Here is a 288,358-nt window from a genome sequence, read left to right as displayed (position 1 = left end):
TATGTAGTGCTAGCTAAATTCCTGTGTTTGGAAGAGGTTGCTTTCAGGATTTTTGAAATCTGAACTTAAATTAGGAAACAAAAATTTAATAGCTAATGGAGGCATGAAATTCAGTAAGTTGCACTATTCTGGTATGGAAGAGTTGACATAGATCCACTTTTGAGCTTATTTTCTGGTGAAGTGTAATTTTGCAAATCAAAATTATGGAGAATAGATTCTCTCATATAATACATCCCAACCAGTTTCCCCGCCTCCCACTCCTTCAAGCTCCCTCCCAGCTCCCATCTTCCCCAGATCCACTCCTCCTCCATCTTCCAAAAGAAAAGAGCAGGCCTACAAGAGAAAACAACCAAACATGACCAGACAAAACACAGTAAAGTAAGGCAAGGCAAGATTCCTCATACTGAAGCTGAACCAGGCAACCTAACAGGAGGAAGAGTCCCAAGAGTGGACAAAGAAGTCAAAGACACATCTGCTCCCACCCACGTCAGGAGTTCCACAAAATCATCAAGCTAATAGCCACAACGTATATGCAGAGGACCTGATGCAGACCCATGCAAGCCCTGTGCTTGCTGCTTCAGTCTCTGAGCCTCTAGGAGGCCTGCTTAGCCGATTCAGTAGGTTGTATTCTTCTGGTGTAATGCCCTCTGACTCCTAGAATCCTTCAGTCCTCTCTTCTGCAGGATTCTCCAAGTTCCAAAGTGAGGGATCTGATGGAGATCTCAAATTTATGCTTTCTCTACATGGCCATCCAAAAATAGTGTAGGACATGGGCTCCCTCTCATAGGGGCCACAAGTAAAATCAGACTTTGGTGGGCCACTCCTACAAGTCCTTCACTACCGTTGTCCCAGTACATCTTACAGGCAGGACAGATTGTTGGTCAAAGGTTTTATGGCTGGGTTGGTGTCCATGTTTCTCTTTCCATAGCCTGCAAGTGCCTTCGGGTGCCAAAGAGATTAGAATGAGGGGGTGAAGGCTCCACACAGGTACCAGCTCAACCTCTCCAGGTTCAATGAGCTGAGTGGATGGTTGTACTTGGCAGTGGAAGCCTGCTGTCAGTTTTCAGAGAGCAACCCTCTGTCCTAGCATCAGCCTGGGTTGTTTGGGGATCTCCATGGGACACCCTTGGCCAACAAATCAACTGAATGCAACTAGTCCCACCACTGGAAGCCTTGCCTAGCTACAAGAGATGGCCAGTTGAGATTCTGTATCCCCATTACTAGGAGCCCTCACTAGGATCACCCGCATATATTTTAGGAAGTTCCACTACACTAGGGTTCCACGCCACCCCCCAAATGCCCCTCCAAGTCCAGCGGTCTCTCCCAGTATTCTCTTGCTCCCACCTGATTCTTCCTGATTCTGTTTCTATCCACCCCCAGTTCACCCATAAACTCTATTCTATTTCTCCTTCCCAGAGAGGTCCATGCATCCTCCTCTTCACCTAACCTCTCTGGGTCTATGGATTATATCTTGTTATCACTTACTTAACAGCTAATATTCACTTACAAGTGAAAAATACCATATTTGTCTTTCTGGGTTACCTCACTCAGGATGATTTTTTTCTTGTTCCATACATTTGCCTCCAAATTTCCACCATTATCAAGTAGGCTTTATCCCAGAGATGCAGAGGTTGCTCAATATACAAAAATCAGTAAATGTAATCCGCCTGACAAACAATTCAAAGAAAAAAAACCACATGATTATCTTATTAGATACAGAAAAGGTCTTTGAAAATCCAACACTCCTTTGTGATAAATGTCCTGGAGAGAGTAAAGATTCAAGGGACATACTTAAACATAATAAAGACAATTTACAGCAGTCCTATAGCCAACATCAAATTAATCAGAGAGAAATGCAAAGCAATTCCACTAAAATCAGGAACAAGACAAGGTTGTCCACTCTCCACATCTACTCAATATAGTACTTGAAATTTTACCTAGAGCAATAAGACAACTAAAAGAGATCAGGCTAGAGCAGTAAGACAACTTAGGAGATCAAAGGGATACAGATTAGAAAGGAAGAAGGCAAAGTATTGTTATTTGCAGATGATATGACAGAATGCTTAAGTGACCTGAAAAATTCCACCAGCTCCTACAGCTGATAAACACTGTCAACAAAATGGTTGGATACAAGGCTGACTGGGACAAATCACTATCTCTCCTATATACAAAGAAATTAGGGAAACAATACCTTTCACAAAAGCTTCAAATAATATAAAATATCTTGGGGGTAACTCTAACCAAGCAAGTGAAAGTCTTGTAAAAAACTTAAAGTCTTTGAAGAAAGAAATTGAAGAAGATATCAGAAGATGGAAAGATCTCCCATGCTCATGCATCAATAGGATTAACATAATAAAAACGGTCATTCTACAAGAAGCAATCTACAGACTCAATGAAATCCCCATCAAAATTTCAACGCAATTCTTTACATAACTTGAAAGGACAAATCTCAACTTCATATAGAAAAACAAAAAACACAAGAGAACTAAAACAATCCTGAACAATAAAACAACTCCTGGAGGTATCACCATCCCTGATTTTCAAATTTCGGGAATCTAGAAATGCCATGAGACAACCTAAAATTCTGAAGGGTACTAGGATGGGGCAGGGATGGGGCACATCTGAGAACATAGGGCTGGAAGGCTATCACAGAATCAGGACATCTTCATTTCCCAGTCAACAAAAAGTAGCCACAGTCATTGATTCTTCATCCTAGTCTGGTGGAGTTTCCCTGACAACCTTAAACAAGAGGGCTAATAGGGAGCCCCATAGAAGAAAAGCAACCAAGGGGAGGCCCTCTGCTCCTGCCCCCCTTTTCTGAGGAGAGACATTAGACAAGGTAAGTCAGAAAATCCTACGATAAGGTAAAGCTGGAAGCTCAAATCCGGAAAGCCTCATTGCCTCTTGACCTGCCCAGAGACACCAAGGTTGATTCGTAGAACCAGGAAAACTGACCTTCCAGCCTGGTCTTAGAGGCCATTTTGAGGAACCAAGATTGCCTTCCCATTCACTGACCCAGACAAACCTGGGCAGCAGGGGACACCATCAAGAGAATTCTCCCACATCTATCCCTCTTAAGAGATACGAAACTTGGGGCCAGAGAAAATCCTTCCAGTCCCCTGAGACAGCACCAGCAGAAGCCAGATGGAGACAAAGCAGCACAGATAAATTAAACTGACCCAAACAACTCTACTGGAGTTTTGAAATAGCTACTGGATATCAGGCAACAAATATGTGTGTGTGTGTGTGTGTGTGTGTGTGTGTGTGTGTGTGTGTGTGTGTAACAGAAGAGGGTGACTTGATAGAAGATGAACCAAAGTCTCAGATAAAATATCCAAAACATAAACTGACAGGCAAGAAAGGGACAAATTGAACAAAAAAGAAAACCAACTGATGTCAGCCTGAGGTGAACCAGATGTTGGAATGATCTGAAAAGAAATTTAAAACAATCACCATCAAAATACTACAGAAATCAATTACAAATTCTCTAGAAACAAATGGAAAAGTATAAAACACGCAGATTTTTTAAATTGGGAAAGGAAAATATAGGGGAGAGATGCCACTACAGTTAAGAGAATTTTTTACTCTAAGAGACTTGAGTTTGGTTCCTGGCACCCACATCAAGTGGCTCCTAATAGCCTGTAACTACAGCTCTCGGGGACCCAACACTTTCCTCAGGCTTCTGCAGGCACAGATATGCATGTGTAGAACACACACACACACACTCACTCACACTCACACACGCACACACACACAGACACACACATACACACACACATACACACAGACACACACAGAGATACACACACACACATACACGAGAGAGAGAGAGAGAGAGAGAGAGAGAGAGAGAGAGAGAGAGAGAGAGGGAGGGAGGGAGGGAGGAGAGAGAGAGAGAAAGAGAGAGAGTTAACAAGAACATATCACATGTAATTCTAAATTTGACAACTTAGATGAAGTGCACCAATGCCTTGAGAAATACAACTCCCAAGATGATATATATATATATGTATATATATATATCTCAAATAAAGAGACTAAAGTTTTATTGAAACACTTCCCAAAATAAAATCTCCATGACCTGATTGTCTCACTGAAGAATTTTTCTAAATCTTTGATGGGGAGTTGACAGCAGCCTTCTACAATCTCTTCCAAAGCCAGAAGAGCAGGTGAAACCCTTTACCTCAGTTAGCAGTTCAGAACAGAGCCAGAAAAACTCAAAATAAGGCAGCAACCTCTCTCCTGGTCATAGATATAAATTCTTTTATGAATGACTTGATGATTGATTTAATGTTTGAGATAGAGTCTTGCTATTTAAGCTAGCCTTTTATGTGATCTTCCTGCTTTCTCCTCCTGAATGCTGAAATGACATGCATGTGCTCACCAAGCCCAATCTCACGCATTTATTGTCTGCTTGTACTTTACCATTTGAGAATTCCATGTTCATTTCCCCAGGAATTGATTGGACTGTTTGCTCTGATATGTTTAACTTTTTGAGTTCTTTATGTATTCTGCATATTAATCCTCTATCAAGAAATAGTTGATAAACATTTTCTCCCATTCCACAGGCTATTGTTGTGAAATATTATTTTAAGGTGTATTACATTTCTTCATACTGCTTTTATTTACAATGTAAAAAATGTTCCATTTGTTTGATTAAATAAAATTAATCTGTGGTCAGGAGGTGGCATCAGAAACTAGCTAACAGGAAGTGGTAGGGAGGAACCAGGTGTAGCCAGTGTTCTTAAGTGGGAGTGGTGAACTACTTACCATTCTGCCTCTCTGAGCTAGCAGAATTTCACCTCAACCTTTGAATCCTGAGTTCTGTAGAGGAGTAGAGATCTAGACAAAGTTTCCCTTAATGGCTTTGAGAGAGCAATGCATGAGGGAACAGAATTCCTGCTAGCTGCGGCCCTTATGGCCTCACTGATGCTGTTAGCAGCGGTGTTGCAGTTGCTGAATAGGACAGCAGTTGCTTAGGGGCAGCCACGGAATTGGGTGAAAAACAACAATTTATTCTCATTGTTAACTATTGCCTTTTCTGGGAAGGAGTTTTAAATTTTGTGTGATCCCATATGTCAATTCTTGTTAATATGTCCTGGGCTAATGGTGTCATTTTGAGGAAGTCATTGCCTATGTCTGTAGCTTGCCTATGCTTTTGTCTGGCAGTTTCAGGGTCCATCTTATATTAAGGTCATTGATCCATTTCTACAGCAAGCAAAGACTCTAGCTTTATTCTCCTACAAGTGGAATATTCAGGACACGAAAATTGGAGAGTTAAATAGGGGAGAGACTCCAGAGAAGTTTGAGGCAGGGAATGAAAGGTAGATATGATCAAAATAAAAATACATTTATAAGTGAAGGGGCAAAAGTCTATCTTTTCTTGAACAGATGTATTTGGCACTTCTGTTGAGAAGCAGTTTACAATAGCTCTGTGAGTTTGTATCAGTGGTGTTGCATTTTATTACATTGGGCCAATGACTGGTTTTGTGCCAATCCCATGGTGTTTTTGTTATTATGGCTCGGTAGTGTGTCATTTGTGATAGCCCTAATATTGCTGTTTTTTTTTTCAGGATTGCTTGAGTGATTCGGAATCTTTTGTGCTTCCATGTGAATTTAAATTTTTTTTTCTATTTCTGTGAAAATACTATTAGTATTTTGGTAATTACCTTCAATCTGTCAATTGCTTTCAGTGATGTGACATTTTTAACTATATTAACTTTTCTGACCCATGAATATGAAAAGTCCAATTTTTAGTGTCTTCATCTTCTTCAGTTTAGTGATTTTCATTGTTAAGGTCTTTCACCTTCTTGGTTATCTTATTTGTGTGTGTGTGTGTGTGTGTGTGTGTGCGTGCGTGCGTGCGTGCGTGCGTGCGTGCGTGCGTGTGTGTGTGTGTGTGTGTGTGTTTGTGTACAGTATGTGTAGAGGCCAGAGGAGCATATCTGGCATCTAACTCTATCATTTTTCTACCTTAGTCTGTTAATACAGGGTCTCTCACTGATATGGAGGCTTACAATTTCAGCTAGGCTGATTGGTCAGTAAGCTACTGGGATCTTCCTGTGTCTAGCACACAGTTCTGGGGTTACAGGCATGAATAACCATGTCTGGCTTTTAATGTGGGTGCTGGGGATTCAAACTCTGGTCCTCATGCTTGTACAGCAACACTCTTACCCACTGAGCCATCTTCTCAACCCTGCTTATTTTTATTTGTAAGTATTTTTCTCCTGATTTCAATAAAGTTAGATGAGCATCATAAGAAGTATTTTCTCTGCACAGGCAGGATGAGAAAAATATATATCTTTAAGATGTATTTATATAAATGGCTATTTTTAGTATTCTTGTTTTGTTTTAGTGTGTGTTGTACATGGCACATGTGTGTTAACGTGGTTGTATGTACACACATGCATGTGGAGGCCAGATGAGGACATCTGCTGTCTTCCTCTATCAAAACTACTTTGAGACAGAGCATCTCAGAAGCTCACCATTTTGGCTAGGGTGGGTAGCCAATGAGCTCTCAAGATTCACCTGCCCTACCACATACTAGGTTCACAAACACGCAGGGCCATGCCTGGGTTTCTACATTTGTGCCAGGGATTTGAATTCAAGCCCCCAGATTGTGTAGACTGAACCTTGGTTCTGTTAAAAGCAGAAAGCACTCCTGGGTGTGGAGAGATGGCTCAGTGGTTAAGAGCACACATTGCTCTTCAAGGAACCCCTCCTTAGTTCCCAGCACCCACGTGGTAGCACACAACCATCTGTAACTCCAGTTTCAGGGATTCTAATTCCCTGTTCTGGCCTCTGTGAATACCTGGCATGCATGTGGTGCACATATGTATGCAAGCAAAATGGAACTAAATAAATCTTTAAAAAGCAAAACCATCAGAGAGCAATCTTAATCACTGAACATCTCCCCAACTTCTACCAAAAATTTGTTTTTGTCATTCAGACTTTATGTTGTAAGTCTCCTTTTTTTCTGATAATAGGCTCTAGGCTGCACTGTAGATTTATGATCTAGCTATATGAATAAAAGTGTCTTTACTGGCTAATTCAGGTGCAGATTATGTTCCTAGAATATGAAACCTGACTATAACTTTATCTGGCATTTCTCTGCTTACTTTCCTTCCTTTCAATGTGAAGAAATTGAGACTCTATGCTGTCAAACTGCCAAATGACTTATTCAGCATGTAAACCAATATGTTTGTCAAGCATTGTGAAATATGCTTAAGATAATTAACTAGTTCATGTCTTGAGGTGCCTGAGCTGAAAGGGAGTTCTCTGAGCTTTGTCCTTTGTGAAATTCCATAGACCTAGGGCAGGGTTTAGGTTTTGTTTTCCTGTATAATTATAGAAGAGCAGATAGCTTTTGATTTTCAAGGTGGCCACCAGAATTCTTTGTTTCCTTTCTGCAGAAGTTAGAAGAGAGCCTTGAATCAGCACAATTCTTTTAGGTTTTTCTAAAATAAACACAGTGCTATTTAGCAACAGGACTGAGTTGGGAAATGAAGAGTGGTAACATTATAGAGTATAAGAGTGCTGGCTTTCGTAACGCAGGAAGTCCATTTCAAAGTTCGTAACACAATAACTCAAACTGCTCAACTTTTTCCTTTATCTTGTTTTGGTCATACCTGGATAGGTTCCTTTAAGAAATAAAAATCTCTTGAAATGAAATTTGAAGTTTTCAAATTTCCATTCTTTTTCTTTATGTTAAACTTGTTAAGGTTTTTTTTTAACTAATAATAAAAGTAAAGTCTAAGGGGAATGTCTATGTACTATGAAGTTTAACTAGCTTTATCTTGAGATAGCTTTCAACTGGCTATTAGGCTATAATAGAAACTGGACATCTAATGAACTGTAGGACACCAGCTGCCTCACATGGATTTTCGTGCCTATAAACTGTCTTTTTTTTTTTTTTTTAATTCAGTAGCTGCCCCTTATGCAACTGCTGTCTTAATCGGGGATTGCAACTCCATAGCTACCAGCAGCCTTTCTGCCACCAAAGAGCCTGGCACACTATTAACACCCCTTCATCATGGGTGGACAGTGTTTAGAACTGGGCTTGGGTAGGCCTTGAAAGTAAATTGAATGAGCTAGTGGCTTTTGCTCCTGGTGTAACTACTCCCATTACATTGTCATCTACACTTAAGCCAAATAGGCTTCCTCAGTTTCATTTCTGCTGCTTTGATAAAATACCATGACAAAAAGTAATTTAGAGGATAAGGACTTTACTCAGTTTTTAATTCTGTTTACTGTCCATCATTGCTGGTCAGATCACATCCACTGTCTGGCACAAAAAGAAATGAAGTAATGCATACATGCTCTACTTGTCCTCAAAACCCTCTCTACATGTGTGCAACCCAACATTCCCTGCCTAAGGAATGGTGCTGCCCATAGTTGGCTAGACTTTTCACATTAATTAACAACCAAGATAATTCTCTATAGACAGCCCACAGGCCAACCTGATCTAAAGATTGAGACTTTGGGACTCTTTTTCCAGTGGATGCTGGGTTGTGTCAGTTGATAATTAGAATTAACCATCACACAGGGTGATCTCTATGGCCTGGTGACTGGAAAAAAAAACATGAGCCTGGTTTATGGTTTTGTATGAAAGCTGAAGATGAACACTTGCAGTACAGTATCTCTGCCAGTGTGTTGAAGCAGGATATCTCATTGCCCATTTTTCCCAAAGGAAAAGATGGTCTGAAGAAGAATAAAATTTTCTGAGTAACTCATGTGAAGGAGTTAATGATTTAACAGAACAGTCAAGGGGCTGATAACAAATTGGGGGAAAATGTGTCTTCTCTGTGGAAATGGGTGTGTACTGTGTATGTACCTGGTGCTTGTAGAGGCCAGAAGAGGGTGTTGGATCCTTTGGAACTGTAGTTAAAGATGATTGTGAGCCTCCATGTAGGTGCTGGGAACCAAATTTGGTTCTTCTGTAAGAGCAGCAAGTGCCCTTAACCAGTGAGTCATCTCTAACCCCAGATGTTTTCTTAACTGGAGTCTTACCTAGTTATGTCACCCTTCCCTAGAAATCTGTCCTCCAAATCTCTCTCTCTCTCTCTCTCTCTCTCTCTCTCTCTCTCTCTCTCTCTCTCTCTCATTCTCACACCTAAGCTTCCATTTCCTTTTTTCCCTTTTTCTCTTTCCTTATCCATTTTTCATCTGTGCTCTCTGTTGACCACCTCATTTTTTTCTCATTTCACTACATGATTCCAATTTCATTCCAGTGTAACATTTGCTTCTACTCAAGTTACCATGGAGCTTTGAACAGTGGCAGTATTGTAGCCAATGAGGTTTATCCAAGGTACGATTATTGCTAATTGAAAACTCAAGTCACCATGATGCCAACACCTGCCCCACAACAAAACAGTTTAACATCTCACAGCTCATGACTGATTCTATGTACTGTGTCTTCATTCTAAGTCATTGACAGACTGATATGTCTGCTTGGGTTAATGTCAACCTTTAGTTGGATCTCTAAGAAAGACAGAGGTCATGTGTTAGCTAGAGATTCCCCTCTTCTGAGTTGTGGATGGAGAGTTTTTTATAAAAGAAATACTTGAATAAGAAGTATGAAGAATGTAAATGAAATACACGATATAGTCTTTGTCATTAGGGAATTTAATAGTACAGGCTCAGAGCCTTCTATGCCTCAGTGTTCTGCTTCTGACTCCTTTTGAGTATCTGTACATGAACATCATGGTGATCATAGAAGGCGTTGGCCCAGGGCAGTCTTACAACAACAAAGTCCCAACTTACCAAGAACTGAACTTTCTTGCCTATTTACTAAATATAATATAGTAGATTACAACATTTATGGAGCGCTTGCACTATCTCCAATGCTTGACATCTATTTTATTATCTTGATAACCCTATTGAGAAGTTATTATCACTCTTTGACCCAAGAGAAATTAAGACTATTTGTACAGAATTGCAATCAGAGTGGAGTCTGTTACTCTAAAGTCTATGTTCTTGCCAGGAAGGGGACAAAGCTACCTATCTGAATGGAGCGAGAACAAGCATGGCTTTAGTTCAGATTAAGGAGCTGCTGCCCTAGGAAGGCATCTGAGCTATGAAGACATCGACTATGCTAAAGGTGGGAGGGGCTGACTGCTTGTTTGCTTTAAGTTCAGCCTAGGGAACTGGTTACCTGGCCTTACTCAGGCTACACATTGCAACCTAAATCTATGTATCTTTGCACAGGCTTCATATTTTCTCAGGGATCACAGAAGACCTGACAAACCATCCCCTCTTTCTGTACCAAGTATTTCTGTCACCCCCAAAGAGCACTCTACTATATAGTCTGCGGAAGAAATAAAAAGGTCAACAAGTCAGAACAAAACTCATATGGTTGACGTTTTGGAAAGTGTATTGAGGACAAAAGGGGGGTGATGGTTCTTCTAGTCTCAGACTGAAATCATGTAAAGGACTTTTGTAACTTGAATAGATGTGAAGATAGCTCTGTCTCACCGGCAAGAAGCTCTGTGTCGTGTGTGTGTGTGTGTGTGTGTGTGTGTGTGTGTGTGTGTGTGTGTGTGTGAGACATGAATTCCAGATACACATTAGAATGGCTTACAGGCTGTGATCCAGCTAGTACAACAATGGCCGTTTATAAAAGAAAGGTCCAAGAATCCCCAGTTCAGTGCATGAGGCTGGATGTCCCTGCTGGTCTTCAGTTTATGTCAGAATTCCAAAGAAGTAGCTCCAATGCCAGTGAAGGAATGAACTTGCTAAAGAGAGCAAGAGCAAACAGACAAAGAGAGCAAGCTTCTTTCTTCCGTGTCCTTGAGATAGGCTGCTACCTGGAGGCGTGGCTTAGATTAAAGATGGCTCTTCCCACCTCAAAGATCCTGGGTTGTTAAAGTGGGTCTTCCCACTTCAAATAATTTAATGAAGAATAAAATGCCTCACAAGTGTACCCAGCCTCTAGGGTTTTAGTTAATTCCAGATACAGTCAAGTTGATAACTAAGAATAGCCATCACATGTGTCCAGCCTTCCAGCACTCCTTGTTGCTAAAGCAAAACCGAACAACCCTGGCCATAATCCTACAAATACAGGAAGAGGTCTAGATGGGAAGAAGAGCTCTATGTATTTTTTTAAGCACAATGAAGTTAGAAAGAAGCAGCTTCATCTTTTCAGAGTTTACTTCAATGGCCTGCCAGATGGCTCTAGAGCAGTTCATCTATGAGCAGTTCTAGAGCAGTTCATCTATGTCTAGTCGGTGCCCACAAATGTCCTCAACACACTACCCAGTGCCCATGAGTTTTCACTTTTCTAATCTAGCTTGCAAGAAAATACAGTCTTTTGCCTTTTGTTAGTGCTGGACTGAATTCCCTTGCATGCTTTCAAATAATTCTTTCCGTGTTTTCGGTGGTCTCCTCACATGCACGCACCTAGTGTTCTTAGAAATACACAACTGGGACTTGATGCAGATTGCTAGGAGTCTATCTTAACGATGTTCTCTTCACTCTGGTGCTCTGGCCCATGAATTCCAGATACACGAGTATCTTTGAACTCCTTCTTTTCAGTGCACCCACTGGGCTAATTTAGGTTCTCTCTCCTTACCTCTTTTAAGATAGTAAACTTGGGAATTTGTATGGCTCATTTCTGTTACTCTCCATCTCAGGGAATACTTCCTGTTGCCTGGAATCCAGCGTCTTTAAACTCAGTTGCAAGGATTCTATCTAGTTGGTTTGTCTGAGGCAAGATGGTAAATTCCACTCCTGCTCTCCCATCTTTGCCAGAAGCCAAAGATTCTACTTACATTTGGAAATGTATTCTGGAAGTTGACAGGTCTGTATTGATTAATGACCCTGCAATAGGAGTATCAGTTATTAAAGCTATCTCAGAATAAAACCTAGTGTAGACAGAAAAAAAAAAACAACTTAGGAAGAGACATGAGGAAATATGTGAAAGGGTCTTGTGGGATAAGCCATGTTTTTTGGTTAAGTACTCACGATAATGATCTTGATTCTATTGTGAAATGGTCTTTAATCTATGGCCATATCTAGCTGATGCATTTTTGACATTTTGGTTGATTTAAATTTTTCTTCACATGTTAATATTCACTCTGTGTGACTTTCTGAGGTTTGAAAATATTTCTATTTAGTCTTTGAAAATGTCCTTTATATATACAACGTATCTTGATTCATATCTGTGCCCCCACAACTTTTCTAGCTTCCCTCAGAACCCCCAGCACATACACTTCCCAGCTTCATGCCCTGTTGGTTTATTATTAACCACTGAGTCCAATTCTGATGCCTTTATGGACTGGGGTTGTGAGGTTTGACTATGCATAGATCTCAGTTTCTGAATTCTAGCACATTTAGGGTCAGATAGCGCTTTGCTGTGGAGAAAGGGGCCTCCATTCCACCCCAGACCTCTACTCAGTAGACACCCAAAGCACCCCCAGTTGTGATAAACAAAATGTCTGAGACATTGCAGAATCGTTGTATAGAGACTTGGTTGTGACAGTCGGCATTCCTTTCCCATCGCACACAGCAGTTCCATCAGCTGAAGCATGTTTTTGTGCTTCTCTGTTATAATCAGCAGATCTCCTGTCTCAGAGCCCGAGTGACCACTGTTCTTCATCCTTACAGTTCTGCCTTTTCCAGCACTCAAAGGAATAAACTAAATAGCATGTGACCTTTGGGTATGGCTTCTTTAGCTACTATTCATCTATTTGTCATGAGTACATGCTTTCTTATGAAGAGCAGTTCCTTGTTTCTTCTCGTCTGTTCTGTTGTACAGGTCATTGTTTCAACTGACGTAGGACAACTTGGGTGAATACAACAAAAGTTGCTATAAACATATATGTGCAGGTTTTACTTTGAACATGAGTTTCCCATCCCTTGAGAAAACATCTAGGCAATTTATGGGTTGTATTAATGTATGAATATGAATGTGCTTAATTATCTATAAAGCTTAACTTTGTAAGAAACTGCCATACGGTTCCTTTTTTTTTAAGAGGCTACACTGCTTTGCACTTCTGCAGGCAATGAAGCAACATTGCTGTTGCTCTCCGTCCTCTCAGCAACTGACACTGAATTTTTGGTTTTGTTTTCTAAATGTTTTCATAGATGTGTAGCGATCTTTAACTGTGGGATTAAGTGTCCATTTAGCTAATTTGGCCATTTTTCAGTTGTATGTATGCACAGTTTATACTGAAGAGGGTAACAAGCAAGCCACAGAGACTTGTGATGATTTAAATGTGATCACATTTAAAATATAAAACCAAACTATATTATCTGGCATTTAAACCCCTGTTAAATCTATACTCAACAATGCTTATATGTTAATATATTTTCATATAAAACTATAGTGCAATACCAAAGTTAGGATATTGACATTGATACAGTGAAGAAGACCGTTTCTAACATCACTGGATCTCTTATAGTATCATAACACAGCATCTGCTTCCTTCTTGCCCACCAATTTCTTACAGTTCCTTAAGCCCTAACAGCCTCTAGTTTGCTCTGTTTCTGTTTTCAGCATTTGAAATGTTGTATAAATGACATAATTGTTAAGTATCCTCTAGAGGTACTTACCACACCAAATAACTCTCTTGAGATGCATTCAGGTTGTGGTGTGTAACAACGGTTGATTACTTTTTTATTGCTAAGTATAGATGTGAGGTAATTCATTTAACTGTTTATGCTCTGAAGAATATATGGGTATGTCTAAGGTTTGGATCTGGTAACCAAAGCTGTAAAGCTGCTGCGAAGCATTTCTGCACAGATTTCCCGATTTCCCTTGTACTGTGATGAATACAAAAGGAGCAACTGTTAGATCATGTATATTTATGGATCTCTCTCTCTCTCTCTCTCTCTCTCTCTCTCTCTCTCTCTCCTCTTTCTCTCTCTCTCTTTGTTTGTGTGTGTATACATTTAGCTTTCAAAAACTGCCAAACTAGTACTAGTATAACATTTAAAGTATAATTTTTATCAGTTTACATTGTCACCAGCAGTTGCAAAAATGGTAGTTTCTCTAAATCTTTACCATAATTTAGAATTAATGTTCCTGCTAGTTTATCTATTTATTTTTTCTTATTTATTATTTACTTGCTTTTTTTGTATGTTTTAGGAATGGTGAGTATTGAACTCAAGTCCTCTGTGGTGGCTATTCTAGGTTACCAACTTGACACACCTGGGAAGAGGGCACCTCAGTTGAGGACTAGCATGTATGTGGGACATTTACTTGATTGCTAATTGATGAGGAGGGTCTAGCCTACTATCATCCTCTGGGCGGATGATAACTGGGCTGTGTAAAGAAGCTAGCTGAGCAGAAGTCGGAAGCAAGCCAGGAAAAAGTGGTCCTTAGTAGTCTCTGTTTTAGTTCCTGCCTCCCGATTCCTGCCCTGACTTCTCTACATGATGGACTATAACCTGTAAAATGTAATAGACTCTTTCCTCCCCAAGTTGCCTTTGATCAGTGTTTTGTCAAAGCAAAAAGAGAAGCAAAGAAGAATAGCCTTGTGTGTGCAAGGCCTCATGAGTGATAATCCTCATTTCTGCTATTTGCTTTACTTTGGCTGTTGTAATAAATATGTATCTAATACCTTATTGTGGTTTTTAATTTCTACTTTTTTAGTGGTTAATAATGCTAAATGTCTTTCTTATGTGCTTAATTGTTGTCTGTATATTGTTTTTGAATTGTTTTTTCATTTTTCCTTATTTTCTAGTTCATTTACTTTATTAGTGTGAAGGTTTGAGAGTTCTTAATACAGTATAGACACTAGCTCTTTACTGGAATTTTGGTTTGCAAGGTTTTTTGCTAGTCTGTAATTTGTATATTTTTGTTGTTGTTGTAGGACTTATTATAAATAAATAAGAATCAGTAACATAGTCATTTGAAACAAAGCACAGTATGTGATTTTTTATTTTATTTTTTATTTTATTAGAAACAAGCTTCTTTTACATGCCAATCCCGGTTCCCTCTCCCTCCCCTCCTCCCCTGTCCCTCCATCCCCCATGCCAACCCCTTTCTGCTCCCCAGGGAGGATGAGGCCTTCCATGGGGAATCTTCAAAGTCTGTCATATCATTTGGAGCAGGGCCTAGAACCTCCCCTGTGTGTCTAGGCTGAGATAGTATCCCTCCATGTGGATAGGGCTCCCAAAGTCCATTTGTGTACTAGGGGTAAATATTGATCCACTACTAGAGGCCCCATAGATTGCCCAGACCTCCAAACTAACATCCTCACTCAGGGGGTCTGGAACAGTCTTATGCTGGTTTCCCAGCCATCAGTCTGGAGTCCATGAGCAACCCTTGTTCAGATCAGCTGTCCTTGTGGGTTTCTCCAGTCTGGTCCTGACCCCTTTCCTCATCACTCCTCCCTCTCTACAACTGAATTCCAGAGTTCAACTCAGTGTTTACCTGTGGGTGTCTGCCTCTGCTTCCATCAGCTACTGGATGAAGGCTCTGGGATGACATATAAGGCAGTCATCAATCTCATTATCAGAGAAGGTCATTTAATGTAGCCTCTCAACCACTGCTTAGATTGTTAGTTGGGGTCAAACTCATAGATCTCTGGACATTTCCCCAGCACCAGAATTCTCTTTAAACCTATAATGGTTCCCTCTGTTGTGGTATCTCTTTTCTTGCTCTCCTCAATTCTTTCCCTGTCTAAATCTAAAACAAAAGACCTGGGATAGCCAAAAACAACCTTGAACAGTAAAGGAATGTCCAGAGGCATCACCACCCCTGACTTCAAGCTCTATTATAGATCTATAGTCCTAAAAACAGCTTGGTGTTGGCACAAAAATAGACAGGTAGACAAATGAAATCGAATTGAAAACCCTGATATTAACCCACACACCTACAAACATCTGATTTTTTGACAAAGAAGCTAGAATTATACAATGGAAAAAAGAAAGCATCTTCAACAAATGGTGCTGGCATAACTGGATGCTGGCATGTAGAAGACTGAAGATAGATCTATATCTATTGCCATGCACAAACTTAAATCCAAATGGATCAAAGACCTCAACATAAATCCAGCCACCACTGAACCTCTTAGAAGAGAAAGCAGGTGGTACTCTCAAATGGATTGGCACAGGAGACCACTTCCTGAACATCACACCAGCACAGACACTGAGATCGACAATTAATAAATGGGATCTCCTGAAACTGAGAAGCTTTTGTAAGGCAAAGGACACAGTCAGCAAATAAAATGGCAGCCCACAGAATGGGAAAAGATATTCGTCAACCCCACATCTGACAGAGGGCTGGTTTCCAAAATATACAAAGAACTCAAGAAGCTAGTTACCAAAACACCAACTAATCCAATTAAAAAGTGGGGTACAGAACTAAATAGAGAATTCTCATTGGAGGAATCTAAAATGGCTGATAAACACCTAAGAAAGTGCTCAACATCCTTAGCCATCAGGGAAATACAAATCAAAACAACTCTGAGATACCATCTTACTCCTGTCAGAATGGCTAAAATAAAAAACAGCAATGATAGCTTATGCTGGAGAGGATGTGGAGAAAGGGGAACACTCCTCCACTGCTGGTGGGAGTGCCAACTCATACAGCCACTTTGGAAATCAGTATGGTGGTTCCTCAGGAAAATGGGAATCAGTCTACCACAAGATCCAGAAATTCCACTCTTAGGCATATACCCAAAAGATGCACATTCATACAACAAGGACATCTGCTCAATGATGTTCATAGCAGCATTATTTGTAATAGCCAAAACATGGAAACAACCTAGATGCCCTTCAAATGAAGAAGAGATGGAGAAAATGTGGTACATTTATACAATGGAGTACTACTTAGCAGAAAAAAACAATGGAATCTTGAAATTCACAGGCAAATGGATGGAACTAGAAGAAACCATCTTGAGTGAGGTAATCCAGTCACAAAAAGACGAACATGGTATGTACTCACTCATATATGGATTTTAGACATAGAGCAAAGGAGTACCAGCCTACAATCCACACTGCTACAGAAGCTAGGAAACAAGGAGGACCCTAAGAGAGACATGCATAGTCCCCCAGAGAAGGGGAAAGGGACAAACTCTCCTGAGCTAATTGGGAGCATGGGGAGAGGCGAGAGGAAGCTAGAAGAAAAAGAGGGAGAGAACAGGAGGGGAGAGGAGGACATGAGAGAGCAGGAAGATGTAATTTGTCTTTTAATAAGTTTCTCATGAATATACCAAAAGAACATTTGACAGGGTCCAACTTATCCACTTTCCTTTTATAAATCATGCGTGCCAACAACACTAAAACCTCTTGACCTAAGCCTATATCCTGAAGATTTTCCTCTATGATTTTTTCATTAAATTTGTATTGTTTTTATTAATTATATCTAAATATATGAATTCTGGGTTAATTTGTGTAGCAAATACAAATTTAAAGAATTTTTGTCCTTGATTTTGATTATTTGGTTATCTTTTGAGAAATGTTGTGTATTTGTTTGATATCTAATGAGCTGTTTTGTGTATCAAATTTCAAGGAGATAACACAAAATTTAAGAACATGGGAGAATGCACTAAATATCTCTATAGGTAAAGTCTGATGAAGAGTCATTAGCTTTGTCCTGTTAGTCTAGAGAGGCTTTTAAAGGTCTATTCTAGGGGCTGGGGAAATGGCTCTGTGGTTGAGAGCACTGCTGCTATTCTGTTCTTTCAGGGGACCCAAGTTTGACTCCCAGCACTCACATGGTGGCTCACAACAGTTTGTAATCTCATTTCCAGGGGATCCTCTGACTTCTAACAGTAGTAGGAACACCTGTGGAACACAGACTTATGTGGAGGCAAAAAACTTATATGCATTAAATTAAATGTAAAAGCCTATCTGAGATTTCTTAGTAAAGGTACCAACAAAGTAGGCATTAATTTTGAATTATTCTATCTATCAGTATCAAGCCATAATCCTCCAAACTAGCATTTCCAATTTCCTCCTTCTCCTCTTCTAATTTGAAACCATTAAAACTAAAACTTTTCCACTTAATGAATGTGTTACAACTCTGAGGGGAAAAAAGTTGCAGCTCTAAGAGGAAAGGTATCCTGTCAGTAGGGAGCCAAAGAATACCACAAAGTTACACCTCACACAGGAAATTTATTGGGAAACACACTGGGTGGCTGCCTCTCCTCGGATGAGAAGCAGAAAGGAACTGAGAAGGAGGCAAGCTTATATAGGGTTTCTTGGGGGAAAGAGTTTTCCAGGGTGGGGCTTGGTTGGATTTTAAGTTCAAGGGTTTCTGGGTTTTGATAAGTATTCAAACTAGGAAGTGAGCTGGAACCTTTTACCTTACACTAAATCCCTGAGAACTGAAACCCTGTAATATGAAATAAACTTTAGATGAATCACCACAGAAGTTGATACATAAACTTTTATACCCATTACTGGGGAAGTCACTCAAAAAGCACAGGGGACACCCTTGGACATCATATGTGGCATTCAAACAAAGAAAACCTATTAGGTTGAGATTATCATCATTATACCTTATAAGCATATTTCAAAAATTTCAATTGTCTATGTTCTGAGCTCAGAAACAAGTTCATAATTTGTTTCAACTATTTACCTGTTTTCTGTTGTTTGTGTTAGTATATTTTTAATTATAAGCTGTTTGGCCTATTGTTCAAGCTTCTTATTGGATAGCTCTCTCAATTATTAACCTATTTCTATTAATCTATGTATCTCCATGTAGTCTTGGCTTACTGGAGAACAACCAGACATCCTGCCTTTCCGGTGGCTACATGGTGTCTCTCCTTGGGGACTCAAATCCCTGTGTTCCTCTTCCCAGCCTTCTCTTTGTCTGGCAGTCCTGCCTATACTTCCTGCCTGGCTACTAGCCAATCAGCATTTATTTATCAACCAACAAAAGAAACATATATTCACAGCATGCAGAAGGACATTCCCATCATATCCTCTTTTCTGTCTAAATAAAAAGGAAGGTTTTAATTTTAACATGTTAAAATTATATATAACAAAACATTTATCAAGCAAGAACTGTAGTTAACAATATTTAGTCCACTAACATTTGGCGAAATTTAAAGAAAATATCCTATCATCTATCCTACCTTTGTAAGTTATCTTTTATCATAACTAAGGAAGATCATAACTATAACTGTCTTCAACTCTGTCAAAGACCCCAGAGGGATAATATATAAACTCTAGAATTGACAGAGACATCTCACTGTCTGCACTCAGTTTCTTTGATATACAAAGATATATTTCAAATGGATAGATATTGTTTAAAACCCTTCAAAGACTACAGAATATGGCATTTAAAATAGTTTATTGGGGTTTTTCATGACAATGAGACACAACTGCTCCTGACAATACCCAGTATGCCAGAGAGGAAGATGGGCATCAAAGAATCTTTTATGAAGTTTGCCTTCAATGTGGCAAAACTGGTCTATTGGGCAAAGACCTGTCCTTGCCTCAAATGCTGACAATAAGCACACTGTCCAAACAGGACAAACAGGTTACAAAGGAAAGTGAATGCTGAACTTGCCAGGGACAGAAAGGTTCTTCAGGGTTCCTGCTTTGCAGAAGAAAGAAACTGACAAACTTTGCCAGTACAAGACAGAGCAGATCTTCAAATTTCCTACTTCATTAAAAAGTCTGCCACACACTATGGCCTATGGGCTGAAAACTGTGTTAGTGTTTTATTTTGGGGGTGTATGATTTTTCTAGACAAGGTCTCAATATCTATTATGTAGCTCTGACTATACTGGACTATCTAGACCAGGCTGGCTTCAAACTCACAAAAATCAACCTGCCTCTGTCCCCCAAGTGCTGGGATTAAAAGTGTCCTCCACCACCACCCAGCCTTTTGTTAGTGTTGATTCTGTAGAACTGTCTCTTAGTAAATAACCATGTACTAAAAGGTATATCTAGGAACATACCTTTGAAGGGATGTGCTACTCACTTCTGGGATGAGATACTTTCTCATTATTCTTATTTTTAGAACTGGTTCAATAAAATACAAGTCAACATACAAGTGTGACTGGTAATATGTGAAACTTTTTAAAATTAAACATTTTTAAAGATAGCTGTAGCATACCAGCATTTGCAGCATAAATAATTATTATTCCAGCTAAATGCCTCTGAAAAAAAGCAGATACAAGGACTCTCTAGGTCAACAATATATCTCAGTGGGTAAAGGCACGTACCACCAAGCCTAAAGACCTGAGATGGAGCCCCCAGAACCCACAAGGTAGAAGAGGAGAGCTGACTCTTGCTAGTTGTTCTCTGACCTCTATGTGCCTTGGCATACTTGCCCTCCCCCATAAAACCCAAATAAACATGTTGCATGAGAAATAAAAGACTTGGAGACTGATATATGGGTTCAAGCTTCAAGCTGAAGATCAGCTTGAAAAGCAAAGCAGTCAGCCACTAGCTCTTACTTCTACCTCAGCTCAGACTAAAGGGGTGATCCTCAAACTGCTCCCGACTTCACTGCTCCTCAGATTCACCCAGACTGCTATTCTCTCCTCAACATGGCTAGAGACTCACTCTCAGACTGAATGCCTCTACCTGATTCGACTCTGAGTCCAAGGGTGGTCTTGGACTCAGAGATCCATCTGCCTTTCTCCAGAGTCCTGGGATTAAAGGTGTGTACCACTACTGTTCAGTTTCTATAGTTAACTAGTGTGGCTGGCTTTGCAAACTGATCTCCAGTGGCTTTATTAGATCATAAACAATATATCACCACATAAACAAATGCAGAAAAATTTAAACAAAATCTTTCTGATCTCCCCTGTTTCTTCCAAAGCAGAAGATAAATTTATCAAGCCTTCCCCACCAGAAATAAAAGAAGGGGATTGCTCGGGCCAACTTTAGGCCACCTTTAGTCTGAATATCAGCACCAGAGGACTGTTTAGCAAGTGTTCCCAACTAGCCTTCACCAATTATTTACCTTCCCACAGTCTGCTGCTTACAGAAAAGCAAAGTCCCATTCTTTGGTGACTTCTTCAAAATAATTGCTTCGCTTTGCTGACCAAGGAAGAAATTAGGCAAACTTGAATTCAAAATCTCCTCTGAGATCCACACATTATTTTGGTATCTGCATTCATATCTGATTTGTGTTTGTCTTCCATGTCTGTGTCATTATGTAAAAGCAAACAATTGCTCAAAGAAACCATGTAGACAAGTTGAACTTAATAGGGTTCAACTGAGCAAGGACCAATTCACAAACTGAGGATCTCTCAGAATGAGAAGTTCAGAGAGGTGTGGTCAATAGTGTGGGCAGGTGGCATTTATGGCTAGGAAGGGGAAGTGAGTACAGAGAGTTGGCATTTTTCTATTTGCAAATGGTCTGATCAATTGGCTGGTTGTGATTTCTGAAATGTGGCCAAGAGTTGGCAATTTGTCACACTGGTATACCCAAAATTAGGCTGAAAGTTAATTAACATGCTAAATTAGGTTATGGTTCCTTAGAGAAGGACTCGAGTACAAAAGCAGATACAGATTCAGTTTCATACAAACTTCTCCAAAGGACAGTGTCTAGTGAGAAGACAAGCTACAGAATATAAGGAAATGAAAAAAATCTGAAAAGGATACATATCCAACTTGTAATAAGAACAGTTTAAGCCCAGGAAGAAAACAATGACCCAGTTTAAAAATGGATAAAAGGGGAATATAGATAGTAAATTTGCCAAAGAAGCATCCAGTTGGAAAATGGGATGTACATCTCATGGTCAACATTGTACGTCATTAAGGAATTGCAAATTAAAAAGAAATGAGATACCAGCAGACACCTATCAGTCCAAAACACTAAGGACACCAATTGCTGGTGAGACTGTTTTTCCCTTTCTACTTTCCTATGGGTTATATGGTCATCTTTTTTAGATTTCCATTTTTGTCTATACTGTCTCGAGTACATCTCTCTGAATACCTTTTTAAAAGATTTATTTTTATTTTATATGTATAGGTATTTACCTCCATGTTGTATGTGTACCATGTAAAAGTCTAGTGCCTAAGGAGGCCAGAAGGGGGATCAGATCCCCTGAAACTGGAATTATAAGTGGATGATCTGCCTTGTGGGTACTGGAAACTGAATTCAGATTCTCTGCAGGAATAGCAAGTGTTCTTATCACTGAGCCATCTCTCCAGGCTCTCTGTATAGATTTTTTGTGATTGTTGTATAGATATTGGGTTCTATACATCATTGTGATAGGTCTTGTATAGAATGTGGTGATGCCATATTATGAACTATCTCTTACATTCTAAGAGACTGGAACTTTTGCTGGCCTTCAGAGCCAGAGTTAATAATACACCCTAAAGTTTGCTGGCCTACTGTGTACTCAAACTGTTTTTCTGACCTGCCCTTAGGACTACAAAGAAACAACCATTCTTACTTGCCTTGGATTTACTTACTTGTCCATGCAATCAAATTTTTCATCCTAAACTATGCATAGCTACACTCTTAAGTTGTGTCCTTTTTCCATGCTCCTGACCCATATATGTGCATCATTTGCTGAAAGCAGAGAATATAGAATATATTGAAATATAGAATATAGTTGAAATCAGCTTCCTAAAATCCATGATAAAGTTTGGAAGCAAATATTTATGGGTATTGGTTGATAGTGATGCTTGTTGTCTGGGTCAGCTGGGATCAGTTGGACCCCTTGACTTAATTCCTTGTATAAGTCTGTTAAAGATTTCTGTCAAGTGTCTCATTCCTTCCCCCTTGTGATGCTTTCTGTGCTGTTCTATGAATACAGAACAAAGTCTTCTGTTAGGGACAGACACCACTCATACACACAGACACATGTGACAGACAGACACCACTCACACACATATGATGGACACACCTAGGGATAGACATACACAGGCACAGGGACAAACTTTCCCAAGACAGCTTCAAGCAGACACAGATTCAGACTCATGAACACACAGAAGGCTCGGCATGAAGTAGAGAATTCAAATCTGGACTCACTCTTGTTTTTTTTGAGGTGGGGGATTTTTTTCTCTTGTTTAAACTCCAAGGGTAAGGACTTTTTTATTTATTTCCTTAGTTAACATTGGTGCATTATTGGTAACTTGGAGTTAATCACTAATGCTTTCTAATTTGTATAGTAGAATAAATAAAATTGATTTTTAAAAATTTGAATGGAATGTTACTTTATCGTTAGAAACTGGGACACTGATACCAGCTCATCAAACTTCAGTGGAAAGATCTAGATTATCCCAAAAATCATGAACTGTGACCTGGCTGCAAGGAGAAGGCACTTTAAGTCATTGTGACCTTATTTTCCCATAGGGGATGCTATGAGGATTGAAGAAGGGTGCGGTAGTAAAGCATTTTATACTAGGAAGGCTAGGCAATAATCCAACTGTAGCAAACACCAGGCTTGGGTTGGAGCAAGGTTCAAGAGCACCTCTTTACTCATTAAGCTGCTGTTTCATGGGAATATGCAGGTAATGCCTGGCTTAAAAGGCCCTAGACTGCCAGGATAGTGAGGAAACATTTGGAACTTTGGGAAATGGCTGTTTACTAATCAGAGCATAAGAAATCCAGAATGTGCCATAGCAAACAAGATGATATAAGCCCCAAGACTAAGAATGTTTAGCATAAATCCTAGAGCTCAGCAAGGGCTCAGTTAGTCATAGACTGTTCCTACTCCTCTGTTTTTCTCTTTAAAGTATTGAATTATCCCAAAGCAAATGTCTACAATGTTAAATACAAAGCTCTTTATCTTTCTAAATTTTTAATCGATGATGGGACTACACTAAGGTTTCCCAAACTTGCTTGTATGTTCTCATATATCAATGCCTATTTTTATGCTCTAGGTCAAAATAATTAATAAACTATTCTGTTTTTCTAAGTCTAAACAATTGAATAAGTAAGTGCTAAGAACTTGATAGCCATGTGAGAAAAATACACATAAACTGAAAGGCAAAACAATATTTTCATTTCATTCTGTTTTATTATATAATTTATTTTACATATCAATTCCAGTTCCCTCTCCCATGTCCCCCACTGACCCCCTCATCTCATCCCCTATCCACTCCCAGGGAGGGTGAGGCCTTCCATGAGGAATCATCAAAATCTGTGAAGCCATTGGGGCAGGGCCTAGGTCCTCCCCTGTGTATCTAGACAAAGAGAGTATCCCTCCGTGGGGAATGAGCCAGACATTGATTTGTTTTGTTTGGTCCTTGCTTTTTATCATAGCAAGCAACAAAACACCAGGTCTGTAATGATGAATCATTGACAGGAAAATAACCTTACTTAATGTTAAAACTGCTAACTCTTTTGAGATAGTGGTTTATATAATGCACAATTAATTTTGCTGTTTTAAAAATGAAAAATGTGCCTGGTATTATCACAGTGTTCCCTAGTATCTTGGTACACACTTTGGAGAAATACAGAATTAAACAGTAATTACTAATAGTTGGAGTCAGCTATACACTAAAATAACTTCAGTCAAAGGGAGAAGTTACATGTAGCCACCTTTACTTGGGGTTTCAGAAAACAAATGTTTGCTTGGGCTGACTTCCAGTGACTCACAGTCTCTAAGAGTTTCTGTAATTTGTTCAATGTGGATTGTGGTGATATATGCCTTATGATTTAATAAAGCTTGCCTGGAATTTGGACAGCACACTGTCAACAGTTGCGGCAAGAGCACTTTCTTGTCCAGTGGCTTACTTTTGCCACAAAGGTAGATTTTCAAGTGAAACAAGAACACTTCAGCAGAGCAATAGCCCTTACCTGAGTCAGTATCAGTGGTGTTCTCTGCCACAGCTGAACTAAAAGGAATGTAGTAAGTGCTTGTGATCCAGGAGAAGACTGTCAGGTGAATCCCGGACAATGTCAGGTGACACAAAGCTAAGAAGTCTGAAGAGGCTGGATGGTTGAAGTGTCTTTGAGTTTGAAAGTGTCTTTAGACAGTAGCTGGAATAGTCTAGAAATTCATATACTGTGCAGGTGGAGTCCCCAGGCTCAGGTTACTGTCCTGCTAACTGGGCTCTTGGTGAGTCTTTGGCACAGGTCAGTTCTTACAAGCACACAAAGATAGGTGTGGTACCCAGATGGCACACCTTTCCAGCTTCTCCTGGATACACCTTACTTTTATAAGGAAGAGAAATTCTCCCATCTGTGAGTCACTTGTTGGTCAAATTACAAAACTGCATGTGACTTAATATCTTTTTCACTGTTTTTAACAAGTTTATTGCCCAATTTGAGAAGTGAAGACTCACACAACATGTAGTATACACACATAGCATTTCTAAAGCAAAGGAGGTTGGCACACACTCCAAAGTGGTATGAGTGGTTAGGCTATGTTAAGGAGAAGAGTCTCATTTAAGGAAGTTCAGGCAAGAGGCGTGTAGACAATGAAAGAAAGGAATTACAAAAACAGTGAGATTTGTAGTGAGAGGAATTGCATAGTGTTTTGGGGAAATGATAAATAGCTGTTGTAGCTGAGTGGAAGTAGCTGGAGGATGTAGGAAGAAGTTAAAAATAGTTGAGCATAACCAGGACAGTCCACTTCCCTGTCCTCAGTGTGTCCATTTGTTATGTTTTGTCCTGCTGAGTTTGTACAAAGCCTCAGACTCACTACAACAGAGTTCTCCAAGAAGCCATTAGGAAGCAGTTGGGGCCAGCATTTGAGACGGAGTAATTTGTCATTCCCTGTCTGGGCTTAAAGTTCTCTGCTCATGAGCTTTTTGCTGCTGTTGTTCTTTTGTTTATAAATATTTTTTAATCTAGTACTGATCTGATGTTGATTTTGAATTATAAATGTAAAGCTTTGGAGGTTTTTATGTTTTATTACACTTTATTCAAAAGGGGAATTGGGGGCTTAGGAGATGTCTCAGTGGTTAAGCATGGTTAGTGTGCAAGCACAGGAATCTGAGTTCAAATCCCTAGAACCCATGTAAAAAGCCAGCCATATTCATGTGCATGCCTGTATCCCCAGGCTGTGGAGTGGGGACAGAGATGGGAGGATTCCTGGGGCTTACTGGCCACCAGTCTATCTCTAGGTTTAGTGAGAGACTCAAGGGAATAAAGTGGGGAGTGATGAAAAGGGACACCCAACTATAGTGTGGGGATCAAGATTCACTAGACTCAGTACAGGCTAAGTGAAGTTTATTCGGGGAGAATGCACTTACACAAGAGGTCGGTAACTACCGCAGGTTCCAGCTCCAAGGAACCAGTCAGGCTGTCCTCTGTGACCCGAATGGAAACAAGAAAGAGCGCTCTGGTCTGGGACCCCAGATCCCAGATCTAGTCCTGCCCTCTATCAGGTCTGCACCTGTGACCGCACCCAAATGGGTGTGGTCAGTGTTACAGGTATGAGTGGGGTGGGTATCTCACTACACCCAACATCCTCTTCTGACTTCTTTCTACACATACACACAGACACACAGACACACACTCTTACACACACACACACACACACACACACACTCACACACACACACACATGATCGTAAAACAATAAAGGAATGTGTGTATGTGAGCTCACACATGTAGAAAACATTGTATGTCTTCCTCTATCACTCTTTACATTCATCACTGAACCGGAATTTCTCTATTTTGGCTAGACCAGTTGGCCAGTGAAACCCTTGGGATCTGCCTGTCTCACTTCTAGCATTGTATTGTCATGCCCAGCATTTATGTGGGTACTGGGAATCCAAACTCAGGTCCTCATGCTAGCACAACAAATACTTTACCCACTGAGCTATCTCTCCAACCCCCATGGTCTTAAGGCCCCACAGGATTTGGTCCCTAGATTCCTCTAAATGAGTCTTCTATCTCTTGTATTCTACTCTTAGGGAGCTGTTTATTTCTCTATCTCATTGCATCATTGCTTGCCTAAGGATCTATTTACCAAGAGCTTACCAGTCATCAGACAAGATTTGAGAATAGATATAGTGGGTTGTTAATTTTTTGTTTCTCCCTCAGCTAATTCAATGGATGGCAATGGAAGAACTCAAAATATGAATAATAGCATTCTTTTTAAAAACTTTGAAGTAATCTCACACTGTGATATAATTTTTAAAAACATCAAATATTACCTTACCTGGTTTAACAAAAATGCTTTGTTTAGTGGATGGTGCTAAGCTTGCCAGTCAGAGGACTTCTGGAATGTTGTAGCTGCTTCTAGGCATCACATATGTTAATTGCTATATTTAGACAAAGGATTATTTTTGGAAGAAAGAAGCTGTCGTGGTGAAAGACAGAGCTGTGCTTTGTGAGGAATGTCACAAGAACCGAGAACATTTAGCTTGATGATCACAGGGAATTTATAAAAGTGTGCTCTCCCAAATACACCAAAGACCCAAAAGAGAAAGCTGTGCTTATCCTTGTTTGTAACAAAGGACAGAATCAGTGTCTTAAGACAGTCATTAGTTTGTCTACTCTCTTGTGGTGCTGGGGATCAGATCCAGGACCTTGTGCACACTAGCAAGTGTTCTACCACTGAGCAGGAAGCCTTGTGGGTAAAGCCATTAACCAGCATAAAGGTCCTTCTGAAACCAGTGTTCTGAAAAAACTACCACATGTTAAGGTAATTCAGGGGCATTATAACTTCCCTGAGGATATCCAGACTCTTTAACACAAAAATATAATATTTAGAAAATTATAATATATCTCATTTCCCAAATTTACTTGTACATAAAAACTTTTATTCACAAATCAGTGTTAACATCTCTTAAAACAAAACTCATAAAAAATAGTTTGAGCTAAAGTGGCTTAAAAATGAGCATCTTCTAAAGGAGTATGGACAGGTACACAACAAGATATCTAGGGAAAATGGATGGTGTTGTGACTCCTGTGCTTCTGAAATCTTAGTCATTAAAACTACAGTATTTAAAGCTTGAGGAACTGGAGCAAATTCTCTTAAGTTCATATTACATTATTAATAAGATGTGATCCAGCATGGCTGCAGATGGGAGCAATGTAGTAACAGGAGTGGAAAAGAGGTCTTTCATATAGGGTTGTGATCCTTCTCTCTTAGGGACACATGACACAGTCCTGATACTGATCTTCCCAATCTTGTCCCTTGACCCGTACATTGCATGTGAGATATTGTTTCCCGACTCTTTTTGTTCACAAACACACACACAGAGAGTCTACATGCTCTGACCACCCTGGCAGATTTTGATAGGTTTCTCCCTGCCCATTTGTTGAATACCATTTAGAGCTTCAAACTTAAGACAGAAGAATCATCCCCTTTTAATAAACAGGAAATTTCTAAGACTAAAGGGAGAAATGTAAACATAAATTATGGAAAAACTAAGAATACATCACAAGAAGCTAAATAGAAAACAAATTAGAGGAAGTTGGACTAGAAAAACATTTTGTTACTGGAGATTTGCTGTAATAAGCAAAATAAGATGTAATAAGATAAAGCTGCGCCAGCAATACTGAACAGGCTGGGTGCAGAGTTAGAGTTAGTTTCTTAGACAGACGTCTTCAGAAGCACACAGCCCAGGGCAGAAACACTGGAGTTCTTTAGAGGAATGTGCACTAAAGAACAAAGAATAATTTCTATGTGTTCCTGTGTCCCCACATTTGTACTTACTGTCTTTAGTTTTGGTTTGTCAGTACTGAGAAAGCAGTGTTTGGATAAGTAGATGAAATGCTGTGGTAATCAGAAAGATGTATCTTCCATGTGCTGATAAAATGCCATTCTATAATCTGTCACCTAAAATCATATTAAACTCTCTAGAGGCTGACAAGCTAGCCTGTGGATTAGATCATTCCATACATACCTTTCTTGACATCTTCATGAATAGCACAATTATACTACTAATAGAGAAACTTGAAATACCATTCCTCTATTACTCTGCGTTTTCCCTTCCAAACCAACACATCAACAAGTGGAGTCATCAGTTCTAAATACCTGATAAGGGAGTCTCCTAAACTTGGCATACCCACAGAGACTTATCTCTATTACCCATTTGTATTTGCATGGCCATTTGGAGATACTGGGCCAGCTTGAGAGACATTGCCTAATGTTTAGTGAGCTTATTGTTCTGTGTCTATCAGATTCTTGCTTAAAGATACACCTGAAAACCTAGTCCTAGAATTGCCTCTGTCATGGTAGAAAATGGAGAAGATCCACCCAGATAAAATGCCATCTCCTTCTCCTAACCTGGAGATGGGGAAAATAAGTTTGAAGATAAGTGATGGCAGAAACCAGAGCCGGGAATCAGTTATGAGTCCAGTGAGTCATCAGAGCCTTGTATTCTTGGTTTCTAGGTTGAGCATACTCCCCTGGGTATGAGGAACCTGCTTATCCATTGGCTTGTGAACACGCTCTGACGTTAGAGGGACATAGTAGTAGCCCATGATGGAGAAGATCAGGCAGACGGCCAGCAGGAGGCAGGAAAACAAAATGAATTCAGCCCACTGCAGGGAGATAAATCAAAGAGGAAATTATGAAGAAACCCAAAAGTGTGTGTGTGTGTGTGTGTGTGTGTGTGTGTGTGTGTGTGTGTGTGTGTGTGGTGGGGGGCAGGGGTGGATTTAGCAGCGGAAGGATGGGAAGATGACTAAGGAAATCATCACTTGAGGCACTTCTCTTGGTAGAACGTTAGGTTCACTGGCCTCTTCTCCCATAGGTACATGGTGGTCATTATTGCCACACACATATATCTATTTGCTGTTATCTTACCCTCGTATCACTGAAGGGGAACCTGGAGGCTAAGCAAAAGGGAGATGAAGTTGGAGGGGAAACTTGGTGTCGACCTGAGTTCCTGTTCTCCTCAGATCCTTACCTGTACCAGGCCACTGAACTGTGCCACAACAAGCACAATGACATTCCCAACTGCAACTGTCAATAGCCAGGCTGCCTGGAGTACAGATTTCATGCTAGATGGTGCCTAGGAAGGATACATTTGTAAACATTCAAATTCCCTATTCCACCTTCCTGCCCCATGAGCCTACCCATGAAACATGTCCCAAAAAACTTCCATTTCCCATCTTCTCCACTAAGTTCATCTGTCACATTGGCTCATGAGATGGTAATAATATAGCAGTAAGAAGAAAGTGGATCCATTGATTAGGTGTTTTAATTTATTATATCATACAATTATTATCAAAGCCTTGAGAGCTAAAATGGTACTCTGAAAAATAAGAAAAGTAAAAAGAACATAAAGAAAAGGAAGCAAAGCAGGATTAGAGACATAATTTACTTGTTACTATTCCAAAATAGGTCATAGAACATGAGTAGTCTAGCCCTGTATCTCTCAGTCTTCATCCTTATTTTTTTTCTCCAGAGCCCAAACAACATAGAGTCAAATCCTGCATTCTCATTATCCTGGAAATTAAGATGACTGTTCAAGGTCATATGTAAGGAACTCATGAACCAAAGAGATGGAGGTCTTAGGGAAATATGCCTATTTGAAAAGTATGAGAATTAAAACTCACTATTTTCTAAGTAGTGTCACCACTTCTGCTTGTAAAAATATTACCTGAGAATAAGAAAATTCAAGTCCTGTGATGGAGAACATGACCTCTGCTGCTGTGACCAGGATATATTGTGGTAGCTGCCATGCAATGGATAGTTTATTGGCTGAAATTTCTTCTGTCTTCCAAGTCTGAAGACCCTGATTGGTGATCTTAGAGTGGGAGAAACAGGAATTGGACTTCTCAGTCATCTTAAGCATATATACCTAACTATATAGCATCCTATGATCTATATCCATTCCTTCCTTTTCATTTCTCTGCTACCTTCAAAAGATTAGACATATCTATACAATTCCATTGTTTTGAATTTTTCTCTTGGTAACACTACATTCATTTCCCTGACTTCCATCAGTTATAGTAAAAATCTCTAAGATTGAAAGTCTTTGATGTCCAAATTCTTTTGGCTCTAAGTCCAAAGGGAGTTAGTTCCAAAATAGTGAAGTAAAGGAATCCTGTTTTATTCTTTAGTTGAGAATGTATATACTTTCTAGGAATCTCCCCCTTCTCTCTTTCTCTCTGTGTGCACGTGTGTGTGTGTGTGTGTGTGTGTGTGTGTGTGTGTGTGTGTGTGTGTGTGTGTGTGTGGTGTGTTTGTGTGTATGGGGGTGTGTATGTGGTGTGTGTGAATATGTATACATGCTGTGTGTATGGTGTATGTGTTTGTTATGTGTGTGTGCATGTTCAATATAAGAGCAGACTAAAAGAGCCTCTAAAAGTCAGATATTCAAGGGCTCTAAGGCAAGTAATTAAGTTGCTGAGTGGAAATGAAACATGCTGAGTGGAAATGATAAGGGCTTTGCTGAACTGAACCATCAGAGGGCTGAGCCAGTCACTTGACATAGTGATATCTGTCATAGGAGCTTCTGGCACTGTTACAATATAAACAATACAAATTCTTAGGTAAAGTATCTGAATTCTAAACATTAGCCATTGATTCTTTTATTATTTTTGCCAACACTGTGTAAGCCAAACAAGATAGGACTATGGAAGGAACTGGGTTCCACAACCTTCAATTTATGACTTCTATTTCAGAAGCCTAATAAATGTTGGGATTCAGAAACATTTAGAGAGACAGGATAAGAAAAGACTGAAATAACACAAGGAATACAACTTTTCCAAGTCAAATTGTGTCCCCAAAACTCAAGTGTTGAAGCTATAATATCCAGTATTTGAGAATGTAAGCTGATTTGGGAATAGGGTGCTTATGGATGTAATTAGTTAAGTGAAATGGGGTCATTGAGATGGGCTAATTGAATGTGGTAGGTATACTTATATAGAAAGGGGGAAATATAGATAGAAAGCATACAAGAAAAGTGCTATATGAAGATACAGGTAGACAACAAGCTGGTAGTATTATACACCAAGAAACACCAAATTTCCAGAAAGTCATGAATAGCTATAGGAAAGACATAGACAAGTCTTCCTCAGAGCTCTCAGAATGAACTAGCCTTACAAACATTTTGAACTCAGACTGGAAGCCCACATATATACAAAACACTAAGCCTGTGTTTTGTAAGTCCCCTTGCTTATGTTGGTTTGTCACAGAAGCCCTATAAAAGCAATAGGCCTTTATTGGTTTATTATTTGAAAATCAACTAATGTTGCACAGGGTATCAATGGGATAAAGGACAAAATTCACACTGTTTTTAAAATGAATTCAGAAAAAGCGTTTAACAAAATCCAACCTCATACATATGAGGTAAAATAGACAAGCAAGGAAGTAGGTAGACAAAAAGTAGTAGACAGAGATGTCCTCAATCTGATAAAGGGCATCTACTTAAAACTCTACAGGTAACTTTCTTAGTGGTAAGACTGGATGCCCTTCCTGCAAGAGATGTCTGGTCTCATCATTTTTGACCAATACTATGCCAGAGCAACTGGGCAGGAAAAAGAAATAATAAGCATTTAGACTGAAAAGAAAGTGAAGCTGTCTCTATTTGCAGATGACATGACCTCATATGTGGAAAGTTTAAGGACTCCACTAAAGTTATATTTGGTCTGACAAATTAGCTCAATAAGAGTTCATAATAATATACACAGATTAATACACAAAATTAGTTTTGTGACTTATAATAACCACTAGGAAAATGAAATTAAGAAATAATAAAAATGATAAAGTAATTGGGAATAAATGTAATAAAGTAAATGTAAAAGATATACCCTGAAAACTTCAAAACATGGTTGAAAGAATAGATACCTAAATAAATGGATAGGCGTTTCTTATTCACTGGACATTATTCAGATTGCAATTGGCCCCTCAAATAATCTTCAGAGTAGGTACAATCTCCATTAAAATCTCATCTGGCTTCTAATCCTAGCTAATCCTCACTTTGTATGGAATTTGTGTCACACAGAATAATTGATCTTTTTCTTTTTGTCTAGGGATGGAAGGCAGCCTTGCACATGCTAGGCATATGCTATAATACTGGATTACATCCCCAGCCTCAAAACCAAGCTTGAAAAAGAAAAGAAGGAGAATATGTGGAAACTGACATTCTTTTGAATAAAAATAGATTGCAAATCAACAGGAAACAAAAACACATGTGAAATTAACACAGAATGAATATGTAGATCAATGGAACAGAGTTGAGAAGCTACAAATAAAACATTTTATGGTCAATTGATTTTCAACAAGAGCATCATTACAATTTAGTGTGCAGTCTTTTCAAAAAACTCGCACTGAGATGACTAGAGACAATTCATATATATGAATTATTATATGAATTATATGTCTCTGTGTATGAAAGAGTAGAATGAGACTTTAACAAATTATCCTTATGTACAAAAATTAATTGAAATCTTCTGCCCTCTTCTGGCCTCCACAGGCATCAGGCATGCATGTGGTGAACATACATACATGCAAGCAAAATACTCATACACACACAAAAAAAGAAAAAAAATTTAAATTAGGACTCAAAAGTTCTCTGCTCTAGTTACTGAGAAAATTACTGTTTGTTTGTTTGAGACAGTGTCTCACTATTTAGTCCTGGTTAATCTTGAGCTTCCTGCATAGACCAGGGTGGCCTCGAACTCACAGAGATTTACCTGCCTCTGCCTTTTGAGTGCTGGGATTAAAGGTGTGTGTGTGTGTGTGTGTGTGTGTGTGTGTGTGTGTGTGTGTGTGTGTGTGTGTGTGATGTGTGTGCCACTATGCCTATATATCAAGTCAGAAAAAAAGCAAACTACAAACAAGTAATTTCCCATAACAATATTTGGCTTCTTAAAGCTGTAATGGTACTGGTGCTGACCATGATATTACATAATGATAGCTTGGGACATGTCATGTCTCCATTCCCAACACCCTTTACCTGCTTCTGGTGTTATCTCTTTTGCTATCCCCTGCAGAGATTGTGGGATTTCTAAAACTACAGCAGGAGGATTTCCATTTCCATATGAAATATGCTCCCAAAGACTCATGGTTTAAAGGCTTGATCCCCAGTGTAATATTCAGAGGTGGTGCTCAAGGGTACCGTTAGATCATGGGAGCTCTGACCTAATCAATGAATTAACTGACTGAAGGATTTAAATCCTGAATGGGCATTTGGGAGGTGGTGGAAACTGGAAGGTGAGGCCCTCCATAGGTGTTGAGGAAGTGAGTCGATGAGGGCTTATCTTTGAAGGGCATATCTTGTCCCTGATCCCTTTCCCTACCACTCTCTCTGCTTCGTGGTCACCATGGCATTTCTGGCACCTTTTCTCTACCATGTCCTTCCGCCATGATGTTTCTTCCATAGACTTCCATAGAGTCATCCAACTATAGACCAAAATGTCTGAAACCATGAGCCAAGATCAATTTTTCTGCCTTTCTACCTCTTTCTATCAGATGTTTGTCACAGTGGTGGAAAGAATGACACTGGACCAGAAAGAAGCATGTAATTATGTCTTGCTATAGGCTTTTCTCATTTGCATTGTGTCCTCACCAAGAAGACCCCAAAGTGTGTGTGTGTGTGTGTGTGTGTGTGTGTGTGTGTGTGTGTGTGTGTGTGTGTGTGTGAAAAAGGAGGCATAGACAGATAGGCAGGCAGACAAGCAGACAGAAGAAAGGTTTGGTGGCTGTAAGCTACTTACATTAGTGATCACAAACAGGTAGGTTGTACCAAAGTCTAGTAGACCTAAATTGAGGAAAAAGTCTCTGTCTTCTGTCTTAAAGTGCACTGCAGGGTACCTGCAACAAGATGAGATTGTGTCAGAATAAATAGCATGACTTAGGAAAACATTCCCATCTCCAGGGAAGAGAGATTTCACCTCTAACGAGGAAAATAGCTAAGTCATGTGTCTTTGAAAATAGACACTTCTAGGACACTTTAGGGCCAGCTTTTTGCCTTGGATCTGTACTCTATATTGCCTGACAAGTACATTTTTAAAATCCCAACCATGAAGAAAGACTGTACAGGTCAACTTTTGTACATTTCATGCCTGCCTGTGAACTTTCTTCATGTAAATCTTATGACTTAGCAGAATAGTATAAAACAGAGAACGTGAGAGGAAAACTCTAAGCAGTAGTTCTCAACCTATGGTTCACAACCCCTTTGGGGGTCACATATCAGACATCCTGCATCTCAGGTATTTACATCTGAGATTCATAACAGTAGTAAACTTATAGTTATGAAGTAGCAATGAAAATAATTTTATGGTTGGGGGGGTCACCACACCATGAGAAACTGTATTGAATGGTCACAGCATTAGGAATCAGTTGAGAACCAGTGCTGTAAATGATGAGGTACCAGAAATCAGGAACTAAAATCCACAGTAAACTTTGTGAGCTGCATATACTCATTAACTACACAGTTTGATCAGCACACTTATCACCATCTCAGCCTAGCAATGTAGAAAGAAGATGAGCCAGGGAGAAGGAGGCAAGAATTAAAGAGAAGCAGAAATGTTCCTGTACTCCAAATTAGCACAGAGATGCCTGTGCTCATCACCTAATTACGAAAATAGTATTTGAAAAAAGATGGTTCTGGTAAAAGTAAAATGTCCACAAGGGCAAAGCTCTTACTCTCCTCTTAGCACAGTTTTGTATGCAGACATTCCATAGTCTTTGCCCACACTGAGAGGAACATCTGCATCCAGGGAGATATTGATGTCTTTATGCAAGGTGTTAATAAACCTGAGGGTAGACAAATTATTTACACATCAGACAAAAATATCCAAACAAGGACACATGACACTGTGTCACTCATAACTGTATTCTAAGTACATAAACTAGTGGCTGGGGCGGGAACAAACAAACAAAGGAACTTTAATTAAGAAGTAGCCACTAGCCTTAACTTAGTCTAGAAAAATCTGACTTTTCTGGAGTCTTAACTTGATCACTGACACTCACCAGATGGCCAACAAGATGGACACTACCACAGTCACACATGGCAATCTGACTTTCCTTTCTAATATAGTTTAGAAATACCTGATTTCTTTCTTTTTTACTGTATGTGTGTCTACCTCCTTCCCTCCCTCTTACCCTCCCTCTCTCTCCCCATCCCTCCCTCCTCTTCTCTCTCTCTCTCTCTCTCTCTCTCTCTCTCTCTCTCTATGTATGTATGTATGTATGTATGCAGATGTACATGCATGTGCACAGAGAATGGGGGGCTGAAGTCAACCACAGATGTTGTTTCTCAGAATAGCCACCCACCTTGTGGTCTGAGGCTGCAACTGTCACTGAGAGCTGGGGATCACTTTTTAGACTAGGCTGCTGGCCAGTCAAGCCTCCCTCATGCTGGGATTACAAATTCACCTCACCACACTCAGGGTTTTACATGGGGTCTGGGGCTTGAACTTGATTCATCACACTTGCACATCCTAGCTACCTCCCCAGCCATTTTTCCCTTTTAATGATGAAATTTTTCAGCTGAGATAAAAATTAGAAATATGAGTATATATAAAGATAGGACATTTTATAGAAACTGGTTATCTTCTTATAAATGGAGTCTAGTTTGCCTCATGCAAAATTTAGGGACCCAGCCCAGAGAAGGTATCATCACTATATTCCTGTCTTCAGGAATCTTGGGCCCTTCTGGAACCTTCTTTTTAGTATTCTGAATGGAAGTCCCCCTCAGAATGGGATTTTGGTACATTTATGTTTTATTAATTTTAATCATGGTCTTGCTCTAGGGATAAGAAGGGATGTTCCTTCTAATATTCTAACAGTTAATTCCCAGGTCTTCATTTATGCAGAAAAGTCGATCCCTGCTGCCCCTTCTTGTCTAACTTACATTGGGTGGTTTGTCCTTTTTGAAGCATTTCAAGAACAAGTTTTTATGTGTATTTTACTTTTCAGTGAATTTGGACTTTTCTCCCCAGTCTCTCCTTTATATTTAACAATAACCACCTGATCTTGATGCCATCATTTCTCTGTTTTACATCTAATTCAGTCACAGAGAGTAGGTGAGCACCCCACTATCTGTCTCATGCCATCTGACAAGACCTCCAGTCTTCTCTGCCTGGATTAAAATCCAACTCTTTTGATTCCCCTGTCAGTTTACAATAGAAACCTATATTTTACAGGATAGATAGCCAACTACCGAAAATGATAGTAGGAATATTTGCTCACTTCTGAATGTTTATCTTGTGAACACTGAAATTTACAAAGTTACTTGGCTGAGAGCAAGATAAATGGCTAATATTAGGTAGAAAAACTCGTGGCAGAGAACAAAGGATATCCATTGATTCAGGGTGATCTGCCAGTCCTATGGGAAGAAGCATGCTCATTTGACTTTCACTGCCATAAGAAATGCCACAGACACCAGAGCCCCAGACTTCCTAAGAGGGAAACAACCCAGCTCAGAACAAGTAAAATGTGAGGCTTCTTCATCTGAAGTCCCCAACACCCAAACCTGATGGCTGTCATCCTGTTGTCTGGTTTGATTCCTATATCCTTTACCTGCAACAGAGAAAAGAAAAACTCAGTGGGAGCTGACAAATGGAAACCTATAATCAGAACATTCCATTTCCAGGCAGCTCCTTAGTAAGTTTCTGATGACTCAGCCATCTTACTTCAAAACAGAACTTGTGCAGTTCTCTTACATACCAGCACACTGGAGATACTTCCTTCATCCTCATGAACAACCAAGTGGTAACAGTTCTTCTCCTCTACAGAATTCTCATTGTAGACAGACAAGTTGTTATACTTCAGATGAAAATGTAAATCTTGGATTTTTGTTTCCAGGTGTAATTTGGAATAGTGTGTTGTATTCTGCAGAATGAAGAACCTCTTATAATCACGTTTAACCCCAGTGTGGACATCAAATTTCATAGCCTCAGGATGTGTTACTTCTTTCTCTAAATGAGTTATTTCATTTTTAGGACCCTGAAATGGGACATATAAGTATACATAAAGAAGGGTAGAGTAGTTAATTAGACCACTATGCATAATAACAAATGCAGGAGCAGGGCTGAAGAGATGGCTAAGTGGTTAAAAACACTGGCTACTTTTTCAGACAGCCTGGGTTCAATTTTTAGCACCCACATGACGGCTCACAACCATTTGTAACTGCAGTCTCAGGAGATGTGATCTCCTCTTCTGATGGGGAATGTACTTCTTTGTATGTTTATCTTGTTGATTATTAAATAAAGTACTTGTTTGGCCAATGAGACAGCAAGTTAGATGGGACTAGGAGTCAAAGTGGATTCTGGGAAATGTAGTAGAGAAGTGGTGATCCAGGCAGGAAGTGACATAGCAAGGAGACTCATATTTAACCAAGGAGAAATAGGAAGTGGCCCTTTTTCCCCTTCGCCTCCTCCAGCGGCGGGATGTGAGCCACCGGCAAGGAGGGACACCTTCTGACCTCTTCAGGTACCAGGCACATACATGATACACAGACATACATGCAGGCAGAGCATCCACACACATAAAATAAATAAACAAAAATAATAAAAACCTTGTAGGTCTGTAACTGTAGCTAAATGGAAGAGTGCTTGCACTGCATGCCTGATGCCCTAGGTTCAAACCCCAGTATTGCTAAAAACAAGAATGACAACAAAACCCAACTTGGATAGCTACAAGAAAATGCTTAAATGAACTATATTTAAGGGCTAGAATATTATGCAACCACTAAAATAACATTATCAGAGATTATTGAAGGGCATAAGAAAACAATTATAAGATCATATGATTAATGTCATATACAGTTTCTCATTCACTTGGGCCCGTACCTCACCTGAAAAGAGTTGACAGATTCCACCAAGAGAGAGTTATTTCTCCTTCCTAGTACTGTCACCTTTATGTCACCATGTGCCAGGTTCAGGACTTGTAAGAAAATCTCTTGGGAAGCTGGCTGGGGATGGGTCATTCCCTGAAAGACAGACAATAGTTGTTCGAATTATCAACAAATAATCTTTAGATACAAGAACACATATCTTAGTCTTATCTTTGACAGATTAGCCCTTCTAGCCAAGATTTACAAGCCTATCCCTCTGAAGAACAGTTGGCTTGGAAATATGAAATGACGATTTTTTTTTTTTTTTAAATCGTGGAAAACCCCAGTTCCATGAAGCAAGCACTGATGGTAGGTAACAAACACACCCCTTCAGTTGTGGTCTTACAGACATTCACTAATAGTGGCTATTTGATGGCCAGGATTATTTGCATAGCTTCAAAGGCATCAGATAAGCCTTTGTTCCCATGATATGTTGGGTATTTGTGTTGTGGAATTTCCTGAAGATAACCCTTAAATTATTCAGGTAGAACATGGGCCTCCTTTTGCATTGTTGCTCTATTCACTTAAATATTTAAAATGACTGTCCAGTGAAATGAATACTTTGGTGAGTCCCAAGGAGTTGAGATTGAACATGGAAGAAGAGTGATTTAGAGCTTAACATTTATTGAACTCACATTTATCTTTATCTCTACAAGTCCTGCAACTGCAAATGCCAGGGATGCTAGGATCATACCAACAGTCATTTTCCTAAGTGAGCTGTGGAGGGAAAGGAGAGATCATTATATCTATCCCTTACTTCAAGCTACAAACCCCAGACTCCTTAGCCTTTCTATAAAGACTTCAATTAATTCTAATTACTTTGTAAAGTATTTTCTAGAATTCTCCTTTGAATACCCTTTTACTCAAGTCCCAGTTAACATCTCTTCTCTATAACATACCAGTTTTCCCACTTATACTTATGATTATGATGACTTTTAGCCATTATGTCATAACATTAAGGATAATAGCAATATAATCAGGTTTGTTATTTAATGTACATCAACTTCTGTAATTAAACTCATTTTCTTCTTCAGAAGTCTTTGTTGACCTCTATGGCATTTCCATCTTCCCTTTCAAGGGTATTTACCACATTACCCATATAATAGTTATGTTTGCCTAAGTTCTAGTTCCCTTAATAACCTGCAAACACCTTTTTAAAAATGTGTACTTGACTTACATGACCTTTACATGGATTTGCATGGAACTTGGTCCTATTTCTTACTCAATAAGTATCTGACAAGGGCATTTGTATGTGGTAAAGTAGTCATTACTTTACTGTCACAACTAGACTGCTGTTACATCAGAGATGGAAGGAGACTTGAACTAATCCTTGTCAGCCTTTACAAGGAATGATACTCTCTACTCAGCACCGGACAGGTTACGGTGCATACTAACTAAAAATGATGTTGTACCCAGTCCTACAAGGTCCTTTCTTAGTTTCACAGGAACAGAAACATTTAAAAGAAATAATTGTCATAAAATCCTTAGGACTTGGTCCAGAGAGATGGCACAGAGCATAATTCTATAAAGGCTGATGGCCTGAGTTTAATCCCCAGAACCCCCATGGTAAAGGGAAACAACAAATTCCCACAGGTTTTCCTCTGACCCCTACACACTTGCTGTGGCACACAAATTAACCCCTCCCCCAACCACACATGAAATAAGTAAATAAGTGTACTTCTTTGGAGAGGCAACATTCAAGAGCAAAGTAGCATGGTTTTTCAGAAACCTGATATCACATACTTGTCTAGACCTACCCTGTCAACACCATACACACAAGTCTGTAGCATTGGCATTGACAATCAACTGTTAGATCTAATTTCCACTTTTCCACATTAATAGAATTTTGTCAAACATGGAAAAATAGGAACAGATAAGTGATAAATCAAACTAGTCATTACATAGAAACAGTCAAGCTTTGAATCAAGACAAAAAATGAGTAAATACTGACTCAGTATGCAATAATACATGGCCTGGTGAACACTTACGAGAAGTTAATTCTGCACTTGGAGATCAGTCGATAAATGATGAGGTCAAACAATGGGATGAAGATAAGAACCAGAAAGGGATTTAGTACCTGAAACACCATGGTAACAAGGATTAATAAGAGCATCCCTCCATCATGAGTGTGAGATCGTGCTCTCAGCTGCTTGCATGCATCCTCTCAAGTCTACTCACTTTCACCTTGGTAGGTTAGGAGTCCACATTTCTTGGTCTCTTAAACACAAGGCTCTGCATCCCTTGTGTATATCAAATATACCAAGGGACTAGTTTTACTGAGCCTGTTTTACTGTTGGTCAAATTAGAAAGCAATCTCTCCCATTGACCCCTGTCTTTAGTTTCACAGCCTAAAGGAAATCATAAGGGGCTAAAAAGTATCCTGAAAGTTTCCATTGGTAAGCAGAGATCCTGACGTCGTTGCTCACACAATGGAAGTTTATACTTTCCTTTTTGCTTGTTTTGGTAGGTACTGGGCATTGAACCTAGGACATCCTGCATGCCAGACAAGTGCTATACCATTGAGCTATAGCCCTAGTCTCAGGTTTACACTTTCTTTCAGCAAATCCTGCCAGTGTGTGCCACCACAACTGGCAAGTATACACTTTCTTTAACAATATTTTCAATTATGTTATCTTGGCATAGAAAGAACATTCAGTGTTCACACTCTACCTGTGGGATCGTACTAAGTCTCTCTGGAGTTGGGCAGAATTACACCCTTAACAAAGGATGTGAAAGAGAAGAATAAGATTCAAAGAAACTGTTTTCATCTCTATATTTGGGATGTAGTGAGGAATGTATCAGATGATGACTGTTAACGGGAATAACAGGTAAAGGTACAGGTGAGATAAGAAACTCATATCCATGCCTATAGAGAAGTTTCTTACCTGCATCTGGTCTGGCTGAAGCACAAAAAATCCCTAAAACATCAAAATAAATTATAGTTAGATGGTAGTAGAAGACAATGAAAGCCATGGACACCTAGACTAGATAGTACATCTTATCTTGATAGCAGATAAGAAGTCTATAAAAGAAAATTACAAGATATCTGGTTTTCTGGCAAAGGCATGTGTGCTGGGGAGAGATTTGGGATGGCCTCTGACTATTTACTAAGGGCAGATGGGCCCTTGGGAGAAAACTGTTTTCTGTGTCTGGGTTAAGTATTCATTCTCCAAAATGCTTGGGATTTGCAATCATTGTGCATGTGCATAGTGGAAACTGGGGGAGAAGCAGTGAGGCTGAAATTTATACATGAAATTCATTTATGCTTTATATATGACTCATACACTAGCCTGAAGGTAATTTACTCAATAACTGGCAACAATTTGTACGTGATAGTTTTATGGTGTGGAAAATTTCACTTGTGATATCATGTTAATGCTCAAGTGTAGTTTTGTCTTTTGGGTCGGTTAGGATTACAAATTTGGGGATTAGGGATGTTCAAGCTGAACCACACTTTGCCTGAGAGTGATAAGAGTTGGGATGTTTCACTGAATATCATCAACATAGTTAGAAGCAGTAATAATAGAAGGTGAGTCAGGTGTGAGAATCAGTAAGAGAATTGCCATGGTAACTCCTGGACAACTAGAGGAAGGCAGAGACAAGATTATATTTTGGAGGTTCCTGCTATCACACCACCTGTCTTCTTCAAAATTACCAATATAATAATAGAGAGATGGAATGATTAAGAATAGAGAGTGGACCACAAAGGACAGAGTGGCCCAAAGAATGGACATTGAAAAAAGAGAAAATAATGTTTACAACTTTTTTACTCTTTCCATAGCCACAAGTGAGACATTTTATTACTTTTCCCTCAGGCCCTATGGGTCCCTTTCTTGATCTTGCCTAAAGAATGGGGCAGGTTGTATAGAACCATCCCTTAAGCTTTCGCTTGGTACATCTAAGACAGGCTTAAATGTAAGAAAATCATCAACCAGGCCTGCATGACATCATCTGTTATCTTTTCATTATGTCATAGGGGGTATCTGGGCACATCCCACCCTTTTCCCTCCTGATTTCTAAAGACAAGATTATAATTTTTATTTCTAGCCTAACTTTGGTTATCTTTACCTACTCAGTGTTTTGGGGGCTTAATGTACATACATCTCTAATGACCTTAAGTCGGTTTTTTAAAAAGAAAAATCACCAATAAATTAATTAAATATGTAGAAATAAAAAATTATGTATGTATAAATTAAATTAATTACAAATTATGTATGACTAAGAACTTAACAGACTTCTTTGGAAGTTTTGCCAACTCACCAAATCACCATTCATTTTGTTAGCTTGCAGTGTCCATCGTGAGCCCTAGAGAAGACAGGTTTTGTTGTGAGACCTCCTTGTCCTGTGATAAGAAAGAGGATGAAAAGACATATCTTCCAAAAATCACTATTACCTGTTGGTCCAAAAGAGCCCAGAACATGGGCAGTGGGATGTAAAGGAACAGTATCCTGGTCAGTGCCTTCACATCCATAATGAGATGCTTCTGCAGGGAGGAAGAAAGAGCAGGAGAGTTGCCAGAGGTTCCAAATGTGCTTTGCTTGCTTGGAGTAGAAACGGTCCAAAACAGTAAAAGAAGAGGTCAAATGTGCCAGAAGAAAAGGATTAGAAAGATCTCATAGTTTTATGAGGTATTCCTGCAGTTTCCACTTACTGGGTATTTTTCTGCTGCCCAGTCTAGCCAGTGCTGTCGCTTTGGAATGTTCCCAGAACGGTTCCTATAGCGGTTGCAGATAGCAAACTAGGGTGGAGAACACAATCAGGAATAGATAAAAAGAAAGCATCTCCTTATTTTCCCAGTCCATCATCCCTTCCCTCAAACAAGTACTTTGAATTTCATCAAACATTGAATCCCAATATCTGAGGTGTTATTTTTATCTTTCCTTATAGCCTGATAATACAACTATACTCAGGAGATTTTTGCTTATTAAAAAAATCACTGCTTCTGAAACTTCATGGTCAAGTAGAGGTAAGGAGAATCAAAAGGTAGGCACATAGAAGGAAGGTGGTTGAGAAAAGCATGTGACCACATGTGGAGAATCACACGTTCAGCATGGCATCATTCCCTTTTGTTGAAAAAGGCAGGCAGGCAGGCAGGCAGGCAATTCATGGACGTACCCATATGCATTTGATCACTTGAGCCACGATGTTCCCTTCAGGAGGTGGTTTTCTGTACGTCTTGCTTCCCATTGTAAACACAACTACAGTGATACATAGACAATGTGCTTGGTCTCTCATTTAGAATATTGTGTGTCAGCATCAAATACCACAGGGAACTGACTTTTGTTCCCTAACTTTAGAGTAGCCAAGAGAAGATAGTGGTCAATTGTTAAGAGATATTCATTGAGAAACCCTTAAGGGATAGCAGAGACAAAAGTCATCTTTAGTTTCCTTTTTTTCCATCTCCACAACTTATATGATACCAGTTTTGATTAATTTTTCTTTCTTGAGTGCATAATTCAGCTGTTACCTCTTTTATATTACCATTGCTTCCTTTATTCAACCTAGAACAATTTCTACCCATTCTCCATTCTTTTTCTCCTTCCTTCTGTCTTTATATCTCTTTATAGCCCACTTTGGCCTGGAACTCACTATGCAGCCTAGGCTTCTTCTCATAACTCATGATCCTCCTGCCTCTTCTGCCAGAGTGCAAATGTGTGATTACAAATGTGTGAATTTCTCTTTGCTGCCTATTCTTTAAATGCTGGTGTGCCTTTAGAGTTTGAGCCCAGGTCTTCTTTTTACCTTACTCTAATTATTTCTGAGTTTTCTATTTTCAAGTTTTAATTGCTGGCTGCACCTTATGAATCCAGATCTGTGTCTAAAACCCAATTATTTTTCTCTGGGCCCTAAGATAGTATTTCCAAATAACTATTTGGTGATGTACTTAGATTTTTCAAGAGCATCTGTAATGCAACAATGCAACTTGTGCCAAAACAAGACAAAACAACAACAAAAAAGATACCAGATTTGCCTTAATCTGTTCATCCTATCTCAGTGAGTGATCCTATTATCTAGCCTGTGGTTCAAGTCAGAACCCTGTATTCAACAGTATCCTATCTTCCCCCTTACGTCACATATCCAATCATACCATGGCTTGATAACTCAACAGGGACTAAGACTGAGTGAGCTGAGTAAGGCACTCACCTCGAGTATAAAATTTAAAGGAGTATAATACATGGAGCAAACAAAATCAATATTATCCTTGCCTCACCCTCAACACAATTTCTTCTCCATAGTGCAGACCTTTGAAAAATAAGATACTATGAAAAAATTTTTTTAAAAAATCATTTCTCTGTTCAAAACCCTTTTTTGTTTATTCTCCACTGTCTTCAACAATGAACACTTACTTCCTTCATGGCCTAAATTATCCTTTATTATTTTGTTTCTGGCAATGTTTCTTCTTTCTCTCTCTCTTTTATGCTCTAAGTAACCTGAATCATCCAAGATCCTTGAACAGCCAACCTATCTCTCATCAACCATACTGTCTTTCCATATGGTCACTTGTTTGATTAGCCACTGTTCATCTTTGAGGGCATATCTTAGAAGTCTTCTCTGTAGGCAAACCCTTAAAACCTTCAGAGTCTTCACCCGGGAGCCCTTCTATGAGTCCCATAGCTTTCTCTATACTTCCCTTGTCATGACATTGACAGTACCATACAGTAAATCCCTGTTTATCTGTCTGGCTTATTCTTCCTGTACTATATAAATTCTTTGAGAATATGAACTTTATGACTGTTTAAATCACCAATTTGGTTCCAATACCTAGCACAAAATCTGTCACATAGTAAATATCATTTGTACCATAAAATGAAACAGCTGACTAGCAATGATAGATACCACTTATTTAAGATAAAACATTCTAATTCCAGACTCTTTTTTGAGCTCCATGATTGCTTTAATGTCTAAATATTATTACCAGGCAGTGACACAGAGAAGCTACCATGATGCTAATAAATGGAAAAAATATGAAAGTCCTTGGGGAAAATCTTTGGTATTGAAGGGAGAAGGAAGGAGAGAGTATTTGACCATGGCTCTCCCAGAATAAATTTCTTTGGAATTGGGAACTGTATTACTTTCAGCCTCTCTGGTAGAAAAGAATCAGACCAAACATTGAATCTCTGGGTTCCCTTGCCTCTGTTGAGCTCTTTATGTGTTTAGACTGGATATGTTCCCAGAGGGGTGTCACTCAGAAGTTCAGAGTGTGAACAGGTTTCCAGGTCAGTGACTAGAAACAATCACACAAAAACCTCCCCTGGGGGAACTTGCCTAAGCTAACAGGCCCACACATCCCCAGGCTTTTCCAGGGCAAAGTTCTCAGTGCTAAAAAGAATGCCACTTGATCTAAGTTGCATTATTTCCTAACTACTTAGCCAAGTCCTCTTTAATTCTCTTTGTTCAAGGGAAAATTCCTTGGGACCTTTGGAGAGCAGAGCAAAAAATAGCTAATAATGGAAGCTACTTTAAAATGCCCAGGTAATCAAAAGTGGCATTGACTTACCAGAAAAATAAGTGTCAGATAACATAAACTAGTTAGAGATAGAGGTTGAATTTTCTTCTTTCCTTCCTTGCATGTTTCAGCAATAATCATTGGGCTTTGATCCTGACTATACTAGAGAATCACCTGAGAACTTGGGTGGTACACACTTTAATCTCAGCAATCCAGAGTCAGAGGCAGGTGGAAAAAAATTAAAAGAATCACCTGAGATATTTAAAATTTTTAGGTACTCAAACTCCTGATCAGCAGTTCTACATGAGCACTACATGTAGTTCTACATGATGGGGTTTTTAAAAGCTCCTTTTGAATTTATTAACTATGTGGCTGTAGCACTTAAAAATAGCTTATGGGACTGGAGAGATGGCTCAGAAATTAAGAGTACTCGTTCCTCTTTCAGAGGACCTGGGTTAGATTCCTGGTACCTACATGGTTGCTTACAATTGTCTGTAAATCCAGTTCTAGAGTATCTAATGCCCTCTCCTTGCCTCCACGGGCACTAAGCACACATGTGGTACACAAACATATACTGGTATGCAGACAATAAAAATAGATAAATAATTTATGATACCATTCATAATTTCTCTTCAAAATCAAAGGAAATCACTACAATAACACTGCCTAATAGGGTTAGTGTAGAAGTTCAATGAAATAGTTTGTGTAAAATGCCTACATGATGCCTTCCATGTAGCAGGTTAGTTTCCTTTTCCCACTATACTCACCAAGAGCTACTACCATGAGCAATCCTGGAACTCCAAAAGCAAGTGCATAGCAGTCATCCCCAAAACACTTCACGTCTCCTGAAGAAAACAGAGGGGAAAGCAATGATGAATTATAAATCATATTTTACTCTACTAGGTCAGGTTCCTGGTGCAGACATAGCTACCCTCTTTTCTTCCCATCATCTAACCCATAACCCTTATTTTAAGCCAGACAAACCAAAACTCAAAGAATCTCTCATATATTTATAAGCCCATACGAAAGGAGAAACTGGACCACCTGCAGCTGCCAACAGCTTTTTGGTTGGCCAGAGTTAAGCCACCCACATAAGCCCCATAGAAGGAATCCTAACCTCTCAGCATGGGTGTGACGAATGTAGAAATCAAGCTCCCTGCATTGATGGAGAGGTAGAAGACTGAGAAGTATCTAGTCCGTGCCTCTGCCTGGAATGAGACAGATCATCAGAGAAATGTGTCTCTTAGCTCCACTCCACTCAATGTTCAAATTCAGACGAAGGTACACACAAACAGGTTCAGATAGTGCTTCCATGGTATGTGACCATCTCATTAGATCCTGACCACATCAATTGTTATGTACCTCAAGTGAAAGTAAGGTCACTATTTCCAAATCCTGTGTGAAATCGTCCCTTCAGTGAAGCAAGCACCTGATTTCCTATAGCTTTCACTACTTGGGCTCAGATTTAAACATGGTCAACCCCCAATATTTATGAGCAGCTATATGTAATTTTTTCCTTGGGTTTTATTTGTTCCTTTGCATTTTGTTTTGAGTCAGGATCTTGTGCATCTTGGGCTGGCCTTGAAATAGATATGTATCTGAGGATGGCCTTGAACTTTTGATCCTTCTGCCTCTCACTCCCCAATGCTGGGATTATAGGTATGAGCCACTATACTCAGTTTATACTTTGCTGGGGACTGAACACAGGGTTCTGTGGATGCTACTCAAGTACACTACCAGCTGAGCCACATCCAAGCTCCCTTGCTGTTTGGCTTATTTAGTCTCTATGGCCTCGATTTCTTCCGTCTTTCATCATATACATGTCCACCTCCCACCGTTACTTTCCTTTAACCGAGCTTTAGTTTTCTCTCTGATAATGGTCAATGTCCAGTGCAGTGTTCAACTCTCCAGACAGGACTAGACCAGTGGAATTACTTCAGTCTTAGCAGATGGCTACAGGTTCTCCATTTTGATGCTGGCTATACACTCTTGAAATACAAAATTAAGAAGATTCTTACATGTTTTTCTTCAAACTGGTCTCCACCAAAAGCTGCCACACAGGGTTTGATACCTCCTGTTCCCAGAGCTATTAGACTCAGGCCAAGCAATGATAAGATTCTGAAATGGAGAGGTAAGGATAATATAACCATGTTGATACCAAACCAACTGTAGAGATGGACTCTAAAGATACATATGAGAAAAATATTTAAAGATAATACCTTTTTTTTGCCCATCTACTTTGTGTGTATTTTCTACTTGCCTTCAATCCAAGTACTACTCATGAAAATTTATCATCTTCATATTTGAGCCTCTGCTAGAAATTTTGTTGCCTGAAAACATTCTATGCACGGTAGTTCCATTTATCCTTTATATGCAGCAAGTGGAAGAAGACACTGCAGGGACTCGGAAGTGAGCACACTAGCTTTTAATACTATTTTAGCAATTCAATTGAAAGATTTTCAGGTTTCTAACCTTACATACCTTTACTAACTACAAAGTAAAATATTAAAATTTATCATAATAAATAGGAATGGCATCAACAAGTTTTATGGAGCAGTAATAAGAAGGTATTTAATGCTTATTACTTTTCAAATAAAATAAAATTTTCAATCCAGAATGTATATATGTGTCTGAGTATGTTAAATTGATTATATATATTAAAATCTATTAAATATCTCTGCTCTATAAACACCAATACTTGAAGTAAAGTGGGACAGTAAAATGGACTATCCAGGACTACACACAAATAGAAATACCTTAAGTTTGAATGTCACTTTTATTATAATGTAAGTAAATACTTTTAAAATTTGTAATGGTGTAAAGATACATAGTTAGATGAGTAAGTGAAAGAAAACAGAAGGTATAAAAGGTTTTCTTATTTTCGAGCAAATGAGTTTTTATGAGAAGGACACTAATTAGGCATTCTAAGTGTCTGCAAATGCCTACTTAATAAAAAAAAAAGAGACCTGGTAATGTAGGAAAAAGTTTGATTGCTCATAAAACCTTATATTTTAATAAACTTGGCAATAAAATTATACACTAGAAAATAAAGGAGAATCTCTGATATAAAATAGAAAGCCATCTGCAGTGACTTTCTGAGACATGCACCTGCCTGATGTCAGAAAGGCATTGGTCCCATGATTTTACTCACGTATGTAGCATTTTTCCTCCCAGTATTGGTATGGCACCCAAAGACTTGAATACATGGCCAAGAACATACACCAGGGAGAGATAGATGATTGTCCTGTGAAGAAAGTCAAATCAGTGAGTGTGTTGTTCAGAGACGTGAATAATACAGTCAGGGGTCAAGCTGTTCTCAGTAAACACAGGAGGAGGTGGAGGAGGGGGTGGAGGAGGAAAGATTGAACTGGGAGAAACAATGGTGAATGGGGTAAACAGAGGAGGGAAAGGAGTGTAACTCTGCACCGTGTAGTATTTACGTGGAGGTTGCAGACATGTCTTTGAGTTCTCTTCCCAGATCTAGACTCTGTTCTGCATTCCCAGGGCAACCCTACTTTTATACAGATGTGACAAGAACAAGGTGGGTTTGTAGCAAGCATGGGGATGTTTTCAACTAGTGAAATCAGTAGAACAGGATGCCTCTACCTGCTGTTCTTCTAAAGCAATGTCTTTTAGCTCTAGGAGGCAAGAGGAGTGAAAGATGAGTGCCAAGTACATAGGAACGCTAAAACAAAGGACTTTCTTTAAACAAGCACTGAGATGTACAGAAAGGTGAAGGGATTTTTAGGTACAATCTTGGCAATTTGAACACTCTGGCTAACGGTAACCCCAGGACAGTTTCCACATGGATAATTTGCCAAAAATAGGGAAGAACAAAGGACTTAAGATGTTTGGTAATAAAAATCATGAAAAATTTTTTTGGGAAAAAACCTCTACCTCTTGAGTTTTTTCCAGTGAACTTGAATATCAAATAAATAGCAGATTAAGGAATTCCAATAAGAACATATGAAGAGCTCTACACATTGGCATGGCACAATATCGATTATATTCTTTGTATGTATTACCATCATAAGTGGAATGTATATTATGTATATTACCATATAGGTAGAATGTTAATGCTATAATAAACCTTCAGAATTATATAGTTTGTCTTTATCATTTTAAAAGTGTTTTATGCTGGTTTTGAATATAAAGAATGGAATGAAGGAACCAGAAAGCTTCTAAAAGTCCCAGAAACTCAGCTTGGGGATTCCTCATTCTAAATGCCTAATCGTCTTTGTTTGGGGGGATCTTTATTGAAATAAAAGGAACAATTAGAAAGAAAGGGAATAAAAAGAAACTGGGAAAAAAAACTAGTTATCATGGACCTCGAGGAGAGGGTGGTTGCTAAATCATTAGAGAGAAAAGAACAGAATGGGGCTGTAGCGATGGCTCCATGGTTAAGAGCTCTTAGTGCTTCCAGAGACTGGATCCCATCATATTTGGTGGTTTGTTGCCATCTGTAACTCCAGCTCCAGGGGATCTGATGCCTGCCCCCTGCCTCTGTAAGCACACACACATATGGTATTCTCTTACACAGACACATACCATAAAAATGCCTGAACTAAATCTTCCAATTTCCTTATATAATAGTTGGGGATTCTGGGTGCCCATTTCCTATTGTATAGCTTGGATTCCAGGCTAATATGCAGGGTAGTTGTTAACTGAATTCATAAAATCATTCCTTGAATGTTTAAACCATCTTCCAAATAAGTCTTCTACCTCCAATATAACAAATATAACATTGGAAAAAAGTACAGGAGAGAGAGAGAGAGAGAGAGAGAGAGAGAGAGAGAGAGAGAGAGAGAGAGAGAGAGAGAGAGAGAGAGAGAGAGAGAGGTGAGGGCGGAAAAAGGCAGGAGGAAAAGAAGAAAAAGAGGAGAGTTGACAGAAGCAGGAAACAGAAACAGAGATATAGAGAGACAAAGGAAAAGAAACAAGTTTTAACATATTCCTTTTTCCTTCACTCAGGCAAGGCTGCCACTTCAGGTTTTAAAAAGTGAAAGAAGAGCCAATTCCAGTTTTTAAAAACCAGGAATAAAGTATGATGGAAGGCAATATCCACCAGATTGTAATCATCATTCTATTTGTGTATACCGGCTCTCACATGTTTGTCTACACACACATACATATGTTCACAGGAGGACAAATTATTCGAATTTTAAATCACCCCCTTTCTGAAAAAGAATCAAGGCATTCCTCAAATTGTGCTGTTTAAAAAAGACAAGTCCCAAAGTAAATAAAAATCACCTTCATTACTATTCATACCTGTTCTCAGACTCAATTATGTTTTAAAAAACAGTGCATAAACTCAGTTATAGGGGAAAAAAAAGACAATGAAAACATTTTAGGTGTCCCTTCCATCTTCCAGTTTAGGGACAAAGAAAATAAAAACAAAATGGTGACAACTGATAGCGGTTGGAGTTTTAATATTGAAGAAGATGGGTGTAAGCGATACTGTACACTTAAAATTTGAAGAATCACATAGTGGATTCAATGTGTGGACATAAGGAAGTCAGGATAAAGAACAGCCAACTTGCAAAGAAACACACAGCTATAAACACATGATGAATCTGAACATTCCAACACTCTTGAGTAGCCATCTATAGATAACCACACACCTCCAGACCTGTTAAGGGGCAGTCAGGCTGGAGAAAGTGAATAGTGAGAATTAGCACCTGGTAGAAATCTGACATTTAGGAAAGAGCTAAGTAAATGAAAAGCAAAACTGGAGGTGGTTTAAAAACAACCCAGAAAGATGAAAGAGAAGGAGAAAGTACAGTGTTAGAGAAGGCCAGGAATTTTCAAAAATTTAGGAATGATAAACAGGCCGAATTAGTGAAACTATAAGTTCAGAATGAACAAGAATCTAGAAATGGCCACTATCATTTGTTAACAGAAGTCATTATCAGTATTCTGAGAAATTTCAGTAGGAAAAATAAGTGATTTATGCTATTTCATATTAAAGCTTCCACAATTTGCTTTTATTAAAGCTGTCTGAACTTCAACAATTATGTATATGTATACATATTATGTATTATTCATCTCTTTATGCTCATGATTAATTGGAAAAAAAGGGATGTTCAGCAAACATTTAAATTTGGATCAGATTGAGCTAAATTGTGTTCTCTTACACTGAATTATATTACTCTGTCATAAGAAATGATGATGGAGAGAGAAAAGTGACTAACATAGAGATGTTGATTTAAAATTGTGAGAGTGGCTAGAGGAGAAAATAAATAGGAAAAAAATCAAGATTTTTATTCGTTTGTTTGGAGATACTAGAGACTTGTACCTGATTTTAGTACAGGAAAAGATTCCAGCTCTGAGTGAAAATTTGAAAGCTAAAGAAAGTAGTTGAGGCAGCCAGGCGTTGGTGGCGCACACCTTTAATCCCAGCACTCGGGAGGCAGAGGCAGGCAAATCTCTGTGAGTTCAAGGCCAGCCTGGTCTCCAGAGAGAGTGCCAGAATAGGCTCCAAAGCTACACAGAGAAACCCTGTCTGGAAAAAAAAAAAAAAAAAAGGTAGTTGAGGCAATGGTGATACCTCTGTAAAAATTCAAGTTGTATACACAAGTCTTCTGGATTTGTGTACTTTTATGTAAGTTACACTTCAGAAAGTAGGTTTATGAACCAGAACCCCTGAATGTGGGTATCAGTTGGGAGGCTTGGGCAGTCTGTGGGGCTGCTGGCAGTGGAACCAGTATTTATCCCTAAAGCACGAATGGACCTTGGGAGCCTATTCCCTATGGAGGGATACTCTCTCAGCCAAGATACACAGGGGAGGGCCTTGGTCCTGCCCCAAATGATGTGACAGATTTTGATGATCCCCATGGGAGGTCTTATCCTCCCTGAGGAGTGGATGGAGGGTGGGATGGGGAGATGGAGAGAAGGGGAGGAGGGGAGGGAGAGGGAATTGGGATTGGTATGTAAAATAAAATTGTTTTTATTTTGGATTAAGAGTACAAGTAGAGAGTATTAAATTTCCTCCAAAATATTCAGGAAGCTATTGTTCAACAAAATCCTGAAGCTGAACTTTTTCAATATCAAAGGAAGTTATTTTAAAAATACAACTGCAATGTCAGCCTTTATTCTATAACTGAATGAAAAAAACATAGCTTGTATTTTTTTTAGTCTTTGTGTTGTGTAATGCCAATCCATAGCTGAATGAATTCAATGACTACTACTACATAAGTAACAAATGTAGCCACTTACCCACCATGCCTCTCTTGAGAGACTGCATTTATTTTTTCACATACATGAATGTGTGTGTGTGTGTGTGTGTGTGTGTGTGTGTGTGTGTGTGTGTGTGTACATAAATATAGCAAATTAAGACAGAGGTCAGTGTTTATGTGGTTAGTTTTAACTGTCAACTTGACAAAACTAGATTGGCACTCGCTCTAGAGACCAGGCTGGCCTTGAACTCACAGCGATCAGCCTGCCTCTGCCTCCAGAGTGCTGGGATAAAAGGCGTGTGCCACCAACACCCAGCTCTGGGAAGAGAATCTTATTGAGGAATTACTTAGATCTGGTTTGGCCTTAGACATGTCTATAGGAGGGAGGTTGTTTTGATTGTTAATTGATGTAGAAAGACATAGTCCACTGTGGGTAGTGCCATTCCTTAGGCAGGGGTCCTGAACATATTAGTGGAAAAAGTTAGCTGAAAGAAAACAAGCAGGGTTGAGTTTACTCTCTCACTGCTCCTGACTGGGGGAGTGATGTGACTAGCTGCTTGGATTGCTGCCTTGACTTTGCCAAAAATGAAGACAATAACTTATAATTGTAAGCCAAATAAAACTCTTCCTCTCCTTATTGCTTTTTTGTCAGGGTATTAGTCATAGCAACAGAAGTGAAGCAAAGACAAGTTCTTTAAAACACTAGGTCTGCAAATACAATACCACATTGTCAAACTACTTTAGGAAACAATACATACTTAACTTTCACTTGGAAATTTTACAGTGTATATTAACTTATTGGATACTAAAAGAAGTTATACAGTAAGGAAACATTTTTCAGTGTTTTCAGTGTTTGCAAAACAACTTAGGATTTTTTCTAAACAAGTGCCATAGAAGCTTTATTTTCTCCCATAATTCATTATATCTCATACAGTCAAGTTTTTTGTTGTTGTTGTTTTTGTTTTTTGTTTTGTTTTGTTTTTTGAGACAGGGTTTCTCTGTGTAGCTTTGGAGCCTGTCCTGGCACTCTCTCTGGAGACCAGGATGGTCTCCAACTCACAGAGATCCGCCTGCCTCTGCCTCTCGATGCTGGGATTAAAGGCATGCATCACCAACGCCCGGCTTAAAACTAGCTTCCTCTCTCTCTCTCTCTCTCTCTCTCTCTCTCTCTCTCTCTCTCTCTCTTTCTCTCTCTCTTTTGAGACAGGGTTTCTCTGTTGTTTTGAAGGCTGTCCTGGTACTAGCTCTTGTAGACCAGGCTGGTCTCGAACTCACAGAGATCCACCTGCCTCTGCCTCCCAAGTGCTGGGATTAAAGGTGTGCACCACCAACGCCTGGCTTACAATCAAGTTTTTAAAGGAATATATTTTGAGAAATGCTAACTTAGACAAATCCATGAATGGTAAACCTACAGAATATTATATTACTAAGCAGTGAATACCAAAATGTTATAGAGGACAACTATACCATTATACTATGTCTGCTGCTTCTATTTTTAGGAACAGAAGAGCTGAACTAATCGGACTATTACTTTAACTTGTGGAAATCTTTACTAGAGTCTAAAGAAGGAAACTACAGAAAGAGGTGAAGGTAAACAGAGATATTTTAAAGCCTCTGAAAAGAAAGAGCAGTAAGATGCTGAAGGAGGTGAGGTGATGGAGCCTGAGGAAGACATAAAGAAAGTACTAAATAATCATAGTAAGCCTTTACCAATATAAATTGCCAGTCGGTAACAATCTTTACTCTCACTGAGATAAAACAAGATACAGTCACAAGCTATAGAGTAGAAGACTAAAATTAGATTTTAAGAAAGAACTCTTGACTAAAGGATGTGAAAATATTGGGGGATGAGGATGGAAAAAACAGATTTTTTGGTTTTTCCCTCTTGAAGAAATACAAATTTGTCATAGCCCATGAGTTTTTTTGGTTTTGTTTTTGGTCTTTGTTATTGTTGTTGTTGTTTTGCTAGAAGGTAAAAAGTTAGGAGCTGTAGGTAACTTTCTGGACAATGAACCTGTGAGGCTCCTGAGGCTGTAACCTGCCATTGTCCTTACTTGAATTTTCCCAGCCACGAGTCAGCAATCGCGGCTCCCAAGATGGGGGTGAAATAGCAGAGGCTGCTGAAGGCATGGTACACAGCTGTGGAGGTGTCTTCATTCCAGTGTAGGAAATACAGGAAGTATAAGGTCAGCACAGCTGAGATGAAGCAGAAGAAAACAAATGAAAGACAAAATAAGAGAGATGCAATAAAAATGATTTACAGAGGAATAGATTTGATTTCAGGGCTCTATAGGTGATCCTGGCATTCAGCACTCCTACTAGTGAAATAATTGACTGCTGGGCAGTAGAAGCAAGGCCCATGGTAACTATGAAGTAAATGAGGCATGCTGGATACACAAATACAATACTCATGCCTTCAATCTCTGTGCACCCATAGCATCATTTAGACCGTGAGAAGTTAACATGGTACTTCCCATACCCCTTCCTCCTCCTCTTCCCAGCAATAACATAGTTCAATGGAACTTACATGAGGAGAGCTTTTCCACTTGTGCTTTCATTGGCTGTGTGTTGGTTTTGCAGGCCTTTTTGACCTTAACCGCCATGAGTTATTAAATAAAATCTTATTTATTATCATGGACAAGGAGAAGGATTGATTTATACCAAGGCAGAAAGAATAGGCAAAGGAAACAAGTCCAAGTAAGGAACCAGGCTTCTGTAAATATAAGGCAGAGAAGACTCTGGGTCACAGAATTACCTTTCATGCCATAATAGGAAAAACGCTCGCAGAATTCATTCACCACAATGAAGGCGATGCTGAGTGGATAGCTGGAGCCAAAGATTTTCTAGGCAACAAAGAGGCAAAGGTTGAGGAATGAGCTGTTTTCACATTTCAACTTCATGGTAACTCTACAACTGAAAACATATCTTCAAATACACACACACACACACACACACACACACACATTCTCTTCATGTTGCTCAGGATAATCTCCATATTTTGAATCTCCTGCTACAGGCTCCCAGAAAACTCAGGTTGCAGGTGAACCCCACCTTACATGAATAAACTCATTTTTAAATCATTGTTTTCAGTTAATATGGAACAATGGTCTCTTCGCAAAACATACATTGTCATTCTAGCTGTGCTTATATTGTCAATTTGGGAATCTTACTTTGTCCATTATTTAACATGGAATTGGTCAGACATTCCTTTATCATCTATATATCAATAAAAGCCTATGGCTCTAGGAAGAAGATGGTAAGAATAAAACATACTGCTAAGAATAAAATGAAAAGATGACCTTTGGAGCAGGGCCTTGGTGGCACACTCCTTTAATCCCAGCACTCGGGAGGCAGAGGCAGGTGGATCTCTGTGAGTTTGAGGCCAGCCTGGTCTCCAGAAAGAGTACCAGGATAGGCTCCAAAGCTACACAGAGAAACCCTGTCTTGAAAAACCAAAAAAAAAAAAAAAAAAAAAAAAAAAAAAAAAACCTTTGGTGCACCAGATGCGCACACAATCAGAACCAGATCTCACTATCCCACATGGCTTTGCTATAGAGACTGACTCCTGCCATCTGCCATATTTACCATTCTGGGAGAAATCTTAACAATATGAAGGCCTCCTTTTCATAGGCTTCTGGAACCAGGCATAGAGCTCAAAATGGAGGCCAGATATTCCTAAAGATAAGCTGATTGATCACCTTAACTCTAGGAAGAGAATTCTGAAATTCTATGAAATTGTGCCCACCCTCCCTACTAGTATGCTTCCATACTATTTGCTTTTTAATTTTTTTTTTATTTATGTGTATATGTGAGAGTGTATGCCATGTGTATGTGGGCGCCTGCAGAGGTCAGAAAAAGGTGTTGGATCTCCTGGAGCTGGAGTTTCAGGTTGTTGTGAGCTGCCTGACATGCTGAGCCATCTCTCTAGCACCAAGATTTTTACTTGCAGCCTGCACATTAGAGTAACTATGCTATCGCATGTATTATGTAATTCAGACTGTAAAGAGTATCAAGTTTTATTTCAAATCTCTTTCCATTACAATAGTTGCATTAATATGGGAAGAGATAATCTGTCTCTTGAGACATTCAAACATTAACATGAAATTTACATTATCTCTTATTTCATAGGTATGTATCTCATTTTAATCATTCTTAACAAGACAATTTGATTAACTGTATATAATAAATTAGTATAACCTTTTATCCATGTAGATGTGAATAAATCATTTTTCTACATACATGTTACTACATGACAATACCTTGCATGAAAGATTCAATGAATTGAAATATTATCTTCCCAGCTCCCAGATTGAGAACTGCCTAACATAGAATTTATTTAACACTAGCTGTGTACTAATTGGATTAGCATTCAAACTTCACTTAAGCTACACCACTAGCTTGTCTCTGTGCTTCAATTCTGTTATTCCAAAGAAATAAAAATCCTACTAAGCTCACGGTTGATAATAAGAACTTAGCAAACAGTGACTATTGTTTCTGTGGCCTCTCTGCTGAGAGGATTTTACTATAATATGAGGCTTGACTGAGGTGATAAATTCGGAAGTGCTTTAAGGAGCGCACAATACAAGATGTTATTCTTTGTTCCTCTCTCTGCCTCCCACTTTAAAGTAGGGACACTTAGTAACAGAGAGTGAGTCTATTCTACAGTCTCTGTTAGTGTCCAAAAAAAAGAAGTCTCTGCACACAAGGGGAGCTAAAGGCTGAGCTTTCGTATTGGTAAAAGAACAATAACATACAGTTCTCCAGACAGGATTGCTTGCCAAGTTTCCCTGGACATTCAAAGTGCTTTTTCTCCCCCAGGAAATATGCAATGAAATACAGCAAAACTCTGGGGCCCAACGTAAAAATTCTGGCAAACCTATCCCGTGGCTTTTTTCCTGAAACAGAAGAAACTAGAATTCATTTTCAGGTGAATTCTAATTCCACGAGAGAGCAGTTTTTCTACTCTAATACAGTTCAGTGTAAAGTTCCAACAGCCTAGGAGGAACTTCAGAAAGTACCTACGCTGTTACTGTCAAGAGACAAACTGAATTTGGGGACTCACCGGAGATGGCTTCTTTGGAGAACTTGGAGGTCTAGGCAGCACCTCTTCCGTAGAGACAGGTAAAAAAAGAGTTTCCTTGGACTCATTTTTCTGGAAGGGATTCATGGCTGGCTCCTTACTCTCTCTCTGCTCAAGCATTTGGCTTCAGTAGGCAGTTACGACAGCTGCCAGCCTACAGTGAAAAGGGGCACTGGGGGGAGGAGGGATGGCTATAGCAACTAGGTTTAACCCTCTGGGTGTCAGTTTCTGTAGCTGCCTGCCCCAGAGCAGAGCTGGAAGCTATAGGAAGTGACAGGGTCGGCACACCAGTTTCAGAAGGATGTTGTTCAAAAGGCATGGGGAAGAACAACATGTTACAAGTCACTAGATGAAAAGAAACTATGAGCCGGGCGTTGGTGGCCCATGCCTTTAATCCCAGCACTCGGGAGGCAGAAGCAGGCGGATCTCTGTGAGTTCGAGGCCAGCCTGGTCTACAAGAGCTAGTTCCAGGACAGCCTCCAAAGCGGCAGGGAAACCCTGTCTCGAAAAACCAAAAAGAAAAAAAAAAAGAATGCAACATCTTGATTAGTGATTTAACTCAGTGGTAGAGCACTGAGCCTAAGGTCCTGGATCTGATAATGACCTGGGGTAGTGGGAGAGTATAACATTCTAAATACAGAAGGCTGATTTCAGGTTAACAATATCTACCATTATTGGGGACTTATTATGTGCAATGTATATATATATATATATATATATTATATATATATATATATATATATGAGCTATATATATTATGTATGCATATACAACCTATACAAATTTTACTGCTATCTTCATTCTACAGAAACTATTGTTCCAAGAAATTGAGGAACTTATCTAAAAATCACAGGCCAGTAAAGTGGTGGATCTGGAATTTTCACTATGCAGCAACAGATAGGAAAGGCAGAGATAGGCATCAAAGATGCCCTACCGGCTCTGCAGGTATGGAAGCCATGGACATGGAAACGTAGGACAGCAAGGAAACCAAAATGGTTTGAAGAGGAAAGCCATCTCCAAACTGAACTTGAGAATATGAATGAAACCAATGTGGTTTTCAATATTGAAACATTCAGCTAGAAAATCCTGTAAGTAAAAAAAAAAATGGGGCTAAGGAAAATGACAGGACAGAGATGGCTCAGCTGTTACAGGCTAGGCTCACAACCAAAAATAAAAGAAAATGCTTGAAAAAAATGTTGTTGATGTCCTTTGCTAAAGCCACTCCTTGTATTTGAATTTTGCATTTCTAGATTAATCCATTCATTCTTTAAAAAATAAAATTTAATTTTGTGCAAAAATTATGAACCAATTACTTTCTAGGTACTATTGCAAACATTAAATTTTTTAAACTTTTGGTGGATGAATTTTATTCTGACTCTAGAATACTACACTTAATCCTTATGAGAAGAGGGGCTAGAACACACATGGCGACTGCATTGAATTGAATGTATAGATATATATATATATATATATATATATATATATATATATATTTGAGACAGAGTTTCTCTGTGTAGCTTTGGAGCCTATCCTGGCACTCGCTCTGGAGACCAGGCTGGCCTCGAACTCAAAGAGAACTGCCTCCCTCTGCCTCCTGAGTGCTGGGACTAAAGGCATGTGCCACCAACGCCCATCGAAAATTGATATTTTATTAGCATATATTAATTACATAAAAGTATTTGTTTTCATTATGACATTTCCACACATGCACAATATACACTCTGAACATGGTCTCCTCAAATAGCCTTCTCTTATTCCCTTGTTGTATTATTTTTGTCAATTCAAAGAGTTAAGAGAGGCATAAAAGAACCTAGTGCCCATAATCTATAAGTCAAAAGAAGAGGAGGCTACAGATTTTTTTTCTAAACCTTAAGGTTACACCATGAGGAATAAACCACTAAGTCAGGCAATACCAACATGAATAATTTTACTTGAGACTGCTGAAAACTGAGAGTGGCAGGATAAGGAGAATCATGTAGGGAAACAGGGAAGTATGAGTAAAGCAAAATGCACATATTAAATTTTTTATAAAGGAAGTCATTATCTTCTATGTTCACTAAAAATTGAAAAAAAAGAGTCTATGGCACTATTCATTGAAAAAATTCTTACATTACCCATTTGAATTATTTTTTCCACAAATGAAACATGTTTTACCTAAACTATATTTTTATTTATTTTAAATTTTCTATTCATTTTACATACCAACCACAGTTTTCCCCTCCCTCTGCCCCCTACTTCTCCCCACCACATCCTCCATCCACTCCTCAGAAAGGGTAAGGCCTCCCATAGGGAGTCAAGAAAGCCTGGAACTCGAAATTGAGGCAGAACCAAGCCCCTCCCCCCTGCATCAAGGCTGAGCAACCATCCCACCATAGGGAATGGGCTCTAAAAGGCCAGCTCATGCACCAGGGATAGATCTTACTTTGCTGGAGAGTTGACTCATTGGTTAAGAGCACTGACTCTTCCAGAGTACAGGGGTTCAATTCCCAGCACCCACAACTGTGTCATCCAGCATCTCACATAGGTATATATGCAGGCAAAACACCAGTACACATAAAAAAAAAATCTCTAAACTTTAACTTGGACTTTGACCAGCTTTTCTCAGCTTCTCTTATAATCTTCATCTGGTCTCTCTCCCACCAGCCTTTACCCAAAGAGCAGTCCTGCTTTACTTCTGCCTGTAGCATTAATGATTAATCTGTAGTTATTCTTTTAGGAAATATTGCCTTTCCTGACCTACCTTGGTTAAATACTAAATCTAAAATAGGCAAAAGTTTCTAGTGGAGTCAACTAGTAGAGGCACAAGTGCCTTTAGACTGAATTATGCCACTGGCTTCCCTTGCACTGGCCTTGTACTTCTAGATGGCATTTAATTTGGAAGCAGCACAGATGATGCAGCTGTTGGCAAAGCACCAATTCACTCATGCTCAGAGGTCTCCTGATTGCCAAACTCCAGAGAGTGAGCTTTGGTTCCCCCCAAAAAATTCCTATGAAATTTGTCTTTCTGTGAGACTGGGTCCCCACCTCCCCAGTTAGCCAAGGGTGACCTTGAATGTCTGATCTCCTACTTTACCTCCAGCTGACTGAATGTTTTGATTCCAGGAATGAGCCACTCCTGGTTTATATAGTGCTGGAGATTGAAATCAGGGCCTTGGGAATGTTAAGCAAACACTCTATGAACTGAGTCATATCTCAAATCCTGACATTCATCTCTTGATTATGGCAATAGAATAACATTATTCAGAGAACCAAATAATATCAGAGATGGAAGGAATCTTGGTTTGAGCCTTTCTTAGGTAAATTCAGCTTCTCTGATGTTGAGAATCATTTACTTATTTATTTATTTGGTTTTTTGAGACAGGGTTTCTATGTGGAGTTTGGAGCCTATCCTGGCACTCACTCTGGAGACCAGGCTGGCCTCGAACTCAAAGAGAACTGCCTGCCTCTGCATCCTGAGTGCTGGGATTAATGGCGTGTGCCACCAATGCCCGGCTTTCTGATGTTGAGAATCATTTAGAGCAGTACCATACTGAGGTGGTTGCTATGTGCTATTGTTTTTTTTTTTTAGGCTTGTCTCAAATAGAAAGATAAAGGTCTAAGAGATAACCAAAATGTCTTTGACTTAAGAATGAATATAGCCGGGCGTTGGTGGTGCAAGCCTTGAATCCCAGCACTCAGGAGGCAGAGGCAGGTGGATCTCTGTGAGTTTGAGGCCAGCATGGTCTCCAGAGCGAGTACCAGGATAGGCTCCAAAGCTACACAGAAATCCTGTCTCGAAAAAACAAAAAAAAACAACAACAACAACAGAAGAAGAAGAATAAATATAAACTCCCCAGAGACACAAAAGGCAATAGAAATAGAAGAATCTGAATATCAGAATCAAATGTCAGGGACAAAAGTAAAAGACATTTGTGGCCTTTGTGATGTTACAGCAGAGAATAGTTTTTTTTCTCTTAGAAATGAGCTCTAAAATGAGTAGTCAGAGAAAAGAAGCAAATATGAAATTAAAAGTAAATGTGTGTTTAATAATGCCTAAACTATAAAAATCAGCCTCCTAAGAATTGTATTTAAATATTGGCTACAAATAAATAGATAAGGGAACTTAAATATCAGTCCTAAAAACATAAAAAGTAAATGAAATGAAAGATGTTGAAGAGCTCAATCCCTAGCTTTCAAATGTTAGTGAAAGAGAGAGGAAATTGAAGACTTGTATAAATGGAGAGATGCCATATTCATGATTTGGAAGGTTCATATTATAAAATGTCAATAGTCCCTTGTGTGTGAAGCACAAGATCCCAGTAGGTTTTATAAATGTAAAAAAAAAAAATGGCTATTTGATTCATGATGGGGAATGTCCTTCTGTGTATATGTTTATCTTACTGGTTGTTGAATAAAGCATTGTTGGCCAATAGGGTAGCAAGTTAGGCGGGATTAGGAGTCAAGAAGAATTCTGGGAAATGTAGTAAAAGGAAGTCTTGCGATATAGGCAGGAAGTGACATAGCAGGCAGACTCATATATAAGCAAGGACAAGAAGGAAGTCACTCTCTTGCTCTTCTTCCTCTTCTCTGTGGAATCACCAGGTAACCACCAGGAAGACAGGATGCAAGGCCTGCATTCTCCATAAGATAAGTCTTATGATTGTGGTTGATAATTAAGACTGAGCTAGCAAGTAAGAAATCCTAGGTATTGGCCAGCAGCATTCTACCTAATATAAGTCTCTGTGTATTATTTAGGGCCCTAACGAAGCAGGCAGAACTCGGGCGATTCGGGTGGCAGGCAGAAAGCACCCACATGGCAGCAGGGCTCAGGTGGCTTTGGCGTAAGGATTTATCATTACAGATTCTTTTTTCTTTTTTGTTATTTCAAGACAGGGTTTCTCTGTGTAACAGCTTTGGCTGTCCTAGAACTCTCTCTGTAGTCAGGCTGACCTTGAACTCACAGAGATGTGCCTGCCTCTGCCTTCCATGTGCTGGAATTAAAAGCATGTACCACCACCTGGAGACTATTTGATTTTTAGAATTCAAATGAAAATACAAAAAGCCAAGAATAGCGAAGTCAATTTTGAAGAATAACTGTGGAGGATTTGGACTGCCCAACCAACACCTATTATGAAACTATAGTAATCAGAACATGACTGTCACAAAAATAGACAAGGCAATCAATGGAACAGAACAGAATTCAGAAATAGATTCACACAGACTCTGTCTTTAACAAAGGTAATATTACAGTGTGTGAGGGGAGAATCATGGTGCTTTCAATAAACATACCATTTGGATATGCTTATGGAGAAAAGTTTTATCTTTATACCAATAAATAAATAAATGCTTCATAGATTGATGGTTTAAATATTAAAATAAAAATCAAGATTTTTGGAGTCAAATATAAGAGATATGTTTGTAAATGTGGAATAAGACAAAAGTTCTTGAAACTATATAAAGTAGAGTAATTGTAAAAGAAAAGGAAGATGACATTCTTAATATTGGAATTAATAAACACTGTTTTCAAAAAGATATCATTAAAGATGAAAAAGTACATGCCAGTGAGAGAAATAATGTTTATAATGTATGTATCTATCAAAAGTGATATGCCCATACTATGTAAGCAACTCCAAAAATCAATTGTAATGAATAAGCAAATGCTCAAAAGGAACAAACAAATGTTTCTCAAATAGTCAATTAATCTGTGAACAGGTCATCAATTTTATGGGTGCAAATACAGATAAACTATTAGCATATGAGTAAAATTTATCTGTAAGATAATATGTAGAAGACAGACTGCTTAGCCAAAATAAATGATTTTGAAATTTTTCCATCTATCATTTTCTTTGCCCATTTTCTACTAAATTGTTAACCTTTGTAAATCTGTAAGATATATTGGAGTATTGCTGATATTAACACTGCCATCCTTTGCCTTGCAAATGTCTTTTTATTGATTTTATAGAGTTTTACAATTAGATATAACATAGCAAAGTGTACAAATCATAAACATACAATTCCATTGCTTTTTACACATATGAAACTCACACAGCTACCACACAGCCAAAGTAAAACATATTCTCTAGTAAAAAGAAAAAATACTCTCCTCTTTGCTGCAAGTCCTTCATGGAATAATACCCATTGCTTGTCTTTTGTCTCCTAGTCAATTCTCCTCCACCAGAGTAATCACTATTTCTTCATCATCACCTATTTTATTTGCTTCTACCAAGCTTAATGTAAGTAGAGTTTGTATTCTCTTTGTGAGATTCCTGTTACTCAATACTACACATTGGTGAGATTTATCTATGTTGTTGCTCAAAGCAAGATTATTCTTTCTTCCGTTTGGTCAAATTCACTACACAAATATATCACTATTTATTTAGCCATTCTTATGTTGATGGACACTTGGGCAGTTCCAGATTTAGTGTTGGCAATTGTCAACTTAGTTTAAACCTGAACCTGCTACTCAGAATCACCTTCTCTGTTAGGCTCTTGGTCTCCACTTGCATGAGATTCAGGAAGTAGAAATGAAAGCAGCAGGTGTTACCTGAGTGTCAGACTGTTGTGATTTGACATTAATGAACCTTTCTTGATGGATCTGTAAGTGTAGAACAATGCATTTGAAGTTCATGTGCTTTCAAGTTTTTAGGGTTTTATTTTTCTTAGGCTCCTCAGAGTGTCTGTGATACAATGATATAAAGACTTTGATTTTCATCTGCGATTCTTGGCTCATTGCTCCTGTAATTCTTATTTTCTAAGTCTAAGTCACATTTTCAACCTCCAAAGCAAACCTCAGAAAACAGTCTTTTCCTATCTCCCTCATTTTCTCCCCTTCCTCTTTTCCTCCTTTGTCCGAGCGATAGTCTTGCCGGCAAGAACCACATAGGACATTCGGATCCTTCTGCAGTAAAGCTTTAATGCGTCTTGAGAGGAGAGCATAAGCTTACCAGAGCGGATACCCCGAGCCAAGAATCCTGTCCCCTAATAAAGGCTCGCAAACTCTGAGCGATGCGTGTACAGCTGGGATAGGTGAATGACTCGTCACCCTATATGACGCCATGGAATAGGCGGGGCTAGGCAGTGGAAAAACACTGAGCACATGGATACCAACGTTGTTTACTTGATCCGGCAGCGGATGTCAGCGCCATCTTGTAATGGCGAATGTGAGTGCGGCTCCTCACATCTCCCCCTATATAATTATATAGAAACACAGAGGCTATAGGCCAGCCAAATGCAGAGTGGAGATAGAGGTCAACTCCCCAAAACTGGATGCAGACCTTGTCTTGAGCAGGACTCCAGACTCTGTGTCCAGAGCAGGCCCAGACCCGTCCTTATGTCTTTTTCTGGGGGAAGGGCATTATGACATATAACCTTCATGCAAGATGACATATCTCTCAGAAGAGCCACAAGAAAAGCCGCAGGCCCTTTCTGTGCAGTGCTTAGCCTTACAACTCTTTTGACCTGCCGAACCTTGCTCACTCTATTCCGTGCAATGAGGTCAAGCCTCCGGAGGTGCAGGAGCTGAGCAGTCGGCGACCTATTGCCTCAACATGCTTAGCCAAATGCCGGGGGAGATTCCATTCTCTAGGGCAGCCAGTGCCTGTGCAACCACTACCTTACCTTTTTTGTTTGGGTTTTGAGTCTACACACAGTCCCAAGCATAAACACCACACCACTGCAGAGAATTGTGCCAAAAAGTCCCACCCCCACCCAATCCTAAAAATAGGAGACAGCTGAAGTGATCCATGATGACAATCTCTCCGTAAAGGACAGGAGTTAATCTGGATAATAGCGGCTCTCAACTCCCGGGGAGAAGATGGAGTTCCGACTTTTGAGGGTCCGAAGGGGCTCTTCGGGTGAGTCTTTCCGGGATCCACAGGGGATTCTCTTCATCCTGTGGAAAAACACATATAGCTCCCCTGGATCTTATGAGAATAGGATCCGGGCCTCTCCAAAGACCAGTTAAGATATCTTTTACCATTTCCTTTGGCCTTTTAGGTTCTGAGGTGTGACGCTTGGCCGCAGTATGGCCCTGAGCGTCAATGTTTAGAAAATTAAGGGTAAAAAGTGCCATGGATATTGCAACTCTTGGCACCGAGGGTAAGGATGCTCCCATTCCCTCCTTTTGTTTGATTAAATAAGACTTAAGCATGCGATGGGCACGTTATATGAGGCTTTCCCCAGGCATTCCAGGCCTCCAAGAAGTGTTGAATAACATGCACGGCCTTTTCCCCTGTCAAAGACTGGGGAAGCCATCTGCAATTTTCTCCACTCCTCTAATGGTAAAAAGGAGTCGGTACCAAATAATGGGGGTGCTGATGGAAGTACACCCGCTGGATTAACAGGTCTCTTAAATTTACCGGGGTGTGACCGGTTATCCCCTATTTTCTCTCCCTCCTTTTTTGTTTCTTTTTCACCTAGCTGAGCTGTTTCCTCTAAAACTTTATCTCTTGAGCTTTCAGAGTCATCAGAGCTATCAAGATTTAAAGCTTTAAACTTATTTACAGAATCATCTAACAAATTACTCACTCCCTTGTCATTAGACATCCCGGGAGGTCCTTTTTCCTTATTCGTTGCTGTTTCTCTTCTTACACACACTCCCTTGTCACTAGACACCCCGGGAGGTCCTTTTTCCTTATATTTTATTGTTGGGCACGCCCCATCTCTCACTACATTCGGTTTCTGACATGTAATTCTGGACTTCTTCAAGATTGCTACAACAGTGAAAAAGATCAACAATCCCAAGCCAAAGTCCAGAAAAGACATACCTCTCCGAATTTACCACCCTGCAGTTCTGAATCTGCCCCGTCCGAGGGGTCTCCGCGGTGCCGGCGATGTTAACAAGTTCCCGGGTTTCGGCACCAGATGTCCCGCGCGATAGTCTTGCCGGCAAGAACCACATAGGACATTCGGATCCTTCTGCAGTAAAGCTTTAATGCGTCTTGAGAGGAGAGCATAAGCTTACCAGAGCGGATACCCCGAGCCAAGAATCCTGTCCCCTAATAAAGGCTCGCAAACTCTGAGCGATGCGTGTACAGCTGGGATAGGTGAATGACTCATCACCCTATATGACGCCATGGAATAGGCGGGGCTAGGCAGTGGAAAAACACTGAGCACATGGATACCAACGTTGTTTACTTGATCCGGCAGTGGATGTCAGTGCCATCTTGTAATGGCGAATGTGAGTGCGGCTCCTCACACTCCTTTCCTCCCTCTGTCTCTCCTTCTCCCACCTTTCCATTTGCTCATTTTACTCCCCAAGGCAGACCAGAGACACTAGAATTTCAGTCCAACAAGGAAAACCACGGAGAGTAAAAATATACCCTGATCTTATCCTATTGTTTTTAGGGCAGGTCATAAAAAGACAGTCTGATCTTCTTGGTGTAACAGTTGGTCATTAGACCATTTTAATTTCAGACCTTGCCCCAGGCCCATGGGGAAGAGATGCTAAAGAATCTGGACAGGCCTCTTTAGGTTTCTTCCTCCAATCTGTTTTCAGTTGAGCCTATGCAATGAATTTTCCATAGACTCCAAAAGAATGTGATCTGGAGAACATCCAGACTGCTGAACTTTGTGTGCCTAGAGAAAGCATAGACTTTCCATACCCCTTTCCAATACTTTGGTCTATCATCTCTTCACATTACCCTTCATCAAAATATGTTTATGAGCCTGTAAACCACTGAAACAAGTTAATTGAACAAGATGAGGGATTATAGTGAGCTTCATTTATGACCAGTTGCCTGACATCTGAAGTGAAAGGGGACTGAACCCTCACCCTGTGTGACCTGAAATTATCTCCAGGCAGGTAGTATGATAACTAAATTGGATTAGAAGATACACAACTAAACTAGTGTCTGCTGCAGAATGCTTGTTTGCTTGTTGGAGAGAAATCCACCACAAATTTTGGGAACACAAGTTGTTTTTTTTAGTTGATTTTGACAGTGAAGACTACATGACAAATCCAAAACCTTATTCCACTGTCTACCCATGAAGGGTATACAGAATAAAGATGAATTAATTAAAATGGTGTTTAAACTGGTTGTGCTAATGTATGCCTAATTTCTGAATTTAGGAGGTTGAGGCAGGAGGGTCATGAGTTAGAGGTCACCCTGGGCTATATGCTGAGGCTCTGTCTCAAAATATGCCTCCCTCAAAATTTCTTAAGAATATTTTATTTACAAGGAAAATAAAAAGAGGAAAAAAAGCTGAGCTGTTTTGATTATAGGAAATAGAGTCTGGGAGCCAGCCTTACAAGCTCATCCATTGTGAACTCAGTTAATAGTAATGAAAGGAATTCCAGTATCACAGAAAGACCCCTGGAAGCGCAGGGACCCAGGATCTCAGTCCAGGACTTTGGCCACCCACCATGCGGAGGCAGAAACTTGATGCAAACAGCATGAGGCTTTATTGTAGTTGTTCAACGAGCTAACACCATGTTAGCTCAGGTCTTTCATCCATCCAACATGGCAGATGGCTAGGAAAGACGGCTCCAACCATCTGCATAGAGATCTTATAGGGCAGCATAAGGGGAGTGTCTAGGGGCACGCACAGGCTCAGGGTTGGTGTGCCTCCAGGCTTGGAGGGTTTGCCCTGTGTTGATTAGTCAACTGGTTGTTATGGCCCATAGGCCCTCCCAGGGTAGTTGCTATGCTCTGCATGTCATTGCTGTGCACTTGTCTGTAAAGCACACCCAGAGTCGTAAAGCATAGCACCACCAGCTAACTTCTGATTGGTTCCTTGCCATGAGGCAGGCATCTGATGTCCTAGTGACCAAGACAAGGTCAGACAAGCATGTGTTCAGCTGTTATGGCTGCCAAAATGGGGAGCTGGTCCCTTCATTCCCCCATTTTTTTGAGATTCCAATCATGGATTTGCTGTCTCTCCAGCGTCCCCATCAGGGAGTGAGAGATATTGGCATCCCCATGTAAGGGAGTTCCTTCTGACTTAGCATTTCAACCAGGGAAAATGGGTGACATATTCTTTCCCATGCTACTTACTGCTGACTTTGGGATGAAATTAGGGACCCAAGCAGGCTGAAATGCTAGTCAAAAGCAAAAAGGGAATTTAGGCAATGGGGAATCCATCAGGAGCTTCTGGTTAGCAGACTCTGTTACAGAGACAGGGGTGTCCACATCAGCTGGACTGGTTCACATCCACAGCAAGTCCAGGGCTCTCAGTCTACTTAGGAACAGCCTGTAGTCAGCAACTGATACTCAGATGTGCCTGTCAGAAGCAGAAACCGGTTTAAGACATTTTAAACTGGGAACAGAAGTTAAAACTTATTTACTGAAGCCCACAGTGCAAAAAAAGCAGATATCTGGATATCTGTTCAAACAGCAGGAACATATTTATAACTTTGAGTCCTAGCAAAAACTACAGATTTGGGCTATAAGCATGTACATTTTTCTTCTGTCCAGAGAGCCAGGTATGGATTGGACAGAGGTGCCTTTGACCTGATGAAAAGCCCTTTAAGTTTATAGTTAGATGACAACCAGAATAAACCTAAAAACCTTGAGCTTGTGCCTAAACAGTAGATGGTCACTACTTTATCAGCTAACATGCTGACTATAGTCTATAGTGGATCTGACTGCCTGATGTTGCCAAGCAGACAACCATTAATATTTCAGAGATCTGAGAAGGATAAATTTTATACAGTTTCTGAATCTACTAAAAAGTGACAGATGCCAGATAGAAGCCAGTCCATATACCCAAGTCTGTCCACTAGCGTTGGAGGCAGAAGTATCAAAAAACAGCAATCTTTGCCAGGCCTATAAGGTAAGAGTTTTTTTTCCCCTGTGGAAGAGGGACATGGAAAAGACTGACCTTGTTTTGTCTAGGCAAAGGGGATGAAATTAATTTTCCAGTGTCCAGCAGCTTTGTCCACAATCTAGGCCAGGTCCTGACAGGCAGCTGGTATCACATTTGAGCATCTTGCTCATTGGTCAGCGTCATCATCATCCAGGTGCAGGAACTGGAGTGCCTCATAATCTTCTTTGGAGACTTTGGGTCACTGTCAGGATCTGGCAGTCTGCCTGATATTATAAACTTTTAAAACAACCTTTTAAATGCTATATTCTGCAGGTCTCTGAAGCATTAGAGATCTGTCTGTTTAGTTACTTGCCTTAAGCACACATTAAGCAAACAGGTGGCTAGGTAAGGTCTTATTTCTGTAATTAATTAATTTTTAGTCTAATTGTAACTGGTTTTAACTTGGTAAAATATTTGAAACTTAGTACAGCTGAATTTAAAACTGCATAGAGTTACCTTATATTTCTTAAACAGTAGCTTTATGTACATATTTTAGCTGCTTGCTTAAACTTAACTTCTTTCTGAGACAGGGTTTCTCTGTGGCTCTGTTGACCAGGCTGGCCTTGAACTCACAAAGATCCACCTGCCTCTGCCTCCCCAGTGTTGGGATTAAAGGTGTGTGCCACCAATGCCCTAAACTTAACTTCTGAAAACATAAACTGTAACATCTTATAATAGATTAGCAGCTTTTATAAAAGAACTTTACATTGTCAGGCTTTGCTTAAAAATGATTCTAAATTGAAGCTCTTTAAGTACAAACATTAATAGAAACATCTAAAAAAAACATAAACATTTAAAAAACTGGTTTTAAAAAGAAATTTAAATTCCCTTAATGTCTTTCTGTAATATGTAGAAGCATTAACATTTTAAATCTAATTGAAAAACTTGTTTCTAAGATGGTACCTCTAATTTCCATGCAGTCACCTTTAGTCAAGATGGCGGTTCAAGTATCTGTTTTAACTTAAGCAAGATGGCTACCAGTCAGCCATGTGACCAGCTTGCCATGTGACTGGATACAAAATGGCGATAACCTGCACCATTTGTTTTAGCTGTATGCTTGTAACAGAACTTAGGTTATGCCAGGAAACAGAACATTTTAAAACAAGCATACATAATTTACTTGAGAAATAAACAGAACTTTTAAAACAGAATTAGCTTAATATGGTTAACATTTTAACTTATGTTAACAATTTTTAAAATTTATTATTTGTAGACATGAGAAACCATAACAAACAGTTTACATTTTTCTCTGACGTTTAACAACCTTTCCTCTGACCTTTGACAACTTTCCTCTGACCTACTACAACTTGCTTTGACCCTCTATAACTTTCTATATACCTTTAGTTTATTCCTATTATTTCCTTAGACATTCTTAGACAAATTTTTCTTTTCCTTTCCCTCTTTATTATTTTAGTCTCCTATATTTTCTCTTATTTTTCAGTCAACATAAAAACTCTTATCAAAGTCCTTTTTATAGTTTTTAATAACTTTAAGGCCATTTCTTTAGACGTCTGGAGCAGGCCAGATGGTTCACCTGCCCCAGCTCCATGTGCTCAGGGCAGAGACCTGGGGGGGGGGGCGGTGCTGCTGGTAATCCCAGACCCTCAGCCAATGCAGGGGTGGGAAAAAGACCCCCGCAGTTTCCCTGCATACCACGTGTGTGGAGCACAGAGAAGGCCAGGCAGCCAGGCAAACAGCGGGGAAACTCCCGCAGCAAGCCAGGACCCACAGCAAGATGGCAGTTGGGGCAGAGAGAGCCCCACTTCACATGACTCACAGACCGGCAGGTGAGGATGGAATGACAGACTCACCAGCACCAGCCAGGCTCAGCTGTGAGGGCCGCAGCAGTGGTTGGAGTTCAGATTAGCAGCCTCAGATGACTCTGCTGCAGCACACTCTAATCCATGGCACATGGCACAGGAACTCCTATCCTGCATGCCACGTGCTCAGGGCAAGAAAAGACCCCTGACCCATACATGCCACTTGTGTGGGCAGTAGGGACAGAAAGAGATGCTTAACAAGCACACAGCACAAATATGAAACTTGGACAGACAGCACAGTAACACAGACTAGGGTCCTATTTGGAATTTCAGATGGCTAGCCCCATGGAGATCAACTTGGTCCAACACCAAGTCTCCCCTACAGATTGGTGACCCGCCTGAGTCCCCTTACAGATGGAGCTGGCAACTTGGTTCCACCAAGTACCCCTCCTATAGATTGCAGAAACTGTCACCCGAACGTCTGCCCTAAACAATTCTTGTAGGCCTACTTACAGATGTCACTAGCAACCTCAACATAGGACTTTTACATTTACAAAATTAACAGAAACAGCAGACCTGAAAACACAAAACTGACACAGCACTGAAAAGCATGCAAGCAGGGTGTGGATTGAAACAGATCAGATAACACAGATAACAAACCTGCTCAACTGCCCAGTCACACAGCCTGTTCCAACCCTCCAGGCTTCACAGAAACCGTACAGAAACAAAGACAGAAAAAAAGAAAGTTACCTAGTGTGGCGCCACATGACTCAATGAAAGGGGGTGTCCTGGTGGATCCTGAATTGAAAACCAATGATGCAAACACACAGAGACAGAATAGACAGAAAAGAACAGACACCAACCCAATCCATCCACACCGCTTATAAGGCAATGGCGCCGGGCAGATGGGCAACAGAACCAGGCGGCTACAATCGCCGCTAACTGAGGAAGGTCCAAGTGTCCTTGGCCTCTGTCCATACCTCCTGGGTGTCCTCAGGGCAGCAGTCTGTGATCCTCCAGGGACATCTGCCGATCACAGTTGGGGATGGAGGTGGTTAGTTGTTGACCCATGGGGTGAACAGAAACAGATACAAACAGTTAAAACATAAGGACAGACACAACAGACAGGACAAATCGCATGGCAAACTAGAATGGCCCCAAACCAAAATTACAAACAACCCTTGGACTTTCGTCCAGGGCGGGATCAAGGGTCTCAGGACATGTCTGTCTCCCCCTGTGGTCCAAATTACCAAATACAAGTCCTGCACAGGTACAAATTCCAAGTCAAAACAGCAAGAGACATAACAAGACACATTATCAAACATGGACATAACATTGAACATATAAATTGTGAGCTTGATCAATCTTACCTCCAAGATCGACTCCACTCAGGTGAGGGGTGGTCACAAATCCCAGACAAGCCCCCAAATGAAAGAAGATCCTGGAAGCTCAGGCCCCAGGATCTCAGTCCAGGACCGTGGGCCACCCCAATCACCATGTGGAGGCGGAAACTTGATGCAAACAGCAAGAGGCTTTATTGTAGTTGTTTAATGAGCTAATGCCATGTTAGCTCAAGTCTTTCATCCATCCACCATGGCAGATGGCTAGGAAAGATGGCTCAAAGCATCTGCATAGAGATCTTATAGGGCAGCATAAGGAGAGTGTCTAGGGGTATGCATAGGCTCAGGATTGGTGTGCCTCCAGGCTTGGAGGGTTTGCCCTGTGTTGATTGGTCAACTGGTTGTTATGGCCCATAGGCCCTCCCAGGGTGGTTGCTATGCTCTGTGCATCATGGCTGTGCGCTTGTCCGTAAAGCACACTCAGAGTTGTAAAGCATAGCACCACCAGCTAACTTCTGATTGGTTCCTTGCCATGAGGCAGGCATCTGATGTCCTAGTGACAAGGTCAGACAAGCACGTGTTCGGCTGTATGGCTGCCGAAATGGGGAGCTGGTCCCTTCATAACAACTTTGAGTAAAAACTTTATCTCTCAAATTATTTTAGTAACATAATAGGAGTGTTTTACTACCTATATTGAATGTATGAACCTGCTTTCATTAAATAATAAATGACATAGTGGTAGTTTTTAGCTAAGTATTGATGAATAAAACAGAAAATGAAGATAAATTAATGGGAGGGAGACTAGAGAAAAGGAAAACGAAAGAAAGCAGGAGAAAGTAAAGCCAGAACTTAAGACTGTTCATAAATGACAGTCAAAGAAATACCAGGAAGAATAGACGAAGTTTAATTTTTTCCGTAATTGCCAAAATTTGAGGCAACCAAGATGCTATTCAGTAGGCAAATGGACAAACTATGGGTACTTGTAGACATGGAATAGTATTCAGCTTTAAAAGAAAAATAGACTACTGAACTATGAAGGCAGATCTGAAACCACAGAATACTAGAAAAAGGTAAAAGCTGTAGACAATAATGTGTAATATGTTGTCAAGCCAGGAGTAATAGTGACTCATGTCTAACTTCAGCACTTTGGGGATGAGGCCAGAGAACTGAAGAATGTCCAAGGCCAGCCTGAACAATTGGCAGAGCACAGACTTTTAAGGTGGTAAAACTATTCTGTTTACTATGATGATGAACTTAGGCTGTTACTGTAAACACTGGTGAAAAATCTTTGGAGTGTACAATATCAAGCAGGAATCTTATTGTAAGCCATGTACTTTGGCGGTGATGACGTGTTGTGAGGGTCATCTCTTATAGCAAGTATGTACCCCTTTGGCATGGGGTGGCAATAAGGTCAGAGGAAAAAGACTCTCCCAACTTCCTCATCAATTTTTCTGTGAACCTAAAACTAATTTAAAAAATTAACAAAGAGACCCGGGTGTCGGTGGCACAGGCCTTTAATCCCAGCCCTTGGGAGGCAGAGGCACGTGGATCTCTGTGAGTTCTAGGCCAGCCTGGCCTACAGATCGAGTGCCAGGACAGCCTCCAAAGCTACACAGAGAAACCCTGTCTCGAAAAAACCAAAAAAAAAAAATTAATAAGGAACCAGTTGTTTGGTAGATTTCAGCTATAACGAAATATTTATATTTCCTTCAATTCAAAGGTGTTATAAATATAAATACCAAATACTTAAACTCTTCTCTTGAAAGCAAAAATGCATAAGAGATAACAAAACAGATATTAGAATAATCATTTAACTTCAGTTTCATATAAGTTAAATTGTAAATTTGGCAAGAATTAAAGTATTTTCAGTCATAATTCAAGAAATATCAGATAAAGGCACAACCACAATAAAACCCACAAATTCTTGTGATAAATCGATTGCTTTTAGCATTTCACAATTTGGGGCAACAAAGTGGTAAAATAGAACCCTGGACCTTTACTCTGGAATATTTGATCTGCAGCTTGTTCATTACCAATACCTGGGTCAAGTTCCCTAACTTCTGAATCTGTTTTTCTCATCTATCAAATGTGCTGACAGTTTGGTTATGAATAAAGATAACACATGAGAATACCAATAAAAAGTTGAAAATTCTGAATCAATTTAATTCTTTATAGCAAATGTGACATATTTTCCTTAGTCACAGGAGTATTTAATCTTAATTCAAAGTAGATTGGCACAGTCTTACAAATGTTTTATTTTTAACTCAACATTGCTTCAGTCATCGCTGTCACTTTCTGATTCACTCAGCTGCAAATCACTTCCTAAAATAAAGCACAACAAAATCATAGTAATTAGAAATTTGAACTATTAATATTTAATATATTCATTTAGTCTATCAAAAATAAATGTGCAAACATCATGTCAAAAGTGATTCTGTTAATTTAGCATTTTGTAACTGATATAAGATTGCTTATCATGTAATCCAGTCACATATCTAGTAAACTAATCAATACTGCCTAGAAAGTCAAAACCACAGCAGCAAACTTCAGCACAGTTTTTGTTCCACCTGCCATTTATTTTAGCTTTCTTACATGCACTAATGACATCTTTACACTATTGACTTGTTACATCAAGAATTGAGAGAAAAATGCTTTTAAAAATAAGACCAATATTTTCAAGAGTGAAAAACATTGCAATTTCTTTAATTTAAGATGCATTCTAGGCCTGTGGTTGGTGGCGCATGCCTTCAATCCCAGCACTCGGGAGGCAGAGGCAGGTGGATCTCTGTGAGTTGGAGACCAGCCTGGTCTCCAGAGCGAGTGCCAGGATAGGCTCCAAAGCTATACAGAGAAACCCTGTCTTGAAAAACAAACAAAACAAAACAAAACAAAACAAAACAAAACAAAAAGGATGCATTCTAAACCATTATGGAATAGATGTCAAGAATCACTAGGCTAGATGTCATTCCATGGTAGAATGCCTGCCTACTAGGCACAGGGCCTGGAGTTTAATCCCTAACACCCTAAAAATATCTAATCATTGCTAGATTTGTGACTGTCTGTGAATTTAGTCATGGAGCTAGCATTTCAATGGAGCAGAAAGACAGGAAACAGGTATCTAGCTAGTATACTGTCAAGTAGGGACAAATGCTATGAGGAACTGTAAAGAGAGAGCAGAAAGAGCTATTAGCTGTAGCTGGGAAAGCTTTACGAAGGGCAACATTTTAACAGAAATTTAAAGCAGAAAGTCATAAAAAAATAGACACATAGTATCTAACCTAAAATAACAAGTAAAAATGCCCAAGGCAAGTGTAGAGTGGTTGTGATTTTTTAATTATACATTTTTTTGGTAATTTCACACATGAATACAGTGTTTTGCATCATATCCACCTCCAACTAACTCTTCCTGGACCCCCCTCTCTACTACATCATTCTCTAAACTTCATATCTTATTTTTCTTCTTCATCCTCTTCTTCTTAAAAAATAACCCACTGAGTCCAATTGGCTCTGCCTGTATTACAAGGGTGTAGAGCCCCTTACTGAAGCTTGGTCACACTTCTTTTTTTTTTGTTGTTTGTTTGTTTGTTTGTTTTTCGAGACAGGGTTTCTCTGTGGCTTTGGAGGCTGTCCTGGAACTAGCTCTTGTAGACCAGGCTGGTCTAAACTCACAGAGATCTGCCTGCCTCTGCCTCCCAAGTGCTGGGATTAAAGGCATGTGCCACCAACACCTGGCTTGGTCACACTTCTTAAGAAAACTGACTTTCCCTCAGGTGGCATGCACTACCTTCCAGAATAGGGGTGGAACATACATTTTTTGTTTGTTTGTTTGCTTGTTTTGTTTTTCTTGTTTTTGTTTTTGATTATTTTTATTTGCAAGAGGCTACTATGGCTATAGTGGAATAAATGAGGAAGACAAAGATAGGGAATGAGGTCAGAAAGATACAGAAAAAGTCACAGTAAAGACTGAAACATATTAAGAGTGCATTGGAAAATTTTAAGAAGGCAACTAAGTTGAAGCTAACTCTACATCAGTGAATACATTGTAATGGTGGAGAAGAAACATGGGAGCAGGGTGAGAAGTTGAGTCTTCAGCTTCTTGAAGAAAATGCCAACTTTGACTTCAGGCATGCCAGAAGAACTTTCACTTCATCCTTGATGCTCTGTAGTTTAAGTGTTAGGTATGCCTTTATTTTCATTTATCCAGTTTAGTATCTGTAGTAGATTCATGACTGTCTTCAGTCCTGGACAATTCTAAAGATTGAGTTTTCGTGCTCTCTCTTCTTCTATTCTTTCATGGAATTCCTAGTATACAATGTTTAGTCACTGCCATCTATTTTCCTTATCTCTAAACTGTTCGCTTACTTTTTATTTTATATTGTGCTCTAGGATAATTCCTTAGTATTATCTTCCATCTCACGAATTCATTTTTCACACGTGTCCATCTTGACTATTTATTGACTGTTTTCAAGAAATTTCTATGGCCTTTCTTTATAAATTTTATTTTTTGAACTCAAGACAAGAGGGAAGTGTCTTTTTTTCTCTACCTTTATAACACTCTTACAGGATTCTGTGGTTCTCTAAACCTAGCCTACAGCTCCATTTACCAGAAACAGGTTTCACAATCACATTTAAAGATCACTATCTGCTGCAGATATGGTGGGTCCCTTCAAGGAGTCACTGAATAACAAGGTTGTGCAAACTCTGGCTTCTTAAACAGCAGCTGCAGTCAGCATGTAAATGGTGCCTTTTTCCTAGCCTCCTTTCACTAATCTTCTACTCATCCACATATCTGCTAACCCTTCCCATCTTGCCTTGCCCCCACCATATACTTAAATTCTCTGCATCTTATCGAGCAACACTGTGTATGTTCATGTGCACATGTCTGTGCATGCGGAAGCCAGAGGACAACTGCTGGCATTGTTCTCAAGGTCATCTACTTTTTTATTTTTATTTATTTATTTATTTATTTATTTATTTATTTATTTATTTAGACAAGATCTCTCACCAGCCTGGAACTCACTAAGTGCATTTATCTGGCTCTGGGGGTCTGCCTGTCTCTGCACAGCCATACTCAGGTTTTGTTATTGTTTTTTTATTATTATTTTTAACATTGATTCTAGGGATTCAACTAATGTCTTCCAAGCAAACTGAGCTATCTCTCTAGCCACATATCAAGCACTGTGTGTGTGTATATGCATGTACATGTACATGTATGTGGAAGCCAGAACACATTCTTGGATGTTGTTCTTCAAGCACCCGGAATCTGCAATTAAGTTAGACTGACTGGAACGGCCTGTCTCTGCCTCCCCAGCAGTAGGATGGCAGGCATGTGCCTCCCCAGTGGCCACACCCAGCTTTTTACATGGGTGCTAGGGTTGAATTCAGGTCTTCACACTTGCATGGCAAGCACTTTACTGATGGAGCCATCTCTCAACCCCCATTTTAAGCACTTTAAATCTAACCTTTCTTGAAGGTATCCAAGCTGCTCCTACCACATCCCTTTAAACTCAAAACCAATACCCTCACCAAGCCCAACTTTTATGTTTGTGCTTCAGTTCTTTAATTTTTTTGATTCTGCTTTTAAAAACTATTTAATTTTATTTTATGCACATGGGATGTCTGCCTGCATACATGCCTGTGTACCACATAGTGTAAGCCCTGGGAGACCAGAAGAAGGGGACATATCTGGATACGTCTGTAGTCTGAAACCCCAGTGCTGGATCCCTGGAGTTCACTGGCCAGTTAGTCTAGATGAATCACTGAATTGCAGGCAAAGTGACAGAACCTATCTAAGAAAATAATGGTGGAAAGTAATAGAGGGAGACACCTAAGGTTGACCTCTGACCTCCAAATACATGTGAACACAAATGTATGCATACTTGTAGATACATAATGCACACTACACATAAACAAATATATAAGAAATAAATAATAAAGCAAAATAATTACATTAAGGTCTACTCTCTATTGTAAAAGAAATTGCAAACTTTGAGAAGTTTAAAGCAGAAGAGGTGATAAATTATATTTGAATCATTTAAAGATTGATATGGCTAATAATATACATAGTGGATCAAAATGGCCTTGGCTGAATACACAAGACTTGCATAAGATCAAGTCTGTCAAACATGAATGTGGAAGGGCCTTACAAAACCCCACCCTAAGACGAGGAGCTATTGGCAGTTGATTGTTGAAGGCTGCTGGGAAGAAAAACTCTGAAGTTATCTTCAGAGATGCATCCCCTGGAAGATTGCCCTTGCTCAGCAAATGGACCTACAGCCATGTACACAAACATACTGGAAAAATCAAGTGGACACAGTATTTAAGACAAAGGGAGAACATGAAGTTAGGAGGAAGACCTAGTAGTGGTAGCAGTGGGAATCAAAGAACTAAACAGAAGTACAGTGGTAGTAGCAGAGTTGAAAAGAAGGAAATGGATTTGGAAAATATTTAGGAGGTAAAAATCAACAGGACTTAGTGAAGTACTAACTACACACAAAGAGAAGAAAAGAAGAACTCAATCCTAGAATACAATCAGGCTTCTGGTTTACACAATGAGACAAATGCTGCCATTCACTGGGCAAAAATGCAGTGAGTCAAAGAATACCAGGTTGGATTTTGGACAGAGTATATTTGAGGTGCCTTTTAGTAGGAGATGAAGCTATACCTATCTGCCCAGGACTCAGAGGTCTGAATGGACATATGTATCGATCGAAACAGAAGGGTTAGGGGGTTATCTAAGGAAAGAGGATAAACTAGAAAGACTGAGGCACCTGAACTCTAATGATAGGGTAGATTTTAAACTTGCAAAGGTGAAAAAAACGACTAATAGTTATAAAATAAGACTCTTATTTGACTAAATTTCTAGTTACCAACAAATGTGGCTATAAAATCCTGTTTTAGTTGCTTGTGGTTACATATACTTACGTAAAGTACTCATCAGAAGGGCACTGCTGTCATGAAATCTATTGCAGCTAGCCTCAGTATCTGGAGTCCTGTACTGTGACCTGGCAGACATGCTAGGATGTCCTGAGCTATATGCCCCTGGACCTGAAGGAGAGGATTGGTCATCATCTTCTGAATCACTAGAACTATCCTCACTACTTGAAGATGAGGTACTTTTGGAATCTGATGAACTGTCGCAACTACTCATCTGGTCCATTAGACTAGCTTCTGCCTTCAGTTCTGAAAATAGAAATAATAGGTAAAATAAATAACATAAAGAAACACAATAACATTTACATGCATTAGCTTTTAAGAAGATGTTGATAAGAAATAAATAAAACTAAAATATATATTACAGCATCTAAAGCATTTATTTAAAAAATTTCTTATAGCATGCTGTCCAAGAGACTCTACAAACATGCAGTATTTTGCTGTTGCCCTTGTTTACCCCTGAGGTAGAAGATAGTTCCCTATTGCTGAAGATACCATGCACATCAGAAACAGGGCTGAGAGACCCCTGAGCCAGAACTGACCTGAATGCCCTCTCCTTAAGGACTAACTTTCATGGTAGTAGAAGGTGATATCAAGTTTCCAATGGAGAGAGGCAACCAATAGTCCCACCCAGCTACCTCACCTAAGAACCACATCAATGACTAGCTTGACAAGATAACCCTAAGAAAGCAACAGTAGTATACATACCTCAGTGATAGCAGCAGCTCTACAATTGTAATTAAGATCCTTTCAACAAGAGAAAGACCATACTTGGCACTGGGAACCTAGTTAACTACTCAGTGCTAGTGAAGTCATGATTATTGGAAAAGAATCTACAACCACTAATTTACTAAAACCCAGCATAATCCTTAATAACAACAATCTAGAAATATCTATCCTTACACTCACAGGTACGTGTAGCCTTCATCACTCATTAAAGAAATTTCTCCTTGCAACATACAGAGATCACAACAGAAAACTACAATCAGTCAAAACACAGAGTTGTGGAGCCCAGTACAGCTAAGAGATACTCCTGAACCTAAAGCTCATGGAACAATGAGGAAGAGGGGACAGGAAGATTATGAGGCTCAGGGGATGAGGGAGTTTGCTATGAGACTGCGTCTCCTAGCAATATCAAAGTTAGACCCATAGAGTTTACTGACAAATGTTAGCTAAACAAGGATGACACAAATGAGCATGGCAAACTGGGCAAAGAAAAGCCCATGAGGTCTCAACTCTACAAAATAATATAGGCAACTAAGAAAATCTTGGAATTAGAGAGATAGCTTTCACACACACACACACACACACACACACACACACACACACACACACAGCATTATACACACTAACAGATTATTTTTATGAATATATATGTATTTACATGCACATATATGCATACAATAGCAATTAGTAAAAAAAGAGGCCATGAATTTAAAGGAGAGTGGGAAAGGGTATATGAGAGGGTTTGAAGGAAGAAAAGGAAAAAATATTTTAATTAAATTATAGTATCACAAATTAAATAAAAAACCCTCCCATAGCACCAAGCTGTATTTTAATAATGAGATTATTATTATATATGTGGATTTTAGACATAGAGTAAAGGATTGCCAGCCTGCAGCCCAGGCTGCCAGAGAGGCTGGTAAACAAGGAGGACCCTAAGAGAGACATACATGGTCCCCTGGAGAAGCAGAAAAGGACAAGGTCTCCTGGGCAAATTGGGAGAATGAGGGAGGGGAGTGGGAACTAAGAGAATGAGAAGGGGAGAAGGGGAGGGGTGAGGAAGACATGATGGGACAGGGAAGTTGAGTTGGGGGGAGAACAGAAGAGAGCAAGATAAGAGATAATATAGAGGGAGACATTATAAGTTCAAAGAGAAATCAGGCACTAGGGAAATGTCTGCAGAGCTACAAAGATGACACCAACTAACAATGTAAGCAACAGAGGAGAGGCTACCTTAAATGCCCTCCCCTGATAATGAGATTGATGACTGACTTATATGCCATCCTATAGCCTTCATCCAGCAGCTGGTGGAAGTAGAAGAAGAAGTAGAAGCAGACACCCACAGCTAAACCTTGAACTGAAATCCAGATGCAGAGAAGGAGGACTGACGAGTAAAGGGGTCCATACCAGGCTGGTGAAACCCACAGAAGCAGTTGGGTGTGGCATCATAATTTGTAATCCTAACATTCAGGAGGCTAGGGTTGGAGAATACTAAGTTCAAAGGCCAGCCTGAGCTACACGATGAGACCCTTCCTTAAAATGAGGGAGAAGCTCTGCTGTTAAGAGCACCGGTTGTCTCCAGAGGACAGGGTTTGATTCCCCAGCACCCATGTAACAGTTCACAACCATCTATACCTCTAGTCCCAGAGGATCTAATGCCTTCTGCTGGCCTCCATGTGTACTGCATGTATGTGGCTCACAGTCATACATGTAGACAATATACTCACTGACATAATCAAGAAAGAAAGGAAGGAAGGAATTCTCCAAAAAAGAAAAGGAACAAAGAGGATACAAGTAATAACTAAATCTAACTTTATATTTATCCATACCACTGTAAATATAGATATAGATGTATAACAAATGTATGATAAATAATGAAAAAGTTTAAAAGTATAAAAATGCATTTTTATAGAAATAGAGTTTTTGTTTATCCCCTTACTATGCACAAGGCAATGTCATGCAAACCTAAGAACCTCACCCTTTTCATAGATGTTCTAGAGAAAGTTTTGGTGCTTCTTTACTCAGGTTTATGCCCCGTTTCTTTAAAGGGGGTTTAAAATATTCTAGTAATTTTGAAAAGCCCATTTCCATTATAATTTTGGTTGTGAACCTTTTTATGAACAAAAAGGATAATAATGTTGGCATTTTCCTTAGTGTGCTTAAGTTTCTTTTAAGGACGCATGCACTTTATGGAGGGAAGATTCTTAGGTGCTATTGATCAATCTCATTCTTCAAATAAATAATTTGAAGCAGAGAAACCAAAGGAACAATATTTAGCATTAGAACTGTCTCCTTATTTCCAGGTCATTGTTTTTCTAGCATTCTATAAAAATGTCAATAGTTGAACATGTTTTTAGCCTGAAGCACTCTATAAAATACTTAGTTAACAGATTATATCATAATATCATAAGGTGTAGTAACATTTTAAGTTAACTGATAACATCTCTTTGACTCTTCCTTCTCTCTAGATCCACTAGCTTTCCATTTCCACCCTAAGTGCTATTGAATGACTCTGCAGCTCATTCTGCTCAACGGTTATGATGTCCATTATATAAACATAACATACACTGGTTATCAACTTTCTCTTTATAGATACTTGGGCTGTTTTCCATTTTTAGTGGTAACAAATTTGTGATAACAAATAAAGCAGTTCTGTAAGGCATACAGTAGATCTTTTTGTCATATGCATTCATTTTTCTTGGGTAGAAAAGATAGAACTTGCTCTTTCCACTCATCTCTTTGGCAGCTGTTTCCCCCTCCTCTCTTCGTTCCCGTGGTTCCCCTGGAGCAGACAGGACTTTTCCTGTCTCCCTCTTCTCTTCTGTCCTCTCTCTGTCTCTGTGCCTCTTTATCTCTTTTCTCTTCCCTTCCCCCTCCCTCCCCTCTCTAATAAAACTTCTCACTTAAAAAAAAAAGAAAAGATAGAACTCCCTGCCTTAAGAAAAGCATAGGTTTAATTTCATTAAAACCTGCCAGCTTTTGGCGTGATCTAAAATTTTAGGTCTCTTTAATAAGCAATGGTTCAAAGCAGTTTTCATATACTGTTGGCCACTTGAATATTTTTTTTAAAAAAATCTGCTCAAATCTTCTCCTTGTTTTTGGCTGTCTTTCCCTCATGGATGTATAAACATGCCTTTTTTTAAAGCTAGTTTTAGCTGGGAGTCTTTTGTTAGATATGCACACTATGACTACTTCCTCTGAATCTGTGTAGCTAGGCTGCCGTGCTCTCTGGTGTGCCACTAAGTCTCTGAAAGGCTGGGTTCTTCTCATATTTGGTTAAAATATAAGCCTCTCTAAGGATTTCTTTCTTTCTAGCCTCCGTTACCTGTTTTCTCTGGGACACTTATTTCTGAAGTTCATTTGAATATATGTTTGCCATTTTACTTTTTGCTTCCTCTTCCCTCAATTTCACAGCCAAATATAAACAACGTGAGAAGAGAAATTCTGTCTTATTCACGTATAATTCTTTTGAATAATGCTAATATTTCTTTGAATTTTTAAAATTTTAAGCTTATGAAAGACACTAGTTTATAGTTTTATTTTTCTTATACATATTTTGGGCATCAGGGTAATATCATTCTCAAAAAATAAGCTTGTCAGTATTCCCTCCTGTGTTGGTCACTTTTCCATTACTAGAACAAATACTTGAGATGTCAATTCATAAATTGGAAAGGTTTATTTTGGCTCTCAGTGTTAGATGTTTCGGTTCACAATCAGGCAGACACATTGCTTTTGTGCATCTGATGGGGGTGCCAGATGGAAATGACAAGGACACACAATGAAGCAAACAAGGGCAGGAGCTGAAGACAGGAAGAGGGAGGGGTTAGGAATACAGTAGCCCTTTCTAGGGCACAGGGTACTAGGAAACACTGCTTGGTAAAATTAATTTCCTCTTTGACACTTTCATACATAATCTATGGTATATTATGGTCACATTCATCCCTCCAATCACTCTTATCTTCTCCTACTCCCAGTTTATACCCTCTTTCCTGCCATGAAGTCCCTACCCAACTTTTATGTCTTTTTAGTTCTTGCTTTGTGACCCACTGGGTTTAACCAGAGCCATTCTCACAGTCATGGGTGTGAAACTACCCACTTGAGGATAAGCAACTCATTAGCGGCTATGCCACTGAATTCAATGACCTCCTCTTCTCCATCAGTCCATTAGTTCTTCATATGTGACTGAACACTTACTGTCTCTGTCATGTGCGGGTCTTTGGTATGCAACTACAGCTGTTGGGAACTGATGACCTCATAGACAGCGTGTTACTGCCCCCTTCCCTATCATTTGAGTCCTACATTCTTTCCCTTCTTCCCTAGAGTTCCCTGACATAGTTGAAATTTTCTTAACATTTTTAAGGGCTACTGGACCCATGGTGAACACATTACTGATTATAGAATTGTTCATTACATTCCCAATTTTAATGATCCATATCTTTTCTGTTTTGTTTCTTAATAGAGGTTTATCTGTGCATTAATAAACTGACATTCACTACTGTTTTCTACTGAAATTCTCTACTGTATTCAATTTTATTTATTTGTTTCTTTTTGTTTTCTATAGGTTTATTTTTTTTCTTTTTCCTGGGCATTGGAACTTTAGTTACAGCACCTTTCTCCTTCTCTAGTTCAAGCATTTAGAGTCATACATTCCTCTTTGCCACTGTTTTGCCACATACATTGTGGCATGCTGTGTTCACTGTCTGCATTTAATACCCTGTATTTCTAATTTCCTTTTATTCTTTTTCCTTAACCCATGAACCATTTAAAAATATGAGAATTTGTGAGTGTTTGGAGATTTGTTTATTGTTGTCTGCATTGTGTTATAGTCAAAGTACAAAGATTTTGTTTTAAATAAGTGAATTAAGGTTTTTCTTTTTTTAATGATGTGTGTGTGTGTGTGTGTGTGTGTGTGTGTGTGTGTGTGTGTGTGTGTGTTTGTGTGTGTGAGCACATGAGTGCGTGCTTGCCATGGCTCCTGTGTGGAGGTTAAAGGGTAAGGTACCTTTCAAAGGTCATCTTTCTCTTTCTATCATGTGTATCCTGAGGATTGAACTCTGGTCAGCAGACTTGGCAGCAACTGCCATTACCCACTGAACCTTCTCACTGACCCAGACTTCTGCAATGTGATACTCTGGTCTGCAGTTTAGGAGATGTCCACTCCCCTATACTCATTTGGGGACTTTTCCTTCTAGTTATTCTGATAGGATAAGAAGATCCCCACAGGACACACAGAGACAGGCCACTTCTTTCCAGCACAGGCCCATCTTTACCTCCACTCATCCAGTGATACTTGTCTGACACAATTGTAGTCCACTTTAAGACAGAGAGTGTCTGCTTGGAGCAGGCCCTTTCTGAGATGAGCCTTGCCTCGACACCACTTTTCTTTAATAAGCTTACACCAATAGTATCTTTTACATCATTAGGTATTACTTCTTTTTGTTTTCCTGATACACAAATGTGGCCATTAATGAGACAAACCAAAAGTTTTATCTCTTTCAGCTTCTCTTTTTCAAAATAGCCAAATCTGAAAACTCTTTGCTCTTCCATCAGCCAACTGAAGTCCATGTCTATACCCATACAATTCTCATCTCATATTTCATAATATTCTACTTTTCCACCCTGTAAGCAACCCATTTCTATCAAATGCTTTTTAACTAAATAAAATAAGCCATTTTCCTATAGTTCTCCATCCAAGTCTTGTCAATGAGACCATTTAGCTGGATTCAAGTTCAGAGGCTTAGTCACTTCATGAACTCCTTTGTGAATTTCACTCCATCAAAACTGATGGCGCCTCACAAATGATTACACAGCATCATATCCTTGAATCATTTCTGCAATGTTCTGAGATGTAAACATGGAGATGTGCCTTAGATATTCCCTAAATGTTAACCTTACTGTGATAATTAAAGACTTCTACTATGGCATCTAGTAAGACAGAGCTGTCTTTGGACATTTCAGAACATCATCGATGAACCCGGGAACCGAACTGTTTCTCCCCACATTCTCAATTTCATCATGATCTGTTGAAACCCACTGAGTAGAATCCTTCCCTCCATGCTCTCCCCCAGGCATTTGATGTTCTTCAGAGGGATGCCTTTTGATGAGGATAAGTACCAGCGCTGCCAGGTATAATGGCTTTTCCAGGTCTCACCTATGCCCTGGTTGCACTACAGTTTCGGGGCCAGCCCCATGACTGCCATTCATGTAGGGTGGGCACCAATGTAGCCTAAGGATTTTCTTATAGCTTAGGAAATATTTTATGTTGTTGAAAATACTCAATGGGAACTTTAAAAAAAGGTGCATTCTTTTGTTATATTTAGTGATGTGTGGTGTGTGTGTTTGTTTGTGTGTGTGTGTGTGTGTGTGTGTGTGTGTGAGAGAGAGAGAGAGAGAGAGAGAGAGAGAGAGACAGACAGACAGACAGACAGACACAGATTGACAGAGTCAGAGATGGAGGCAGGCAGATATCTTGTTGGTTCGTTGATTATATTGCTAAGATTTTCTGTATCTTGTTTTAGCACTTTTTATTTATTCTTTGTGGATTTTGCATCATGCATCCTGATCCTATTCATCTCCCTATCCCTTTATATCCACTCTCTGCACTTGCAGCCTCCCATCCAAAATAAAATAAAATAAAATTTAAAATAAAAAGTAAAAACAAAATTGTCCCGGAAAGTGTAGTGTGACACAGTGAGTCACACAGTATATCCTTTAGTCCTGGTGATCTAGATGGGCAGTTCTGGAGAGCTCCCCCTGGTGGTGAGGATGAGAGAAAACTGGTGGGCTGATCAACCCAACTACCACCCAGGCCCAGAACCAGGCCTATGAGTTGGCTCACCTCAACATGACCCATCTATGATCTGCTGGAACATGTGAAGGGGCCAAATATGCAGATCCAAAGATGGAGATCTCCACATCACAGGTCAACGGCAGGATATCCAAGAGGAGTCCCAGTGAGGATCCAGTATTTATAGTGTGGCAGAAGCCAGAGGCCTTGAACCAGACCAATGTCTCATCGCAATGAACACTTGAAAGTAATTATGTATGAACTAAAGGGTTTTCTGTATCTAATTCATTTCTTTTGACCACTGGCCCCATCTGTCGTCCAGAGCATACTAAGGAAGTAACTTACTAAGTATTGTAGATTTTTATTTCTTTTTCCACTGTATCAATTTTATCTTATAATTTTGCAGTTCTGTTGCTAGATACATTGTCTTCCTGCTAAATTAATCCTTTAATTATTACTAATGTACCTCTTTGTACAATTTGCTGTACCTGATATTAACACAACCACGTACACTTTAAAATGTTTACATAGGGCATTCTTACAGTCTTTCATTTTAAAACTATCCATTTCATTAATTTCTTGTGAAAAGCATACAGTTATATTTTTTGCAATCTCCATTTCAACTAATTTAGTTAGACTAATTACATTTAAGTTAATTATTGGTATACTAAGGCTAACCTGTGTCATTTATTTTTTGCTTTCTGTTTGTTTCCTCTATATTTGATCCCTTCATTTCTCTTTTCTTCCATTTCTGTGGGATACCTGAACCTTTTATAGAATTCATGATTTTCCTGATTTACAGTATGATAGCTAACTTCCTAGTACATTTTCATTTTGGTTTGGATTCTAGGGACAATATTTAAAGCTTTTGCTTAGCAGGCAGGGTTTAGCATGTAGATACTTGCCTGCTTCTGTGGGCTGTTTCAAATGACATTGTAATTCCAGACCTTTTGTTGATCTGTTTTGGTTTTCTTAGTAAATCTCCAGTAACTAGAGTTACTGCTGGTGAACTTGACAAAAGGGGCTTTATTAGCATTGATGCACAGCTCCTGAAGAAAGGAAGTATGTGGCCTAATACAATAAAGACTGCTTCCAGGATTGAGTGGATGAGTGAGTGAGTGAATGTGTGTGTGTGTGTGTGTGTGTGTGTGTGTGTGTGTGTGTGTAGGGGGAGGGAAGTGAAATGTGCTCCCCACTGAGGTGCTTGTTATGGTAGGTGCCCCTTAGCAGTATCACCCAATCTCAAGGTGCCTTTCAACTGGAGAGAGAAATCTGAAGGCAGGGAAGATATCTGAGTGGTAGAGGGGAGTGAGCATTTGACATAGTGTGATGCCCCATGCACATGCATGCACATGCCTTCTCCCCATGGACTTCCTGACAGGGAAGGGCAGTCTCAGCCCAAGCACAGAGGAACACTTTAAGGTTATAAGCTTTCATGTGGCATTATTCCTTATATTGTTACACTCAGCTTCCTAGTGTCTCTGAGTGGAAGAGGGGAATCTTAGGCCCTATTTAATTTCTTAAACTTAAATTACAGATAGCTCAAAGATGTAAGTGCAAAAACTGATATTTGAAATTTCTAGTGCAACTTGTGATGACTCAACCATCAGAGAGTGGTCAGTAATGGAGCTGGAAAGATGGCCCAGCAACTAAGAGAATGATTTTTCTGAGGACTCAAGTTTAGGTCCCAGCACCCATGTCCAGTGAGGACCCAAGTTTAGGTTCCAGCTCCTTTGTCAGGTGGCTCACAATCACCTGTAACTCCAGGTTCAAGGGATCCAACGCCCCTTTCTGGCATCTGTGGGTCCCCGCACATATGTGAACATAATATCTACCTCCCACACACATACACCTAACAAGTTAATCTTTAAAAAAAGAAGCTAGTAGTACTGTAGGGTCAATAAAGTGTTTGATAAAGTACAGTCTACAAAACATTCTATACAAGCATCTCCAGGTAGATAATGTTCCTTTGTCATACAAATTTAAAGCAAGCAAATTATTCTTGGTTCATGTTAACCAATTCTCTACAACCCTTTTCTATGAGTTATAACATAACTTCCAGGTTCAAGTACTGCTTTAATTAAGGTCTGACACAAAAGCACCACATGTAGGACCTTCTACTTACACCAGAATCATTACTGAGGACATGATATAGTTTATTATTTTCTAGAATTTATTCCATACCATGAATTACTTTTAGGATTTAGTAGCAAGGAACAGAATGGTTCTCTGGAACCTATGTTAGTAATAATATATATTAAGATAATATAGAAAACAAAACTTAAATCTTTATTTTTGTTTTGCTGGCCAATAAACACAGAACTAAACTTTGTTTTAATTTTAATAACTAGTAAATTTACTTAAAGTTTCCCTTTAATCCCTTAATTTTCTAACTGCATACATGTATAGAACAACAGCATGACTCAGCTCTATTTTAGCAGTAATCATATTATATGATAAAATTCAAGATCTCTTATAACAAGAGTTTGGAGTTGACAACTTTCTCGCTGTTTGTATAGAAAAGAGCAACCCATTAGGGATTAAGTACTTTACTGGGCCTGAAAGGGAAGGGGCATTATTGAGCCACATGCAAATTATGATGGTAAATTATGAGAATAGAAGCAAATAATTTACTTTGATGACTGCGGTCTTGCTACTATTACAATTAAAATCTGACATGGCTATAATATGCTAATTTTACATTACATCACTACCCCAGAAAAGTACACAATCACAAAATATATTATTCTCTCACTAAGACCTATGGCTAGTTCTACTGTTAATGGAAATTCAAACTTTTACTTAATATTACTTACCTCTTCTAAATTGACATTATATACACTTAGATTTTACCTCTTTCAATGTCATCCATAAGAGACATTGGAGACATCTTGTCTTCTGATGGAGAATGGTGTTCAAGATTGGAAGTCCTAGGTGGATTCCACATTTGTTGTTGCTGTTGTTCTAGTCTATACTGAATTTTACTACTTCCTTCAACCCTGTAATTCAGAACATCAAATACCAAAATAGGTAAGATAGCAATGTAACAAATTCAACTTACTAAGTGACTAAACTTTATCTTTTTTTAGAAAACTCTCAAATGACATTTAAGAATTAAAATGTTTCCTTGTTAGTATAGTGGTGAGGGAAAAAAAGAAGAATTAAAATGTCAATTCATTTAACAAATATTTATAGAGTTCCTTCTATATGTTTGGAATACACAGAAGTCTAATGAAGGATATAGATGGAACAATGAAAAAAACAAAACATGGCAAAACAAAAACAAGAACAGCCCTACTGCTCAAACTGAGCAGATAATCAGTTAAAAGAGACTAAAATAAAGAGAAAATATGTATAAATTTACCATTTCTACTAAAACTGAATCACTTCCATGTTTCCCATTCATAATTTTAAAATAGCCATGTTAACAAAGGAGACAGAAACACCTTTTTTCAACATTTTAATGAAGAGTACACTTCAAAATTATATTTGAGGCTTGCCTTTCCCATTTCCTGAGATCAAATCATACCAGTTCTTTCTTCCCAAAGATTGTAGCCCTTCATTCTCTCTCATTTATTTACACTCTCAGAAATCTTAGTTTCCACATTTTCCAGTTTTCACATTTCTTTTTTTCCCGTTTCTCTGCTGGGCTAATGTTTCAAACCACAGCTGTAAACATGCCAGTCTCTAGTTTGAAAGATCTTAATATGTAACCACTACCAACAAAGAAATGGTCTAATTTCTTAGTTAATATTCAAGGCATTAACCTCAACCTACCTTTACGACCTAAACTCTAATCCCCTACCAACATCATTTCCCACTTTGCAATTCTTATACTTGGGTGCAGAGACAAATATCTTCTCTGTTTAAATGAGTCTTATTCGCCAGGCCTGAAAAGGACTTTAACAAACAGGTTCTCAGGTTCTTCTCTCAGTTGAGGTTGGCGTTTGGAATGACTACTTTTTAGAACACATTTTTGTCAGTGTAAATTAGTTGCACCAAATAGTTACCTTCATTATGACATATCATACATTCATAATGTGTTTTGATAATATCCATTCTTCAGTCCCTCCCCCTGACTTTCTCCCATTATAGGAATTTCTGTTTTAAACACACGCTTAAGGTAATTCTTAGGATGTTAGCTTTCTTTGAAGTAATAGTTTTCTTTCCTTTTTAAAGATTTATTATTAGACTTACTTATTTTATTTTATGTGTGTTTTCTCTGTATTTATGTATGTGCACCCATGAGTACTTGGTACTTGTGGAGGTCAGAAGAGGGCATTGGATCCCCTGAAATTTGAGTTACAGATAGTTGTAAACTACCATGTGGGTACTGGGAAATGAACCTGGGTTCTCTGCAAGAGGAACAATGTTCTTAACCAGTGAGCCATCTCTTCAGTCCCAGAGGTAACATTTTCCACAAAGCTTTTCCAAAGGTTCTTATCAACTATGACCTCTCCTTTTAATTCTTACAGTAATTTTTATCTATACTGCTTGGTTAACTTTTAGGGCAAGTGCTTTTATATTATCTGGTTTAAAGTGTACCAATTATATCTAAAGAGGACTTAAGGTAGTCATATTTTCTTACTGAGTTTTAAATTAACTGATCTGTGAGGATGATTTAAAATGTATAAAACGTAGAAGTCTTAAGGTTAGTCTTTATATAGCAAACTTTCCTTTTCCTAGTGCCTTCCATATCCCAAGTGCTCAGTACATTTTTACTAATAAAGATGAAGTTATTCTGGATAGTGGAGAATGGGTCTGTTCAGTCCGAGTCTATGAAAGTATCTTTAAAAGGTAGACTGACACACCTAGAAATCATTTCATACCTAACAAGGAAGTGTGATGGTAAGATCCTTTCCCTAAGGATTTAGTCATCACTAAATTCAATTTTAGAAAAAGATTTAAAGAAAAATTTTAAATGTGAACCTTTTGTGTACCTGTGTGTGTATGTGTATATGTCTGTGAGTGTGAGGTGTGTACACATACTGTGCCATTGGGTGGCCACTGAGTATGCTGCTTTATCCCTCCTCACCTATTTGTTTGAGGGAGGCTCTGTCTTTGAACCTAGAGAGCACATTTATTGGCTAGGCTGGAGATCAACAAGCCATGATCCTCCTGTTTCAAACTGCTGCAGTGCTAAGCTTACAGACATGTATGTGCACATGTCTGGCTTGTTACATAGATACTGGGATTTGACCTCCAGTCCTCATGCTTCCATAGCAAGTACTCTTTATAGCTGAGCCATCTTTGCAGCCTCAATTCAAAGTTTTTTTTTTTTAAAGACACCTTATACTATAATCTGACTTAATCCATTAATTCTTTTTCCCTAGAAATTTATATGTTGATAGAGAAATATATTTCAATACGTCTGTCACCTACCTTGTTTTTTTCACAGTGATGTTGCTGCTGAGTTTTTCTAGGCGACACTCCCCAGTATCGTGGTTAATAATCAAAATGCATTCTTTTAAGTAAGGTCTCTTGGAACCTTTGAAAACTGTGACTGGTGGAGTTGAACCCTGTTTAAAAAGTTAATCATCATTACTTGAAATTTATCATAACAATTCAGTTGAGATGGATGTTTAGTTTTTCTGGTATCATTTCTCAACACATGTTCTATATCAAGTCACTTATAAACTATTTAAACTTTCTACCCTTAAACCAACAAGTGTGGCTTAAAAGTAGAAATACAAAGATAGAAGTGGTTTTAAAAGGCTTCGATCAAGGCAGATCAAGGTAGTGTAGGCCTCTATTTCCAGCTACTCAGGAGGCTGAGTCAGGAGGGTCCCAAGTACAAAGCCTGTCTTGATTACCGAATGAGATCAAAGTCAATTTAGGAAACTTAGAGGGACCCTATATCAAGATAAAATTTGCAGAGGATTAGGAAAGATGTTCAGTGGTACAGCACTTGCCTAGCATGTATGAACCTTTAGACACACACACACACACACACACACACACACACACACACACACACACACACACACACACAGTGAGATCTCAAACCTGCTATCATTGAAGAAATGAAAAGGAAGGGGCAATTACCTTGAAACAGTAAGATTTCTATCAGGCAACTGGGATTTATTCTAATCTAATCTAAAAATATATTTATAGGCAAGGAAAGAGAAATATTGAATCATATTCTTATTTTTAGACAATCAAGAAAAATGTCAGTAGCCTAGACCATCCCCCAAATGACAGACTTTATGATCCCCCATGGAAGGCCTCGCCTTTTCTATAGCGCAGAAAAGGGATGGGATGGGGGTCGGTGGGGGGGCATAGGAGGATGGGAGGGAAAGGGAACTGGGATTGATACATAAAATAAGATTGTTTCTAATTTAAATTTTAAAAAAGAAAAAAGAAAAATGTCAATAAAGACCAAATCTTATTAATTCTCTTAAGTATGATAACAGCATATACTTAATTAAAAATTGAAAAGTACTTTCTTAACAATGAATAAACACTGATTCAAGAAATAAATTAATGTTTAGGATTTTTCTTTAAAACACACCAGAATGGAATGGTGAGAGAATAACTGCTCAGTAGCAGTTAATTTTTCTATTATGTTATTTTTATGACAATTTAGAAAGAATGGGGAAATAACTCACTTGGTAAATGCTTGCCACACAAGCATGAGGACCTGAGTTCAAACCTTAGCACCCAGATAAAAAGGTGGGCATGGTGGTGCATATTTGTGATTTCAGCACTGGAGAAGAGTCAGGCAAGTCTCTGGATTTTGCTGGCCAGGTAGCCTAGCCTGATTTGTGGACCTCAAAATGTAAGGTAATTGACTCCTAAGAAGTAAAATGTGAAGATGATCTCCTGCCTCAACTCAGGTTCATGTGTGAGAGCATGGGTGTGTGTGCAAACACCCCACAGCACACACACACTCAAGAAATCCAACCTATTACTATCATTCTGCAATGTCCCTTATTTTTGTCATTGTCGTGTCCAAATAGGAAGAAATTTTATGTTATCATTCCCTTAGTCTCACATATATAATTCCTGAACATAGTTCACCTATTTTTGAATTTTATAAAAGTGTATTCACATTTTAAAGCACTTTAATACTAATTTTTATTAAGCACAATAGAACAATTGGGTTAGAAAAGGGTGACTAAAGAAAGCTAAGGCCTATCATATTGAATATGTTAACAATTATTAGAGATCTATTAAGTGTCCACTAAAATCAGTGTGGGATAAATTTGGTGATTGAGAGTGCCACAAACAGAAAGTAGGTTAGGGACTTGTGATAGGTATGGACTGGAAATGATGAAAGAAAAAGAAAGGAAGGAACAATTTTATTATCCTTTCCTTAAGACTAAAGTGACCTACAGAAATCAAGAACACATAGAACATAAATGGGAACCTAGTCTGGATCCAGAAAGGTTACATGTGGAATACTTATCCAGGACCCTGCTAAGCTGGAGAGCCAGGGGTGTGGTTATGACAAAATAAAAACAAAAGCAACACACACACACACACACACACACACACACACACACACACACACACAAAATAAATAAATAAATAAATAAATAAATAAATAAATAAATAAATAAATCTAGGTCTACTCAGCTGGGGAGCTAATTTTCAGACGTGGCTAACAAAAAGTGAATAAATGATCCTAAAAAAAAAAACCTACAAATGCCAAGCTATAATTGACAGAAGATTTGTACAATCTATTTTTCTTAGAGATATTTATTATTCCTTAGAATAGAATAGAATAGAATAGAATAGAATAGAATAGAATAGAATAAAGCCAAACATTACAATATCTTGCTGTGCTCTAAGCTCTTAAAGAATAAGAACTGAATTATTAAGTCCTTAAATTGTTCCCAGTGCTAAGACCTTACAAACACACACTGGATATTGAATAAGAACACAAGAACTTCTGATTGTAGCCCACAAGTTCTCATAGTATCTATAATTTTAAAAAAGTTTATAAACTTTCTTCCTCATCAGCTTTAAAAATTCTTTTTAAAATTTGTTATTTTATGTGTATGGGTATTTTGCCTACAAGTATGTCTGTGCACCATATGTGTGCCCAGTGCCCACAGAGATTAGAAAAGGGCATCACATATCCTGGAACTGGAGTTATAGACAGTGAGGTACCATGTGGATGCTGGGAATTGAACCCAGGTCCTCTCGAAGAGCAGCCAGTGCTCTTTAATGCTGAGTCATCTCTCCAGTCCTATCATTCAAAACTTTAATTTCTGCTCATTTCCTTAAAGTACCAAGTAACTTGTATGTATATGAATTTATCCTTGCCTCAAAATAACTATTAAATACTTCCTATATCTCCACATTCACTATTATTGAACTTGAGGTCTCAATCAACTTTTCAACGAGATAATTGTCATCATTCTCTCTATTCTCTTTCTGATTTTGTTACTCATTATGCTGACAGGCAAATCAAATCATATTGTTCCCATGATTTAAAATCTTTATGTACTTAAAAATTTTTATGTACTCCAGATAAGATTCTTATACTTTACCTATTATACATGGGATCCTTTATGATGTTTTCATTTCTTCTCCAGTGCTCTCAATCTATACAGTATTCACAAACTGTGTAGAATGATACAGAGCTGGTTTTTGTGTGTGATAGTTTGGATCTTGAATATCTGCCAAAGCCTTATGAATAAAGTCTTTTCATCTACTAGAGTGGTGCTATCAGGAAATGGTGGAAGCTTATATATGATAGGTAGAGTTTTACTATCATAGAATAGATAGTATTGGGGGGGTTGTAGGGGAAGAGGGGAGGGAGAGGGAACTGGGATTGACATGTAAAACAATCTTGTTTCTAATTCAAATAAAAAGTTTAAAAGTTTAAAAGTTTAAAAATGGTGGGGGTCTAATGGCAGGCTTCTGTCTATTAGGGCTATGCCCTTTGGGCTTGTGTTGGGACTCCAATCCCTCCTCTTACTCTATTATATATGTATTTATTTATTGCACCTGGGATGTGAAGTAACTTTTTTTTGGATTTTTGAGACAGGGTTTCTCTGTATAGCTTTGGAGCCTATCCTGGCACTCGTTCTGGAGAACAGGCTGGCCTCGAACTCACAGAGATCTGCCTGCCTCTGCCTCCCAAGTGCTGGAATTAAAGGCGTGCACCACCAACACCGGCTTGAAGGAACTTTTTTTCTGCCGTGCACACCCATCATGATGTTGTATCCTCACATAGGAGGGTTAAAAACAATAGATCAACTTGATCATGCACTGAAACCTCTTAACCAGACCCCAAATTACTATTTTCTCTTTATAAGCTGATTATGTCAGGGGGTTCTTCGTGGAAAGCTGACTAACCTAAGAAACAGGTTCTAAGTAGTAGTGTCATTGCTATGACTACAGTTGACATCGTGGTAATACCAACAGGAGAAATATGTGACAGTAAAGATGCTGTTGATGAGGTTTGAGATAGAAATGGGATTCTGTTGAAAATTGGACTACAGCCCATCCTAGTTATGATAAATATATGCCTATATTTTTGTCTATTTCCTGAGAATTTGCAGGAGGCTGAGCTTAAAGGTGAATTTATTAGAGGAGGAAATTTCAAGGCAGCAAAGTACCTAGATTACAGCACTGGTATTACTGGCTGCTTTTAACCAGATTTATAGTGAGAAGTGAGGACAAAAAAAGAATGGACTATAAAGATTTGGGAAACTTGCAGTTTAGCCAGAAAAGGTACACAGAAAGGGCTAAACAGACCAATATTATTAAGAAAGAAGTCAAGTGCTTTGCACCTAGGCAAGAAGAAAGTTGCCTTGAGGGCTTTTCTAAAATTTATGAGGTCACAGCCATCAACGACTCAGATATGTAAAGAATGCAAACTTAGTTTCAAAGACTTTCCAGAGCATAGTCTTTGACAAGAGATTTCCCAGGGCACACTGCTCACTTAGGTCTGCTTAAATTGCTAAGGAATCCAGAGGCCATGGACACCTCAAGGGCATACTGTGGCCTCATCTGTATGATCTAGGTTTTATTTGCATGCAGACTATAAAAGTTATGGGGTCATATAGGAGTCCAGTGAGATTTCAAAGGAAAGTCTGGAGGAACAGGTAGTGTCCTGGGCAGGGTTTGAGTCCCTGCAAGCAGCCCGTGACAGGATGAAACAGCTGGGAGAGTAAAGCTGAAGCTACAGTAGAGACCCAGGAAGGAAGAACACCTGCCAAGTGAAACTGCAATCAGTGAGTAGAGCCCAGAAGTGTGGCCACGTGGGCTGCAGCCATCAAGGCTGTAGGGGATGGAGTTGCCCAAGCCCTTGGGAGCAACATCCTATCATGGTGTGCCCTGGATGCTGAGCATGAAGATTTAGGATTTAATGTATATCTATTGAGTTTTGATCTCATCCCCTCTTAATGTTTCCATTTCTTCCACTTTGGAAGGGGAATGTTTGTTTACTTTGTTCCAATGGAAACACTCAACTTTACTTTTTATTTTTTGCAGGATCTCACTGCTGAATTGGCACTGTGTATCAGAGGAGACTATGGACTTGGACTTTTGAACATTTAACACTCTGGCGACTCTTTGAGGTATATTAAAGGTATTTAGCATTAAGAGATAGATTTGAGCCTTGGAGAGCAGGGTAGAATGCTACAGTTGGATCTGAAATGTTCCTGAAAGGACCGTGTATCAAAGGTTTGGGCCCTAGCTTAGTGCTACTGGGAGGAGAGGAGTCTAGAAGAGGTGGAGCCATGTGGGAAGTTTTCAGTCACTGAAGGATAGTCTAGAAGATTTGAGGATCCTTTTCTCTAACTATGAGATAATCTCTTTTTTTGCTGTAAGTAAAAGTAGTAAAATGAAACAATAAATTGAAAGAAATGTTTTCTCTTTACAGACCGATTATCACAGGCATTTGTGACACAATACAGATAATTGACTTAAAGTGGTCAGCCAAAAGACATACTGCAAGTGGGAGCGTAGCTATCTGAGAAAGAAAAAGCCAAACAAAGACTCTTAAGCATGGACAAATGAATTAGAATAAAACCTCCCTGTAAGAGAATGAAGCCATAGCAGTATTGTGCAAAGGAATTTATTCATTTCTATATAACTAATTTTCAGTAGGAATAGGGTATATAAATGCATATTGTAAAAGCTAAAACTTCTTTATTTAAAGATATTTTGCAGTGAAATGCTACATTGACAAGTGTTTGGCCAAGGTGGAAGGGAAGGGCAATGGGAGGGAGAAGGGGAGGATCTTATTAAGGACAGTAACATATCCCCAACACCCTCTGTTGTGATTTCCTAAGAACTGAAGGAGTGCAGTTTTCATAAATAACAGATAATTACAGGTTTGATTATGACTGTAATCAAAGGGAAAGGGAAATGAACTTGAAATAATGATAAATTTTTAAAAGAACAGATGCTTAGCAAAACTAATGAAGAATATAAAAGGATAGATAAGGTGGGCTGGGGTTATAGTCCATGGATAGAATACCTGCTGTACCATTTGCAGGGCCCTGGGTTCAACCCAGGACCAAACAATAAAAGTTAATGAAGAACAAGATGATGCCTAATAAGATCTTTAAGTAATCTCACTGTGTAGACACACCAAGAGCTATTCATATACCAAACTATCTTCCAAAGACCTAAGGAAATAAAGTGAGAGACCAATCTACCTGTTTTAGTCTAACAAAACAAAAGGACATAGTGAAGCAAGAAGCAAAGAGCTGTCAGAATCACCCCAACTGTAAGCAACCCTGCAGGGAGAAACAGACCTCCAGGTTTGGGTAAGGAAAGAGAATTCAGCCCAAACCTCAGACTTAAAAAACAGCATCAGGCTCATCCTAATGAGTTGCAGAGTTGAGCAAAGTCCCATAATCCCTCCCACATGGCTACTACCTGGGACTGAACCAGTGGAACTCTGTTAGGTCAGGTAGCTGACTGCTTCACCTACATCTCTTGCATTGCCTATTGACCGAAAGCAGAACTCTACCCGTCCGGGAGCAGAAACAAAGGTAGACAAGGGCTTTGTCTTGGAGCACAGTGTCAGATCCACCACACTGAGACCCAGAAAAGCTAAGGGTCTTGAGCTCCCTGAAACTCTAGATTGGCCATAGCATCAGGTATAGACCCACATGTTGAAGGGATTGGACAGTTTTGGAGGGTATGAACTTGGGGTACAATAATCTCCTTCTAATGTGCAGAATCCTATAGCTGCAACCCAAATGAACTATAGCCTTCAAAGCTAAGAGACTGTTTCTGCCACCTATCTCCATCCTCAGATAGCATAGATATTATTGATGTTAGAAGGCCAATGCTTACAGAAGAGGCTATAGAACCTCATATGTGGTTGAGATTTGTGCTCTATTGGGACAGACTTGTGTGATATGCATAATAATCAATTCCACTGTGAACACCAACACACCTTAAGGGTGCACAGGTCCTTATAGCTGTGTGACTCCTGTGATCTAGCTTAATAACATCAGCCTGGTAGCCCACGGGCTGCCTTCCCCAACACTACCCCAACCTCAATCTGCAAAGCACATTGCAAGACTTTTCTCAGTGGGAGCAGGACATAATAGCAAGCATAAGTTTATGCCTGGAAACTCAGTGGTGGTGACACCTGACAGTGGGCAAATACTAATGGTCCCATCACCAGGCCTGTCTGTGAACAGCTACAGTTCCAAGGGAAAACATGCCGTCCCATTCTATAGGACTTCACTTTCAGCTAATAGCAGCTGTGATTGATTATAGTAGTTCTGAATCACAAGTCCATTTTACAATAAGCAGTCCATAGCAGCTTGGGCCTTGGTCCTAACCAAATATTATGCTGGTGAAGCATGGGCTCAGAGGTGATTTGGTGGTACTGGTATTCACAGGTATCACATAGAAACCTAGGTTCAGTCTATCCACAGTGAGTATCTAGAGCCAGGCAGAATCCACCTGTGTCTGAGCACTGAATATAGGGCAACAGGCCTACCTTGGACCCAAAACTGTATGTGTAGGAACAGGTAAGTCTTTCCTAATATTCTTCTAGTTCTTTCTGAACAGAACTCCAGCAGTATATTTAGTATAAATCTGGGCTTAGGTTGTCCTTTAGTACTGAAATAGGACAACACATGAACAGCCAACTTCTGGGAAAACCTGAACTTGGGCACCATCTAGTGTTAACACATCAAGAATGAACACAGGCTCAGAGAAAAAGGAAAATTTGCTTAGAATTCCTGGAGGTGGATGAGGGGTGCTAAATTAGGAAGTGAAATAGATAACTGATTCTTTAATGCCTAGGTGATGTCACACACTAACAAGCATTACCAACTTTCAGGAAACCATGTATATCTACAACTCAAAATAAAGTGCCAGAAACTGACTAGGAAGTGATCAGGACAGAGGATTCTCGGATGGAAAATATCAAACTACTATTTTAAAGAAACTAACAACCTCACAATCTCAATGGAAACACAAAGAAATGGCTTAATAGTCCAACAGGAAATTTAAAAAAAACACTGTAACTATTTTTGAAAATAGAAATCCTTGAGCTGAAAATTCACTCAGAAAATTTTTAAAAATGCAATACAGGAGGTATCAATAACAGGATAGATCAAACAGAAGAAAGAGTTGGTATCCTTGAAAACATCTACTTGAAAATACACAGTTGATTGGCTAATAATAATGTATGAAACATTGACTAATATATTGAAGAGGACAGAGAAAGTGAAGATACCCTGTACCCATAGATTTTAAAAAATTAATATTGTTAAAATGCCCACACTACCCAAAGTTGCAGAATAAAATTCAGCACTATGTTAGTCAGTGATTGAGGCACTGGTTGCTTTTTCAGAGCACCTATGTTCACTTCCCAGCATCTACATGGTGGCTCATAACCATCTGTAACTCTAGTTGTAGAAGATCTAACACCTTCCCCTGACCCCCAGTCACACACGTGTGTGTGTGCACATCTACAGGCAAAAACATTCACATACACAAAATCAAATGAATAAATCTAAAACAGTCAAAGGAAACTAGAAAGCAGCAAACATTTGGGCTATTACATCCTAAAAAGGAACTGAGAATGCCCAAATGGTAGAAGGCTTATTCAAATTAATAACAGAAAGCTTAACAAACCTGGTATAGGTACAGGTACAGGTACAGGTACAGGTACAGGTACAGGAAGGCCAACAGTCACCAGTCAAATTTAACTCAATCAAGTCTACCATGAGATATCTTATTGTCAAGGTAAAAGGCAGTAAAGCTGCTCCAGGAAAAAGAGACTATTTTGAAGGTTGAAAGAGAAAAGAAACCTCTGAGTAGTACTCCATGGTGTAAATGCATCACATTTTCTTCATCCATTCTTTGGTTGAGGGGTATCTAGGCTGCTTCTGGGTTCTGACTATTACAAATAATGCTGCTATGAACATAGCTGAACAGATGTCCTTGTGGTATAAATGTGCATCCATCCTTTGGGTATATGCCCAAGAGTGGAATTGCTGGATCTTGAGGTAGACTGATTCCCATTTTCCTGAGAAAACACAACACTGATTTCCAAAGTGGCTGTACAAGTTTGCACTCCCACCAGCAATAAAGGAGTGTCTCCCGTTCTACACATCCTCTCCAGCATAAACTATCATTGGTGTTTTTTATTTTAGCCATTTGACTAGTGGCTAAGGAAGTTGAACAATTTCTTAAGTGCCTTCCAGCCATTTTAGATTCCTCTACTGAGAATTCTCTATTTAGTTCTGTACCCCACTTTTTAATTGAATATTTGATGTTTTGGTGACTAGCTTCTTGAGTTCTTTGTATATTTTGGAAATCAGCCCTCTGTCAGATGTGGGGTTGGTGAATATCTTTTCCCATTCTGTTGGCTGCCATTTTGTTTGGTTGACTGTGTCCTTTGTCTTACAGAAGTTTCTCAGCTTCAAGGGTACTTCCCACTTTCTCTTCTAAGAGGTTCAGTATGGCTGGATTTATGTTGAGGTCTTTAATCCATTTGGAGTTAAGTTTTGTGCATAGCGCAAGATATGGATCTATCTGCAATCTTCAACATGTCCACATCCAGTTATGCCAGCACCATTTGTTGAAGATGCTTTCTTTTTCCTATTGTATAATTTTAGCTTCTTTGTCAAAAATCAGGTGTTGATAGGTATGTGGATTAATATCAGAGTCTTCAATTTGATTCCATTGGCCTACCTGACTGTTTTTATGCCAATACCAAGCTGTTTTCATTACTATAGCTCTATAGTAGAGCTTAAAGCCAGGGATGGAGATGTCTCCAGAAGTTCCTTTATTGTACAGGGTTGTTTTGGCTATCCTAGGTTTTTTTTTGTTTTTCCATATACAGTTGAGTATTATTCTTTCAAGGTCTGTGAGAAATTGTGCTGGGATTGCATTGAATTACCAAATTACCAGATTGCTTTTGGTAAGATTGCCATTTTTACTATGTTGATCCTCCCTAAAGAGCATGGGAGATCTTTCCATTTTCTGGTATTTTCTTTAATTTCTTTCTGTTAGACTGTTAAACCATTTCTTTATGTTTCATTGAGATTGAGAGGTTGCTGGTTTCTTCAAAATAGTAGTTTGATATTTTCCATCTGAGAATTCCCTGTCCTGACCACTTCCTAGTCAGATTCCAGCACTTTATTTTGAGCTGTAGGTATACATAGTTTCCTGAAATTTTCAGGAGGTCCCATTTATTAATTTTCAATCTTAGTGCCTGTGCTACTGGTGTTATGTTCAGGAAGTGGTCTCCTGTACCAATTCGTAACATAGTGCTGACATAAAAACAAACACAGAAACCAATGGAAAAGAACAGACAGCCTAGAAATAAGCTACATGTTAGAGCACATTGATTTTTTTTAACCAAAGTTACTAAAAATATGCATTGCAAAATAGATAACCTTAAGGGAATGCTGCTAAAAAATTATATATACACAGGCAGAATAGTGAAACTAAAGTCTAGCCTTTTACTAGATCAACTTAAAATGGATTGAAGACTTTAGTGTAAAACTTGAAACTATAAACTGACTAGAAAATAACATAGGGAGTGTTTTCTTTTTTGATACTGTAGTCAGTGAGGAACTTTTGTACAAAATGTCCAAAGCACAGAAAACAAAAACCAAATACAAAAGTGGGATTGCTTACGCTAAAAAATGTTCTGAATAACAGCTGAAATGATCAATGGAGTGTGGAAATAACCGGTGGAATAGGATAAAATTGTTGCAATGCTCACAACTGATAAGAACTTGACATAGATTACAGAAGACATTCCAAAAACTCAACAGTTTAAAAAAATTCTCCAATAAACCAAGTAATTTATGACAAGCTAATGAGCAATAGATTAAAATAAGCATTTATCAAAAGAAGAAATACAAATAGCCAATAGGCACGTGAAAACATGTTTAACATCACTAACCATCTGAAATATTTGTAAAATGTGATTATTGTAGCTGTGTGGAAAATAGTTTGGGGGTTCCACAAAAAAAATGATCTAGAAATCCCATTTCTGATGATAAACCAAAATAAACAGGTTCTCTTCATTGCTTATCTAGATGGTGATATTGTATTATTAGCAACAGAAAGTAGACTTACAGGAACTGGCCAAGGCCAGGTGTTACTATGGAAAGAACACCAATCTCAGACAGAGGCTAATTTGAGGACAAGAGCCAAAGCCTCCACTTTTTATTACAGCTAAAATATGAGACCTACACTGGGGAAGCTGATGTACCTCAGAAGGTACTACATGAGGCTTTAAAAACTACAGAGATAGACATAAATATTACAGAGAAGATGAGAACAAGAAGGAAGGAGTGAGTATACTGGTACAAGCTTCATTCTCAGTGGTGGTGCCAGCATGTTGCCTGGGAAGAATTCATCCTCTGATAATCTCCCCTAATGTCTTTTTAAAATTTTATTTATCAGTGTGTGTGTGTGTGTGTGTGTGTGTGTGTGTGTGTGTGTGTGTGTGAGAGAGAGAGAGAGAGAGAGAGAGAGAGAGAGACAGACAGACAGAGAGAGAGAGAGAGAGAGAGACAGAGAGAGAGACAGAGACAGAGAGACAGAAACAGAGAGGGAAAGAGAGAATGCATGGCACATCTATGGCCAGATGCCACTTTATTGTTTTGGCTTTCTCCTTTCACATTCTGTGGTTCCAAGAACTGAATCAGTTGCCAGGCTTGCATAGCAAGGGCCTTTTATCCTCTGAGCCATACAGCCATCTCTCCTAGCAACGTCTTCTAAGCCACTCTAAGTCAATATGGAAACAACAAAAATAGCTTTTAAAAATGGCAATAAACATCACATTCTTAGGTAGCTGTGGACTACATTCTACTCTAAGTACTTTCCTCATATTAATTCATTTAATCTTTATAACAATTGTTACCTTTATATGTGGAAAATGAGGCACAAAGGGCTTGATAATTTGCCCAAATTCATGCTGTCGGTAAGCAGCAGAGGGAAATTTAAATAGAGGAAGTCCAATTCCAGATCTATGACTTTTCTTTGAAATGGATATATAACTTGTTATGAAAAAGGATTCAATAGTCAACCATTTGGTCACCCCAATCCATTCTAACTGCCTCCTTGGGTCTACCACCTCTGGGGTACCTGTAGCTACTTGTCAACAACTTCCTTGTTCAACTTCTAGAAACTAATGGATGCTGAACAGTAGGCAGGAGACTAAAGTACTAGAAATGAGGTAGATTCAGATGGGAAAGGAAACCTTGGGAGAAGCCAAGAAAATAATTTGAATTCCCTTTCTAAAGAAACTGTTGTGGTTTCATTTATACAGAAGACAAACAGTCAATGCTCTAACATGACCTGAGTCTCCAGCTCCATTATCTGATTCCATCTCTCAAAAGGCTATTTTTTGTATGTGTTAACTCATACATGCTTTACCGTAACCCCCTGAGACACTCTTATCCTCAGTTTATTGGGAATGACACTACACTTTGAGGGAAGACATCTCTGCCCAAAGTCACAGAGTGGAACAAGGATTTATCAATGATGTCCAGATTCTAACTCTCATGTCTCATTCCACTGGCATATGTCACAGCCATGAATGGTGATTTGGAAAGAGGATAGCAAGGCCCATTTTTAAAATGCTAAAATGATCTGAGGCAAAACTGAATTTCTTTCAATAGAACACAGGTTGCATGTTTTTGTGTGAACTTTAAAATATTGTGATTTTGCACAAAGATTACTTATAACTGAACAACCTGAATTTATATGAAGTATAGACCCATGATTACATACAATAAAGCTGGGCTAGGTAGAATTAGCTGCTATAGTGGACCCAGAGCACTTTTTCTATTTTTTTATCAAAATAGAGACTTATTAGCAGACGGTGGTGGCATACACCTTTAATGCTAGCACTTGGCAGTCAGAGGCAGGTGGATCTCTGAGTTCAAGGCCAGTCTGGTCTACAGTTAGTTCCAGGACAGTTAGGTCTACACAGACAAACTCTGATTCAAAAAAGGGGGGCAGGGGCAGGGAAGTAACAGGAGACTTAAGAGCAAACTTAGTAACTTGGTATCTCTCATTTGAGGGGATATTTCTTGGAATAAGAGGAATCCAGATTATAGGACAAAAAAAACTCACTTATGTTCTTCTATCTATGCTCCTTCACCTACTTGGTTAAGTGAGCAGAAAAACTCTGTTTTTGTGTAATCTATGGTCGTCATCTTTATTCTGTCTGATGTCTGGTTCCTCAGCTGCTCGGCCACTTCAGACACACAGCCATTACTCCTAAGTCTCACATGTGCAGTTATCTGCCCCACAGTTTCCCAAAGGTTGAGTCACGTCCCATGATTAAGTAATTCATTCCTGACTCAGAAATGGTTCACCCACACCTGCTTGTCACAGTACAGAGGGCCACAGGGCACCTTAAAGAGCTTCTTCTTCTTCTTCTTCTTCTTCTTCTTCTTCTTCTTCTTCTTCTTCTTCTTCTTCTTCTTCTTCTTCTTCTTCCAGAAAGAGGCAAATTCAGACCTTCCCTTTCTTGTCAAAGCTAGAGAGAGAATTGGTGTTCCTGTTTTTGTATGTTCTCACATATTACAAATACTTTGTGATGTCCTCTACACAGGATCTCAATTCTGCCTTCAAAATTGTCTACTTATGGAGCAGAAAAGATGGCTCCATAGTTAATACCACATACTGCTCTTGCAGAAGACCTGAGTATGGTTTCTAGCTCCCTTTCTGGGTGGCTCACAACTTTCTATAATTCCAGCTCCAGGTGATCTAATGCCTTCTTTTGGCCTCCACTAACACCTACATTTAAGTACACACATATACATCAGCTATACACTAATATTCACAAATTACAATTTTTAATTAAATCATTTAAAAATGTTTATTTGTAGTTTAGCTTCATCTCCTACACCATATCAGAAGTCACAGAAGGAACATTTTGTCTGTTATTCCATGTTTGACATTAGTAGTATCTATATTAATTTGTTTAAGTATACAGGTACAAAGTGCACTATCATTAAAAAAAAATTGTCTGAGATGGGCTGGACAGGAAAGAGCTCTGTGAACCTCTTAGAACTTGGGACTCCTCCGTGTTCTTCTAGCCCATCCCTTCCACTTGAAAGGAAACTCACTGAGAACAGAAATTGCAGATATTCAGAGGGAAGCACACTCCACAGGAGGAGAACAGGCCCCAACAGATCAAAGGCTCCCCACCTGCATAAGGAAAAAAATGAGAAGAGCTACCCAAGCAAGGCCAGGTAGAGGAGGTTTCAGGCGGTTTATGGAAAAGCAAGGCCCATCACAACTGCTAGCTAGGTAACTCAAATATGAATGAGCAGATCTGAACCCTGGGATGGAATAAAGTAATGACAGAGGACCTGTTTTGCCAGTTACTAGTAGAGATAGTGCCTCTCTGGGCCCCTTCCTCCTAGTTAAAACTGGAATGGTGATTCCTTTCTATTCCAGACTATGAAAATTAAAGTGAGACATTGCCTGGTATGGAGTGAGCAATGTGGAAGTGTACATTATTGGAAAATATGGTGAACCACTGGAGTAGAGCCCTGACTGTCACCTATTACCTTTATACTTTTGTGCAAATTATTTACTCTCTTTAAAGTTTGGTTTCCTTCTCTATAAAATAGGAGTAAACTCCTAGTACTTGTTGTAGAGATTAAATAAAATTAAATGGGTAATATTTGAAAATGACTAAGTAGTGTGTAGGACTATCCAATAAATATTTGTTATTATTTGTTATTTTTAAAATGCTTGCAAAACTTATAAGCACAGTGTTTAGCTGGTCTATAGTCTTCCTTTTTTATTTGTTTATTCTGTTTGGTAATAAAAAAACAAAAATGAATGGGAATTAAAAATCTACCTTACCAAAAAGAACCATCAGAACCTGAAATCATTCTTGTTTCACAAAACAGGGTAAAAATGAACAAAATACTGTTTATCAATACATAGAGGAATTGCCATAGAAGAGTGATATAGGGTAAGGGATGAAACAGGAAGGTTGTAATTTGAAAAACAAATATTGTACATGGCAAAGATGAGCCCAATTAGAGTTCTAGTGCAAACTAATTGTCACTGATTAATACCACCACAGGCTGAAACAACAGGACAGCAGCTCCCATTGTGAACTTAAAGATTTTCTGTCAGTTTTAAAATTAAATGACTGTTTTTCTTTGAGTGGCTGGGACATAGGGAGAACATGAGAGAGGTTTGAGGGAAGGTAGCTGGGAGGGGCTAGAGGGAGGAAAGGAGGTTGGGAAGTTTAACTGTTTCTATTTAAAACGTATAAAAACTGAAAATAAAATTGAATGACGTATTGGGGTTGTTCCTTATAAACACCATAAAGCAAACAAGGCTTGATACTGCTGAATAAAGCGCCAAGTGGTATAAAAAGCCCAGAATCTGGAAATTTTTTATAATAGAGGATTTCAAAAACTAACTTATTCACGACATCTCATAGTGAATTGATTTTTTTATTTTCTTCAGCTCCTAAGGAAACAAATGAGAAAGATTCAATAAAAACTCACATACAACACAAAGCTCCACCTTAAGAAAACCTTCAGAAGCAACCTTCAGATTCCATCTGACATAGTAATGGGGTCTGAGTAAGTGTTATGGAGTCATAAAAGTAAGAAAAAGACAGCAGACTAGAAAATAAAACTTGCTGTACCTCTAACCATGACACACCAGCTCCCTGATTTATGTAAGACAATGTGGATTGGCCAACCCCACCATAAAAATTAAAGGCAAAATGTCTCAAAAATTTCAGGTAACACAAAATTATGGAGTTGTTGTCTCTATAACTTTCTCTATAACAAATGAAGTTGGTATTAAAGAAAAGAAAAAATCCTGAATAATAAGAAATTTCTAACTGAAGGACTGAACTGAGAAAGCTTGTATTTTATGTGAGGAGCATTGGTTGTGTTACTTGAATGCATTTGGAAAAATTTTCAAACAGGGAAAATGTTTGGCTAAGGGATTCACAACCCACTATCTTCAGTGCAATCCTTAAACCACAGGTTTGAATTTCCCTTATTCAAAATTCTAAAATCTGAAATGCTCTAAAATTCTAATCTTTTTTAGATCAAGCATGACACCACAAGTGGAAAATTCTACATCACAGACTGATTCATGTATGAAGTTATTATAAATATTGCATACAATTATTTTTAGACTATGTGTATAAGGTCTATATGAAAGTTAAACAATTTTGTATTTTAGATGAAGGTCCTATCCCAAATATATCTCATAATATATTTGCAAATATTCCAAAATAAAACAAAACACTAGAAAGCAGAAACCCTTATTGTCTCAAGCGCTTTGTATTAAAGATGCTCAATGTGTGTATTTCCTAAATCTCTTCTCCACCAAACCTTAAGTCTCACCATCCTCTTCTCTGCTTAAAATGTTTCCTAATGCTTCTCTAATGTCAATAGGATGAAGCACCAATTTTAAATTTCAACATAAAATATACTTCACAATTTTGAACCCAGTCTACATTTCAGTTTCTACTTCTTATAATCTATTTTATTAGATTTTAAGTTACTACAATAAGTAATTTACTTCATAGACTTTTTCTTTTCAGCACTAGTCTTTTTATATAATGCCATTTGATTGGAGTATTGACTTCCTGTCTACCTGTCACTTTGTCTCTTAAAGACTCAACTCAATTAGTGCTTGTTTTGTGAAGCCTCCCAAGATTTCGCTGGGCATAGTATTTTGTTCTGTTTAGTGCATACACAGAATTTCATAAATGTTCTAACTTATAGCATTAGCCAGTTTGTTTACATGTCCATCCGAAATGACAAATTAGATTAGAAGGCAAGAAACATTATTATTATCATCCCTAGTTCAGAGTATAAAATCTGGCTTTATTGCAGTTACTTTCAAGTCATTTGCTGTGATATTCCTTGAAAAATATTAAATGAATTAAAGTATTTTAAAATTATTTCAGCCAAAATAGTTTGAAATATGTTGATTTTGCTCTCTATTTTTATCCATCACTTTAACCAACAATCACTCTATGAATTGTACAAATATTTTCATTGAAATTTAGTGGAGAGCCTGTAATACAGATCTTTCATCTTAATATATAGAACTACTTACTTCTATATTTGGTAGAGTTATTGTCACCTGTTCACCTTTGCCAACCTCAAGATTTCCTTCACAAGAAGTATCAATAGAAGCAGGTTTGAAGTCATCTAAAAATAGATACAAGTAACAATTTTTGTAAGACAGAACAATGTATTACTGTGACAGACACTGGCAGCACTACTAGAGGATTATTTGGTTCACTGGTGTTTTTGTTTGTTTTAATCATTTTTATTTTATGTGTTTGAATGTTTTGCCATTGGATCCACTGGAACCGGAGTTACAGACAGTTGTGAATTACCAGGTGGGTGTTGGAAACCAGATCCAGGACCTCTGGAAGAGCAGCCAGTGCTCTTAACTGTTGAGCCCCGTGGGTCACTGTTTTAGAGAGTACAATCCATCATGGCAGGGAAAGAATGTCACAGTCTATGCTGACCAAAGAACCTTAACTATAAACATTATCAAGTCCTATTTTAAATTAGTGTAATTTCTGATGTTTACTTACACTAAAGCTGCACTACTTTTGGTGGGTGGGGCCACTCGGATAAAGGACAACCTTTCTGTAGTCACTACTTATCAGCTTATTTTGTGACAATAATAAATGGCGTTACTGAAAACAGGAAATTTACTGATTATTAGCCCTTATATAAATATAAATTATAAAGCTAGTGCTAGCCCAAATCCAAAATTAGTTCTAATGTATTATTCAAACTCTTCTATGTAATGTATCTTTGTTGCTAAATGTTACCTTTACTACACTTACATAAGTTACATGCATTAATACTCCTCATGCACCTATGAACATAACTCATAAAACTAATAGTGACTATTATTTATTCTTTACCATGTTCTAAATTCTCTGCTAGTTTTTTTAATGCTACCATAATCCCTCAGAAAAAATCTAAAAGGTAGCTATTACCATTTTCACATATGAACACTGAGGCTGAAAGCTTTGAAAATGTTCTCAAAGTCACATTATATATGCAGTTAGTGAAGGTCAGGGTTCACAGACAAGCTTATCCAAAGCCTTAGTATAAAAGACAAGCAAAATTTATGCTGTAGATAAGACAAAATAATACTTTCTCTCAAATGACACTAGCTTGTGTGTTTGGTATAAATTTGGCCCATCTGGCCTGCACAAATGCAAAATTCTCTATTGTGTAGTCTCCACTTGTCACTGAATTATTAAGACTCGGAGTTACCCTGGAAATGAACCTCTTCTTAAGTATAATACCAGGTTTTACTTAAATAAACATGAAAAGAATCTGTGTGATATTATACTTAATTCAATAAGGAGAGAGAGAGACAAAAAAACAAAGACTGAAAACCTGTTTAATGCCTTCTGCAAGACTAAGTGTGTAATCTAAGTTTGTTTACTCTGTAATTATTATTATCATTGTCTTTTTGCATATTCTTGTTTGTTGTCTTTCTTGTGGCTGGGTTATGTGACTCTAGAAAATATGATTTCATCATTTTAAGAACTTTTGTAAAGGTGGGGATGTAGCTCAGGTAGATCACTTGACTAGTATGTGCCAGGCCCTGAGTTTGAGTTCTAATGCTGCAATCAATCAATCAGTCAATCAATCAATCAATCAAAGAAGCTATAAATGAAAGTCTTTGAAGCACCTTTGAGGCACTTTTCAGAAGCTGTATTTCATTCATTTAATTTTGGATTTGTATCTGTAAGAAGAGAATGCATACCTACGTTATAAAAATAGACACATTGAGGGACTGGAGAGATGGCTCAGCAGTTAAAAGTACTTGTTCTTGCAGAAAACTTGAATCATTTTGAGCACTGACATCAGGTGACTGATAATCACTGGTAAGTCCAGTTACAAGTGATGTGAGGCTTTCTTGTGGCCTCTGAGGGCACCTGCATACATACGATGTACATATATACACTCAGGCCCACATATACACATGTAAAATTTAAAATAATATAATCTATCTCTATATAACTTTTTTGTTATTTTAAACCTTGTAGCTTGAAAAATAAAATATTACTGCATATCTGAGAAGGAAGAGGAAAGGACATGCTACTTGGGGAAAGGGCATTGAGAGATCAGATAAGAAGAGTATGTTACTTTTGGAAAATGAAACTGAAGAGGGAGGGAGGGAGAGAGAGAGAGAGAGAGAGAGAGAGAGAGAGAGAGAGAGAGAGAGAGAGAGAGAACACAAGGACCTGCACAGCACTTGCTCCTGTTTCATTTTGGGAAGTCGTCTGAATTGTCATCAGGGCAAAATAAACAAGGGACATCATTGGCGCTCTGCTGGTAAATCTCTCCAGTTTACTCCACCAAAACATGCATAATAAAACCTTTTAATAAAGTGTAAACATATCATTTGAAAATTAAAACCATTGTTTCTTCCTACATCTCCTCTGAGTTATTATAGTTAGATTGTTTACAACTTAAACTTTGAGGGCTGAGTTTAAATAGGGTGTTTTCAGAATATAAACTTTATAAGAAAAAGGACAGAATGATTGAGGAAGGTAAAACAATGAGACAGTAAAGAACACCTGGGCTGGAAAAAAAAAAAGATGTGAAAAAAAACTCTTCACAATTTGTCACACACACTCACACAGACACACACACACACACACACACACAGGAGGTCACGACTCAACGATGTTTCCTTTATGCTCTAGAACTCTGAGGCCTATTATGCAAAAAAGAAATTTTACATACAAAAGTATGCTATATTTTTTCGTACTGGCATCTATATCATGTAATTACTAAAACAAAAGGCTCATTGTAACCAATTTTCCAACAATATTAAAGATAACTTATTAAAACCTCACCTTTCAGTTTTTGATAATCAGTACTTAGCTGACCATGAAATTTGAGATCTAAAAAAAGATACAAACTATTGAGATAGCTGACAGTCTCTCCCCACAAACTAAAACGAGAACCGTCATCAGAGGACAAGTGAAAATGGGGAAGAAATGTCCCTGTGGCCTCTAAACATCCCTTTTGCCCCGCATTCGGTCCTTTGTTCCATCTGTCTGTCACCTTTCCTCGCTGCACCATCCACTTGTCATGCTAGTCTCCACAGCCACCCCTACAGATCTTCCCCACAAAACGTCCTCTCCTGCCTGTCAGCCCCTCTTAAATCCTCCCAGGGTTCTCCTACACCTGCAGGACACCAGGTGTCCGCGCCGAGACTGGGAACCGTGTAGTGGATCATGCTGCCATCGGGTTTCCCGGTGCGCAAAGGGCCGCGGGGACAGAATTACAGAATTCCGAAGCGTCTGCTTCCATGTCACCCACCCACACAGCACCCAGGAGGTTCCTCCCGGGTACCCCGAGCAGCCCGCACTCACAGCGCACGGTGTGGAACGCACAGCGCGGCTGCTTCTCGAAGCTTTCGCCTAATTTGAGAACCCGCTCGCGACGGTCCAGGTACGCGAGTCCCGCTGGTCCATTCATTCTCTTTCTCTGCCACCCACTTGGCCTTCGCCACCCGCTGTCGCAGCCTTCCAAGCAGCTGCACCGGCCGCGAGCCTGAGCTCGGTCCCTGCCTGCGGGCTGGGATCTCCGGCGCGTGCGCCCGCCCCTTGGAGGCCCCGCGTCCTGATTGGCTGTCTGGAGACAGCTGCCACGCCCATCCCCTGCGGTCCCGCCCCGCCCCTAGCCCCCCTCTCCCGCCCTTAGCCCCCTTCCCGCGTCGCGACGCACGCAGCTCGGCGAACGCAGCCGTGCTGAGGTGCGCGCTGCGGGTCTGGGCCTGAGGTGGACGAAGGCGAGGCGAAGATGAGGTAACAGAGCTGAGGTGGCGCCTGGGATGGCTGAGGCATCCAGGGGGCGGAGAAGCTAGGACGCCAGGCTCTTCGACCTAGTGAACTGGCTGGCGGGGCCTGGTGACCGGAGCTGGGCCTCCTCCGCGCCTGGCCCGCAGGTTTGGAAACGGACGCCTGAGGAGGGGCGGCGGCTGGGCCCAGGCCTGTGGCTTCCCGAGGCCTAGTAGCTCCCGGCCGGTTCTAGAACCCCAGCCGCTACCCCGTCGGTGCCCTGACCAGACTGGAAGCCACTGGAAGTGATGCAGTTCCCTTGAGGGCCGTTTTTTAACCTTTAAACACCACAGGCCTTTTCCCGCCAGGGTTAGGGTCTGAGGAGGGAGCATTTCGGGGCGGGGCGCGGGGCGCGGGGCGCGGGGGGCGGGGGGATGAAGCTTAGGACTAGGGGTAACTGACTGCATTAGGTTTCTGGCATTTGTTTCCATCCTAGTGATTCCTGGAGGCAGTGAAGGGCACGGCCTGGGACTCTTGATTCCTCAAGGATCGGCCTAGCAACAGAGTAAACGTATGAATTGATCAATAATTGTCTTTTTTTTCCCTTTCCTCTTGACACTTCACAGCATCATTGTAAAGTGAGAGAAAGCATTCATTATGAATGTTAGAAGGGAATTCAGTAAAACCATGCAATGAGTTGCTCCAGCAGATGATTTTTTTTTTTTTTCAGGCTAATTGTATCATTCCTCCACTTCTACCTTAAACAGATATGTCAATGTATTTTTCCAGGTGGACAGGTGATTAGGTTTGCCTTCTACCCTCTAAAGGTGCATGGAGACTGTTTTATATGATAATTAGACACGAAGGTTTTGGAGCCAGAATCTCTGAGCTTGTACTCCAGTTTCATTGTAACGCTGTGACTTTGTGCAAGCAATTCAAACAAACGCGTTTATCATTAGAATCATTAGAATTCGGGAAGTAATGATAATAGCTATGCAGAAAACAATGCCCCTCCTTTAGAATTGTTGAGATGGTTAAATGAAATACATGCAAGCAAGTACAATTATAGGGCATGCTTATTTAGGATTCAGCTATACTTTCGTATTTTAAGACATCATTGGTGGCTACCTTCTAAATTTTGAATTGCAGGGCCTAGGAATAGCAGCTTTGCTTACAGATGGAAATATTTGTTTTGAGAAGCTAAGATCGTTGACTTTTGGCCGTCTAATATCAAGGGGCATTTGTTCTGTGGGCCAAATGAGTGCATACATACTTACTTGCACATGGATTTCTATTGCAGTATTGTATATAATAATTTGCAACCTAAATGACATCCAGTGAATGAGATGTTTAAGTATATTTCAATGCACTCTCACAAAGAACAGATAGGATAATGCAGACACTGGAAAGAGTAAGATAATTAACATGCATTCTATAGGAAAGTTTTGTATCTTCTACAATGCTAAGTGTTTTATTGGTCTTTCTTTAAAATGGCTTCAGTGAACTTGTCTATGAATGATTTATATTTTTCCCAAGAAGAAAGATGATTTTTGAATGACTATATTGCAGCCAACTTGTAAATACAAAGATGGGACCATAATGTCAGTCAGAATAATAGCCAAGAAATGAGTTAGATTATTTGAAAATATCTTTTATGTTTATAGTTTTACCTGGAAGAAAAAAAAATGAACATTGTAATTAAAATCACAGGCTTTGATGGATAATAGTGGCACACGCCTTTAATCCCAATGCTTGGGAGGCAGAAGCAGTCAGATCTCAGTGAGTTCAAAGCCAGCCTGGTCTACAAAGCAAGGTCCAGGACAGCCAGGACTGTTATACAGAGAAATACCGTCTTGAAAAACCAAAATAAAATAAATAAATAAATAAATAAATAAATAATCACAGGTTTTATAGCTTCTCGGCTTTTTTTTTTTTTTTTGGATAAGAATAAGTGTAAAATCACAAGATTTGTAGTTAGACTGATATCTAACTAATGCTACCATATATTGGTGGAGCTGTGACAAGTTTCTTCAAGTTTTCTTTTTTTCATTAATGGTTTTTCTTTCAAGATGGTCTCATTATGTAGCTGTGGTTGCCCTGGAACTTACTACATAGACAGGCTGGCCTTGAAATTACAGGGATCCACTTGCCTCTGCCTCCCAAGTACTAGGTTTAAAAGCATGTGCCACTATAACCAGATAAGTTTTATTTATTTTTTAACTGCACATTGGAGATGATTATGGGCACTGCTGCATAGTCCCATAATTTTATCCCATTGTGAGGATAAAATAATGCTTTAAAACCTACTTAGCACAGGTCCTAGCCCATAATATATATTATCCTTTATTAATTAAAAATGTTTTATATTAAATGATACTATTAAGCTTCAAATACTTTAGTACATATAGAGAAGTTTTGGTAAGAAAATTCAGATGTGGACTTTTTTTTACATTTTAGAGTTGATTCAATATAAAAAATTTTTAATTTTCTTGTAATTATATAACCTTTCTGAGGCCTAGTATGTTAGAGCTTTCCAAACCATCTCCAGATTTAGTGATTAGGTAGAAGGGCTTACAGGACTCAACTCATGTATTATCTTACTTGTTAGCTATAATTTGTAGTGAAGATAAGCAAAGCAAAGTTATCAAAGTCAAAGACCATATGGGATACATCCAGAGGAAACCAGGCCTGGTCTTCCAAGATCCTTTCCCATTAGAATTACATAGGACACACACAATTTCTCAAGCAAAACTGTTGTGACAACACCTTTAAAGTGTTTTCTACTAGGGAAGCTTATGAGATACTCAGTGACTAGAATTTTTGCTGGTTTGTGTGTTGAAAGATTGGTCCTTGATATCAATGATGAGAAGTGGTGGAATCTTGAAGAGGTAAGGCCTAGTGGGAAATAATTGGTATCACCAACCTTAAAAGATTTGATATAGTTTCTGTAAAAGTTTTGATAGTCCTTAAGAGAAGATTTACAAAAAGTAAGCTGGCCCCTTCTCAGTCTCTCTTGGGTATCTTTTGCTATCTGATGTCTTCCATGCATGCTATGATACCATCTGTCATATGGCAAAGCCAAGACAGCTCTCACCAGAGCTAAGCATGGCACAAGACCCTTGAACTTTCAGAACTGTGAGCCAAATAAACTTCTTTGTAAAATACTTCATCTCAGGTATTTCATTAAGTATTGAAAATCAGAGAAATAATAATTTTTGGGCTCTATAGGAAAAGCAGATTGTTTACCACAACCATTATTTTTCTAACAGTTTAGGAACAGTGATCTATAGGCTTATAAGAAATCAATAAAAATCCTTCCAAAGTCTGCATTCTAGATAATAGCCAAGGGCCAGCCTTGTAAACTGACCTTTGAAGAAATAGCTGTATGAAGCCTGACATATCAACTCTTCCTACAGTCTGTTTCTCCTATATGAATTCTATCCTAGAATTGTGTAGAGAGGGTGAGTGTAAAGCTAGCACAGTTTCTGATCCTTTGGATATTTGACCTTTGAGTTTTTGCTTGTTTGTTTTAACTTTTTTTTCTGTTAAAATACAGGTAGTAGGAAAAAAAAAAAAATGAAGCCAACAGGTACAGATCCAAGGATCTTGTCTTTAGCTGCTGAAGTAGCAAAAAGTCCTGAACAGAATGTCCCTGTTATATTGTTGAAGTTAAAAGGTAAGAAAATACTTAACATAGTTAAGAAAGACATTAAGTAAATACTGGTTCTATTATGATATGATGTTAGTGTTCTAATTTGTTTAAAGAAATCTTAACACTGAGGAATAGCATTTTCTTTTTTGCCATATTTTTAATGATCACATATAAAAATACAAGTATCTCTTAGATGTGTTGAACAAAAGTAAGTGTATCTGTTCTCTTGCTTTAGAAATAATAAACAGCACTCCTTTGGGAAGCTCAGAGTTGAAGAAAGTCAAACAAGATATATATTGTTATGACCTCATTCAGTATTGTCTATTGGTCCTCAGTCAAGATTGTTCTCGAATCCAGGGTGGTTGGACTACAATTTCCCAGCTTACACAGATACTAAGGTAAAATGAAGCAAATAGGTTAGCTTGTTCTTATTTTCAATATTTCTTTTTTTTTATTTGTCATTCTAATAAGAATTAGAATATCCTGTGGTATGTTTTGGTTGTACTTTTCTTTCACACTGAGTAATATTGTTTGTTACTCCAGTTGCAATTGATTGTCTTTAGATTTCTTTCCATAATGATCATTTCTTTTGTTTACCACTTGAGTCCCAACTAGCTAATATATTCCTATTGACTCAGAAATATTTGAAGAAATGAAGAAATTAAAGCTCTTTACTTGAAAAACTCACAATAGAGATTGTGAAACAGTTATACTTGAATTAGGTGCCAAAATGAAAGTATACAGCAAAGTACTATGTGAGAACAAGTATAGAAACTTCATTTCACTTTATAGTAATTTAGCTATCTAAATCGTATATGCATTAGGTAGCCCAAATGCTGTCCATGAAATTTTGAAGCATCATTTACTTTTCTACTGCCATGTTAATAATTGAAAGATCGTAATTTTTTAAAAGAAGGTGCTAAAGGATTAAGTCTTCTTGGTGCCTGAGGTAATCTTTCCATTCCCATTTGAAGAAATTTATTATTTTATAATTATGTGTATATGTAGGTGTCTGTGTGTAGGTATATGCACATGAGTACAGGTGCCCACAGAGGCCAGAAGAACACTTTGGATACCTTAGAGCTGAAGTTATAGATGGTTGTAATCTGTCAGATTGGGTTCTGAGATTTGAACTCTGGTACTTTGTAAGAGCAACAAGGGCTCTTAACTATTGAGCCATCTCTTCAGTCCCATCCCATTTGACTTTAAATGAACTATTCTCACAGGAGAGATTTTTTTTCATATTAATACTATCCTGTTTTAGATCCTAACTTTCTAAATTGCTTACTCCTACTTTGTCATTGCATAAAGGCCCAATTCAAAGTACACAGTTACAAAAATGTTAATACTTCTTTATACTTTAATTTTCAAGATTAATTATTTCAGTTTTGGTTGAATTTTCAGTTTGGTAAGTGCCTATATATGTTTTGATTAGATATGTTAGAGGATGACAATATTGGTTGGATATAATTTTCTTATTAATGCCATCTATCATACAGCTATTCTGAGTAGTTAAGTTTAAGAACTAAAAAGAAAGTAAAAACTTGATACAAACATTAGCCAGTTATGTTTTTAGTATGCTTGACTTATAATTGCCATTCTTTATCAGTGTGTGCACATTGTGTTGAAAAGACTTAGACAACAGTACTTATCATACTACTACCCACTTTTGGGTTGAAGGCTCTTTTTGATATGAGACTACTATACAAGTACTTTTATGAGACTGACACGCTGCCTACTGCGCTAAGAGGGCCTTTACAAGTACTTTTAATATTGATATTTTTAATATATTCAACTCCTATCTAAGGAATACCTTTACTGTGTAGTTTCATGAAGACACAGTTCTCTAAAGGGCTTTTTCGTCTTTTCTGTGTATTATAAAATGTTCCTATTACAGTTAGGGTATAGGTTTACTGTTTTCCCTTCTGATATAAAGAATATACAGGCAGATAATCTGTGGATTTGTTTTTGGTTTTTCTTTTTTTGGGTTTTTCAAGGCAGGATTTCTCTGTGACTTGGAGGCTATCCTGGAACTAGCTCTTGTAGACCAGGCTGGTCTCGAACTCACAGAGATCCACCTGCCTCTACCTCCCAAGTACTGGGATTAAAGACGTGTGCCACCACTGTCTCGATAATCCGTGGATCTTAAGAAAGCAGTCTGTTGGGAAGAAGAATTGGGTATGAAACTAGAATGTCTGGTTTTCTTATCATTGTTCCTTGAAGATTAACCTCACCCTAGATTTTTTTTATATTAGATTTCTAAAATATATCAGTTAACAGAAATTAACATGAACTAAACGGCCAAAGTATTCTTTGCCTTTTAGGGTGATTGTAACCAACTTACTGAAAATATGTCTAGTTTCTCTTCAATGTAAACCATGTCTTTAATGTCCTCCCTCCCTCCCTCCCTCCCTCCCTCCTCCCTCCCTCCCCCCCTTCCTTCCTTCCTTCCTTCGTTTTGTTTGTTTTCAGAGACAGGGTTTCACTATGTAAACTTGGCTGACCTGGAACTGACTATGTAAACATGGCTGGCCTTGAACTCATGGAGATCTGCCTGTATCTGCTTCCCAGGGTGCTGGGATAAAGGCATGAGCTATTAAAAGCATGCCTTTCATTTCTTAAGGGGCCATTATGTTTGGTTTATGAATATGTGAGTTCTGCAACTAAATGTAAGCAAGGTCATATCACAGTTTAGTTCTCTTAAAAAGTTGAAAATTTCCACTAAGTTTTTAATTGGCTTGTCAACAACAGAATGGCACTTAAGATTTTCATTAAAGCATAAGGCCTATGGAAGTTTGAACATTAAACTGATATTTATTATTAACACAAACTTGTACTCTTATTTCAGTCATTGCTGTGTGGGCTTAGAGCCAGGAGAAGATGGAGAGGAGTTTTACAAGGAATTACTTCCATCAGCTGCCGAAAATTTTCTTGTCTTGGGGAGACGATTACAAACATGTTTCATCAATGCAGCTAAGGCATGTGTTTATTTGGTCTTATAACCCAATGATTTTTATTCTTTTTTCCTGAAACAAGGTTTCACTGTATAACCCAGGCTTTCTTCATGCTCGGTATATAGCCTTGCAGGTTTCAGAGGGTCAGTCTTTCTGCTTAAGTCTTCTGAGTACTGGGATTATAACAATGTACACCATATTTAGCCTTTCCTCAGTTTTCCCATGTTGTTAATCAGATATGCTATATCTGGCATAACATGCAAGTAGAGTAGTGAATTTAAACATCTTTAACCAAAAATAAAAAACCAAAAAACCGAGAACTATTTGTAGGGAGACACCCTAGCCCCGCCCAATAGTCCTGGGACAGGTACCAGGTGGACCCGCGCTTGCTGGGTTCTATAATCTAGCTGTGGCCTGTGTTTTGCCCTGGTGTGTTCTTGAATAAAGAGACTTCAATCCTAATAACTATTCTCTATATTAGAAAATTTGTGAATGCTAGCTAAAGAATACTGTATGATTTTTGAAGAGTCTGTCTTTTTTTTTTTTTTTTTTTTTTTTTGGTTTTTCGAGATAGGGTTTCTATGTGGCTTTGGAGGCTGTCCTGGAACTAGCTCTTGTAGACCAGCGTGATCTCGAACTCACAGAGATCCGCTTGCTTCTGCCTCCTGAGTGCTGGGATTAAAGGCATGCACCACCAATGCCCAGCTGAAGAGTCTGTCTTACCACTTAATTTTGGGCAATACCCATATAATATATACTTATATCCATTGCATTTTCCTGGACATACTCTCCTTAAATTTTCTTCTTCTTATTCCCTTCTTTAATTGGAGGAGAGTTGTTCTCTAAGCCCAGGGCTTTTCTAATATCTCTAATGGTGATAAAGAAGATATGTAAACTTTCTGTTTCATATTTCAGACCTCTTCTTTAAAAAATATTTCAACTCAAATATGGTGAACTTTATAATTCAAATATTTCTTAGGGGTATTATGCTTTTATAAAAAGTATACTGCATAATCTTAAGATATTTGAAGATTTTATTTGTGTATTATTATTGATTTCTAAATTAATTTTATTGTGACAAAATACTAACATTTATTCATGCTATATAATCTCTCTCTACATTAGAAAATGTGTAAATGATAACTAAAAATACTGTATGTTTATTCATTCATTCTCTTCTGTGTATTTCTGTCTCTGTGTCTGTATCTGGGTTTGGGTTTTAGTTTGTTTCTGTATTTTTGAGCTAGGGTCTCATGTAAACTGGGTTTTATTTGCTACAGGCTGGCCTCCTTATCCTCTTGCCTCAGCCTTCATTCTTACTGCATTTCCCTTCTATTCATCTTGCTGTGGTTGTTTATGTTTGAATACTTTCTAGTAGTATACCTTCATATTGATAATTTATTCAATGTGATCTATTAGTAATCCCATGTAATGAATTTTTGTTTTGTGTATTACATTTCTTAATTATGATTTCTTTTCCCGTAGAGATTTCATAATCTTCTCCTTCATATCATAATCTTCATATCCTTCTTTTCTTGTAGATTCTTTACTATATTTATTATAATTACTTCAAGCCCTTATTTACAGGCTCAATACCTGGATCACATGAGAGTTTGCTTTTATGTCCTTTTTATTCCCCCTCTTTTTTTACAGGGCTAATTTTTTTCTTCACTTACCTAGTATTTTTTGTTTTATCATGGACCCCAAATGATACATTGTAGGAGCACTTACCTTCCTTTAAGGACTGTTGAGAATCAGTTACATTCTGGCAGATCAGGTGATTCTTTTAGCCTTCCTTAGGATAGATTTATTCCAGTTTTATGAATATAGGATTGCCCTTAGTCTACTCATTATTTGTAGTCTTTTGGTTTAAATGAAAGCTAAAAGTGCTAACCCAGACCATCTAATATGGAGGAAGCTGAACTCTAAACTCTAAGCCCAACAATTGGTAGGAAATAAGACTGATACTAATTCCTTCAGCCCTCCAGCTATAGTTTTCCCTGGCTTCTTAGAGCTTGTTCTTAAAAGTGCATAGTTAAGTCAAAAATTGAGTAGACATTTACATACAGGTTTTGGAGTTTCCTGCTTTATAGCCTACTTCTTTCCAGACTGCTCTAGCTGTTTCAAACTTAATTTCTGATACTTCAGGCTAGTTAGACTCTATTGTTTTTTAATTGATACGTAATGAAGTTGTACGTACTTTAAGGGAACAATGTAATATTTTGATACTTTTATACTATATATAATATCCATATCAGGATAAACAAATCTATCTCCTCTGACATTTGTCATTTCTTTTTGGTAAAAAAAAGAAAAAAAAAGGCACATAGTTTGCCTTTGGGTGCCCTGTTGCTGTTGCACTATTGCTGTCTGCTGTTCCTAGACCCACCATAGAAAAGACAATAGATAATCCCCTTTACTCCATAATAGCTGTCTTCCTGGGTCATGTAATTTCTCTCGCTCATATTTAGTAGTGTGGAGATTTTCTGTGTTCTTGGAGAAGATACACATACTATTAAACCTTCATCTAGCATTTCATTCCCAGTTACAGGAATTGGATCAACATCTTTAGAGTGAAGTGGAAGACTATCCAGGAGTATTATACCTTCTTGTGAGTTACTTTGCCTAGTGACATAAACACAATCAGCCAAACAACAGAAAGTCCAATTTAAAGTTTACTGTGTGTCCAAGTATGAATATTGCCAGTTCTGCTATGTGGAGCAACATGATGTGGTCTGGAGAGCAAATATTCCTTTCCAATTTCATTCATAAAGTGAAGAGGGCATCATGTTGTTATAGCTAAGGGAATAGAAGAAGAGATCGAGCTCTGCAACTGAAAGCTTTTAGAAGCAGAACTCAGACATGCAGGCTGAGCTCCAAAGGAAACAGGAGAAGTTAGATACTTTAGAGCATCAATTAAAAGTTAGAATGAAAGTGGAAGTATGGAGAGCCTGTTGAAATGTTGAACTCTATCAACTAAAAGAACACAACCCAAAGAGGAACTCAGAAAGTCAGAAGATGGAGATCAGAATAGATGAGCTTCAGGTCCAGCTCTTAACTTGAATAGAGAAGAGTGTTGTAGAGTAGTCATGAAAACTTAAGTGAGCACAATATTATACATGATGTTCTGGGATGGGAGGAAGGGAAAGAAAGGGGAGAGAGGGAAGAAAGGAGAGGGAGAGAATGAATAGAGGAAATGATCCGAAGGAATACAAGAGGTTTTTGAGTTGTATAGGCCACAGAATTGATTCTTTGCCTTATCAAGTACCTACTTTAGATCTTTACAGATTGGGGAGCTGTTGAGCAAAATCCAGGCCTTGTCTATGGAAGGCAGCATTCTAGTATCCAGGAATGTTGTCCTGCTTGTAGTCCACTTTCTATAAGGAAGTGCCACATCAGCACATCAGAATTTGAAGATGGAATCTGTGATGACACCTTAGAACAATAGCAAATGCTGTACAAATTTTTAAATTTCAGATAAGATCTTTTTTCTCACAAGAAAACAAGTTTTTGAAGATCATGTGTTCTGACACTCTTTAAGCATCCAAGCCTATTGTCTGAAAGGGCTTTCTGGCACAAGGGTATCTTGGTAATCGGGAGCCAAGGAATACCACAAAATCACACTATACAAACAAACCTCACACAAGATTTATTAGGGAGAAACACAGAATAGTGGCTGCCTCTGAGTGGGAACAGAGACAGCAGGGAGCTGGGCTGAGGGTAGGGCTTTTATAGGGTCTTTGGAGCATGTACAGTGAGCAAGGGGCAAAATATAAAGTTTTGCCCATTAACCCTGAGTCATGGGGGTGGAGACTTCCAAGTCCTGGGTTCAGGGACAGGTCAAGGGCAGGGTGATGTTCTATTGTCCTGTTACCCTGCAAGATCTATGCTGTATACATATTTCATATAGAGAACATATAGTTTGTACTATATAGTGTAGAAACAGAGAAGCCTGCCCAATGAGAAATCTTTAGGAATTTACTTAGCACTGCTGCCTATAAGGGTGGAGTCATATCTTTTATCTGTTAAATTGTCTTGGCAGCTTCTGCTTCCATCCTTGTGAATGACTGAGTCTGTCATATACTAACTTACCAGCCTCTCTCATCTGTAGTTCCCATTTTTCCTCAGGACTCCAGTACAAGGGCCCCAGGTTAGAGTTAATCTGGTAACTCATAACAGCTTGACTTGACCCTAAGTGATTGTCTTCCAAATTGTCCCATTGCACTCACAGTCAGGCCTTAAGTGTATTTGTGCTCAGTCCTCAGTCCTAACCCTGAGTGTAGGAATAAGACCAGACCTTGAAAATTTCTTCATCTTCTTCAATCCTTTTTCAACCAGTTGTATTAAACTAGCCCAAAATGGCACAGCAGAGAACTCAAATTCTAATTTGAATACCAAAGACTTCTCATCTTCATTTGTTGTTTTTGCTTTTTGTTTGTTTTGATTTTTGAGACAAGGTTTCACTCTGTAATCCTGGCTGGAATTCTGTGTGGATCAGGCTAGCCTCAAACTCACAGAAATCTGCCTGTCTCTGCATCCTGAGTGCTAGGATCAGAGGCATGTGCTATGCCCAACAAGAATCATTTTATTCCTGACTCGTGGTTGCTACAAATTCACTGAGTAGCTCAGGCAGGCATGCATTCATGCTGAATCAACTTCCCAAGTACTAAGACCATGGGCCTGAACGACTTCCAGTCTATAACTCTCTTAATGGCTAACTAGGAGTTGTTAGAAACTATATGAGTTTGCAACTTTGTTCACAGTATTAAGTTTGTATGACTGTCAGAATAATGAGACAACCATTTGTTAATCTCTTTAATATTCAGAATAAAATTACTACTTTTTTTAAAGAAAAGTAAACGTTTATCATTACATATAACCATCACATGTGCCATAGAGTATCTCAAATTATCTTTAAATATTAAATAATGCCCACTTTTAAACTTTCCCCCATCATCTTCTCCTCTTATCCCTAGCCACTGGTAACCAGTATTCTAGTCTCAATGTCTGTATTCAGCTTGTTTTAGATTCTATAAGTGTGAATTCATATAGTATGTGAGTTTCTGGCCTGGCCTATTTCACTTACTGATCTTCACTTCCATCCATGGTGTTGCTAATGACAGAAATTCATCCTTTTTATGCCTGAAAAGTATCTATTATTTGAGCACTCATTGGTTGATAGATACTTAGGTTATTTCTATTTTTTAATATTATGAATAGTGTTATAATAAAGGAGTACAAAAATAGAAGTACATGTGTATTGATATTAATTTCACTTCTTTTAAATAAAAATCTAGTAATGTAATTACTGCATATAAAATCTTGTTGAACTCCCACAAAATGTTCTATAATTGTAGCACGTTTATATTTTCCCCCCTTTTACATCCTATTTATCTGTTGTTATTTTTGTCTTTCTGATAATAGCCATTTAGCCAACTGGGGTTTTGATTGCCCTTTTCCTGGTGATTATTAATACTGAGCATTTTCTAATAAACCTGTTGGCCATTTGTATGTGTTCTTTTGAGAAATGTCCTTTTAGATTCTTTTTTCTTTCTTGCTTTCAGTTACTTGAGTTCTTTATATGTTATTCTATTCATCAAACTTTTATCAGATACATAGTTTGCAATATTCAATAGGCTGTCTCTTTACTCTTGAATTTCTTTCTATGGATTTTTGTTTGAGCTTCTTTTCCTCTGTTTCACACACACACACACACACACACACACACACACACACACACACACACACAAGCACGTATGCAGGCAATTGTTATGGGGACAACCACATGTATTAGTGTTCTAGCAAACATAGAATTCTAGCAAAAATAGAACCAATAGGAGTTTGTGTACCCCCCTTTGTATATGGAGTAAAGAAGTTAGCAGTTATAGAAGCTGATAGATGACAGTATTATTTTAAATTCAAAAGACTGAGAACTAGTAGAGCTTTTGGAATAGCACCAATCTAAAAGCTGGCAGGATCAAGTTTTAAATAGTTCTCTAAGTCCATTTAGCTCATTCTAAGTCCCTTTTAAAAGGTGCTTGTTAACTTCTACCCTCAGTCTATGGGGATAAATCCCTTTTTCCTTGGAAGAGTTCTTGGCAGAATATATCTTTGGGCCTACTGTTGTATTAGATTTGAATACATTCACAACTTTTGTAAATTATGGAGAGAATTCATCAGTGTCATAATTTAGGCTACCATAACAAAGTAGACTATTTTAAGAAAAGTGGACATTTTTGGTTTTGCGATTCTGCGAACTGGGAAGTACAAAAATAAGACAGACAGATTTAGTTACTGGTAGAACTTAATTTGTAGCTAGCCGATAGAGATAGCTGCCACCTGGCTGTTTTCATATGGTCTTGTCAGGGGGTGGAGTAATCTTATAAGGACACTAAGTTCATCAAGAAGGCACTATCCTCATGATTTTATGCTTCTACACATATCACATTGGGGTTTAAGACATCAACGTATGTATTTTGGGAGACACAGTTCATAATAACCACTGTTAAGTTCCTTTTAGAGCATTGATTTTTATGAAGTCTAGATTCTGCCTTGTACCTAAATATTTGTGAGGCTAATAAGATCTTAGCTATTTCTTATGAAAAATAGAAGACCAATGGGTTTTTATTTCAAAACATTAAATAAAAAATTACAAGACTGGAATTAAGAAGCTGAAGAGATGGCTTAGTGGTTAAGAGCACTGACTGCTCTTCCAGAGGACCTGGGTTCTAATCCCAGCACCCACATCATCTATAACTATCCGGATCTGACTCCCTCTTTGGCCTCCTCAGGCATTGCTTGAATGCATACATGCAGACAAAAATATACATATTAAATAAATCTTATATGCAAAAAGAATGGAATTAAATGAGAAATTCAACAATGTGGACAATATGCTAGCCCAAATATAAGAAATATTGTTGGTAGAGGATTTAACTCAATGGTCACAGAATCTTGAGTGAACGTTAGTCTACTTAGGAGCTTCCAAGCAAAACTTTAAGAATGTGATAGTAAGTGGGTACTTTGTAACATAGTAGGACATATATTAGATGTTCTGGCCCAACCTGTACACTAGTTTTAAATATCTCCAACTGTAACAGGAAAGAAAAAATCCCCATTCAAGAACTTTGAAGTGATTAAAGGGCAAATTTTGTTAACCTGTGTCAGGAGTTGTAAATTAATGATTGACATTATCAAACAGACCCCAACAGCTGGTGGAAGTAGAAGCAGACACCCACAACTAGTCACCGAACTGAACTGGAACCCAGATGCAGAGAAGGACGAGTGAAGAGTAAAGGGTTCCAGACCAGGCTGGTGAAACCCACAGAAACAGCTGACGTGAACATCTGGGAACTCTTGCTCCCCAGACTGATAGCTGGAATACCAGCATGGGACTGATCCAGACCCCAGGAACATGGGTTTCTGTGAGGAAACCTCTGAAATCTACAGGACCTCCTGTAGAAGTTCAGTATTTATCCCTAGCATAGGTGTGGACTTTGGGAGCCCATTCCATATAGAGGAATACTCCCTGAGCCAAGACACACTCCTTAAGCCATATTCCAAAGGATACAATAGACTCTGATGACACCCTATGGAAGGCCTCACCATCCAGGGGGAGCAGAAAGAATATGTGATAGGTAGGGTTTTAGTTGGGGGGCCGGTGGTAAGGGAGGATGGGAGGGAGAAGGGAACTGGGATTGTCATGTCAAATAAAAAAAAAGTTGAAAAAAAAAAGAATAGATTCAGCAAAAAGTTGTTTATTTACTTAGTATATATTTATGGAACATTTACTGTACATTAAAATTGTAGGCAGTATAACAGGGAGTAAGTGGTATGCTCTCTGCTCTCATAAAGTCTTAGAGTAGAAACTGAAACTGAAAAGTTCTATTAATAATGCCTTACATGCATACATTTTCATATTGCCATGGTTTTCAACCCTGGCTGCATAATGAAATCACTCATCTAACTTTGTGAAAATACAGATGTCTAGACTTTAGCTTTGGAAGTTCAGATTATTTATATTTGGACTTGTGCAAATAAATACATTTAAAAGATCCACAGGTCATTATGATGCTTATCAACCATTAAGAAGTTCCAGTATATCAGTCTGTAATTTCTAGGTTACATACTTTGTTTTGTTTTATCTGGGTACATTTGGTTTATCTGTGAGTAGTAGAGCATTCATACACTGCAACCATTGCCTTTGCAAATGAAGAAACAAAGCACTACAAGTTTGGGTTTTCTATAAGTAGCTATTGAATCTGGAAATAAAGTCTGCTAACTATCCTGAGAGATGTTTTTTTCTTGTTCTTTCTTTTTATTATGTAAGTTAGATTATACAAAGTAAATTTTTTTGTCTTTTGTATTAAGGGTGAAGAGAAAGATAAATTACTACATTTTTTCCAAATTGTGACTGATTCTCTCTTCTGGCTTTTGGGAGGGCATATTCAACTCATACAGAATGGTAAGAGAAAAAAAAAACTTTTAATATAAAGAATAGTCATACAGCATTGGCTATATAAATGCCAATTAGAGGAACTATTGCCAAAATATAACTTTTTTCTTTTCTATTTAGTAAATCTGAGATGTTAATAATTTGACAGTTTGGGAATGTGATTTTTTAAGTTATAGTTAGTGTTATAAATTTAGCTTTAGGTTTATCTTTTTAGAGAAACCCCCATGTACAGAGTAAATCAGTTTCACTCATGATCTGGCTATTTGGTATGGCTTTTGTAAAATTTTACTAAACTTCAAAGTTATTTATTGAATATTTTGTTTTCATTGAAAAGTATAAATATGTATTAATTTTATGTTTTCTTAATAATCACATTTCACATTACATAAATGCAACACCATGGGTTTTTTTTCCCCAAGTAGTAACACTTGAATCTTTAATTCTACTATTTTCCTTTACAATTATTCATGCATGTAAAGATCCACATAGTTCTTTAAGTATTAAAAGCACATTCCTTGGATGTGTAATCGATATTATTTCCAATTTTCTAAAGGCAACTACTTCCAATTAGTTTAATGATACTTTTGGTAGTTATAGCCATATAGCTAAGTGAATGCCTAAATAATTTTTATTTAAAGTATTATCTATTTCCTTTTATGTCTCTACTATTGTTAAAAATTCCCAATTTAGGGGGCTGGAGAAGTAGCTCAGAGGTTGAGAGTCATTGCTGTTCTTCCAGAGGTTCTGAGCTCAATACCCAGCAACCACAGGGTGGCTCACAACCATCTATGGTGAGATCTGGTGCCCTCTTCTGGTCCTCAGTTATACATGCAGGCAGGACACTATACATAATAAATAAATCTTTTTTTAAAAATTCCCAATTTAATGACTGTTTAACCAAAAAGATATAAAGTATATGGGCTATAAATAAAGGAGAAAGAAAATAACATGAATAATGTTTTTAAAATACCATAGTCCATTTTGAAGAGAACTATAATAAAAATGATAGTGTGTCTGGGATTAATATGAAATGATAATGTATCAAATGTTTGTTAAATGTTTATATAATTAATCTGCAAAAAATATATACATTGAAATGGAGTTTTAAATAATTTTTCCCTATAAAATGTTTCACACCTATGAAGAAATTATTGACTTCTAGGCCTGGGATAGAAAATAAACAAATGAACTTGAAGCGTCTTGAATGCCAAACGTAAAGGAAGCAATTAAAATTTATAAGGATTAAAAGGACTGAAAAAGCCAACATAAGGAGGCCTCTATTAGGACTGGTGAAATGGCTCAGCAGATAAAGGGAAATTTTTATTTTAGTTTAAGAGGCTTCTACTAGCCAAATAGAGAAAAGTTGAGCTATAATAACAATAATAACTGCAATGAACTTAGGCACACCAAATGTTACCATTGAAGTCAGCTAAAGAACTAATGCATTGTTTTTAAACTGTAAAATGAAGAATATAGCTTTTATTCTAACATGTACATCAATGAAAATTTTCTCTATGTGAAAGTTATTTCAGCTCCTAAATGAAGGCATGAAAGAATACCACCTATTTTGCAACCTCTCATGAATGAGCAGATTTAGTAATTACCTACCTATGCCTATCAACATCATAAAAGAGGCAGCTGGATTATCTATCATAACATCACAGATAAAATATATGTGCCAGAAATTCAAACCTGAATCATTTTAATCCTCTAATGCCAACTACCAATTGAGAGAAAAATCAAAGAAACAAATTATACTCCAGGAATGCAATTAACAAAATCAACCCTGTCAGAGGACAATTTACTTGATACCCCCCATAAGTTATAAAGAAAATAAAATGGAAAAATAATTAGTGTTTTTTTTTTTTAATTTGAAACACAACCGTGTTCCATGGATCTTATTTGACTCTTTTTTTTTTTTTTTCTTGGTTTTTTCGAGACAGGGTTTCTCTGTGTAGCTTTGGAGCTTATCCTGGCACTCACTCTGGAGACCAGGCTGGCCTCAAACTCACAGAGATCCACCTGCCTCTGCCTCCTGAGTGCTGGGATTAAAGGCATGCGCCATCAATGCCCGGCTTATTTGACTCTTGACTGAAAGAGATTTAAAAATTCATAAAACACTTAAGTGGTTGGAATGGTTGTCTGGTTTCTTGATGAAATTAAGAGGTAATTTTCATTAAATGATATAATGATTATGCATTTTTGTTCATTAGTTCTTTTAGGCTATATATATGCATCTGTATATATTTATGTGTATTTGAAATGTTTATGAATAAAATAATCTGGTGTCTTAGATTTGTTTCAAACTAAAATGGAAGTAGATGGTATAGGTAAAACAAGTTTAGCCATGAATTGATTTTTAAAATTAATTAACTCATGAAGATTTATTACATTATCCTGTCTGCTTTTAAGTATGTTTGAAACTTTTATTGCAAAAATTTAAATAAATTATAGGCCCTTTTGTGAATGTGGTAATGGAGTAGGAATTACTGTACCAAGTACTCATCTACTTTGAAACTAAGGAATTACAAGGCAAACAGTATAAAAATAAGAGGCAGTAACTCCTTTATAGTTTTCAGTGGAGGAAAAGGAAAGTTTATGAACTAGATGCTGTATAATTTTAGTAAATTCCTGGATACTTCTAGAGTTATTAGTAAAATATGGCACACAAATAGAAGATACACTTGTTGTAGTTATTGGGAGCCCATTTCCTATGGAGGGATACTGCTGCAGGCCAGATACATCAAAGATGGCCTAGGCCCTCCCCCAAACAATATGATAGACTTTGAAGGTCCTTGGTGGAGGGCCTCACTATCTCTGGGGAGGAGTGAGGGGGAGTTGAGTGGGGAACATGGGAGGATGGGAGGACGAGGGAATGGGGGGATGCATATGTCAATATGAGTAGTAATTAAATAATTTAAATTAAAATGTAACAATGTAAAATATATAAGTATACTTTTTTCTAAATTGTTAAAAAGTATATATAGTGACTAATTGGACTATAAGTATAAATGAAGAATAGGAGTTGGTGTGAAAAAGAGCAAATCTGATCTTTCAGGAGATAGGAAAGGAAAGAATAAAGATATTTTTAGAAAAGCCAGGGTAGTCTTATCAGGGCAAGCTTGAAACATATCTGATCTCACTTTTAATTATTCTTGTGCTCAGCTGATGTAAGCAACAGAAACTGACATTTCTTGGGAACATAGTCTTTTCTGGTACATTATGCCTTAGTATAGTATGAGAATTATGTATTTCTAGTTTCACAGATGATGAAATGGAGATTGTGGGAGATTGTCTTAGTTAGGATTACTATTGTGCTTATCTGATGAGCAAAAGCAACTTGGGGAGGAAAGGTGTTTATTAGGCTTACACTTCCACATCACTGTTCATCATTGAAGGAAGTCAAGACAGGGACTCAAACAGGGCAGGAACCTGGAGGCAGGAGCCAGTGCAGAGTGCTGCATACTGGTTTGCTCCTTATGCCTTGCTAAATCTGCTTTCTAATAGAAGCCAGAACCACCAGCCCAGGGTTAGCCCCACCCACAATAGGCTGTCTTCCCATATCAATCACTGATTAAGAAAATGCCCTACAGTCTTGCTAACAGCCTGATCTTATGGAGGCATTTTCTCAATTGATGCTCCCTCTCTGACTCTAGCTTGTATCAAGTTGACATAAAATAGCCAGGACAGATGTAGCCAAGTTAGAGGTTAAGCAACTCATGTATGGACTGAGCACAAAATTTTTGTAACTGGCTAATCAGAGCCTGAAAATCAGAAACCTAAAAAAAATATTCGGTGTTTTATTATTTAGTTAATGAAACTCATTGCTAGAAAAAAAGATTCAGATTTAGGAGATGTTATGTTCAACTTAAAAGAAGTAATAACGAATTTTTAGCTTGGTATTTCTAGATGCCCCAATGACTCTAATTTCATAAAAATGGAATGACTCTTAACTTTATGGTCATTTAAAACTGCCTGTATCTATAAAACTATTTTAGGGTTTATAATGCCAAAAGTTTAGCACAAATGAGCATGCTTTGATTTGATTTAAAAAAGACAATCTTATTTAGGTTATTATAGAGTCTTTAACATTTCTTTTTCTCTCTGTTCTTTTAGTACTGCAGAGTGATCATTTCTTACACTTACTGCAAACTGACAATGTTCAAATAGGAGCTACAGTCATGTCTCTGCTACAGAATATACTGCAGATCAACAGGTGACTTAATTTACACAATTTTTAATCAGAAACATTACTAATTTTATTATAATTTGTCAATCTTTTACAGACAATGTGTACATGAAATTTAAGTTCTCTTCTGATTGACTTTTGGAAAAAGTTCATATAAAATACTGCAAGAGGTTAGAAATTTGTTATCAAATTGTTATCTCAGAGGGCTAGAAAATCTCAGGCTTAGAAGAAAGAATTGGAGTGATACCTAAAGAAAAATAGTAGGATCACAGTAAAATTAAACAGGGGAATTAGTCATTATTTCACTCAAGTATGGGTTTATTTATTGGCTACTGTGTGCCACAGTTACTCTGTTTCTCATTATATTTGCAATGCTTATTCAAATATAAATCTTGTCTTCAATGAGTGAATATTGAGACAGACATAGTTATATTTTTACATATTAATTTGCAGTGTTAAATTATCTACAAGTATTAAAAGTGCTTCTTACCCAAACTGAGTGAAAATGCATCCTAAAGAAATTAAAATCTGAGATGAAACTTCAAAATTGTATAGGGAGGATGAAGATAAAGCAGGAGAAAGAAAAAAGTAACAACATATGCAAAAGTCAGAGATAAGAAAGAAATATTATGCTGAGGGTAAAAAGTAGGGATGATTCATCTTGCTGGTATTTAAAGTTCAGTATTAGGTATGGCCAGCAAATTTTGAAGGGATTTACATTATAAAATATTGATATGCTATGTTAAGAAAACAATCATATTCTGTAGGAAATGGGGACCATTGAAGTTTTGGTTTTTTATTTTAAGTAGATGGATATGGTCTGATTACATTTCAGTTTTATTACTCTAGTTACTAATGGAGAGAAGATGAGAACAAAACTCTAATCCAGTGGTTCTCAACTTTCCTAATGCTGCAAGCCTTTAATATAGTTCCACATGTTGTGGTGACCCCCTTACCATACAATTATTTTATTGCTCCTTCATAACTGTAATTTTGCTACTGTTATGAATTGTAATGCAGATATCTGATATGCAGGAGAGCTGATATTCGACCCCTAATTACTGGGTCCAGCTGACGAATCTGTAATTTCTGAGAAGGGGAGTGTTGATTGAGGGAAGAAATAGACAAGAGACAGTAGATAGAGTTTATTACTCATAGTTCCCAGTCAAAAGGAGAGGGCAAAAGACTCATGATACAAGGGACAAACATAATTATCTTCCCAATACCCAAAACATCAAGCAACCACACCCTAAGCCAAACATCCTGTTATTAAGTCTTGAGGGTCAAGACATCCAGTAGCCACACCTTAGGCCAAACATCCTGTCTTTCAACCTTGAGGAGTAAGAATAGGTTTGAGCTTTCTGATCTTACGTCAAGATGTGAATGGAACAAATAACAGCGGGCTCTGACACATAAAGGGCTTATAACTTTTATGTTGAGAACCACTGCTCTAGACAAAGAAGACAACTGGAAGACTAGGGTGGTGTCCTAATGGTGGGACACTTGCCTTGGATGTTAAATACCCTAAATTTGTTGCCAGCAATGCAAAAAAAACAAAACAAAACAAAACAAAAACAAAAACAAAAAAAACTGAACAAGCAACTGTAGCACAAGCAACCATAGCAATTCAAGTAAAGTGATAAAATCTTGGCACTGGTGATAGGGAATAGATATTAATTAAAATCACTCAGAACTTAATTTCTACTTTGGATTAAAATAGAATTATAGAGATGAATTTACTAGATCAGTGGGGAAAAGAAAAAGACAAATCATGAAGAATCAGTTCTAAACTGAACATGACTCAATGTATGAATGAAAGCCCAGAAGGGGGAAAAGAATCAGTAAGGTTGGGGTTTTCTATCATTGTAATAAAAACCTGAGATATTTATAAAAAGAAAAGGTTTACTTTGGCTCACAGTTTTGGAGTCTCTACTCATTACATGATTATTTGCCCTTTGGTTTTGAGCCTGTAAGTGAGGCATCATATCACAGTGAGAAGAAGTGGCAGGGCAAAGCTACTCACCTTATAGCTGGGAAGTAAAAGAGAAAAAGGAACATGCCCCTAGTGATCTCTGGACCTCCCTTTAAACATTCCAGCAGGTCCAAATAGCTCCTTCCTTGAGACTGAGCTTTTCACACTCTATATCCCAACTATACAAAAAGCTTCACAGTTCCCCTGGGTTAATACTTAGGATGTGATATAGCAGGGAAGCTTGATTTAAAGAAGTAAAGCAAGGAATCTAGGGAAAGCAAGATGACTAAAATTCACAAGGCAGAATACAAAAAAAAAAAAAAAAAAAAAAAAAAAAAAAAGCTTGGGAACTACCTATTTCAAAGTCAAAGGGAACATTTTCAAAAAGGTATATCCTGTGCCTGTAAACAACTCTCAGTAAACGTAAAAGGATTTAAATAACAAAAGTTTGTGCTATAAATGGAGTCAGGATGAAATGAGTGACAAGCAGATCTCTGAAAAGTCCCCAAATAATGGAAGAAATACTATATACCTAAATAACCTACAAAACAAAAAGTCAAAAGTAAAATTAGAAATCATTTTTAAATGAATGAACATAAAAGAAACAGAAAGAAAAGAATTTCTGAGTTTCTGAGGTACAACTTAATTCAAACTATGCTTAAAATTTTTATGTTAATATCAATATTGGGAAAGAAAAATCTCAAATCATGATTATCAATTCTGCTTTAAGTAAACTAGGAAAATAAGGGAAAAATAAACTCTAAGCCAAAGAAGGAAAAGCAATAAACATGAAAGCAGTAATCATTGTCAATAAAGTCAATGAAAACAATAGAAAAAAGTAAGTGAAATCATAAGTTGAATCTGAGATGAATGAAATGAACCTACAGCAAGAGTGATCAGGAAAGAAATACAAGAATGTAAAAATTTAGAAGGATAACATTTTTTACTGTCATTAAAAAAATCACACCGGAGTGATTTGAGCACCTTTATGCTTATTAATGCAACAAGTTAAAAAGGGTTTCTCTGTGTAGCCCTGGATGCCATGAACTCTGAGATCTGCTTGCCTCTGTGCTCTCCCTACCCCCCAGTGCTGGGTTTAAGCCACCACCCTGCTTGAACATTTTTTCCCTCCTCTCCCAGTTCTTCTCAGATCCTCCCCACTTCTTCCCACCCACCAAACTTTATGTTGTTTTTCTTTCACAAACCCAAGAACAAACTTCAAAATATACAAGCAAAGTAAAAAGTCCAAAACAGTAATGAAAAATGATAATAAATGCCAAAGGAAATAAATGCTCTTTATAAATTAAGCACATGGTTTTGTATATCATTTAATTATTGAATCTAACTGTGGTCTTGTGATTTGTTACCTTGAAGCTTTTGAAGTACTTAATTAATCTTAGTTTTTTTATATTCTATTTTATAAGTTTCTCTGAGAGGAAAGAGGGGAACTTCATCTGCTTTGTATTCTCTATTGGACCTAATATGGTCCCTTACTCACAGTAGGAAATCAGAAGTGTTACTTAATATGCTATAGTTAAATTATTAGAACAATTTATATGCTTTAAAAAGTGGCTATCTTCATGGATCAGGCCACACATAAGGCATTTAAGTTACTATACCTTTTATTTTAAATTTGTTGTGATAACCATATATGAATTAGTAATTATGCTTTTTTTTATTCTGTCCTATTAGTGGTGATTTACTCAAAATAGAGGGGAAAACCCTGCATTCTATTTTAGATGAAATTCTTTTCAAGCTTTTATCAACTCCTAGTCCAGTCATAAGAAGTATTGCTACAAAGCTCCTGCTAGTGCTAGCTGAATCCCATCAGGAAATTTTGATTTTACTGAGACTGAGTGCCTGCTATAAAGGTGGGTCATATGTATTTTTCTTTTCTTGGTATTCTCAAAGACAAAATGTATTGACAGTTTATGAATGACAAAATTTTTTATATTTTGAAATGTTAATATCTGAACTGTGCAGACAAACCTATTATAACATATGCCATTTTAGAACAGATGTCACTGTACAATCTACAGATAGCATGCATATTTTATTGATGTGATTATAATAACTGTTTACCCCCCTCTGACAAAAATTTTTATATTGGATACACAAAATAGTGTAGTAAAATAATGATCAAAGATGTTTGTGACCTTATCAGAACTTACTCTAGAAGAAAGTAGAACTATGCATTGTTAACCAATTAATAATTTATCTCTTACTTCTTCACTGCCTTTACTCAAAAAAGCAATAACAAAATATACTTTACATTCCAAACTCTAACACATACAATTGAAAAGTCATAAATCTTGAGAGTAAATGAATTCATTATTAACTACCATTCTTGTGTGAGAGCATTCATTTAATTGAACACTAACTGATTGTAAGGCATTATTATACATACTTAGACTTAATTTTTATAACATTCCTTTGGTATATTGGATATTCTTATCCTTATAGGTATGGAATAAGAGGCATAGAAAAATTAGGAAATTTGTTCAAGATTACTTAGATTGTAGTTTCACAATTACCAGCCAAAGTTATATTAGCTTTATATTCTTTGTTAACCAATATATTTGTATTCAGTATAGTAAAATATTGTTTTCTAGTTCATTAAATATGCTTAATATAGGATGCTACATGGGACTTTTAAAATTTGTAGTGTCTGTTTAATTATTAATCCGTTAGAATAGACCTTAATCATTCTTGATGATTTGAAAGGCACCTTAGTCACTTTCCTTATATCTATTATTACTATAGCCATTTTAATTACTTCATATATTGTAAGAAAAGAGGTAGAATAAGTACCATTACTAGACCTTTAGTTGTTATTATGCCAGGCATGCTTTTTTTTTTCAATACTGCAGCTGCAGTCCTCCAGAACTGTGAATGTTCATGCCAGGTGTGGGGGTGCATGCATGCCTTTGGTTCCAGCCCTTGGAAGTCAGAGGCAGGCAGATCTCTATGAGTTCAAGACCAACCTGGTGTACATAATGAATACCAGAACAGCCAAAGCTACATTGTGAGATCCTGCCCCAACACCACCCACCTACCCCCAGCCAAAAAAAAAAAAAAAGCAAGAAAATGTGAATTTTACCTTAATGTCTCTTCATTTCTTTGAGTGATAAAATTGCAACAGCAGAATTTACTTAGGTTTACCAAGATATTTTGCAATTGTGCTTCTGAGAACTTGGATCTTAAAGAATATATAAGGCATGCAAAGATTCATATGATGACAGCCCTTAATGTTCACTACAAGACAATTTTATTTGCTTATTTATATTTATTATATCAGGCATAATTCCAACATGCCTTGGATACAAAGGTTACATTCTCCCTTTCATGACTACTGTATTATTTTGGAATTAAAATTCAGTGTCCTAATTTTATAGCATTTCTGTATTTGCTCAGAAACCTCTTGGCTTACTTCCAGATTATAGATGTTAGTATAATAAAAATTGGTTAATAAAAATTTTCTTTAATTAATAGTAGCTAATAATAGCCTACTTAAGTGCTTCCACAAGGTAGACATACCTTGTGGAATATGTGCTTACAATAGCTATCTTCTTTAAAATGTTTCAATTTAAGGCTTTTGTGTTGAAAGGAAAACAAATTCTCTCTACTCTGACTTACTGCAGTGAGCCTACTGCCCCCCTTTTTAATAAAGAAATTGTCTAGAAATATTTTTACATTCAGATCTCATAAATCAGGGACATAAAAATTCTCAGAACATATACGTAATCATGTTGTTATATTTATTCATTTTCTGACCAGACTTAAACTTCATTAATAGTTAGATAACAAAATGTTACTTTATTGATAATTGTTATGTCTTGTTATTATATTTCAGGACTTACAAGTCTGCTAAATAAGCAGGAAACTATGACTGAATTTAGTCGAGAACTTAGACAGCTCGTTGATCTTTTAACCCCAAAGATCCATCAGGAAGTAGAAGAACAGGTATATAAAAATTAATTTGTGTGATATTTGATAACTGTATTGAACCTCAGTTCTCCTTAAATATGCCTCACTTTCCTTCTCTTAACACTTTAAGCAAAAATATTATCCCTAGGTGATAAAAATCTTTTGCAATTTTCATTGTATTGCTTCATTCAATCTACACATAAACACAATTTCAGTCTCCCTTTTATATCTACTTACAGATTTGAGCAGGGTTTTCAGAATGTCTTTTGAAATCCCCTACTTATTCTTTTATCTGTAAGCTATTTAAACTTCATTTGCCTGAAAAATATCTCTCATTTTGGCAAAATGTATATATATGACCACCTATGGTGAGCCTCCTTATTCATTGATACAAAATAATACACTTTTACTCTTTATGTGAAATTATACTAATAAAAATTATGTTTGAGGTATGACAGGTTTTATTTTATCAGACTTCCTCAATATATACTCAGAATGAAGGCTTTAGGTAACTTCTATAGAAAGAGGCACACATTTTTCTTATCTTCAGGTAAGGCCTTAAAATATATATGGAAAATAGAGTTTAAAATAATATAAGTATTTTAAAGTAAAAGGAAATGAGATTATTGTATACCTAAAGTCTTAAACCAAAAGATAATTGAAAGGAAGTCCATTTTAGGCAGGAGGATGAAGAGAGACATTTGGAAGGAAGAGAATAAAGGGAAAAAATTCTGTACTTCCATAGACTACTTTTAAAGCTATACATGTGGTTGACAGACTCAAAACAGCATCCTGAAAGCTTACAGAATTAAAACATATTTTCATAACTACTCACAAATAGTCAACAGAGCTTATGTTGTCTAATAAAGTTGATTAATACTAAAAGGACAGGAGCAGTGGCTCAACGGTTAAAGAGTGTGTACTGCTCTTGCAAAGGACCTGAGTTCTGTTGCCAGCACCCATGTAGGATGCTCACAAAAGCCTGCATCTCCAGTTTCAGGGGGAATCTGAAGCCTCTGGCCTCAGCAAGTATGCACAAATCCACAAACACACTCAGGCACATAACTAAAAATAATATTTTAAAAGCACTAAATAAAAACATTAACAAATTAGCTCTCTGGGCATGGTGACACACACTTTTAATCCTAGTACATCAGAGGCTAGGGCAGAAGGATCATACTTTGTTCACTATGAACTATCCAACAAGATTGAGTTTTAAAAAAACATGAGCAACCAAACAAGACATTAGCTCAAAATAGATTATGAAAAATTAGGCAAGACTTGAAATCTTTGAAAAGGAAGTAAGATCAGAGAGAGAATTTGAAGCTAACTGGACTATCTCAGATATGTTTTAGATATTACCCCAAATTAATTTATTGTATCTGGAAAGTGAGGTATAGTATACTTGGGCATTCTGGGCCTGATGAACTCAGTGTTTCCTGCTACCCATCTGTTTAGAGGTAAGGATTAGCATTTACCCTGCCCTGGTATTTTAAGAGATAAACTTCTCAAAAAGACTTTTAAAGAGATGCATCAAAATTGTTTCTGGTCTATAATTTCAGAAACTACATAAAGCAGCTTGCTTGATTCAAGCTTATTGGAAAGGTTTCCAGACCAGAAAGAGATTAAAGAAGCTTCCGTCTGCTGTGATTGCTTTGCAGAGGAGTTTCAGGTAGAAAAACCAAACCAACAATTTTGATTGAAATGATGATCTAGCTTTGTGTGTAAACCTGTAATTACCCATGCTCTTCCCACCCCAACCCCCAAAAAAATGAAAGAAAGAAAAGAAACAGTGATATGAGGGTGTTACCAGAGCACAATTGAGTGGAAATAGCTGGGTTTTATTACTTTGGGTTTTTCTTTTTCTTACTTTCCTAATGTGTTTTGTTTTATTCTTGTATTTATTCTGTTCCATAGTGTTACTGAGTACCAATGCTCAAGTAACCAGGTACCCTTTCAGAACAAAGGGCATAATATGACAAATCTGATGGAATCCAATACTCAGTCCTGTCCACTTCCTGTCCAGGTTTGTGGGCCAATACTGAAGAGGGAGCCAGGGATATTTACATTATTAAATTCTCAAAACCAACAGTTCTCTTAAGTGCTCATATGTAATTATGATAATATATGACTTCATAAAGATTAAAGATGTTAAACAATTTTTCCTGAGTAAATATGGCATGGGTAGATGTGATCCTTTATAACAAAACTATTGACCTCTTCTTCAGTTGTACTATGAAAAATGAAATACTGAAGATATGGGTCACTTTCTGATATGACTAATCTAGCCACATTCTTAAAGGTTACAGAAAGAACTATAGCAAAAATAAATGGAAAAAAATTTAACATTGATTGAAAAGTAGAGCCATCTCAAAGGTGAATTTATTTTCATCCATCATTACTTAAAGCCAAATTTAACTCACTAAAATGAAACTGACATATTACAGAAGTAAACTTTAAAACTGAAACCAATCTTTTAATAACTGCAGCTGCATTTTTTTTATAAAAACATTTAAAAATAGCTCTATGCTCAAAACACTACATTGTCACATGATCACTCTTGCTGTGTTACTTAGTGGATAACCCATGAAAATTTTCTTTCAGAGAAATTTAAAGACAAGTTGTAAATATTATCGGGCATGAGTATTGTTATCAAAGAAAGTATTAGATTTTCAAACATGCATCAAATGTGTGTGTGTGTGTGTGTGTGTGTGTGTGTGTGTGTGTGTGTGTGTATCCACTTAATGTATATATCTAGAATATTTATATAAACAATATAAAGTACATGTGTGAAACAATATACACATACATAAAGCACACACACATGCGCTCACGCACACACACATGCGCTCGCACGTGCACACACACACACACACACACACACACACACACAGTACACACACAGAATAGTACTTTATGAAAGTATCCCAGAATTGGGTGTTGTGGTGTGGGGGTGGGTGGGTGGGTGGGTGTGTATGTGTGTAGATGTAGAGAGAAAGAAACAGACTTGAGTTTGTATTTGACTTCAGTAATATACTGGCTGAGTGGTCTTGGACAAGTTAACTCGTAGCCTCAAATTTCAAATCTAGAGAATAGAGATAGTAGCTGTGGATTGTGACACAGGCCAGTAATCTCAGCTACTCAGGAAACCTAGGTAGAATGAGTTTAAATCTAGCCTGGGCTTCAGAGTGAGCACAAGGCGGTAGTAGTGGCTTCTTCTTCTTCTTCTTCTTCTTCTTCTTCTTCTTCTTCTTCTTCTTCTTCTTCTTCTTCTTCTTCTTCTTCTTCTTCTTTTGCTTCTCCTTCTGCTTCTCCTTCTTCCTTCTTCCTCCTCCTCCTCCTTATTCTCTACTACTACTACTACTACTACTACTACACAACTTAGCAGAGACCCTGCCACAAAGAGTGAAGGAGAACTGGATATAGTTCAGTGGTAGAGCATTTGTCTAGCATGCATAAGACCTTAGGTTGACTCCCCAGCACTGCAACATTTAAATGAATGTATGACTAGAGGTTTATGTGCCTCACAAGATTGAAACAATACATTTGTAGTAATATAAAAGGTTCTAGTATATGACACTTGAAATTACAGGATGAAAAAATATTTTTCTGCCCTTAAAATTTATAATTCTAGACAGACGGATATATTAATTAATAACACTCATGGGAAGCATTGCTATCATTATCCAGATAGCATTGCTTTTTTTTTTTTCCTACAAGTTGTCTCTTAGGAAATAAATAAAAATAAAATGAAATATCTTAAAAGAGCATTTCTGTGGCCAGAATTTGAGAAATACCGAATATTTTGAGGATCACCATGTCTATTTTGCAAAATGTTTGAATGTTCTTAGTAATGCCTTCTGTAAGTGAATTCAGGTAGTTTTGCTTAGGGATCCTACCTTCCATCGTCCTCAGCCATCTGTCCCTTTATCTTTAAAGATACCCCAAAACAGTAGATTCAGATATTTAAGTTTGGCCCCATAGTAGTTGCTAAATTGCCTGTTTACTTTTCCTTTCAAGATTAAAATCTTTATTTAAAATCTCTCCACAGACTAGGGTTTAGCTCAATGCTAGAATGCATTGTTAGCATACAATCTACATCACTACATTGAAAAAAAAAGTACCTCAGGATTATGAGTTTGTCCATGTAGAAGTGCATGTATGGGATTTAATTAATATTCTATCTTTAATTATTTTAAAGTTAGCATAAAAATAGTATCTTTATAGCATTTTTACACACACGTGCTGTTACACTTTAACTCACCCTCTCCTTCACTGCCTTCACTATACTTCACTTGTCTCAACCTCTGACTGGTTCTCTTCCCCTGCCCTGAATAGACTCTTTTTCTTCATCCCTCCCCTCTCATGATCTTCTTTCTAGTTTCATTAAAAATACACCCAAAATTAAATACAGGTTCTGTATATTTGTCAGTCTGGCTTACTTAATGATTTTCAATTTCCTTCATTTTATGCAAATGTCATGGATTCATTTTTTCTTTGTGGCTGAATAAAATGATTGTCTATAGGTCCACATTTCTTCTATTCTTGTATCTATTGATAAACATTTAGGCTGCTATCTTCTTAGCCATTGTAAATAGTGCAACAATTAACATGGATATATAAGTATCTCTATGGTATACTAACTTATTTTTTTTGGAGGCTATTTTGCCTGAGTGTAGTGTTGTTTTATTGAGACAGGGTCTCACTATGTAAACCCCCCTGGATTCAAACTTTTTTTTTTTGCTTTTTGAAGTATTTATCTCTTGTCCTCAAGAGAAGACATACTCTTGAGGGAGATATGCAAATTAATTTAAGTGAAGTAAATAGTATATCCTGTTTCTCTTTCTATATCTTCCTGGTTTTCCTCTATGCATGTCTAAAAGTATTGTGAGTATATATATTGTATACTAATATTTGTGATGCTTTACATAGTGACGTATAGGAGGTATTAAAGACTGGGTTACAGTCATTAAGAAGCAATTTTTAAAAATAAAAAAGAAGCAATTTGAAAAATGACAGCAGAAAATATGGAAATTATAATTAAATAAAATACTTTTGAACACAAAGTTTTATAGCCAGTTATAAAATAGTGTATATTTAGTCAACAGTTGAAAAGTACCTAAACCTGGGGGTAGACTAGATGGTCAGCAGGGTAAGGATGTCTTCCATCCAGCCTGATGTCTTTTCAATTCCCAGGACCAACATGGTGGAAGGAGAAAACTGACTCCTTCAGATTGTCCTCTGATCATACATGCTCCATGACTGCTATATCCCCACAAATATAATGCATGCATGTACATATAGACATTAAATAAATGTAATAAAAATTAAATTTAACAAAAGAAAAAAATAGCAGTCTAGTTCAATAGATCAGGGGTTAACCCCTGATCTATTGAACTAGACTGCTATTTTTGCAAAAGACCTGGGTTCCATTCTCAGTATCCATGTGGTGGCTCATAACCATCCCTAACTCTAGTACAGGGGATCTGACACCCTTATGCATCAGGCATGCATGTGCTGCACATACATATATGCAGACACATGTAAAAAATTAAAACTTTTAATTTTTTATAAAATGTATGAGTGTTTTACCTGCATATATGTTTATTAACCACATGCACTCCTGGTGCCTGCAGAGGCCAGAAGAGGACATTGGATCTCTTGGACCTAGAGTTACAGATAGTTGTAAGCCACCATGTGGGTGCTAGAAATCTAACTTGGGACTTCTGGAAGAACAGCTAGTGCTTTTTAACTGTGGAGCCATCTCTCCAGCCCCCATAAACCTTAAAACCAAAAGAGAAAGAAAACCAATAAACCTAAGAAGTTAAAAGACAAAATTATACCATGCAGTGAAAATCACTATTGAAATTTTAACATTTCTAAATAATTTATATTTCTATGTAAATAAATACAAATTTTAGAACAATTTGTATTATATCTCTTGATTTTATTTTCACCTGACAATACATGTCACTAAATAATTTTTGCAAATTTTTTATTTTCAAAATTAGTGAAATCCTGTCAGTTAAATGACTCTATTTATTTATTCAGTCTATTATTGTGACATACTATTTAAGTAGTTAGCACTGTAATATTATGTTACAACATCCTTGAATATACATCTTTAGATATTTAATTGTGTCAGTAAGAAAATTATTAGAAGTGAAATTGGTCGGTCTGCATTTTTTTAGCCTTTGTATATATATTTAAATATTTCTTCAGAGTTTTGATGATCTAGAGATTTTCATACATAGGAACAATATATCTCATAATACCCTGCCAACACTAGGAGTCACCTTCCAAAACATTTTTGTCTATTTATTTGATTAAATCAAGAATTTCATGCATTTGCTGGACATGGTTTATAAAATTGTATGTAAGGAACCTACCCTTTTTCTTTCACAGATCTAAACGCACAAAGACCTTGTTGGAGCTAAACAGGCAGAAGGAGGAAGAAGAACTCAGACTAAGATTGCAGCTTCAAAAACAGAGAGCCATGAGGCTTTCCCGAGAGTCACGCTTAAGTATGCTTGAAATAGTTCATCCAGGTGAGTACTAGCATCATCTTCATAAGTGTAAGAATGTTAGAATATCTTAAACCAAGTTTTCTGGCAACCTGATAATTTCTTTTTTTGTATTTGGAACTTTTTGCCATTCCCTCACCTACCCCCTAGAGAAATCATATTAAAGCTGTGAATTTAAAAGTTACAGCTTTTCTGGGCTGGAGAGATGGCTCAGAGGTTAAGAGCCCTGGCTGTTCTTCCAGAGGTCCTGAGTTCTATTCCCAGCAACCACATGGTGGCGCACAACCATCCATAATGAAATCTGGTGCCCACTTCTGGCATGCAGGCATACATGCAGACAGAACAGTGTATACATAATAAATAAGTAAATAAATCTTTAAAATAAAGTTACAGCTTTTCTGATTGAAACCTATCGATTTTAATCTTTTTTACTTTTAGGTACATGCGTTAAACATAAATTTATAATTAAAGATAGTTGCCAATGACAAAAAATTCTTGAAAGAACTTTAAATATTTGTATAGTCTGTCATCTGAACTTTAGTCATTCTCTAGTATAAAATTTGTGACATCTCACTACTTGTGACAGACTAAGCTGGATTAATGAGAGCATGCTGTGATGTGTGTTTGGTGTATTTGTGTATACATGTTCATGTGTGTGCATGTGTAGTGGGTACACACATGTGTACATGATCAGAGGTCAACATGTTCTTCTGTCCCTCTCCACCTTAGTTTTTGAGACAGGGTCTCTCACTAATCCTGAAACTCAGCAATTGGCTAGGCTTACCGGCTAGCAAACTATCAGTATCTTCTTGTCTCTGCTTGTCTTCCCCCAGTACTAGGGTTATAGCCATGTGCCACCATGGCCAGATGCAAATAGGTACTAGGAATCCCAGCTCAGATTCTCATGCTTGCATAGTAAGCATTTTGTCAACTGAGCCATTTTGCTAGAAGTTTTTGTTTGTTTGTTTGTTTTTTGTGTTTGTTTGTTTGTTTGTTTGTAAGATCTTGTATAATCTGGGCTGGCTTCAGTGTGTAGCTAAAGAGCATCTTGAATTTGTCCTCCTCCTGCCTCTGCCTCCTAAGTGCTTGGATTTTAAGTGTGGGCCACCACTCCTGGTTTTATGCCATGCTAAGGTTTAAACCGAGAACCTCATACATGCTAGGCAAGTATTCTTATCAACTCAGCTACATGCCTATCCCCTCACAGTTTTTTCATCATTTCATTTACTTCCCTTTTTATTATTCATTCCCAAGAACCTTCACTAGCCCTCTCTCTTTTACTTTAAATATTTTCCAGAATTTGTCCTTTCCCTGTTATTCTCATGTTACTCTGCCAAGTATGTCCTATCCATAACTGCAATGTCAGCTATCAGCAAAATGCTCAGTACTCTCATCCTTGGCTTTCTTTCCACCCTACTTTCTCTAAATTTCTAAGCAGCACTGCCCAATAAAACGTTTTATGTTACTAGTGGAAAGTTCTGTCTGCACCAGTCAATACAATAGCAATAGCTACAAGTAGCTATTGAATATTTAAAATGTGCTACTGCACTTGAGGACTTACTTGAATGTTTAATTTTACTGTATTTAAACCTATACAGTAACCACATGTATCTACTAGCTGCTTCTGTAATGGGCTACTTGTTGGATAGTTTTCTTTATTATTCACAAGTGTTTCCAAAACTAAAGTCAGATCTCCCAGATTTCTTCTCCATTGATTCCCCTTTTCAGGTAATGACACCAGAAATATGTCCAGTTTTCCATCCTTACTTTTTCACTGTCACCCCCTACATAAGTTCAGCCATTAAATTCTATCAGTTTTTTAATACTCTCTAAGATACCTTGTTTGTATTAACCACTGGTACTGTGTTCTATAGCCCCTTCTGTCATTTAACTACTATGAACCCTGAGCTGTATGCTGACGGACTCCAAAAGTCAAAGGAAGGTCAATTGTGTTACCCAGAGAGAAGTTTGTAAACATACAGAATAGATTAAAGAGCACATAAACACATTTTTCCTTCTCACCTGGTCATCCCAAATGCTTTCCTTCATGGACACATGATTCTCTGGTTAGACTGTTCTTTGTATTGGCCTTTCATCCCTTTTCTCATTACTCTGAGGCAAAAATATTATGAGTCCTTTTTGGAAATAAACTGCTTGTTCCAGGAAAGCTTTTGTTTCCACAATAAAATGCAACAGGTAGGAAAATTAGTGAACAGTATTGAAAAAAATTAAAAATTGTAAAATTGTTGTGCATTGGCGGCATGTGCCTTTAATCCCAGCACTCATGAGGCAGAGGCAGGAAGATCTCTGTGAGTTTAAGGCCAGGCTGGTCTACAGAGTTAGTTCCAGGACAGCTAGGGCTGTTACACAGGGAAACCCTGTTTCAAAAAAAAACCCCAAAAAACCAACAAACAAAAAAACCTATAAAATTGTTATTACCATAGTTGTCCTAATTTCAGAATTTGAGAAAACATAATTGAATATGTTATAATAATGTCTATCATCTCTTTAGGTCAAGTGGAGAAGTACAATAGGGAAATGGAAGAGAAATCAGCATTGATTATCCAGAAACATTGGCGAGGGTACAGGGAAAGGAAGAATTTCCGCCAACAGAAGCCGTCTCTCACAGAGTATAAAGCAGCTGTTATACTTCAAAGAGCAGTGAGTCTGCTGTAGTATACACAATTCTACATAAAGAGGCAAACAAGTGTTCAAAATTGAACTTGCTGTTTACCAAATATAAATCCATGATCAAGCCACTTAGCTTTTGGGAGCTTAGTTTTTTTCTTTATTAGAACCTAGGGCTACAAGTATAGCTCAGTGGTTGAGTACTTTCTTAGCATGTGCAAGACCCTAGGTTCAATCCCTCGCAGCATAAATTTTAAAAAAATATATAGTAATAATAACAACCTATTTAACTCTACTCAAGCTGACTTAGACATTTAAGTCTTTAGCACTGCCTTAGAATCTTGTATACCATTTGCCAGATTGCAACCTTGTTATTGTGTATTTTTCTCTCTTATTTGGCCTGCAAGTTCCTCAAGAAGAGGGAACTAAACCTTCTATATTGGTGTCAGCTCTCAACAAGCTTGATGTGAATGGATATTCTGTCTTATTTTTTCTGATATATACATCAGATGACATACATGAAGATTCTGACGAATGTAAATTACCAAGTCCTATGCAAATGTATCATATTTAATTTTTTAAAATAATGAAGTTACAGGGAAAACACGAGCTATAATTAGAATATTATAACTCTTGAATTGTGGAATGGTATTCTTAAATGGTAATTTTCTTGGGGATTATGTATAGTAAATAATACTATAAATAGCACAAGCCTTCTTTTTCATTTAGTAACCTTCTCCCTCTTAATACGTACTTCTCTTATACATCATTAGGCTTCTATTAAGATTTCAGTTCTTGAAGTATATAGCTTAATTATCTTTTTTAAATAGATTTTGCTGTTAATTTCATTTCTTACCATGATAAATTTTGAACACTCAGTATGAATTAACATTTATAAAGATGTTTTAACTTATTTTTTAAATTATATGTGAGCATGTGTGTGTGTGTGGGGGGGGGTATGTGCCTTTGAATTGCTGGTGCCCACTGAGGCCAGAAGCATCACAGTGCCTGGAGCTACCGTTAGTATGAGCCAACAGACAAGAGTTCTGGGAACTAAACCTAGGGGTTTCTGCAAGAGCAGTTTGCACTCATAACTGCCGAGCTGTCTCTCCTGTGAAGATATTTCTCAACCAGAAGAATAAATACTAGGGAAATGTGAGAGTGATCTGTCTCTTCCTCTTCCCATGTGTTATGTATGTAACAAACAGTCCTGTACAATTCTGAATTTTATCCATACTCCTGATATTTATACTGAGCTAAACAGAGTAACAAGGATAGCTTACTTATATCCAGTTTGGAAATGCTTCTTTTGAGAGAAATTTGCCTCCTTTGTGATACTGCTGCTTCATAGCTGCCTCCTTTTTAATGTCTTCCCAGCAGATAATTAGGTGGGCCCTTGCAGAATTGGTATACAAACTTGCTTGATTTAAATGAATCTAGTACTTTGTGAAAGGCTCTCTGAGATACTTTGTTTATGTGCATTCTCTAGAGAAGCAGTGATCCTATGGCAAAGTTGTTGTAGCTTTCATACTTACCACTAACACCAGAGGAAAAAGATTAATTACATTTGCCTCATGCCTGCTCAGTCTAAAAAAGAAATAGAAATTGTCAAAATCAGAACAAAGGGAAAAAATGGACAAAAACTAGCAAAATGGAAACAGAAATAAAAGGATTACTTTCAAAGAAGGAAAAGAAAGAAAAGGAGGGAAGAGAAAGAAAAGTACTAGAGAAAATTAGAACAGAGCAGTGGCCATTAAAGGGCACATTTGACCATATTTTTTTTTAAAGATTTTATTTATTTATTATGTATACAACATTCTGCTTCCATGTATATCTGCACACCAGAAGAGGGCACCAGATCTCATAATGGATGGTTGTGAGCCACCATGTGGTTGCTGGGAATTGAACTCAGGACCTCTGGAAGAGCAGTCAGTGCTCTTAACCTCTGAGGTATCTCTCCAGCCCCTTAACCATATTTTAATGCATCATTTTTAAATATATACTGTAGGTCAGGTCTTGGTTGTTCAGTACAGCAGCCAGGTAAGCACATGTGGCTGTAGAACATTTACCATGTGCCTAGTCTAAACTGAAATGCACTTGGTATATATAACCACCAGGTTTTGATACACACATATGTAATGATAACTCTTTCCGCCAGCCCTCCTGAGTTCCATCGCCACGTTAGGGCACCCAAATAACACACAGATTAATACTAGTTACAGTGCTGCTGGCCAATGAATAGGATTTCTTATTTGCTAGCTCTAGTATCAACCATAACCATTAATCTATATATTTTATAAAGACTTATCGAGGATGCCAGCGCATGAAGCCTCTCTTCCCCAGAAGCACATGGCAACTCCCCTTACTACATTTCCCAGAATTCTCCTTCTCTCCTAGTCCCACCTATCTTGCTTCCCTATTGGCCAACTTCCCCCATCACACATACATACATATACATACATACATTTATATCAGCCATTCTGTAGGGCAGATCCCTTGCCCAGAAGTAGCTGGCTAATATAAAACTCTATGTTTTTGGTTTTTGTGGGCTCTTTGTTTCATTTTTGTTTTGTTTTGTTTGGGCATTTTTTTTTCTTACGGGTTTTTTGTTTGCTTATTTTTTGTTTGCTTGCGAGCGAGAGAGAGAGAGAGAGAGAGAGAGAGAGAGAGAGAATGAAGTTGGGTAGGAAGGTGGAGAGAATCTGGGAGGAAGTTCAGGGAGGAAAAAAACAAAATATATTAAAACAATTGTAATAAAATAATATGATTGCTTTTCTAAGTGTATAAAGCCCTAGGTTTGATGCCTGGCATCACATAAGCTAGGAGTGATGGTACATATGTTTACCTCCATATGCTCAGCAAGAGTATCAGAAAGGGTTATCTTTGGCTACATTGTTAGTTCAAGGGTTGCCTAAGCTTTGGGAGGCCTGACAAACCAAAAACAGCAGTAATAGTAACATATAAAAAGGGTATAACCTTTTTAAAAATTACAGTGCAAAAATATATAGATAGCCTGCTATGGTGGGAAAGTGATGTACACCTAATAGAAAACAGACTATGATAGTAGAGGTATTGAGTGTAGTTGCAACTTATCGGTATTTTCAACTTATAAGGATTTATTGGAACATAGCCCTATTAGAAGTAGGGGGTTGATCTGTATAGTTAAAAGTCACTATATTTCTTCTTTTTGTCACAGTCTCATTCCTTTCCTCATACATACTGAGTTAACTGTTATAGTAGTGGTGTCATTGACTTGGGTTGTAGATAGCTATTAAGGGACCAGAATCACAAACTATTCTTTTTCTTGATACCTCCCTCCAGGTTCTTAAATTCCTAGCCAAGTGCCGTAAGAAAAATAATCTATTTACCTCTTGGCATGGACTCCAAGAACTCAGTGATGCACGCAGAGTTGAACTGAAGCAACAAGTGGATGACTATGTCAGAAGACACCCGGTATGTAGGTTTCTGTGCTGAAAAACACATTTCATTAATCCATTGCATGGTATTCACCACCAAAGCAGTGTTCCATATGTATTTTCACATTTCCTTAGTGCTAGTGAAATTGGGATCCAAAGGTATAATTGGTAGTAAATGGGGACTCAACTTAAAAATTGGCTATTTCCTGACAAAACTTGTATGTTGCTTCTTTTATAATTATACAACAAAATCTTGTCTGTTTTGAATCTTCTAATAAGAATTTGTATTGTCAACCAATGAATATTCATCTTTACCTCCATATGCTCAAACACACATATAAGAACTTATATTTACTAGTCTGTTAATAAACCTCCAAGACCAAGAAAGATATAAAATTTGATGACCTGCCTCTTTGATTTTATTACTGTAATACTGCTGACATCTTTCCCCCAAAAGCCCACACCTCTGATTTGTGTGAGCACAGTATAACAGAGCAGTTGCTACCTGATTTTTCCCTATGAGTTCCTGACCTTACACTCCTGCATAATTTGTTTAGAATGATTCACCATTCCTGTCATCATTTTTAATTACCTGTATGTCTACAGGTCACCTCTACTTTTTCCTTTTGTTTCCCATATTTCCACACTTGTCAAATTTTATGGACAAAAGGATAGTTATACATTTCAGTCGAAATTCTTACTTCACTCATTTGAACCAACCATTCTTAGTTCTGCTCATGTTTTGTTAGGATTGTGCTAATGCTGTTCACATCTGAGTGCATGCTCTTTCTTTTTTCTTCCCTTTCTCCTTTCTTCTCCCCTCTTCATACAAACACAAATTTCTACAATATAAAGACTATAGATGACTAATGTTAGAGGTTTGATGTAATAGTTTTTAGGTAATACTACCATTTAACATTTTATTCTTCCAGAGCTTGACCTCCACAAAATGAAAAACAGAATACATATGTATCTATGACCACATGTGAACCTAATAACCATTGGAGCAGAACAATGACAAAAAGTAAATTGAATAGCAAGGTTTAGTCCTAACTACATAAGAGATTTTCCTCGTTGTTTAGTCTTTATGAAATATCACTGACTCTTGTCATATGTACTACATAATGGGATTATGGGATGTTTAACCTTCATAGCAACTATTCATTTCTATTAATGTAGGACATAAGTAGCTATAGATGATAGCTAAATAAATGGGAATGTTAGTGTTTCAACTAAATTATCTATCCATCCATCTATCATTCATCTGGGGGATCATAAGACAATTTGTAGTCAGTTCTCTCTTTCCACCATGTAGGTCTTGAGCATCAAACTCAAGTGATCAGGCTTGGCAGTAGACAGGGTCCTTTACTCACTGAGACATCTCACACTGAAAACTTTTCATTTTCTAAAATAAGCTTTTGGTTTTAGTTTGCTGGTCCTTGTTTTGAGCAATAGAAATAATCTATAATATAGTCTTTGTAGCATACTAAAAGGTAAAATACATGGCAACAATAACGTAAAAGCCAGGAGAGAAGGACTACATGTATGATTTAAAGATTCTTTTGTGAGAATTAGTATAGTATCCCTCAGATGTAAATAGGTAAGTTAATGGTACAGCCTCCAACAATGAATGAAGAGCAAAAAGTTATGAAGGAAATTAAACTTAATAAAAAATATGCTACTTGATGAATTGCAAAGAGGGAATGTACCAGAAAGTAAGGGCACAAATAAGAAATACCAAGTTTAGAGACTGAAGTGTAACTATGTTACAGTAAATGTAAATGCTATGACTCCAGTTAGAAAACATGAGTTTTCAGAATCAATTTAAAACTAAAATCTGGGCTGGAGAGATGCCTCAGCAGTTAAGAACATTTGCTGCTTTTGTAGAGGACCCATATTTAGTTCCTAGCACCCACATCAGAAGCTTATAATCACCTGTAAGTTTAGTACTGGGGATCTAACACCCTCTTTTGGCCCCTGTGGGCACTGTACACACATGGTGCATATAGAGACAAGCAGTGTACACACACAATTTTTTAAAAGTAAGGCTTGGTTATATGTTGATTATAAAAATATTTTTAATTGGAAAAATAATGTGAAACAAAGTACTATCAAAGTGTCATTTAATCAAGAGAACATAAAATTTCTAAATCTTTATGTACCCAATAACATACCTTTAAAATATACAAAGCCAATGTAGATGAGCCTTGAAGAAATTTTAAGTGAAATAAGCCAGATACAAAGGATAAATACTGTGCAGTTCCATTTATCCAAGTTGGATAGAGACGTCAAGTTATAGAAACAGAAGACAGAATTGTGGCTTCCAGGAGCTAAATATATATAATTTCCAAAGGTTCACGTAATTAATATAATAAACTAAAGCAGTTGCATATCTATATATAGAAAAGTGGACTTCAACCAAAATTACATACCATATACAAAATTTAACCCAAAATGTATCATAAATTAATTAAATACATGACCTAAAACTAAAAACTTCTAGAAAAAATGATAAGAAATTGTGACATTGAGTTGGTCAGTGATTTTTCAAATACCCAGAAGCCAAAAGAAGAAAATTAATGATTGACTTCATCAGAATTTAAAACTAATTAATAAACAAAAACTAATTAATTAGTGGACAAAATTAACTAACAAAATTAGTGAATTGACTTTATCAAAATATAAAAGTTCTTCAAAAAACTGTTAGGTTAATGAAAAGAGAAGCAGAGATTGTGAAAATGCCATTGCTGTTCATTCTATATACTAATCCACAGAAAGAATTTTTAAAATTCAACAATAAGAAAACGTGATATATTTTTAAGTGGCTTGAAATCTTTAAAAGACAATTCTTCCAAAGAAAACTTACAGGTAACAAACACAGGAGAAGGTACATCAGCACTCATTAGAGGAAATAAAAATTAAAACCACAGTAAGGAAATACACACCATTAGAATAGCTAGAATCTAAGATTAAATCACTAAGTGTTGGCAAGCTAATAGAAAAATTGTGATTACTCAGATTCTCATAAGAATGTAAAAATAATTGGATAGTTTCTCAAACATATGTATCAGACTGGAGAGATAGTTCAGAAGGTAAAAGTATTTACTGCTCCTTCACTGGACCTGAGTTAGGGCCAAAACCCACACTGAGCACCTTACAACCACCAGGAACTGTAGCTCCAGTGGAACTGACATCCTTATCTAGTCTTCATGGGCACCCACACACTTTTACACACACACACACACACACAAATAAAACCTTAAAAACATACAGAATACTAGCATATGCAAAATCCTGTATATACCAGCATGGCAAAAATAAAACTACAAAACCTAAAAATTAAAATCTTAACAATAGTTACATGTCCAGTGGCATGAAATATATTTGTCTTGTTGTGTCATTTTTACCACCATTCATCTTTAGACTTTTTTTCTTCTAATTTTATTTTACAATTTAATTAAATAGCATACCTATTTCCGTCTCAACTCCTGGCAACTATTAGTATGTGTCTGAATTTAACTAAGTACTTGATATGAAGTCATACAGTATCCTTTGTATACAGTTATTTCACTTAGTAAAATGTCTTTAGAATTTATTCAGGGTGTAACTTTTATCTGATTTTTTTTCTTAAAATTTGAATAAAATTCCACTGGGCATATTCTGGTGGCAGAAGCAGGTGGATCTCTGTGAGTTTGAGGCCTGGCTGAGCTATATAATGAGACACTGTCTCAAAAATAATTTTCAGATAGCATTCCATTGGAGGTATGCTGCATATTTATTACTTCAATAACAGTATTCAAGGGTTTTATTTCCTGCTTTGTTTTTGTTTGTTTTGGTGTGTTTGTTTTGTTTTTGTGTTGGAGGAGGATGTTTTTCTTGGTTTGACTTTTTGACATGAGACAGGGTCTCACGAAGCCCAAACTAGTATAGAGCTCATTGTGTAGCTTTGAGGAGACCTTGAACTTCTGGTCGTCTTGCCTTCACCTCCTAAGTGCTGGGATGACAGGCATGTGCTGCTGCACAGTTTTATGTGGTGTTAGAAATTAAACATTCAGGAATTCTTCATGTAAGGCAAGCACTCTACTGACTGAGCTATAGCCTCAGCCCATGGTTTTTGTTTTGGTTGTTGTTTTAAATATAGCTAATAAATATGACTTGTTATCTCATTATATTTTAGATTTGCATTTCTGTTATCTTTAGTGATTTGCAGTACATTGCTGTATATTTATTTACCATTTGCATAAACACACATTCAAGACTTTTGCCCATGTTCAAATCAGGTTGCTTTTTTGTTGATGAGCTGTTTTAGTTCTCTCTATACTATTCCTTATCTGATAATCTGATAAATGATTTGGAAATGTTTTTTCTATTCTATGGGCTGCCCTTCAACAGTGTCCTTTGATACACCAAAAATCTTTATCTTATGAATTTCACTTTGCCTTTTGTTACACAGTTTGAGTTCTTATTTTTATGTTTTTGACCTCTCCTTTAAAACATAACCTGCGAGAAGTTAGTAGTTCCTCTAGGAGCTGTTGTTGAACCTCTGAGGATACCAAAATTCACAGGTGCTCAAGTTCCTTTTATCAAAGGGTTAATTATTCCATATAGTCTCTGCATATCCTTGTGCATACTCTAAACCCCTAAGACAATGTAAAGACTGTGTAAATTGTTCTTTAACTGTACTTTTTAGGAAATAATGTCAAGAAAAGTTTGTGTATATATGAATTCAGCATAGATGCAGTATTTTCTAATAATTTGACTTTTCAGTTTAATGAGTGTAGATCTCATAGATATGGAAGGATGAGTTAATTTTGATGAATACCCCAGTTTGTGAAGATTTATTATATATATAGTGTTCTGCCTGCATACTAGAAGAGGATCCAGACCTCATTATAGATGGTTGTGAGCTACTGTGTGGTAGCTGGGAATTGAACTCAGGGCCTGTGGAAAAGCAGCCAGTGCTCTTAACCAATGAGTATTACTTTGGCCAGATTCTAGTACACTTTGATGAGATATGTGGCTGAAAAGTAAGTTACCAACTGAAATAGGACTACATCAATATTTGAGAAAGCTGTGGTATCAGAAATTCTAACAGCTATAAGCCTAAGATTAATTCATTCTTATCCAAATTAGTCACTATCTTCCCTCTTAAATTATTTGAGTAGTCTAAAGATAGGATCTTTTAGCTATTTTTTTTTTTTGTCCCTCATTCTGTGAAACCAGAACCAGTTATTATAACATTGTGGTATACATGCATTTGGGGTAGGGATGGATAAGAAATAAAGTAGTATTTCAAATGAGGTCCAAAACAAAAGAAATTGGCTTTGTTTTTCTTTTAGACTTTACTAAACTGTTTGTACTTTTCATTGTGGTCTCCTAATATCAATGTCTTTGAAGAAATGATATGTGGAAGCATACCAAAAAGGAACTTGGGAGCCTAGCTCAGTGGTTTAGAACATTTGTTGCTCTTGCAGAGGCTCCAGGTTCAGTTCTTAGCACCAACATGGTGGCTCACAATCATCTGTAACTCTAGTTCCAGGGGATCTTATACCCTCTTCTAGCCTCTTGAGGGCACAAGACACACACGGTGCACATTCATAAGTGCAGATACAACACTCATACATATAGAATAAAATCTAAAAGAAAATAAATTAATTAAAAGAAACTTGCCCACTTACATTATATAAAGTTAGAGTATGGGAAGTTGTTACTGTTTAAATTATGACTGGTTGGTTTGATGCTTTTGTTTCTATTATGGATTGGTTTGTTTGCTTGTTTGTGTTTCATGTTTTTTAAGACAAAGTATCATCATATAGCCCAGACTGGCCCTGAACTCATGTTTAACTTGTCTCTGCTTCTGCATGAGGATATTACAGGCATGACTACACCTAACTAAAACTACTAATTTAAAGACAGATTAATACTTGGAGTAGAGCACAAGGTATATAAGAGCTGTAAGATTCTATAGATAAAATGAGAGATTGCTAAGAATTCTAGAAGCTCTTCTATGTGGTTAGGTAAAGCATATTTTGTCCTTATGACAAGTTTTCTGTCATATGTTTTCAGGGCTCTCAGATGTCAGATGTGGCCAGCAGAGAGCTCCACGCCCAAACACAGGAACGACTTCAACACTATTTTATGGGAAGGGCCATAGAAGAAAGAGCCCAGCAACACAGAGAAGCTTTGATGGCTCAGATCAGCACCAATATTGAACAGTTGATGAGTATGCTCTGCTTTTATCTTTGTTTCATAAAAGGAATGTCCCATGCAAGATTTGTGGCATCTAAAATCTTGAAAATGCCACAAATAGCCTTTATCCCAGCCCTCAGAAAATCTTTTACCATCCTAGTTTTCAATTATATGTACTCTGTAGTTTCTGTTTGTGCTTGTTATCAATGAAGAGGTTTCAGTTCCAGCAAAATTACTAATTTCAAAGATGGTGTGCCCTACTAGCCACATTCTGTTCTGTAGTCCCCAATGCTTTCTTTTAGTTTTTCATATTTTAGAAGTAGAGAATGACAGTAATTATAGTGCAATGCACTTATAAAAACATTTCTAACTTTTAATGACATGCTTTCACCATAGTTTCCATCTTTAAATTAACAAAACTTATTCTTCTGTTTTAAGCCTGAGCTGCCAAGGAGTTAGGGTTGTTGCTGTCACCCACAACTGCAACTTTTGACTAGACGCCTACCTTCACAGTTAGCAGAGACAACACATTCAGAGTTAGAACCCTGTCCTGTGTCTGACTGTAGCTGGGTCCTAGCTCTGCTGTTTTCAGGTTGCAGCTTGCCTGGCATGCTTCTATTAACACATTTATTATCTACTTGCTGCAGAGGCACCAAGTCTGAAGGAGGCAGAAGGAAAGGAACCTGAGCACTTCCTAAGTCGATCTAGGCCTGTGGCAGCCAAGGCTAAACAGGCCCATCTCACCACCCTGAAGCACATACAAGCACCTTGGTGGAAGAAGCTTGAAGAACTGGGCGATGAAATTGATGTTCCAAAGGATGAGCTTAGTATAGAATTAGGAACTTTATTTATTGGTGGAACCAAACCTCCCTAGAGGCAACTGTGAAGGCCAGCAATCTTACATTTTAGGAGATTGTTGTTTTTGCCTCTGGGCTACCAGTGGCTTTTCAGAGGATCTTTTTCATGCAACACTTGGACCCAACAAGCAGAGCATTGCCTACCTCGCTCCCAATTCTTTCCCCTTTCTCTGTACCCTGTCTCTATTCACAAATTTGTGAGCTTTTACTGTGGGACAGTACTCAGTGTGAAATTCTATTGTTGACATGAAATATGAAATTTCATTTGTTTCTAAGTAAAGGTTTTTCTTTAAATAAATATTGTGTTTCTGGAAAACTTGTCAGGATTATTTCAATTTTCACATTTGTTATTCACAATTTCCATTATTATTATCACTACCAATTTATTTTTTACCTTGACAAAGTTTAGAAAAGAAGTAGTCAAGTACAGACATTTCATTATCTGAAAAACTGGAGAAGAGACATAGAGGGAAACAGTAGGTCATAGTTCTTATAGTAAAAATGCATTTTATTAATTTATTTTTTACATTCCAATCCTCCTCTCCTCCTGCTCCCTTCCCACCCCTATCTGGTCCATGGAGAGGGTAAGGCCTTCCCTAGGAAGTCTACTAAGTCTTTCCCATCATCTCATTGAAGCAGGACCAAGGGACCTCTCCACTCCCATACCCCTGTGTCTAGACTGAGCAAGGTATCTCTCCATATAAAATGGGCTCCACTAAGTCAGTTTGTGCATTAGTGTTAGATCTTGGACCCACTGCCAGTGGCCTCATATATTGTTCCAGTCACATGATTGTCACCTATACTAAGGGAGTCTAGTTCGGTCTTATGCAGGTTCCCTGTTTGTCAGACCTGAGACAATATCTCTCACTAGCTTGGGTCAGCTGATTCTGTGGATTTCCCCATGATGGTCTTGACTCCTTTGTTCATATTGTCCCTCCTCCCTCACTTTGATTGTACTCCAGGAGCTTGGCCCATTGATTAGTTGTGGATTTCTACATTTGCTTCCGTGTCTGGAAGAGAGTTCAAACTTCTCTGGTGTTATGGATTGTAGGCAGGGTATCTTGCTTTATGTCTAGTATCCACTTATGAGTGAGTACATACTATATTTGTCTTTCTGGTTTTGGGTTACCTCACTTAGAATGTTTTTTTTTTTCTAGTTCTGTCCATTTGCCTGTGAATTTTAGGATGTCATTGTTTCTTACCACTGAGTAGTACTCCATTGTGTAAATACACATTTTCTTTATCTCTTCTTCATTTGAGGGGCATCTAGGCTGTTTCCAAGATCTGGCTATTACAAATAATGTTGCTATGAACATAGTTAAGCAAATGTCCTTGTGGTATGAAGGTCCTTTGGGCCTACTTTGGGTATATGCCCAAAAGTGGTATTGCAGGGTTTTGAGGTAGGTTGATCCCCAATTTTCTGAGAAATCACCATACTGATTTCCATAGTGACATAGTGATTTGCACTCCCACTAGCAATGGAGGAGTGTTCCCCTTTTCCACATCTTCTCCAGCATAAGCTGTCATTGGTGTTTTTGATCATAGTCATTCTGAACCGTGTAAGATAGAATCTGAGTGGTTTTGATTTGCATTTCCCTGATGACTAAGGATGATGAGCATTTCCTTAAGTGTTTTTCTGCCATTTGAGATTGTTCTGTTGAGAATTGTGTATTTAGATCTGTACCCCATTTTTTAATTAGATTGTTTGGTAGTTTGATTTCTAATTTCTTTGAGTTCTTTGTATATTTTGGAGATCAGCCCTCTGTCAGATGTGTGGTTGGTAAAGATCTTTTCCCATTCTATAGGGAGCTGGTAAAAATGCATTTTAAAAATTATTTTTATGTACATTCGTGTTTTGTCTGCATGTATGTCTGCGTGAGGGTGTTGGATTTGCTGGAACTGGAGTTACAGGCTTGTGAACTGCCATGTGGGTGCTGAGAACTGAACCTGTGTCTTCTGAAAGAGCAGCCAGTACTCTTAACCACTGAGCAGTCTCTCTAGCCCCCCAAAATAATTCATTTTAAAAAACTGGGTCTCACAATATTGCTATAGCTAGCCTGGAATTCACTAGACCAAGCTTGCCTCAAACTCAGAAATCTACCTGCTTCTGTCTCCCAATGCTGGGATTAGAGGCATGTGCCACCATGCTTAGCTGTTAGATTTGTGTATTTCCTTTTAGAAATGATAAAATGGAAAATAAGTTCAATTACTTTTTTTTTATTTGGGATGAGAGTATGTCTGTATGATCATGTGGAAGTCTGTATGCAAAGCATCCAAAAGAGGGTGTCAAATTCCCCCAGAGCTCAAGTTACAGGGGGGCTGTGAGAACCTGACTTGGGTCCTCTGCAAGAGCAAGAGCTCTTAACTACTCCGGTTTCTCTCCAACCTCCCCACACTGTTTTTCAATGAAATAATCTTTAATTGGCCACTTTTTCTAACCTATAAGATGATATGATTCATTGGTATAGATTATATTTGTGGTGTATATGGTATAATTATATACACATGTGTATATATAATATATTCAACTTATACATTTGAGAAATATTTGAATAAATGTTAAATTGAAGGTAAAAATGCATCTGGAAGACACACAAGGCTATAGGAGTTTTGGGATGTCAGTATTTGGCATAGGAGAAGATGAAGTGGGCCTTGAGAAAATAACTATCAAGGGGAGAAAGAATTGGGTAACAGCAAACCAAAAGAGTGAGACCATTTAAAAAAATTTTTTTATTCTTTCACAGTTCCTACATGTATGCAATGCATTTTGATCAGGAACATTCCTACCTTCTCTTCTCCCAGCCCCTCTAGAAAACTCTCCAGCAACCCCTTCCTACTTTCAGGTCTTTAAAAAAATACAAAACCACCGAGTTTAATTAGGGTTGCCTGCCCATGCATGGGTGAGGGGTTGTTTACTGGTGATTTACTAATGGTGACATCATTGAAAAAGATTCACTCCCTACCCCAATAGGCAGTAACTGGAAGTAGCCGTTCAGCTAGGAGTTGTGCCTCATGTGCTCCTCCATCCATGCCAGAATATTGACAAGCTTCATCTTGAGTGATATGCAGTTCCTATAGTTAATTCATGGTTAATTCATGAATGCAACAGCCATGTCATGTCTAGAAGGCAGCTTTTCAAGGCAATTCTCCCTATTCTCTAGTTTTTAAATTCTTCCTGCTTTCTTATCCATGATGTTCTCTAAGCAGTGGTGGTGGGGAGTGATACTGATGTCCTTTTCAATGCTAAGTACTTGATGGCCCCTTATTCTCAGTCCTTTGACTATGAATTTCTGCATTCACCTTTGCTCATGGCAAAAAGAAACATCACCAATAGGTGGGTATATACATATTTACAAGGCAATGTGGAAACATACCCATTCAGCAAAGCAATAGAAGTTCCTTCTTAACTTTATACCTTCCCAGATAAGGGCTTTTGACCAGATTTACAGTACCAGACACGAATTCCTATTTGTAGAGCATGCCTGATGTCCAACCAGAAATGGGTTGGTAACATTCATGCCATTATTGCACCAGTGGGCACATCTATGTGCCAGGCCACTATTGTAGAATTCAGGTCCACTCTAGGCTAAGACCAAAGATAACTTTTGTCTCCCAACAGCCCAAATCATATTTTCCAACACTACAAAAGCTACCCAGTCTCCAGGTCAGTCCCAGTTAGATTTCTCTGTCCTGTAATGAAAGGGTGTATGTTCTACAATACTGTCCTACCATCTAGTTCAGGTGGACAGCCAAGAGCAATTGCAGTGGCATGTATTTTCTGGGTTTCCAAGCCCTCCTTGACCAGTAACTCATAGGGAAATATCCCATACCTAGCACTGGGATTTGCTGAAGAACCCATGGGTATGGAGACAGGATTATCCACCATGCAAGTATCTCTGTTCAAACTCCATTTTAGAAAACCAATATATTTTAAAATTAGCTTACAAATAAATTAACTTAGAAATAAAAAAGGCTTTCCATAAATCTTAGTTTTGGTTAGCTGTCTCCTTACCCCTTCCTAACATTTCCATTCCCATACCCTTTTCCACTTAGATTTTTTGCCTTAATTATTTCTCCTCCACACACAACTCCACCCCTGCACTTTAAGCCTTTCCATCCCTGGCATTCCTTCTTTACATGTGTCCTGCAGGATAGGATTTTTTTACCCTCAACTTTTCCTCACTATCCTTTTAATTAGGAAAATGGTCATTTTTTAAAATAATAATTAACCTTGTGTACGATGTGTGTATATGATTTCCATGGTACATGTGGAGCTCAGAGGACACTTTTGTTTCCTTTTACCTTCATATAGATTCCAGCGATCAAACTTGGATCATCCATTTGTATGGCAAGAGCTTTACCTATGAAACCATCTCATGGGCCCAAAATGGTTCCTCAACAAGAGAAGCAAACTTCTTTGGTTTCAAAATTAATATCCAAATATCTTTGCATAAAATGACATGCCATTTTATATAGGCAACATGTTCCTTGCCTATCAGTTCATATCACCATTGTCAACTATCTCAGGCAGTCAACAGATGATGCTGCACCTACACCCACTGTTCTTCACTCTCATTTGGTATCGATTCCTAATTATTTGATTTTGGGAGAGACAATGGAAACACATACCCTCTCACTCAGCAAGGTGGCCTGGAATTCCATTCGTAAACTGAACTGGTTTCAAACTCAGAGATCTGGCTGCCTCTGTCTCCCTAAGGGATTAAAGGCTTGCTGGGATTAAAGTCAAGTGCCACCAACACCTGGATAATTTCTAAATTACCTTTTGCTATCTCAGTCACACACTTGGAGCCAATGTGCTGTAGTTGAGTTACATTTTAAACCATTTCTAGTCCTTCATTGATGTTTGAAGGAGCTTTAGAAAGCCCAGTTCAGCTCAAACCTCTCAACATTTCCACATTTTATGTCCTTTGTGTTTACTGCAATTTTCTGTGGATGAGCAGTCTAGACCCACCCAAGAGAAAGTGGGGCCATAGCTACTAGATAATTTTCTAACTTCTATATGGAGATATCTTAAAAATGAAAGATCTAAGGCTAAATGTAGGTAAGCGTGCAAAGAGATAAAATTTACTTCTTATCCTGGCTCTGCCCCTCCCCAAAACACCTTGAATAAATCAGTCCTTTGAAGTTTATTATATCACAGTTAAAGATAATCACACAGGACATTCAAGGAACATTCAGCACCCCCCCCCCTGTATACTATTCTGGGACCTGGAGATACAACTGGGATAGGGCTGGAGAGTTGGCTCAGCGGTTAAGAGCCCGGGTTGCTCTGCTAGAGGACCGGGATTCAATCCCCAGCACCCACGAGACAGCTCACAAGTTGTCTGTAACTCCAGTTCCAGGGGATCCTCACAATGACATATATGCAGGCAAACAACAATGCACATAAAAATAACATAAAATAAATGTAAAAGACAATAAGATAAATGTTAGTTGGAAAAAGATATATAGTAAATATAGGATGTACAATTTTAAATGAGCAGCTACGAATGACTTACTGAGCTACTTTGGGCCTCAAAAGATTATGTGATCATTAGGATGAGATTGCTTGCTGAGTGACTGGTGTAAAACGAGACTCAATAATATTAACATTCTTATGAAGTATGTCTGAAATCATTAGGAGTTGGCTGGGTTTCTGCCCCGCCCCTCCCACTCCTGCCTTTTAGAGTGAAGGAGCACTTGTTGAGTGTTCTCACTGACTCGTCCCAGAGCTTGAATGAGTCCTTAAATCTCAGTTTGCTTATGCCAGTTGAAGCATCACTTTCCAGCTCTTCACTGTCTATTACACTCACATCCTGAGCAATGTCAGCAAACGATGCCTTGTGAAGTCAGAGTGTAGTCCGAGATCCATTACTCAAGTGCTGTTTGTCTTTGGCTAGTCACGTCTCTGGGTCTCATTTTTCATCACAAAGTTAAAATGCCATACTAAGCCGAGTTTCAGGCTTACCCCGGGTTGGTTCTCACACATAACCCAATCCTAGCAGCTGGTGCTCCTAGTCCAAAATCTCCTCAGAAGCCTAGTCTACATAGCCGCTAGCGGGAACAGCGCTAGATGAGATTAGGGTAAACCGGAACTCCCAAACTACACTGCAAACACCTGATCTTTGCAGAATACCCTCCCTCTGGGCATGGCCTGGCCTTCTTGGATCTCCTTCCGGGTCATACGCCAACATGGAAATCATCCCCCATGCATCTCCTTCTTAGAACCCATTGGCTCCGTCATTGAGGAAGTGGAAGGTTTTAGGGCATTGATTGGTGTCTGCCATTGTGACGCGATAAGCTACAAACAAGGCGTGCCTGGTCGTCATGGCAACGCCCTGTGCGCAGCTGGGATAGGTCGACGTTTCATTCCCGTCTTCCGTCCCATGGAGAGTGGTTGTGTCTTAGGGGCGCGGCGGTGGAGGCGCTGAGCTTGGGATTCCCGAGCTGACGTGGCTGAGGTCGAGCGGGGGGCGGCCGGCTTCGCCGGTGGCTGTCACCCGCAGGTGAGTGGGGTGGGCGGGCTCCGCGGGGAGCTCCGCAGCGGCCGGGCCGCGGCCTGCTGGCCAAGGGACTCCGGGCAGCGGCTCTCAGCCGGCCAGAGGCTCCGCCCCTCGGGTCCCTGCCTCCGTCACCTGCCCGGCCTAGGTGGTCGCCCGGTGTCCGTCGCCGTCCGCGGCCGGGGAGCACAGGCACCCGGGCGGCCGGCAGGGCCTCGGGGGAGCCCCGGGGGCGGGCGAGCTGGCCAGTCCTGCGTGCACGGCCCTGCGTCCCAGCGGCCTGTGGAAGGCAGCCTGGGCACGCAGCCCTGAGCTCCGGCCCTGAACAAAGTTTGTGCCCCGCGGGGGTGGCGGGGGTGGCGGGGCTCAAAGTAGACAAATGGCATCGCTGTTTCCGCAGTCGGAGGCCCACCGTGAACCTGGGAAGATGGGCTGGGAAGATGAGGAGGGAGAGTTGATCCACGAGTGAGAGGTGTTCACAGGAAAGGGAGCCTGGGAGCGAGTTCAGGGGGAAAAAAAAAAAACACCTCGGTTTGTCTGTGTGGGGGTGTGTTTGTTGATGCGTGGCAGGAATGCGAACAGGAGGGTGAGTCCCGAAGCAATTGGAGAAAGTATTTGCCTGGTTTATTTAAAGCGCTGCAGTTGGTCTGTGGAGAGAGGACCGTGTTGAGAGTGGGACAGATATTTAAAATCATGGATAATAAACACGTCGACATTCGGAGATAGCTGGAAGCTCTCCAGGCAGTAAAAGGACGGCTTTCCGGATTTGAGCAAGATGACAGTGAAAGATAACAGTGTAGAGTCCTTTCTAGAAACATGAGTTAAGGTTTGGATGGTCGTAATGGCTGTAAAGGGTCAGGCTCCGGAAATGTTCTGTTAGAACAAATGAGACGATTTGGAATACATATGGGGAAAAAAATGAAAGATAACTCAAAAGTTCCAGGGCTAAAAGTTTACCCAAGTGGTAGAGTTCTTGCTTCCTGGAGGCCCCGCTTGAAGTGGTGTGGATTCATTACACGTTTTTTACTTCCTCGATCCTGGAAGGACCGTTTGATGCTACCTCCTTCGATCCAGTTACATTTGACTACATTAGTAGTTCCTACATTAGTAGTTCCTGAACAATTTGTTGCATATGCTATAGGTAAAACATTTTAATCCTATTCCTAAGTATGTTTACTTGTTTTATGTTTAAGTATATCTTATATTTATTTTGAAGTGTGTGAATACCTCTATAAATATGCCACAAATGTTTGTAAAAAAAAAGACAAAAATACAAATTAAGAGAATTAAGTGAAAAATAAAAAAATCTGGCCCAACTCAACAGAATTTGAAGATCACATAGAAGGTGCTTCCTTGGCTTCTCAAGATGATTGTGGGCATTTTTGAGGATTCCCACGCTTTTTTTGGGGGGGGGCTTTTCATTCTACTATAATATAGCCCTTCCTAAAAATAATCATCTTTAGAAGGTTTTCTTTTTTAACTTTTTGATTGACTTTTAAAGTTCACCTCTCTTTTCCTGACGCCCTCACCCATTTTGAATAAAGAGATGTTGATACTACCCTTGTTTATAAAATATATCAAACTTCTCTTGGTTACCTAGTAGGAATAAGTTATTTGTGAAACATCACACCACTGATTATTACATACTGTCTGTTATTAACAACCCTGTGTAAAGCAGACTGGGTTGCCTAAGACCCCTCTCCCCCTTTCAGGGTGGGGAATCAAACGTAGAACCTTGGTGGGAGGGGGTCAAACCCAAAGCCTTTATGTATCCTAGAAACCATTGTGACTAAGATACATCCCCAGCCCTGTAACATTTTTCTCATTTTAGCTATTTTAGAATCAGCTATATGTGTTTTTGATCAAAGGAAATTCAAAACTAAAGGGTATAATAATGTAAACCACAATTCTATTTCCTTACCTCTGTCTCCATTCCCCACTCCAGAAATCAGCAAGGTAAATAATTTGCCCCAAAGAGACATTCTGACTGCCAAAGTAGATATGTAATACATACTTACTGTCATGTGGGTCATAATACATCTTTTGCCACTTAATATTATACAGCATTTCTGATTTTAACGTCTGAACCATGAAGGGCTCAAAAATAAAAGCTTGGTGAGTATTCATATGCTAACAGTAGAAGATTCAATGCCGTGAAACTTCATGCACAATTATTAAAAATACTATACAAAATTGCCTTCAGCCTGTGTATGTTAAGTATATATGGACTATAAATTTGTGTGTGTGTGTGTGTGTGTGTGTGTGTGTGTGTGTGTGTGTGTGTTTAAACATCCTGTTCCCAAGATGGCTCTTTATATATGTACAAATATTCCAGAATCTAAAATATTCCAAAATCTGAAACCAAGAATTTTGACACAGCAATTCAATTTGTATAAAAAGCATTTCCAGTAAACATGATCAGAAAACACAGTACCTACTCTTTCAGGCAGCTATGCATCATTCTCTTATAGAAATACAAAAAATTCAGTTAGCAATCCTCCCTGGATGGACATTTAATGTTTCCAGTCAAACACTGCTATGGTTATTTAAGGTCTCAATACTGTGAATTGTCAGTGTCAGTTTGGCTTATGCACTTACTCCTCAGAAAAAGGTTGCCTATATCACTGTTAACTCGGTGCCCTCACAGGCATCCCTGTTTGCATCCTGGATGAAGAATGGAGGTCGAGAAAGGTACTCAGAAAACAGGATGCCTTTGTTAGACCTCCACCAACCAAGAAGCTTGCAGAGTTGTGCTACTGGACAAGCTAAATTCCCTGTGTCTCTTTCCTCATCTTAAACTTAGGGCTATTGGTAGTACCTCTTTTTAATCATTTTCTGGATAAAATGGATTAAACAATGAGGATAAATAGGTATGTAAGGGCCAGAGCATTGCCTGATGGGCAGTGCTTGTGTCTGTATGCTGTAGTTACCATTTATTTCTAAGTTAATAAAAATCAGGTTTGGTGTTATGAAGTGATATTTTTAGTCTTCTAATTGTAAAGGAAAGACCTAATATCGAATATGACTTTTCTAGCTATAGTAGCAACACTGTCCTGTTAACTCTTCAACCTGGTTGCAGATCACTTTGAAAATTAAGAAGTCAAGACCACTGAGATGCAATCAAATATGCATGAAATGAACTTGAGGAGTGGCTTAGTGATTATCTGTGGGCATGTAATTCAAATTCCAAAGCAAGTGCAGGAGTATGTACACACAGGGACACCCTTCTGCTATTTGATTATTTTATTTATATTCCTGTGCATGTTGTACTATCTTCTCTATGGGGAAGGGTGCACCATAGAGAAGTAATGTGGGTGGAACTAGCAAGTCTGCAGATAGAGCTGGGGATTGGTTGGGGAATCTGAGCTGAAAGTAATGGAAAGCAGCCAACTAGCTAAGTGTTTGTAGGTCAGGGTGTGTGACAAAGCCTAGCTTCAAGCCTAGGAACTCCCTTATGAATATGCTAATTACCCTGAGTAGATTACCACCCCATGTATGCCTGAATCTCAACATCATATACAGATATGTATCAATAAAAATAAGAACAAAAGCTTCCTTATGGGCATCTCTAAATATAATTGTTTAATAATTTTGTTAATTTTCCCTTAAGAAAACACTTCTCATTGGAAAACAAAACATACAAAACCACACTATAAAACATATGGTTTCATAAATGACTGTAACAAATATAACTTGATGACCATTCTAGAAGCTTTTCCATGTGGCTTATCACAATCATAGGCCTCTCTTCCTTTTAAAATAATTGCTTCCTTATGATTTCCTGATAGTTTTATTCCACCTGGGAATCTTGCCCTTTTCACACTTATACATCTCCCATCTTTTCCTTACAGTTATTTATTGAGAAACAGGTCCTGTGGCCTGTGGAGTTGGACACTGTTTAGGAAGTGCATATTGGTCAGGTAGTTCTGTGTGTTCCTTTGTCCTTTGCATTTTCTGCAGATGGTAGCAGGATGGGTGGCTTAAGTTTCCATCCTTTGGCAAAACTATAGGAGGTGGTTGTGTTCTTTCATAGGATGTTTTAATGTTTGGACTTCGATTTTTTTTATTACCAGCTGTTGACTGTTCATTATCTAGATTATCTTTATCACAGCTTGAAAACTGTTAAAAACACTTTTCAGAATAATCTTGTGGGAATGTGGAGAGGTGGTGCACTTGGCCAGAGGTCAACCCTGGGTGCCCTCGGGAGCCCTCCACCCTTGTTTTATTGAGACAGAGTCTCTCACTGAGGCCTGTGCTCATAAGATAAATGATGTTGGTTGTCCGGTGAGTCTCAGAATTGTCATTTCTCCACCTTCTTAGTACTAGGATTGCAAGTGTGCTGCCAGACCTGACAGTTTGTCATTCCCTCATCTGCTGTGTGCATCTAGCAGATAAAGTTCAAGGGACAGGCCAGATAAATCCTTATATTTATCTGCTTTCCACAGCCATTGGTTCAGATGAGATAACCAGCTGGCTATTTGTACTCTTGGATTTAAATTTATTCATAGGTTTCTGTTCTATAGCAATTTCTTTTTTCTTATGTAAATGCAGACCTTCTGTTTAGCCAGTGAGGACTTGTTCGGGGGTCTTCTTGACATGATTGTAGTTGTCTCTGATAGCTTGCAGGGTAAGGTGCCTCCCTTGTGATTGTATCTCCTGCTTTAGAGAACTGGAATGTGACAAAACACCTAGCAAAAAACAACTTAAAAGAGGAGTGTATTTTAACTCACAGATTGAGGGTGGGGAAAGCATGGTGGAAGGGGCATGAAGCAGCTGCTCACTGCATTCATGCTCAAGAAACAGAGAGAGAACAACACTGGTCCTCAGTTTTTCTCTCTTTTTATTCATCTTAAGACCCAACCATGGTTGTATTGGTGCTACTCATATTCAGGGTAGATTGTGTGGCTTCCAGACCTTTCTGGGAATACCCTCATAGACACAGCCAGAGGTATTTCAGTTTCCCCTTTCTCCCTCCTCTCCTAATGTATGCCAGGTCACTAGTGATTTTGCATTTTCATCGCTGGTGTCATTTGAAAAAAAACATTCTTATGCTTCATCATCCTTATCGATCTTTTCTGAGAACTGCTTTTGTTATATGGGTTTTTAATTTTCTATTTACTCATTTCTGCTCTAGGCTTTATTTCCTTTTTTCTGCTTATGTTGCCTTTTGTTTCCTTTTTCTAATTTCTTGCAGAACAAACATAGGACACTGATTTCAGTCATTTACTGCTATAAATATTTATGCTCCATTTTGAGCAGTGATTCTTCACTGACATCACATAGTTTATCAGGAACACTGCATGAAAGAATAGGATTCAGGGAACACATGAAAAGGGAAGTTTGATTCAGTCTTGGGGGTTTAATTGAAAATTAGAAAAAGATAAATCTGGGAGAAGGAAAACTTAAGATTTTTGTTTATCAATGAAAAAAAAGGGACATTAAAGACATCCTTTAAGACATTCCTGACAGTAACATCTTGTAGTTAAGGATTGGGTTCTCAAATTTTATTTTTCAAATTGATCGTAATGATGGTGCTTACATTATGGCACCTGAGCAGGAAAGGGTGCGCCTACACCTTTCACACTGCCTGGCTACACACTGCATCCAGTACGTAGCACCACAGCATCCTTATTTCACATAGGTGATATGGGTACCAATGTCTAGCGGCATCTGTCTGCTTTACTCATGCTCTCGAAGCCTGTATCTGTTTTTACTGATTGTTGCATTTTCTTTTTCTGTTTCACCCGTAGAGATGCTGAGCCGATTATCAGGATTAGCAAATATTGTTATACATGAATTATCAGGAAATAATTATGGCCAGAACATGACAGCTCCCTTAGAAGCTGTGAGTAACTATATCCAGATCCAAACTGATGAGACCTCCATTCTGTGTTCTGAGGAGGATACCTTAAGTTGGAGGGATGTGGGCAGCCTCCCTTGTGCAAAGTAGAAGTGAAATTAAAAAAAAAAAAAAAAACACCTCAGCTCTGTAAATGATCATCTACTGAGGTTTGACAGCCTGAGAGCTGTGGGGACGGAAACCAAGTCTAGATGAGGGTGGAAAGATGAGTCCTGTTTAGGACCATGCTGTCTCAGGTCATTGTCACCATCTTCCTCCTCCCACTCCTCCCCTCCCTCCACCCACCCCTCCCCTTCCTCCTCTTTGGGGACATAACTCCTGTTCCATGGAAAAGACGTAAAGAGTAAACAGGACTGGAGCACCATTTTTGTTTGAAAACATGTTTGTTTCTATAAATTTGCCTGCCTTTTTTATAGTTTGCCTTGTATTTTTCAATCCTTAAGGATTTAAAAGCAGTCCAGTAGCTTTTAGAAAGACAAGCAGCAAGCTGAACAAGCAGGGGTTTTGTTTGTTTGTTTAATTTTCTTTTATTTATTTGATTTTGTTTGGGACAGGGTTTCATGTGTCCTAGGCTGGCCTCAAACCTGCTATGTAGCTAGCCAGAGATGACCTTGGACTCCTGATCTTTTGGCCTGTGCTTTCTGGGAGTTGGGATCATAGTTGTGTGCTGCCATGCCCAGGTGATGCAGTGCTGGGAATGGAAGTCAGGCCTTAGTGTACGTGAGGCCCTCACTCTGCCAGCTCAGCCACATCTCTAGCCCTCAGCTCATTTCTAATTTTAAATTTTGGGTTCCTCCACTCAATAGTATATAATCCTTGCATCCCTTTATTTTGCTCTTTGATAAAAGTATTGATTATTATCATTTTTTTTTAAGTTATGAGGCTGGAGAGATGGCTCAGTGGTTAAGAGCTGGCTGCTCTCCCACAGGACCTGAGTTCAATTCCCGGCACCCACATGGTGGCTCACAACCATTTATAATGAGATCTGCTGCCCTCTTCTGGCATGCAGGTGTACATGCTTTTTAGTTAGATAAAAATCCTTGCTATATTGTAATGGCGAGGATAACTGCTGAGGGGTTAGTTAGGGCTCAGTTTCAAAAGAAAAGAGTTGGGCAAAGGTTGAGGTGAGGATGTGGCAGTTCTTGAGGGTCATTATTGCCTTTTCCCTGTGCATTACTTTTATTGTTTTATGTCTAAATCCCAGGCATCTGACATGGAGTTGGATAATAGCATACAAGAGGATATTCTACAACGACTGGCTGATTCAGAGAAGTTAGTGGTGGAGTTAAAGGACATCATTAAACAGAAGGACGTTCAACTCCAGCAGAAGGATGAAGTTCTGCAGGTATTGTTCAGTCATTTGCTGAGCATTTGATGAAGACAGGTCATTCGCTCAGAGCGTTCCTCAGTACTGTGGCGTGCTGCCTGCCACAGCTAAGTGGTGTGCTAGGTGAACAGTGAGCACTTGTTTATTGTCTTCATTGCTCTACGGCAGGAGGAACGGAAAGCTGCTGACATCAAAATTAAAAAAATAAAACTTCATGCAAAAGCCAAGTTCACTGCTTTGAACAAGCATGTGGAAGAATTGAAGGCACAAGGAGGGACTGCATCGCCTACAGAACAGCAGGCAGAGGAGCAGCCCTCCAAGGTATGAGGCATGGATAGAGACAGGCTGTCCCCTGAGGTAGGAGCCCTGTTAGGGCAGATCTGCAATGGTGAACTGATGCAGCATGAGCTCTGCACTTTCCACCAAGCCTGTGGTTCACTTGCACTGAAAGCCACACAGGGAGAGCAAAGGCATACAGAAATGTGGGCTTGAGTTGGCAGTTGTCACCCAGACAGTGAGAAGGTTAAAGGACTGACAGGAAGAAATAAGTCCTGAAGTGAGACAGTGAGGAGAAAACATATACTTTGTGGATGAGTTTTATTATTGGTTAGAACATTAAAAACTGTGATCTCTAAGATTCCCCCCCTGCTCTGAAATTCTTTTATTCCTTAACTAATATAGAATATTCTCTACTTCTGTAAGTGAATACTGGTCCATTAATGTCTCATGAACTATGGACTGAGTTGCCTGGCTCACCTGGTCTCCTGTAAGGAGGCTTGCAGGGTTTATGGTTGCCACCACAAAGCAGTGTCCAGTAAGGATACAAAGGAACTAAAGAAAGCTGTCTTTAGAGGAGTATGGTGTTATTCCATTGTACATTCTCCTCAGCGCTCTGTTCAGAGCCACATTCAGACGTCTATTTAGAGAACAAGGAACATCAGGTTTTGGAGTGTTTGTGCAGATTATATTGATGCCAGTGTCACTGCACACTGTGGTTAAAAGTCAGCCTAGACTTCACCCTACTCCCTGATTATTCTCAGAAATATTAGTTCTGAGGGGAGTTTTTTCACCTTCTGAGCCACAGCCCTTGAGGGTACTTGTTACCTCCCAGTGCCCTGCTAAGCTTTGCCTGTCAGAAAGACATGGCTTTTCCTTGTTTGCACTGAGGGCTGGCTCAGTAGAAGAGCACCAATGGAGTGTGTATAAGGTTCTAGGTTTAGTTCCTTGTACAGCAGGAGCATGAGAAGGAGGAGAATAGAATAGGATCATTTAACATCTCAAAGTTGATTTTAAAAGCAAGTAATTTCTTTGTTTGAAATATTTTCCTCCACTATGGTTTCTATGGCAACTCTCTTCCCCTGGCTGTGGTGGCAGGCACTAATCTTTTTCTTTCCATGTTTATTCTTTCAGACTTCCCTTGAGTCATGTTGTTAGATTTTTTTTTATCCATTTTATACTCTGCATTTCACTCTAGCTTACTACTTAGCCCTCAGGCCTTAAATGTGTCAGCATCTTATATCCTCATTTTGTTTCCCTGTTAAATAAATGTCCAGCAGACTCAGTAACGCCAGCTGTCAGTCACAGCAGCCCTTTAACCATGGCGTGCTTAGTGCAGTGTGAGTGCTGGGAAGTGGAGGGGGGTGAGGGGAGCAACAGACAGACAGAGAGAAAGGTATCAGAGGTAAGAAGAGGGTGTCAGATTCCTTAAAGCTGAGTAACAGGTGTTGTGGGTTCTTGGATCCACACAATGGTCATCATGCTTGTATAACAAGCTTTTTTAAACTGAGTTATCGTCCCAGCCCAAAATTCATTGCTTTTTATTAGGTTCTTGCTCCTGTCCTTGTTGATTGGTTCTGTTGTTTGTTTGGGTGAGATAGGGTTTCTCTATGTAGTTCTAGCTCTTCTGGAACTCTAGACAAAAGCACTCAGGAGCCAGAAGCAGGAGAATCTCTGAGTTAGAAACCTCCCTGGTTCATGCACTTTGTGTGTGTTTAGTGTTTTTCTTAGATCTATCCTTTTTTTTTATTATTTAACTCAAGGCATTCTGTTTTGTGTTTGCTTTTCTCATATGAAATGAGTTTTCTTTTATATCAACTTTATGAATTTTATTACTTTTTTCTTTTCTAATTCTAATTTTCCTTTCATGTCCTGTATACCTTTCTTAAACATATATTTCTGTTCATTATTCTTCATGATTTTTGTTGTTCTTTTTGAGACACAGTCTCACATTGTAGCCCAGTTTTCCCTTGAACTTGTAGCAGTCCTCATGTCTCAGCCTCCTGAGTGCTGGAATTACAGGCGTGACCCAACATGCCTGGCCTTTTAATGATATTATGTGTTCATTCTATTTCATGTGTGAATGTAGTCAACTCCCTTTTCCATCAACAGGCAAATATGTAAACAAACTGTGGCATGTCTATACAGTGAAATATTAGTTTGAAATAAAATATGAATTTACATCATTAGTCTGCCTTCATTTTAGACCTAAAAAAGTATAAAAACTTACTTTTGAATTAGAAAAATTGATTTATGTTTATTCTCTAGTTATTTTGATATCAACTCTTACTCCTGCTGTCTGCATTACTTTTTTGTGTGCTAAAGTGGAAATTAGAAGGAATATGGCAGGTATTCAAGACAAAGGAGAGTCAAAGAAATGAAAATGCCAGCCGCTTTGCTTAAGCAAATACTTTCCCCCTGCAGTTGGATAAGAGTTCTGCAGAGATGGAGGAGTTCGTCCTGATGAAGCAGCAGCTTCAAGAAAAGGAAGAACTCATTAACACTCTGCAAACCCAGCTCAGCCAGACACAGGCAGAGCAGGCTGCACAGGTGAGATGATGGCGCCTCCATTAGGATTAGGTTCACAGCAAAAAAAAATCATTCAAAGTGAATCAAGTTGTTGACATCAACTGTATACACTGGTCAGTGCACACCACCTTAGCAAAATCTCACTTGAGAGGATAGAGAAATGGCTTGGTGGTTAGGAGCACTGCTCTTGCAGGTGACCCAGGTTAGGTTCCCAGCACGAGCACGAGCACCAGGTGGCTCATAACCACCTGTAACTTCAGTTCATGATGCCTTTTGGCCTCAACAGGACCTCTATACATGTGGTGCCCATAAACTCATGCAGACACACACACATACAAGTAAACTTAAATCTCATCGGATATAACAGAGTCAGACAAAAAGAAAAACCTGTATATAATGAAAAGTAACTTATAATTCAGCCTTAAATTTTAGTTAAATAATATTAACAGGAAATATTTATTTTGGAGGGATCTCATTTTATGACTTTTGTAGCTTAATGTGTTTAGCGATGCAAACTATGCAGCGTATGCATGGCAGTCTCCCACTTTTTGGTGTGGCAAAGTGGAAATTAGAAGGATTATGGCAGGTATTCAAGACAAAGGAGAGTCAAAGAAATGAAAATGCCAGCCGTTTTGCTTAAGCAAATACTTTCCCCCTGCAGTTGGATAAGAGATCTGCAGAGATGGAGGAGTTCGTCCTGATGAAGCAGCAGCTTCAAGAAAAGGAAGAACTCATTAACACTCTGCAAACCCAGCTCAGCCAGACACAGGCAGAGCAGGCTGCACAGGTGAGATGATGGCGCCTCCATTAGGATTAAGTTCACAGCAAAAAAAATCATTCAAAGTGAATCAACTTGTTGACATCAACTGTATACACTGGTCAGTACACACCACCTTAGCAATCTCACTTGAGAGGATAGAGAAATGGCTTGGTGGTTAGGAGCACTGCTCTTGCAGGTGACCCAGGTTAGGTTCCCAGCACGAGCACGAGCACCAGGTGGCTCATAACCACCTGTAACTTCAGTTCATGATGCCTTTTGGCCTCAACAGGACCTCTATACATGTGGTGCACATAAACTCATGCAGACACACACACATACAGATAAACTTAAATCTCATCGGATATAACAGAGTCAGACAAAAAGAAAAACCTGTATATAATGAAAAGTAACTTATAATTCAGCCTAAAATTTTAGTTAAATAATATTAACATGAAATATTTATTTTGGAGGGATCTCATTTTATGACTTTTGTAGCTTAATGTGTTTAGCGATGCAAACTATGCAGCGTATGCATGGCAGTCTCCCACTTTTTTGTGTGTCAAAGTGGAAATTAGAAGGAATATGGCAGGTATTCAAGACAAAGGAGAGTCAAAGAAATGAAAATGCCAGCCGCTTTGCTTAAGCAAATACTTTCCCCCTGCAGTTGGATAAGAGATCTGCAGAGATGGAGGAGTTCGTCCTGATGAAGCAGCAGCTTCAAGAAAAGGAAGAACTCATTAAAACTCTGCAAACCCAGCTCAGCCAGACACAGGCAGAGCAGGCTGCACAGGTGAGATGATGGCGCCTCCATTAGGATTAAGTTCACAGCAAAAAAAATTCATTCAAAGTGAATCAACTAGTTGACATCAACTGTATACACTGGTCAGTGCACACCACCTTAGCAAAATCTCACTTGAGGGGCTAGAGAAATGGCTTGGTGGTTAGGAGCACTGCTCTTGCAGGTGACCCAGGTTAGGTTCCCAGCACGAGCACGAGCACCAGGTGGCTCATAACCACCTGTAACTTCGGTTCATGATGCCTTTTGGCCTCAACAGGACCTCTATACATGGGGTGCACATAAACTCATGCAGACACACACACATACAGATAAACTTAAATCTCATCGGATATAAATAACAGAGTCAGACAAAAAGAAAAACCTATATATAATGAAAAGTAACTTATAATTCAGCCTTAAATTTTAGTTAAATAATATTAACATGAAATATTTATTTTGGAGGGATCTCATTTTATGACTTTTGTAGCTTAATGTGTTTAGCGATGCAAACTATGCAGCGTATGCATGGCAGTCTCCCACTTTTTTGTGTGTCCAATTGGAAATTAGAAGGAATATGGCGGGTATTCAAGACAAAGGAGAGTCAAAGAAATGAAAATGCCAGCCGCTTTGCTTAAGCAAATACTTTCCCCCTGCAGTTGGATAAGAGATCTGCAGAGATGGAGGAGTTCGTCCTGATGAAGCAGCAGCTTCAAGAAAAGGAAGAACTCATTAACACTCTGCAAACCCAGCTCAGCCAGACACAGGCAGAGCAGGCTGCACAGGTGAGATGATGGCGCCTCCATTAGGATTAAGTTCACAGCAAAAAAAAATTCATTCAAAGTGAATCAACTTATTGACATCAACTGTATACACTGGTCAGTGCACACCACCTTAGCAAAATCTCACTTGAGGGGGTAGAGAAATGGCTTGGTGGTTAGGAGCACTGCTCTTGCAGGTGACCCAGGTTAGGTTCCCAGCACGAGCACGAGCACCAGGTGGCTCATAACCACCTGTAACTTCGGTTCATGATGCCTTTTGGCCTCAACAGGGCCTTTATACAAGGGGTGCACATAAACTCATGCAGACACACACACATACAAGTAAACTTAAATCTCATCAGATATAACAGAGTCAGACAAAGAGAAAAACCTGTATATAATGAAAAGTAAATTATAATTCAGCCTTAAATTTTAGTTAAATAATATTAACATGAAATATTTATTTTGGAGGGATCTCATTTTATGACTTTTGTAGCTTAATGTGTTTAGCTATGCAAACTATGCAGCGTATGCATGGCAGTCTCCCACTTTTTTGTGTGTCAAAGTGGAAATTAGAAGGAATATGGCAGGTATTCAAGACAAAGGAGAGTCAAAGAAATGAAAATGCCAGCCACTTTGCTTAAGCAAATACTTTCCCCCTGCAGTTGGATAAGAGTTCTGCAGAGATGGAGGAGTTCATACTGATGAAGCAGCAGCTTCAAAAAAAGGAAGAACTCATTAACACTCTGCAAACCCAGCTCAGCCAGACACAGGCAGAGCAGGCTGCACAGGTGAGATGATGGCGCCTCCATTAGGATAAAGTTCACAGCAAAAAAAATCATTCAAAGTGAATCAACTTGTTGACATCAACTGTATACACTGGTCAGTGCACACCACCTTAGCAAAATCTCACTTGAGAGGCTAGAGAAATGGCTTGGTTGTTAGGAGCACTGCTCTTGCAGGTGACCCAGGTTAGGTTCCCAGCACGAGCACAAGCACCAGGTGGCTCATAACCACCTGTAACTTCGGTTCATGATGCCTTTTGGCCTCAACAAGACCTCTATACATGTGGTGCACATAAACTCATGCAGACACACACACATACAGATAAACTTAAATCTCATCGGATATAACAGAATCAGACAAAAAGAAAAACCTGTATATAATGAAAAGTAACTTATAATTCAGCCTTAAATTTTAGTTAAATAATATTAAAATGAAATATTTATTTTTGAAGGGATCTCAGTTTATGACTTTTGTAGCTTAATGTGTTTAGCGATGCAAACTATGCAGCGTATGCATGGCAGTCTCCCACTTTTTTGTGTGTCAAAGTGGAAATTAGAAGGAATATGGCGGGTATTCAAGACAAAGGAGAGTCAAAGAAATGAAAATGCCAGCCGCTTTGCTTAAGCAAATACTTTCCCCCTGCAGTTGGATAAGAGATCTGCAGAGATGGAGGAGTTCGTCCTGATGAAGCAGCAGCTTCAAGAAAAGGAAGAACTCATTAACACTCTGCAAACCCAGCTCAGCCAGACACAGGCAGAGCAGGCTGCACAGGTGAGATGATGGCGCCTCCATTAGGATAAAGTTCACAGCAAAAAAAATCATTCAAAGTGAATCAACTTGTTGACATCAACTGTATACACTGGTCAGTGCACACCACCTTAGCAAAATCTCACTTGAGGGGCTAGAGAAATGGCTTGGTGGTTAGGAGCACTGCTCTTGCAAGTGACCCAGGTTAGGTTCCCAGCAGGAGCACGAGCACCAGGTGGCTCATAACCACCTGTAACTTCGGTTCATGATGCCTTTTGGCCTCAACAGGGCCTTTATACATGTTGTGTACATAAACTCATGCATACACACACACATACAGATAAACTTAAATCTCATCTGCTATAACAGAGTCAGACAAAAAAAAAACACCTGTATATAATGAAGAGTAACTTTTAATTCAGCCTTAAATTTTAGTTAAATAATATTAACATGAAATATTTATTTTGGAGGGATCTCATTTTATGACTTTTGTAGCTTAATGTGTTTAGCGATGCAAACTATGCAGCGTATGCATAGCTGTCTCCCAGTTTTTTGTGTGTCAAAGTGGAAATTAGAAGGAATATGGCGGGTATTCAAGACAAAGGAGAGTCAAAGAAATGAAAATGCCAGCCGCTTTGCTTAAGCAAATACTTTCCCCCTGCAGTTGGATAAGAGTTCTGCAGAGATGGAGAAGTTCTTCCTGATGAAGCAACAGCTTCAAGAAAAGGAAGAACTCATTAACACTCTGCAAACCCAGCTCAGCCAGACACAGGCAGAGCAGGCTGCACAGGTGAGATGATGGCGCCTCCATTAGGATAAAGTTCGCAGCAAAAAAAATCATTCAAAGTGAATCAACTTGTTGACATCAACTGTATACACTGGTCAGTGCACACCACCTTAGCAAAATCTCACTTGAGGGGCTAGAGAAATGGCTTGGTGGTTAGGAGCACTGCTCTTGCAGGTGACCCAGGTTAGGTTCCCAGCAGGAGCACGAGCACCAGGTGGCTCATAACCACCTGTAACTTCGGTTCATGATGCCTTTTGGCCTCAACAGGGCCTTTATACATGTGGTGTACATAAACTCATGCATACACACACACATACAGATAAACTTAAATCTCATCTGCTATAACAGAGTCAGACAAAAAAAAAACACCTGTATATAATGAAAAGTAACTTATAATTCAGCCTTAAATTTTAGTTAAATAATATTAACATGAAATATTTATTTTGGAGGGATCTCATTTTATGACTTTAGTAGCTTAATGTGTTTAGCGATGCAAACTATGCAGTGTATGCATAGCAGTCTCCCACTTTTTTGTGTGTCCAAGTGGAAATTAGAAGGAATATGGCGGGTATTCAAGACAAAGGAGAGTCAAAGAAATGAAAATGCCAGCCGCTTTGCTTAAGCAAATACTTTCCCCCTGCAGTTGGATAAGAGTTCTGCAGAGATGGAGAAGTTCGTCCTGATGATTCAAGAAAAGGAAGAACTCATTAACACTCTGCAAACCCAGCTCAGCAAGACACAGGCAGAGCAGGCTGCACAGGTGAGATGATGGCGCCTCCATTAGGATAAAGTTCACAGCAAAAAAAATCATTCAAAATAAATCAACATGTTGACATCAACTGTATACACTGGTCAGTGCACACCACCTTAGCAAAATCTCACTTGAGAGGGTAGAGAAATGTCTTGGTGGTTAGGAGCACTGCTCTTGCAAGTGACCCAAGTTAGGTTCCCAGCACGAGCACGAGCACCAGGTGGCTCATAACCACCTGTAACTTCGGTTCATGATGCCTTTTGGCCTCAACATGACCTCTATACATGGGGTGCACATAAACTCATGCAGACATACACACATACAGATAAACTTAAATCTCATCGGATATAAATAACAGAGTCAGACAAAAAGAAAAACCTATATATAATGAAAAGTAACTTATAATTCAGCCTTAAATTTTAGTTAAATAATATTAACATGAAATATTTATTTTGGAGGGATCTCATTTTATGACTTTTGTAGCTTAATGTGTTTAGTGATGCAAACTATGCAGCGTATGCATAGCAGTCTCCCACTTTTTTGTGTGTCCAAGTGGAAATTAGAAGGAATATGGCAGGTATTCAAGACAAAGGAGAGTCAAACAAATGAAAATGCCAGCCGCTTTGCTTAAGCAAATACTTTCCCCCTGCAGTTGGATAAGAGTTCTGCAGAGATGGAGAAGTTCGTCCTGATGAAGCAACAGCTTCAAGAAAAGGAAGAACTCATTAACACTCTGAAAACCCAGCACAGCCAGACACAGGCAGAGCAGGCTGCACAGGTGAGATGATGGCGCCTCCATTAGGATGAAGTTCACAGCAAAAAAAATCATTCAAAATAAATCAACTTGTTGACATCAACTGTATACACTGGTCAGTGCACACCACCTTAGCAAAATCGCACTTGAGGGGCTAGAGAAATGGCTTGGTGGTTAGGAGCACTGCTCTTGCAGGTGACCCAGGTTAGGTTCCCAGCACGAGCACGAGCACCAGGTGGCTCATAACCACCTGTAACTTCAGTTCATGATGCCTTTTGGCCTCAACAGGGCCTTTATACATGTGGTGCACATAAACTCATGCAGACACACACACATACAGATAAACTTAAATCTCATCGGATATAACAGAGTCAGACAAAAAGAAAAACCTGTATATAATGAAAAGTAACTTATAATTCAGCCTTAAATTTTAGTTAAATAATACTAAAATGAAATATTTATTTTGGAGGGATCTCATTTTATGACTTTTGTAGCTTAATGTGTTTAGCGATGCAAACTATGCAGCGTATGCATAGCAGTCTCCCAGTTTTTTGTGTGTCAAAGTGGAAATTAGAAGGAATATGGCAGGTATTCAAGACAAAGGAGAGTCAAAGAAGTGAAAATGCCAGCCGCTTTGCTTAAGCAAATACTTTCCCCCTGCAGTTGGATAAGAGTTCTGCAGAGATGGAGAAATTCGTCCTGATGCTTCAAGAAAAGGAAGAACTCATTAACACTCTGCAAACCCAGCTCAGCCAGACACAGGCAGAGCAGGCTGCACAGGTGAGATGATGGCGCCTCCATTAGGATTAAGTTCACAGCAAAAAAAAATTCATTCAAAGTGAATCAACTTGTTGACATCAACTGTATATACTGGTCAGTGCACACCACCTTAGCAAAATCTCACTTGAGGGGCTAGAGAAATGGCTTGGTGGTTAGGAGCACTGCTCTTGCAAGTGACCCAGGTTAGGTTCCCAGCACGAGCACGAGCACCCGGTGGCTCATAACCACCTGTAACTTCGGTTCATGATGCCTTTTGGCCTCAACAGGGCCTTTATACATGTTGTGTACATAAACTCATGCATACACACACACATACAGATAAACTTAAATCTCATCTGCTATAACAGAGTCAGAAAAAAAAAAAAAACACCTGTATATAATGAAAAGTAAATTATAATTCAGCCTTAAATTTTAGTTAAATAATATTAACATGAAATATTTATTTTGGAGGGATCTCATTTTATGACTTTTGTAGCTTAATGTGTTTAGCGATGCAAACTATGCAGTGTATGCATGGCAGTCTCCCACTTTTTTGTGTGTCCAATTGGAAATTAGAAGGAATATGGCGGGTATTCAAGACAAAGGAGAGTCAAAGAAATGAAAATGCCAGCCGCTTTGCTTAAGCAAATACTTTCCTCCTGCAGTTGGATAAGAGTTCTGCAGAGATGGAGAAGTTCGTCCTGATGCTTCAAGAAAAGAAAGAACTCATTAACACTCTGCAAACCCAGCTCAGCCAGACACAGGCAGAGCAGGCTGCACAGGTGAGATGATGGCGCCTCCATTAGGATAAAGTTCACACCAAAAAAAATCATTCAAAATAAATCAACTTGTTGACATCAACTGTATACACTGGTCAGTGCACACCACCTTACCAAAATCTCACTTGAGGGGCTAGAGAAATCGCTTGGTGGTTAGGAGCACTGCTCTTGCAGGTGACCCAAGTTAGGTTCCCAGCACGAGCACGAGCACCAGGTGGCTCATAACCACCTGTAACTTCGGTTCATGATGCCTTTTGGCCCCAACAGGACCTCTATACATGTGGTGCACATAAACTCATGCAGACACACACACATACAGATAAACTTAAATCTCATCGGATATAAATAACAGAGTCAGACAAAAAGAAAAACCTATATATAATGAAAAGTAACTTATAATTCAGCCTTAAATTTTAGTTAAATAATATTAACATGAAATATTTATTTTGGAGGGATCTCATTTTATGACTTTTGTAGCTTAATATGTTTAGCGATGCAAACTATGCAGCGTATGCATAGCAGTCTCCCAGTTTTTTGTGTGTCCAATTGGAAATTAGAAGGAATATGGCGGGTATTCAAGACAAAGGAGAGTCAAAGAAATGAAAATGCCAGCCGCTTTGCTTAAGCAAATACTTTCCCCCTGCAGTTGGATAAGAGTTCTGCAGAGATGGAGAAGTTCTTCCTGATGAAGCAACAGCTTCAAGAAAAGGAAGAACTCATTAACACTCTGAAAACCCAGCACAGCCAGACACAGGCAGAGCAGGCTGCACAGGTGAGATGATGGCGCCTCCATTAGGATTAAGTTCACACCAAAAAAAATCATTCAAAATAAATCAACTTGTTGACATCAACTGTATACACTGGTCAGTGCACACCACCTTAGCAAAATCTCACTTGAGGGGCTAGAGAAATGGCTTGGTGGTTAGGAGCACTGCTCTTGCAGGTGACCCAGGTTAGGTTCCCAGCACAAGCACGAGCACCAGGTGGCTCATAACCACCTGTAACTTCGGTTCATGATGCCTTTTGGCCTCAACAGGGCCTTTATACAAGGGGTGCACATAAACTCATGCAGACACACACACATACAGATAAACTTAAATCTCATCGGATATAACAGAGTCAGACAAAAAAAGAAACCTGTATATAATGAAAAGTAACTTATAATTGAGCCTTAAATTTTAGTTAAATAATATTAACATGAAATATTTGTTTTGGAGGGATCTCATTTTATGACTTTTGTAGCTTAATGTGTTTAGCGATGCAAACTATGCAGCGTATGCATAGCAGTCTCCCAGTTTTTTGTGTGTCAAAGTGGAAATTAGAAGGAATATGGCGGGTATTCAAGACAAAGGAGAGTCAAAGAAGTGAAAATGCCAGCCGCCTTGCTTAAGCAAATACTTTCCCCCTGCAGTTGGATAAGAGTTCTGCAGAGATGGAGAAGTTCGTCCTGATGATTCAAGAAAAGGAAGAACTCATTAACACTCTGCAAACCCAGCTCAGCCAGACACAGGCAGAGCAGGCTGCACAGGTGAGATGATGGTGCCTCCATTAGGATTAAGTTCACAGCAAAAAAAAATTCATTCAAAGTGAATCAACTTGTTGACATCAACTGTATATACTGGTCAGTGCACACCACCTTAGCAAAATCGCACTTGAGGGGCTAGAGAAATGGCTTGGTGGTTAGGAGCACTGCTCTTGCAGGTGACCCAGGTTAGGTTCCCAGCACGAGCACGAGCACCAGGTGGCTCATAACCACCTGTAACTTCAGTTCATGATGCCTTTTGGCCTCAACAGGGCCTTTATACATGTGGTGCCCATAAACTCATGCAGACACACACACATACAGATAAACTTGAATCTCATCGGATATAAGAGTCAGACAAAAAGAAAAACCTGTATATAATGAAAAGTAACTTATAATTCAGCCTTAAATTTTAGTTAAATAATATTAAAATGAAATATTTATTTTGGAGGGATCTCATTTTATGACTTTTGTAGCTTAATGTGTTTAGCGATGCAAACTATGCAGCGTATGCATAGCAGTCTCCCAGTTTTTTGTGTGTCAAAGTGGAAATTAGAAGGAATATGGCGGGTATTCAAGACAAAGGAGAGTCAAAGAAGTGAAAATGCCAGCCGCCTTGCTTAAGCAAATACTTTCCCCCTGCAGTTGGATAAGAGTTCTGCAGAGATGGAGAAGTTCGTCCTGATGATTCAAGAAAAGGAAGAACTCATTAACACTCTGCAAACCCAGCTCAGCCAGACACAGGCAGAGCAGGCTGCACAGGTGAGATGATGGCGCCTCCATTAGGATTAAGTTCACACCAAAAAAAATCATTCAAAATAAATCAACTTGTTGACATCAACTGTATACACTGGTCAGTGCACACCACCTTAGCAAAATCTCACTTGAGGGGCTAGAGAAATGGCTTGGTGGTTAGGAGCACTGCTCTTGCAGGTGACCCAGGTTAGGTTCCCAGCACGAGCACGAGCACCAGGTGGCTCATAACCACCTGTAACTTCGGTTCATGATGCCTTTTGGCCTCAACAGGGCCTTTATACAAGTGGTGCACATAAACTCATGCAGACACACACACATACAGATAAACTTAAATCTCATCGGATATAACAGAGTCAGACAAAAAAAGAAACCTGTATATAATGAAAAGTAACTTATAATTCAGCCTTAAATTTTAGTTAAATAATATTAACATGAAATATTTATTTTGGAGGGATCTCATTTTATGACTTTTGTAGCTTAATGTGTTTAGCGATGCTAACTATGCAGCGTATGCATAGCAGTCTCCCAGTTTTTTGTGTGTCAAAGTGGAAATTAGAAGGAATATGGCGGGTATTCAAGACAAAGGAGAGTCAAAGAAGTGAAAATGCCAGCCGCCTTGCTTAAGCAAATACTTTCCCCCTGCAGTTGGATAAGAGTTCTGCAGAGATGGAGAAGTTCGTCCTGATGATTCAAGAAAAGGAAGAACTCATTAACACTCTGCAAACCCAGCTCAGCCAGACACAGGCAGAGCAGGCTGCACAGGTGAGATGATGGCGCCTCCATTAGGATTAAGTTCACAGCAAAAAAAAATTCATTCAAAGTGAATCAACTTGTTGACATCAACTGTATATACTGGTCAGTGCACACCACCTTAGCAAAATCTCACTTGAGGGGCTAGAGAAATGGCTTGGTGGTTAGGAGCACTGCTCTTGCAAGTGACCCAGTTTAGGTTCCCAGCACGAGCTCGAGCACCCGGTGGCTCATAACCACCTGTAACTTCAGTTCATGATGCCTTTTGGCCTCAACAGGGCCTTTATACATGTTGTGTACATAAACTCATGCATACACACACACATACAGATAAACTTAAATCTCATCTGCTATAACAGAGTCAGAAAAAAAAAAAAAACACCTGTATATAATGAAAAGTAAATTATAATTCAGCCTTAAATTTTAGTTAAATAATATTAACATGAAATATTTATTTTGGAGGGATCTCATTTTATGACTTTTGTAGCTTAATGTGTTTAGCGATGCAAACTATGCAGTGTATGCATGGCAGTCTCCCACTTTTTTGTGTGTCAAAGTGGAAATTAGAAGGAATATGGCGGGTATTCAAGACAAAGGAGAGTCAAAGAAATGAAAATGCCAGCCGCTTTGCTTAAGCAAATACTTTCCTCCTGCAGTTGGATAAGAGTTCTGCAGAGATGGAGAAGTTCGTCCTGATGCTTCAAGAAAAGAAAGAACTCATTAACACTCTGCAAACCCAGCTCAGCCAGACACAGGCAGAGCAGGCTGCACAGGTGAGATGATGGCGCCTCCATTAGGATAAAGTTCACACCAAAAAAAATCATTCAAAATAAATCAACTTGTTGACATCAACTGTATACACTGGTCAGTGCACACCACCTTAGCAAAATCGCACTTGAGGGGCTAGAGAAATCGCTTGGTGGTTAGGAGCACTGCTCTTGCAGGTGACCCAGGTTAGGTTCCCAGCACGAGCACGAGCACCAGGTGGCTCATAACCACCTGTAACTTCGGTTCATGATGCCTTTTGGCCTCAACAGGGCCTTTATACATGTTGTGTACATAAACTCATGCAGACACACACATACAGATAAACTTAAATCTCATCGGATATAAATAACAGAGTCAGACAAAAAGGAAAACCTATATATAATGAAAAGTAACTTATAATTCAGCCTTAAATTTTAGTTAAATAATATTAACATGAAATATTTATTTTGGAGGGATCTCATTTTATGACTTTTGTAGCTTAATGTGTTTAGCGATGCAAACTATGCAGCGTATGCATAGCAGTCTCCCACTTTTTTGTGTGTCCAATTGGAAATTAGAAGGAATATGGCGGGTATTCAAGACAAAGGAGAGTCAAAGAAATGAAAATGCCAGCCGCTTTGCTTAAGCAAATACTTTCCCCCTGCAGTTGGATAAGAGTTCTGCAGAGATGGAGAAGTTCTTCCTGATGAAGCAACAGCTTCAAGAAAAGGAAGAACTCATTAACACTCTGAAAACCCAGCACAGCCAGACACAGGCAGAGCAGGCTGCACAGGTGAGATGATGGCGCCTCCATTAGGATAAAGTTCACAGCAAAAAAAATCATTCAAAATAAATCATCTTGTTGACATCAACTGTATACACTGGTCAGTGCACACCACCTTAGCAAAATCTCACTTGAGGGGCTAGAGAAATGGCTTGGTGGTTAGGAGCACTGCTCTTGCAGGTGACCCAGGTTAGGTTCCCAGCACGAGCACGAGCACCAGGTGGCTCATAACCACCTGTAACTTCGGTTCATGATGCCTTTTGGCCTCAACAGGGCCTTTATACAAGTGGTGCACATAAACTCATGCAGACACACACACATACAGATAAACTTAAATCTCATCGGATATAACAGAGTCAGACAAAAAAAGAAACCTGTATATAATGAAAAGTAACTTATAATTCAGCCTTAAATTTTAGTTAAATAATATTAACATGAAATATTTATTTTGGAGGGATCTCATTTTATGACTTTTGTAGCTTAATGTGTTTAGCGATGCAAACTATGCAGCGTATGCATAGCAGTCTCCCAGTTTTTTGTGTGTCAAAGTGGAAATTAGAAGGAATATGGCGGGTATTCAAGACAAAGGAGAGTCAAAGAAGTGAAAATGCCAGCCGCCTTGCTTAAGCAAATACTTTCCCCCTGCAGTTGGATAAGAGTTCTGCAGAGATGGAGAAGTTCGTCCTGATGATTCAAGAAAAGGAAGAACTCATTAACACTCTGCAAACCCAGCTCAGCCAGACACAGGCAGAGCAGGCTGCACAGGTGAGATGATGGCGCCTACATTAGGATTAAGGTCCTTGAGTCCCGAGTGGTGTATGTGGCAAGCCAATCCCAGCAGTCACTTGAAAAGCTTGATAGATGAAAGTATGGTAGCTAGGATATGATATCCAAGCTTAGGAGGGTGTGGTAGAAGATGTTAGAAGTGTGGTAAGTATGGTTAGTGGCACATGTAGTAATAGGCCTTACCAGAACCCCTCAGAAAGTACTATTTCTGTTGGTGAACTTGCCATAGCTTTATTGGTGATCATGTTTTGTTTTGTAGAGCCAGATACTCCATTTTAATAGCACACAGAGAATCTGTGTCTTGGGAATTGGCTCATGCTGAATGCAAAGGAAACTGACAGATAAACCAAAAGAAATATGGATTATTAGCTCCATTCTTTTCTAATTAAATCTTGTCAGGAAGAAGCATCTTCACATTAAAGTTAGTTCATGGATATAAAGAAGTTGTAATTGGTATGAAATCCCTTGCTAATGGCTCTAGCATGTGCCATTCTTCTTCATACTCATTTCTGAAGCCAGAGCCAGCCTGTTTAGACCAGCACCCTCAACTCTCTATTGTTCTCGGTTTCTTATCCGACAGCCTACCTCAAGGTTCTCCTTCAAGAATGCTTTTGGATCATGTCACATTTCTATAACCCGCCCCCACCCCACTTGGGTAGGCCTTTGCACACAGCACACAGCTGATCTTATCCATCAGATACATTGCTAACTGAGGTGTCCTCCAATGGTTGTGTGCACAGAATTATATACCCAGAAATTGGTAATTTTATCCTCTTGGCTTCTGTTGGATATTTGATATATTATACACAATGTAGGATGGGAAAACATCATATATTTTTAAGCGTATAAATTGATTAAAACAAAGGCATATGAATATGTTAACTGATCCATCGTGGAGTAAGCCACACCAAAAAAACAAAAACAAAAACAAAAAACCAAAGACCAAGTGTGGTGGTACAAGCCATTATCCTAGCATTCAGAAGGCTGAGGTAGACAGATCGTGGGTTTGACAGCAGTATTGGCTATATGGCAAGTTCCAGGCTAGCCCAGGCTACATAGTGAGACCCCATCTCAAAAAATAAAAGTGATAAAAGTAACATTAGTATCAAAGTATTTTGACAGAGAAATTGTGTTTTATGAATATGATAGTTAAAGAAGCTTACACAAAAAAGATGGGATTTAAACAGAACTGTGAGAGCTAGATAACACTCTAGACAAGCAGCATTCTCGTGGGGCAGAGTTGGGAAAGCCAGAGAAGAATGCATTAAATGGAAGCTTGCTGTGACATCTACACATGGCTTTCTGGGGAGGTGACATGCCCTTGGAAGCACACAGTTCTTCAGTCAAAACATATTTTTGAAAACCGTACAAGAAAGAATAGACTTGTATTTCCACTTGCAGAGCATTTTGCATAATGTTCATGAGCTTGAATTGCTCATTTTCGGGCATGAGGTTCCAGGACTATTTTTGAACATGAGTCTGATGCTGAGAGAAGTATGAGGGGTTAACAGAAACTTAGCTTTACTTGTGTGTTTAATCTTCTAATCTTTCCAGAATTAAACAAATACTCTTCTTGTTATATATAAATATAAATATAAAATCTTCTTAAATATAAAAATATTTAAAACATTTTAGTATCCATGAAGATTTTTAATTAAATTATATATGAGCTGATTCTGAGTTCAATGGTAGGCTTTCTCTGATTTCTGAAGTAACTGCTGGACCTCTTGCTCTTTCGGCAATTCTCACCCCTGACATTCAGAGTGAGGGTTAGAGAACTAACTGCTTTCTGTGGGTGCTGCATGCCCATCTTTGGAGGGTAGGTTGAGAGAGTGGTCTGTGAAATGCTTTGGAGTGTAACTTGTATAGTTTCTGTGCTGTGTGTCTTCAGTTGAGTTCCATGCAGCAGGTGGTCCGAGAGAAAGATGCCCGCTTTGAAACACAGGTTCGTCTCCACGAAGATGAGCTTCTTCAGTTAGTAACTCAGTCAGATGTGGAAACAGAGATGCAACAGGTGTGTTGCTCACACTCCGTAGAATGACTGTCATTTTGGTTAACATCTAATCAAGACTTCCCAGCCACTTCCAACCACTGCCCTTCCCTGCTGCCCTTTCCTGCTGGGCTCCGTGTGGCCTCCACGTGTCCCTTGGCTTCTTATTGGTGTCCTGGCTTTCATTGCATATCATTTTTTGTCTTGTCCTTACTTTCCATTTTTCCTCATCTCATCAGGTTGGAACATGGAACTTTAAATCTAAATTTACTTGGGGACTTATGTGGGAGTCAGCAATGGGCTGGTTTCTTTTGCATTTGAGGATTTACAGCTGCCATTCATGTTCTTCCCTAATCCTAAACTTCAAATAGATGAAGTCAATTTTGTATTTTTTTAAATGAGGTAAAAAAGTGATTTTGAAGGCACAGTCTTTTTTTAAATTGGTATTATTTTTTAAAGTTGAGTAGATACTGAAAATTGACTTCATTGTATTTGAGTTTGCCATGTACTAACTCACATTGTGTGCACTTAGAATGTAATGAACCCTGTAATGAAAGGTTCTTTGTTTGATCTGTGTTTGTATAAGTGTGTTCTTGTATGTGCAAGTGCATGTTTAGGCACACCGGTGTGCACGCACACACGCACATGTGTGTGGAGGCCAGAGGACAACTTTGGATGTCATTCCGTCCTAAGAGCCATTCACCTTGATACTTTTCCCCTCTAAGGTGGGGCCTCTTATTGGCCTAGCTCACCAGCTAGGCTAGGCTAGGCTGGCTGGCCAATAAGCCTTGGGAATCCTGTTTCGACCTCCTCAGTCTGGGCCTCACCTGGCCTGGCTTTTTTATATGAATTATGGGGATTGGACACAAGTCCTCACAAGCACTTTGCCAATTGCATCACCTTTCCAACCTCCTTCTCTTTGTTCTTGAGCGGAACCTTGTTCCAAGTTCTAAGCAGCCTTTCAGAATGTACTACGAAGTGGTGTTTCAGAGTGCACTACTTTGAAAAATAGACTATTAATTGCATATATTGATTTATTTATTCAATGGGTATTTTTCAAGTGCCTGCCCTGTGATTGAAAACAGAAGAGAATTGGTTTTGCCTATAAAGATTGCTCTCTTTTGTAGGTAAGAAATGCATGTTACCTATGCTACTTAGGGACAGGACAGGAACTATGTAATTTTGAACGTGAGTGTGTGTCATTTCACTTTAAGTATATTAGGCTCCCTGATTCAAGGCCTTGCTTGCATTTGGGTTTGGTTGTTGTCACGCTCTGGAGAAGGCCTTTTGGACATTCTCTTGCTGCTGGATGGGTCATGGCATGCTGGTGTCCTACTTAGCCCTTTCTTCTGCACTCTAAAGCATAGCCTTACAGGTGCACATGGCATTTTGAAAAGTAGGCAAATAATCATGCTTATTTATCTATAATTATGTCTAAATGTTTCTTTCCAGAAATTGAGAGTGATGCAAAGGAAGCTCGAGGAACATGAGGAAGCCTTGTTGGGCCGGGCTCAGGTTGTGGAATTGTTGCAGCAGGAGCTGACTTTGGCCGAACAGAAAAACGAGGTACTGTCTATGGTCCTACTACCTGCCAGGGGATGGCTGGTTCTACTTGAGGTTTTGGGGCAGTAGGCAGCAAAACCTTTAAGACGTCAGAGGGTTAGTGCCACCTATTGATTCTTTTCAGCAAACACTCAGTGCTTATCTGATGATGACACAGTGGTAAAGCAAACACAGTTCCTTCCCCAGGGCTTTCAGTTTCCATCTTTTGTTGGACTTCTCCTTCGTCATTGTAGGTGAGAGTCTTTTTGCAAAGTTTCCTGTTTTCCTCTCTGCCTGATGTACCATTTTTTAGTACTTCCTTTGCCTAGGTGATGGCTCACTTTTAAACTCTAGATTATTTGGCTCTCTTTTCAAGGAAGGCCGCCCTAACCCATCCCTCTCTTGCTGCAGACACTTTGCAGATGTCCCTCTAGGGCTCTCTTTGCTTTTGTATGATGCTCAGCCTGTCTTTGTGCCTGAGTCCTGAGTTCCTCCTGGGCATGGACTAGATTTATTCACTGTATATTGGGTCCACTTTGCCTTGGACTCTGCTGGAGCTAGAGACTAGCACGGAAGAAACAAAGTGCCTCCTTCCCTCGTGGAATATATTTTCTAATGGGAGAGGGAAAAAAAAAAATACTGATATAAGGTAAATATGAGTACAAAGGGCCCAAAATGTCTGGAAACCAACATGGAGGGTGTTGTGCCATAGGTTCAGTGCTACTTGCTGGTTTCTAGGAGTACGTGAGTGTGCTCCCTGAATGAAAACGTGTAGCTGTGAGTCATGATGGTTTGTGTTTGTGTTTGTGTTTTTTAGGCACTTTCACATCAATTGCTGCAGTTGGAAGCTGAAAATGGTACTTTAAAGAATACCATAGAAACAGAGAGACAAGAATCCAAGATTCTGATGGAAAAGGTAGAACTTGAAGTGGCAGAGAGAAAATTATCCTTCCATAACCAGCAGGAAGAGATGCATCAGCTTCAGGGAAAGTTGGAGCAAGCGAGCCAAGCCCAAGCTGAGCTGGAGACTCAGTATAGCGCTCTTGAGCAGAGACATCGAGCAGAGATGGAAGAGAAGGATGCTTATATTCTGAGTCTCCAGAAGACTGAACAAGAGCTGCAGTCTGCCTGTGATGCCCTGAAGGAGGAAAACTCGGAGCTTCTCCGAGAGAAGAGTGAACAGGCTGCCGAGTCAGCCCGGGCTATTGAGCAGCTGGAAGGTCAGTGTTTGGTGGCTTTTGAAGCCACATCTCTAGTTCCTGATTGGATTGTGCTTCCTATCTACAGGGCTCTGTTAGTGGATACAAAAGGCGCCTCTTATGGCCAGGCCTGTTCTCCTTCCCTCTCAAGTCACAGTCTTCTTAATGTTATCATCACAGCACTAAAAACTGGTGTACTCTGTTCAGTTCCTGAGTAGTTACGTGTGAACGATCTCATGACTGACCAGAAGAGTACAGTGACTGACATAATTAGGAATGGAAGTTGTTTCTGGAAATACCAGGCCAGATGTAAGTACGCAGACTAAACTACAAGAAATCATAAGTTTAAAGGTAGATTTTCCTTTATTATAGGTGAAAATTTCCTGTTAAAGAAAACTTTTGTCCTCCAAACAGGTTTTAAGAAACATTTTAAAATATCTTATTAAAATTGAAAATTTCTCTAAAAGTTTGACATTCTAGAAGTTTATAAAAAAGCGCAACTCCTTGAACACCAATACACCATGTCACAAATCTTCATCAATCTAATACTAACAGATGTGAATGTGTTTGGCCCTGGAAGAGTTTAGGAAGAAATAACTTGCAAACAAGTACAAAGTTGTCCACCAGAAAGTCTAAAGGGCATCATGAGGGAAAAGGGAAATGTCTGAGTACATTACCCCCTTCCCTGAACCCTGTACATGTTTAAAATACCGCTGGGCACTCTTGGTGGGCTCATAATATTTAAGTGGTATGGGAAGAATGTAAATATGAACCACTGCAGGCTTCTCTGTGAAGCCCTAGCTGTCGTGAACTCATTCTGTAGACCAGAGAAGCCTCGAACTCACAGAGATTCACCTGCCTCTGCCTCCTGAGTACTGGGATTAAAGGCGTGCACCACCAGTGCCTGATTCCACCAAAGCCATTTTTAAGGGGAAAGGAAAAGTGAATATTTTAAATGTCTAGGCCTTTCTTTACTAACATATATCAGGTGTGCTTGTTAATGGAATTCAGTGTGAGAATTCCATACATGCAGACAGTGTGTTCTTGAACTTCCTCTCATATCCCTCACCCTTCCAAGTCCCTAGTAATTAGTATCTTTTCTGAGGCTTTTTTACTTTAGTTCCTGTAGAGGAGAGAAAATGTGTGGTTGTCTGCCTTTCTGCACTTAACAAAGTTCCCCTGTTCTATCCACTTTGATGCAAATAGCAGGGTTTCAGTTTTCTTTGTGACTCTGTAACATGCCATGTGCTTATTTTCCTTTGAAGAATGTAGTTCACTGAGATGCTCTTCGGTCTAAACAGTTAAAAATGTGATTGGCATCATAATGTTAAGTAACTGAGCTAGTAAAGTTCATGTGGTATGTCCTAAGAGGGTAGTAGCTTAGGTTCAGACTAGAAGCAGATCTCACTTTTGTGTGTTTTGTTTTCCTCAGATGTCGCATCTGTTTGTTTTCTTTTCCTTAGATCAACTCCAGCAAAAATCTAAAGAAATTAGACAATTTGTAGACATACCAAACTTGCAAAAACATGAAACAGCATCTCAGACTTCTTTACCAGATGTTTATAATGAGGGCACACAGGTAATTAAATGTGAATTTCTGTATGATGTATTTATAGTTGCTGTATTGAAGGGCTGTAATGAGTCTTACAGAGTGTAAATGTGCATTTTCTACCTAATGAAATGCTTAGCGGGAGGAGTCTACTTGGATGGAATCCTGAAAGGCTTTAAAGCAGCTTCCCCACAAGGATTAATGAAGGAGTGATGCTAACACACACATCTCAGGAGCAGTCTGACTCCAGTGCCTTAAATCTGTTTTGTGGATGGAACATTGCTCCTGTTTCACATTTGTTTTCCAAATGTGAGATCAGCTTTGTTTTTTTACTAAGAATTGTTCAGGTCCAGAGTACACAAGTCAGTCTAACAAATTTACAAGTCTATTAGAGAAACCATAATACTTTCAGTAAATATATTAACAGTAAACAAGCTTGTTTTCCAGATGACTGGCTGGCCAATATATACCTGTTTCCCTCTCCAGCTGTCTTTGTGGAAAACTAGATTATTTATGATCACCCCAAGGAACTTAGTGAGCATATGTATCAGAACAAAGGGAGTCTGGTGCTCTTAGTTGATCTGGCTGGCCACGCTGCATTGGGTGTGTTCATCACCTCTACTGTGAGATGATGCCCTCCCACACTGACAGAGCTGTTAAGACAAGCTCTAAACAGTATTGTGATTCATAAGTAACATTTGCTAACCTAAACTAAGACATTTTCCAACTATTCACATAGATTGGAACAGCTTTATACTAAAAACTCATATCCCCTCTAGATTGTATCATAATATCATATTATATGCATTTGCTTTATTAGCTATCTGTCCTTGTGTCCATCTCTGTCCATCAGTTCATCTTAATGTTTTATGTTTTTCACAGTAGGCTTTTGACATTGGGAGCTTTTTTTCCCCAAATATTTCAGCATGTGTATTATTAACTACATTTCAGTATTTGTTGGTAGTTGAGGTATACTAGTTGAGCAATTCTTCTTTTTCTCTAGAGGTAAGATTTACAAACCATTAAATGCATAAATTGTAAGTATATCATGAATGTGTTTTGTCAGGTGCATTCAGCTATGGTATCTAAACTTTTAAAAAGGTATAACATATTGTCATCACCGTACACAGTATCTTCTCCACCATAATTTCACATGGTTTATTTCTAGTCATGCAGTGTCCCATTTTCACTTGTTTTGTGATTCATACCTATTGTTGTATTTATTCTTTTAAATTGCCATTGTAGAGAAAAGCAGAAATAAAATTGTTCTGATAAAATTCCACAATTTTCTAACTCTGGTTTACATATTTCCATCTGATGCCATTCTGTGTCAAGGACTGCTTTTAACTATCCTGTGGGTATGGATGGCAGTGTGTGTGTGTGCATGTGCCTGTGTCTGTGTGTTCAGACATAGACATGCATCTGGTGATAGGTTCTTACAGCTCCTATATAGCTAATTATAATATTATCTCTGCTTTGTAGTTTTTGCTAACTGTGGAACTCTACATTGATAGGTTTGGATTTTTTTGTTTTATTTTTGCTTTCAACACTTTAAAGAGTACTTCTCAGCTATCTTGTCTGTCATTTTGTTTTTAATAAGAAATCTCATTTTATAATTTGATTTAAGATCTCATCATTGTCTTTGAACACTGGAATATTAATAGGCCTTGGCCTCGCTTCATCATATTTTCTGTGCTTAGACTTCATTGACTCTGTTGAATCCCTGGGTTTCAATTTTGCAATAACTTTGGAAGCTGTTTTGCCATTAGATTATTTTTCTGACTCCTGCCTGTGTCACCTAAAATATAGAAACCTTGTAATGACATGCTCTCATCCTGTTCAGTATACTGTATTTACTGAATGTTTACGTTAAGGTTTTAAATCTTAGCACATATTGTTAACATATATGCATTGAACGGTTAGTTACATGTATTTAAAACATGTAAAATATTGACTTAATATTCACCCACATACTTAACATGTGCCATGTTCTCTCCTTTCTGAGGTTCAGTTTTCCACCTGATACCATGGTTTTCTAGAATAACCATCATATTCTTGTTGAGTCTACTAGAGAAAAATTCTCATGGTGTTATCTAGTATTTGCATTTTGTTTTGTTCTTGAATGGATTTATAATCCTGTATTGGCCTTTTTTATTCAGGATATTAAAAATATATTTTGTTGTCTTCTGTCTTACATCTCCCTCAGAAGTTCTTCAGTAATTATTCAAATAATTGTTCCTATAGATGGAAGTATCATTTTTCCACTGAGCTTTAAAATAATTTTTCTGCGTATTCTGTCTTTCCTCTCCTCTGATGCTCCAATTAAAGTATACTTTTATGTTGTCCTACATGTCCTTGAGGCTATGTCATTTTCTTCAATAATTAGACTAATTTCTGTTGATCTGTCTTCAAATTCACTATGCTTTTCTTCTTTTACCTGTATTCTTCTATCAAGCCTGTCAATTGGATTTTTCATTTTATGTTTCTGATTTTCTATTCTAGATTTTCGTTTTTTTTCGTTGTATAGAGTTGTTTGTCTGCACCAAAAAGTTCCTGCCTTTTCCTTCATTGTTACATATTATGTCTTATCATAGGTATAATATCTTCTTTAAAATCATAGCTTGCAGCCAGACATGGTAGTTTATCCTTGTAAGAACAGAATTGAGGAGGTAAAAACAAGACATCTCAAGTTCAGGGCCATCTTGCTGAGCTATATTATGAGGTTCTGACTCAAAAAATGTAGCTCAGTGGTAGAACACTTGCTGAGCCTGCATGAGGCCCTGGGTTCGATTGCTATCACCACAATAAATAAATTCATTCTTGCTAATCCAACATTTGTATCATTTTGTGATTAGTCTTTGTTGATTATATTTTGCCTTGCGAATGAATCACAGTTTCCTACCTAAATGCTATGCATGCTTTGTTTGGGAGGTTCTGTTTTGCTGTTTCAAAAAGTCTGAAGCATTCTGATTACTTTTTATCAGCCAATAACATGGACCCACACTATAAACTCTTGCCCATGTTAGAGAACCCCAAAACTCAGTTGATTATTTTTGTCTTAGGTGGGTGGTTTGAGTTGACTGGTAGTTACATCATTTATTGTGCAGGTGGAGTTTAGGCTGAATTTATGTACAGAATTAACACCCCTTGACTGAAGGTCTTCACACTGCTGCTTTGTTCCTCAAGTCTTTCTTCTTTTTCCAGGTGGAATGGCCTGGAGTTTTTTGGCCATTTTATTGCCAAATTTTATGGCCATTTTATTGGAGTTTTTTGTTTGTTTGTTTGTCTGTATATTACAAACTAGAAACCTTTCTCTAGATAAAAATCCCAAGCCCTAAAACTTATGCCCTGTGGTTTCTTTAATCCACAGTGAAGGTTTGTGATCAAGCATGCTGTGCAAACACTATAGCTTAATGTGGAAATTTCCATGGAATTACATGGAAAATTGTATAAAATAAGCCCCTTGAAGGGTAAAAAATGTGTAAAAGGACAAAAAACTGAAGATTTAGTAACAGATACTTGCCTGTCACTAAACATTCTGGATACATGAGTTAAACTGAAGAGCATTTTTATTGTAAATGGAAAAACCCAAAGTACAGCCATCGCAATTCTTCTTCCTCTTGAGAAATCTCGTTTGTATTCATTTTCCTCCAGGCCTTGCTGCTTTCTGGCTTTAATCTAATCCAAGGTGTCACTTGTGAACTTTTAAAACATTCTTTCACACACAGTTGACTTGGGATTTCTATCCTTGTAATCCAGGCTTTAATGATTTATTCTAAACCCAAAGTACTGGACGCTTATGGGGGATATATTTCATTTCCTTTTCTGTCTTCAGAATTTAAAAATCCTCCAGAAATATACCAAGGGGTAGATGGTGTTTCTAAAGCATCCTCATGGCTGGAGAACTTTGAGCTGATACAAGTGCTAGAGGCCCTCTGGACATCAATGAGAGCGCTTTCTCTAGGTAATTATTAATTTGCTGTCTCTCTATACTTTAGGCAGTCACTGAGGAGAATATCACCTCTTTGCAGAAGAGAGTGATGGAGCTAGAGGATGAAAAGAGAGCCCTGCTCCTTTGTACTGTAGAGTTGGAGGAGCTAAAAGCTGAGAATGGTATGTATGAATAAAAACCGTAATTCTGTCTTCTTGCCCCAGAAGCACCTCTGCTCTTAGCACTGTATACATGTCGCTCCTGTGACTCTATACTGAGGATCCCTGGAAGCAGAGCTGGCCGTTACCACGATAAGCTAATAAATAGTGTGGAGAAGTGCTGTGCATTTTATGATATGCCCCACAAATGCTGCAGGGTTCTGAAGGGTCTATATTCATTTGGGAATGGCAATGATCTCTTCTAGGAATCATGGCCCATATGGGACTATCCTAAGATGTTGAATTTTTTAATAGGTAGAATGAGGAAAGGAAGGAGCCTAGAAAAATCAGTAAGTCAAATAAAGGTGGACTCCCTGTTGGCTTTTGCTCATGTTCACATCTTGGTTGAACTCTTTCTTACTCCTCCTCCAAGTCGGGCTGTTCAGCCCTCAGCCCTCAACCAGGGCACTGTCTTCATTGGGAATTCAGTCTTCATCCTGGGTTAAGTGCTTTGTGCTCCCATAACATCCTTTTATACCGTCACTAAAGTATTCGGATGGTGTGTGTGTGTGTGTGTGTGTGTGTGTGTGTGTGTTTCATTGTAAACCCCCTGAAGAAATGGTATGAGCTCTTTAGGGCAGAGGACTTTTTTTTTTTTTAGTTTTACCTAAACTTAGTAGCACCTGGCACCTGGCAAGTTAACAGTTGCCAAATGAAATTTTGTTGGATTAAGATGACTGTATTATCATTTCGTTCTACTGGTCTGTGTGAGTAGTCAATGAGAATGAACCTATCTTCTGTCTGCGGTGTGCTTTGGAAGAACCTCCTCAGTTCAGTAGCATAATGATAATGTGTTAACCTCTCTCATTCACCCAGAGCAGTGACTCTTAACCTTCCTAGCACAGCAGCCCTTTAATACAGTGCCTCATGTTGTGGTCACCCCAGCCACAAAATTATTTTTTTTGCTACTTCATAAATAAAAATTTTCTGTTATGAATTGTAATATAAATATCTGTGTTTTCCAATGACCTTAGGCAACCCTTGTGAAAAGGTCATTCAATCCCCACAAAGGGGTCATGACCCACAGGTTGGGAACCTCTGCTCCAGAGCATCTGACTACTGTGCTGTATTATCTGGGAGTAGGAGCAGACACCAAGCAACCTTTCTAAAACTAGATCCAATATCTCCATGTAACCATTTATAGTTTTCTACTTAGCTCCTACCTGGAAATTATGCATAGTGCATAATTATTTAAAATATTCCTGCCATTGATGGTAAAGCCACAATTCAACTTCACTGTTTCACTCACTTAAAGTACTTAATCCTTATTTTACCATTTTGAAAGTTTGTGTGGTTTTCACCTGCTTTGCAGGTCCTGTGAGTTTTCTGAACTGGCTTTTGTGTCTGCTATCATAAATTGCCTTTGCATTGGTGTCATGTCACTTTTTGTACTGTCATTTCTACAGCTATACTCTTTTCTCAGGGGTTTGAGATGTCTGAGTGTATTATATGTACTGTCTTGAAATCATTTGTTTCTTGAATATTCTCCCTTTCCTATGAGCCAGCCACTGTTCTATTTGCTGAGGACACAGCTATGAACATGTTAGACAGGATGGGCCATAAACATGAATACAAAAAGGACACTTTAGAGTAATAAATATTAGGATAAAAATGAAATCGGGTACTACAAGTAAATCTCAGGTAAGAGAAAGGCAGTATTAGAGGTCAGGATAGGGAACTTGACATTTAAATGACTAAAAGTGGAGCAGTCATGCAAAGAACATTTTAATCAGAGAAAAAGCCAGAACAACTGTGATATGTGAGTGAATTTAATGTGTTTGCATAACAGAACAAAGCTCTGGGTTTTTGTAGTAGAGTTTTAAAAAAAGTGGCAATAGAAGAGGCTGGGGGATAAAGCGTCAAAACACAAGAGCTCCAGTAGGTCATGTTAAGGCTTTGAGATGTTGAATAAAAACCATACTCTTTCTTTAGTGTGATTAGATTATCAGAAGGAATATAAGCCTCTTGGAGGTACTAGTGTCAGTGTTACAGTTTTCTCTTCCAGGGCATTGCTACCCTATGTCAGAGTTAGACCTGGATTCTGATCCCAGCTGTCCATACAGCTTTGTAACCCCTTCTGTTCCTCATTTGCTTGTTGAGATTGCATAGCTTCTTTTTAGTGCTTAACTTTAATGCCTGAACATCTGTTTAAAAAAAAAGCATTGAAAACATTGTAAGTGCAATTGTGCAAAAATCCAATACACTAAGGCGGTAGAGTTCCAGATTATACCATAGAAGTAACTATTCCACCTCAAGTGTCTTTGCATCTATGGCCATTTAAACCTTTCACTGTTTAGAATATTTTTCTCATGGTGTCTGATATCTCATATTCTTTTGGTGCTTTCAGCTGCAAACTACTTTGCTTATTTCTTCATTATTTTGTGCATCTCAAGTACCCTTAGTACAACTACTTGTTTTTTTTTTTCAAATGTTCCACATATCTTGACTAAAGATACTACTTTTTGACTTTCAGAAAAACTGTCTTCTCAAATTACCCTTCTGGAGACTAAGAATAGATCAGGGGAGACTGATGGTGCAGTCTGTGAGGTAAGTGAGCACTTGACCCAGTCACAATGGGACCTAGATTAGGAGGAGGTAACCCCAACAGTTATTAGTGCTAACAGAAAATTATATTACCCATGGGGTGTATTAAGAGATTCATTGAACTAATAAAAAAAAAGAGAGAGATTCATAATGATTAGACTTTTTCATTTATTCATTTCCAAATATTTGGAATTCTTTGTCCTAAACCAACACAAGTATAGAAGTATCTGTGTAATAGTTACTTTTTCTGTTGCTGTAATAAAACACCATGACCCAGACAGCTAAAAGAAGAACTTATTTGGGCTTAAAGTTCCAGAAGGAAAGAGTTCATCATGGTACATGGCAAGCAGGCAGCAAGCACTGCTGCAGGGGCAGGAAGTAACTCAGTTTGATCCTTCATCATGAGCTTGAAGAAGAGAGAGTGAACTAGAATGGATCCAGTCTTCTAACTCTCAAAGCCCACTTCCAGTGACATACTTCCTCCAACAAGGCCACACCTCCAAAGCCTCTCCAAATAGCACCACCAACTGGGGACCCAGTGTACGAATACACAAATCTGTGGAGGACAATCTGATTCAAACCACACAGCTTGTTTCTTGGTAGAGATTAAACAAAATCTCTTGAATTTCTCTTGTCTTGCAGCTGGCAATTTTTACTCAGGATTATATTTCAAAGGAGCCTTTACAAAATTGTGACTTTTGTAACTGAAATTTTCTTTTATTGTGAAGTTCACACATGTACATACATGTATGATATTTAATCATATCCACCCCAATTTCCCTCCTCCAGCTCCCCACATATCCCCCTAGCATGTCCCTCTTCCAATTTCATGTCTTTTTATTTTTTTGATAACCAACTAAGTCAGTTAGTATTACTGATACATGCATGGGTGTGGGGCCACCCATTGTAACAAAAAGTGAACTGAACTCTGTAGATACTGTAGGGAGTGAGGGAAGAGAATGAAAGAGGAAATAAAAGCACTTTGGATAACGGAACAAAAGCAGTAGGTTACATAAAACCCAGTGATGGATGATTTTGTTTTCTGCATTGGACTCTCCTGCCTGTAGGAAACATGAGAATGTGGCATGAAGAAGTTATAGGAGTTTCCCCTGTAGTGTCTAGTACTGAGTCTAGTTTAGAGCTCTATGAATTATAGTCTCAATCATGCAGACAGCAGAGAATTCTAAATTAACAAGAACATACTTATGAAAAATGATATAATTATAGACAGGTACTACCATGCCTGGCATTTACGTGGATGCTGAGGATCTAAACTCAGGTTCTAGCACGGACTGTTTCCAGTGAGCCACTCCCACATCCCCCCACACCTTTCTTTGTGTGTATCTGTATATGGGATGGATGTGTGTATATGTGCGCACACACACACACACACACACACACACACACACACACACACACACACACACACGTGCGTGAACACATGCCAGTGTGTGCCTGTGTATGTGTGGATCGGAGGCCAGTGTCAGGTTTTTTTCCTTGGTTTCTCTCAAATGTGTTTTTTGAGGCAGGGTTTCTTACTGAACCTAAACTAATTAAATACATTGTGAGACTGGCTAGTTTTCTTCCCTAAGCAAGCATCAATGGAGATGGTGTGGATTCAGTAGCCTAACACAGGAGTCTAATAATTTGTCTCATGTTTGCCACATGGGTCCATCCTAGTCATCAGCAGAGTTGGGTTGGGGCTTTTTGATTCTGGTAACTCATCTGCATCTACTTGTTTGGTAATCTACTTGTCAGTGATAATGCTTATTTTGTTTAATTTTACAACTTTCCTATTTCATTGCTTAGGAAAAGAAATCTCATGGCTTACTCCTTGGTGTGGGATGGGGTTTTTAATTCATTGCCTGCTTTCTTAGACGCAACTCTTAGGAGAAATAACTAGGTGTTTTAACCTAGAAGAAGAATGGTTTCATATGGGAAATATCTGGAAAATGGATCCCAAACTTCCTTGGGCCTTTTGACTAGAAAGAGCCCTCGGAGTTGAGCTATCTGAATCCTACACGTTCATTTTGGGAGAAGCAGTTTTACAAATTTTAGTAGCTTTGTGGTATAAAAGAAGTTTCGACCAGAAGGTTGCAAGTTTTAGAAAATTCATGAAATGCTAGTGTATGGTGGCTATTTTTAATACTATATGAAATATTTGGTTAAGATCTTCCCTGGTTGTCTTGTTTCTTTTTTAATAGGTCCCTGATGTTACTCAGTTTAGCAAGAGTGATTCTTTGACCAAAAAAAGTGGACAAGATGACCCAGAGAACACATTTTCTCAGAAACATAAAGAACTGTCAGTTTTATTAGTGGAAATGACTGAAGCTCAAGAGGAAATTGCATTTCTTAAGTCACAGCTGCAGGGCAAGAGGTCTGACGGGAACTCTGAGGTCCTTGACCAGAAAGAAGTGAAGGTGTTGGAGAGTGAAGGGCCGCTTTCAGTAACAGCAGGAGATAGCCCCTTCATGCTCAATGAAGAGAGCAGTGTTCCAGCAGCTGAAAAAGAGGAACAGGATAGCACTAAAGACCAGCCTCCACCATCTGAGGCAGGGTCTCCAAATGAGGCTGCAGTGGATTTGAAATCCTCCTCTGTACCAGATGCTTGCCAGTGTCACCAGAGTGAATTGGAAAGTCTGAAAACTCAAATTTTCAAGCTTGAGACAAGCCTTCATAAGGCAGAAGAAATTCATGAGAAAAATTTAGATGAGAAAGATAAGGAAATTAGCAGCTTAACCGAGCTTATTGACGAACTTAAGAAGAAGGCGGAGGATGCCCACAGCACGCTCACTGTTTTGTCTGAGGAGCGAGACCAGCTTCTTTCTCGGATAAAAGAGCTTGATGTCTTGGCCGAGCTGAGGGCTCAGGTCCAAGAGCTGCAAAGCAGCCTTGCGGAAGCAGAAAAGCAAAGAGGTCTGGACTACGAGAGCCAGAAAACTCAGCACAACCTGCTCACAGAACAGATCCACAGCCTAAGCATAGAAGCCAAATCAAAGGACGTGAAGATTGAAGCTTTACAGAAAGAACTTGATGATGTGCAAATACAATGTTCTCAACAGGATACTCAGATAAAAAGCCTGCAAAGCCAGCTGCAGAAGAAGGAGAGTGAGGTGATAGAGAGGGCAGAACATGTGAAGAACATCTCAGAAAAGGTGGAAGAGCTTTCACAGGCTCTATCACAGAAGGAACTAGAAGTAGCCAGAATGGACCAACTCTTAGTAGAGAAAAAGAAAGATGTGGAGACCCTCCAGCAAACCATCCAGGAGAAGGATCAGCAGGTAACTGAACTCAGTTTCAGTATGACAGAGAAAATGGTTCAGCTTAATGAAGAGAAGTTCTCTCTTGGGGTTGAGATTAAGACTCTGAAGGAGCAGCTCAATGTATTGTCCAGAGCTGAAGAAGCTAAAAAAGAGCAGGTAGAAGAAAGTCATGGAGTCATTTCTAATCATAGCCACGATGAGTCCAGCCCGGTGGGGCTGCTGAGTAAAGAGGCGCTTCAGCAGGAACTGGAGCTTCTGAGGAAAGAGAGCGAGCTGAGGAAGAGGAAGCTGCATGCAGCGCTTATTCACCGAAAGGAGCTCCTACAAAAAGTCGGTACTCTGGAGGAGGAGTTAGCCAAGGCGAAAGAGGAATGTAGGAAAGAGATTGCACACGGGGAGAGTGAGAAGAGAAAGTTGGAACCATATAGAGAGAACAAAGATGACCCAGAAAAATGTGAAACTTCTAAGTGTCGAGAAATAGAAGTTTCTTTAAAACAAACAATATCTGAAAAAGAAGTGGAGCTCCAGCACATAAAGAGAGATTTGAAAGAAAGGATGGCAGCCGAAGAAGAATTACAGGCTGTGGTCCAACAGATGAATCAGAACTTGCAAGATAAGACAAAGCAAATAGATTTGCTTCAAGTGGAGATCAGTGAAAATCAAGCAACTATTCAGAAATTAACCACAGGCGCCAAGGATGCTGGAGATTCAGCTGCACCTGTGAAAGAAACACACGTGAGCAGCCCGCCCAGTGCAGGCAGTGGGGAACACTGGACAGCAGACCTGGAGGGAAAGACATCAGACCTTGAAAAAGAAAAGGAGCAACTTCAAAAGAAGCTTCAAGAAGCCTTAACTTCCCGCAAGGTGATTCTGAAAAAGGCACAAGAGAGAGAGAAACATCTAAAGGAAGAGCTTGGGAAACAAAAGGATGCTTATAGTCTCCTTCAGGAGCAATTTGACAAACAGAGTAAGGAAATTGAAAACATGGGAAACCAGCTGAGGCAACTCCAGATTGAAGCGAGGGAGTCTTCAGACAGTAAACTCCCAGGCACTAACCAGTGGGAACCTGGTCTTCCCATTCAAGGATTCGAAGAGGTTTCACTCGAGGACACAGAACAGCAGCCTGCCCAACCTGCTGCAGAGTTTGACTTACACATAACTCAGCCCTCTTGTCCTGGAGATGCAGAAGCTCTCCAGGCTACTGTTTCTGTTGCCCAGATTAAGGCCCAGTTAATAGAAATGGAGGTAGAGAAAGAAGAGCTGGAATTGAAAGTTAGTTCTACAGCAAGTGAGCTGACTAAGAAATCAGAAGAAGTATTTCTGTTACAAGAACAGATCAGTAAACAAGGTTTAGAAATCCAGACTTGGAAGACTGCATCCCATGAAGCTGAGGCCCACGCTGAAATCCTGCAGCATGAACTGGAAAGCAGCAAACTAAAACTTGCTGGCCTGGAACATCTGAAAACATTACAGCATGAACTAGATGAACTGCAGAAGCACATGGCCCAGAAGGAAGAAGAGGTCAGCTACCTTTCTGGGCAGCTTAGTGAGAAAGAAGAGACCCTCACAAAAGTCCAGGCAGAGATGCTGGAGCAGGAGCATTTAATCAAGGCTCTGCATACACAGATGGACATGCATGCCAAGGATTATGAGGAGAGGCTAAAGCAGTCCCAGCTAGAACTTTGTCAGCTGAAGCAGAAGTCGGAGCAGGTTGAGGACGAAACTAAAGCAAAGCAACAAATACACAGGAAACTGCAGGCTGCCCTCATCTCCCGAAAGGAGGCTCTGAAAGAAAACAAGACTCTGCAAGAGGAGTTGTCTTCAGCCAGAGATGCCGTTGAACACCTGACCAAGTCTCTGGCAGATGTGGAAAGCCAGATTTCTGTTCAAAATAAAGAGAAAGATGCATTCCTAAGGAAGCTAGCCCTTCTTCAGGAAGAAAGAGACAAACTCATTGTAGAAGTGGACAGGTCTTTACTGGAAAATCAGAGCCTTGGTGGCTCTTGTGAAAGCCTGAAACTAGCTCTGGAGGGTCTTACCGAAGATAAAGAAAAGCTGATGAAAGAACTTGAGTCTTTGAGATGTTCTAAGATGGCTGAGATCACCGAATGGCAAGAGAAGCACAAGGAGCTGCAGAAGGAGTATGAAGTTCTTCTGCAGTCCTATGAGAATGTGAGCAATGAAGCAGAAAGAATTCAACATGTGGTGGAAAGCGTCAGGCAAGAGAAACAAGAATTATATGGAAAGTTACGAAGCATTGAGACAGACAAGAAGGAGACGGAAAAGCAGCTGCAGGATGCAGAACACGAAATGGAAGAGATGAAAGAAAAGATGAGAAAGTTTGCTAAATCTAAACAACAGAAGATCCTTGAGCTGGAGGAAGAAAACGATCGGCTTAGAGCAGAGGCCCAGCCTATAGGAGGAGCCAAAGAAAGCATGGAAGCTCTTCTTTCTTCCAATTCCAGCTTGAAGGAGGAACTAGAAAGGGTCAAACTGGAGTATAAAACCCTTTCTAAGGAGTTTGAGGCTTTAATGGCAGAGAAAGACATTCTGAGTGAAGAGATTCAAGGTCTGAAGCATCAGGTAGAAGACGGTATACTGAAACAAGCTAGCCTAGAGGCCACTGAGAAGTCCAATGAACAAAAAGAGGAAACACAAGCCATGGTGGGCAAGTCTCAAGAGCAAGATTCCCAGAGCGGGAGCGTTAAAGTTGAAGTACCGGAAGGTATTCTGTCAGTGACCAGTGCCAAGCCTGGCATTAGTGAGACTTTCCGCTCCCACGATGACATCAATAACTACCTACAGCAGCTTGATCAGCTCAATGGAAGAATTGCTGAGTTAGAGATGGAGAAACAGTGTGATAGGGAACTTAATCGGACATTAGAAAATGAGAAAAATGCCCTCCTGAGTCAAATATCAGCAAAGGATGGTGAATTAAAACTACTTGAGGAAGAAGTTGCCAAAATAAACACATTAAATCAGCAAATCCAAGAAGAACTTTCCAGAGTTACGAAGCTAAAAGAGATGGCAGAGGAGGAAAAGGATGATTTAGAAGAGAGGCTTATGAATCAGCTGGCAGAACTTAATGGGAGCATTGGGAATTATTATCAGGATGTTACAGATGCTCAAATAAAAAATGAGCAACTAGAATCTGAAATGCAGAACCTTAAAAAGTGCATGAGTGAATTAGAAGAAGAAAAGCAGCAGCTGGTCAAGGAAAAAACAAAGGTGGAGACAGAAATCCGAAAAGAGTATTTAGAGAAGATACAAGGTGCCCAGAAAGGAGCTGGCAACAAAAGCCATGCAAAGGAGCTGCAGGAGCTGTTGAAAGAAAAACAGCAAGAGGTAAAGCAGCTGCAGAAGGACTGTATCAGGTACCAGGAGAAGATCAGTGCTCTGGAGAAGACCGTTAAGGCTCTAGAGTATGTCCAGACTGAATCCCAAAAGGATTTGGACGTGACCAAAGGAAATCTGGCACAGGCAGTTGAACACCACAAACAGGCCCAAGAGGAATTATCTAGCTTCAAAGTACTGCTAGATGACACCCAAAGTGAAGCTGCGAGAGTGCTAGCAGACAACCTCAGATTGAAAAAGGAACTTCAGTCAAACAAAGAAGCCATCAAAAACCAGATGAAACAAAAAGATGAAGATCTGGTGCGAAGATTGGAGCAAGCAGAAGAAAAATTCCTAAAAGAGAAAATCAACATGCAAGAGAAACTGGATGCTTTGCATGGAGAAAAGACCCGTGTGGAAGACACACTTGCAGAGATCCAGGTCACTGTAGCCAAGAAAGACAAAGAAATGAAGCAGCTGCAGGAAAGCCTGGACAGCACCATGGCCCAGCTTGCAGCCTTCACTAAGAGCATGTCGTCCCTCCAGGATGACCGTGACAGGGTCATCGATGAAGCCAAGAAATGGGAGCAGAAGTTTGGTGATGCTATTCAAACCAAAGAAAAGGAGATCAGACTAAAAGAGGAGAATTGCATGGCTCTAAAGGATCAGCTTCATCAAATGAGCATCCATACAGAGGAACTGAAGACCAATATCTCCAGGTGAGATTGTGAAGGCAAAGCAAGTCTTTAAGCTGTTTTTACTTATTAGAATTACAGAATCCATTTCTGTTTTCAATTCCCTTAGAATGTATATCCTCTTTCCCTTCTGACATTTTTTTTCCATTTTTGTGACTTGTTATAATAGTATTAACATAAAATCATTAACATAGAGCCACTGATGTGTTTTCCCCCATATCTCTGTTAAGAGATAACATAAGTTTCTCTTTCTCTTCATCTTTGTGTCAGGATTTTTTGACAGCTTACTACTTTTGTGTATATTTCCACCAGCTTACTCCCGAAGGATTGCTTAGGTGTCCTAAATGGTCTTGTCCTCTCGGCCACAGTTGCATCAACTATGCTCTCTCTGTCAGTTAGAAATCCAGTCTTTACACTCTCAAATATCACCTTTCAAGCTCAGGAACTGACAGTGCCACCACCCTCGGTATACTCCCCTTTTGTTTCCTTACTGTTTTTTTTTTTTTTTTTTTTTTTTTTTTTTGACCAGGATTAGAAACCCACTGTTAGCTTGTCTGGAGCAAGGTAGGATGAAATGGTGATGACCAGGGCTGATTTACTTTTCAGTGTCTCAAAATGGATCACTAAAATAAATAATATGGTTTCATGATTCAGATCTCTGTGATGCAGCTATGTTATTTTTCTGTGTGATGGATCTTGTTAGTACTTGTGTATAGATGCAGAGAACTAAGATCACTATTAGAACCTTCTATAATGAATGCTGACTGATTTGTAGTATGTCCTGTAGTTAATTTTTCTCCTTTTCCTCCCTCCTCCTCTCCCCTAACCCCATCTCCTAGGCTTGAACATGACAAGGAAATTTGGGGGTCCAAGGCCCAGACAGAGCTCCAACATCAACAGAAAGTTTGTGATACCCTGCAGGGGGAAAACAAAGAACTTGTGTCCCAGCTAGAAGAGACTCGACAACTATACCACAATTCTATGAATGAAGTAGCTAAGTTGGAATCAGAACTTAAGGATCTCAAAGACCAGTCAAGTGACTTAAATAACTCTTTAGAAAAATGTAAAGACCATAAAGAAAAATTGGAAGGGATCATAAAGCAGCAAGAAGCTGAAATCCAAAATTGTAAGTTCAGTTATGAACAACTCGAGACTGACCTAAAGGCCTCTAGAGAGCTGACTGGTAGATTGCATGATGAAATCCACATGAAGGAACAGAAGATTGTAAGCCTGCTTTCAGGCAAGGAGGAGGCAGTACAGGTAGCTGTCGCTGAGCTGTGCCAACAACACAATAAGGAAATTAAAGAATTAGAACATCTGTTGTCTCAGGAGGAAGAGGAGAATGCCACCTTAGAAGAAGACAACAAAAAGGCTGTTGAGAAAACCAATCAGCTCATGGAAACATTGGAAAATATCAGGAAAGAGAACCTTGAGCAGAAAGCCCAGCTGAATTCCTTTTTTAAATCCATGGCCTCGCTCCAGGATGACCGAGACCGCATAATAAGTGACTATCAGCAGCTGGAAGACCGACATCTCTCTGTGATCTTGGAAAAAGACCAACTCATCCAAGAAGCTGCTGCTGAGAATAATAAACTGAAGGAAGAAATTCGAGGGTTGAGAAGTCATATGGATGACCTCAATTCTGAGAATGCCAAGCTAGATGCCGAACTGATCCAGTACAGGCAAGACCTGAACGAAGTGATAGTCATAAAGGACTGTCAGCAAAAGCAACTTCTTGATGTGCAACTACTGAAAAATAAGGAGTTGAAAAATGAATGTGCTAAACTAGAAGAGAAGCTGAAGGGGTCGGAGGAAGCGAGGCAAAGCCTGCAGAGGTCCTCTGATGCCCTCCAAGGGGACAAACAGTGTTTGTCTACAGAGCTTGAGAGCTTGAAGAGACAAGTGGCAGCCCTGCAGGAAGAAGGTACCCTAGGTGCCCAACTGAAAGACAAAGAGGAGGAGGTTCAGAGGTTAAATGCAGCGCTCTCCTCTTCCCAGAAGAGAGCTGCAGAACTGGAAGAGGAGTTGGTGTGTGTTCAGAAAGAAGCTACCAGGAAGGTCAGTGAAATCGAGGACAAGCTGAAGAAGGAACTAAAGCATCTCCACCATGATGCAGGGATAATGCGAAATGAGACAGAAACAGCAGAAGAGAGGGTGGCAGAGCTCGCCAGAGACCTGGTCGAGATGGAGCAGAAGCTACTCATGGTAACCAAAGAGAACAAAGATCTTATGGCACAGATCCAGTCTTTTGGAAGGTCCATGAGTTCCTTGCAGGACAGCAGAGATCATGCCACTGAGGAGCTTGGTGACCTGAAGAAGAAGTATGAGGCCGTTCTGAAGGAGCTGACCCAGCTGAAAGAGCACAAGGAGTTAAGGAGAGAGAGTGACGTTCTTTCCCAGGCTGCTTTTCCCCTAACCACCACTGAGAACAGCTTGTCCCACCTTGAGAAACTTAACCAGCAGCTCATATCCAAAGATGAGCAATTGCTTCACCTATCTTCGCAACTAGAAGATTGTCACAACAAAGTGCAGTCCTTTTCCAAGGCCATGACCAGTTTACAGACTGAGAGAGATCACCTGTGGAGTGAGCTGGAGAAATTCCGGAAGTTGGAGGAAGGGAAGCAGAGGGCTGCAGCCCCTTCATCTCCCTCCAGCCCAGCTGAGATGCAGAGCTTGAAGAAAGCTATGTCTTCTCTCCAGAATGACAGAGATCGATTAGTGAGTCTGTATTTCAGATCTGTGTTTGAGGCCTTGGGCCATTCCTTACATTGATTTTTATTTCCATAGAAAGGGAACTGTTTCTATTCGTAGAATCTTATATAAAGTCACCATCATTGCTGCACATTCCCCAGATTGTTTGGGTCTTAAGAGAAGCAGACATGCTGTTGACAGTTTCAAATGACTTTTTCTTTGCACAGAATGTGTATTGGTTATAAAAGGATTAAAAGATACCAAGCTGCTTTGCATATCCTGTAAATATTCCAGAATTTCAAGCAGGTTAATTGGAGGGAAGCACGGGGTCCCTCGGTGTCCTTTCACAGTGGTTGGTTGAGCACTTGATCACCTGCTAGATCAGGGTAGTAAGAACTTAGCTTGTCTAGAAGTGTTGCTCAAACCTAGTTTGTTCAGAAGGAAGTTAAATGTAAAGGATTTCTCAAAGTAAGTGTCGCTAGGCATGGCAGCACTCAGGAGGCTGCTGTGAGTTCAAGACAAGCCTGGACTGTGTAGCTTAGGATCCCTCCCTTGATCTGCCACTCAAGACCTTATGATTTGTCCTCATCTTTTCAGCCTTTCACTTGTTCTTTAGCATGCAGGCCACCACACCCACCTCCTCAGTCTACAGTGATCACAGCGAGTCCACTGCCCATATTACCATCCTGTTGGCTGCAGTGTCTTCTTCATTGCTTTCTTTGGGGGATCCTTCCAGATCTCAAATTCTCTTGCCACACTTCCCAGTTACTTGATTCTGTTTTGCCTTCCTACTTTCCCAAGTGCTTGTTATCCCATTTGTCTTAGGTTTCCTGCATAGAAGCACCTCTGCCACAGAGGCCTCTCACCAGCTCTCAGCTTTACCTTTTTGACCCCATTTGATAATTTTATTTTTGCCATCATGTTGTTGTTGTTCTTTTTTTTTTTTTTTTGATTATTTACTCTGTGTGTGTGGGTATTTTGTCTGCATATGTGTCTGTGTGCCACATGCATGCCCGGTGTCCTTGGATATCCTCAGACTGTGGTAACAGTTGTGAACACCATGTGGGCGCTAGAATAGAACCAGGGTCCTATGGAAGAGCAGACTGTTTTTCACCACCGAGCCATCTCTCCAGCCACGCTTCTTAATTTGCAAGAAATTCCTTTTTTTCTTGTTTTCTTTTTTTAATGTTTTTTTTTCTTGTTTCATGGGTGAATTTTCTAACTTATCTCTCGAAGGATGGAGTTGTTTTGCTTTGTTGTTGTTTAATTTATGTGTATGCATCTGTGAGCATATGACACATGAAGGTGCCTGTGGAGGCCAGAAGAGGCTGTTGGAATTACAGGCAATTTTGAGCTGCCCAGCATGGGAATTGAACTGGGGTCCTTCGGAAGAGCAGTGAGGACTCTTAACTGCTGAGCTATCTCTCCACCCCTATTTTGTTATTGAGATGGGATCTTATATAGCTGAAGCTTGCTAGAGGGTTCAGTGTAGTCCAGGCTGACCCCAAACTCATGCCTTTGCGCACCAGTTTCTCAAAGGCCAGGATTGCAGGTTTGTACCTCCACACCTGATGGGCTTCTTCTGCTAGTGAACTTTCTTGCTGATTTTTTATTGCTGCTGTAATGTTTCTGATTGACAGCATTCTCTCTTGTCTTTCGTCACATGTGATGCCCCCCTGCTAATGTGTCGAATTACCTTCTTCCAGCAGCTGCTTTTCATTCCTGATGTTAGCTTTTCTCTAGCTGAAGAACAATCCTTGTTTCATCTTTGCATGAAGAGACGAATCTAAGAAGCTTGGGGGGGGGGACTTGGTGTGAGTTTACTGTGGTGTGATCTTGTTGAACTTATTGATAATGGTCCCCAAGGTTGTGTCTTTGGTTACTCGAGGTCTGGTCAGATATTGAGAGATCTTTCATCTCCTGTTTAGAAGGAAACCAGCAACTCCAAGCTGAGCAGGGGACCTGCAAGAACACTTATAGTGTGCATCACCCATCACTGTTGCTTTAGAGCACTGCTCTAACTTTCAGGAGCACTCACAGTGTGCATCATCCATCACTGTTGCTTTAGAGCACTGCTATAACCTGCGGGAGCACTCACAGTGTGCATCACCCATCACTGTTGTTTTAGAGCTCTTCCTTGCAGCTGGGCTGGTATTTGTATTTCCCTGCTCCAGGGACACGTCCTTTACCTTTCCCGGAAAGTGGAACTAGTTTTTCAGTGTGGGTACCAAAGCATGTGGAGCTGAGGATTTGGATGCAGTTGCTTCTGTAGCAGCTCTAAACCCCTTTTTCTCAGCTCCCACCTCTCTCCATGCCCATCACCATTTTTCCGGAGGTACTTGTTGCTGTTAATTCCTGAGCCCTTTGACAATTCTGCAGAGTCAGTGCTGTTGTCCTTGGCTTCTCTACCACCAGCTGAAGCTCCAGCTATCTCAGATGTGTTAAGTCAGTTACTGTTGTTCATCTGCTTTCCAGCCTTACGCATATGCTGCTGCTGACCTTGGTTGTCTTCCCATTCTTGTGTTTGGTGCTTTTTAAAAAGCTACCAATGGGGTAGTATTAACATTTGTGAGTGGGTGAAAGGAGTGTGTGTTTAAGGCTGATGTCTTCTCCAGATGTCCTGACATTATTTCTTGATCAAGCTGTTAGTGAATATTGGGAGTTTTAAAATAGTGCAGTTTTGCTAAAGGCAAGTCCATCCTAATATTCATCAACCTTGTGTGTGAGATGTATTATTTTTCTTATTTAATTCTCACATTTCTATGAGGAAAAGTGCTGTAATGATCTTCATTTAGTAGGTGAGGGAAATAAAGACTTAGATCATCTTACCTTCAAGAATAAGTAGGTTATCTAATTCTAGAGCCAAAGTATTCAGGATCTATACCTCCTTTACAGTGGACATCAGTTCAGCTTGAGTTAAGGCTAACGTCCAGCTGGGATGTAGCTTAGTGGTAGAGCACTTGCCTAGGCCTGAGTTCCATCCAAAAATTGAGACACAAAGACAATACAAGTAGACAACGGCAGCAGCAACAAAGAAAACGCTGCTGGTGTTGGTGTAAGAAATACAGAAGCCTGGCAAAGGCACATGTGTGCATGGGAAACCACTCTTCGCATTTGCCATTCCAAATAATCTGTAGATCCTTTGTCTGACTCCGGTCAGAGCCAGAGCTTTGGGCCTTAGAGGTGGGGCTGTGGGGCAGAACTAGGAGAATGAATGGCTAGGCCCTATAGCCTTGATGACAGTTATGACAGTTACTTGGCTGTCAGCAGACAGGTGTTCACAGTGGCGCCTGTGCAGTAGGAGCGATTGACTGGTCAGTAGGGAAATGAGAAGTGAGTTACCCTCTGCTCCCTCTGGTTAAAGCTGAAGGAACTGAAGAATCTGCAGCAGCAGTACTTACAGATGAATCAAGAAGTCACCAACTTACGTCCACTGAAGGCTCAACTTCAGGAGTATCAAGAGCAGACAAAAACCCTACAGATGATGAAGGAGAAACTTAGGCAGGAAAACCTCAACTGGCAGCAAGAGCTGCATCAGCTCAGGTAGGACTATCCTTGCATTGGGACCCCTTTTGTTGTCTTGTAACACTGTATTTTGAAATAGTTACTGATTTATAGAATACTGCAGAAATAGAGACCATTTACGTATGCTTCATCCTCCAGTGAAAGCATCCGGTGTGACATGTTGCATATCACACCCAGCTGGCTTTAGGCATAACAAAGAAATAGCTGGTGTTCAGTAGAAACCCCACTCTTCACCAAATTCAGGAAAATAAGTAAATAAAGTAACAACAACGAAAGCTTATTACTTAATATTTAACATGTGCCAGGCTTTGTGTTTGATGAATGATGTATGGTATCTCATTTAATCCATACAATAGTCCTAAGAAATAACTAGTTTATTCCTATTTTATTGAAGAAACTTGACAAGATTGACATTTGCTCAAGTCTCATACCTAGTGTTTGCAAGAACCAGAATGCTAAGTCCTTCAGAGTCAACACTGATGTTAGTTCTGCATCATTGGCATGACCCTGCTGAAGGACTGTGGTGGTTTCTAGTGGCCCGCGTGGTCTTACCATCCACATTCCATCTGTATTTGTCCTGCACACTGACTCCTGCATTCCTGAACTTCACTCTTTGCATTCATGCTGGTGCCTTAGGCTAAGTTTTCATGCTGACTTAATCCAGTGGCAGCTTTTCTGTGAAAACACTGCAGTCCCACCAATGGAGCTCCTTCTAGTCCTGTCGCAGCCGCGCTCTCACTGCCTCACTGGACGTTTCCACTTGGATAATAAATTCACTCTTCTATGTATCAGATTTGCTACATTGCTGATATCACATAAGAATGTTTTGAATATGCAGTTTTTCTTGTTTGTGTTGTGAGTATATTTGAGCCAATTTTTTTTTTCATGGTGTAGAATGGAGAAGGATGCCTGGGAACTTCATGAGAGGCAGATGAAGGAGCAGTACATTATGGCCGTCTCAGATAAAGATCAGCAGCTCAATCATCTGCAGAGTCTCCTGAGGGCTTCCTCCCAAACTGAGATTCTCTCCACACAGAGCCAAAGACAGGTGAGCATATCCATATGGTTTGCCGTTCAGGGTGCCCTACCCAAAAAGCAGCAACCTCCTTTAACTGTCCATCTGCAACTATTAGGCAAGCCTCCTCCTGACTTTTTGGGGGTAGGACATGATTTCTTCTAGAGGGGAGGAATTAGGTGTGAGCAATCTTAGGGGACAATTTCAGTGATGTTTGTATCCTGGCAGGTATCCTTGGAGACATCAGCTTCCCTCGATGGGTCACAAAACCTCATTCATGAGGCAGAAACTCTCAGGACTCAGCTCAATGACACCTTAAAGGAAAATCACCAGAAGGAACTAAGAATTCAGCAGCTGAACATGAGGGTATGTGTTTCATGCTAGACTGAAATTCAGTTTCTTTTTTCTCTCCCTGGAGGTAAGATTCAGCACAGGCACCCAGCTTTCAGCAGAACTTGGAACATAAGTTTCTAAGAGCGAGTGTTTCTTGCAGAGCAGAGGACATGGGCAATGTTCTCCTTACCCTTGGTGGATCTTTGAGAATGACTTGGGGAAGCCCATACTTGGAGAAACTTCACCCCATCTTAACACTTGTTAGTAATGTGTAAACATCTCCCCATCCATCTCCCAAGAGTCATTGTCTTCCTGTTGCTCTCTGACTGGTCCAAGTGTTCTCAGTGGCTCCTTCCAGTCCTGCCCTCTTCAGAGAAACCTAGACAGGTAATCTCTGCCAGAATTAGAGATTATTCATGAGGTTAGTGGTTAGTGAGTCCAGAGGTCTACATGGAGGAGAGTCGTGAATGCATGTATGCACAGTTTGGGGTGGGATGCACTCGTCTTATCATAGGAACTCAAATGACGTGGGCCAGTGAGGCTGCTCAGTGGTTGAAAGTGCTTGCCTCACAATCCTGATGACTTCAGTTTGATCTGGATCCTGCAGTGGAAAAATGAAATTAACTCCTGAGTGTTCTCTGTTCTCTACACATGTGCTGCAGAATGAACATGCCTACACTCATGCACCCATATCACACATATGTGCATACACACACACACACACACACACAAAACTAATAACATTGTGATTCAAAATAGTAAAAGTCAGCAGATGGTTTTCCAAGATGAGGAGAAAAACCCACAAATACTAAGTATGTCAAGGTTTTGGGGGAAGTCATTCTGAAGTTGGTGATTATGTCTCATTCTCTGTGGGTCCCAGCCAATCAGGAGAATTGCTGCTGGGGACTTGATGAAATGAAGTTGAGGGGCTCTCACACTAGAAAACTTTTTTCTCCAAAACATTGGTAAACTTTCTTACACAAACACTTAGAGAAGACTCCTCAAGAGAAGACAAGACTCGCAGTCAGATCCATCCATTCCTGAGACACAAGCCTTCCTGTGTCTCCATGCTGGGTACCCAGGAGGACATCTCCATGGCTACTAACAAATCTGGGTATTTATCATAACTAAAGTTTAAAATGACAGCCCACAAGTGAAGAATCAGGATTCCGGTTCCAGAGGAGTCAAATCCCAGTCAGCTGGTAGAAGCTACAGCTGATTGGGAAATGTTTTCAGTCATTGTAAAAATTAAATACAGATTTTCTGGTTTAGAAACCAGTGACTTAAATTGCTTTGCCAGGTAGTGGGCACCCTGACACTGAACTTGTGCAGGGACAGATGCAACCACTGCCTGTAACTCAGGAACCAGAGGAAAGATTGGCTTTGACACTACTGTTTCTACTTTGTGAGCATCTTGGCTCCTACTAAAGTTTCTCAAGTACATGTAAACACATGACTTCTTTCTTGGAAACATATACACCCAGTAATACTATTATATGTGTTTTAAGTGTGAGCTTGCTGTGTGGCTTAGCAATTCAAGCATGGGCCTACCACTCTCTGCTTATATTCCCAGAACAGCCTGCTCTACTGGAATTTTTGTTAGGGGTTTCTTCTTAATCGTTGTTCAGCCCATAGACCTTGGCACCATTAAAAATAAACCAGTTTCCTGCTGCTCTTCCAGAACTATTTTCCTTTCCTGACTAAAACATTTAGGCATTTTTCTCTTTGAAGAAACATACTGTGGTACAATTCTAAGGTAGGTCCTGCATTACAAATCAGATCCTAAAAGCTCAGGCCAGTTGCCTAAGCACTGCTTCCGGTGATGCAGTCCTGGGGGTGGTACTTACTCTCTCCCCTGCTTCAGCTCTCTCAGCTGCTCGAGGAAAAGAATATCCTCTCCATCCAGCTCAGTGATGCCAACCAGAGTCTCCGTGAAAACCAGCACCACTATGGTGACCTCTTCAGGCACTGTGCAGTCCTGGAGAGGCAGGTGCACCAACTGCAGGCTAGGGTAAGGCAGCATCAAGAAGTGCTCCATGAGATGGGGGCGGGGTAGCTAAGGATTGCCCCTTCCCTGTGCAGTGGAATGCTTGCAGTTTACACACATACAGTATCCAAAGAGCTTCCATCGCAACTGCTACGCTGCTGTTTTTTCTAGGGGCCAACAAATGTAGATGTTGCTCCAGGAGCGCCCCAGGAAATGAGTGAAGTTTGCAGAAATAGTGATCCTGAGGCCACAGTGGAGCCACAGCCAAGGTAGAGGAACTATTCACCCTCTGTGTGCAAAGAAATTGGGTGGTAGACAAGAGAGGGTGATGGGGGTGAATATGATAAAAATACATTATCTACATGCATGGAAATGTCATAATAATGAAACTTCTTGTTGTGTGTGGTTAGTGTGTGCTCTTTCAATGAAAATTGGGTTGTGATCTTGGTGGAGGTAGAGTTCACCACACGTTCTTAGTGTCCTGTTACCTGATTAGCACCACAGAGTGATGAAGACTGAACGTAACAGTACCTAACATTTTGTGTCAGAAAGGAACAGCAGCATCCATGCAGCACTACAAACACTAGAATCAAAACTCTCCTGGTATAATCTGCTTTGTTTGCTCTGTAGCTATGCTTCCATGTTAGTCTTCCTGTTTAGGGAAATACTTCCAGCCTTATGAAGACATTGTGTTCTCCATGTAGTGATGCCCTTTGTTTGCCTTTTACTCTCAAGTTTGGCTGAAGTCTGCAGTGCTCAACAAGAACTGGGTGAGTTAAAGAAGCTGCTGGAAGAAGAACGAGACCAAAGACTGACTGCTGAGAATGCACTCTCCCTGGCCGAGGAGCAGATCAGACGGTAAGGGGTGGGGAGGCAGGTGCCTTCTGTTCACTTCTCAGCCTTTCTGACCTTGCTGCTGCACATTTGTGCGACCAGGCTCAAAGTGAGTTAAGATCTTAATCTCCCTGAGTGACTTGAGAGTCATCACTAAGAAGCACATACGTCTGGAGTTTCAGAGTCCTGTGCTTCCCAGGGCTGTAGCTCATAGGGGTTGGTAATCTATTTACCATCCATATTACACAAGTAAGCTGCATAAGATGTCTTACGTCATCCCAACAGTAACTATATGAGGTATATGTTGGGTCCTTATATGTCTGTGTCTGTGCATGTTGGGGGCAGGGAGGCAAGGTCAGAGGACGATGTTAGGTGTCTTGGTATATCCCTGTCTACCATATTCCCTTGAGACAGTCTCTCATGGAACCTAACACTTGCCATTTTTCAGTGAGCAGCAGGCCCTTAGCCATTCTCCTGCCTCTGTCTTCTCCCTAGCACTGGGATTGCAGGTATGCACAGTCAGGCCAGCTTTTACGTGGGTACTGGGGATGTGAGTGTAGATCCTCACACTTGCAAAAGAAACAGTCTGGCCCACTGAGCCATCCCATGGCCCCAGCGTCAGATTCCTTAGAGACCAAAACAATGCATTCTCATTTCCTATCTCATATCCAGACGTTTGGGTTTTGTCTATTTTTGAGACAAGTCTTTCTATGTAGCTCTGCCTGCCCTGAAACTTGATTTGTAGACCAGGCTGGCCTTGAAGCCACAAAAATCCACCTGCCTCTGCTTCCTGAGTGCTGTGATTAAAAGTATATGCCACCACGCCTAGCTAGCCAATTGAAATTTTGAAGATTGTAACCTAGGGGAGAATAAAAGACCACTTAATAAAGAGTGTGGCTTGATTTATTGGCAAATGCACTGCCGAACCCTGAACATCCCTTTGCCAGTCATAGGCTCTGTTGGGCAGTGTCTGCTGGCTTCACAAAAGATCCTGCTTTTGCCCAGCTAGGAGGTCATGGATGTGTGTGATTTTGTGGGCACTCTACCCCAAGTGTGATTTGAAGATCACAAGCTATGAACCCCTCATTACCTATTTCAAGTCAAGAAAATCACTGTGAGAAGGTAGTGTGACTACAAGTGTTTTGTTGCTGGAATCCCCTTTACGTGGAAAGAAACATAGAAGGCACCTCCATTATGCTCGCAAGAGCAAGCCACTGTGTCTGTTGTCCCTTCCCTTAGAGTAAATGGCACTGGGGATGTTAACGGCCTCCTTGCAATGTCTTCCCCAGGGCAGGTTTTAGCTTAGATTTCTTTCTTTCCCATCCAGCATATTCACAGCTTTTTGTTTTCAACACCTGTGTAGGTAGCTTTCAGGGTAGCTCTGAGGAACACAGTGCAACGTGCTGTAGTGTCTTTGCAAAGATATTCAGACCTATTTGTTCATGGCTGTTTCTTGGCCACTTACGAAGTCGTTTAGCTCTGTGAAACCTGGTGCATGGAGAGGTTAATCCCCCCTCAGGTGTCATTCATCTGGACCACTTGAGACAGCTTAGTCAGGATGACTCTGGAGCCTGTGTCTGGACCACTTTAACCTAAGGTTAGTTAGCCCCTCTTCGCTTTCCTTCTGGCTGAGAACAGAATGGGCAGCAGAGTGACTGTCCCACCTCGACCAGGTTCAGATGAAGGCACTTCCTCTCTGCTGAAGAAGAGAGTGGCCCACAGAAAAGTGGTTGATATTCAGCTGATGGAGATTGCCTGAGTGGGGAAGAAACATGGAGAGGAAGGGGGTGTTGCAGTTTCCCCTTTCCAGTTAAAATGTGTGTCCCTATAAGCAGATGAATCATAAGACATGCCCTTGGCTGTTGTTTTCAGAGGCCTCTGAGTAACAGCAGCTTCTCCTTAAATGGAGAATTTAAAAAATGAAGTAATAAGCAAATCAGCAGAGAGAAAAACAGAAAACTGCAGAGGCTGCAGTTAGCCTTATGCTAAGAACTCTACATAATTTCTTGGGGTTTTTTTGCCAATTGTAATTTAAAAAAAAAAAATGCCAAATGTAATGGCGCATACCTGTAATCCCAGCTCTGGGAAGCAGAGCCAGGAGAATTTAAGTTCAAAGCCAGCCTTGGCTACATGTAAGACCTTTTCTCAAAAACAAACAAAAAACAGGGGTGGGGTGGGAATTGGTGAGTTTCTAAATCAAATGTGGTGGTGGGGGGGGGACGGGAGGGAGGTCCGAGGTATAAAGACAATGGGATTCTAGTTCTATTGATTGCTGGTCATGTTTCTGTGGACAAGACACAGCTTCGCAGCTGGAAACACCCAAGCCAGCATCCTAAACAGGCAGTCCCTTTACTTCTGTGTGGGCCAGGCCTATGGGAGGAACCTTTGCTGCTGGTTCCCTAGGCCACCTTCCTAGGGAGACTGGAAAGATTGTCATGCAGGGGATGCGTGTTACAACTATTTTCTCAACACAGGTTGCAAGAGCATAGTGAATGGGATTCAGCCCGGACTCCTATCATTGGCGCCTGTGGCTCTCATGAGACTGCAGTGTTAATAGATCTCCCAGGCAGCACCTGTCGAAGGGTAAGAGGGGAAGGACACCAGGACATGGAGAGGGTTCTGCTATGGGAATGGGCTGCAGGTATGCAGATGGGCAGTATTGTAGGTGTCCAGCCACTGAGGAAACTCCCAGAATGCCTCTCTTCTTTGAGGATGGGATCAGCTTGGCTTAAATGCAAGGTTACTGGTGAAGGAAAAGTGCCTTCAAGTGAAGAAGCTTTGATTCCTCATTTTTTGTTGTTTTGTTGGTTTCAGACCCGGAGTGGTGCTGGATGGAAGCGGGTTCTGCGTTCACTCTGCCATTCCCGGACCCGAGTGCCACTGCTTGCAGCCATGTACCTGCTGATGGTCCATGTCCTCCTCATCCTGTGTTTCACAGGCCATCTATAAACTTGTCACTTGACCACAACTCTCAGAACTTTTAATTATTCCATCTATAATGACAGAATTGCCAGTTCCAGAACAGCCTTCCCACTTTCAACCCATCTCACATCTCATTGGAAAGTTCCTGTAACGACAGAGGTGGCTATGAAGACAGGTTGGAGCTGCAAGACCTGGTACATCCTATTTTCTGGATGTGCCTCTAACAGGGTCCTGAGTGCCTAGGGGCTAACAGGAACATGAAAACCTCTAGCCTCAAGAACTACTGAGCAGCCGCACTATTGTGCGGGGGTAAGTTATTCTGTCTTCAACGCCATTGTCACCCGCCTCTGGGAACAGGGCTGAGGCTGAAAGAGAAGGCAAAACACCTGAATCCAGACCTGAGAGCAGTGGTCATGAGTGGCTCCCACTGTGCCTGTCCTCATCACCTAATGAAGAAACGATTGGTGGGCTCACTAATCAGCCTTTTGTTCTGTGATGATTAAATTTTAGTCACAATATCCCAAGGACTTTCCTCAACTACTGTAAAATAATAAAGTTATTTTCAGAATGAAGAACTGTGTGAGGCTGTCTGTCAGCACAGATGTTGTATACCTGTGTTTGTACTCTATGAAGAGTGAAGGATGGAGGAATGGTTACTGGAGTGGAAAGTTCTGAGAATCTGCCCTTCTCACTGGCCAGCATCAGATGGCTGTGAGCATCTCTCCAGCCTCAGATGCTGGAGCCAAAGGAGATGAGGTAGAGTGGAGAAATCCATTCTGAGATTGAGTTAGAGGAGCAGAATCATAGGGTGTGAAATTCCTGAAGCCTTCTCTCTTCTAAGAGAACTCTGGAAAATGTTAGGCCACCAAGTATGGTAGCACTTGCCTGTAATTCCAGCACTCAGGAGGCTGAGGCAGAAGGATCATAAATTCATAGTCAATTCTTGTCTATATAGTAAGTTCAGGACAGCCTGTGCTACATGGCAAGACTGTCTAAAAAAAAAAAAAACAACAGCAAACAAAAACAGTCTCCCAGGACACCTCCCCCCACCACACACACACACACACACACACACACACACACACACACACACACACACACACACACACAGAGTGCAGGAGGGGAGGTTTCATAGCTCATGCAGGTTGGGTAGGTATAATTGTGCTTTTATATGAAGTTGCTGCTTGGGAAAAGCTGGCCTGCTGTCTCAATGTACAAACAGATTTCAAACCTTATCTCCTTGGTTTCAAAGCCTTGCTATTCCTTCGTGTTACACCCCCTTCCTCAGGGGATGAACAAGGGATGTTGGTCAAGGGGAAATGGGTTTTCTCAGTGTCACCTCTGAAGTTCTGTGGTTTCTCTGGAGAACTGCATTGTTATATGATGTGTTATAATGTCTGGTCTGAAACTTCTAATTTTGACATGGGATTAGAATTCCAAATCAGCTAAAAGATTCCCCTGTACACATATTTCTCTACTTTAAAATAGCTTTGTCAGAACAAATAATGTCCCAAACCTAGCGTCTATTTGGAAGTGACCTTAGAAGCTCTCTGTTATACTACAGGAATGTGCTCTTCTGTCCTAGACTGGTTTCACCAGTCCTTCTGGGTCCCTTTGGGGGCTTATCTCTAAGCCAATCAGGTCAGAACTCCACAGATGAGCAAGATGAGAAGAACCAGGCTCAGATTCAATAACAAATTCTTAGTAGGATTATTTTTCAACCAGAGATCCTTGGGACTTTATTTTCATTGTCTTTGTCACTGAGGGCCCCAAAGGTGCCAGAGGAGTCCCCCTGGGGGAATTATCTGTAAAGCAGCCAGTGAAAGCATACAAGCTCTCAGTGGCATTTACCTCAGAAAGAGTCTATTTTCATTGGTCCAAACAAGTCACCTGAGCTTATTTGACTGGAAGCTAGAAGCGAAGGGCCTCAGATCTTAACAGTGTGGCCTGTGTCAGAGTTCACCTCTCTGCTTCTTGGAGTTCGTCTAGAGTCAGACCTCTCTCAATCAGTGAGCTCAGGCTCCACACAGCTTTCCAACAAGCTAGGAAACTTTCTCCCTCCTGTCTCATGAGTTATCCTTTGGGTGTCATTTCTGTGTGAGCCTCATTGTAACTGATATAGGTAATGAGGAAGTGTGTGTTTTTACAGTGTGCCCTTCAAAATTCACTACAGAGCAGTTTCCCAGTAAGCCTTTCTTGATTGTTATAGCCTATATCAAATGTTGTTTTCCTTTTCCTCCCTCAGACAAGACCTCTATAACAGTGTTGTAGCCCAGGCTACACCTTAGTGCTGGGATCACAGATATTTGCTACCACACCCACCTGAATTGTTCTGAATTCTTTTACTATGTTAGGCGCAACTGACCTATGTAGAGACACAGAGTGGTCCTGCAGCATCCTTGAACATGTCTTAACTGTTAGGGATGTGGCCCGGCAGTCATTTTTATAACTAAACCATGACCTGAAAAAAACTTTTCAAAATACTAGACACTTAACCCTTTTAAGTACCTAAAGCTTAAGGAACTGACTCAAACTTCAGGAAGTAGCTGTGAGGACAGTGTGGCAGGAAATGACAGAAAACCTGAAAACGGAACTGAAGCAGCTGCTCCGTTTCTTGCCCCGAAGTGGCAGCTGCTGGAGGGGGTGCTGGTGTGGACTTGAAGAGCCGAAGCTGGGAGCTTGAATAAGCATAAAGGTGGGTACCAGTGTTCTGGGAGACTTGGGGAGCACACGGGAAGCATGGAAGAGAAATCTACATAGTACTTAATTTTTGTTGAGGAAGGGCGTTGCTAATAAGTGTTGAACTTCTGATGGCCTTAAGGCCTTCGTGTAGTGGTTGACAATGAGCATCTGAGGATAGGAACACGGAAATGGCCTGCACTCAGGGAACATGATTGATAGCCATCTAGGACAGGACCATGGGCCCAGCCAAGTATGCCCTAGGCTCTATTGATGATCTACACAGCCCACTCTAAGGGCTGACTGCCCCTGGGCACTAAGCTAAAAGAGACCCACAGAAGATGAAGACAAAATGGACTTCTGTATGGTCTAGCAGGGACACAAAATGCACATGGGACATGTATGGGAACAGGAATTAACCACAAGTGAGCACTGGTGCTGAGCCAAGTGCTTTTAGGAGCTAAATGCAAAGATGGTTATTCAGCTGCGGTAACTGTTGGAATCACAGAGTGTCGAGATAAGCAGCTATGCTAACCCCTTCATTATCTAACATTGGGGAATAAAATCACAGTCATCAGTGATTTGTCAAAGTTTAATATCTGTGAATTGCTTAGTCTAGTATCTGGCTAAGCATATACTGTGTGTTTATGTGACTGGCTGTGGTCTCACAGGGGCTGTCATATTACTGAGGTGTCTATGGACTCTTGATGCCATAAGTCAACACTGTCATCAGGCATTGGATGTACCTGGCATTCACTGTCGTTCACCAGATTATTCTCCAACCTCCTGCTTCAAGTTAGCAATCTTCTGAATTAGTTGTCAACAGTATACGCAATTAAGTTATTTTGATCTTAAAAATGAGTGTGAGAGGTTGATGGGAGAAATGGGCTGAGGCCTGGGGCGACAGCAGGACAGAAGATGAGACCATCGGACCTCACTGCTTCCTTATTGCCCATGCATATAGTTGACTTCTCCTTTCCAGTTTCCCTCTGTTGCAGAACGGCCCAAGAGCCAGGACATGTCAAACAGAGGCCATAGGGATGTGGTTCACAGGTCATCTTTACCTGTCCTAACCCCTATCTGCAGCTATTGCCAAGTGTGGAAGGCATTGTTCTTAGTAGCTCCCCATGACTCTAGGCCTGGTTAACTCACCACTTTCTCTGATGCCCCTTAGCACGTCTTTAAGCCGCCTACCTCAGATTTCCCCAGGGATGATCTTCTAGGGGTTGTTAGGAAATGGGACAAGGATGGAGGTTTCCAGGTGAGTCTAGAAAGTGGAGACTTGGAGCCTAGAGGACGAGCCCTGTGATGGGGAGTTGAAAAGGTTCTCCTTTGAGAAAGAGTGATGAACACCAGGAAGGCCTCCCACTGGTGGAGGTCTGAGAGAAAGGATGAGGAGGGACATGCCAGCCAGTAGGTAGGAGCTGAACCAGGAAATCCCAAAGACTACCAGGGCATATGGGCATTGTCCCTTGTTACCTCCTCATACCACTGTTCAAAAGCCTACAGCTTTTCATCAACTTTTCATGACTAGACAGTTCTTCCTCAAACTCCTTTGGTAAGGCTCAATAAAACACAGGTGTCCAGTGGAGGAATGATTGATACTCGATCAAACTAGCATTTTCCAAAGACTTCTGTAATGTTTTCTTGGTTAGTAAATTCCACATAGTGTTCCAAAAAAAGGGACCTGTTACATGCTATGTTTGAATATTTATCTTTTAAATGTAGTTGAACCAAATTTTTAATTGAGTGATAAAACATAAAGCCTTGGTGTTTTCTTTCTTAGAAAATTGAGATTCCTGTCACTTAATGTTTCCTCATGTATCAGTTAGTGTGGGTATTTCAACCATGTAGGTCCCTACTGATGACCTACAGCTGTGCAGCGAGTGAGCAGTCTTAGCGTGAGCGTGGGACAGTATTTGATGGGCAGGTGAGAATATTTTCAATGTAGCTAAGCAGATTATAGACAGGGGGAACCCTGGACTCATTTATGTCCTGACAGCTAGAAAGGAAACCATGGGAAAATCTGAGGGAAACACCACCACAATCCTGTAGTGGGTGTTGTGTGACCAACCATTGGTCACCTCTACAAGCCGTGGACACGGTGAGCAGCCGCATGTTGACAGAGTTTGTTTAGTGTTACCTAAAACCATATTGACTTCTCTCCAGACATGGGTGGACTCAGACCATTCTGATTTATCTTAACTAAATTCCATTCCTTTCTCTTCTAGTTGAGAAGAGGTCTCCCTAGAACTGTCTGTCTGCTTTGTTTCAGCTCTTGGTTTCTTCTAAGAATGGCGAGAAACATTTGATAGCTCATATAGCTGACTGCAGTGTTCTTATCATCCTTCCTCTCAATCCTTTTTTCATTCCTGATTGTTCCCATCATCTGTCACCCTCAGATGTGGAAGTCTGTAGTGGGGCATGATGTATCTGTTTCCGTGGAGACCCAGGGTGATGACTGGGACACAGACCCTGACTTTGTGGTGAGTAGGAAGTAAGCTTTACTTGGACATTTGGGTGAGGCATCTCAGCCTCTCTGACTTTTGATGGGCTTAGAAAGGACTGTTTGAGATTAGCTGCCATTATTAGGAATGCATGATCACTGGTGTTGAGCATAGAAAGGCACAGGTATGAGTGCATTTGGTAGTGAAATTGAGAGACTGGGTCACTCTATCCTGAAGTTGAGGATCAGTTGAATCTGGGACTCTTCTGACCTATGATCCATAATTTGAGATGTCATGGAAGACCCAAGGAGGAAAGGATGGGGGATTCAGAGTAAGGAAGGGCGTGCCGAGGATAACTAGTTTAATTTTAATTCTCTTGTGTGGTTGAGATAGCACAAATGCAGCTATGAGTGAGAGTAAAGACTCTGAGGAAGCATCTAATACAGGGAACAGAGTGTCGGGTGTGAGGCTCCTTGCACCACAGCGCCTTTCTTGCTGATGATGTTGCTTGCTGTCTTTTAGAATGACATCTCCGAGAAGGAGCAGCGGTGGGGAGCCAAGACCATTGAGGGCTCTGGACGCACGGAGCACATCAAGTAGGTGCTGGAAGAGTTGGGAGGGGAAAGTGTGTCCCATGAAAAGCTGATGAAAAACCTGTAGGCTTTGGGGAATATGAGGAAAGAAAACAGCCATATCTGGGAATCTTATTTATTTTTTTATTTATTTGAGAATCTGTCTCTGTGTGTTCCTATATCTTCATGTGTATTCATTCCATCCCATCCTATCATCTGTCTTACTTTTTATGTGTCTTTTATATGTAACACAGCTCTCTCTATCACTCCCCCTTACAGGAACAGTCTGTTGTATTAATTATCTCCCTTCCTTCAATCAAACATGAGGTAGTGGCACATATGCTGAAGTTATATCTACCTACCCTAGTTGTCTGTCTATCTATCTATCTATCTATCTATCTATCTATCTATCTATCTATCTATCCGTCACCCATCTATCTATAATCTATCAGTTATCAAATGCCATTCACCTATCCCTTCATATAAATATAGAACATGGCCTTAGAGGATAGGGTGACTGCCAGTGGGCTAAGACTTCAGTGCTGGCTATGGTCTTACACATCTTTAATCCCAGCACTCGGGAGGCAGAGGAAGGCAGATGTCTGTGACTTCAAGGCCAGCCTGGTTTACGTGGTGAGTTCCAGGACAGCTAGGCCTCCATAATGAGACCCTGTCTCAGAAAAAGAAAGCATCAGTAAAATGTCAAGATAAAGAACTCTCCCATAAATGCTTGCAGACAATATCTGCCTTCATATTTGGTACAGTGACTTGAGGTATAAATTTGCATTGAACTTCTTAATGGAAATAGGGAACAATTTATGCTAATATAAAGAAATATGACATTTGGAGAAGATGATAACTAAAACCATGTTAGCAATGATGTTTAGTCTTCAAGACAATGATCCAACTTTCATTTATCTGAAATAAATGTGGCAATGTAGCTCAGATGGTAAATGTTTTGCCTAGAATGCATGAAGCCCTGTGCTTGGTTCCAGCACCAAATAAACTAGCTGTGGTACCTTATGCTTGTAATCCTGGCACTGGAGGGTGGAGGGAGGTGGCTGTGGGGGGAGTGATGGATATAGAATTATCAGAAGTTCAATGTCAAGGCTAGCCTGGGTTACACTGTGTGGATTATAATGTGTTAGTCATTACCTCTGAGTTACCAATAATGCAGCTATGTCCTATTAAGGAGAGAAAGAAGAGAACTTCCCCTTCTTTAACCAAAAGAGAGTCTAGATTTGAATTCTCTGCTTCATGCTTTCTGTCTCCCTTCCTCTGTAGGTCTGATGTATATGTCTCAATCTCTTAAACTGGTTGAAGGCTGAATTGTTAATCCGTGTGTTCCTGTGTCTCTGTGTGTCTATCTGTCTTTCGTGTGACTGCCCTGTGACTAGGTACCTGGTGTCTGGATCTCCCTAACAAGAGGCTCTGTTCTGTCTTTATTGAACTGCATAGAAAGCTCCACATAGGGGAAGGAATGAGGAATACTTAACAGAAATCCTTAATAGAGTTTAACAAGGAATTAAGTCCAGCTGACCCGGATAACAAATATCATTGTTTACCAACCAATATCCATAAATGGTCGATTACAACCTTTAAGTGGTAGATTTTAGGAAGTTGCTTTCAACTTCTGTATTTGCTGCTTCCAGCAAATGATACACAGGCATTACTGTGGGTCAGCGACATAGAAGAGGACATAATTTAAGATTGCAGCTGTACATTAGTTTAGGTTGTAAGAACTGATCACATGGTAGGTAAGTTTGGTAGTTACATTGTTCTCTTAGAATCAGGTTAGCAGGTAAGCGCTTTCAAGGCTTGTTATTAACTTTGGCTGTGAGATCCAGCAAAAGTTTCAATCTCTTAAGATGTAGGGGATATTTTAGAATATCATATTACCACAAAACATGAGACTGTCTCAAAAAGAGAGAAGTAAATATGGGCATATCTAGGGTTTTCTGTGGAATATTGTACTTGTTGACCAAGAGATACACACCTCTCTTCCGTGGACTAGTCAGGACAATCTAACCAGGACTGTTGGCTTTGGGTAGCACCAGGCTCCCATATTTTAGTAGCAAAGTAAACACAGTGGTATAGTAAGAGTGAAAGTTGGAAAGTAATGAATCAACACTACTCCTAAATTTAGCAAGATTAAGACAATTTTCAGGCCGGGAGTTGATGATGCACGCCTTTAATCCCAGCACTCGGGAGGCAGAGGCAAGAGGATCTCTGTGAGTTTGAGGCCAGCCTGGTCTCCAGAGTGAGTGATAGGATAAGCTCCAAAGCTACACAGAGAAACCCTGTCTCGAAAAATCAAAAAAAAAAAAAAAAAAAGACAATTTTCAGTTCCATTCCCAACTCCTCCTCCCACACTCTAACAATATTTTGGCTTCATTCTCCCCTAGATTTTAAAAGGTCCCAGTGATGACCACTTTGCAACAGCCATAGTCTTAGAAAACTTGGCATATGTTTGTGCAGATCTGGAATATTACTGAACACCATTCAGATCTAAATGGTTTGACTTAAATAGCTATACTAAAATTATTCTTTTCAAATTTTATTTCTTTTTATATGAAAGGGTCTTTTGTCAGAATATATGTCTGTGTACCTTGTGTGGGTCTGGTACCCATGGAGTCCAGAAGAGGATGTTAGGACCTCTGGAACTAGAGTTAGAGAGAGTTGTTAGCTGCCATGTGGGTGCTGAAAATCAAACCTGGGTTCCCTGGAAAAATAGTCAGTGCTCTTACCCATTCAGCATCTCTCTCTCCATCCTCAACTGAATATTAAACAAATAAAGCAATTCTGTAAACTGTCACATGACAAAGAGAAAGAACAGAACAGGGTCTTTCCAGCAGCTTCCTTAGTGCTCACCCCCCTGAGAACTCACAGATCCAAGAAGATTGGGGCTCCTTCCCTTTCTGAGTGAAGGCCATACCCGCTGGTGTTCTGGGATCTGCTGAGATGAGGAAACACTACTGAGGTGTTTTCCCCTCCTAATGCCCACGTCTTGCATGTTAGGTAAGAGTAGAGCATTTTAAGGACTCCTGAAGTCCTGCAATGAGCTTATGGGAAGAGCTTGCATTTGGAAGGTTTTCATTCAGTTCACAGCTCTGTCTTTACTAACAGTGTGAATTTAGTCACCTCTAATGTCTTAGTAGCTAATTTTATTAATTCTTGGGGATAATAGCAGCTACCCTGAAGGTTCATGTTCAGAATTCAATGAATAGTATATGTGAGTGTCTGTTTGTACATAGGACATTGGGGTGATGCTATTTCTATATTCTGTTAATACAGTTGAGTTTTATCATTTCCATCTCCCAAACCTAACAGTACCTTCTTTCTTCCTAAATGGTGTTGATTCAAAAGGCTGTATTGCATAGCACTGTACACACTATTTTGACTTGCATTCCCTGTTATAGTACACCGAGGTGACTCAGCATTTCAAACTAACTGGATCTGTATCCCCTATAGTAAATGTTGGAGATGTTTCCACAAAGGCTTACTTGTTTGTATTTGTTAAAGCCTTCAAGGTACAGAAGCTTCAATACCTGTGGGTACAGGGTAGGTGACCTTGGACAAACCTTTTATGCCCTCTGATCTTCAGTTTTCTTATTCAGATCAAACAGGCCTCCAGGGAACACTCCAGGGGACACTCCAATGTCTCTAATGTTCTTTGGACAGTGCCCACTGATCCACCCTTCATGGTCAAGTGGAAATCACCAAGACCCTGGGAGTGGAGGGGAAACTGGAGGGGAGAGTACTTGCCAAACTGAGCTGACTCAAAACAGGAACAGGAAGTGACTGTGGTTCTTAGTAGGCGTGCTGCCTGCCCCCTCACCTCACAGTTTCTTTCAGGTCAGCCTTGAATACATTTAATTTAGTCTGGGGATGGCTTTCTAGTTCAGAGACTAGCTTAAGAGATTAAGTGATTCTACCATCTCTCATCAATTGTATGGAGAAATGGCCCAGTGGTCCAGGGCTATCACCCCACAGTCCTCTCCATGCCTGCCGACTCCTCCTCTTGCTATCTTTCCCCTCGACTAGTAAAGGATCCTTATAGCCCTCAAACAGTGATTCTTAAACTCTCTGTGGGAGAGGACAGACGTTTTTGTCTGCCATTTGTCTATTATCAAATTTGTTATTGATTGATACTTTTGTAAAATGAAACTTAACTGAAAAACAATGTAGAAGATATAAGCACAATTTTTACTTTTAGATTCAACAGATACAAGATCACAGTGTAAAACTCTTGTTCTTGTTCATGTTTCTAAAATCATACTCTTGATTTTTTTTTTTCTTCTTTCATTGTGGAAAAGAACAGGTCAGCTCCCAGAAAGCTCTGAGAACAGTTCTGTGGGCATCACACTGGACAAGGCCTTCAGTGCTTACTGAAGCCTTTAGGTTAGGTTTCACTGAGAAATGGCTATAAGTAACCACCTCAGTGGCTTACCCGATTTCTGTTTCCTACCATTTTACACAAAGAAGAAATGAAGAATAACATAGTACCACAAGTACTGAAATAGAACCCTGGAGGTCCAGAGGCCCAGGCCAGCTCGGCTATGCCAGCTCTCAGGGCATTAAAGAGAAAAATTTCACCAGTTTATCTCTACCCATGTGACTGGAGATAAGAGTACTGGCCCTCCGCATCTAACTGGGGTACTGTGAAGAACCACAGCTATAACTTGAGAATAAAGGGCAACATTTATTGAGTTGTGACTTGTCATGCAGTCATGCATGTCTTTCATAGATGAAGATATCATTCTGATAGCACAGAAAAGAAGGTGTTCATTCTTGAGTTTAATAATTTGTCTAAGGATATAGACATAATATAGACAAATATTTTGAATTCAGCTCAGCCTGAATCTATGGGCTGAGTACTTAGTCACTATGTCATATCATTTCTAATAACCCTATTTTGTCATACCCATGATTCTCTTTTTAAAATGGAATGTGAATTCCCATCATCAACTATCCCCTTTCCCTAAGGTTGCTGCTCTGTTTAAAGCAGCCGAGTGTATTATAATCTATAATGACTCCTTCTCTGCCCCGACAGTCATCTCCCAAATAACAGCACAGAGACTTCTTATCAATTATAAAAGCTCAGCCTTAGATTAGGCTTATTTCTAACTAGCTCTTATAAATAAAATTAACCCATTACTATTCATCTACATGCTGCCACGTGGCTCTTGGCTTTTACCTCTTCTCCTGCATGTCCTGCTTCCTCTGAAACTGGTTGGCAACTGCCCTTTCTTCTTCCCAGAGCTCTCTCTGTCCTGAAATTCCAGCTATACCTCCTGCCAAGCTATTGGCTGTCTAGCTTTTTATTAAACCAATCACAGTTACATCTTTACACAGTGTAAGCAAATATTTCACAATAGTCTGGCCTTAACCACGTGCCATACTCACTGCATAAGCATGGGCCTATTTAGGAGTACATAAAAGCTAATTTTCATTTAGTATGTTCTTACTTTAAAAAAATCAATGTTGTCAGTGTATAATAATTATAAACAAATGATTCAGAGAATTTTGATAATACTACAAGTAACCACCAATATAGTCAGGGCATAGAAGATTTTAGGTACCACTAAAAATCCTCTGTGTCTCTGTAGTCAATGTCTCCTGCTCAGTCCACACATATGTTTTGTCAATTTAGGGTGGTTAGTCTGGTCCCTCTAGAATTTCAGTAACTGAGTAGCATAAATATCCCCTTTTATGTTGGTCATCTTTTACTTAGAATGTTTTTGAAATCTACCTGGAGCATTGTATATATTGGTCTTTTATTTCTTGTTGTCAAATAGTATGTATTGTATAGCTATATTACAGTTTAGTTTATTCATTGCTCTTGCTGGGCATCTAAGGCTATTACAAACGTATCATGAGCATTTGAGTACAAATCTCTTTGTTGACATATTTTTTTTTTATTTCCCAGGGTATTCTTAAACATCTACTTGATTATTCATGTAGTCAGTGCAGTAGTACCGATTGAGAAACTGCCAATCTATTTTCCAAAAGGAATTTATCATAGTTTATTTTTGCCAGTCCTTGTCAATACTTGTTGTTATTGATAGTTTGAATTTTAGCCACTCTGTGAGTATATGGTCATTTTAATTTGTATTTCTGGTAAACTTTATTAAGCAGTCTTCACATGCTATCCATGTCTCTTCATCCATCTTCTTTCTGTAATTTCTATCCAAATATTTCCTTATCTTCACAATGGACTGTCTTCTTCCTGAATTCTCTGTATATTTTAGAAACAGATGTGTTTAAGATTTATTTATTTATTTATTTATTATGTATACAACATTTTGCCTCCATGTATGCCTGCACACCAGAAAAGGCAACTGGATCTCATTGTAGATGGCTGTGAGCCACCATGTTGTTGCTGGGAATTGAACTAAGGACCTCTGGAAGAACAGCCAGTGCTCTTAACCTCTGAGCCATCTCTCCATCTCTCCATCTCTCCAGCCCCAGGAACAGATCTTTTGTGAGATGTGTGTTTTATAAATATTTGATCTAAGAGTAATGATTGTTCTTTTAATTTCTTGGTTGTATTATTTCATGGGCACAAGTTTTGAATTCCAAGGAAGTCTAATTTATATAAAAAAGATTTTTATAATTAGTGGGTTAGTTTTTTATTTGTTTGTTGTTGTCTTTTTGTCTAAGAAGAAAGTTTATCTCAGATTTGTGAAGATCATCTCTAACGTTTGTTTCAATTTAAAATTTTTTCTTTTAGGGTGGTAGGGGAGGAGGGGAGGGAGAGGGACCTGGGATTGACATGTCAAACAATCTTGTTTCTAATTCAAGTAAAAAAAAAATCTGAAAAGAACATTTAAATCTAAAAGAAATTTCTTTTAATATTTATGAACAGCATGAAGTTGAGATTAAGTTTCATCTTCTTCTATGGATATCCAGTTGCCAAACACAATCCAAACTATTCTTTTCCCACTGACTTAGCAGGTTTCTTTGACTTTCTGTGTAGTTGATTTCTGGACTCTATTCTGCCTCATTAAGCAATGTGTTTGCCCTGGCCGCATAGCCACCACAGTGCAGCAACTGTTGTAGATGTGTGGTAAGTCATCAAAACCAAATAGGCCCTCAGCTGTGTACTCCTTAAAATTGTTTTTCTTACTATTCCAAGATTTTATTTTTATTTTGATACAAAAACCTTAAATCCTATTTAATCTTTTTTATTCTTCTCTTATTCAATGCATCCTGACCACGGTTTCCTTTCCTGCCACTCTTCCCAGTTCTCCCTCCCCCTTCCCCTTTCCTCTGGATCCACTACTCATCCATTTCCCTTCACAAAAGGACAGGCCTCCCAGAGACATCAACTGAACATGGCATAGCAAGATACAGTAAGACTAAGCACAAACCTCACACTGAACAAGGCAACCCAGTAGGAGGAAAAGGGTCCTAAGAGCAGATAGGAGTCAGACACACACACACACACACACACACACACACACACACACACCACTCCCAATGTTAGGAGTCCTACAAGAACACCAAGCTCCACAACCATAACATTTACGAAGAGAAAAAAAAAAAAAAAAAAAAAAAAAAACAACAACAAAACATTTACTAAGAGGACCTAGCTCAGACCCATGCAGGCTCCACGATTGCTTCTTCAGTCTCTGTGATCCCCTATGAGCCCTGCTTAGTTGATTCTGTGGACCATGTTCTCCTGGTGTCCTCCAACAATTCTACCTCCCCTTCTTCCTCAAAATTCCCTGAGCTACAAGAAGAGGGACCTGTCTATCCCAGGATTTTATTTCATGCATTTAAAAGCAGCTAGTCAGCTCCTGAAAAGAAAGAAAGAAAGAAAGAAAGAAAGAAAGAAAGAAAGAAAGAAAGAAAACTGTTGGGATTTTCATTGGGATGCCACAGGAGGTGTATGTCATTTAAGGGGATAAAAAACATGTTGATGGTATTAGATTTTTTTTATCTATAAACCTAAGATATTCTTCTACATATTTAGATCTTTGAGGTTTTTTTTTTTTTTTTCAGAAGTGTTGTTCAGTGTTCAAGTCTTACTCGTTGTATTTTGCTAGTTTCCCTAAAACATTCCATGTTATGTTGTGAGTATAACTTACATTTATTTATTTATTTATTTATTTATTTGGGGGATTTTTGAGACAGGGTTTCTTTGTAGTTTTGGAGCCTGTCCTGGAACTCACAGACATCCTCCTGCTTCTGCCTCCCGAGTCCTGGGATTAAAGGTGTGTTCCACTACCACCACCCAGCTAACTTACTTTTAACTTTCAGTTTTCAAATGTCTGTGGTTGGTAGATAGATGCAATTGACTTTGATAAAGTGACTGTAACCGTGCCGGGTGTACTTAACAGTTCGGTAGCTTCTATGTGGATTATTTAGGCTTTTCTAAACACTCAACCATATTGTTTGTGAATAAAGACCTTATAGTCATAACCATTCAGCTTTATGCCTTTATTTTTATTTTCTATAAAACCCAAAAGTACTCTCCGTTTTCCCATTTCACCTTTGCAGTCCTGAATTTTACTTGATTCTCTTGCTCTGTCAATACAAGCCATTTGAAGCAAAGACAGTGTATCAAAAACCTCTTAGATATGACATCTGGTATCCTGACTGTAACCTTTTGTTTTTCTGTGTCTCTTCCATCTGTCCAGTGTCACCATACAAGAGATCTTTTCTGCCCTCATAGCCTGGCAATGCTTCACACTGGAAGTTGTTTAACTGATATTTGTCAAGTAAAATGATTATCTATTAAGACCTACTCAGGATGGATTCAGCTATCTGATAAAGAAATCTATAAAAAGATTTTCAGTTTGGTAGCTACAGATGCCTGTAATCCCAGCACTTGGAAGTAGTGGAGGGAGGATTGGGAGTTCAAGGTCATCCTTGCCTACACAGGGAGTTAGAGGCTAGCCTGGGTTTCATGAGATTGCTTCTCACAAACAAAAACAAAACACAAAGCAAAGGTATAGTAATTTGTAAAATTTTTTTTGTCCAAAACATTTTCATTCAAATAATGTCATTTGTTGGCAACATCCTCTAACTAGCCTGCCATTCAGTAGGTGGTGGATTTGCATATTTTCTCAATTGAAAACAATGTTTGTCCTCAGCCCTTCTTCTCACTTGAATGCCTCCCTCAGTCGGACAGTCATTCACAAGCTCTTGGAGCCCTATCCTTTTCAGACACAGGCAGCTCTAAGGCTGTTGCTGTCTCCCGGATCTCTGCTTTCACTGCTGCCAGAGGGGTCAGGTGAGGCATGGGAACACTGGGTGCCTCCAGCAGTAGGATTGGTTTCATCTGATTCATAGCCAGCTCTCTAAAATTAACCGTGGCTAAAGCTGGAAGGCTTTTAAAAAGCCTTCAGGCAGATTATCCTGCTAGACCAGCAGATGGGTCTAATCGTCCATGAAAGGAGAACATCTCCCCTGTGAGATGGCCACTTTGCCTGTAACCTGTTTCTGCTGGACCTGAGCTGTGGAGTCCCAGGGACCTCTGCTTACTGAAGAAAGCCAGGTCTCTACAATTTAGAGTTCTCTCACCTAGATATTCCTATGTGGTCCCTGGGGTCCTTGCATATTTCCAAATTTGTGAACCGTTCCTGTCATTTGTTGGTATAGTGCTGATTGGTTAACTCACATCTTCATACTAAATAGAGTGTGGCTCTCTCCCCTCTTTGGTGTAGCAGCCTCCATGGTAGTAAAGATGGAAATGAGCATAAACTAGGTCAGAGGAGGGAGTGCCTTTTGCCCCCATCAGTGTCGATGTCACTGTGGGAGGCAGAGTCCCAGTCCTGAATTACAGGAGCTTTAAACTGATGAGTGCATTTTGTGGCTTTGTTTCTGTTTGTTATTCTCAGAAATTATCAGGCTTAGGTTGCAGAATGTTAACGCTTGACAAAAAAATACAGTAATACTAATGAATAAATTAGCTTACCCCAAACTGCATTTCTATAAGTATCGGTTTTAATGGCTTCCATTATGTAGCATTTCAATTTTCTAAGCTATTTTCCAATTACTAGGCATACAGATTGGTTGTTTTTGCTGCTATCTGTAATGTTTCTATCACTAGACACTAAGGTTTGCCATATTTAAAAGTATTTTTCTGGGGTGGGCTCTTAGAACTGTGGTCTAAGGGTAGTTTATGCTTCTTGAAACCGACCCCCTAATTAGTTGAAGGCAGGTCTTTTCAGAGAGAGAAAATAATCTCTCAGTTGTAAGTATATAGATACCGTTTTTCTCTGAAACGAAAGAACATGATAAATGGGCCTAAAGATGACAAGGTTATGTTAGTGAGAAAGATAACAGGCCACAGGATCTTGGCTCCTAGAGAGATTAAATCTCTCTATGTTGATTATACCAACTTCTTACTCCAAGCCTGTCACTGCTATATTTGGAGGATTCAGAGTTTCACTACAAAAGATTTCCACTTTTCTGGGAAGAGGTCTGTTGACCTCCCTGTATGAGGTGAATTTCAGGTGTGCGGTTACTTGCAGCATCCACCAGCTGAGAAGCAAAGTGTCCGAGGAGCATGACATTCTCAAGAAGAAAGAGTTGGAGTCAGGTCCTAAAGCATCCCATGGCTATGGAGGTCGGTTTGGAGTGGAAAGAGACCGGATGGACAAGGTAAGTAGAAAAGGAGAGATCATTTTAAAGAAAAAAAATAACAAAAAAACAAAGTACTAGACTGTTGGTGCTTTGGTTTAAAATTTGTTCCAAATATGGTGTCCATTTGGACTTTAAAACAGAGTATATATGTGCTGTTTGTATCGTTTTCCCCTCTGATCTCAACACACAAGCTATGGATGTCAGAAGAGTCAGGACATTAGAGCAGCTGGCCTGTTACAGCTCCAAGTATCCATGACCCTGTGTGGTGGACAGATGTCAACTTGACACCATCTGGAACCTGAGAAAGGAGTATCAGTGAAGGACTGGAGATCAGATTGACCTTTGGTGTGTCAGTTGGGGATTGTCTTATTACTTTAATAGATGTGGGAAACCCACTGTGGGTGGCACCGCTCTCTGGACTCGGTCCCATTTGTATAAGAGTAGAAACGGCAAGTTAAGCAGCAAGCATTTGTGCATTCATTCTCTCTCTTAGCTTTTGATGGTGGGTGTGACTGGTTCTTCAAGTTTCTGCCTTAACCTCCCCAAAGTCAAGGACCCGAACCTGGGCGTTGTAGTCAAATACAACCTTTGTCTTTGAAAGTTTCTTTTGGAAAGATGTTTTAATCATAGCAACAGAAACCAAACTAGGTCACACTTAGATGGAGGAACCAGGGAACATTAGTGGAGGAGGGAAAGTAGGCTATAGAATTATTTGTTGCTTTTAAATGCTGTGTATTCTGTCTATATTGCAACTTCTCTTATTATTTTCTTTACTGTAACTGTTCTCAACCTGTGTACTTTTGGGGTTCACATATCAGAAATTTATATTATGATTCATAATTGCAGTTATGAAGTAGCGATGAAGTAATTTTACGGTTGGGGTCACACCAGCACAAGGAACTCTATTAATAGGTTGCAGCATTAGGAAGGTTGAGAACCACTGCTTTAGTGTATTATGTGATTATGTGTGAATGCATGTAGTATGCATGCGTGCAAGTCGGGGGGGCATTGGTGAGTGCATCTGTGTGTACACAAGCAGAACCCATGGCAAGATGTCTTGAGACAGGACCTCCCACTGAGTGTGAAGTTTGTATTTCTGCCAGGCTAGATGTAAAGGGAGCTCCCAGAATCCACCTGTCTCTTTCCTCCCATGTTGGGGTTATAGGTATATGCAGCCATGCTTGGCTTTTTTGTGGGTACTAGAGATTGTGAGGCCCAGGAAAACTTGCTACACACCTGGCACTTGGCTGCACTGCTGCCATGCCAAGGCTCAGTGGAGACCAACCAGAAGTTTCAGTTTACTCTGGGGCAGCAACATACACTGGGACCACCTGGACACCACCCAGGAAGGGACCATCCAAGGGGGAAGTACCTAAGGTTCCAAATGTTCCAACCATTGTAGATAGGATCACCTGATGTCCCTTAGCTTAACACACACCCATCCCCTTTCATCAAGACACCCCTAGACAAATGTCAGCCAATCAGGGTCTTGCACCTTAAAAATCCCTCACCCTAACCTCTGCTATAATAAAAAACCCTACCCTGCCCGGGCTGGGCACTCTCTCTGCTCTCAACTGCTGTGTCTGATAGACCAGACAGAGAGTCCAAGCTCAAACTTGAATAAAGTCTCATTGCTTTTGCATATGAGTGCAGACTCTGTGGTGGTTTATGGATGACCCCACAATCTGGGCACAACAGAGATTTGATCTTAGAGTCTCATGTTTGCAGAACAAGGACTCTTACATACTGAGCCACTCCTCAGGCCTTTTGTAATCTTTTATATACACGTTGAAAAATCCATAATTCACTGATGAACTTTGGTTGTCCACATGAGTAAAGATCTAGGACAAAGATACCAAAGATACCAGGCTGAGGAGTGAAAAACAACAGCCTCAGCCATAGTATCTAGGCAGCACCCTCTGATGCACCCAGGCTTTGCTCCTTTGTTTCACTTCACTTTGCAATGCCCCTCTTTGAGCTCTCTTCTCCCTTCTTTGGGGCTCAACACTGCTCTGGCTATCTCTTCTCTCCTTTCTGATTCCAGTACATTCCTGGAGGCTCTAAGCAAGGGCTCTCCAGTGATAAAGAAAAAAAAAAGAAGAAAAGAAAAAAAATAAAATCTGGGATGGGCACAGCTCTAGAGAAAGTTACTGCATCCCCATCATGGGTTCCTTGGCACCACTGTCAGAGGCTATGGATCTGCCCTGGAGTGGAATTTCTTGTATGCTGACATCCATTTGCCACCTCTAATCTTAAGGCTGTTCTGATCTTTTGTACACCATTCCTGATTTTCCTTAGAGTGCTGTGGGCCACGAGTATGTTGCCGATGTAGAGAAACACTCTTCACAGACTGATGCTGCCAGAGGCTTTGGGGGCAAATATGGAGTTGAGAGGGACCGGGCAGACAAGGTAAGTGACAGCTTTCTCCCTCGACCATAGTTCTTACATTATGTGGGCCTTACCAACACCCAGTCCCAAATGTAGGTTCATACTTCTCAGGTAAAGACACCGGAGGCCATCAGTGTCTGGTGCTGACACTGAGCTAGGACAGCTCTCATGACCTGACTCAGCAGGTTTGTTGGTACTGGAGGCTGTGTGGTGCATCATCATCCATTTAAATTCCCAGGGCTGGCATGGTAGTGCAACTCCTGCCTAGCACAGGAAAGGCCCAGGGCTCATCCGCAAAGCCTCCTTTAGTCAGTCTATAGGCAAAGATTCTTCAACCCTGAATGAGAATTCCTCAAGGCATTAGAGAAGGCAGAATTTCTTAAATAAGCAAATAAACCAGCCAGTTAATTAGGATGGCAATTCTCTGAGGAGGTGAAGGACTAAACAATGATCTGTGAAGCTGGGGCGCCTTTGTACCCAAGAGTAGTTTAAAAGTGGAGAAGTAAAACAGTATTAAGTGAGTGCAGCTGACACAGTGGAAAGAGCAAGGCTGGGGATCCCTTGATGCTTTAAATTCTGACATAGGATATCAGGCGCGTCCTCTTTCATGGCACAGGTTGGGGTCTCATCGAAAAGGGGAAGAAGGAAGCTGAAGGCGGGGAAGGGAGAGGAGTAGGAAGAAGGAGAGGGGGAGAAGAATGGGGTGGAGACTCTTCACATCTGGCCATGAGAACTGGATTGTTATTATTATTAATTGTTTGTTGTTGTTACCAGCAGGTAGACCTAAATCCAAGCTGCGAAGTACTAGAATGGTCATTGTTTGCACTGTAGGGGAAAAAGACACCCAAAACAAAGCCAAGGAAGTTCAAAACATGCGGTAAAAGAAAAAAGCACAGAAAACATGTTTAAAGACCATAATGTCATGTGGAGCATATACGGTTCTAGAAACAAGAGAGAATTTCCTTAGTCTTGGCTTTCCTCCTGGTTGTCTTTGCCCCATCCCTTATTGTTAGTTGCTATCTGACAAGCACAAATTACATCACCTACGCAATCCACGCGTCCATAAATCAAGAATCAATCCAGAGACTGGGGAAGTAGCTTGGTTGGTAGCATGCTAGCCTAGGGTATGGGTACCATTCCAGCACCTCATAAACCCGGTTGTGGTACGTACTAACTCCCAGGTAGAAGCAGAAGATCTGAAATGTATTGCCTGCTTCCTCTCCTTCTACAAGCCCATTTGTCTATCAAGTAAAGGATTACAGGGTGAGAAGTGTGCGTGCAGTCTACCCCATGTAGGATTTATTGTACCAGAGATAGCATGTGACACACAAAGCCAGAGGCGCCCCCCCCCCATAATGAATGGGCATGTGTCTAGAGATGGAACATGATCTGCTTCCTCCCTGGAGAGTCTGGGGTTTATACACTTTTATTAACAGGGCGTGGAACAAAGCTTGGCTCCACTTCTCCTTCTTGAATTGGTCTGGGTAGGATGCTTTTAGCATGTTGTGTCACTTTAAATGACAGCGAGGCCCTCACTAGGTGTGACACTGGTGGGGACCTTTAATATTTCAGAGAAGAAAACCCACAGGGCCTCATTTTCAGTAGTCCACAGTGCAGTGAAGAAGGGGAGGAGTTAGCTTCCTGGCAAGGAGTTTGCCCAGCCAAACCTACCTGATGGGTTATTTGTAGCCCACAGTGGGTGGAAGAAGTTAGCCCACAGTGGGTGGAAGAAGTTGGCCCACAGGCTGGGAGGTAGCCCAGTGGCCTGCCAGAAAGGAAATGTGTCAACAATAGGGGGACTTCTTCTGGACAAGAGTCCCAGAGCAAGCTGTCATGGATCTAAAGTAGAAGCATCCATGGATTAGCCTGATCTGATTTAGGACCTCTCTCCCACACTATTTATTTAGCTAAGAATTAACTGTCTTCAGTTTCCCCTCAAGTCCAAAGTCATCCTTGCCTAAAGAGGAGTTTGAGGCCAACCTCAGGTATAGGAGACCCAGAGAAAGAGAGATGGGGGGAAAGGAAGAAGAGAGTAGGAAGACCAAGAGACTAGTTTTTTCCCCCTGAAACAGGGTTTCTCTGTGGCTTTGGGGGCTGCCCTGGAACTTGCTCTTGTAGATCAGGCTGGTCTCAAACTCACAGAGATCCACCTGCCTCTGCCTCCCAATTGCTAGGATTAAAAACGTGCACCACCGCTGCCCGGCTGAGAGACTAGTTCTTAAGATGCAAAACCTACCCTTGCTTAGAAATCCATAGTTACTGAGCAAAGGGGGACTCAGCTCCCAGAATACAGTAGGTCTTGGAACTAACTTGGATCCCATCACTCCAAAATCTGTGTCTTGCATCCCTGTGAGGTCAGACTGAGACCAGCACAGTTCAGTGGGAGTGAGGTGACTAGCCCATATGCACACATAGCTTTTAGTTGACAAGGTCTTCACTACCTATTGTCTCATCATGGTTTGTGATGCTCACTGAGGAAAAATAGTGCTGATTCCTTGAGAAACTCAATGCAGATACTATATGTATATGTATGTTGAGCTGTCATAGTATTCAAAATGAAGAGAGATCACTTCTCTCAATTTACCATTGTAATGGGTAAGGCACATTTACTATCATCTAAAAGGCCAGTGCTCAGTGACATTAAGGATTAGTCCCAAAGCTAAACAACTACAAATGAAGAAAATGGGGTTTGGATCTGGAGTGGTCTACGTCCAGAGGCCATGATGACTGCTTTGTAATACTGTTCCTACTTTAAACCTCCAGACCTAGCCACAGGTCTCTAAAATGGCTTCTGGGACTGAAATAAAAGTGAGGGTAAGTCAGAGAGGGAGGAAGCGGTGACTAATCCTTTCTCCTCATCTCCTCTGCAGTCAGCAGTGGGCTTTGATTACAAGGGAGAAGTGGAAAAGCACGCATCTCAGAAGGGTGAGTCCCAGCTCCTGGACCACCTGGCTGGCCCCCTCCCCTGCTCACATCTCCCTTCCAGCAGCCCATCATGGCTTCCCAGCGCCAGCTCCCCATGGTTTTGGCCACTTTCCAATTCCAATTATGGGCTGACTTCTTTGACTCTCAAATTGATGCCATGAGTTTGATCAAGTCTGTCTAATACTCTCTTTCCCTGGTTGGAGATAAAATAAGATTCTCCTTTGTTCTAGAATCTATTGTCTTTAAAGCTTAACCCACATCTTTGATGAGGAAACAGTGAGCTGCAAGTGGCTTGAGGCTGTAAGCCAGAGGTTCTGAGCCTGTGGGTTGTGACCCCTTGGTTGGGTTGCATTTCAGTTATCCCTGCATATCAGATATTTGCATTATGATTCATAACAGTAGCAAAATTACAGTTATGAAATAGCAATGAAAATAATTTTATGGTTGGGCGTCACCACAGCGTGAAGAACTGTATTAGAGGGTCATGGCATTAGGAAGGCTGAGAATCACTGTTATAGAGTTTCATATTTTGTGTTATTTATAGTTCTTGGGTGCAAAAATTAATGTGTTTGCTTAGTTTACTTTCTTTAATGGTTATTTATTTCCTTTATGGTTTGTGAACATATTTCAGTGACAAAGAGGGTTATTTCCTTCTTAGGAGTTTCTTATGGCCTGAGTTGACTCCAGAGAATTCTTGTCCCCTTCTAGCAGAGGCTGAGAGGTGTTCATAGTCATGGGCCATTTTTTAATTTTCCTTTTTCAATGAGTTCAATTTCTTCACTAGAGGTAGGTCTAGTTAGTCATTCTATCTATTCTTAGATTGGTTATAAAATACTCATTTTTTTATGAAGTTGCCACGCTTTGTCTAGATAGCACACTAAATCATAGTATTTCCATATGCTCTTTTTAACCTTTTAAAAATTTGTAGTGGTATTGATGTGTTCACTTTCATTTTGAATGTAGTTTTTTTCTGTTCATGATAGATTATTTTTGCTAGAGGCAATCAATATGTTTTTAAAGACCTAACTCTTACCTTTTCTAATTTTCTCAATTGTTATCTGTTCTAAAATTACACTAGGTTTTGACTCATTATTTTTCCTTATATTAATGTAGGCTTCATTTTTTCGAGCTTCTTGAGATAAAACCTTAAACCGTTGATTTTTGTCTCTCTTTCCAATATGAGCAAATTACACCTTTTCCTCTCAATACAACGTATGTTGTACTCCACCAAATTCTATGTGTATTTTAATTTTAATTAAGGATAAAACACTTTCTAATTTTCCTAGTGAATTTTCTTTTACTTATAAGTAAAAGAAAAGATCCACTAAGCATGCCACGAGAGTCTGGCAGAGGTTCAAAAAATTTATTTAGGTGTAGAATAGGGGTAAACACTCACTTATATAGGACAGGTCAGACACCTCCAAAACTGTTCTGCCCAAGGGGAAAGGGCACCAACAGCAAACAGCCTGCTCAGCTCCAACCATCCAAACAAGCATGAGAGCAAGAGAATGAGAGACCCTTTCCCTTCAGTTTATCAGTTGTCACATAGCAGACAAGACCAATGCCCTAGAGCTTGCTGCCCCTAAGTCATTGGCTAAAAGGATGGAAATCCCATGACAGGTCCTCATATTTACATGGCACTGTACTGACCAACTTATCTCCCATGGCCCTCCATGTATGTATTTTCTTAGATCAGTATTTAAGTTAATTTCTTACCTTAGCATTCCTGAATCCCATAATTGTGAAAATAAATGAGTAGTTCCAGTCTACACACAGCTGAGGGACTAGACTTCTAAATGTTATTGGTAAAAGTACCCCTTGTCACAAAAGAACAGACTACAGGACACTTCACCATTTCCTGTGCAAATGAGCAGTGTTTCTGGACCTTTCTTTCTTTTGAGGACTGGGCAGGGCCTCCTTTCCAGATTCCACACCCACTCTTGAGTAGATTTTAGAACCACAGTCTTAATCCCAGTTCATTAAATGTTGACTTAAATGGACTTGGGACTTCTATGGTATCTGTTCACAGTCACCCTCACACTTACGTAGCTCCAACTCTTGTATTTCTTTCTGGAGCCAAGATTATTTCATCCTTATCTTCCTTCTTTTTCTCCTCCTCTTGTTCCTGTGCCTTTTCTTCTCTTCTCCCTCCATCTCTTCCTTTGAGTTTCACTACTTAAAAAATTACTACATTTGGCTGAGATTTCCCTGTTTCTATGGGGGTGGAGGAACAGCACACATCTCCTGTGTCTGCCTTTGATCCCAGAGATCTCTTCTCATAGCCTCTCTATACATAGCCTTTCCTTGAAGAAGGGAAAATATCCAGTGGGGTCTTCTTGGCTTGGGATGGAGGTGAGGGAGTTGTCCATGTTGAATTATTTCACCCCTGTCTGAGCTCCAAACCTTCCCTGCCTTCTCACTCTGCACTCATTCCTTTAGATTTCTCTCTCTAGCGTTTTGCAGTGGACCAAGGCTCAGGCCTCCTCTGTCTATTGCAGATTACTCTCATGGCTTTGGTGGCCGCTATGGGGTAGAGAAGGATAAACGGGACAAAGCAGCTCTAGGATATGACTACAAAGGGGAGACGGAGAAGCACGAGTCTCAGCGAGGTAAGTTGGATTAGGAGGAGGGGGGTCACTAGGGAGCACAGGATCCTCTTTCCTTCCTTTCTGGAAGCTGCCCAGGGTCCCAGAGTAAGGAGGGATGAGGAGAGGCAACATGGATGGAAAAGACAGCAGGCTTGGAAGCAGGGCATAGACAGAAGGAGAAAGGAAGAAGGGGTTTGGGGAACGAGTGGAGCCAGGCTGGGCTATGGGCACAAGGTAGCGGCTTGGTGTGAGTATCGAGGCCAGATAGCCTTAGAGGGGACAGAGAGCTCTTCCCTGGGACACAGTAGGGATGGCTGGAGGGCTCGCCTCATTTTCCTGTTTATTTCCTTGTATGTTTTCTTGGCTGTCACTTCTCTTGTGTTCCTTCTCTCCACTCTCTTCTTTCTCTCCCGAGTTCCCCAGCCCCACCCTCGACCCTTTCCCTTTCTTCCTGCTATCCATGTCTCTCTGATCGCTGACATGTCTCCCTCTTTCTCTGCCTTCCACATTCCCATCTCCCCGTCCTTTTGCTCCCTCTCCCCACCCATTCCCAGCATTCTAATCTATTTTTCACTCCCAGATTTTTCTTTCCTACAGACTATACCAAGGGCTTTGGTGGCCAGTATGGAATCCAGAAGGACCGAGTGGATAAGGTAAACACAGGATACCATGGTCTCAAGAGTGTCTCATAGTAAAGGAGGTGCACAGAGGATAGCAAGAGAAGGAGAAGCCCCAAGAAAAATGGATCTCTTGGAGCTGGGTCACTAAGGAACCTGAATTCCATATCCTGAGGTTTAACTGAGAAGAGCAGAGGAGGGCAGAGTTGGAGAGGAAAGGTAGACACCAGGGAAATCAGACATGACATTTCAAGCATTTCTTAATCCTGTCTTGTCTCTTCCTGCTCTGCATCACTGTCCTATATGTTCAAAAGCTCCTCTTCCTTTGTGAGCAAGGCATTTGCTCCATTCTAGGTTTAACTGGGCTTAGAAACGTGAAATTCTAAGTCCTCTGAGATTTCAAAGGGGGAGCTCAGCCCACCAGTAGAGTTCTTTACCCCTCTCTCTTCCATCAGATAATCTTGGAGAACTAGTCCAACTGTTGCTTACTACATGGCTTGGGATGCCCCCCAGGGTGGCCCTATCCCCCAGTGCTAGCATATGGATCACTACCCTCCTGGTTTCCCTCACTATACACACTGTTCTTCTGCCCGCAGAGTGCCGTTGGCTTCAATGAAATGGAGGCCCCAACCACAGCGTATAAGAAGACCACACCCATAGAAGCAGGTTAGTCTTCATGGTTCCCTTCTCTATGCCCTTCAGCCTCTTTTCTCTTCTGACTCTCTCTCCTCCAACACTGTCCCTTGCATGCCTTTAACCACTGAGATTAGCCAAGGAAGATGAGACCCCTACTCTCATAGTTCCAGAGTCTTGTCTCCTAGAAAATCCAGACCTACTGGATAGTAAGAGTGGAATTAGGGAAGGAAATAGAAGAGAGACACTCAGACGAGTGAAGAGTTACCTGGGAAAGACAGGTAGAGTAGATCACTGGGATGGGGAATAGGATTGTGGTGGGTGGAAACACACAGAGACGAGGGTTACCTGGGTAAGAGTTACTGGAGACTCACAAGAGGAATTACATGGGAAAGGCAGGTAGAATAGACTCTTGGGATGGGGAATGGGATGGTGGTGGGTGGAGACTCACAGGTTTAAAGAATGTGAACAGAGAAAGATATTAGTTCACTGACTCATAATTTTGAAAGGACAAATGATCCTTTTGGTCATATGGAACCTGGACTTCAGTACCATATGATCCCCAGGTCTTATTGCTCTCTCACTATCTTTGTACCTTCCTCTCCATGAACCACCCTCTTCTCTCCTCCTGCATTTATCAGATTTCTCTCTTTCTACAAGTACTATTTCCTCTCTTTCCACTCACAATCAAAACACCCTTAGCTTTTCTTGTCCGTATCTGCAGCTTCCAGTGGTGCCCGTGGGCTGAAGGCAAAATTTGAGTCCATGGCTGAGGAGAAGAGGAAGCGAGAAGAAGAAGAGAAGGCACAGCAGATGGCCAGGCAGCAACAGGAACGAAAGGCCGTGGTGAAGATGAGCCGAGAAGCTCAGCAGCCTTCAGAGCCTGTGGAAAAGCCAGCAGTGCCAGCCCCATTGCCCAAGAAGATCTCCTCAGAGGTGAGTGCCTGGGTACTGGGGGTCCAGGCTCTCTTGCCCAGACAGGTGTCTCAGATGCCCAAGTTGTAGGCAAAAATGAATGAATGAATGAATCAATCTGTCAATAAAAAGAAGTCAAATGTCTCCCTTGTTGAGCAGAGTCTGTTATACTTGCCTTTGTGAAGATTCTGTATGTGTAATTGGCCCCAGGTAGCAGAAGATAAAAAAATATAACAACAACAACAAAGCCAACAAGATTTATAGACTCTAACTAATTGTTAGAGTCTCTATATCAAAGTCTAGCAGATGGCAGGTCACCATTTGCAACTGGTAGCCTCCGCTGGACCAAGTGGTCACCAGCTGCAATAGGTATCCTTTAAGTAGCAACTAAAGATGAAGGAGCCATCACCTACAGTGTGGGACCCATCTTGAGGGATGTGCTGTCTTGGTCTAGCAGAGTGAGAGGGTTCTTGGTAAGTATAAGGGAGAGCATGGCAGGTGGGTGTGGTTAGTGCCAAAACACCTTGTTCTTAGGTCTGGCCTCCAGCAGAGAATCACCCACCACCAGAACCTGAGCCTGTGAGAAGCAGAGAAGAGCATCCTGTGCCTTCCCTACCCATGATGCAGACTCAACCACAGAATTCCCTGGAGGTAAGCAGTGCCCGGCAGATTTTCTGTCTCTGCCCATCTTCTCATGTCTTGGGCTCTATGGGGCAGCCAATCATCCTGATTTGCTTGCTCTGGTTTTAGCACTGAAAGCCATGCATTCTGGAAACTCTGCGTCCCTGAGCAAACTTGGACAGTTGGTTCTCTTAGCTGCAGTATCCCAACAGGGTGCTCGTGCTTTGATGTTCCCTTGGTTTTCCAAAGACTGCCTTGTTTTCCACACCCCTCACCCCTTATCCCTCACCTCACCCCTTGAGTCCCCTCCTGTCCCTTCTTGGTAGGTGCTTTCAGAGGGCAAGTGTTTTAGGAGACTGGGGAATGAAGAACAGACTGCTTCCAAGGAAAGGCTTCTGAACAGAGGGAAGAAGTGGGGTGGTGAGGGTGTTAGCAACCCCATTAAGCCGTCGTTGAATCCTCCTGGTCCACATGTCTCTCCTCAGGACAATGAGGAGCCCCCAGCTCTGCCCCCTAGGACCCCGGAAGGCCTCCAGGTGGTGGAAGAGCCAGTGTATGAAGCAGAGCCGGAGCATGAGCCTGAGAATGACTATGAAGACGTGATGGACCTAGGTCGGCAGGAGGAGGAAGCAGAGGGAGACTATGAAGATGTGCTGGAGCCTGAGGGCACTACTTCTCTGTCCTACCAGGCTGGTGAGTGAGGTGAAGGTGGGGAGCAGCTCCATTTGGTCACTTTCTGGGCATCAGAGATGGAGGAGGAATCTCCCCTTCCTGCGCAGTGGGGTCGTGTCTGTCTTCTCCCTGTTAATATTTCTATTTCTCATTATTCAGGATCGTCAGCCAGGGCTGGTGGTCCAGGCACCTCAGCTGTAGCTCTGTATGATTACCAAGGAGGTAAGTCTGAAGCCACCTGAAGGGCCTGGTACATAGGAAAAGGGGTGGGTTCTGAGGGGCGAGAAAGGGCCCAGAAGACTGGGCTTGTTTCCTTCACGGAGGCTTAGAGTTGGCACAGGAAGGCACAGAGGGATTCCTGTCTAACCATTCTAATGTCCCCTCAACTTCCTCCCCAGAGGGAAGCGATGAGCTTTCCTTTGATCCAGATGACATCATCACTGACATTGAGATGGTGGATGAAGGCTGGTGGCGGGGCCGTTGCCATGGCCACTTTGGACTCTTTCCTGCAAACTATGTCAAGCTCCTCTAGTGACCAGCCCCATTGTCCTTTGCTACTGATTTTCCATGTTCAAAGCATCTCTGCCTCTCTCTACCCACTCCACAGTACTGCTGCAAGGACCTAATAGAATGTCATGAGACGCCCGAGGTTCAGACAGACCTCCCTCTCCTGCTTCATTAAGAGCTTTAGGTAGAGTCAGCATGAGGCAGGGGCCTTCCCTCTGTGTCCACTCTTCCTTAGAGCAGCTCATGGAATCACTTTGTGGTCCTGTCTCCTTCACTAACACCACACTCTGCTCACTTCTCTCTTCGGTACCTCTGTTCCCCTGTGTGCTAGCCTTGAGGGAAGCTCTCACTAGGCATCGTGATTTACCTGGTTGTGCTTTTTGCTTGTTTTTCTTCCCTTAAGAGACAGATTGGAACTGTCCTTCTGTTTTGTCCTAAAACGGAAAATAAAGTGGGACTATGGCTTAGTTTTGTACTGGGTAAGTGGTACTTTTTGTGCAGGCCTCTCTGGCCCTGACTCTCTATCCCTCATCCAGATGCACCCAGAAGACCCCCTCCAGCCTGGTGGTTAGGATGCGGTGTTTTACCACTGCCCAGACCCTGTGCCTTAGGGGTCAGGAGCTAGGCCTTTTTATTTGGCCCCTGTTCAAAACAGACAAGCCTATTGTCTTAGTTAAGGTTAAAATGTGATAAAATGCATGACCAAAAGCAATTTGTGAAGGAAAGGGCTTATTTCAGCCTACAATTCTCAAGTCACACTCCATCACTGAGTGAAGCCAGGACAGGAACTCAGAGCAAGAGCCTAGAGGTAAGAACTGAAGGAGAAGCCCATGAGGAATGCTGCTTACTGGCTTGCTCCTTATGGCTTGCTCAGCCTGCTCTCTTATGTACCCTGAACCACCTGCCCAGGATGGGTACTGCCCACAGTGGGTGGGGCAATGCCCACATCAACCACAAATTTAAAAAGTAAGTCTTAAAGACTTGCCTATGGAGGAATCTATGAAGGCTTTTTCCTGATTAAGATTACTTCCCAGATATGTCTAGACTTGGGTCAAGTTCACAAAACCAACCAGTACACCCAGTGGCAGCAATGTGGAATAACAGGTGACATCCAGACAAAGGTAGCTCAGCCTCTCTTGGCTTTAGCAGTTGTATGAAGTTAGCTTCGTGTGTGTGTGTGTGTGTGTGTGTGTGTGTGTGTGTGTGTGTGTGTGTGTGTGTGTGTCTGTGTGTGTGTGTGTGTGTGTGTGTGTGTGTGTGTGTGTGTGTGTGCGTGTGTGTTGGCTATAAGGCAACATTAGCTGTTAACCCTCAGGAATATAGCCCACCTCTTTTTAAAAAGGAGTTCTCTTTGATCTGGAGCTCACTTAATAGGCTAGATTCTGCTGGCCAGGGAGCCCCAGGGATCCTCTTGTCTCTGTGTCCCCAGCACTAAGATTATTAGCAAAAGCCACCGCGATGGGGCATTTTACATGGGTTCTGGAGATCAAACTCAGGTCCTCATTCTTGTCAGGCAAGCACTTTGCTAACTAAGCCATCTCCCCCAGCCTATGGCACACGGTGAATTCTTGAGGAAGAAGCACAGATTAGAGGGCTGGAAGTCCGAAGGGAAGGTTGCCCAAAAGAAAAGATTAACAGCAAAGGAGAACAAATTCAAGTGAACCGAAGAGTGACTGCATCCTCAGGAAAGCTCAGACTCCCTGATACCAGGACAATTGGAGCCCAAGTCCAGGAGAGGGTAGATGGAGAGAGTTCATGGAGCTCCTGTGTAATCCAGAGCTAGAACAGGTACAAAGGAGATGAGGACACCCAGGCAGCCATGATCAGCAAAAAGTGACTCCCCAAACATGGTACAGGGATGAGGAAGGCAAAGTGGGCGTAACCCAGCCCCAGCAAAGACAGAGATGGGAGATCATGGAGTACAATACAAATGAAAGTCAGGGATTAAAGTAGGACATCTTTAGTTGATAAGATATAGAAGCCAAAGCTGTTAGCAGGATTGATGTTGGTTTCAGCTGCAAACAATGGAGAAGGCATTGCAATGGAGGAGCTACAATTAATGGCTGAGACCACAGCAGCCCATGGCCTCAGCGTTAGCCCCACCTTTCTAGAGCTCTACACACTCCAGACTTTCCTTTGGCCTCTCTTCAAGACAAACACTGCTGGATTTTAATGACCTTTATGCTTGCCAATGAATCACAAGACTTACCCATTTTGCCTTTCTGTAGCAGGCTTTTTCTTTTATCACCAACCTCCCAAATCATGACACGGAAACTTATTATTAGTTGTAAATGCTCTGACTTAGCTTATGCTCATTTCTGGCTTTTTTTCATTATCTTAAACTACCCTGTTTCTCTTCCTACATTTTGCCTCGGGGCTTTTTACCTTTCTTTCTGTATGTCTTTCCTGCTGACTCTATGTCTGGCAGGCTGGCAGCTTCTGGCCCTGGGCATGTGCCCCTCTTTCTCCTATTCTCTTCTTTCTTCTCTTCCCTCAAGCCTAGATTTCTCCTCCTATCTATTCTCTCTGTCCACCAACCCACCTATCCTTTCTCTGCTTATCTATTGGCCATTCAGCTTTTTATTAGGTGCTTTAGGCACGCAAGGTAAAACAGTAACACATTTTCATAACTAAACAAGTGCAGCATAAATAAATGTAGCACACCTTTACACAGTTAAATATTCCACAACATAAACAAATGTAACACATATTTACATAGCAAAAGTAAATTCCACAGCACCCTTTCAGAGTGCAAAGCAACTTTTATTTCCCATTGGAGAGACACTGGGGTTGCTGATGTATAGAGATAAGTCACCATAATTCCCACTTGACCTTTTCTTGTAAGACAAGCTTCCTTCTTACATCCCTGTGCTGCTGAGGTCAGAGGTCATTTGTGGCTAAGTTCTATAGCCTCCCCCCTCCACATTCAGCTGCTTTCCACCTCTAGGTTGCCTTTCTTGAGGGTGATGCTCATCGAAGGGCCTCTGCTCATGGATGTCTTCCTGCCTAGACTCTGTGCTTGCAATACATCCCTCTCCTCCCTCAACAGCTGCTGCTTAAATTGAAGCTGCATGGAGGTGTCTTGTTTCTGTCACAGGGCATCTGCTGCTCATGCTGCTCTTTGCAGTTTCCTTAATCCAATCATTCATCAAGCCCAGTGCATCTGAAAAGGTCACTATGTCTGCCCTCCCACAAAGTGAACATGTATCTAAGGGTAAGGGAATACCTGGGGTATCTTGATTTCTTTTAAAATAAACAATGGATTCCCTTATAAAATGTTTGCCAATGCCAATCATCTGAGTACTGATCTGAGATAGGAACTGGTGAAGGGAAAGTGTGGGTGGAAGTATCTACACCCCAGTAAGGTGGGGTCCCTGACTGCTCTCCTTGGCCAAGTTGCCTCTAGCAGTGCAGGTTGTGGGGCTGTGTCCTGTAGCCTCCCCTTCTCTCTGCAGCTTCTGGCTCATCTAACTTGAGTCCCGGGCTTCTTTCCATGGTCTATAGTTCTTTCTCTAATAAGAAACTCTAAAAGGGCTTTGAGAACTCCATTCCACTGTTTGGGAAGAAGCCTGAAGAACTTGCTTTCTTTTTTGGCTACTTCATTGTTTAGCTGTTTCAGTTAGTCATCTTCACTGAACAAAATCTTAGAGAACACTCTAGATACAGTTTTAGAAAATTGTGACTCACAAAAACGTGGCGAAATACAAGCCAAGCTATAGAGATTAGGAATCGTAGCATTGTGTTAACAATATTATTAGAGGAATATAGTGGAAAGTGAGCATGCTTTCAGTCTGGGCTTGCTCTGCTGCCTTCCTGTCTCTCTGCAGGCATCAGCTTCTCTATCTGCACCAGCTTCTTCATCTGTACCAGCTTCTCCATCTGCACCAGCTTCTTCTGCACTAGCTTCTTCTTCTGCACCAGCTTCTTCTGCACAGCTCTGAACCATGGTCAGAGAGACAGATGCCCAGACAACAAGGTCACAGATTGGCGAGACTCCATTATTTGAATTCTTGGCTGGTTGGTTCCCTGTGATGCCTGCCCTTCCTTTGCCTTGTTTTTCACTAGCTTGAGAACTTCTATGATTGCTGGAAAATGGCACCAATTAAGGGAAGAGTAACTTAACCTAAGATAAATTACTTTCCTGGGTTCAGATTTCCCTAAAAAGGCCAGGGAGGAAGGATATATTCTTACACTGTGGCCAGAGGATGCAAAACCGTATTGGGTAGATCAGCTCCATATGGTTCCCAGTCTAGTGTCATCAAATGTTTAAAACTTATTTTGTAAACAAATAAGAGTTGCATTAAGTTATGGCCACTGAGTAGCTATGAGAGATCTGATTTGTCACACTAAAAGGGGAGCACATCCTAACTTACTGTTGCTTATGTAGCATCCTTTAGGACAGTGGTTCTCAACCATGAACTATTTTTCCCTGGGACCATTGGCCTTTCCTTCATTTTAAGAACTTTCTTGTGTCACCAAGACGTTACACAACAGACTGTTTTGCTTTGGCCTGTGGTGTCCTTGAAACCACTGTGCTCACCCAGTGAGGTTCATTCTGTTGGGTTTTGTTGGAAATGTCTGGGCTTTAATACAGTAGGGTGACTAAAAAACCCCTTAACTGTCAAGAAAGGCCACACTCTAGAACCTTCCAGCTGGGTTCCCTCCACCTGGGATACCCAGGAAAGCAACTGCATCTCAGATCCTGTATTGCCTGCTCTAAGAATTTGAAGGTGGTTTGTAAACTAGATAGCTCAATGTAGAATCTCCAATCTATGCTGGTTACGAATTTCCTGGTTTTGTAGTCAACTAAGGACTTGGGTTCATTTTTCAAATGGCCTTAAGTTACTTATTTTCTCCCAGATGGGTTTATTTTAGGAAATGAAAAGATGAAAGAACTAAGATAAGGCAAAAATGTGGCACTATCATACAAGCCGTACCTCAGAAAACTATCCTAGTGTAGTAGCTAAAGCCTGAAGGACTTCACACATTCTCTAGACCCAGTGAAGCAGGTATGTGGGTTTCAGAAGAGTAGCCTCTAACCGTAGTGTCCTACTTTCAAGAACCCTGAGATGCCAGGGACAGTAGTGTAGAAATCTTTAAGTGTGTCTACCCCGTGGTCGGGCCCTGAACGTGGACACCAAGCTCTCCCGGGCCTGTTCTTGGGGCTGGCACATGCTGGTCAGACGAATCGGGTCAGTCTTGTGCTCCACGATGTTGAAAGGACAGGTTTTCAGGTGTTCAGACATGGAGGTGACTTCGTTAAACTCCCAGCTCTTGATTTTGGAGAAGAGGCTGCTGAACTGCCAGACCTGTCAGGAAAGAGAAACTCAAAGGTGAGCATGGGCAGTGAGCACTGAGTGTGAGCAGGGAGTGTGAGAAGAAGAGTATGAGCAGGTAGTGTGAGCAGGGAGTGCTTCCAGGCTGAGTGGATCTGAGCAGTGTGTGAGATGGCTGGCCCTGTTCCTCTGTGTTCAGCATCCACAGTGCTCAGCGGCTGCTGGACATCCCTTATTTCCTTCTGCATCTAATGCCCAGCACCTTGCTCATTAATCATCTTCCCAGCCCGCCTTGTAGTTGTTGATGATGCCTGATGCCAATCAACAATTGATACACACCTTCCCCAGCGCCCCGAGGAGCAACAAATATTAGATCTAGACATACTTCAAATGTTAATGATTAGCTCTCATGGGCTCTGCTCTGGAACTTTTGAGCAAGCCATCAGAAGCAGATCCTCCTTTCCCTCTCTACTTGGACTAGAAGGAAGCTGGGGACTGAGGAGCCCCCAGAAGCTACCAGGGACACTGAGGAAGAACTATCTTAGAACGCAGCCAACATTGAAGAAGTGGGATTAGAACAAAGGTCATCTTTAAGGTGCTAGATTAAACCTTACCTGAAGCTGTTGCCTTTGGATTTGAAAAAAATTATGTGTTAATAAATTTATTTTATCATTTATGCTCCTTTATGTTTGTTTTCTAAAACTTAATATGAAAAATATCCCAACAATGAAGGGTCTTCTTAGAATAAAGACCCCCCCCCAAATTTCCATGAGTATGGTGCTCAATCGAGCATTGATTTTTCCACCTGAGATAGGGTAGCAGAGTCACCAGTTTTAAAGAGCTGAGGGTAGACAGACTGATGCTCTCCACCATTGGTTATTGTTTCTGAGGTCTTAGAACTGTCATCCATTTCCCCTATAAAGCCACTTTAATAATGCTATCCTTTAGTCTCATGTGAGTTCTTTCTCCCTTTCTGCAAGAAAATTAGTCTGTCCTAAATGATGTCCAAAAGTGACTTGACATTTGCATTTGGAGCGAAATTGAGCCAAAAATAATGAGCTTATTTTTAGTATGTAAACTAAATTATTGACATCAGATTGTATAGAGAAAGATAGGTGCTGGTCCAGATGTACTGATAGAGGCAGTATATTGTTCTCATGAATGTTTATCACTAACATGGTTTGGTGGTAGTTGGGCTTTAATATGTGGATGCAGGCATAGACACATAAGAGAGTCTTGTAACTGTTTTGCCAGGAAGACTGTTTAAGGAAAAATTAAGGAAATACATACAGGATACTTTGGACATAATCAATAAAAATAGATGCAAACAGTTCTAATTCCCCCATACCAATTTTGAGAATATCCATGTATTAGGGACAAACACAGCAGTGGCATTAGTAATGCAAATAGAGATATCATATATTCACGGTTCACATTATCAACACATTTGCTATAATAAAAGATATCACAAACACTTTGAATATGATGAATTAGGAGTCTAACTTCTGGAGAAGCTGCAAGTCAGTGAAGATGACTCAATTGAGAGAAAGAACATGGAAGGAAAAGATTCTTTGATTTATATACTGCAGTGTTTTATATTAAATAGGCAATTTAGCCATTGGAAATCAGTGGACCAAACTCACATACAATTTCAGAATAAAACTTATTTTTGAAAGCCAGTTGGCATGAGACTGAGAGTAATGTGTTTGTCTGTCACATCACATCAATCAGAGCCCAAGCAGGGAGCAAATGATACACTCAAATTGGGTGCTTTTTTTTTTTTTTTTTGCAAGGCAGTGTGGTTTGCAAATCTGGGGGCAATGTCCAGCTAGTAGCCTGAATTTTCATGGAAAGAGAGAAAGTGTTCACTACACCCAGAAAAAGCAGCTGTGTTGATCAAGTCACTGGGTATAACCACCCCCAATGGAGGGACACAGCCACTTCATGGTGTCTTGAAGGGGAGGAGTGGGCATGCTGAGGAGAGTGGCTCCTTCAACCTAACAAGAAGCTGGAGCCCCAGCTGAGGCAAGCTGCAGAGATAAGTCTCTGGGATAGGCCAGGGTTGAGAAGGACGGAGAACAGAAAGCCATTGTGGATGGGTGAGCAATGAAAGATATTCAAGGCTTATAAGCAGGCATTTGCATCGGCACTATACCGCCGGACATGTGTTTATATTCTCGTTCCTGCTGGATTGAACTTCTCAAGAGAGTCTTATTTTCAGCAGCCTTCCCGATGCATGGTACAGCACTTGTCCCCAAGAAAGCACTTAATAAATATTTATTGAATGAATGAACAAATGAATGAATGAATGAATGAATGAATGAATGAATGAACAATGTTTACTTGCCTGACTGTGGACTTTCCAGGAGGTGCCTCCATGAGAGTACCTCTTCTTCTTCCATTGCAAGAGGACCATCCCTCTCTCTTGCAACAAAGTGGCACAGATGTTCCTCATCAGTACCGACACCTGGGAGAGCTGGGCCAGGCTGATGCTGTCCAGAAACCCAGCAATGTATTGCAAAACCTCCAGGGGCAGGCTGGTTAGAGAATTCAGGCTTTTCCTGCCATGGCCCGAGAGCTGATCGCTCTCCCATCCCTCACTCAGCTCTGGAGCAACCTCTGGCTTGATGGCAAAGGTCTTCAGCTCTTGGCTGTAGATTACTTTCGCTTTTTGTCCAGGGGGCCGGAAGTGGTTTTGGACAAATGTACATCCCAGGTAGGCGAGAGGGCATCGATGCTGGAACCAGCCATTGAGACACGACTGAATGTCTGTGTGGACGTTCTTGAAGTGCAGGGGAAATTCATCCCTCCTGAAGAATTTATTGCAGGTGAAAGTGAAGGCTGAGCTGCTTTTATTATGTCTCCGGGTCACGCACTCACTGTGGAGTTCCACATGCAGGCCCCCGGGTTGGGCAGTGGTGCCTAGGACATCAGCCAACGCTGTCTCTGAGGAAAACTGCTCTGGCTCAAAATTATATGTTTGGGTGGCAAGGTCCATAAAGAGCCCATCGATGCTCCTGGATTCAGAGATGACATGGCCTTTGAGTTCTCTTTCCAAAGCACACTGGAGGGTGGTCTTGATGAGATCGGATTTGGGCAGGTCCTCCACACAGACGCCCAAATCGGAAGTGTCCACAGCCTTGTGTTCACTTGGTCTGCACCTCAACATGGCATCTCCCAGGCGAGCTCGCTTCCCACAGTAACTCACAGGAATTTTGAAGGTGTAAACCGTTTTCACTTCTTGAGCCTCAAGGTTGCCGTAAACAAAGTCTCTCTCCTTGGGCGTACAAGCTGGCATCTGCCCGAAGTGGATGAGCATCCGCCCGTTGTGCACCAGATACATGTTATAATCTTTGGCATCTACGGCTGTTTTTAGTCTTTCCAGAACACCATCCTGCCAGGGGGCAAGCCCTGTCATCTCCATGGCAGTAGGAAGATCCTGGGGCTTCGGGCTTTCCTGTGGTTCTCTTCCTCCGGGAGAGCCCTCTGCATCACCTGTGTTACCATTACTGGAACACTGCTCTTTCCTGGTCACATTCCCACTCTTGTCTTCACTCTTCCCCAAGAAACTGGTTAAAACCAAGGCTGCATGCTCCTTGCTGAACATACTTTCCCACTTGCCAAACTTGGCCAGGTCCATTCCTTCTTTGGTTTTTGCCAGTGCATCTCTTTCTTCCTGACTGAGTTCCATCATCTGCCCGTTAGTTGCTGGCAGACAACAGTGTGGTACTGGCCTGGCATCCACTCCCCCGACTGCACCTCCGGTCTCCTCCCAGCTGGTGTCACCATTCATGGCTGGTTCCTCCTCGGTGGCGTCTCTGGTTTCTGGGAAAAGCTCTACCATTTTCAAGGATCTGAAGAGAACCTTCTGGTCCTGGAGGGCCAGGGCTGTGTCCAAACACTCCTCGCTGGGAGTCTCTTTCATGATGTTCTCATGAAGGACCGTTTCTGAGTCCACATTCGGCCAGCGGTTCCATTCCATGGAGCAGCAGACCACGCTGGCGGGGCACACCTGCAGGTGCTTAGCCAGCTTGTGGCGTGCCATGGAGAGCGGGCAGCCATACTCGGAGTTGAGGCACGGAACCTGCTCTAGAGGGCAGAGGAGTGTGTGCTCTGCCTCTTTGCACATGTGGAAGGTAGCGCCACAGAGCAGGTGGCAGCTTATCACCTGGCAGGAGACGCTGGGTTCCACCGGAACGTGGCAGTGGCGGTTGATACATCCCTCACAATGCCTGTGCTGCTCAGGTGGAGGCCTGCGTGCCCGGCCCTGGACACAGTGGGTACAAAGGCAGAAAAGACAGGTGAGCGCTGGAAGGGGAACAGAATACACTCCTGCAGTGACTTACCTCATGTCTCTTTAAAACTCCTGTAGCAACCTCCTAATTCAGAGACAATGGGTAACACAGCAGTCCAGGACAGTCTCTTTAGCAAGTTTATGCTGTGTAAGTGGTTTGTGTGTTTAAAACAGATTCCAATGATTGGGCCATGACAGACTACATTTAACAACTGTTATTTTCAAACTATGTATTATGGGTGATTTGTAACACATTGCTAATAGTTTTGTCTTAGGGTTACTATTGCTGCAATGAAGCATCATTACTAAAAGCAAGTTGGGGAGAAAAGGGTTTATTTAATGGTTTACACTTCTACATCAAAGTCCATCACCAAAGAAAGTCAGGACAGGAACCTGGAGGCAGGAGCTGAGGCAGAGGTCATGTAGGGGTGCTGCTTACTAACTTGCTCCTCATGGCTTGCTCAGCCTGCTTTCTTATAGAACCCAGGACCAGCAACCCAGGGATGGCCCCACCACAATGGGCTGGGCCCTCCCATATCAATCACTAGTTAAGGAAATTCCCTACAGCTGGATCTTATGAAGGCATTTTCTCAATTGAAGCTCCCTCCTTTCAGATGACTCTAGTTTGGGTCAAGCTGACATAAGACTAGCCAACACAGCCCGGCGGTGGTGGTGCATGCCTTTAATCCCAGCACTTGGGAGGCAGAGGCAGGCGGATCTCTGTGAGTTCGAGACCAGCCTGGTCTATAAGAGCGAGTTCCAGGACAGCCTCCAAAGCCACAGAAAAACCCTGTCTTGAAAAACCAAAATAAATAAATAAATAAATAAATAAATAAATAAATAAATGAGAGACTAGCCAACACAACTATCAATATGATTTTGAACATTGCTTTTTAGACATAAGACTGGATTCCAATTTACCTATATTTCTCATCATGCTTATCAATTTTTGTTTAATAATCCCTTCTAAAGAAAAAAAAGATATAAAGGAGAGAGGGTGGATGTGAGATGGAGGGAGAGTAAATATGATCAAGATATATTGTATGAAATTCTGTAGTAATTAAAAGTATTATTTAAAATTCCTGTCTACGATCATGAAGATACAGATTTATATAGCTTAGGAATCTTTATTTTATTTTTATTTTCCATTTTGATCTACTATATTGAGATTATATTTTTGTATATAATTTAATTCAACACCAAAATCATATTTGTTCTTGGCAAACTTTCCTCATAATGCTGGTGCGTGTAACACTACTGAATGAGTGTGCTGTTATTCATCTAGCCAACTATGCCAGAGGACAAGACCGGGTCTTGTTTTGTTCACATTTTCCTCTCTAGAATCTAGCAATTGACATAAGCCACTCTAGGTATTCAGTAATGCTTCCTGAATGAAGGAACAGTTGGCCATTTAGATTATTGTTGGCATTTTTAATATTTTTACTTTTTAAAAATTTCATTGATATTGCATAATAATCACACATATATATGTATGCATTACAATGGCTAATGATCACATCAGAGTAATTAACATTTCTATCTCATCATTTATTATTTCTATGTGTTGAGCAACTTATTTTCATTTTTTCACTAAAAAATCTTTGCTCATGAATCTTTCTCATCTTTCCACTTAGTCAGTGCCCACTTTTGATAATAAATATCATTAACTGACATCTATAGCCATTGGCTTGGACTCTGGGATAAATAGGAGTTAAACCTGGACCTCTCAACAATGAAGCACCAACAAAATCCTGATACTTACCATGGCTTCCCAACGTCTGGCTTCTTACCTCTAGGGGAAATAGGAAAATATCGATGATTAGTAAGGAATGTGTTGTAGTTATTTATATGATCAAGGGCCAAAGAAAGTTCACGTGGTCTTTCATTAAATTCTGCTCACCACCTTGGAGAAGTTGTCCCATTTTACAGTTAAGGAAATAGAGACTTGAGAAGCTAACTTACCCAAGGTCACTCATCTGCTAAGTATGGAGTCAGGTTTCCAAGTCAGGCCATGCTGGCCCAGGCTCTGCACTGATCCACATGTTCTCTGATGGGGTCTGTTCCAACTATGGGACCTGTGACTTCTGCTTCTTGAAACCTTTCTTCACTATTTACCTCCAATTGCCCATTCAGCCCTAACTTCCCTGCCGCTCAGGGGGCTTTGTCTACTGAGAGGCCAGCCTGATGTCCAGCTTGACCTGGGGCATAGCTATCCTATACCATTCACCTAGTATCTTCAGCTGTGCTATGGCTAGTTCAGGGGTCAAAACCTCCAAACTTAGAAGCAGGCCACAGTGGGGACTATGGCAACCGGAACAGAAGCTGTCCTGCCTTCGGATGAATTGAAGCTGCCCAGCTCTGGTTGCTTGGTTCTATGAGGGAATGTGTTGCCAGATCTTCTGGGTTTTCCTGAGAAGACAGGAGGCAGATTTCTGTGAGTGTGATTCAGTAAAGTGATTAAGAGGCTGACTGCATAAGTCTGTCCTCTAGCTTTATGTGTCAGTGGCTATGAGGCTTTGAGAACATTGCTTAGCATCTTTTAAATCCATTTCCCCTCTGTGAAGGACGTTACCTACACCTCTATTGAGCAGGATAGCACTATTGAGAGGGATAAATGAGTTAAATATATATAAAAATTTTAGAACAGTGTTTGTGTAACCCATATACTTACTCTTATAAAAGTAAGTATTCTCTATTTCGTCATAGGGCAAAATATTTTACTACATTATATATCAGAAAATCCTAAGAATTTTAAGTGTTGCCAGCTAATTCAATATAAATAACCACATTCTATTTGGGTAAAACAAACTATTCAGGCTAGATTAGGTGTGCTGGCTGAGTTTGTTACCCATGGCCTAGAGAGTCAGCAAGGCTGTCCTAGTTTGTGTTCATCTGGGGCAGAGCTAGGAGGTTAGCACTCCAAAATCAGAAGGTGTAAAACCTTACATTTTTATTTATTTAGAATTTGACAATCCCTTGGGTGATTTCTCTCCCAGTAAAATTTTTTTCAAACATATACAAAAGGTGAATTATCATACACACAAAAAAAAATTCATAACACACCACTATAACAATTGTTAGCATCTTGCTATTTTGTGCCTCCTCCTCTAGAATGGTTAGAGCCACCCCACATGATAAAGAGACACTAATGATGCTTCATCCCTAAGCACTTCAGCATGGACTGTTTTCACTGGAACTTGTGGTACCATGGTCTCATCCATAAAAAATAAAAACAACTACCTAACATTGAGGATACACACACACACACACACACACACACACACACACACAGAGAGAGAGAGAGAGAGAGAGAGAGAGAGAGAGAGAGAGAGAGAGAGAGAGGCATGAGACAGGATCTCCCTTTGTAGCCCTGGCTGTCCTGGAACTCTCTATGTAGATTAGGCTGGCCTTGAACTCACAAAGATCAAAAGCCTCTGCCTCCCCAGTGCTGGGATTAAAAGTATGCACCACCACACCTAGCTTGAAACAGAATTCTTTTCAATACCTATGTGTTGAAGTTGGGGAAGTCTTTTTTATCTTTAGTCTGTAATTACCTCCCCGACATCTTTAAGGAATTTTTGCCCTGGCTCTCTCTATGCTTCCATTTATCTGTCTACTCATTCAACAAACATTTGTTGATTGTGCTCTAGGCGTCAGTGTACTCAGTGCCCATGAGTCACACAAACTGATGTGAAACTGAGTCTTAGACACTTCCATCCGTCTCACCTGTGACACTTGTGGATATGAAAATCTGCATTGTTCTATTTGGTAGTCACCCACATGCAGCTGTTTCAATTTGATCAAAATGAAATAAAATAACTCCTCCTTCATGCCAGTTGTATTTTAAGTGTTCAGTAGCCATGTCTGCAAGTGGCTAGTGTTGGATAACACAGAATAGGACATTTCCATTTTCACAGAGAGTTATAATGCTCTGTGCTACTGTAGAATCTGACTGCACCGTGGCTATGTGTAGGATAAATACTGAAATTACACCTTCAATACATGTCCTGTGTTTGTTTGTTTTGTCAGTTTAATACACACTAGTATTACCTGGGAAGAAGAACCTCAAATGAGAAAATGCCTCCATCCATTACCCATAGGAAAGTCTATAGTGCCACCCATGGATAGTTACTTGGTTCTGGGTTGTGTAAGAAAGCAGGCTTAGCAAGCCATGAGGAACAAGCCAGTAAGCAACATTCCTTCATGGCTTCTTCTTCAGTTCCTGCCTCCAGTTTCCTGTCTTGAGTTCCTGCCCTGACTTCTCTTCACGATGGACTATAAACTACAAACTTAAATAAACACTTTCCTCCACAAGTTGCTTTTAGCCCTGCTGTTAATCATAGCAGTAGAAACTGAACAAACACAACATACTTCCAATCTGATTATTCTGATTGTCCCGAACCTTCGTTCTAGACACCACCATGAGTAATCATGAAGGAGGATCATTCCAGGAGACAGGTAAGAAGGCCGTGACTCAGAGCATCAAATATGTTCAGGGCCAATAGTAGAAAAACAACGGTATGAGAGCCAGAGGAGCTGGACAGGGTCAGAGGGCCGAAAGGGTTGGTCTGCCTTATGGGCTGAATGTTCTGTCCACCAGAAGTTTTACTGTTGCAATCTAACCACCAATGTGATGGAGATGGAGTCTTTGGGAAGTGATTGGGTCTTGAGAGCAGAGCCTTCATGAATGAAATTAGTGCCCTCATAAAAGTGAAAGGATCCTCATGACTTCTGTCCTATCAGCAGATAAAAACAAGATAGCTGTGAACCAGCATGCAGACCTTCAAAATACAGCAAATCTTCCATCATCTTGATCTCAGACTCCCAAGGGAGAAATAAATTGATATTGTTTTATGTTACCTAGTCCCTGGTGTTTTGTTATAGTAACCTAAATGAGCTATGATAGACAGAACAGAGTCAGTTCAAAGAACACATCTTTTGTATGCAGTGGTCCAGCTAACTGATCGTCTAAGATCATTTTAATGTGCAGGTTGACCCTTGTCATATTTGAGATCATTCCTAGAGGGAAAATCCATGGTGGACTTCATGTTGAAATTCTTAAATATTAGACTAAGGAATCTGGAACTGTTTGGTATACAATAAGGTGCATTTCACATTGTGATTTGGCAGCTAAGTGGGATGGGCTAAGAGGCTCTAGAGTAGGGAACTAATGTAGAGAATATGATGTAGTTGTACAGGTAAGGCTGGAGACAGTAGAAACATAAAGATGAATCTGATGGGAGGCACTGCAAAGGGAGACTCTAGTTTATTTCTGACTGGAGATGTGGAAATGAGTTAAAGTTGATGCCAAGATTTTAATCCAACTTGACCACAAGTTTTGAGAAAAACTATGAAGAAACTCCACGAGGAGGCAAGATGAGTCCAACCAGTTTGATATAAGTTGTTCAAGGTGATGGCAATCTTGTGATGAGAAGAGGAACTTGGAGTGAGAAAGCTCTAAGTGGGAAATGAGAACACAGAATAGATATCTGAGACATGAAGTATTAATAATACCCAGCCATGTGTGACCACTTTGGGGACATTAGGAAGAAGGGCAGCCAGAGGAGAGACCAAATGTTGAGCAAATCAGGACTATGCTGTCACAGATATAAAGGAAAAGGTGAGTAATGCCACCTACACTGCCAGAAAAAAAATGGTGACAGTCATGACTACATGTGCTTACAAGCAATCCTCAAACAGCTCTTGTGGCATTTCAGCTGTGGAAGCCTTGTCCTTGTGAAACTGGTGTTTGATGAGAGAGAGAAGCACATGCTTTCATGCTGACAGGATTGTGGCCCCTCAGAAGGAATGGCACCATCTGCATCCTGTTCAGAACAGCAGCTGCAGTAAGGATGGAGTGTGGAACACCCTGGATCCCTTCAGGTAGAAAAAAGACTGATCACAAAGGCTGTGGGAGCATGGGATAAAACAACTAACACCAGGAATGTCCGGCATACTTAGTACTTGTTGCCAATGTACTTAGTCACAATGCTGAGCTCAACTTCTGGGAAGAGAAACAAAGAGTTTGACTAGTTTACTGGACCCCAGGCATAAGAACTCTGCTCCCCAACTCTGCTCGAAGCCCAACCCCTCCCCTTAAGTGTTTCAGAGTTCTTAGGAACCATCAGTGAAGGTGGGAAGATACTATAGCTTTGTTGTTCTCTATTCCTGTGGTGTTTTTGAAAATATCTCTCCAAGAGAAAACAGTGGATTCTGTCAACAAAGATGTTCCCCCTTCTTATTTAAATGCCCCCATTTAAAGACCTCATTCTAAACTCTAGAGTGTCACCAGCTGAGTGACCTTGAGATAGGTCACCTTGAGATAGGTTGAGCAAATGTCACCTTGGAGAAGTTAGGCAGTAAAAGAAAGGAGAAAGACAGTTGTAGCCCAAGACAAGCCCACACCTCAACCTTTCATTGTATACTTGGGGGAAATTTTTTCATTGGGATAAGGGTCAATCCAGATCATTTTTTAGCTTTGGAGCCTATCCTGACACTCACTCTGGAGACCAGGCTAGCCTGGAACTCACAGAGATCCGCCTGCCTCTGCCTCCCGAGTGCTGGGATTAAAGGAGTGTGCCACCAATGCCTGGCTCCAGAACTCTTTGAGAGTCTAAATTATTGCCTGGGATTCTCCTGGTTTATTATTGGAAATCAGCCACACATCCCAGGAGTTCCCTTAGGAGCAGGCAGTGAATTGATTAACTTGAGTTTCAGGCTGTGAGTTTTGCACTAAATGAATTAAACTAGATACAGCATCAGTTGCCTTATGATGTAAGAAAATTTCTCTCATCCTCTGATCCAGTGCTCAGTAGCTGGATGCTTCTCTTTGGAGTTTAGCTGATTTACCTAGACTGAAGATATATCTGTGTTGAGTATAATGGATGAAGAAACGTGTCTTAGTTAGGGTTTCTATTGCTGTGATGAAACACTGTGACTAAAAGCAGGTTGGGGAGGAAAGGGTTTATTTGGCTTATACTTCCATATCACAGTTCATCTTTGAAGGAAGTCAGGACAGGAACTCAAACAGGGCAGAAACCTGGAGGCAGAAGCTGAAGCAGAGGCCATGGAGGGGTGCTGTTTACTGGCTTACTCATGGTTTTCTCAGATTTCTCAGTTTCTTAGAGAACTCAGGATCATCAACCCAGGGTGGCATCATACACAATGGTGACTCCACCCACCATGTCCCCCATCAATAATTAAGAAAATGCCCTACAGCTGGGTCATATGAAGAAATTTTCTCAATTGAGGCTCCTTCCTCTCTGATGACAGACAAGGACACTGAGACACAAAGAGAGCTCCATTTGTCAGGCTTCAAACCCAACACTCGATGTGTTCCTCAGGGACATATGTGGTCCATTTCCTTCATTTGGGGAAGACACAAGACCATGAGTAGAGTGCACACAATAGAGCAGTCACTTGTGTAACCCTTCCAGAGTGGAAAGGAGCTAGATGATCCTTATCAGGAAATGCCTCTGTCTCCATGGAGATATTTTTGTAGGCCTTTCAATCAGATCCTACATTGGGTCCCCTTTAAGTGGAACAAACAAGAGGACCATCTACATTTGGTGGTGTCATGTTTCAGAGAATACAAATGTGAAAGAGAAAGTTTCAGGGTTAAAATGCTGCACTACAATATTGGTTCTGATATTTGATGTGAAACTATATCAATTACACATATTACAGAAACTCTTCACTGTGGAAGAAATGATAAAAAGATACACTTGAAATAGTGTATGATTTCCAGGTGTCTCTGCTCCCTTTACTTTCTATGCTCTTGTGTTCACCCTTAAACCCTCTATCCCCACCTCTAACAAATTAAATTTAGTCAAAAATGTGAGCAACATGCCTTGATCAAAATATGAAATTTAAATTGCCCCTTTCCAAAAGAGACAATAACAAACATGATTTAGACTTTATAAGTCCAACAATAGACACACACTCAATCTAATTGGCTCTATTAGGTATAGTATGAGTGAAGTTGATGATAGCAGGTGTGTGTTAAAGGAGTGAATATCTCTATGAAGAAATGGAGCATTTAGAACCTGGCAAGAGCTGGGCATGGTGGAGCATACCTTTAGTTCCAGCATTCAGGAGGCAGTGGCAGGTGGATCTCTGTGAGTTTAAGGCCAGCCTAGTCTACATAGTGAGTTCTAGGACAGTAAAAGCTAAAAAGAGAGACACTGTCTGAGCTAGCTAGCTAGCTAGACAGACAGACAGACAGACAGACAGACAGACGATGATAGGTAGATAGATAGATAGATAGATAGATAGATAGATAGATAGATAGATAGGGCCTGGTGGGGTTGGGGACAGTAGTTTAACCAGATACTGGTGGTGGCATTCTGCAGACCACTTAGAAAGTGATAAAGTTGCTAAGTCAAGGCAAAGGAAGTAGAGCAGTGGCTCTTAAGGCTTTTAAGAAGAGGTCCCCACAGCAAAAGCAATATAGTCTGTGAACTCGTTAGAAGTCTCGTTTGAGTTCCAAATCCAAATCTACTGAATCAGACCTACTGATTCCCACTAATTTTGTGGAAGTTCAAATTTGATAATCATTGAATTCAAGGTATCTTGTGATAGAGCTTGAAACACAAGGGAGCTACTGCCAGGTGGGTGGGAATAAGCAGAAAGGCTCATGTTTTCCTTCTTGAGACAGTCTTGCTATGTAGCCCAGGCTGGCCTGCTAGATGAGGGGCTTTCATGAGAGGACTAGAAAGGCAGTGGGCAGCTATGTTCACATCTGTATCTAGCATCACTGTCAATGTCTGATCTCTGATCTGCTCTGATATAATGTCTATAGGATCAGGGTCACTTCTTTGTCTTTCATCTCTAGAAGACACTCTACCTTTAAAGCTTTTTACTTATTAGCATTTAATTCTCATAGGTGATTATTTGCTTGGGGTGGGGGAATGACTGGCAGGTTGTCCCCTTGAAGACCTCTAATCTAGCATATCCAAGTCTCGTGCAGATGGCAGCCCCATACACTTCTGCCTCAGTGCCATGGAAACTCTGGCAGAATTAAATGGCATTAGACAAGGCCACAGTGAAACTAATTGTGCCTAAGCAAATAGGTATGGTACTAACATAGATTCCTGTACAGACTTGGGGGTACATTGGAGTTTATAGATGGTGACAAGAAGGAGTCAGAAGATAGGGCATCTGAGTAGTCCCTTTAGATCTCCTTTGACTCAGCATTGGTGGCTTGAACCCAAACACCTCACATCCTTTTCTGCTCAGGCCACTTCCCAGGCTGTCCTCAGCTGAACTCAGAACTGAAGAAATATAAGAAAATAAACAGGCCCCCTGGCTGTTGCCAACTGTTTTCATGCACGTAATGGTGTATGGTTATTCCAGGAGATAGGAGTAATTTATCTGCCTTCCTAGCTTTCATGACCATGAATGGCTTTCATCATTTTACTTCTGCTGTTCTGGGTGAGCATGCTTCAAGGCAGTCACAGCTTTGAGTTCAGGTACATATAAATCTATGCACATTTTTCAGCTTGTAAAACACTTTCACTTTCATGGCTGTGTTCCTTTTGGATTCAAGGGAAGCGTGCAGCAGAGAGCCGCTTTTAAGCGGTTTTGTTAGGCAAAACCGGGTTTCAGATGGCAGGCAGAGTGTCAGTAGCGAGTGCAGTGAAATACAGCTGTGGTACATTATCGTGCAGTGTGTCACAGTGGATGGAATTTAAGCCTTGTGACAATGACTTGCAATTAGAACAGCAAAGGTGATTGGAGAAAATGTCTAACTCTGGATCTCCATTTCTTTCGCCACATGCTGCCCTCATCTATTACCGCCCCGCAACTAAGATAACCCTGAACTGTTCTGGTTGATTGCAGAAGAGCGAGCCTAAACTGGCAGAAGGCTGCTGACACTGCAAGCTGCTGTAGGATCTTAAATTCAAAACAGTTTACACATGGCTGAGGATTTCCAGTACCAACCTTTCCCCCATCACCCACATGTACCAAAGTTTGTTTAACAACCCATCTTCAGGGCATAAAGGAATGACCTGGGTCGAACCTGCCTGTGTTTGAAAATCTTACCTAAATGGTAAGAGCTGACTCAGCATCTGCAGCTACCGGCTTCTTGGTGGTGAGCAAGCAGGTCTCAAGGAGGTGGCTGCCGGTGCCTCTGCTGCAGCAGACGACCCGAGTTCTGCTGGAAAGGCAAGCGAACAGGAGAAAACGTCAACTGACATAGTTCAAGTGTTTCAAAGTTAAAAATAAAACTATATCACAAGGGCAATGTGACCAGGCTCAGCTTACGACTTCCTTCGCCTGTAGGTTATCAACACTCGGTGTCCAAGTACTGGAGTGGCAGAGCAGAGCCCAGGGGAAGTGAGGCTTTATACTGATGAGCTTTCTTTCACCAGAGGAAGGAGAAAAGTCTTTGGAAGAAGGGTCAATGCAAGGCTAGCACAACCACAATCCCATGTGCCGTGGGCAGGTCCAGCATCCAGGCTACTCTAATTATAACCCTGCTGTTCACCCAAGCCCCTCACTGGCTGAAGCAGCAACTTGTAGTTGTTGTTGTTTTAATTAATTTAGTCTTTAGCTCTTTGGTTCTTTTGGGGGGCCCGCCATCCAGCTCCCAAATAAATACAATGAGTCTTATTCTTTCTTATGAATTCCTGGCCTTAGCTTGGCTTATTTCTAGCCAGCTTTTCTTAAACTATCCTATCTTTTGCCTCTCTGCTTTTGTCTTTCTCATTTCTGTATATCTTCCTTTACTTCTTTCTCTGTGGCTTGCTGTGTAGCTGTGTAGCTGGGTATCTGGCCCCTGAAATTTTCTTCCTTCTCTCCCACTTCTTAATCTCTCCTCCCAGATTTCTCCTCCTGTTTATTCTCTCTCCTTGCCAGCCCTACCTATCCCTTCTCCTGCCTAGCTATTGGCCATTCAGCTCTTTATTACACCAATCATATGTTTTAGACAGGCAAAGTAACACAGTTTCACAGAGTTAAACAAATGCAGCATAAAAGAATACAATACATCTTTGCATCATTAAACAAATGTTTCACAGCATAAACAAATGTAACACATCTTACAATAATATCCTACAACAGCCACTTGTGTGAGTGACATGGTGTCATGCTCCTGTTCCTCCCGTTTCCTCTCGTGACAACTCAGTGTGTCTTCCTCTGGCTCTTGTCTTCCCAGGTGGCTAGGAAAGGAAGAGTTCGTCATTTAGAAACCAAGCAGAGAGTTAAGTCCAAGGGAGAGCATTAGAGGCGGTAGGAGGGTTGGCTTTCGTTTAGTACATTTCCCTCTTGTTACAGATGAGCGGATGCGGGATTCGGGAACATAAACTACTCATTCATAATCACAAGGCCTAGAGCCAGAAGACAGACTTCTGAGAGCCTGGTATTCTTTATCTTAACAACTTCAAAATAGTTCTTCCCACCTCTTTTCTGAGGGGAAAAAACAGGAGGTGAATAATGTCTACTACATATAAAGTGCTTAGTGGATGTGTCTTGAGGTGAAAGGGGTATTTAAATCTGTCATATGAGCAGTCTCTGAAATCCCTTCCCCTATTCCCCGGTGCACATTTGTTTATGTAGGTAAACTCATCTGGGTGAAAATCCAGAAGATAGAAACCATAACATTTTGTACATGCATCTTGTATTGCAAAACTTTGCTGAATTTGTAAAGTGCAGTTTTCCTGTGGATTCCTTAGTGTTGTCTATAGATAATGCCTCTGTGAACTGAAATATTCTTATTTCCTTTTCCAGGCTGGTTGCCTTTTATTTCCTTCCATCACCTTTTGCCTGGCCTGGAGTGTCCTTCTCTGGGTTGAACATGGGTAGCAACAAGGGCTGTCTCTGACTTGTCCTGGACAGCAGGCTCTTTTGTTGGCAAGTCATGTGTGGAATTTTTCACAGATGAATACAAGTTCTGCCTGGGAATCTTTCAGACAACTTTTGGCATGTTGAAGGGTGGGGGGACTGGTAGTTTTTTCTAGTCTAGAGACTGTTATCAGTGTGAAAGGTGATGGAGATGGACTTTTACCGGATGACTTTTCTGTACTTCTTGTATTGCATTGATTGGTGTTTGTATACTGATCCAAATTTCTGTTTTTGGGTAAGCCTCACTTGGTCTGGAACATAGCTCTTTCTGCATTGTCTGAGTTGAGGTTCCTATAGCTATGATAAAACACAGTGACCAAAAGCAAGTTGAGGAGGAAAGAGGTTATTTGCCTTGCACTTCTACATTGTAGTCCATCACTAAAGTAAGTCAGGACAGGAACTCAAGCAGGGCTGAAACCTAAAGGCAGGTGCTGATACAGAGGCCATGGAGGGGTATTGTTTACTGGCTTTCTCATTATGGCTTACTCAGCCTACTTTCTTACAGAACCCAGGACAAGCAGCCCAGGGATGGCACCATCCACAATTCCTGGGCCCTCAGCCATCAATCACTAATTAAGAAAATACTGTACAGGCTTGCCTATAGCCCAATTTTATGGAGGTATTTTCTTAATTGAAGCTCCCTCTCAGATGACTTCAACTTGTGTTAAGAGGACAAGCTATCCAGCACATCTGTGTTGTTGGCTTTGATTTGTTAGTATTTTACTGAGGATTTTTGCACCTATCCTGTAATCTCTTTGGGATGCCTTTGCTTGGTGTGATATTGGGACAATACTGGTATCATAGAGGAAGTTGGGAGTGTTCCTGTGTATTCTTTGAGGTTTTCTAGAGTAATAGTACTTATAGAATGGATCTATCTATCTATCTATATATCTATTTATCTATTCATCCATCTGTCTACACACACACACACACACACACACACACACACACACACGCACGCACGCACGCGCGACGCACGCACGCACGCACGCACGCAGCACGCACGCACACACACGCACACACGCACGCACGTCATCTAAGTTGCCTAATTTGTTGTCACATAAATTAGTAACCAGGTTCCTTTATAATGCTTCTAACTTCTGTGAAACTGGTGGTAGCTCTTTCATTTGTGATTAATTTGAGTCACCTCCTCTCTGTCCTTCTCTTTCAGTCAGTGAGAATATATATTTGTTAGTGCTTTAATCTTTCCAAAGAGCCAAAGTTTGGTTTTATTATTTTTTTCTAAATTCTTCTTCTTGTTCTATATTTCATCTATTTATAGTCTATACTTGCTTCTTTCTGCTTCCTTTCCACTTTGTTTTATTCTTCTGGTTTTCTCAGATAAAAATGTTAAATTTGAAGGCAAGATGTTTGGGGGCATGAAAAGGATTAGCAGTTGTCAAATGAGTGGGGAGGAAGGATGAAAAGGCACAGGAGAGACTTTTAATGGAGCAGAATCTTCTGTGTGACATTTCAATGTCAGATACACACTGCAATATATTTTTGCCAGAGCCACAGTCTGTACACTAAGAGTGGGGCCAGTGTAAGCTATAGATTTCGAATAAGGATACATGCATGTAGGTTCATCATAGCAAATGTGTCTCTCTGGTAAAAGACGCTGATATTGGGGGATGCTGTGGCCATAGAAAAGTAGGGGTTACATGGAGGGACTCTCTGTACCTTCTACAAAATCTTGCTGCAAACATAAAACTATTAGGAAGGCAAGGAGCTAAAGATCAGAGGTTAAGAGCACTTACTGATCTTGTAGAGGGCCAGAATTTGGTTCCCAGGGTCTATATTGGGCAGCTCACAACCACCTGTAATTCAAAATCCAGGGGATATGACACTCTTGCCTCCAAAGGCACCCATATGTACATGTACATATCTACAATATACACATAAATAAAATAAGTCTACAAAAATAAAGCCTATAAAAAAACAAAAGTTTGGGGGCTCAGCAGTTAAGAGTCCTGGCTGATCTTTCAGAGGTCCTGAGTTCAATTTCTAGCAACCACATGGTGGCTCACAACCATCTATAATTAGATCTGGTGCCCTCTTCTGGCCTGTAGGCAAAAACACTACTAACTAACCAACTAACTAACTTAAAACAAAACAAAAAACCAAACCAAAACAAAAAACAAAACAAAACAAAACAAAACAAAAAACCAACCAAAAAAACAACCAAAGTTCAAAACCAAACAAAATTCCTGAACCTATTCCAGGTCTACAGACTGTCCTGTGTGGTCTTTGTGGTGATTTTCAGAGTAGAGAGCAAACAAAGCCTCAATACCTCTTAGTACCTGCCAGTTTCCTCAAATAAAGGCTGGTTCAGGTTACTATCTATGTATGCTCCCAGACTGTCCAAATCAGAGTGTCTTCCGTGATTGGTTCTTTTTGTGATACTAAGGATTGAACCCAGAGCCTTGCCCATGCTGGGCAAACACTATATCAACATCTCCATATCTAGCCCTTCCTCAATTAATTTTAATTTCTAAGTAAAGGCAGGAGTGATAGTTTCTTTTAATTTTACTGTCTGTGGTTAATGAAAGGTATCTGTATGTGTTATTTATTTAGTTAAGATTGGTTTTGTGGTTTCATGTGCTTGAAAAGAATATATATGTATATATTCAATATTTTATTAATCCTTTGATAATTCATATGATGTATTTTGATCATATTCACCCTCATCCTGCCTCTCCCCCCATCATCACCCTGTTCACCTTTACCTTTCCACCCAACCAACTATGAGCTTTCTTCTTCTTGTTAGAAGCCCCATGAAGCCTAGTTTGTGTTACCCCACTGCTCTTAGGTGTGGGGTCTGCTCTGGACTGTGGTTTCACATAGCCCAGGCTTGCCTCAGAACCACTATGTACCTGGTGATCATACTGAGCTTCTGGTTCTCCTGCTTCTCCCTCCCGTGTGTTCCATGCCCACTTTAGTAGGGCTGGAGATGGAATCCAGAGCTCCAATTATGCAAGGCAAACACCAGCTGAGCTACATCCCCAAGAATGTGCATTATTTACAGTTGGGCATGGAAACTGGCATACCTCCATTGCATCAACCTCAATAATTATGAAGCTAAAATTGTTACCTGCTTGACCTTTTAGTTATGGAGACTGCTGTGTGACAATTTTGCATCATGGTTTTATATTGGTTCAAGTTTCTCTAAACTTTTGTTAACATTTGCTTCATACAGATTGGGTATATGCTATTAGCCATGTTCAGGATTGTATCTTTCATGCTTATTGTCATTTTCTGTAGTGCTCCATCTCTATCTAATCACATATTTCCCTTTGAGGTTTTACATGCCAGATGAGATGCCCATGCTAGCTTCCTTCCTGTGTGCAGGTTTTACAGCCATCACTTCCTTTGGAGAGCTGATCTGGGGAGGCGGCAAACACTCTGGGTGGTTGTGCTTTGGTTTTCATTAATTTCAAAGCATACTCCAGGTTTCCTGAAGGAACACATTGTTTAATGTCCACACGTTCATGATTTCCCAGGATTTTTTCCTGCTATTGATTTCTGATTTAATTCCATTGTGCCTGAAGAATATACTTTGTATATCTCTTTTAAATTTTATCACTTAATGACCACCAAATGCTTTTTAGTCAAAACCTTTTGTATTTCATTTTTTCAGTATTTTATTTATTGAGAAATTCTCATTTTTCACATGTCCTGAAAATGCCTCTGGTTCTGTGTATTGTTTGTGCAGCTATATGGTGATATATTATTTATGATTTATTAAAGCCGATACAGCTAGAAAGTACTGTGTGCCATTTAAAAGATGTTTCAGTTTGTCAGTCTCCCCCAACATTGCTTCCTCAAAAGTCCGTAACTTCCTACATTGGCTCCTCCAGATCTTCCTGTGGTTGGACTCTCACACTGTTTTAAAATCACGGGCAGTGGTGATTCCCTTGAAGACTTTGTCTAGAAAGCCTCTGTGGAAAGCCTTCAAAGGAAAGATTATGAATTAAACAGAAGCTTACAGCCTCCAATCATGAAAGGAAATGACCCCAAATCTGCTGTCCCTCTGCTCAAAAGTTTAAGATAGTTTAGGGGAGGAGAACTTTGGAGTCTCCTGGCCTTCTAGGAGGCCTTTCTCCTGAGAGTCCTGAGGCTGATCATGCCCTGCTGAGGTATACTAGGAAACAAAAATAATTTTTCCACAGAAATCAAAATAACACTGACAGAGACCAGAGATTAAGTCAGACACTGTGGTGCACACCTTTAATGACAGCACTTAGGAGATAGAGCAGATGAGTCTCTGTGGTGAGTTGGAGGCCAGGCAGGGTTATGAGACATGTCTCAAAAAATATAGGGACTGGAGAGATGAATCAGCAGTTAAGAGCACTGGCTGCTCTTCCAGAGGTCCTGAGTCCCAGAAACCACATGGTTGCTCACAACCATCTCTAGTAGGATCAGATGCGCTCTTCTGGCATAAAGGTGTACATGCAGACACAGCATGCATTAAATAGATGATAGATAGATAGATAGATAGATAGATAGATAGATAGATAGATAGCAGGCTGCAAAGCCTAGGCTCGTTATGCTAGCTATGCTCAGCCAGAACAGACTTACCACTGGGGCAGTACAGGGTCTGAGGGAGAATCCCTGTGATGTCTGAGACCCTGTATGTGAAACATATCGATGCCATGGAAGAAGGAACAGCCATCTCACCTTCACCAGGAGAGCTGTACATGTATGAATGTGCTATGACATGTGCTATGCCATAGGAGTCAAAGCACAGAGAAGCAGAGACTATGGACCTTTCCAATGTTGGGGATGGGGGTGGGGGGGGGGTGAGCACACCTGCATTTGAGACTCACTCAAGACTCTCTATGAGGATTGAGTCCCTGATGAATCGTAGGGCCTGAGGGGTGGGATGGAAGGGTACTGTAGGACTCTGACAATAAAACAGGGAGAGGAAGACTGGTGGATGTTCTGGGTAAGGCAGGCTTGATCTTTGTTGTAAAGATCTGGTTTGGGTGCTTCAATGTCTGTTGGCTGTTGTTCTGGACGTAGAAGTAGGAAGAGAAGGGGACACGGGGTCTTCATTAGAGTGAAAACAGCCAGACTTTTAACCCTGGTGACCCCTGCAGTCACTGTGACTGGGCATGAGAGCAGCCAAAAGGAAGAGCAATGAGGAACAGGGCTGGAACCCTAGAGAATGAATAAAGAAAGGGGCATTTGCTTGGGATGTGCTGGGGTTTCAAAAAACACAGCAGCCTGGGATTAGAAGGTGCTATTTTTTTTCTCTTGCAAGATTTTATTTTTAATTATGTGTATGTTTGCAAGTGTGTCTGTGTATATCAATGCAGAAGCCGGAAGGGAGCCTCAGTTTCTCTGGAGCTAGAGTTACAGGCAGCTGTGAACAGGTCGTCTGAACAGGATGTTGGGAACCAAACTCAAGTGCTTACAGGCTGTGGTCCAGCTAGTTCAACAATGGCTATCTATCAACGGAAGGTTCATAAATTCAGTAGTTGCTCAGTCTGCAAGGTTGGATGTCTCAGCTGGTCTTCAATATATGCTAGAATCCCAAAGAAGCAGGCTCTAAGGCCAGTGAATGAATGAATTTGTTAGTGAATAAGAGAGCAAGCAGACAAAGAGTGAGCAAGCTTCCTTTTTCCTTGTCCTTTATATAGGCTGCCAGCAGTTGAAAGGTGGATCTTCCCACCTCAAAGATCTGGATTAGAAGTATGTCTTCCTATTTCAAATGATTTAATTAAGAAAAAAAATCCCTCACAAGTGTGCCCAGCCAGGAGTTTAATTAATTCCAGATATAGTCAAATTGACAGCCAAGACTAGCCTCACACACATTAAGTAGAAGGTGCTATTTGTTGGTGCTGCTGTGAATCAACTAAACATGACGGCTCTGGTCTGGATCTCCAGAACCCCATGTGAAATGCTAGGTCATCTAGAGCAAGCTGGCCAGCCAAACTACCCACGACAGTGAGTTCTGGGCCCAATAGAGACCCTCTCTCAGTGACTAAGGTGGCGGGTGATCAGGGAAGATTTGAAACATTGACCGCAGGCCACCATACACACGCTCACATAAACACACACACACGCACACATGCAAACGCATGTATGCTCACATATATGTGAATAGGAATACACACACATTAAAAAGTCTCTGACACAGAGATTCAAATAAAGTACATTATTATAATTATGATTATGACTTTTTAAGATTTATTTATTTTACATGTGGGTGTTTTGTCTGTCTGGGTGTTTATGTACATATGTGTTCAGTGTCCATGGAGGCCGGAAGAGAGCAGTGATTCCCTTGGAACTGGAGTCACAGAGGATTATGGGCTTCCATGTTGATGCTGGGAATTGAACTCAGGTCCTCTTAAGTGCTGAGCCATCTCTCCAGCCTGTAAACTAATTTTTTTTTTTTTTTAGGAAAATGCTTGAGGCAATGGGAAGTGTGATGAGGATACAGCTTTTAGCCAATGAAGAATGTGCTATGAGCCAGACAACATTATGAGCTATAGAGCTTGGTCCTGAAGGGAAGACATGGCAATAGTGCAAAAAAAAAAGTTATAGAAAATCAACAAAATAGGAAAAACCCAAATAAAAACACAGCTAAGTGCCTGCTTAGAATCAAAAAAGAAAACAGCCAGATGTGGTGGGATACCCTTTTGATACATGTATCACAATAATTAAAACCTCAGGCTGAAAGGGCTGATCCTGTCTTCATGGGCTCTCTACAAAGTCTCAGACTGCTGCCTCTCCTCAGTATGGCTGGAGAGTAAATCTCAGAATTTCCTGAGACACTGGGCTCCTGTCTTTTATATACCTCTCTAGGGCTGGGATTAAAGGCGTGAGCTCTAATTCTCTTCTAGACTAATTTAAGCTTGTGTAGATCTGTGTGGCCTTGGACTCACAGAGAGATCCATCTATCTCTGTCTCCTGAATCCTGGGATTAATGGTGTGTGCCACCACTGCCAAGCTTCTATGATTAACTAGAGTGGGTGCTGGGATTACAGATGTGTATCACCATTGCCTGAACTCTATAGCTTGTGGCTGGCTTTGCATCCTGAACCCCCAAGCAAGCTTTATTAAATCATAAATAATATATCACCACAGATACTAGCACTCAGGAGGCAGAGGCAGGCAGATCTCTGTGAGCTTGGGGCTAGCCTAATCTACATAGTGGGTTCCAGGACAGCCTCCAGGATAGGGAGACCCTATCTCAAAAACCAAACAAACAAATAATCCTCAAAAAAGAAAACAAAATAAAGTTGTTACTAGATCAAAACGGAAAGTATCTGTCACAGAAAACCTGCTCTGAAAGAGGCGCAGGACGACCCTTAGACAGAGGGCGAACTGCTTCTATCAAGGATGTAAACCTGTGGTGATTATTTGTCAGCTTGACACCTGGAAAGAGGGAGCCTCAACTGAGGAATTGCTTCCATCAGATTGGCCTGTGGACAGTCTGTGAGTCATTTTCTTACTGGTTGGGTAGGAGGGACCCGGCCACTGCAGGCAGTGCCATCCCTGGGCAGGCGAGCCTGAGTTTTATGAGAAAGGTTAGCTGAACTTTTCCCAAGAGAGCACCACAAGAAGATGGAAGTTTCAGTTTCCCTTAAGACCAAAGCAAAAGCAAAGGCATTGAAAGCCAAGATGGAGGTACTGAAAGTTGTCCACAACTACAAAAGGAGGGTCCATCTGTCACCCACCTTCCTGCAGCCCAAGATCCTGCTATGTTAGAGCAAACATCCTGATGATAGCAGGCCCAGGAGAAAAAGCTTGACTACTTCCTCATCATAAAGTTCCTCTGACCACTGAGTCAACCATGAAGAAGACAGAAGACAGCAGCACACATATGTTTGTTGTGGACATCAAGGCTGTGAAGAAACCCTGTGACATTGATGTGGCCAAAGTCAATGCCCTGATGAGGTCTGATGGAGAGAAGAAGGCATATGATTATGATGCCCTGGATGTTGCCAATAAAATTGGAGTCATCTAAACTAAGTCCATCTGGCTAATTATAAATACACATATTTTCACCATTGGGGGGGAAAAGAAAGCATAGCCGAACAAGGCAGAAGAGAAAGCCAGTAAGCAGCATGGTTTCTGATGCAGTTTCTACCCTGGCTTCCCTGATGATGGACAATAGCCTGTAAGCTGACATAAACCCCCTCTTCCTTCCCCCAAGTTATTTTAGGTCAGTGTTTTATCACAGGAACAGAAAAGTAAACTAGAGTAACATCAAACGACTACAACTCAAAAGCTAGAATACAGACAAACCAGTTCAGAATGAACAAAAAATTTGAAAAATATTTTCATGAAAAATACTAAAGGGTGTGTGGAGAGAGACTGAGAACTTGGAACCCTCATAAGCTGGAGCAGGAATATAAAATTCTTTGGGGAGGCAATGTGGTGATTTCTATAAAAATTGAACATGAACTTGCCTAGTGATTCAGCAGTTCCATTCCTTGAAATCCACCCAAAAGAAATGAGAGCATGAGTCCATGAGAAGATGTGTACCCAACTATTCATAGTAGCAGTGGTTGGGAGAGCCAAACACTGAGGACAGTCTGCATGTCCTTGTGCAATGACTATACCAAATGTGGCATGTCCACACAATGAAAAGCTACTCAGCAATAAAAAAGGAACAAATTACTGACTCATTTTTTACACCAGGACGAACTCCAAAAACATGACGAATGAAAACAATAATTGTGTAGATTGAAGGGTAAACTCATGAGAATTCACTATTGTCTTTGTTCTCTTTTACATTTGAAAATGTCTACATAATAAAAGGTAGCCTTTAGCATTCCCTTTACAGAAATAGAAGAATAGACCCATGCTGAGGTGTAACTTTTTTTTTTTAATTTTTGAGACAGGGTTTCTCTGTGTAATAGTCCTAGCTGTCCTGGAACTTGCTTTATAGACCAGGTTGGCCTTGAACTCACAGAGATCCTTCTGTTGCTGCTTCCCGAATGCTGGGATTAAAAGCGTGCACCCAGCTGACGTGGAACTTTTATGATCAACAAATGTGTTCTCCAGGGTCTGTGGCTGGAAGAAAAGTAGAGAGACTTTCATGTGCTCAGATTTCTTGGCTGTGAGTATAAACTACCAGAGGGACTGAGGTGTTGTGGAATAGGCTATTTGTTTAACTATGTAAAGATGTGTTGCATTTGTTTGTGCTGAAGAACAATTGTGTAACTATATGAAGATGTGTTTCTGTTTGACCTTGCCTGCCTAAGACACCTGATTGGCCTAATAAAAAGCTAACCAGTCAATAGCTAGGCAGACTAGAGATAGGCAGGGCTGGCAGGGCTGGCAGGTGGAGAAAAGGGAAGACAGCCTGGCAGCCAGCCAGTCAGGGGTCAGCCAGCCAGACATGGAGGAAGCAGGAAAGCAGGATGGACAGTACATAGATAATGTAAGTGAGCCTCGGACAGCACATAGATTAATAGAAATGGGTTAATTTATGTTTTAAAAAAGCTAGCTAAAAACAAGTCTAATCTAAGGCTGAGCATTTATAATTAATAAGTCCCCATGTCATGATTTGGGGGCTGGTGGTCCAAGAAAGCATGCTACACTGATGAATCATAGATAGTGATAATAGTAAAAGCTGAAAGGTGGGTGTAAAAATTTAACCTTTTATTTTACCCTCCATTTTTATTGACTGTGTAAATAGCATCAGATTCTAGTGTAACTATACCAGTAATTGGACCAGATGAGCTGAAGATTTGTTTTGTCAACAAATAATACTTAATAAAGATTATTCATCAAGACACAGTGAATGTGAGAATAGAATGAGTAAGAATTCTAATAATCCATTTCTCTGAAGAAGAAATAAAATTTAACTTTCCATTTGGCTCAAAATCCACAGTTGTGGTATCCTAATTGTTTTAGAATATTGGCTATTCCTTTCTTGTTTTGGGCATGCTCTTTCCTTATTTGGATTTTATTTCTACTTGTAGATATAAAACTACTCATGCAAAATGGATTTAGCATAAATTCAATGTTTACTTATTGTGACCCACTGGTTCCCATATGAAAATATGTTCATAAGTAAAACATTTTATTTTATATTGATCAGTTCATATATAACAAGTGTATGTAATGGTGATGCTTTCTTGATAATTATTATTTGACTACAAGTGATTTCCTAAAACTTAAGTTATCAAGCAAGCTTGAGATGTTGGCATTTTAAAATCGTCTATTTCTAATTTCTTTATGATAGTATTAAAAATAAGATTAGATAAAGGGGTGGGGTGGGAAATAGACCAAATTGGTTACACGTCACGTTGAAAGATAAAATCTATGAAATGGTTGGGAAGCATGACTCCAAGCAGAAGAGGCCTGGACTCTCAAATGCAAAGGAAGGAGAATGAGATGTTCACAGTCCAAGAACCCAGCGTGTAGTGGCAAAGCCACTACACTGATTCCCTTCCAGGAAAACCCAGGCAGGTCAACACATAGATTTATAACCACCTGAGCGTACTTTTACTTGAACATGACAATTGCTCTTATTTGGGAGGAAGGACAAGGGCTTTCAAGAGAGGATGGATGAATTAGAGAGCACATGTGGGGCAGGGGGCAGGACTCAGGGGAACTGGCTTGATCCTGTGGTGTCAAGTGCTTGCTGAGACTACACATGCTGCCCAAAGTGTGTTGTGTCACTGAGGAGTCACAGGAGGCTTTCTCTTCATCAGTGGTACTGTGGGAATAGAAATCAGATGGCCTAAAACATTTTCAGTTAGCCTTAGTTCAAATGAAAATTAAAGAAAGAAACTGTAGGCTGGAGAACGGTAGTTTAGTTGCAGAAGGCTGGTACTCACCTAGGGTTAGACACCCAGCCCAGAATAGGAAGGAAAGAAGAGAGGGAAGGAGGGTGCAGAGAAAGGGGGAAGCCATAGGTCAGTCTGGTATTAAATAAGGAAAACTGAAAAGCTTAGAGACAGGGTAGACTTTCAGTTACAAATCAGTTCTAAGCAGGAGCCAAGATATTTTTCAAGGCTATGTGACAAGGAAGATTAATATCTTGGTTATCAATCTGGACATATTTAGCATAAATATTTCTGTGTATATCTATATATTTTAACTCCTAATTATATTCAAGGGATACTCAATCCCTGTAGAGCAGCTTTCTTTCTAAAACTTAGACAGTTGCATGCTGTGCGTCATCTGAAAATCCAAACCTTATTTTCAACAAGCCCAAAGTCTATGGCATGCCAGTTGCACTCCAGACAAGAAGACAGGCCAAAATAAACTGTTGTTTGGCTCTGGACCTGCAGCACTCCAATCTTCCTACAATCATTGCAGTTCTGTTTAGTTCACCAGCCTTGAAAAGGTCCAGGGGAAAGCGTGGTTCTTTACATGAACTTCCATTCACATCGTCTTCGCTTTAAGCCAAACCAAGGTCTGTATCAGAAGAATAAGTAGTTAATGAAGAAACAATAAAAGCATCCCACCAATGGAAATAAATAGCAAAATGTGCTACCATAGGTACAGTGCTATGTCGTGCTGGTGTGTGTGCCTGGCAAAGGCAACAAACACTGGTAAAGAACAAGTAGTGAAATGAAGAGACAAACCATTGTTATTGGTCGGGGGAGGAGGTTAGTTTTTGAAAAACTCACTGAAAAAAAGATTTTATAAAACAGTTAAACGTGTTGGAAAAAATAGAAGATTAAGATGAAACCATTAATCACTGATATAAAGCAAACAGCAAATGTAATGCCACTGTTGCTTTCTGAATGATCTTATGCTCAGTTACCTCAAAATAAATGTAATACTTAAGAATGCCTCTGAAGCCAGGAGCGGTGGCTCATGCGTTCAAGCCCAGCAGGCAGGGGTATCCTGGATCACCACCACCACCACCACCACCACCACCACCACCACCACCACCACCACCACCACCACAACAACAACAACAACAACAACGAAAGATATCTAAGTGAAATGTGTAAATTGCATGTGAAATAAACCCTAAAACAGTGCTAAAGGAGCCGGTTCGATAACTTATGCCTGGAATCCCAGGTATCTGGGAAGTAGAAGTAGAGAATTGAAAGTTCAAAGCCTACAAGGCTACAGAGCAACTTCAAGGCTAGTCTGGGAAACTTAGTAAGACCTCATCTTTAACAAAAGGGTGGGAGAAGTGAGGAGCAACTCGGAGTTGAGCTCAGTGATAGAATACTTACCTAGCATACGCAAGGCCCTGGACTCAGTCCCCAGTACTAGGTAGGTGTCAGCCTCCACTGCCGTTAGGATAAGATTCGGTTTTAGTCAACATCTCAATCGAAACTTTTGTAAAGCTTGACAAGCTGGCTGTCACAACTGGGAAGAGAAATTATTAAAGACCATATGATAGATGCCTTTCTTCTTTTTAAATAATAATGATAGAATAATAATAATTACTAATAATAATACTCACAAGGCTGACACAAGATCATGAATCCAAGGTGAGCCTGGATTACATAATATGAGACCTGGTCCCCCAAATTTTTATGTTCCTTTTTTTTTGAGAGAGAGACAAGGTTTCTCTGTGTATCCCTGGCTGACCTGGGACACTCTCTGTAAACCAGGCAGGCCTTGAACTCAGAGATCCACTTGCCTCCCAAGTGCTGAGATTAAAGATATGTACCACCACACCTGGTATTAAGCTCCATTTTGAAGGGAGTTAAAAGTGCTTTCTTATCTAATTAAACCTTATTAGGATGGTATGATTATTAATACATGAAGCAAGCCACAGTACAGTTCATTGTGACTTTATTCTACAAGCTGGAAAAAAACTACAGGAATGTAAATTTAAGTATGCAAACTAAACACACGTCATTGCTAGACTAGACCACCCAGATTGCTTTGACTCTGGGGAACACATATTTCTATTTATTAGAAAATTTGGCAAAATGTAAGAAAGAATGGCCTTACATTGCTGAGTAGTTTTGTAGGTTCTAGTCTGTGAGTCCTTCCCTCTGTCTTTTCTGCTTTCCTGTCTATCCATAAATGTATGCTTAGAGTCCTGTGCAAATGAAATGAAAACTGGACCTTTAACATCAGGCTTCCTACCTTGGATCAACTCTCCAAGCTGCCTAAGTTTTTCTTTTTTTTTAATTTTTTTTTTAGAATTAAAACAAATGCTCACTTTCTCTATATTCTACCCCAAAATAAAAATTCAGCTTTTAAACAATGAACTCATATTCAAATTAAATCTTTCATGTTATATTTGCCTTCTACTTTAGATCAAGCTTACTTTCATGCTCTATTATTATTGCCATCAATATTTATTTAGGCTTAATCATGTCTGAGTTCTTTGATCATTGTTTCTTTCATCTCTTTCTCATGAGACAGCTTTTTCTTTCTGATGCAGACTCAGAAATGTCCCACTTAGTGAAGGTCTGCTAGTCATAAATAATTTCAAACTTTCTTCAAATGTCTTTATTACTTTTATTTATTGTTCAAGAATATTTTTATTCTTGAACAATAGGCTAGACCAGTATAGAATTAATTTCCTTTGAAAAGTCTTCTATTGGTCAAAGTTCTACTCCTTTGGAGCTAATTTTAGTGTCTAGTTGACTTAATATGTTTATGCTTTTCCCACAAAATAGATTTTTTATCGAAAAGTTTCTAAGCAGGACTTATTTTTACTTATCCTATTTATGCTTCCTTTTATGTCTTTAATGTGGATGCACTTGGATTTTAAAATTCTGGACAATCCTAAACTCTATTCTTCTGGAATTTCCATTATGGCTTCTTGTTCTATTTTTCAATTGCTGTCTGTTCCTGGACTTCCTGAGCTTCACCCTTCTAAGCCACAATGTCAGATACATGGTTTTATCATTTTGATACCGTTTGCTGACTTTTAATTTTGTTTTCTCTGTTCCCCCTCCCACTACTTGTAATCTAGCAATAAGAAATCTAGTTGTTGTGGGCTAGTTCCATCTGCAGTCTGATTTTTGTCAAGTAAAGAGTTATAGGACAAGAAATTTGTAGTCCACTATATGTAAGATTTATCTCAACAAGGATAACATATAAACCGGGTGGTGGTGGCACACACCTTTAATCCCAGAACTCGGGAGGCAGAGGCAGGTGGATTTCTGTGAGTTTGAGACCAGCCTGGTCTACAAGAGCTAGTTTCAGGACAGCCTCCAAAGTCACAGAGAAACCCTGTCTTAGAAAACCAAAAAAAAAAAAAAAAAAAAAAAAAAAGAAAAAAAAAAAGAAAAAAGAAAAAAAAAAGAAAAAAAGCATATAAACACATACAACACACAAAGCCAGAGTGAGCCACCTGAATAACACTTTGGGGAGGAGTCCCCAGTGGGGAACACCATCTCCTTCCAGGGACCCTGGATTATACACTTCTTTAATAGGGTGTGAAGCAAAGCTTGGCTCCATATCTTCCTTGAATTGGACCTTTCAGGGTGCATTTAGCTAGTTAGGTTATTTTAAATGACAGCAAGGACCAGACTGGGTGAGACATGAATGGCAGGGAGCCCTACCTGCCCCCTGCCTTGCCATGCCTAGCCACAGCTGTTTTGGATATTGGATTACTTGGGCCACTGCATCAGGAGGTCTTGCTTGATCAAACCATATTAGTCTGGAAGAATCCACAGCTTTTCATCTTCTGTAGAAACAAAAGCAGAATCTCTTTTCCAAAGTAACATGCCCTTAGACTTAAATTTAAAATTCAAGGCATTTAAAACATTTATAATGTATATATAATTGAATTACTTGAGCAAAATTTATAATAAAATGTCTTTTGGCAGCTGTTGGGTCTTTTCTCAGCAATCAAACAATTCAAAGACAACACAATAACATACAGTATCCAGACTCTCTGTGTATTTTCCATCTTTATGTGGCTTTATTATTATTTTTATTACTCTATTTCTTTTACTTTTATTTATTTTTTTGTTTTTTGAGACAGGGTTTCTCTGTGTGGCTTTGGCTGCCTTTGAACTCACTCCGTAGATCAGGTTGGCCTTGAACTCACAGAGGTTTGCCTGCCTCTGCCTCACAAGTGCTGGAATTAATGGCGTGTGTCCTGTCCTGCCCTGGGAGTTGTATAATCCTTACAGCATGTATAAGGAAGGAATTATTATTTCTAACTCAACCGGCTCAGGCACTAGACTGTTTTCCTCAGTTCTGAGAACTGGACACAGATCTCAGACTAATGACCTGGCCTTAGTCAGTTATAAAATGAATATCTAGTTCTCCAAGACTGAGTGCGCTATTTACATTTCAGTGGCCTGTGCCCACAGCAAGCAGAGCCTGGCCCAGATGTTTCAAAGACCCACCATGCATCCTTCCACACACTTGGTTCTAGGAGATGCTAACATATTTATAAAATGCCATTTTATAAGGCATGATGTTGGATGTGGTATGGTGTGAAATATAGGCCCTGCCCTGCCCTGCCCTGCCCTTTGTTTTGGCTAGCATCAGAAGGGAGTTAGCCCAGTGGCCTGCCATGGAGGAAAAATGTCTCAATAGTGAGTGTGTTCTTTGGGGCAAGAGTCCAGGAGTAAGACCTTTAATGTAGAATCCCTCAGAGATCAGTTTGTCCACATTCCTGGATGTTCCCTAAGCCTTGATGGGGTTGGTCTAGGACCTCTCTCTCTAGCTATTTACCTATTTAAGAATTAACTAGCTCCTGTCTCCCCTCATAGTCAGCAAGTACATGAAAAGGCAATTAAAAAGATGCTATTGAAGCCAAGAATTCAATCACCTTTCTTCCTTCTATCAGTCTACACCTTATTTTTTTTGTGAAACAAGGTCTCTCATTGAACCAGAAGCTCACCGAAGACTGGCTGCCTAGCAAATCCCAAGGATCCCTGTGTCTCCAGCTCCCCAGTGGTGGGATTAGAAGTGCTTGCTGCTCTGTCTGGCTTATTATGTGGGTACTAGAGAGGAACTCAGTCTCAGCACTGTGACCAGTTATGAGTCTCAAAAACAAGATTAATCTATGGGTATAAGCATAAATATGTGGCAGTTTGACATATCCATTTAGTAGGTTCCCCATAAGGGCCTACAATCTCCCCATGAATGGGCTTATGGCCAGGTTTATGGTACTGATATTATTTTGAGAAGTAGCTTTGTTTTTTTTGTTGTTGTTGTTGTTTTATTGTTTTGAAGAATTAAAAAATACCGGGAATATATTTTAATATTTGAAGGAAAATCATAAAATTAAAAGTTTATTTTAGGCTTGTAGCTAGAGGACACATACCATACCTTTCTATATTGTCCTAATGGTTTTCATTTGAAGTTAGCTAGAGGACACATACCATTCCTTCCTATATTGTTCTAATGGTTTTCATTTGAAGTTCACGTAATAAAATAGGTTAATATTGGATAGGCTAATGATAAGAGATTTCTCTGGCTTATTCTTTCCTCCTTACAATGTTTAATTATTACTGAGGCTTATTAGAATATTCAAATGTAATTTTCTCTGATCATCTTACATGGTAGCACTGGGCTCAGCACTTTGTGCACACACCCATCCAAATAGACTCTTATTCCTCCCATCATAGAATATGGAAATAATCACAGAGGGGTTATGCAACTTACCCAAGATAGCACAGTTAATATGTTTCTAAATCTAGACTGTGTAGGTTCACAGCCAGACTATAGCAGGCCTACAGGGTTCCATGAGTAGTAGTCACAATTTAAACTTATATTTATCTATTCAATGTCTGCATCCTTCTCTAGACTATTATCTTTCAGAGCAGGAGCCCTTCCAACACTGCATCACTGCCACAGAGTCTAGCCCAATACTTTCTGAGTAAATGCACGCTAGAGTGAAGTGTTTCTTTCATGGAGTAATGTCTCCCTCTGGCGGGATTTTAGAATATTGTCCTTTAATGGTTTCTTAAATTCACCCCACCTCTCTCTCTTGTTTTCTTTTCCTGTTAAGGCTATAGTTTTTTCAGGGTAGGCTTGACACCCACTAGTTGGCTTGGTGAGAGGAACTGTGGAACTAGACAATTAACAGGCACCAAATTATGTCAGGAAGTTGGTTAACACATATCTATTAATGAGTTCCTTGTTCTCAACGACCCCTCATGCTCTTTCAGAGCCTCGTAGCACCAAAGGAATCTGTCCACAATCACTAGTTCTTTTGGGGGTGGGGGGGGGAGGGTGGGGGAGGGTTTCGAGACAGGGTTTCTC

At 39.9% G+C, this 288,358-nt stretch overlaps 6 protein-coding genes and 1 non-coding gene across 36 annotated transcripts; 4 read left to right on the top strand and 3 right to left on the bottom strand.

Moving 5' to 3' along the window:
* Positions 1–9,262: 9,262 nt before the first annotated feature.
* On the top strand, positions 9,263–9,400 carry LOC113835426. The gene has a single exon (XR_003484971.1). It is a non-coding gene; the product is annotated as a U4 spliceosomal RNA (small nuclear RNA).
* Positions 9,401–29,076: 19,676 nt separating this feature from the next.
* Slc15a2 (solute carrier family 15 member 2) lies at positions 29,077–58,387 on the bottom strand. Of its 2 annotated transcripts, XM_027412748.2 has the most exons (22): positions 58,250–58,387; positions 55,943–56,030; positions 55,242–55,383; positions 49,164–49,256; positions 48,031–48,130; positions 47,130–47,220; positions 46,780–46,857; positions 43,681–43,763; positions 43,217–43,303; positions 42,959–43,048; positions 42,826–42,870; positions 41,451–41,483; positions 40,554–40,642; positions 39,201–39,282; positions 38,527–38,661; positions 37,398–37,562; positions 37,204–37,250; positions 35,373–35,483; positions 34,442–34,538; positions 30,379–30,525; positions 29,683–29,787; positions 29,077–29,314 (listed from the first exon to the last, which is right to left on the bottom strand). In XM_027412748.2, the coding sequence occupies exons 1-22, from the start codon at positions 58,385–58,387 to the stop codon at positions 29,138–29,140; spliced, it is 2,223 nt and encodes a 740-aa protein (XP_027268549.1). In that variant the 3' UTR covers positions 29,077–29,137. The 2 variants fall into 2 exon arrangements, with proteins under 2 accessions (XP_027268549.1, XP_035300400.1); XM_035444509.1 differs by lacking the exon at positions 49,164–49,256 and having other exon boundaries at positions 58,250–58,354.
* Positions 58,388–75,286: 16,899 nt separating this feature from the next.
* On the bottom strand, positions 75,287–113,655 carry Eaf2 (ELL associated factor 2). Of its 2 annotated transcripts, XM_027412744.2 has the most exons (6): positions 113,426–113,655; positions 110,119–110,213; positions 92,977–93,113; positions 90,448–90,593; positions 80,076–80,333; positions 75,287–75,473 (listed from the first exon to the last, which is right to left on the bottom strand). In XM_027412744.2, the coding sequence occupies exons 1-6, from the start codon at positions 113,529–113,531 to the stop codon at positions 75,427–75,429; spliced, it is 789 nt and encodes a 262-aa protein (XP_027268545.1). In that variant the 5' UTR covers positions 113,532–113,655; the 3' UTR covers positions 75,287–75,426. The 2 variants fall into 2 exon arrangements, with proteins under 2 accessions (XP_027268545.1, XP_027268547.1); XM_027412746.2 differs by lacking the exon at positions 110,119–110,213 and having other exon boundaries at positions 113,426–113,624.
* Positions 113,656–113,723: 68 nt separating this feature from the next.
* On the top strand, positions 113,724–158,912 carry Iqcb1 (IQ motif containing B1). Of its 2 annotated transcripts, none has more exons than XM_027412741.2 (15): positions 113,724–113,860; positions 114,330–114,404; positions 117,390–117,509; positions 117,721–117,883; positions 120,334–120,463; positions 128,810–128,903; positions 133,011–133,110; positions 136,748–136,926; positions 138,909–139,018; positions 140,545–140,654; positions 145,388–145,530; positions 148,019–148,167; positions 151,456–151,587; positions 157,617–157,773; positions 158,387–158,912. In XM_027412741.2, exons 3-15 carry the CDS (start codon positions 117,410–117,412, stop codon positions 158,611–158,613), a joined length of 1,794 nt encoding a protein of 597 aa, XP_027268542.1. In that variant the 5' UTR covers positions 113,724–113,860; positions 114,330–114,404; positions 117,390–117,409; the 3' UTR covers positions 158,614–158,912. The 2 variants fall into 2 exon arrangements, with proteins under 2 accessions (XP_027268542.1, XP_027268543.1); XM_027412742.2 differs by having other exon boundaries at positions 113,762–113,860; positions 114,304–114,404.
* A 6,035-nt stretch (positions 158,913–164,947) lies between these two features.
* On the top strand, positions 164,948–222,238 carry Golgb1 (golgin B1). 27 transcript variants are annotated; one of them, XM_035444568.1, is made up of 38 exons: positions 164,953–165,102; positions 170,847–170,941; positions 172,161–172,301; positions 172,452–172,604; positions 174,984–175,109; positions 175,750–175,875; positions 176,513–176,638; positions 177,283–177,408; positions 178,050–178,175; positions 178,816–178,941; positions 179,582–179,707; positions 180,348–180,464; positions 181,108–181,233; positions 181,873–181,989; positions 182,634–182,750; positions 183,394–183,519; positions 184,159–184,275; positions 184,915–185,031; positions 185,671–185,787; positions 186,432–186,548; positions 187,190–187,252; positions 188,009–188,071; positions 189,984–190,106; positions 191,535–191,648; positions 192,442–192,844; positions 194,287–194,402; positions 198,371–198,485; positions 200,995–201,068; positions 203,270–208,380; positions 209,196–211,074; positions 214,412–214,590; positions 215,467–215,620; positions 215,816–215,953; positions 217,785–217,931; positions 218,079–218,176; positions 218,643–218,765; positions 221,216–221,324; positions 221,556–222,238. In XM_035444568.1, the coding sequence occupies exons 2-38, from the start codon at positions 170,849–170,851 to the stop codon at positions 221,688–221,690; spliced, it is 11,484 nt and encodes a 3,827-aa protein (XP_035300459.1). In that variant the 5' UTR covers positions 164,953–165,102; positions 170,847–170,848; the 3' UTR covers positions 221,691–222,238. The 27 variants fall into 27 exon arrangements, with proteins under 27 accessions (XP_027268522.1, XP_027268534.1, XP_027268535.1 ...); XM_027412720.2 differs by having other exon boundaries at positions 187,190–187,315; positions 187,955–188,071; positions 190,002–190,106; XM_027412719.2 differs by having other exon boundaries at positions 187,190–187,315; positions 187,955–188,071.
* A 4,506-nt stretch (positions 222,239–226,744) lies between these two features.
* Positions 226,745–249,848, top strand: Hcls1 (hematopoietic cell-specific Lyn substrate 1). The gene is made up of 13 exons (XM_035444715.1): positions 226,745–226,828; positions 227,312–227,385; positions 237,846–237,975; positions 240,256–240,366; positions 243,216–243,270; positions 245,769–245,879; positions 246,456–246,511; positions 247,072–247,141; positions 247,833–248,044; positions 248,558–248,674; positions 249,130–249,337; positions 249,476–249,538; positions 249,715–249,848. Exons 1-13 carry the CDS (start codon positions 226,745–226,747, stop codon positions 249,846–249,848), a joined length of 1,425 nt encoding a protein of 474 aa, XP_035300606.1.
* A 5,071-nt stretch (positions 249,849–254,919) lies between these two features.
* Positions 254,920–263,816, bottom strand: Fbxo40 (F-box protein 40). The gene is made up of 3 exons (XM_035444122.1): positions 263,765–263,816; positions 257,447–259,407; positions 254,920–255,132 (listed from the first exon to the last, which is right to left on the bottom strand). Exons 1-3 carry the CDS (start codon positions 263,814–263,816, stop codon positions 254,920–254,922), a joined length of 2,226 nt encoding a protein of 741 aa, XP_035300013.1.
* Positions 263,817–288,358: the final 24,542 nt, after the last annotated feature.

Source organism: Cricetulus griseus, chromosome 4 (assembly GCF_003668045.3).
Source record: "Cricetulus griseus strain 17A/GY chromosome 4, alternate assembly CriGri-PICRH-1.0, whole genome shotgun sequence".
In the NCBI taxonomy this organism is placed as follows: domain Eukaryota; kingdom Metazoa; phylum Chordata; class Mammalia; order Rodentia; family Cricetidae; genus Cricetulus; species Cricetulus griseus.
This window is presented reverse-complemented; position numbering and strand designations above follow the sequence as displayed.

What these genes read in the sequence shown, in the direction of transcription:
- Slc15a2 (XM_027412748.2), bottom strand. Translation starts at nt 58,387, where the DNA reads ATGCTTGAGCAGAGAGAGAGTAAGGAGCCAGCCATGAATCCCTTCCAG. An exon ending in CGTCACACCCATGCTGAGAG is followed by an intron (nt 46,858 to 47,129) that starts GTTAGGATTCCT and finishes TGTTTTCTTCAG; the next exon opens with GAGACGTGAAGTGTTTTGGG. An exon ending in TTCAGCCAGACCAGATGCAG is followed by an intron (nt 40,643 to 41,450) that starts GTAAGAAACTTC and finishes ATGGTGTTTCAG; the next exon opens with GTACTAAATCCCTTTCTGGT.
- Eaf2 (XM_027412744.2), bottom strand. Translation starts at nt 113,531, where the DNA reads ATGAATGGACCAGCGGGACTCGCGTACCTGGACCGTCGCGAGCGGGTT. An exon ending in TATGGATGACATTGAAAGAG is followed by an intron (nt 80,334 to 90,447) that starts GTAAAATCTAAG and finishes TTCTATTTTCAG; the next exon opens with AACTGAAGGCAGAAGCTAGT. An exon ending in CCTTCTGATGAGTACTTTAC is followed by an intron (nt 75,474 to 80,075) that starts GTAAGTATATGT and finishes GCTTTATTTTAG; the next exon opens with GAAGTGATTTGCAGCTGAGT.
- Iqcb1 (XM_027412741.2), top strand. Translation starts at nt 117,410, where the DNA reads ATGAAGCCAACAGGTACAGATCCAAGGATCTTGTCTTTAGCTGCTGAA. An exon ending in GTTTCATCAATGCAGCTAAG is followed by an intron (nt 120,464 to 128,809) that starts GCATGTGTTTAT and finishes TTTTGTATTAAG; the next exon opens with GGTGAAGAGAAAGATAAATT. An exon ending in CTGTTATACTTCAAAGAGCA is followed by an intron (nt 148,168 to 151,455) that starts GTGAGTCTGCTG and finishes ACCTCCCTCCAG; the next exon opens with GTTCTTAAATTCCTAGCCAA.
- Golgb1 (XM_027412719.2), top strand. Translation starts at nt 170,849, where the DNA reads ATGCTGAGCCGATTATCAGGATTAGCAAATATTGTTATACATGAATTA. An exon ending in AGGCAGAGCAGGCTGCACAG is followed by an intron (nt 187,316 to 187,954) that starts GTGAGATGATGG and finishes TTCCCCCTGCAG; the next exon opens with TTGGATAAGAGTTCTGCAGA. An exon ending in CTGAAGACCAATATCTCCAG is followed by an intron (nt 208,381 to 209,195) that starts GTGAGATTGTGA and finishes CCCATCTCCTAG; the next exon opens with GCTTGAACATGACAAGGAAA.
- Hcls1 (XM_035444715.1), top strand. Translation starts at nt 226,745, where the DNA reads ATGTGGAAGTCTGTAGTGGGGCATGATGTATCTGTTTCCGTGGAGACC. An exon ending in CCAAGAAGATCTCCTCAGAG is followed by an intron (nt 248,045 to 248,557) that starts GTGAGTGCCTGG and finishes CCTTGTTCTTAG; the next exon opens with GTCTGGCCTCCAGCAGAGAA. An exon ending in AACCACAGAATTCCCTGGAG is followed by an intron (nt 248,675 to 249,129) that starts GTAAGCAGTGCC and finishes GTCTCTCCTCAG; the next exon opens with GACAATGAGGAGCCCCCAGC.
- Fbxo40 (XM_035444122.1), bottom strand. Translation starts at nt 263,816, where the DNA reads ATGGTGGTGTCTAGAACGAAGGTTCGGGACAATCAGAATAATCAGATT. An exon ending in TCAGAATAATCAGATTGGAA is followed by an intron (nt 259,408 to 263,764) that starts GTATGTTGTGTT and finishes TTCCCCTTCCAG; the next exon opens with CGCTCACCTGTCTTTTCTGC. An exon ending in CCTGGAAAGTCCACAGTCAG is followed by an intron (nt 255,133 to 257,446) that starts GCAAGTAAACAT and finishes CTTTCCTGACAG; the next exon opens with GTCTGGCAGTTCAGCAGCCT.